Source organism: Melopsittacus undulatus, chromosome 3, assembly GCF_012275295.1.
Source record: "Melopsittacus undulatus isolate bMelUnd1 chromosome 3, bMelUnd1.mat.Z, whole genome shotgun sequence".
Lineage (NCBI taxonomy): Eukaryota > Metazoa > Chordata > Aves > Psittaciformes > Psittaculidae > Melopsittacus > Melopsittacus undulatus.
In genome coordinates, this window is record NC_047529.1 from 90,284,500 (window position 1) to 90,555,925 (window position 271,426).

A 271,426-nucleotide genomic window follows, 5' to 3' on the forward strand; every position below is an offset into this window, starting at 1 on the left:
TTGATCCAAGAATATATTCTATAACTAGCTTTACTAGCATGCTGCATCTAGCATGCTATATCTACATTTGCCATCTTTTCTTCTAGTCATTAAATATAAATGTTTTATTATTGTTTCAAGTGAAAGAACTGGCAGGCCATTCGGTTGTGTTGGAAGAAAGAACCCACTTCAGTTTTGATCTTGGAGCTGAGTGATAGTCCCTTTGAGAGCATGTCCTCTTCCCTAAGAATTTCTTCCCAAGGTTCAGAAATGGCACAGTGTGAGTGAACACAAGACCTGTTGAAGGCTGAAATTAGTAATTTTCAAAGTAGGTAACTTCAGAGACTTGAGTGGTTTGGAGCTTTAATGCCACATTACAAAAGCTACCTATTTGGGTGTTTATGTCAGAATAGTTGCTTAAGAGCAGCAGTTCTGGATTACACTAAATTTTGGTCTAACCCAGTATCTTGTTTCTGGCAATGGCCAAGATCAGACATATGAACTTGTATAAGAAGAGGGCAAGCAGAAGCATGTTGAAACATGCTTAGTTCCCTGGAATTTTCTCCTTGCTCCCAGCAATGGATAGCTCTGGACCTGTGATCTAGGAGGTATGGAAAGTTGGTGCAGGTAAGATGTGTAGAAGACATACTACACTGGTGTGCATGCTTTCTGTTAAGGTCAGTAAGAGACTGTCCCATGCAGGATCAAATGAAAATTACCTATTACTTTCCTGTAAGGCAATTTCAAGTTAAGTGCTTTGCAGTAACCAAGTTTGAAGCAAAAGAAAGTTACTATAACTGGAAGCAGTGTTACTCCAGATGTGACCCAGTGCAAAAGAATGTGGTTTCTCTTCTCTGCCTTAGTAACTGTCATCATTGTAGTGTGTATCGAGAAGCTCCTAGACAGCAAAAAAAAAGTGTATATCTTCATGTTGCATATTAAGTACTTGATGTATGTCATTTTTAATGCCTCATCACTTCCTAAGTTATGATTTACTTGCTTTTTATCATGGATTTCTTGTCTCAATTATCTTCAAAGGTCATCACATTGCCACTGATTATGAGAGCTGTGATGCAGTTATTTTGCTGGCGATGATGTAGGTCTGTCAGAGCCATTGCTTTAGCTCACAATGAGACTACCTCATGTGTGGCAGTTGGGGCCAAATGATAGATTTAGGTAATGAGCAGGGACAGTGTGTCTGGGAGCAGGTGCATGGGCTGACAGCCAATGTCAGAACGAAATCATCTGCTAAGTGGCCACATAGTTTTCACCAGGCTTCATTGCCTTTTACTAGGACTAAGAGGAAAATGCTTCCAGGGGAAAGTAGGAGAAAGATAAAAGTTGGGATAAAAGGAAGACTAGGGAGAATGTGGGCCCTTGCTGGAAGGAAACATGAGACCTGTTGCCTGGGACATGAAGAAAGCTGAGGTACTCAGTAACTTTTTTGCCTCAGTATTCACTGGCAAGAGCTCCAGCCACACTGCCTGAGTTGCAGAATGCAGGTACTGAGAGAATGAAGAACCACCTGCTGTAAGGGGAATATCATATTCAAGAACATTTAAGGAACATGAAGTGCACACATCCATGGAACCTGTTGAAATGCACCTGTGAGTCCTGTGGGAAATGGCACATGAAGTTGCTAAGCCACTGTCCATTATATTTGAGAGGTCATAACAGTCTGGTGAAGTTCCCACTGACTGGAAAAGGGGAAATGTAACCCCCATTTTTAAAAGGGATAAAATGCAGACCTCAGGAACTACAGGCCACTCAGTCTCACCCTGGTGCTTGGTGAGATCATGGAGCAGGTCGTCCTGGAGGTTATGCCAAGGCAGATGGAAAATAAGGAGGTGATTTGTGACAGCCAGCATGGCTCCACTAAGGGCAAATCATGCCTGACAGGTTTGTTGGCCTTCTACGAAAGGATGATAGCACTGGTGGATAAGGGAAGAGTAACTGACATCATCTGCCTGGACTTGTGCAAAGTGTTTGATGCTGCCCCACACAATATACTTGTCTCTAAGATGGAGAGACATGGATTTGACGGATGGACCACTCAGTGGATAAGAAATTGGATGGATGGTTGTGCTCAAAGAGTTGCAGTCAACAGGTTGTCCTGAGAAGCTGTGGCTGCCCCATCCCTAGCAGTGTTCAAGGCCAGGTTGGATGGGGCTTTGAGCAGCCTGGTCTGGTGGAGGGTGTCCCTACCTATGGCAGGGGGTTGGAACTAGATGATCTTAATGTCCCTTCCAACCCAAACCGTTCCATGATTCTATGAAGGACACTGCCAAAAGTAATCTGAAACAAAATTCAATGGATTTGGCTTTTTCACAGTTTGTCTATAGTCTGTAGCTCTGTGTTACTTCAGTTACACCATGTAACGGTACAAATCAGGAAAACAGTCTGGCTTTTCCCCAGTGTCAATGATCCCTGGCTCCCTGAAGTGCATTATGCTTGTTATAACAAGTTTTCCTGCATTAAGTTCACTGAGCACTCAGACCTGTGAGCAGGAAGAATCATTGCTGAAACTTTTTTGGGGCATTGCCTGACCTGGGACTGCCTCTTTCTTTAGGCTTCAGGCCATCTGGAAAGAGAAAAGGGAACCCTCTATCCTAAAAAGTGAGAAAACAACTCAACTGGGAGGCTCAAAGCTCCCCAGACCCATTTTGTGCTAATCCCAGAGGTCTTGCACTCTTGAGCATGTAGTATATAGGTAGAAGTATCCAAAGTAGCACACAGAACTACAACTCAGGTTCTCTTTGCCTGATTTATTGAGATCAGTCAACCCACTCAACCTTCTGAATTTTTCTTCCCCATTCAAGGAGGTGACACACTATCCACTGACCATCCCTAAGCACTCACAGGTACCTACCTGGGCCATTTCAGCAGGAGCAAGGTGGATTAAGAGAGCAGAAGGGAATTGCATACCATCTGCCCTAAGGAGGAGCAGTGATGAGAATAGGTGAAGGGACAGGCAATCCCTGGGAAAAACCCATCTCCACCCACAAGAACATGTTAACTTCAACTGTAGCCACCACTAGGGGACCAGTTATTTCTAAAACTAGTTACAACATCTGGCATATAAGGACTGTATGATTCACCTGGCTGCGCACTGCATGTCAGGCAAAGTTCATGCTGCTAGTAGCATAATGAATATAAAAACTCACAGCTCATCCAGAATAAATAAATTATTTTTCATTTTAAGTGTGTTGTTCTGCTTCTGGGCATTATTTAAGACTCTGATGTTATTCAGGCCTGCAATGCTGCGTTATCCTACAACTGTAAAGCTTCTGTTTCAGCCACGCATGGGCAAAAAGTAATTAGCATCTTTGTATAAATAGAAGACAGAGAACTGTAGTAACAGTTTAAATGGGAATTAGAAAATCTTTTTCTGCTTTCCTGGGCTGGTTTCCTGATTATGAGCAAAGATCTGATAAATTTCTTCAGGGATTGGCAGCTGTGATTTGAAGCATGCTTTCTGAACAGAAAAGCAGAAAATGTTGCTATCCAGTAATAAAGTACAATGTCACATTTGGGATTAAGTCCCTCAAAAGTTTAGTTAGCTGTTTTTGCAGACTAATCCTATTTGCATGGAGTAGTAAGGCCTTGTTTGAAATTTAGTATGCAAAAATTAAAATCCACACTCCATTTAAGTCAACTGCATGTTCATAGAAAAGAAAAAATCAGTATGAAAGAAGGAGATGACCTTACTTTGTACCCCACCTCCCAGGGAGCTTGACCTGCTGCTGCTGCTGATCCATCTCCACAGCTGAGAAAATCTCCTGGCTTTCCAGTCGCATGCAGAATGTGGAGGTGGGCAGTCTTTGCCGTAGGAAGGCTTGCAAGTAATATCCCCAGCCTTGAGAAGACAGGGCTGTCTCAGAGAGCACCAAGAGAAGAGCAGCAGGCTACATGGGACCTGCAAGAGGAGTGACCACATCACCTCTGAGGCTACGGTAAGCAGCAAAGAGGGCCAGCAAGGGAGGGGAGATGAAAAGTGCAAGGTCCTATACCTGGGTTGGAGCAATCCCAGGCACAACTACAGGTTGGGCAAAAAGGAAATTCAGAGCAGCCCTGCGGAGAAGGACTTGGGGGTGTTGGTTGATGAGAAAATGAACATGAGCCAGCTTCAGTGTGAGCTCACAGCCCACAAAGCCAACCGTATCCTGGGCTGCATCAAAAGGAGCATGACCAGCAGGTAGAAGGAGGTGATCCTGCCCCTCTACTCTGCTCTCATGAGACCTCACTTGGAGTATTGTGTGCAGTTCTGGTGTCCTCAACATAAAAAGGACATGGAACTGTCGGAACAAGTCCAGAGGAGGGCCACGAGGATGATCAGGGGACTGGAGCACCTCCCATATGAAGACAGGCTGAGAAAGTTGGGGCTGTTCAGCCTGGAGAAGAGAAGGCTGCATGGAGACCTCATAGCAGCCTTCCAGTATCTGAAGGGGGCCTACAGGGATGCTGGGGAGGGACTATTCATTAGGGACTGTAGTGATAGGACAAGGGGTAACAGGTTGAAACTTAAAACAGCAGAGGTTTAGACTGGATATAAGGAAGAAATTCTTTCCTGTTAGGGTGGTGAGGTACTGGAATGGGTTGCCCAGGGAGGTAGTGAATGCTCCATCCCTGGCAGTGTTCAAGACCAGGCTGGATGAAGCCTTGGGTGATATGGTTTAGTGTGATGTGTCCCTGCCCATGGCAGGGGGGTTGGAACTAGATGATCTTAAGGTCCTTTCCAATCCTAACTATTCTATGACTCTATGATTCTATGATGGAACTTGGAAGAGGCAGGAGCAGACAGCCTGCTCCAGCCTGTGGGGAAGAAGCTGCACCTGTGGCAGCATGGAAAACAGAGTGAAATAATTTTATATCAGGATTACAAGGGGGGACGGTGAGGAAGAGGAGGGGCTGCTTTTTGAAGTTACTTAGCTTTTAATCTTCTGAGTTGTGGGGGGGATTTGAAGTGTGTTGCAAAGAAACAGAAGTAGGAGCTAATGAATCTGTGATAATTAGATGTTGAGAGAAAAGATAGTTTTCTGTCTTTCAAAGGCAGAAACAACCATTGTGATGCCCTTCCCTGACCTCTTACAGGACCCAAGACACATCAGAGGTAGCTGTATTAGATGAGATTTCCAGGTCTGACAGAGACTCTGTCCTAGCTCTCATCCCCATCCCAGACACTAATTATCTTCTCTTAAAAAATTCCTCTCATTTTTCTGACTGCACAATTTGTAATTAATTGTTCCAAAAGCAGCATTTCTATAGGGCTTTGTTACGTTTTGTCTGCTAGGTGATGGACTACATTACATTAGCTGTCAGCTTGCTCTGAGAAGGTGAGCATCCCCCAATGTTCTCTTAGTAAGCAAAGCAGGCTGAGCTCCTCTGAGTGCTGAATGCGAGCATCTTGTCAAAAGCTCAATTAATTCCTGTTTCAGTTTTTCAACATGCATTTTTCACACAGCACTGAAAACAGGATGCCATGCTCCTGCCATCTCCCCTTTCTGCTCCATGGCCACAGCTCAGCCACTCTGCAGAAGTACTGCTCTGGGTACTGGCAAGAGAATACCCCAAGGTAATAATTTATATGGTTTCTTACATCTTGGGGTATTTAAATGCAATGTTCTCTATTTGTTGTCACTTAATAGGATTTGATTCCCCTGTTGTAATAAAACAAGAAAGTCTAGATGAACAAACAGCTATGGGAAGGTAAAGGCCGAAAGCCTCACTTTGCAAACATTTGTGGTTTCTAAACTCAGATTTCCCCAAAAATCAGAGGGTCTCTCCCTAGCCAGAAGCACAGACATGTGGAAATGTTTGCATGACTGGATTCCTTCCAGGTCAGAGGAAAAAGTCCACTGTTGTCAAGACTTCTCAATTGCAGATGGCAATTCCTTTCTTCACCATATTCTTTCCTTCAGTTTCATGTTCTGTCAATGGCCTAATATCAGAGTCTTCCCCCATCATATCTAATGTAACTTAAAATTTCACGGAAAAAAAAAATTGTCTCAGCTGACCTGGACTATTCTGGGATCAGGGGGACACAAACTGGTGAGGTGCCTCTGTGCTACTGAGGCATCCACACACCTGGACCAACACCCTGTTGCTGCCTGTAACAGCTGTAGTGCCCCAAAGAAGACTAGAAGTCAAAATCAACAGCCTCAAGCAAGAAACAAAATCTATCCTGGAGCCTGGGAATAACCGGGAAACCAGCCTAGCATGGGATTGAACGGCTAAATAGCAAACACACATGACTAGGTCTTCTTTCAACTGGAACTCTGAATAATACTAAAGGAATTGAAACCCCATATCTTACACCATCACTCCAAAACTAAAAACCATCTCTGGATTCGCACAGTCTCTTCCGTAACCTAAACCGGTATTAACTTGTAACGGACAGATGCCCTCTCCCAGCACCCCTGTTCAAAGGAGATTGCTCTGTCACTTTATTTCTTAAATATCTTCTTCTTTCCAGCACAAATTCTTTCAGAGACAATGTACACCTGGTTGATCTTGTAGCAGCTTTTTTCTGAACAGAAATAATCCCTCTCCCTTCCTGTATGTATTGCTCAAATGTAATCTAACCCTCTTTCAGTCTTCTGTTAACACAGCTTCAGGCTATTTAATCTACCCTTAAGAAACAAAGAGAGTCATCTCTTGTTTCTGGGTAGCACTTTGCCCACTTGTCTATTTAAAATCACCTGTTTGAAAGGCACGTGATGAGAGATCAGCACATTGACAGCTCAATGAAGCTATTGTAGTGCCTGAGCCAGTACCAGGGACTTCCCTGCCACTGTGGAAAACATCTCACCTGATACCTGCTGCATCTCCTGTCATTCTTCCCTGGCTGTTGAGGGCAGGAGGCTAAACAGCAGCGCATCATTATGCAGTGCACCCAGATCATCCTCCTCCTCAGCATCCCTTTTTAGCATCTCAGCACACACCAACAGGCCACCTTCTCTGATCCCAGGTGAATTATGCAAGTTTTTTCTACCTCATTTCTACTTTTACTAGCTCCGGGGTTACCTAATGCTTCCTATTAAATAATCCAGTCATGTATTATAAACACAGGCTTTGTCTTGCACTGTAGGTGTTAAGGGAAATGGGCCAATTTGTGATCTGAGATACCTTTCTGTGCTGGTAACACCCCTGCCAATTAATCTTCTTATACTGTCCTCTTTACCCACGTTCTTGTGCTGTTTCTAATTCTTGCAGTACATCTCAGTTTTACAAATAAATCCCTCTGAGGAACTATACTAAATTCTTGTGTAGAGATGAGGCCAGCCAATCTACACTATTGACTGGAATAACCTTTTTGCGGCACTCTCCATCTGTATGCGTTTGTACATAATAACCAGCTGATGCTATGATCACATTTTCTAATTATTTTCAGTGAACATGATGGCTTTTGTTACCTGCCTAAATTTACCCCTGCTCACTGATAAAATGTAACAAAGGAGATGAAAAATACTTGCCATGCATGCTTGAAAGAAGAAAATGGCTTGATGGATACAGAAGCACTGGCTTTATGCATCATGAAATACAGGACGTGGTTTAACCTATTGGCTGTTACTTTTTGGTATCCTCCCCATTCTCCTGGCAAGAGGTGGCCACACAGAGCCTGAACATGTGATTCCCCAAGCAAGCAGTGCCTTTTGTTTGCACAATAACTTCCATCAGGTCCCTAAATCCAAATACCAGTGCTCAAGATTTAAATGAGCCCCCAGCGTAAGAGAATTGTGGATGGGCAGGCCCCACCTTCCCTTACCCGTTAGAAGGGACACAGTCTTGGGCCAGGGCTGACCGATGGCCACCTGCCCTTCCATTGGCTGTCAGGCAGAACTGCAGATGGTCCAGAAATCAAACCTCCTTCCACACCGGCCTGTCTCCCTGCCATGGTCATTAACAAAAGCACTGATGCTGGTTTCCCCAGCAAGGTCAAACACACACTGGCTAGCAGCAAACACCAATTCAGTCCCCTCCAGTAATTTAAAGTTGCTGTTTGCTGGCTTTCCAAGTCTGCCAGGTCACTGCAGTGTTTGCTTCCCACAGAAGGCAGCTGCGGCCCCCTGTTTGTGCTGCTTTAACAACATCCTCCTTCGGGTGGAGTGTTGTTTGTTTGTTTGTTTGTTTTAATCATCTCCTGCCCTATTGTGCCAAGCTCTTTCTCAGTGCCTTGCACTCCCCTACTCTGTTCCAGTGCCTGCTGTTATTCTTGGCATCCGAATCAATGCTAACTGGTATATAATCAGCCTGTGTTTTACCAACCAACATTTGCTCCACTGTCAGCTTTCATTTCAGCTTCTGCTCTGATACCAGTTACTGTTCTGCTCTCCAGAGCAGAGATGTGATTGCTTTGCTGGGTGCTGTACACCACTCTTGGGGCCTCTTCCAATTATTTCCATGTCCATATCATGGACACCTTTGAGTGCTGCTTGCTGTGCAGTGTCACATCCTCACTTCTTACTAATCCATATACTTGGTTTACTTCTCCTCTGTATCTGCATGTCCCAGCTTTTACCTACTGTCTTGTATTTGCAGGCTCATGTCATTGTAATTCTGTACAGAATATTTCTTAATTTTTAGCCTAATATGGTAAAACATTAACTAAATAGTCCCTGACAGACACAGTCATACATTAAAAGATGCCAGTTTGAGTGTTTTGGCATAAATCTACTTCATTACATTCTGCCTCTGATAATCAAAATGCTAAAAACCTATTTCCCTCAATCCACACTTTTCCAAATTCATGTTTCATCGATCACTAGAAGCATGTTTTGTGCTGAAGAAATAGAAATGTAGCTACCTAGATATTTATCAGCATATTGTCTGTGCTATGGCAGGATTAGATTGTATAAGTCAGGTTTTGATTTTTGTGTGTAAGAGGCCACATTTAAAATAATCTTAAGGAAAACTTGTTTTATGAGCATCACAACTCCTCCTCTCCACCCTGTTACAACCTGCACAGCAGGTGAAAGTCCTGGAGAACTCAGAATAATCAGAACTAAGAATAATCAGGAATTAGAAGGCTTGTATGGCCACCTCACAAACACTTCAAACATCTAAAAAAGACCCTCAGTCCCTCCATGCCACTCCAACAAAAGTGCTTAAAATTTTATCCTAAATGCCACTTCCCTTGGTGTTTGTCCTGACTCCCCAGACCACACCCAAGCCCTGTGGCAGTGATGGATGCTGATAGATGTACTCATGTACACCGATAGGAATATTTACTCATTCTTGCAAAGTAAAGCACAACTGTGAAATACTGTATTTCTTTGGTATGAATTATAGCCTGGAGTCTGCAAACTCCATATGCAGATCTATTTGTGCCTAGATATACAGCCAGTTATTCATAACAACTGTGTCAAGAAGGGTGAAAGGGCCGTGGTGTTTGGGCTGGCAGAGAGGGGCATAGTAGTCACAATGTGGTTAATCATCCATGGTTAATGTGGCAGGAGAAGTGAACTAATGCAGACAGAGCAAGTGGGTTCATCTATCACCTATTCTAGTCTCTAGAAATCCTTCTCCAACATCACACAGCTGGTTTGTTGCAGGCAAACTGGAGGATGTGGCATTTCATCATCCAGCACAGGAGAAAAGTCTGCTGGGAACTGCTGAGGAGCTGAGAAGGACACTCACACCAGAGAACCAGAATAGGAAACCTGAACATAAATTAGGGTATTTTTTAAGTTTCCCCGATTTAAGAAGCAAAGAGCTGAACCACTAATAAGGAAGAAGAATCACAATCCTTTCCTTTCAGTGTTGTGAATAAGGAAGAGATACAAGAGTGAAGAGAGGATAAAATGTTCTAAAAGAGATAAGATGCGGCAGTCTTTTTAAAATAATTAGATATGACAGCCTGGATCCCAAGATAAGGAAAACAAGGATACAAAGGGAATTATCAACTCAGTAAGAATCTGGCAGCTCTTTTGTGTGGCCTCATGTGTTTTCAAAACTAGACAATATTGTCTGTTGGGCAAATACCAATGGAGAATAAACATAGCTGTATTTTTTTTGCAACAGATAAAGTAGATATTGCCTTACAGGCGAGTTATTATTCTGCAGTGGACGAAATCCTGCCCCAAAAATCACACTCAATGTTATCTTTAAGATGTTGTCATTTTGTTTTAGCTAAACACTTTTGCTAACTTTACTGTATTAAATGTGAGTGAACAAGCACAGGGTGATCTGCTGAGCTCCTTACAGGAAAAAGTGCTTAGGGTTCAAGCAGCTCTCCCTTTAACCAATACCAGTCAGCTGGGGTCGGTAGCAGCAATCAGTGGCTGGGTGGAGAAAGGTCTGTGGTTTGAGGGGCAATAGCTCCTCTGCTGCAGAGGGTCAGATCAGCTAAAAAGGAATATTGTAGAAACCTAAGCAATGTGCACAGGAAAAACGCCTTGTAAAACAGCTTTAGCTATGAAATGAGGACTTGCAGCAGAGAGTGATAGTGGCTTTTATCAGTGCTGGCGGGTGCAGGAGGTGTTAGCGGCCTTGCAGGCAGCCTATCTAGGTCAGTGCATCCATGTATGTGCAATGACTCCGGCTTCAGTCCTAGAGAAAGGTAAGAACCAGTTATGTGTCTCTTGCTCTCTGCACCTTTCCTTAGCCCAGGGCCAGAGCTGTGGAGCATTTGAGCCTTATCTAGGGATGCAGGACCTGGTGAGGGATATAACTACTGCTTGGAGTGGGTGCAGTTGTAGAGGACTGAGGGTGATGCTGGGGAGTGAGAAGCTGAGACTAAAGAGAAATCAGAGAGCTGTGCTGGGATCAAGTGAGAGCAAATTTTCTTTTTAGACTCTTGTAAGTGCTGTTTGGAGACCTAGAGAAAAACTGCCCTGGGACTAAAGGATGAGTTTCCTATCTGAGGGGAAAATAGCGAGGCAAGGATAAAACCCTTCTTATGAGGATAGCCAAATATATTCCTTTGATCCAGCTGGGTTTAAACCTCATCCATATGTTTATTAGCCTCTTACCTGAGCCATATGCCTTCTTGCAGCTGAATTTCCCTTATCACAGAGCAACTGGAAAAGTCTCAAAATGCCTAAAAGCTGTCACTCTTTCATATGCTTCATAAAATCACAGCTGTCACCCATATTGCTGTCCTCCATATCGCTGTCCCCAGTCCATAACTGCAGTTAGACCTCTTCACTTGCTACTCAGTTGTTCACTGCTTTCTCCTCCTAGTCTTTCCTTCACCCTTGTCCTCCCTCTCCTCTGACCACCCCTGGCCACACTCTCACTTTCTGGAGACCTCTGGGCTCCTGATTCCTCTCTCCCAGCTCAGTTCACCAAGTGAATGGCTTGTGAATGGCTCAGTTCACCAAGTGTGGACTTGGTTTAAACCACGACAAACCCCATTGATGTGCAAAAGTGCTTTTGTGGTGAGTCTTTGTCACCTTAGAAACCCAGCTGCTCAGGGCACTTGCTCAGATATTCCTTCACAGGGAATCTCCGAATTGTGCCAAGTGAATGCTAAACAGCGGAAGGCTGGGCTTAGGGATGAATGCTGATAGGAAGTCCAAAAAAATGAAGCAACCTTGAGTAAAATGTAGGCTGCCAAAGACTGAGAGTCTGATATGACCCCACTATGTTCATTTAGAAGAGATTTTTGTACCGGGATATCCCCTTAACCTTGTGGGGAGGTGGAGGTATATGTTGATGCACTAAAACACACCTGTAATGGTATTACCTCCATTTGACCTCCTCATAAGGGCAGTGCTTGGCTCGATTTAGTCTGAGCTAAATCTCGCATAACAAATGTATTTCCTACATGCAGCAATTCAAATGCATTTCCCACTTGGTGCTAACCTGTCAAAGCAGGACATGAGAAACCATGGTATGTGTGCAGAGCCTGTGAGAAGGTGATAATCTAGGGATGAGACATAGGAGTGTACAAAAGAGCAAACACCACATCCACATTGAGTCTGAGCTGATATGAAAACCTCATCCATGCAGTAGCTTGTGGAGAGCAAGGAGATATGCTGAGGCTCTTCTTGACCCCACAGCCATGGGGGGAGCACAGGACCTGAGCAATCTGGATAAGCTTGAGCTGTGGATAGGAACCTTCTCTTGCTTCCTAGAGAAAGTGTGTGTCTCAGCCCAAGGTGCTTGGTTTGTCACAGCATCCTGGCTGAGGGTGTCTTCTCAAGGGAAAGCACCAAGTCCAGACTCTTGTGCTGCTCCTGAGGGCCCAACATAGGGCACGATGGAAAAGTCCACTTGAAATAGGGGGCTTGGCCTTTTTGGAGGTTCCCTGTATCAAAGTATGTTCTGAGGACCTGTAGTTGCAATTTCAGGCCCCCACCTGCCTGTAGCACTTCCTTGGTGTGTTTCTCTTACGGAGGTCTCATGTTCTCCCTGCATCTCACACAGCCTCAGCAGAGGGTATCTATGGCTTGAAGGAAGACGAGCTGTTGGCAAGGCTCTCCTCTGCCCACAAGACCAGGATGCGCCTGTTGGCATCAGTCATGCCTGCCAGAAGAGCTGGGGGTTATTTCCTTGTTTTACTGTTGTGCCAAAGTTCACTGAGGGAATTGCCGAGACTTGTGGAATTGCAGCTTTTGTGTGTTTGATTTGTCAAAACACCCTTTGCGTGACTGGACTGGGAAACAGTCGTACTGCATGGCTACAGACTGCTGCAGCTTTTGCTTCTCAATTTACCCTTAGCTGCCAGTCAGCTACAAATGCGTCAGTCTATTAGGTGGAAATGAATTATTTTTTCTCTCCCAAACTTTCTTCATGGGTGAATTAACAGAGTGATCCATTGGCTCAAGCAGAGGCTGATCATTGCCTGTGCCCCCAGGCGTTCTCTGTATTGCTGAAGTTTCATTTCTGGCCTGCTAACCAGGGAAAGTATTTGATGGGGAATAACGCAGAGAGAAGCACACAAATGGGGAAGAGGACAAAGATACAGACACAAAACAGACTGACACAAGCTCCTGTGTGCTGCTTTACTAAGGGAAATTACTCCAGACATGTCTGGTTTTGGCAGGTCCCTCAACTTTCCCTGAGCAGCATATTAATGAAGGAAAACAAGCAGGACATGGTGCAGCCAGAACACCAAGGTGTTGCTGGGACACAGACATTGCTCATGGCTGTGCTCAGCAAAGGACTGCTGCAAAGGAGAATTGCAGCAGAGGAGTGTAAACAGGCTTAGACCAATGGTCTGCAATAAGGTGAACTACTTCTAAGCACTTCTTCTTGCACTAAATCTTCATTAAAATGAAAATAAATAAGTAATATGAAGGTGGGTGTATGCTAGGAAGATTAAGATGTTCAGACGTTAAAGTGGTGCTCAGTCCATCCTTCAACCCCTTCCAACTTGACATCTGACCCTCTGGAGCCCTCTGAAAAGGGAAGCAAGCTAGGTACACAGAACATGGTTACAAAACCAGGTTTATTGCTCCAGGCTGTTTTGATCAGCTGCACAGATGTTTGACAGGTAACCCACAGACCTCAAATCACATGAGCTGTTTTACCTAGAAATCCCTTTTCACACCTTTTCCTTTCGCAAATAACCTATCTGCATCTATTCAGTCTTTCCCCATGGGCCTCAGCTTTGCTGTTTTGGCTTCAGCGACAACCAATAAACCAGAACCTCCCTATCTCTTCAGATTTTGCCTAAAGGGAGTTCCCAATGCTCCTGTTTCACTCTGAAATGCCTGATTGTTTTTTTCCAGCTCCTGTTTGATTAGTTCAGTTCGGGTGTGGTTGGCCAGCTGCTTTTCCTCTTTCATCTTCTGCAATGCTTGGCTCTTTTCTGCATCGTTTTCCTATCAGGTCTGCCCACCTGTATGGAGACCTTAACAGCTGATACTTCCTTCTGAAGACTGCAGAGTATAAACCCTTTATGGCTGTATTTAGGTTTGTTGCTTTCAAAAATGGTGCTTTGTGCTCCCTGCTTCACCAAAAAAAAAAGTAAGGTTGAGTGAAAGGCAAAAAGGCAAAGAAATTCTGAACCCCTGAATTTCACATGCATAAAGCCAGACTCTCCCAAGCTGGCATGAACAGTACAGAAGTTCAAGGCTTCACACACATGTAATTTTTTTGGCTAAAAAAGTACTTGCCTTCAAGCCCAGATCAGTCTTCATAATAAATTGCTGATGTTCAATGGAAGAAGTAAGGCACTCTCAGCTGTGACCTTTTATCATGTCAGCAGCTGGGCTGTCTGGTTTTTGTACCCTGTGTGGCCTTACTTGCTGTCTGTGCCCTGTGTTTGCTGTGGGACTATTTGTATCTCACCTTATCAGAGAGATTGCTGGGGCCCTCAGGTGCTGTTTGCAGCACAGTCAATTGTTTTGATTTTTGATCTTGGAGACAGTAAGAAAGAAACTACTCTCTGGGCTTTCTGCCCGAGTCTGTAGCAAGTTGAAATGTTCATTTACTTGCTAAGGTGTTTGGGCACAACTGTTACACAAAGTGTTGACAGAGAGGGGGTAAGGTCCTAGGGGAGCATCCAGTGGAGCAGAAGCCTGCAAACACTGAGCATGTGGCTGAGGGAAGCAAGAAAGGAGAAATATGGGACTGGATGGGGCACCAAGGGTAGAAAGACTGGAGACAGGGACTGTGCCAAAAGGAGAAGTAAGTCATGTAGAGAAGGAGCATGATTTGACCTCTTGTAAATGACATGAAGAGAAAGACTGTTGCCAGTGACAGCTTCTGGAAGAAAACTCTATAAATCATGTTGCTTTTATTAGTGGGAAGATGCAGTTTCAAGGGGCAACTCTGTCAAACCCAATGTTCTAAGCCTCTGTGAGAGGGAGTTCTCTGACATCAGGCAAGCAGCTGCTTTCAAGCTCTAAGCTCCCACCTGGATTGTTGCTTTGAGACTATGCCAGCTCTTAGGAACCGACAAAGAGTGGCCTCACTTTAGAATTACCATTACTTAGTAGATGTGGTGTATTTGCTCCTGCAAGCCATAAAAAGAACCATAAGTAAAAAGCTTTGCTTGTGTGCATGGGTCATAACTAGTGAGCACCCACAGTTACCTGAGTCCTTCCTCAGGTGACGTATTCCAAAGTCTACTAAAGTCTCCTTCACCCACAGCATGCTGTAGTAGTTTGTTTGTGCAAAAGCTTATGCAACTCATTTTGTTGTGCAGACAAATCCTTTAATTTGTACCTCCTATTTTTTGATGTAAGACAAAAGCACTGAACTCTCCAACACACCACTTCTAAATAGCTAGGAACTGGGCTTCAAAGCTAGATCATGCCTATATGATGTGGCACTGGGCTGACAGGGATGGCGCTCACTTGTGTAATGCAAATACTGCAATCATTTGTGGCTCTCCCAGCACTATAGAATACCTGAATGGGTTCAAGTGTCACCTTGTGGCCAGCACATTTGTTGTTACAGAGCTATGTAATTATCACATATAACAAGTTCCTATAATAGAAGTGCTCTAAAATGAGAAATCCCACCTATCTGAAGCTGACCATGAAATGAATGGTTAGTCTGGCATTTCAATTTCTTGATTCTTCACCTGTAAAAAGGGAGAGAAAGTAAACATCCCCCAACATCAGATTGCTGTGATAGTAAATGTACACTTATCTATTATGTATTCAGACATTATAGTGTGAGTGTGCAGAAAGTGTAGAAATGACAGTTCTCTGTCACACAAGAGCATAAATACCTTGTGGTTAGACAAGATAATGAAGGTGAATAAAACACTGAATGGCTGTATTAAGCAAGCTCCTAATTCTTTCAGTGTTGCAACATGGGTCCTGCAGAGAAAAGCAAAACATAAAGAATCCTGTATCCAACACATTGTTTGAACAAATGACCTCTGTTGTTGTGTCTCCTAGCATCCAAATAGTTCAACCAATATTACAAGACCATTAACGTCATAGGGTGTGTTTTATTATAGTCATAATGCAGGAAAAGGGAAGGGGAAAAGAGATTTGTCATGGGCGTGTTCAGTACAAATTCTCTCCAAAGATAAATGGCTGCCATGCCAGGATGTGGCCCATCTTAAATTTATAGCTTTCCCCCTAGGACTGTAGGACTGAAGAGTATCAGTGCTACCAATGTTGTGCAGTATGCTATGTATTTGGCACAACTGTTAAAAGAAAGGTTGTACATAAATGTGAGACAGCTGAAGCAGTAACTAAATAGCATTTCGAAAGCTGCTTTTGGTGTGGGAAAGCATACGGTTTGAGCAACAGGACCTGATCAATGGAGCGGTTAGGGGAAGAAGCAAGGAAGAGTAAGATGTGGGTTTGCTTTGCCTATTCATCACTTGCTGCCTCTTTACAGTCAGCATCACATAAGGCAGTCTCTCATACAATAGGGCTGCCTTGTATGATGTCTGTTGCCTTCTGTCTGGGTGGAATTGATAATGCGTTGCGGTTTTTCCACCTGGTTTGATGACTTAATTAAGATGAAAATACTTGAATCTGAAAAGAAAAGCTCAGGTTTGTGGGTTCTTGGCAAGACTATTTGGTATGAAAAGCAATCCTGCTATGAGAGGGAGCTCTTAATCACCCTTTACTGAGTTGTTAGCACATCTTAGGACAGTTATAAATTTGATCTTTTAAAATTCACTGAAGGGGTAAAAATATGTTTTTTAAAAGTAACCATTTCTGAAACAAAATCATGTTCTTAATTCCACTTTGTGTGTGTGTGTTTTCAAAACTAGACACTTAATTTGGCCAAATTCATAGATGACGTTCTCCCAGAGCTTCTTTAAACACTGGGAGGGGTATGTGGAATATCAAATAGGAGTTGCAGCCTCTATTCCTACAGCCCACCTGACTCAAAAAAATGAGCATAAGTGCCTTTTCCCTGGATACAGAGACTCCTCTTTTCATCTTTGCAATAGGAGCAAGAAAGCACATTTACTGGGCACACTACACTCTTGAGGGAGGGTTGTGTCATCATTGTAATATCTTTTTCCTGCTTTCCCCAGCACCAGTGTTAACAGATATCAGCCATGCTCACCTGATCTCTTCAGGCACTTTGTTGTTCCTTGCCCTTGTACTCAAAAGACGACACATGCAGTTGGTAAAGTCTTGTTTTTGCATCTTACCTGAATGTTTTCATTCTCCAGTAGGTCCTGAGGACTAGTCAGGGACCAATGCCTTCACACCTTGAATTCTCTCCATTAGTAGAGCATAACTGTTGCAGTAACTTGCTTCCCAGGCACCCAGGCAGATGTTTTTACTTATTTATGAAAAGAATGGTTATGCTATCCTCACCACCTTCATTTAGCCCAAGTGTTGTACACATCTTCTTACATAAAATGTGTTTTTCTCTTCAAGTAATTGAGAGGCTGTACTTTTCAGATGCCCTTAGCCTGTTGCTCTTCATCAGTCAAGTATGATCCCTTTTAGTTTAAACTTCAGAAGGATGATTCTTGCTAAAATGATGGCTGTCTGCTCATGGATTGCTCTAAACATCTCTAGAAGATCATCCCCAGGCCAGCACCGTCCTGGTTTCACCATCACAGGCTCCCTGTCCTTCTGTGCTCAGGTCATGTATCTTTGTGCTTCTTTTCATTTTTAACAGGATTTTGTACTCAGTTTGACCTGCTACCTGGCGTTTCCATCCTTTAGTCACAGCTAAGAGACTCTGTTCTCAGGCTGAGGCTTTCTGACTGTCCTGGTTTGAGCAGTAGCAGTCATTTTTCTCCTTCTTGGTAGCTGGTGCAGTGCTGTGTTTTGACTTTCGAGCTGAGAACAGTTGCTGATAGCAAGTATGTTTTGAGTTACTGCTCAAATGTTTGGTTTGTCCAAGGCCTTTTCTGAGCTCATGCTCTGCCAGGGAGGAGGGGAGGCCAGGAGGAAGCAGAGACAGGACACCTGACCCAGGCTAGCCAAAGAGGTATTCCATACGATAGCACGTCATGCCCAGGATGTTAACCGGGAGAGACCCAGAAGGGCTGAAGCTCAGGAGGGATGGAGGAGGTATCGGTCGGTGCTCGGTCGGGCAGGGTAGGGTGAGTTATGGGTCGGTGGCTGGTGAGGTGTTGTATTCTCTTCACTTGTTATTGGCTTTTTCATTATTATTTGTAGTAGTAATGGCAGTAGTGATTTGTGTTATACTTTAGCTATTAAACTGCTCTTATCTCAACCCGTGGGGGCTACATTCTTTGGATTCTCCTTCCTAACTCTCCAGGAGTTGGGGGAGTGAGTGAAGGAGCTGTATGGACTTGGTTTTAAACCACGGCACTGACACACACGCAAACTCCATCACCATCACCACCATCCATTGCTTATAGGCAGGCGGAGCAGCTGCCTTCATTTTCTTTTTCCAGAAGAGCACAGCTCAAAGTCTGTGGAATATTGATGTACCCTAAAGCACTAGTTTTGATGGAGACCTGTGGAAGTCATATATTATCTCTGCTTTTTCTTCTGCCTTGCTTTATACTAATAGATTAGGTCCATCTACTTAATAAGCACAGAGAGACAGTAGCCTGAAGTTCAGAAGCTGCAGACCACTTGTGGTTTTCAGATGTCTAAAGTAGCTGTTGAGTGTCTAATGAAGATTTTGAATAACAAACTCAGATAAACAGGTTGCTCTGTATAATAATACGTGGAAACTCTTTCAAAACACTTGCATGCAAACGGTTTCCATAAAGTCATAACATGCTGGGATATCATCTTCAGTTTGAAATAAAACTGGATCTACTGATGTATTAGGATTTCTTTTTTAAAATATACACTCTACAAGCTAAAAAAGAAGATGGGCCTCCAGTAAACCATTATCTGGTGAAAGGCAGAAGGGATTGGCACAGCGTGTGATGTTATCTGCTGTAGTTATTAACAATTTGGAAGGCAAGGCATAGAGTAACCTTGGTTCAGTGATGGGACTTGCTGCCAGGGAGTCTGCAACCCTGCCCAAATCAAGGGAATGAGTTAGGTAAGCAGCTCCTTTATATGCAGAAAGCATCTGCATTATCATGGGTAATTTCAAGTCTAAAGACACATACCATAGGGCTACCCCTGCCAATGGCAAAATACCTGTCAAGTCTCTAAACACAATTTTTCCAAACAAGTTATCAGCACAGGCTCAGGACTATTCTGTGTCTGCTAGATAGAGTTATCTCTAACAAATGTTTCTAGTTTAACGATTAATTCCTAGAGCTACCTATGAGCAAAGCGTGATCAGAGTACAGCTTCATGAAGGAAAAGAATGTGTTTCTGGAACAAACAGGAAAAGCTCAGAGGTAATGCTCAAAAGGTAAATGTGCTTCAGGGAAACTGAGTGCAGGAGGGTTATGTTACAAAATAGCCATGTTGATAAAGATGTTTAAAATCATTCCTTTGATATCTAAAAAGTATCAATATTTCAGATTAATGTTGTGTCTACAAGTATATATTTAACATATATTAATATACTTATTAATACCTATTTTATACATGTGCATGTATGTATTTGTCATTGCTATTTTTACTTCCATTTTAAAGACATTTGCATAATGGAAGCATGAACAGAGGGAGTATTTAGTCAAGATATTTAACTGGCAGGTATAGATATGAACCTGTCTCATGTTCTATAAACAGTATTTAATAAAAAAACTGGTACCAACAACAGTCTATGGTCAATCAATATGACAGACAAAGAGAGGGATTGAAATCTGATTAGTTAATGGGTTTGTATTTAACCTCCTGAGCAAAAGGGAATCATGCAGTACGCTGCTCTTATGTGCACTGTAGCACTATTCAAGTCCCTGTTGTGACAATAAAGGATCTGCCTAGCACTGTGTAAAGGATATACAAGCAGAGGAATATCACATGAGCAGGAATCTAATGACCTGCTATAGGGCTAATGGTCTGTCTTAGAATGCTTTGTGCAAAAGGATTCAAAAAGATATTTAAATGGGAGGAAAAGATATAAAATTTAATCTATTCGTATACTTCAGTTGAAGGTTAAGAGGTGACTTGACCCTGGTCCACTTGTATGTGAATAAGAGAGGGATTCCAACGTTTAGGGAGAAAAGCATAAAGCATAAAAAGGAATCTTCAGTACTTTGGTGGTAAACTACCACATGTCTATACTCCCTGGTCAGTTTGAATTCAGGAGACTTCTGCAATTTAGCCTGTAATTTACTAATACAGATGTGAAGCAATTCTGGATCATAGAATCTATCTCATGATTGTTCACAGAAATATTAAGCTGTTAAAGTAAAAGCATCATGAATTAAGTAAACAGAAGCATCCAACTATAAATACGATTTATCTATCTAGTTTAGAGCAGAGTCTCCATACACCATGCTTTAATTCTTGGTCTTGCTCAAACACTATAAATCAGGCTCAGTTCTGGGCAAAGTCAAGCTGTCATCCTCCTGGCTGAAGTGTTTCCTTGTACTTTTAAAAACTCCATTTCAGGGATTTATGAGAAATATCTGAGGCAGGAAGAAATGCTGGTATAAAAAAGGTGCAAGTGAATTTGTAAACTCCATCAATAAGGAGATTTCTGAAATCTCTTTGGGTCATTAAAACTTCTTGTTTAAAGTCTCCTTTGAAGTTGTGTAGGAAAACTAACACCGTACAGATGAAAACCTGATTTTTTCATTCTCCTGTTGTGAATTATTGAGTCCTGCTCCCTGTGCAGTCAATGTCTGCAGTGTGGAACAAGAAAAGGATAAATCAGTGTAAAATAAGAAAAGTGTAATAATAGGAAACATTCTTATTAAACATTCTTGTACTATTTTTTGTCTAATTATTTAAATGAACTCTTGCAGGACTGTGGAAGGAATTAATAGTGTTCAGAGCTACACTCTGCTGTGCTGTGTAAAGAAACATACTGGTAAATCAGAGCATTGTAGAATGTTTTGGGTTGGAAAGAACCTTAAAGATCATCTAATTACAACCCCCCTGCCATGAGCAGGGCACCTACTGCTAGACCATACTGCTCAAAGCCCCGTCCTTTTGCCTTGAAAACTGACAGGGATGAGGCATGAAGGATTATTTCCCATGATATTAGGGAAAGACAAGCAGACAGATCTGTGAGCAAACTGGTCATGGTAGATTTGGCACAGCCATTGCCCTGGCTGTGCAGCAGGAGCCACAGCAGCAAGGGGAAAGCAAGGAGGGGGGAAGCATTACTGGAAATGTCAAATGCTGAAACCATGACAGAGCAAGACTGGTCACTCAGCAGTGCTCCTGAAGAAGAGCAAGAGCCTGAGACATAGAGGCCTCACATTTTTGTTTATCATAGACATATACTTGTCCAGGGCTGGGCTCACTCTGCAGAGTGGGTCTGCAGAGACAGCTTTGAGGAATGGGGGGCAGCCAGGACCTCATAAAATATTGTTACCAGAAAGCCATTAGCAGGAACCTGTAAGAAGACTTTCCTGAGGAGAAACCTGAAAGCAGCCACTGACTCAAGAGGGAATGGTTGCTAAATACTGTTCTGTGTGGCCAGGCCTGCGAGCTGGAGGCTGAAAAGAGAGACATGCTAGTAGACTCTGTAACATGTGGATGAAGAAATAATGCAAGTGTGTTCCCTAACTCATGTCTCATTTGCCTACAGATTGGATTACTTTTATAGATTTAACTACCCCTGATACCAGCAGCTTCTCTATACTGCATTTGACCCATTTACTTTATTTTCTGTCATCTTGGTGCAAAAATTCAAGTAACCTAAAAACCTATAACAGTTAATACAGCTCTACAGATTTGTCCCAGAAATGTCCCAGTATAGATACTAAACATGACACTTCATCTCAGATTCCAGGAAAATAAACCCAAGCAACTCAAAAGATCACTGTAGGTTGTTTTCATGAAAGGTAAACTGTACGTCTCTGCTGTGGCTGTGGCTAGCAGAAAGTTCTGTTTCTGCCATATATAAACTACAGCCTCATTGAATATACATTTTAAGGCTCATTTTTAGGTGTTTTAAGCTCAAAGCTATCCTTTTAGCAGGTCTACAGCAGTGTGATTATTTGTGGCCAGGATCATTACTCTACATATATAGATGTTTCCTGAAAGAATAGAGCTGATTATAAGCCTTGTCTCATGAGAAAGTGCTAGCTATTCCTTACACATTTTCAGTTTGATACATATGATCTGATGGTAATGAAGCCCCTGCTATTCGTGCTTTTGTGGAAAGTGACTCTATGATATTTCTTGTTGTCTTTCATTTGCAATCATGTGAACTCAAAAGGAATTGTCTTTTTCTCTTTCTTTTATATCATACAATTTATATTCTTAACTTACACAGTGGTTATCTGCAGAATTGACATGATTGCTCTGAAAATTGCACGTAGCTCATGAAAGCTACAATTGATTTAAAAATGGTAACTATTCTCACTTCCTGTAATTTAGGTGCAGGTTTGAATGCACTAAACTTTGTCTAAATTTGCTGGGCATTTTTGTAGAAGTGTTTCATTCACGGGAAGCAATGGTTTTCATTTGCAAATTTTAGTGGATCTGTGACCTCCTGTGATATCAGCTTGGATCTTCTATTGAAACTAATGGGAGTTGCTTTGAGAGAGTAATGGCTTCCTAATAGTACCTGTGTGCTAAGACTTTCATGCAGCTTGTGAAGATGGCTTGGAGTTGTATCAGCACCCACTGTGCACAAATATATATTGTTCAGATAGTGTTTCTGTACAAAGCAGCTCTAACCCCCACCAGGGGCAGTCATGGCTGCCTACCATGTTTCAGATCTTCAGCCTCTTTTGTCCTATTCTTGCTTCTAGCCTCGGCAACTGTAAACAGTTGTGAGAGGGTAAAATGTATTAATCTAAGCCCACCTGGATATATGCATCTTGAACAGTTTTGCAGAAGAATTCATTCCACACACGGAGTAATTCAGCGTGGCTCTGTGATGTCCTGTAGAAAAACCTTATCAGCTGAGTGAAATCCTCCTGCCAGGAAGCCCTGCTAAGTCTTCCCATCATGTTGGATCTCACATTTCAGGACCCTACACTGGTGGCCAGGAAGTAATTAAAAACGTAGCATCTGGACTCTTTACTCAGCCAACACAGCCACTGATCAACAAGTCAATACTTGATCAAGACCTCCTGGCAAGCCCAATTTTGCTGTGTTTTTCCCTCTGTCAATGCATGGCAAAATGACATCTCTCTACTTTTAGCTTCGCCTCAGGCTTAATGTGTCTCTGCTAAATGTTATGCTGCTGTTGTTGCCTGAGCTGCAGATACAGTTCTGTTCTGCCACAGCTGAGGTATTTCTCCTTGAGTGAGTTGCACCGGTATTTTGATGCAGTGTTATGCAGGTTGCTGTCTTCTCACTGGTAGTATGTCTTCTGGGATGGTTATTTCTTTTGTCCAGCATATTCATGAAGGTCAAAATTGCTCTTCTCATACTCCATGCAGAGCTTGCCACAGCATACTCTCTTTTCAGTGACTAAGATCCTCTGTTGTCAGCCCAGATTAGCTGCAAACTGCCAGTAATGAGCATTTTGTGTATGGTAGATCAAATTCCAGGTGATGGAAATGATCAAATTCCAGCTTGGAATGTAATAGATGTGTCTAGAAAGATCTGTCCCATTTAGTCCTAGCTGCAGCTGCACCGTACAATCTTGTACATAAATGTGCTGCAGTAGGGTCCAAAATGGCTCTAACATCACATGATACTGATGGAACCATATGAAAACAGGTACCTCCCTTCCTGCAGTGTAGGTAACATGGGAGGTTGCTTCATAGAAATGTGGGGTGGTCCAGATGGGCAGGTGATACCAGGACATCCAGAGAAGCAAAACTATTGCTGCAGTGAGAACTTTTGCACTGGAGGGCACTATGGGACATGGTGACAACATCTGGTTGAGAAAAACCAGCTTAATCTCTGCTTGTCTATCAGAACCTCGACTAGGGAAACAGGCAAAGTTCAGCACAGAAGGGCTCTTCTGACACCTGCATGTAAAGGACTTCTTATGCCCCAGAGATTGTTTTATCTCCTGCTGCCAGATGTAGTGCTCTCAGCACACCAGGCTCTGGTCTCAACTCTGTGCCAGACAATGCATTCTGGCCAGCGTATTTGACCCCTTTGGCTGCTTGAGAAATGTCAAAGAGACTGCACTGAGAAGAGTTTTGAGTGGTTGGTAAGCTCAAGGAAAACATTATAAAAAAATTTGTTTTGAAACAGGTAGGATTGTCCTGCTGAAACAAAAATATTTCATAAATTTATAGTGATTATTTTCAAAAGAACATTGCCGGTATTTTCATCTTGGACACAAAGTACTTTTTTGTTGTTTGTATTTAACAGTTCATTTTTTTTATTTATATTAATTCTGTTTACTGAATTAAAGCAGAAATCAAGTTTACATTAAGTACATAGGTCCAAATAAATAAATAAGGAACTGAGTAAATAAGTAAGGAGCTCTGTCTGCTTAATCAGGTTTTCAGTCAGCTTTCATTTTTTCCTCTGTTTTCTTGTCCATAAAATAAGATCATTACTTCCCATTCGCTTAAAAGACTCACTGGTCTTGGAAATATGCAGGATTGCAGTCAGGAAAGCTGGAGAAAGCAGTCTGAAAAAGGCTTATGAGAGAGCAGTACTAGGAAAAGCTAAGCATGAAGGTGTAATCTTTCCTTCCTGATTCAGGTTAAGTCTAATCAAAAAGCTTTAAACACAGTTTGTCTTTGCCTAGATGCCATTTTGACTTACACTGTATATGAACCTGCCTTACTTGCCCTTTGCAGTGTAAGTTAAAGCTTACTGAAGTCAGTGGAGGCTGGAGCAGAGCTTGTATGGGTCAGGGGATCATGGAAGAAACAGTAGTATCTAGGAAGAGTTTGCCAGCTGAGCCATATGGATCTCATAGCTTGAAAATCTGGGTGCAATTAGTTATTGTACTGTCCCCACATTTCCCCCCCATATATCATTTGAATAAAGACTATATTAAGGCATCCATAAGCAATACAACAATATTACAATTTCACAATCTGTCACAATGCCAAGGCTTCTCATGTGTTGGTGTTTGGCTTGCAAAACTAACACTATCTGAATTAGTTCTTCTAGCAGCACAGAGGCTACTGATGATGGAAAACAGCTAAATAAAATTAACTAATATGAAATGAATTAAATTACTTTAAGGATGGTTTTCATTCAGCTGCTGGTTTGTTTGGACAAAACTAAATAGCAGGTGAATTTTTTTGGCTACTCTATCAGCTCCTCCAAACTGCTCACATCAGTGCTTTCAAAGGGGAAGCTCATATTCTTATGGATTAGAGATCTCTAGTCCATAAACTCTGTTGTCTTCGTGTTCACAATCCTAGCCCAATGAAACATGTGAATGAGCAATCCTGAATATAGAGGGACCTCTGCACATTACTACACATAGGATGTTTCTGGTTGTAAAGAGTGCCTAGGTTGGTATAATTAGGCTGGCTTCTTAGGAGCACGTGAAGCCATGGCTGCTAAAATCCTTTGCAGCTCAGTACTTGGACAAGTGGGGCCCTGAATCCACATCAAGCGCATCTTATTAGCACACACAAAGAGTTACAGCAGGTGACTTGTGGCACTTCACAGAGTCATCTGTGGCTCAGGCAGTGACAGAATTGTATCCTGGGCAGCATTAATCTGCCTTAACCATGATCTCATCCTTTCTGACTCATCCACCGTGTGCTTTCCAGTTTCTGCAACAGGCACAGGAGCTGTTTTTAGTCCTTTTCCTTTCACAGTCTTGGTTCCCTCCAGGAGAAGCTCTATCCTGTGATTTGAAGGAGGAAGGTCCTGTGCAAAGTGCTCTCTATGAACACATGCCACAGCCCAGAGTAAAGTGCGTATATAAACACACCATGGTAAGGCTGCAAGGGCAATATCAATTTTCTCAATTCCCAAACACTTTTCTTTCCAACCCTCTATTCTTATATACTCTCTGCTGTATAATAATTTTAAGTGCAATGTCTCACCTTCCCATACAGAAGAGTCACTGCCACATAAATAGTCCAAAAATGAATTGAGTTGTGCTTAACTCAAAAATGAAACCTGCACTGTCTAGGAATATGCCAGTCAACTGCTTAATCTATTTATTGCTTAGAGGATTCATTGTCTCTCTGAATACCTAATGCTTCTTTGGGGAGTGCCATGAAGGAAGTCAATAAAATGTACCCAAATATAATATTCTGTGCTATAGGCAAATGATAACCATTATACCTTTAAATTTCTTTCTGTCTTAATACAGAACACATTACACTTTAAGTATTATTTTTATATGATGAAAACCAATGAAAACATGTGATGCATGTATTGGCTTATACAGGCATGAAATAATTGAATAAGTCACACGACTCTATTTGACAATGACTATCTTTTACTTCAGTCTGCCACAGCTCTTTAACTTCATCCTCCCTCGGATAATGCTATTTGAATAGAGAGCTGTTTCTATGAAAAAGTCTTGTGACAAGGAAAAGTTATGTATTAAAATGACACTGGTAACAGAAAGGCAGCATAGTTTTTCATTTTGCATGTGATGTTGACAGTTCAAAGATGAGTTGAGATGGTCATATACTTTGGAAGTGGCTTGTTTCATGGCTTAAAAATCCCAGTGTTTTGCTTTCTAATGTATTAAAATAGACAGGATAGCTCAGCTTACTGCTCCTGAGAGGCTGGTGACAGCTCAGAGCCAGACTCAGCCAGATCCAACAGATTTCAGGAGAAAGTGGCTTGGGATGCTCACTAGTAGGAGAGCAGCTGGGATGCCCTTCTGATGTGCTTGCTTGACCCAGCACTCAGCTAGAATAGTCTTACGGGGAAAAAAAAAGACTTTCATAAAGTTGCAAGTGGACCTGTAGAAAAGTGCTGAAAAGCAGGACTCTTCTGGCTGAAGTAACATTTGGTCTAAGAGGAAATGTGGAATTTGCATAAGAAGTTCTTACTGCCCACATCTGTTCTGATTCATCCCACAGAAATGCATAGAGGTATTTTAACAGGTATTATTAGCGCTTTGTCCTGGTTTGCACACCTAATCACAACCCATTCATTTGGAGAACACTGATTTTATTTCAGGCAGTGAAGAGATAAGATATAGAATGTGTATTGAACTGTGAGTGCTTAAATAGTCTTATAAGTACTAATAAAAGCAAATAGCAGTCTTCAAATAAAAGTAGATGGTTTTCTCAGGAAGAAATGCGATCTCTGTCCATTTCCTAAGATTTCACGTATACTGAAGGTTTCTATCCATATCTGTATGAATATGCACAGTTGGGAAGCTGGTCCTCCACTTATCCAACTTACTTTTATTATCAAAAGTGTAACATAGCTATAGCAATGTTTCTTACATATAGAAAAATAACACACCTTCTATAATGCCTTTCTTTTAGGAGATGAGAACATTTCAAGTGTATTCCGGTTCAGTAAAAATGCTGATAATAAATTAAATTCTTCAGCCTACTTTATGGACCACAAGACAAAAGATGCTGAGGCTGGAAAATCCAAAGTCTTGGGACAGATTGCTCAAACTGTGTGAAGAAGCAGATGGACATGGTAGGCTTCAGGCTTCAGACCAGTTTTCAATTGGTGTTCAGCCTTCAGAAGTTTTCAGATGTTACGTACTTTGGTTCAAATATGGAAAGTATGGATCTGAGCATATTTGGAAATAATCAAAATTATGGCTTGAAGTTCTGTTTTCTGTGTGGTGACATAAATGTCATTAACAGTCTCTGAGCATTATCCTGAAAACTCTATAGAATAAAATACTTAAACTCGGGGCAAATAGTTCCAAATTCTCTTATAGAGTTATTCTCAAGATTATATGGCTGTAAAATCACCCGTTCAAAGATATCTGACTGCATGTGTAGGAGCCATGACATTGACATCTGTCATATCTACAAGTGTTCCCATGCAGAGAACCAATTTATTTTCCCCCCAGGTTACTTGTTTCTTAGTGCTTACTGTGACAAGTTTTGCTTCCCCAGATTGACACTATTGTTAGAACATAAGTACAAAGTACAAACTGCACTTGTAGCTGCTCCTTTCACATGGCTAGGGATTTCTCTGTGTTCAGGCATTATTGCTTGTTGTCTGTGTTCAGAAACTACACCTTTTTGACTTCTTTGTGTTTCTTTGCAAGTTTAATACACTTGATTAGTGATACTGAAAAGGGTGTGTGTGTTAATATTCCACTAGGTCATTTAGTAATGCTTATTCATAGGCTTTATGTAGCAATTTGACCATATTCTTTTTTAAGTTGGCAAAAATTTGTATGTTTATCTGTGTATGTATGTGTTTCAGGGGATCAACCAATAGCTACGTGATGCTTAGAACTGGAGACTAAGAGCTTAGTAGTGTTTTAGGGGGATATTGGATACCAAAGGGTTCTGCACCTTACTGGCAGACATCCTAAACCCATACAATCTGTTTCAGACCCCTGCAGAAGACAGCAGGTGTGACGTCCCGTGGCAGCATACGTCACATCTGCTGCTCAACTTGCAGCCTGCTAGGTGTTAACTCCTCCCAGGTAATGAAAAGAGTTATGGTTTTTCCCTGGTGGGTGACTTCTGCACATCCTCTGTAATGTCTTTATGTGTCTCTCCTTGCCTCCTGCTAGCTGACAAGATTCTGTCCCCTGTGGCCAGCATTGCACAAAAAATGAGCATGTGTAACAAGAAGTCTTACAGCTTTGAGCTGCTCGGGAGCTGCAGAAAACAGCAGGCAAGGCAGAAAACAAAATCCTCCCATCACACAATAGCTGAGGTTGATAGGCACCTCTGGAGATCATCTAGTTCAGCCTTCCTGCTCAACCAGGTTTTGCTAGAGCAGGTTGCCCAGGGCCATATCTAGATTTAGTACAGTTTTAAAAATAAAGGCCAGAATAGCCTCCTTGCCCTGCAAGGACAGGATGTCACATAGGTCAAACTCATCCATTCCAGGCACATAAACTGCACTGACCCTTGACGTTCATAGTCAAAGGACTGGAAGGAGCTTTAGCATAAAACTTGCCTAAAAAGGCACGGTTTATTGCACCTTTTGCCCTGAAGATCTCTCCAGACAGGGAAAAAAACCACAAAGCTTGTATTTACAAAAATGAATCTTTATTCTTTTAAAATATAATAAACCAAATTGAAAGCATTAACCTCTGTTCCACAAAGTAGTTTCAGCACAGTGCAGAATCTGACTGAAATACACTGATTCTTCTGAAAGTGTGAAGGACATCTTGCAAACAGCCAGTGTGAAGGAACTGTATTGTGTGATCCCCTCCTGTCAGGGCAATGTGAAAGAATGACAGTGTTTCTGGAAATTCAAGCTGTGTTTAATGTCTGTATGAGTGCACCTGCAAACAAGAACATGCATCCTATGAAAGGATACTATATGGTATTCTGGAATGTATAGAATTGTAGAATAGTATGGGTTGGAAGGGACCTTCAAAGGTCATCTAGTCCATCCCCCCCTGCAATGAGCAGGAACATCTTCAGCTAGGTCAGGTAGAATAGTTTAATTATGAACTGAAATAATTGCATTTTAGAAAAACACCTTTTCATTTTTTCTTGCCATGAGCCATGGCCATACTCTACCAAAGGAGAAAGACCAGTCCCTCCTCCATTCCTACAGGTGTATGTCACAGATACTCCTCCCATGCTTAGTTATTTTGGGGTGGGGAGGCCTGGTTTGTGGTGTTTGTTGGCATTGCAGAATTGTAAAAATGTTTTATTTTAGTCAACATTAAATGTCAGTCAAAATGTTTAATGGTGATAGTTCTTTATGAGGGAAAAACAATCTTTCTGCGGAGCAGAAGGATGTTCTAAATTCCAATTATTGAAAGACCCTATAGAATTAATCCAGGAGATAACCAACAAATTCTTCTGATGACATTATTGTTACTATAGAAACATGCCTAAATCCAGAACTCTGCTGTCATTACTTGGTCGATGGGGACTTTGGTAACTACAGTGCAGAGTCACGGAGGTGTAAAAGAATCTCCAGCCCTCTCTATTAGAAGCAGACCTACAGAGATGCAAGCTGTTCTTCAGAGCTGTGGCTGAGGGGGCCTTTTCTTCAGCCACCAGGTTTCTGGCACATAATCTAACACCAAAAACTCTTACTCAGTGTAAGATGAATAAGATGACAGCTACAACTTTGTAGTTATTACTTCAAGATTAAAAATGTCAGCCTGAACACCTTGCAAACCTGCAATGCTGTCACAGCCCTGTTTTCTTGTATCCTCAGTCCATTTTTCTGCATTTGATGTTTCTTTATGAAGTTTTTCATTATTTGGTGGGTTGCACTGCTGCAGGAGGTCACTGGGGCAAGTACTTCAGTATGAATTTTGAAAGTGGATGGACAGAATTATTACTAAAGTTCTATTTAATATTGGAACACAGGCAAAGCTGTAACTAAATCCCAGCCTTCAGAGAATGTGGGTGCTTTCCTCTGCCACCCCACCACTACTGTCTTTTAGGTTTTAATAGCACTGCACATACGCTTCCATCTTGCCTGCTGTCGTTTTCCCAAGAGCCATCGAAGGCATTCCTCTACACAGGCAAAGCACCTCCAGGACCCAGCGCTGGCCTGTTATTTCCCATAGGTACCACTTCAGTGATTTGTTACAAAAGAACAGGTTATGAGTCAGGTTGTTGGCCAAACAGAACACAGAAAGACAGATCAAGGATGTCCCCAAGGTAATGTGGAGACCTGCAACGTTCTTGCTTCTGTCTCTCCAGGGCAGCTTCCAGAAGCGGGGTCATGCCAAGATGAACAGTGGCAGTATTGGCACCCATGGCATTTCTTGCTGGGAGCGAGGGCTGGCTTGGTGAGGTGACAGCCATGCTCTCTTTGGCAAGCACATTCACTTTCTGGAATTAGTTGGATTTAGAAGTCAGGGAGCTACTAGGAGCACCCAAAAATGCACCTGCTGAACTCCACATAAAACATTTTACATGCTCCCTGCAGAGTAACATGGAAAGTCTTGTGTAAGGGCAGGAAAAGACCTTTAAGTAGAGGTCCCTAGGGCTGAGTTAGAAGGGAGTGGCTGCTTGCAATGGCCATTTCTAACCTGGGGATCTCCCAGCCACCCATGCCTGTCACCCAGCCACATCCCCGTACTTATAGCTTCATTTCAAAGACAGAAACACTCCAGCATGTGTCCTGGAAGATCTCTGCACTGTGCTCCATCCAGCCATGTCCTCAGCCTGGCTGTGCAGGGGGCCAGGGCTCACTGCAGACCTTCTCCCTCGAGGCACACCACCACCCCGGCTGACTCCTGTGCCATGATGGACAGTGAGCCATTGCAGTGGGAGGCAAACGGAGCTGCTGACTCCTCCTGGCACATCATGAAGAAGGTAAAACTATGTAAAATTATGCAAAAGCTGACAATATTTCAACCACAGTTAAGGTGTCTTGGAAAAATCTTTACAGGGTTTAATGAAGATTAATCCAGTCGACTGCTTGAGAAATTATTGTCATAACTACATAAGTTAATACAGAATACCTTGTCTACTGAGATATCTTGAGAACATCAATTTAAAAATACACTTGCAAAGATCACTTAAGTTCCCCATGGATGTTCAGTAGGCTTTCTGCCAGGGAGAAAACCCATTGGCTTTTTCAACAGACTCTCTAGGAATCTTCCATAAACTGATTAACATTCAAATGGGAAAGTATGTGGCTTTTCCTGTTTCCCCTGGGAAGAAGCTTATTTCTATCCCTCCCCCACCTCTTAGTTCTAAATTCTCTTTAGAAACTTACAGTCCTTTCTAGAAATGATACTAGAAATAAAGTTTCTGCCAAAGCCAACCAACCATGCTCACATTCTTGCCTCACTTTTCTGTGCTTAATAAATATATATTCTATTATTTATAATTTAAAGATAATAATTTTATTAATGGCACAGAGGTATATTGATTTTTTATTTTTTTTAAAGAGAAAGTGCTCCCAAGTTATAACATCTGAAATAATGAAGAAAAATGAAAAAAGGGAAAACATTAATTTTCTCCATGGGTGGTTTCTTGAAAATTGCATTTCATGCAAAGTTAAAACATGAGCCCTTTCATTTGAATTTTTTTATACTTCTGGACTGCAGAGATCATTAATACTGATTTTTGGTGGCTATTTCCATGTAGGCAGCTGTGTGCTGTATGTAGTCAATGCTCCTCTTGGGCTTTTTGTTGACAAAATAAATAAACTACCTCTGAAAATCATTAACCGTGAAGAGTTTCCTGCAGCCCTGGGATCAATTCACAAGAGTTCTTTGCACTCATTTGATTTTGCAATAGTCTTTCAGAAATGGGAGTAGTGGAGTTCAACACTATATTGCCATATCAGCCTCACCAGCCCATAGAGAAGTTCTCCTGCCTCCTGTGTGCTTTACCCCAGCAGTCACATCAGTCCCCTTTGCAATACTACTACAGTAAGGGCTCAAGTTTAACACGTAGTAATCCATATGGAGATACAAGCATCATTAGAGACTCAAAGGGCTCCTGCTTCCTCTTCTTGCTCAAATTGCTGATTAGACACAACTGCTCCAAGAGGGAGCTCTCCGGGCATAGGTGAGGAGTGGGTGAAGGTGTTAGAGCTTCCCCTGGAGAGCCAGTAGAGAGCGGCAGAGAGAAGCTGCGTGGAGGCTCTTGGATGTGGAAAGTAGGAAAGCAGGAAAACAATCTTGGAGGTGGGTGAGAAATGAGACTGGTTCATATGAGGTTTGCATGTAGGAAATTATTGCAACGGAACTCGCAGTTGCAGGCCCTTGTGGGAGGGAAAAGTGACATTATGTTAAGCAAAACTGATCTTGCTCATCCATGTTCTCATACTTGTAAGTGTTGCTTATGCTTTCACACCCATATACTGCAAGCAGAGAGAGGGTTGTACAAGCAATGAGTGAGCAGGGGTAATGGTGTGCAACATGGGGATGCAGGCCATCTGGTCTTTTGCTTTTCTTGTCTCCCACCTATGCTTGGAAGATCAATCATCCTAGGCTACAGCAAATTGCTTCTTTTGTTCTCAGTGGTTTAAGGGCACTGATGTGTGTATCTCAAGGGTGGGACTTATAAAAGCAACTCCGCATGTGCCTCATATCAGCAAACCCAATAGGCCTATGGGCTGCAGCTTCCAGAGGTCCAGCCGCCGGTGTGAAATTCCCAGGCATTCTTCCTCTGGTATCTGCCAGTGTATTCTTGTGCTAACTTGTGGAGTCTTGTTTAGGGCTAGGTGGTGGGATGATGGATATCTGTATGCAGACAACCTGGGGGAGATTGGTCCTCAATGAGCCCTTATTTGGATCTTCTAAGAGGGGCCAGGTTGGATGGAGTCTTGGGTGACATGGTTAAGTATAAGTTGTCCCTGTCCATGGCAGGGGGTTTGGAATTAGATGGATTTAAGGTCTTTTCCAACCCTAACTATGCATGATTCTATGCTCATGCTAGGTAGCAGATTGAAGTTTCTGAAGGAGGTACAGTGTGATCACAGGTGGGAGCTCTTGGCTCAATGTCCATCTTTAGAAGCAGTGTAATCAGCAGAATCATGTTTCAGGAAGCTGCCATTTGCTAACCTAGTGACAAATTGGAGAGTACAGAATAATTACTGGCATAAGTCCTTCAGCCTGCCCTTGTGTATGATCACTTCCTTTAGTTTGGTCTAGTAGTCCAGAGAAACTCCCTACCTCATCTCCTCCCAAAACTTGGTAGCTTGCACACAGTTCAGTGTGTGGGAAACTGTGGTTTCCTTGCCCTAGTTTGTCTGTTTAAAATGTACAAAATAAACTTTGCTCCTTGTGTTCTGGATATTAGAAACACAACTGTGAAAGATTGGATGTCAAAAGAAATGACTTGCAGCAATTATCACTTGGAAGCAATGTTTTGTTACGAATCCTATTCCCTATGCAATCTTATTATTGGAAGTTTCCTCTCCTAATTTTAGTTGCTAATTAAAGATACTCTATGTTAAAATAATCAGAATAAACAATTCCTCAAATGGTCTTTTAAAGAAATATTCCATTATTTTCTTTATAGATTTTTTTTTAATATGGAGACTTAAAAAAGAAATAAAAATCAAAAAGACTTGTGTTCAGCAGAGAGACTGGTTTTTGTCAGAAAGACATTTGTGCTTCTGGAAGTGTTAGGCTGTGATAGTTGCAGAAAGTGATTGCATGGATCGCAGAGACCTGAACTCACCTGTTGGGTCATGACTTATGTTAGCTGCTATAGGTTTTTTTTTTCTTTTGTTTTTCATAAAGCTCTGATAATGATCCAGGTTACAAAGACCTGGACAGACCTAGGAACAAAGACGTAACTCATTCTTTCAGTGGGGGAACAAATTGTACCAGGATAACACCTGATATTTTCTCAGTGTGTCACAAAACGATTTAAGTGAAGTATCTTCCCATTGGCTAGATTGGAGAATGCCAACTGCTCTTGCCAAGTTTGTTAATATTCTATCATTTTGTTAGTCATACCAGAGGTAAAAAAGATGTGTCTGCCAGTGATGAATGTGTCTATAAACTCAATTACACCAGGCGAAGACAACAAAATTGTGAGGAACCAGAAGGGGAAGAACTAAGTTGTACCAACTTGACAGTGTAAGACCCAGAGGTCTGGGCCCCTCTTCTGGTGTTTGCACCTCCCTTGCATAGCAGGAAAGAGTGGAGTGAAATTTTGAAATAGTGTGAATGAAAGTATTGGTCTGATGAGGTTTTGAGGAATACATCTGGGTACACTTGGGCAGTAAAGAATAAATATTCTTGCCTGAGTGTATATTTCACAGGAAACAAAGACCATGTCTGAAAGGGGTGCTGCTGGTGGAGGAATGTGGGTCAGATATGTGGTTAACCATATGCTGAAGCTGAGTGCATATTCAAGGCTTTACCTGCAACCTCCACAGCCTTTCACTTCAGTTAAACTGTTTTCCTAGTCAGGCATTTTTATGAATAGTCTGTCAGACCACAGGCAACATGTGCTTCTTCTGAAATTCAGACTGGAGGTGGCTCGAACTTCATGGCCTTACATTACACCGTCTGCAGACCCAGAATGCCTGCAGACAAGGATTCGGGATGTGCAGAGTACCTTGGTCAGTTCCTGCTCTTCTGGGGTAAACAAAGACAAAGCCATCTTTGAAATGACATACAATTGATTCCCTGGAGAAGAGGCTTTTATCCACCTCCCCACACACACTTACTGAGGTGTATGCAAAACATTGTTTATGAGGGGTGTACAACTCTATTGGAAGCTGTTGTTGGTGTAAGTAAATTGGCACTCCCTCTCCTACCTAAAGAGGTAGTAAGGAATTGCAGAACAGGGTACATAATAGAGATTTGTAGTAAGATTTGCCTTTGAGATTTGTGTCAAAAGCTTCAGCAATGGTTTTAAGCTTGATTTAATTCCCCAAATGTGTTAACAACTAATAACCATTGAGTTTGTTTTCTAATGCAACTCATTTAATACATGGCATGAAATACAGGAATGATTGAATTACATGAGTATGCAGTTATGCTTGCAGAAATGTATTGCAATGAGTTTTTCAATTTATAGGCAGGAAATGAAGCTCTGCAATTATGTGACAAGATCAAATCAGAGCAGTGAAATTGGAATTTAGTCTTCTATTTTTTAGGTCTACTGTCAGCAAACATGACCTTAGCCCATTTTTCCTTCATGTAGCTTAAAAGAGATTTCTAGTGAGAATCCAGGGAAAAACTGTAATTCAGAGACTTCTGAAGACTGCATCACAGCCAGGGATATCTGGCTCCAGCACCAGTGAGCACCAGGACCTCATGCTCCCTCACTCAAATGTAAGGTCATTTAGGACACAATCACATATTTAAATAACAGTAAAGCACCCCTCAACACAGACCATTTTAAGCTAATTTTGGGATCTGCCATGTTCTGGGGTGCAGTCATGCCAGAAGATATACTTGTGAGATGGGAAACAACAAACTCTACAACCCTTCCTGTACTGCACCAGCCAGGACTTCAAATTGTAAGTCAAGAGGGTAAATATGTAGAGCCTTTTATGTTGCTTAATTACAGAATCATAGAACAGAATAGTTAGGTTGGAAAGGACCTTAAGATCATCTAGTTCTAACCCCCCTGCCATGGGCAGGGACACCTCACACTAAACCATATCACCCAAGGCTCTGTCCAACATGGCCTTGAACACTGCCAGGGATGGAGCATTCACAGCTTCCCTGGCAACCCATTACAGTGCTTCACCACCCTAACAGTAAAGAATTTCTTCCTTATATCCAATCTAAACTGCCTCTGTTTAAGTTTTAACCCATTACCCCTTCTCCTGTCACTACTGTCCCTAATGAAGAGTCCCTCACCAGTATCCCTTCAGATACTGGAAGGCTGCTATGAGGTCTCCATGCAGCCTTCTCCAGGCTGAACAGCCCCAACTTTCTCAGCCTGTCTTCATATGGGAGGTGCTCCAGTCCCCTGATCATCCTCGTGGCCCTCCTCTGGACTTGTTCCAACAGTTCCATGTCCTTTTTATGTTGAGGACACCAGAACTGCACACAATACTCCAAGTGAGGTCTCACGAGAGCAGAGTAGAAGGGCAGAATCACCTCCTTTGACCTGCTGGTCACACTCCTTTTGATGCAGCCCAGGATATGTCTGGCTTTCTGGGCTGTGAGCACATGATGAAGCTGGCTCATGTTCATTTTCTCACTGAAAAGTTTATTATGAAAGCACGGTTTACAAAATTCAGCACTGATACTGAGAGAATATGATAATACCAGTTTCATCTAAGTCTTTTTAATTAAATATTTTATAGAAAGTAAGGCTAAAAGAAAAATAAATCGATACTTAATGAGTAAGGGATTAATTCCTATTTTTAACACATTTAATAAGAATTGTACCTACAGTATAATGCATTTTTCATAGCAATGATACTCTCTGAAGCATATATTCCTTTAAGGCATAAGTTAGCTTTATGCTTTCACAGAATATACTCTGAATTTATTACATCTGTGTGAGCACTTACTATCAAAGGCTCTGATCTTCAGAGTACAAAGAGCTGTGTCTGAATACTCTTACTAGGAATTCTGTTTCAGCTGAAGTAATAATGTGGTCACCTTTTTGATCACCTAAATGTGAACAGAGACTAGAAGATGGAAGAACAAACAAAAAAGGTCTTTGCTGGTAAGGGTTTACTGAGGGTGGAGCTCCAGTGTGCTCAGAGCTGGAGAGAGACTGCTGGAAAGGAAAGACTGAGTTGCCAGAATGGCTCCCTGAAAATGTCTGCTTCTGGGATATGGCTGGGAATTTTATACCAAACCTCTGTTAGACATATACTGAGAAATATCGATAATGAATCTAGGTCAGGGACTTCTCATGTAAAGTACAGAAATTCACTTAACTGCTAGCAAAACCACAACAACTGTGTCTTCATTTTTAACACAGCCTTAATAAAGAGATGCTTTTACCGACCTCTGTCTTCAGAAGCTCATGTACTTCAGGCACTCTTCTAGCTCTCTGGTTTCTACTACAGAACTGCAGTACTTCAACATTAAGTGGATCAATGCTGATTCCTATTTCCAGTTAAATAAGTATTATACAAAATTTCCTTGTACTTGTATAATTGTTTTCAGTAATATGAGAACAGAGAGTATTTGTGGTCCTAATAGTTGATCTTGATTAAGCTGGAAGGGGAAGTCACTTATCACATACATAATGCATAACTGAGCTATAAAAGCTTCTGAATCAGTGATCTCTAACATGTATGTTCTGTGTTACACTGCTGCTAGTGTTATGGTTTATTTGGTTTAATAGGAGGAATATATTAACAGGTTTTAACCTTCTTGACAAGTAATATAAATATACTATTTTTTCTATTCATGTTCATAGAACCTATAACTATATTATAGTATATTACTATATAAAAATATTCATTGTGTTAACAAGAAGTAGGATATGTATCTTAATGAGTAAGGGTTTAATTCCTATTTTGGAGAAAACACACTTAAGAATTATGCCTATAGGATAACATATTGTTCACAACAGTGATACTTTCTGAAGTATAGTTTCCTTTAAAGACTAACAGTGGAATATTGAAGTATAGATGTTTAATGTGAAAATAAAAACTGTGTAATCTCTGTTAGTAAAAAGGAACCTTCCAGAAATCTCAAACTGTATTTGCAATGTGAACAGACTACAGGTCTTCTCTTACTCACTCCAAAGTCCTGCTTGCTTCCTCTTTGCATAAGAGGATTTGATATTCAGAGAGGAAAAGTGGGACCAAGAGAGTGATGTATAACGCGCTGACACTGGCAGGGTATTGTTGGAACTTTTACTGCTATCTGGAGTGAGCTGGAGGAGTACCATAAAGCTGTTAGTAAGACTTTGACTGCAGATGCTATAGATTTATATTATCACAGTTGAGGGAACTATTTGAACCTAACCTATTCTATTTCAAAATGTCTGTTTGGGTAAACTGTATTTGATCTTTAGTTTGGCTGGAAGCTAAGCATCGTTTCTGTGTCTTACAAACTGCAGTATAAAGTCAGTGAGATCTCTGCAGTAGTGAAATCTGACCTGATGGAACTGCAAAAGTAAGAGATCTGTCTTGTGGAACTATGAAAGACTTCAAAAACACTCAGTAAAGGGAACCTCTCTAAGCAGTCTGCTTTTATTTTCCTGTTCATGCTGGTTTCTCAGAGTGCTCTCTCTTCCTATGCTTGAAGAAAAGCAGGAGGTAAAATTGCCAAACCTCCTTGATGTTGTTTTATAGTTTTTTCCTTGCTCTGAAGACAGAAAATCCATAGAAAAGTATTCTGAAAGCCCAGTGAAGCCCATTGAATGAGTCAGAACTGAATTACATTCTCAGACATCTTGAAGGATTTGCCTGACTTCAAATCCCAGCACTGGGTATGCTTACTGGGGGCTGCAACACCCTCAGACCCTCAGGACTCCAGACAGTATCCAAGTACCGAGCTCTTCCCCATGTCCCTTTCTGAATGATTAACGGCAGTAGGTGTCTACTGCTAAATACAGAGGTTCATCTTCTAATGTAGTCCTAAATAGGCATTAGTAGTTCTACACACAAAAAAGCAGTGGACTTCATATTTTCTGAACTTCTTATCTTGGGAAAAGATATATTAGATATTTATAACAACATTTTTTCTAAAAGATTCAGGCAAACACCCTTAGTTGTAACTGATCCTGCTTTTCCAAAAGCTACTGAAGACCTAAACAAGCATTAACTCTTACATAACCTGCCTAAATTCTCCTCCATATTTGTGCATTTTCTGCTTCATATGAAAAGTAGTCAAAACTTTAATACAAGAATACACTGTAACAGAGCTTTTAAATTAAAATTAACAATTGAAAAGCTAGGAATTAGTAAAGCAAAGGTGGGATTTTGTTGTTTGTTTAGATTTTTTTAAATTTATTTTTAAGTTAATGTGCTTTGAAAATCAAGATTTGGATGTGATTTTTCTAGCTCCAGAGTGATAACATTTGAGCTTCCAACTCAGCCAGGATAGCAAAAAGCTATGTGGTCCTGTCAGGGATTAAATCCCGCTTTTGTAGAGTGCATTTTGTACAGTACAGCAAGATTTCTACTTAATGTCTCTGACATTTATCAATATTTATAAATGCCAACTATAAAAAAAACTTACTTTGAGAAAGATGATGTTCTGGACTTTATGAATGGTCAAGTAAATGCTTTCAGAGGTGTTAATTACACCATTTATCTTAGTAGGATTTTAGTGCTAAAGTCACACAGTGACGACCTTTTCAATTTTCTCACAGGTGAGCAAAGCACACAAGAAAAGAGAGAATTTCTGCTAGGTTTTGGGTTTGGTTGGAATTTTTTTTTTGTTTGTTTGGTGGTGGTTTTGGTTTTGGTTTTGGTTTTTTTAATTTTATTTGATAAAACCTCATTTAGCTTAGGCAAGTGAATGGTATTCAGGAAAGTAATGCTAAGTCAGATCTGCTTTTGCTGCTGTTTAAATGTATTTCCTCCCTATTAATGAAAAGAGCATGCATGTGCCAATATCTGCCTTATATCAAGCAAAATAATTCTTAGCATTCAGGTAGCTCAGTACTGTTCAATACTAAAATTCTTTTGTGTTGATGGCTGAGTAGACAAGTGTGGTGGGTTGACCCTGGCCCAACACCAGGTGCCCACTAATGCTTTCCCCCTCCTCAACTGGACACAGGAGAAAAAATATAATGACAAATTTGTGAGGGGAGATAAGGGTGTGGAGAGATCACTCACCAATTACTGCCATGGGTAAAACAGACTCAACTTTGGGAGAATTAATTTATTACTAATCAAAACAGAATAGGGTAATGAGAAAACAAAATCCAAGTCTTAAAACACTTTACTCTCATCCCCTCACCCCCCATTGACTTTAGATCTATAATCTGATCAAGGATAAGTTCTAAAGCTCTGGCTGAATTTCTGTGATGGATAAAGATGGTGATTAAAGTCTTGAATATGCAAGAAAAACAGGCATTGAATGGCAATATTCTAGAAACTGCCTTCATTGAGTCAGTGTGTTCCTTTGGTCAGAAATCTCAGCTGTGCACTTTGCCTTCTGTGAATGGACAGATGGACATCTGTGTCCTGTTCTTTTTAATTGTGAAATGTTGAAAAAATAGGGAAAGCTACAGGCAGGGTCCTCAGTAAAGGAGCTAAATACAGCTCACTGCTATGATACATAAACGTGAAGCATTGATTAAAGGCATATTCAGTGCATGTTTTAAAAGCACTGTCTTTGTGGCAGAATGGAAGCATGAGGTATTCTGCTCCATTATTGGGATTTCATTGCTTTGGGTACAAGGTGCAAAAATAAAACTGCCTTTTCCACTCAAGAAACAGAACAGAAGATCTAATTGTTTACACCATTGTATCCATAAGAAAGCTCTTGTGGGCTTTTTATCTAGCAGTACTGGAGATAGCAGATGAGTACCACCACCTGCTTGAACATGACCAGTTCTAGCCAGCGTGGAATCCAAGGGTTTTGTCTGTCTTCTGCAGTCTTTGCCTTCTTTTCTTAGGGCTTTTATCTGTCACTTTTGCTCTGCTTCTTTGATTTTATGTTTAGAATTTGCCTTCATCTATCCTCTTTGAACTGTTTTGTACTCAGATGATCATGCTCGTAATGAACACTCTGCAATTAGTAATCAAAGGGCCCTGAAGTACAGAGTTCAGTACAGAGTTAATTCCATGAAACGTGATAGTGTGTGGATGCAGGCCAGTAAATTCCCCTATAGTATTTGTAAGAATAACAGCAGTCTAAATTTCTGTTTCTGTATTTCTCCTTCCTTTTATCATGATAGATCGAGTAGAGCATGTATTACCCTCTATAATATGAGCTAAGCCATCTAATTTAACCTGGAAAATGGTCTCTGCCTTTAGTTGCATTGTCTTTCTTCACTACTTCTGTCTTTGCTACGGCACGGCATCTAGGTTTCACATTCACTAAATCAAAGGCCAGCATGCACCGGCATTTCCTCTCTCAAAACTTTCAAGTTGTGTGTGGTAGGTTTCAGCCTAAAACAAAAAAAAATTCTAATGAAATCATATGACATCCATGTGATTAAAGTTACAAACAACTGGTGCGCCTAGGGGTACTAATTACACTACTGTACTATGTAGGCCATTGGGCCAAATTATATTCCTGTTTCAGGAGATTATTCTGATCAAAGATTGTGTACTGGGATGCACAAATACACTGTTTTGTCATCCTACTCCAGAGTGCTTGCTCTGAGACCTCTGATCCCTACAAGTTTTCACAGTACCAGAGGCAGAAATTGCTCAGTTATTGAGCTCAGTTAGCCCTGGTGCAAGCACGGACTGCTGGCTTTTACTGCTGATGGAGTTATTTGATCTAAATCTTTGTATTTGGTCTAGTAGGCTCTGTCCTGTTCCTAATTTACTCTAAAATGAAGGCTCTGTTTCTTTAAGCTCTAAGTAGACATTACTGCCCACAAGCAGTTCTTTAACATACCAGCTGGGATATTAGTATGCAGGATATTTTTCACTGCGGAGCTCTTTTGCAGAGTTTTGTATGTGTGTACATGAGAAAATCAATACACTCATTATAAAAAGCAAAGCAGTGGGCAACTATAGATGCATGAGCAATGGAAAACAAACTTGGTATTCTAACAAATGTGTACCTGATGAAGAGGTCTGTGTTAGTGTGGTATTCATTTTCACTCTAACACTGAAATTTGTAAATATGTTTAACAGAACTTATATTGTAACATTATAAACAGATCAATAGAGCTTATTATACAGACAAGGCAACATGCATTTTGAAAAAAGCCATAGTAATTTATCACATCTTGAAGCTTGTATAAAGGACAAGAAATTCTTGTGAGGAAGGAAAAAGAAAATGAACAGTCGAGCCACCAGGAGAAAGAGCTGAAAGGGCCAGTAATTTAGTGTGGGAAAGTATGGCAGAAGCAGGACCTTCTGCATGGAGCTTTGTGCTAAATTCACCTGTGGACAGCCTTGCTTTTGCACTGACTGGAGGCAGTAGGCTTCTCTGAAAAGAAGCTCTCCAAACTGAGAGAAATGTTGTTTTTCACTTATGTCTACTGAGACAGCCTAGTGACTTGCTGCTACACGGCACCAAAACTCATTCCACCGGGTTTCTGTTTTGCTGCCTGTGCCCATTGTCACAGAAATTTTGCTTTACAGAAGCTCAGCATAACATTGCAATGCTACAATGGTTAGCAAGGTCTAAATTAAGGTCCTAATTTATTTCCCTTCTTTTCTTCCTGATAGCAAACTCTCGGGTTATTGTTTGAATGTTAAACTATCCTTACCTCCAAGTGTTAGACATTAGGTGAGCTTACCTAAGGAGACTGTTACTTATGGATAGTTGGGTGGGGTTGGAATTTTTTTTAAGTAAGGACAAGTTACAGAAGGTGATCCTGTAGTGCAGGATAAGTGTCAGCTCTTTCATGCTGTACTGTCACAATCTAAAAGACAGTTGAAGCTATCTACAGCACAGAGAATTGCTGTTTTCATAGAAGTGATTCATGGCTAGAAACTGTCATACAACTACTGGTGACATGCAGGTTGCTGCCAATTCCCACTGCTTTCTGACACAAAACCTCCAGTGTCATACCTTAGGGATTTCTTGTTTGTCTTCATATACAATATAAATTTAGGAATCACGTTAGCTCACCTTAAAGCACATATTCCAACAACTCCTTTGCAGTTTTAATCAGGTCCTTAATAACCCATGTATACTGCCTGTAGAATTAAATATCCAATATGAAAGATTATGGCACTTCACAGTGGAAGAGCTGCACCTGTAACTTTAATGAGCCCTACAAGGTGTAATCATGTTGCAGGTAAGTTAGGACTGTTAATTCGTGTGAGTAATGCTTGCAATTGCCTAGAAATTATTTAGTCACAGTTTAAATATCCAGCTTCTGGAGAAAAAGGAAACTTTTCTTATATTACTTCTCAGCCACCACTTTCCACCAATACTATGTTTAGAAAAGGAAAATCTAAAAGAAGTGTTTATGCACAAATGACTCCCAAATTTTGAACTGAGCTTCTTGTATTTGTTACTAATAATGGTCCATAGAGTTGGAGTAGCAGAGAGGGAGAGAGGGAAAGAAGGCAACCATTTCCAGAAGCTTCTCTATAGCTTGACAAATAGAACAGGAGCTGCAAACAAGGCAGAATGAGAAGCTGGACTGTGAATTGCCAAAGCCTGCAAAGCTTCATCTCCTCTCAAATGACAGAGACAAAAGTTTCCAATCATTCTGTAAAGCACAGAGGCTCCTTGGCCTCTTGTCCAAAAGGAGCAAGCCCTTCTCCAGGTCCTTGGCTCACTGCTGGAGAAAACAGCCTCAAAATAAAAGTCATGCCACCGGCCCACAACTCTGCAGCACTTGGTCTCACTTCAAATGATGGCAGCTCACCATCCCTACTGAATGTTGTTATGGTGACAGTGAAGATCTAACACTGAGCACTACATCTGCCTGCTTATCCACCACTAAGGATCCTGCTGTGTACAACTTCAAAAGGAAGGGAACCAATGTGTTGTTTTTCAAAACCTCCTCAATGATCAAAGAGAAGAGAGACTACAAAATTGTCCTTCTATTAAAAATTCAATGCTTGAATATGATCCCAGGTGGTGAAAGGGAGGGTGGATATGTCTCTGTGCACCTCTACAGCAAGATCCTTTGCTTGTCTAGGGCCTGGTAATATTCCTGCAGAAGACTGCAAAAATGCCCTAGCCCCATGTAAGCAGCTTCCAGAAGGGCAAACAGCTGGTACAGAAACTTGGAGAATTGAGCTGATCAGTGGTCATATGGGAGCAATGAGCTCCAGGTGTCTAGAATGTGCACGCAGACACTCGCATCTGGTTGGAAAGGCACTAACATAGAGTAAGACCACATATGTGCTGATAACAGGCAGTTTTACACTCCAGAATGGCATAGATAGCTCTCAGGGATATTTTCCTATCCCTCTTTTGAGTTCTTACTGCCCTGTGCTTAATACTGGCAGCAACTGCGTCAGTGTAGGTAAATACCTTAAATATCACCTGATGCCTAGTAAAGGTACAGAAATGAAGTGGAGGGCTGAAGTTTTTAAAACACAAGTTAAGAATATAATTGATATTTTTAGGTGAACGGTATGATTGCACATTACCTTTTTATCCCCAGTAAAAAATTATTACAAACATGTGAGAAGCCTTACTTACCTCCTTTGTATCACATGCACTTTCTGTAAATCAGTTTAGTCTCCCACACTGTATATGTGCTTGTCTTGTTGGTCAGTGTCAAACAATACCCACAACACAGGTGCCATTAGATGAAAACCCCTGCAGTCAGCTGGACCTCAAGGTGATGAATAGTGCTCTGCAGTCATCCTGCCTATTCCAGAGCAAGATAACAGAGGGCAGGCTGAACTTCACAAGAAAATGGTGTGCTGATAACTGTTACCACTAGTAGTCAACTATAATCCTTCTTGTCTGATGCTCAGCAATTTAGATTCCCTGGTAATCTGAGTTCCTAAGGATGTTCAGGGTTTTTTTTGCTCCCAAAGCTGCCTTTCCTGCTTCTGAGTAGTGGGAGGAGATTCTGCATTTTAGTTGGTACTTTGTGCTTCTCCTTTGTGATATGGTGTTTCTCATTTGTCATTTTGATGACTTCCTCTTGCATGTGGTGAAATCTGAGGCAGGCAAGCAGGCAAGCAGCGCTCCCCCTCCCAGTGGCCCACTTTGCAGGCTTCAGGGAAGTATCTCTTGTGTTTCATTTGTATCTTTACAAAATATCACCAAGCAATCTTTTAAAAAAAGTTAGCACTACAAGCTGCATCTCTGAAAAGCACAACACGAATAGTACCCTCTGGAGCTCTGAGCTGGTTCATACACAGCAGAGCTGATGAGCATCCATGGGTAAGGCATGAGAATCAGGAGAAACTGAATTTAGTCAGATGAAATGATAGCTTAAATCTGGGGGGAGTAGGGTAGGGGTGGAAAAAGGATTCATTCTGAACCAGAGAATGAGCATTCAGAAAAGGGAAAACAAGACATTACCCAGGATTTATATATTTTCAATATTGTTTGACAATCAAAATGTAATAAAATGGAAAAAACAAGGAGGCTGCAAATAATGAAGTAGCTATTGACAGATGCAATGCAAAACATTAAATGGCATAGTAAGAGCAACTGCAGCAACACTTCTTTAGAAATCTAATCTGTATTCTTTCTGGCATGATTTTGGCCTGGCACATGAAATGGCTGCTGCCAGTGATCAGTTAAAATTGAGGCCTCCACTTCTCCCCTGTGGAGAACAGAAATGAACAGTATGGGGTTCACCCCTTGACAGATGTGTCTGGACAATGGTGGCTCCAGCAAACCTCCTAAGCAGGGCACTTCTACTTTGGTAACTATCCTTACTAAGACACATATTTGCTCAGTATTTAAACTGTAAGGTTTTTTTTTGCTGAGATGCAAGCTCCTTCACCTGTCCCAGGAAGAAAAATGTGCTGTTTCTTTCACACAACAAATGTCTGTAAGGCATTCATGTTAGTTTTCACTCTATGCCCAGTCTAAAACTACAATGAGATTGTAGAGATGGCATTTTCCTGCCACCTCCAGTCTGTTTATAATCCGATCTGCCAACTGAAGTTAACTCCATTCCTGTGGAGTCCTATTGCCCCATGAGAATAAAGTAGGAGAGAAAATGAAAGCAATTCCCCCTTCTTCTCTTTTCCTAAAGCAGTTAAGTGTCTCCTAAATGGTGAACCTTTGCTCATGCTGCCAATGCACAAGTCTGAAAAATACCTTTCATCCCTAGGCTGCCTCATGGCAAGTGTGGGTGGGTTTTTTCATAAACCTTTGCATATGATCAGGTGGTGTGCTGTCATGATAAATGCAGGTTCCCTTAATGCCATGAAGATTTTCTCTTTGGTGTATAAGTGTGCTCAGGAAGAACTGGGAAGCAGCTAGGTTTTTTGAGTATTTTCTCCTAGAGCAGATGTTCTTGTTTCTGTTGTTCTGTTTTGCAAGATCTAGTTACTAACTGTACGAAGTCACTACTTGGATTTACTAACAAGCAAAATTGTTAAATAAGCATGAATATTGTTCATTAGCTTGATTTAATGCTCTTGTTTCAGTCAATGGAAATGCTTCATCGGTCTTATTGTAGAATTTTTTGTTTTACTTGTCCCACTATCACAAAATACCTCAATATTAAAATAAGCACCTGCTACAAACTTACTGATCACAGAAGAAAGATGAATATTTACTCTTTAGTGGGAGATATACCAGAGCCTAACATTAGCTTGCTACCCCATGGATTATTCCAATGTCAGAAAAATTGCCATTTATAACTTACACGTTTGTTTCATATCTCCTCAACCTCATGAGAAGAGCTGAGTATTTCTGTTGAAGTTTTTTAATTTAACTGATAAGATTAGGCTTTAAAAGATTTCTGCGCACTGCAATATCTCTGATTTTTTATAATAGTAAGGAGCGTTATACCTAATATAGCAGAGAATATCCACAACCATTAGAGAAGAGAGGGAAGGACAAGGTAGTGTTTTATGCCCTAATGCAGCACAAAGTGAACTTGAGGCATGGGGAATGACATGACTGCCTCAGCAGTTGCACAGTGTGAGTGGGCTTTTGTCTTGAATGGTATCACAGGAACTGACAATAAATTAAGTGGGAGAAGCCACAAAAAACCCCCAACCTTTTATTTCTGACAACAAAAAGAATAAATACAATATTGATCCATAATGGGTGCCAAAATGCAGGCTAAAAAACTGTTGTGATGAGGATTTGTTTTGTTTTTGTAGAGAAACACTATATTTAAGGTTACAAGGCATACATTTTAGTAGCTGCTGAGAGATAAAAACTCTTAGTATATATGCATGTTAGTATTGGACAATGGCAAAGCACTAGCTGCAGCTCAGGTAGTAATAATGGCTGTGTTTTGTGGGGGCTATTTTAATTCCATTTCTATGTTTACAGAAAATACACCGAAGGCAATATAAAAGTCCCATGTGAGGTACAAAGGGTGCATATTACCTCTTCACTGCATAGTAAAGCGTAAAATGCTGCCACTTTTCAAAGTTTTAATGTGTGAAATCTCAACCACTTCATCCTGCATTGTGTAGCAGGAGAAAAAATAAAAATGAATAATTCTGATTTTTTAGTTATTTGATATAACTAACATTGATAATTCTGGCAGGCATTAAAATAATCCTATTAGGGAAGTTTTCAATATCCTTGGGTTGTGGATTTTTTCTTTTTTGATTTACTACAGATCATAACTGAAGACTACCAAGGCTAGCATTTTGGCTTATCTCTATAGCCAAATACTCAAAAACTCCACAGTAGCCTGAAGAATGTTTTTCTCCTCCAGTCTTTCTCACAGGTCCTAAGTCTCACACAGCACTGTCATTTCCTGAAGTGTCGTGGACTCCTATAGCCTAAGAAAATTCCATGTTATTTTTGTCTCTGGATTACTGTTTCAAGGAAAATATTGGTATTTCAAGACTGTCAAGGTGAGTGTCCCTTTCCTAATGAAGGTATCTAAGCATAATGTGATATCGTCCTTACCTTTGTGTATGTTTTTTTAGTTTGCCTTCCACATACTTCTTCATGATTGTCATGTTGCTAATACGGCTTAATTTATCTTTGCTGGATTTTCTCACATTCCCCTATTTTTACTTGAATGGGAATTCAAGGACCAACAAAAGAAAACATATAAAGGAAAACCTTAAGTTCAAAACCACTTAAGGTAGCTTAGAAAAAGGAATATGAACATTCACTTCAGATAAAGAAAAGAACACAAGGACCTACTGATTTTTTTAAGAAGTTTTTACTTGCTTAGCTTAAAAATTTTACTGCAATCACATTTTTCTTGAAAATATGATCACAAATATCACACCACTCTTCTGAATTCACAGGTAGGCTGTTAGATAGGTTGTTGTGTAAGAGACTTATGATGCAATTTACTTGACAATATAACTTTCTGTAGTTATTTGTGGCACAGGTGCATGAGTTTAAACAACTATGACATTCTTCTTGATCTTTGTGATGTTTTGATAGGTATGATTATACATAACTGGTGCTTTTCTTCCACTTTCTCCACGTCTTTCTGAACTATAATTGCTTACACAGAATGTGTGGTGCTGCTCAAGGTGGTGTGGTGGGTCTGTATCAATTATTGTAAAAGAAAGTTTACCTTTAGATGGTCAGATGATGCTAGCGAACCTTCAGATGCTGAAAGAGGATGCTAGTGCATGCAGCTTTTTCCAAACTAAGCTTTTGTATCTAGCTTTCCAATCAGCATGCACAGCAAAATGAAGCTTGATGCATTGAATTACACAAGGAGAAGCTGTATTATTTAACATATTGTTCTGTGCAGTAAGAAGCTCTAATATGAATGGGCTGTGGGGGAAGTCTGGACAGTTTAGGACCCAGTTTTTGCAAGGTCATCTTCTCCTGACTCAACCTTTAAGAATATGATTTAAAAGCTTTCTGACTTTGCTCAGCAAATGCCCTTTGGCAGGATTAAACTGCACTGCTGCCAATCCAGCTCAATACCAAGCATGTTAATGAGGTATTTTGGCCTTTTTATTAATTCTACAAGCAGGGTAGTTCATTCAGCAGTGACTGAGAAATTTTAATCAAATAATCTCATTGTTCCAAATTTATCACCACAATAAAAGAATCTACTAAAGAAATACAAGATGCAAGAACTAATTTTTAATGCTATATGATTTATACTAAGAAGTAGTGCAGCCTTAAGGCTAACAGTAGTGCTAACATCTGCCCTGTGTGGGTATACAGTATATAGGTGTGCTGCTGTCTACAGGAGGGACCTGCATAGCACCTCTGAAAATTGCCTACCAATGGTTCTTACTGCTATTTATACTAAACATTTTTATTGTTAACAGATTTTTTTAATGAAGTCTTTTAATTTCAAAAAACAGATGGAAAAAAGTGTAGTAACTCTCTTTATGGTATGATTAAATATATTCATTGTAGGTGACAAAAGGTGAAGAGAAGACACCTTTGTGTAAATTGTGAGGAGAAGTGGGGTCTCAGCTGGTGCAGCAGAATAGTTATAGCAGCTTCCAAAATTATTTCCAGAAGATCTGGAAACAGAAATGTGGTTAACTTATGAAGACGGTTCAAAATGCATACAAGGAAGCAAGTGGCTATGCCCTACACTGTAGAACCATATGGCAAAAGTGTAATGCTCCTTGATCTTCTATGCTCCCAGATTAAAAATTCAGCTGTGGAATTTTTAATGTTTCAGACATGTGAGCAGGTTCAAACAACTACCATGAATTTTATACAGTAAAAATTGCCTGTCAAATCAGCCTCCAAGTGTTCCCTTCCCTTCAGGAACCTCTCCTGCTGAGAAGGCTACACAGTCCAAGGCTAGTGACATATTTTCTACATCAAAAAAATGTCAACTTTAAAAATACCTTCAAACCCAGAAAAAAAACAAAACCATAAGTTTGTCATAAAGGTGAGAATTGTCAAATTTTTCTTGGGGCTAGCATACCTTTCAAATAAGCAACTTTAAACATAACATGAATAGAGTGCTCTAATTCACTAAAGCAACTGCCTTCCCTCAGTACAAATCCATTAAAAGTTTTCTTTCAGTTCTCTTTAGAGCCCTTCTTCTTCCCTTTCCCCCACCTCCCCCCATCTTTGTGGCTATTACTTTTCTTTCCTCCTTCCTTTTTCTTTCCTCCTTCTTCTTCCCTCCTTCTTTCCTCCTTCTTCTTCCCTCCTTCCCACCATGGGTTTTCATGGTCTAGCCAGGGTAGCTGTTACTATGACTTCTCCTTCTTCCTTAATTCCCTCGTTCTTTGGCTTGCCTCTCAGCCAAACTCGTGCAAAAAAGACAAACTAGTAATGATACACAGAAAAAAAAGCCAGGAAACTTGGAAGACCAGTATCTACTCTTTCCTTAACCTCTGTTTTGTAGCCCATTATTTCTGGCACAAATTACTCTGAATGGCAGAACATGAAGAGATACCAAGGCTACTTAAAGCACAAATTGAGATTCAGGCCTCTGGTATTTCTCAAAAATACAGGATATTGAAGAGGTCTGCTATTCTGTATTTTCTGTCACTGATACCTCCTAAGTCTCTTTGAGTCTCTTACTGGAGGAAGGTAATGTTACTATTTTTCTGCTCTTTGAATTTCATCTTTTTGATTTGAACTGGAAAGAGAGGCAATGGCAGGGCTCATACACCACCAAGACATGATAAGATGTCCTAAATTGTATTTTTTCTGCACTTATCATCTAACAGTGGGTAGCAAAACAAAAAACAGGCCTATCTTCAAATCCAAATATATAAGACTCCTATTTTCCACTGCCTGGCAAAGAAGAAACCAAACAGTTTATATTCAGTTGCTTCAAAGTAGCAGATTAATACTAGCTTTCTGTAAAGCAGCAAACCTCCTCAGAACTGGGGCACTGACATCAGCTTTCTATAAAACTGCATACCTCCCCAGAACTGGGGCACTGACTCCATGCGTCCCTTCCCAACTACAGCAGGGCAGGTACATCATAATTTCTGGAGCTTTCCAGGTGATTTCAGCAAGGAATCATGTCCCAAGTTCTGGTGCTTGCTTGGTTTTGCCTGTGCATTGCAGGGGTCTCAGAACAACATGGGAGCTCAAGTGAAAAATATGCTGCAACTTGTCTTAAATTCATCTGTCTGCTCTCAAGCACAGCCTCTGTCTCCTCTTGAAAGAGCGAATGTGCGTCTGTTGAAGGTGGTCAGGCTGATTTTTGCTTACTATTCAGTCATGTATTTCACCATTCTTTACCTGCTCTATTGGCTTTTGGCTCTCTGTTTTATTTAAACCATTTAAAGGTGGTTCTGAATATTTTAAAGCACAAATGCAAGCAAAGATTATTCAGGATAGACTAAAAAGTTTCCAGCTATATATATAGGTTTTTTTGGTTGCTGATTCAAAATATTTTGCATGTGACATTATGTTTAAAGTTGCACTGTTATTCAGTCTTGAATACCATGCCACACTGATTGAACTGAAGCCACTGTGGATACAATAGCACTGTATTCCTGTGGATGTCAAATTTGACCTCAGATAGAGAAAATGAATAGTTTTGTCATACAAAGCATTTTCATATATTATATAGAACTTTTATCATGTATATTGTATTTCTGTCTAATATCCAAAAGCCCTTGGGACAGGAACATGTGATGAATGGATTTGGTATACACCTTCAATGCTAAGCATAAAAATACTAAGAAAAAAGAATATAGATCAGCTACAGAAGATGCAGTTGGAAGAATATTTGCTTAAGTAAGGAACTGGGTTTTCCGGTGAAGACTCAGTTCCTGGGGACGACTTTTATGAACTGGAGAAGAGGGAACACATCAACTTCATGCTGTTGTTTCTGCGGTTGTGATTATTTTGTTGCCCAATTGAATATTTTTGCTATCTTGTGCTTCTACTGTCACTGTATCCTTCAAATGTAAAATTCTTGTCTTTAGGAGGGTGGGAAAAATTCAAGAATTCGCTTACCTTTCTCATGAAATGAGTAGTATTTTGATAAGTGTAAATTTCCATCCCTGAGAAACTTTTGGCAAGCTACTCTTGGTGGGAAGTGAAAATAAATACCATTTAAATTACATTTTCCTCTGACATGGCATCACATTGTAGACAACATAACACTAATATATCTTAATGGTTGTGCTTTCAAGAGCTGACATCAGTGAAGCATATAATTTCATGTTGTCTGGAAAAGAATTAAAAAGTGTATCTAACAGGACAGAATTAAGTCACCGCACTCTGGGATCAGTACTGATTTTTCCTTTGCTTATAGGACTCTGCCATTTTAAAAGATCCACTGTTTCCTAACTGCTCTGTGTTTGGATGGTTGTAGGTGTTTTGTTAAAGCAACGGATTAGTAAGAGGTTCAGAAAAGATGCTTATTATAGTGGCTCCAGCTTGGTGTTGCAGACCATGCTTCATGGTTCAAACCTAAACTCTGACTCAAATCCCCCTCAATTTTGCCCATGATTCTTTGAATAAGTACATACTACTTAGCAAATGTTTTCTTTCATACTTTTTTCTTCGTAGCATTGTTAGTATATTACACTATTTTCTCTCCTATTAAAAACCTGAAGTAGCTCCATAAATCTACAAATTCCAAATCACTGAACCCATACTTTATTTTTTATGTCTGAGGCCATATTGTAATGTCTCAGTTTTGGCTACAATGCTTAAACATAATTAAACCAATATATATACATGTATTTTTACTTGTATGTCTCCCGCAGTTACTAGTTTTCAAGAAGAAACATCACTTACAGCAAGGTTTTACAAGATCCTAGGCACTAGATATGTTGCTGTTGCCTCTTACAACACATTTGAAATGTTATCTTAATTAAATGTTTCAGTGATCTTTAAAATCTTCACCCCGTGCGTTTTTTTTCTCTTTCACAAAGGCGCATGCTCACATCAAGTTTGTCAGCACTGCCAAACAAGCTGTCCCGTTTCACTTGCCTGTATGACAGGAGAAAGTATTAACACACATCCATCATTTCATTTACACCTTGAAATGACAGCAGCTGGGAAAGAATAAAACAGGAGGAAAACAGTCTCTATTGGACAGATGAATGAAGTGGTTCTGGTGTATTAAAGGGGAGATGTGTGTAATACGGGCAGCTAAATACATCAGTGATGGAGGCAAAATTTCTAGCAGGGCATCCTCTACTAGTTTCCACCAGCCCATGCCTAGAGGTAAGGGAGCACTTGGCAGGTGTCACTAGTTGGTTGGTCAACAATGTTGCTTGCTTCGTTGTTGGAATATTTGGTTGCTCTAGGAGTCAGGACTTTATACTAACCGTTTTCTTATGCCAATGTGACTTAGTCCTGTATGGAGCAGAGACTTACATTTCTGGACCTGTATTATGTTGAGTTTAGTACTCTTCAAAAATGTTTACCTGTAACAACGGAGGAATTTGACACTAGATAGGTTCATGCAGTATTATAGGCAATTCTCAGATTGAATCCTATCCTAGTCCATCAGTTAAAGCCAGACAAAGCATGGGCTCTGTATATGGAATGATGCTAGACTCCAGAGGTCTGACTGAGAAGTTTAATCCCATTCATGCCTGTTGTTTTCCACTTTAAGTTAGGTGTGTGTTTGAAAACAAATAGGTAAGAAATGTTGCTTGATGTGAGGTCAGGTGCCTGTGGTCTGGGTTCAGCAGCCCTGTTCCATCGCTCCTTCAGAGGGGGCGCTGCCACACCCGACGCACCCTTCACCAAAGCAGCGCTGCCCTCGGGCTGCGGCGCTCCGCACACCCAGCCGGAGGCTGCCCCACCGGTGGTGCGAGAGCAGCACGAAAGCGGGCACGGGCCGCTCGCTCCCGAGGAGGCAGCTGACGGGTCCGCCGGGGGACAAGAGGCTGCCCCCGCCCCGCCTCACGGCTGCCCGATTGCTACTGCCGGCCTGCGGCGGCGAGGCCGCGGGGCTCCCCCTACTGGCGGCCGATGGCAACGCGCGGGGTGGGGGGCGCGGAGCGCGCCCGGTCCGGCCCCCGCCGCTGGCGCTTCGCAGGCGGCAGCGCCTCGGAGACGGCAGCGGCAGTAACCCGGCTCCCTGTCAGCCTCTGCCGCTGGGAGACAGAGCCAGCCCGGGCACCTTCTGCAACGGCGGCCGCCTCCTCCCCGCTCTCTCCTCTCCTTTCTTCCTTTCCACCTCTTCTCCGGCCGGTGATCGCCGCCGGCTCGCCCCACCGTGAAGTCTGGGCGCCCCCCAGCCATCGCTACTGCTCCCCATGGGGATCCGGGAGTTCCCCAACGGCTCCGCGAGGGGCAAAGCCAGCACCCTGTGAGTACCGCTGAGGGGCCGGACGGGCGGGGAGGGACGGGGACACCTCAGCCCACCCCACCTCACCTTACCCCACCTTATCCGGGGGCGCCGCCCGCCCGCTCGCTCCTGGAGGTCGCTCCGGTGAAGAGCGGCAAGGAAAGTTTGCGGTGCCGCCGCTCCCGCTCACCTGCCGGCGGAGGTCCCGCCGCCAACTTCGCCTCGGGCCGGGGCAGGGCGGCGGCGCTGGCAGCTGCGGTTCCCCGTTCCGCCGCTGACGCCCCTCTCCCGGCCCGCAGCGGCATGCGGCGCTCCCCCGATGTCAGTCCCCGGCGGCTGTCCGACATCAGCCCGCAGCTGCGGCAGCTGAAGTACCTGGTGGTGGACGAGGCCATCAAAGAGGACTTGAAGTGGTCCCGCTCCGTGGAGGACCTCACCAGCGCGTCCGTGGGGCTCACCTCCATTGAGGAGCGGATCCTCCGCATCACCGGCTACTACGGCTACCAGCCCTGGGCCGCCAGCTACAAACGTGAGTCCGAGGCGCGGCCGGGCGTGGGGGGCTGCGGGGAGGGGGACTGGCACCGGGACTTTGCAGGGGGTCATCCCGGCCCGGAGGCTGCTGATGAGTGCGGGCTCGAGGGGCTGATCGCTTCGCCCCTGGGAACAACTCGCCCCATGGGAGTGCTCTCACTCTGCGAAGAATTGCATGCCTGTGATGTAGTTGCTGGCTCACCGGAGTGGAGTGCTAAAGTATCACGACAGCTAAATTCTGCGAAGAAAATAGGTCAAATATTTGTCTTAGTGTTGCAGACACACTTAGTGATGCTGATTGCACTGTTTGTGACAGCTGTGTAAAAGCCTCTGCATTCATGCAGATACTATTTTCACAGGTAATGAGTTCAGAGCATCTTTCTGTTGTTTTAGGGGTCAGATTTTCACAGCACTTGATCTGAATATTATGTGTTTTCTTATGTAGAAACTGTAGAACTGTTTCTTCCCTATGCTTGCGTTTGAGAAAGAAACTTCCTATGATATCAATACAAAGAGCGACAGTGGAGCTCTATTCCTCCACATGATTTACAAAGGAAGTGATACCTTGAGTGGCTGTATCAACTAGTGCATTTGTGTGTAACGCTCTTTCTTGCCCATCATTAATTGCCACAATGGCAGCTGCATGAATTAACAAGTTATAAGTGTAATTTACCAATTAACTGAAACATTAAAATATTTTGGTTGTCTTTAATTCTGTTTGCAACATCACAGGGGGTTTTGCTCTGAGAAGGATTCTGCTGTAACATAAATAATTGCTTTGCAAGGAAGACTGGCTCTGACAAAGTGATTGTTTTTATGTTGTCCTTTCCTAAGTATTTAGTGTAAGTGTTCTGAAATACTTACTATTGGTTTATCTGTTTGCCAGTGTGCTTACAAGGGAAGAAAGTGATACAAGAAAGCATGGTACACAGTACTAGTTCAGTTTTCTGTGAAGAAGAGCCACTCCTGGTTGCCTGATAATAGGACTTTACTAATAAATATTCTAAGACTCCTTCTCTAAGAGCCTTTTTATTTTTTTTCTTTTTTTGATTGCAGTTATGGCAAAAATGTCTGTTATTTGCTACTTTACTCACAGGGAATATGGGATTTCTCTGAGAGCAATTCCATTGCCTGGACTGGGACCATTCTTGAGAGTAATGCTTATTCAGGTCAGTTTTCAGGATCAGTTCATATGCTGATGCCAGACTCAGTTGGATTTTAGTGCTTCTGTCTGACAGAGTGACTAACAGCCCAGCTGAAGTCGCACTGAGCTGCTATGGCTGAACTTTCTGAAATAATAAAGGTCATGCTGGCTCCTCAATTATATCCTATTTGTTGAAATTTATAACTGTGCCTGAAAAAGTTAATTGCAAGCTTTCGCCTGCTATTCTAGTTGTATTTTCCTCTCGTAACTCGTTCTGAATAACCAAATTACATACTTGAGTTGTAATGGTGGGGAATAAATATACGAAGTGTCTGAGTTGCATAAATGTGTCTGAGAATAATAGGTTATGTGAAGTTATTGCCAATTTAAAATCTGACTTGCTAGCAATGCAGAAGAACACACTGAAGAAAAGACCCATCTCTCTAGCTGGGATAAGAAGGCCTGGCTTAAGCAGACCTGTGCTGGTCTGCATCAGCTGAATAGCTGACTGAATGCACATAAATGGGGTAGATCATCAAAAGTGGGAAAGTCAGATCTGTGACATCTACTTTGAAACCTGTTTGAATACTCCTTCAAACTGGGCTTAAGCCCAGTTTTGGGGTATGGACTTTCTGTGTGACTTCCCAGTTAGAAATTGTCTCAAGAAGTGTGAACAAACAATATTTATGAAGTTCAGATTGCACCCTGGGTACTTCTTGTTGTCTTACTGTGTATGCCTATAGACATTTAGGTGCTGGTACTATGAGTGCAATTATGGTACACATTAACAATGGATCTGCTTTCTGGAAAGTAAGTCTGCAATCTAGGCTGATCTAGAGTTTGTCTCTCTCAGTGACATTCTTTTTAGTGTAACTAAATCACCTGTAGGGCAAGATCTGGTTGTTGTGGGTTTTCTTTTTTCACATGGAATTGTATTTCTCCCATACTTTCTGTAGACTGTATGTATATATGTGTGTGTGTGTGTATGTATCTATGTATGTATAAATTGTTTGAGACATTCAGGACATTTTTTGAGGTTTATTTTTTAACAAAACTCCATGATGGAAACTACCAGAGATAATCAGAGATAGTGTTGACCCCATGCCATGACACAAAACTTGTTTGGAGACTAGTTTTGCTGTGCTAAAACTTGAGCATTTTAAACATACTGGGATACCTCAAGGTTATGTAGCAAGTCCAGTGTTTAATATATTTATAAAATAGATGGAAAGAGAGGAGAAATAAGTGAAAATCTGCTGAGGACATAAACTGATATGGATTGGACAGAATGAGAAAGCACACATCATTGCTCAAGACAGATCTGCCCCAGCAAGGTGACCAGACCAGATGTCAGCAGATTACATTCAATTATTACAAATAAAAGCCTCGTGTTTCTCGAGAATGCGGAAATTACCTGCAGAATTTCAACATTATCACATCAGCTGCTAAGAGGGAATAGTTTGTGACTGTACACAGCTCAGGGAAGACCTCTGCTGTTTGACTGCACTTGCAAACTAGATTTTAGGAACTGGAATAATGTAACATACTGCCTGTTTTATGATGCATCAGAGAATTTAGTGGTACAGCCTAATGAAATACTGTGCAATATTAGTTGTCTTTCAGAAAAGGAGCAATCATAGGCACAGCTACAGGTTGGGCAGAGAAGAGATTCAGAGCAGCCCTGCGGAGGAGGACTTGGGGGGTGTTGGTCGATGAGAAAATGAACAAGAGCCGGCTGCAGTGTGCGCTTACAGCCCAGAAAGCCAACAGTATCCTGGGCTGCATCAAAAGGAGTGTGACCAGCAGGTCAAAGGAGGTGATCCTGCCCCTCTACTCTGCTCTTGTGAGACCTCACTTGCAGTGTTGTGTGCAGTTCTGGTGTCCTCAACATAAAAAGGACATGGAACTGTTGGAACAAGTCCAGAATCATGTCCAAATGGCTTTTAAGGACCTCTAAGAGAGGGCAATCTGTGCCAGTGCTGTCATCTGTACGGTAAAAACGTGTTTCCTGATGCTCAGAGAGAACCTCCTGTGTTTCAGTCTGTGCCTATTGCCTCTGGTCCTGTCCCTAGGCACCTCTGAAAAACTGGCACTGTCTTCTTTGTGCAATCCCTTCAGATGTTTGTACCCTTGGCACCCAGGTCAGTGGCGCGGCTGCTCCACCTGCAAGTGCAGAGTCAAGGGCCAGCTTAGCGACATGGTTTCCTGGTGAACTTGGCAGTGTTATCTGAACGGTTGGACTCGATGACCTTTACGGCCTTCTCCAACCTAAATGGTTCCTGTGACTCTCATTACCATTCCACTATTATTTTAGCAACATTTGCTTACGCTATGATTTTCCTTCAGTCGTCGATTCCTTACCATTTGATCGTTGCTTCATCCAGAATAAAGCCCTTTTAATTAACCCACCAAGAATGACTTCCCTGAATAATTCACCTACGACACCAGGACAAACACCAGACTGTGTCTGGAGCACAGCCAGAGTAGAAGAAAAGGAATGATGGAATAGTTTGGGTTGGATGGACCTTCAAAGGTCCACTTAGTGGCTGCTGTATAGTTTATCCATAAATATAGAGAAGCCGCTGTTGGTTGTGGCAGTCATTGGGACTCCATTAAACTCATGTGGTGAGTGCAGCTAAAAGAGGCAGCTAACAGATGAGTAGTTTCTCTGCTTCCCTTTGAGATCTCCTGGGAACTTCTGGGGCTGCTGGTGAGCTGAGAACTCTTCAAGGGTTTTCAGGGTGCTGGCTGTAGCTGGGAAGGGATAACTACAGGAGGCCTGTGTTCCAGCAGGCTCTAGCAACTTCTAATGAGCTCTGCCAGCTGTGCCTGATCAGAAGGTGCTTTAAGCTTTTTCTCCTTCTCCAGCTGACTCCTTGTTTGGGAAGATCATGCACCCTTTCAGCAGATGCTGTGGAGAAGCCTATGTAGCTGCTGGTCTTAAAATGCAGCTCCCAGAGATAGCAGTTGATGCAGTAGTCCAGGGGGAGATTAGTTCTTCTCTGGGACCCTGAAGATACAAAAGCCTGAGCCCCTGGCTGTACTGAAGAATGTGATGGAAGTCTGTGCTTATCAGGCTGGGAAGTGAAGATTTCCAGGGTGGCAGAGGCGGAAGCCTGTGAGTTCTGGCCTCAGGAGGAAGGCTTCTGCTCCCCTTGCAGATATGCAACTACAGAATAGCTTCAGTTCCGTGGGTGTGGATGCAGGGCTGGGGCTCTGTCCAAGAAAGCATCTGAGCCTGAGAAAGAAGGCTGGTGGCCATGGATGACTATGAGGGATGGAGTTCTCATCTATCAACCCAGCCTGTGTTCTAGGGGATGTTGTCTGTTTACCAAGGGCTCAGATCTTGGATGTTGTAGACAACCTGGTTGGGCTTGTCCAGCCCCTGGGCTATCACTCACTTCAGGTGAGCATCAGTGATACAGTCAATGGCACCCAAAGTGTACGCGTTATGGCTGTAAGTTTTCACAGGTTGTGGTTGAGGACATGTGGCCCAGATGGTTTTCTCATTTATGGGATAGGGCTAGAGAAGGAGTGGACAGACCCTGTAGGTCTACAACTGTTTGCATATTTGGTGTCAACAGCAAGGGCTGGGCTTTTATGACTATGGGATCTTCTTTGGGGATCAAAGGTGCCTACAAAGCAAGGTGATCTTCCTGATCAAGTGGGGCAAAACCATCGCAGGAATGATGGGGGAGGGCAGTGAGGAACCACAGCAGGTTTTGCACTTCATGTGAGGGAACTTTGCTCTGGGACCAAACAATGAGCTGGCTGGGAGCTGCTAGGTCATACTCAGAGAGCAGACCAATGGAGGTGTTCACCACAGACCACCAGATCAGAAAGAAGGAGATGACTCCTTCTTCAGACAATGGGAAGAAGCCATCCCAGAGGAGACAAGGCTCAGGGGGTTTTATCCATGTGTATAAATATCTGATGGGCGGATACAGAGCCAGAGCCAGACTTCTTTGTGGTATCCAGTGAAAGGGCAAGAGGATATGGGCACAAATTGAAATTTAGGAAATGCCATTAATAAAACCCCCAAAATGCACAGCTTTTCACAACGTGGGTGTGTGGAAACTGGCACTGACTGCCCAGAGAGGTTGTGGCCTCTCCATCCTTGCAGCTATTCAAACCTTGCTGGACATGGCCCTGGGCAACATGCTCTAGCTGACCCTGCTTTCAGCTGAGGTTGAACCGGGTGATCCTCAGAGGTGCCTACCAGCATCAGGGATTCTGCAGCTCTGTGGGAAGCCACAGTCCTTCTTTTCCTTTACATCAGTGAGGAACAAGGTACCTAAATTCTGGTGATGTGCATGGAGTTTATGTGGAGACAAAAAGCGGGAATGATTTGCAGCACAGCTTTCCCAAAGCGTATTTGATTTTTGTGAGTGAAATAATCTACCTTGAATGGCTTAATTATTGGCAATAAAAGAAACCACAAGGCTGACCTGCAAACTACAGGGAAATGATGGACAGGGGTGGTGCAGTTGATGTCATCTACCTGGAATTGTGCAAAGCGTTCTACACTGTCCCACATGACATCCTTGCCTCTAAATTGGAGAGACATCAGTTTGATAGGTGGACCACTCGGTGGATAAAGAACTGGCTGGATGGCTGCACGCAAAGAGTTCTGGTCAACGGTTCAATGTCCAGCTGGAAACCAGTAACAAGTGGTGTCCCTCAGGGATCGGTGTTGGGACCGGCCTTGTTCAACATCTTTGTCGGTGACATGGACTGTGGGATTGAGTGTGCCCTCAGCAAGTTTGCCGATGACATCAAGCTGTGTGGTTTGGTTGATACGCTGGAGGGAAGGAATGCCATCCAGAGGGACCTTGACATGCTTGTGAGGTGGGCTGATGCCAACCTCATGAAGTTTAACCATGCCAAGTGCAAGGTCCTACACCTGGGTTGGAGCAATCATAGGCACAGCTACAGGTTGGGCAGAGAAGAGATTCAGAGCAGCCCTGCGGAGAAGGACTTGGGGGGTGTTGGTCGATGAGAAAATGAACAAGAGCCAGCTTCAGTGTGCACTCGCAGCCCAGAAAGCCAACCGTGTCCTGGGCTGCATCAAAAGAAGCGTGACCAGCAAGTCGAAGGAGGTGATCCTGCCCCTCTACTCTGTTCTCGTGAGACCTCACTTGGAGTATTGTGTGCAGTTCTGGTGTCCTCAACATAAAAAGGACACGGAACTGTTGGAACAAGTCCAGAGGAGGCCACGAGGATGACCAGGGGACTGGAGCACCTCCCATATGAAGACAGGCTGAGAAAGTTGGGGCTGTTCAGCTTGGAGAAGAGAAGGCTGCGTGGAGACCTCCTAGCAGCCTTCCAGTATCTGAAGGGGGCCTACAGGGATGCTGGGGAGGGACTATTCATTAGGGACTGTAGTGATAGGACAAGGGGTAATGGGTTAAAACTTAAATAGGGGAGGTTTAGATTGGATATAAGGAAGAAATTCTTTACTGTGAGGTTGGTGAGGCACTGGAATGGGTTGCCCAGGGAGGTTGTAAGTGCTCCATCCCTGGCAGTGTTCAAGGCCATGTTGGATGAAGCCTTGGGTGCTATGGTTCAGTGTGAGGTGTCCCTGCCCGTGGCAGGGGGGTTGGAACTAGATGATCTTAAGTTCCTTTCCAACCCTAACTATTCTGTGATTCTATGATTCTATGACAGAAGGCTCTGGGATGAGTAAGGAGAAAGGGTACAGACATTCTATAAAGAATCTCAAGAGTTTGCTTGTTTACCTTGAAGAGGCTGAGACAAAAGTATGGAAGGTACTGGCGCATATTGCTGAGGCAGATAGAGATTTTTCCTTCTTACTGTGTCATAAGAGAAAAACAGGTGGATAGTCAGTTAAGGTGAAAAGCTGTTAATTAAAAACTGATAGAAAAAGAAACACTTTTTAAGAAAGCACTCAATCTGTTCTTGAGATTGGGAATTTAAGGGCTTGTATTTGATAGCAGTGACTGTAATAAATTGAGAACATACTGGAGAGAATATTCAGAGTTCAAAACTTCATTATTCAGAATTAGGCTGGGAGGGGGCTGATTTCTTGAGGGTTTTTTGTGTTTCACTCTGTAGCATCTGCCTACCTTTAGAAAGAGGGATAGGACTGTGTTTAGCCTGATCCAATCTGGCAGTTCTTATTTTTCTGAAATTCTAACTATTGATTTTCAGGGTAACTAATTATGTGAATAACTGCTCTCCAGTCTAAATCCAATATTCGTATTTGTCCCATGGGGACTATTCTGCAGCATCTGATTTGATTTCTGAAATGCAAAGGCAGAGGAGAAGAAACACATGTAAGATGCAGTCAGATTGTAGAGTCATACCCTGATGCAGCAACATTAACAGCAGAGCTTAAAATTTGTGAGATCCTAGTTATCAACAAGAGGTATTGACTTTTAAATTTTTTTTAGTTAACACATAGGGATTAAAGAACTTCATTACAAAAAAAACCAAAACAACAAAAAAAACCCAAACATGAAACCCCACAAAATCTGTAGATCCCAGCAACAGCCTTTATTTTTGCATGGAAATGAAACCATTATTAAGGCTGTATTTGCAGTGCTGTTCTCTTCCATGAAGGTTAAGTAAATTAGCATGATTTCTGCCTCTAAAAGCTTGTGACTTCAGTTTAATAGCAGAGACAAGTTTGGAGGTGAACAGACATATTTTAAGTTTCTATTTCATGCCATTATCAGAAGGACTTAGATTTCTAATTATTTTTAGAAGTGTAGTCCCTGGGAGCTTTACTGTACTTCAGAAATACAGATGTCACTAAACTTTTGAATTGTCTTGCTGATCAGTATGGAAGACTTGTCTATTGTAATTATTGTAGCCAGTGGTAGGGCCCTTGTTTCCACATGAAATGTGCACAGCTAGCATCTTTGCAAAACATTCATTTTTCTCTACATTAACTAGGTCTATTTTGTGGTGATTCAGTATCACAGTCTGTCATTATGTGATTAGTATTTTAAAGACATTCACGTGGGCTTGAGCCAACTATCCCTTTTTTACAATCTTTGCCTCTTCCTACAGATCACCTGCTTCTACTCCTTTTTTAAGAGTAAGATTTTTCTTCTAAACAGTGACTTTGAAATACCTGTAGTCTTGTTATGGATAAATCAGGATTACATGGGTCCCTCCCTCCTTTTAGATGCCCAAGAGACCACCTGGCCTCCCACTTATATTCATTTAACTTTCTTTGTGTGCTTACAGATGTCACTCTACCTGCAGAAAAAGTACTTTTAAATCCTCTCAGTTCTATTTCATAAGAATTGACCACAGTCTGTAGCACATGGCTTGTGAACATGCATTTCTATGAGACTTTGACCTTATGAATAATTCCAGGTTGTTTCAGTGGTGACTTTGAAGTTGGCATACTGTTGCTCAGGTGAAAGAGAAAGATGGTGTCTAGTAACTAAAGTTCACTGCCTTTTCTCCTCCCTGCTACTTTAAATGTTAGCCTCCTATTTTTAGTGTTTCTTCATAGTTATTTCAACTGTAATAAAATAAACACAACAGTTGTAATGTCCAGAATTTCAATGTAGGACTTATCCGGCATGTCACATAGTAGGTCTTGACCTGGACATGGAATTTAAGTGCCATCACCAGTACAAGTAATTTATTGGAACACACTGGCTTACAAATACCCTGGGCATTGCTCAGAAAGCATAATTGTCTGAGTATGAAAATGCCCCAGTGACTGAACTTCGATAGCCTTTCGAGGTAGTAATTCAGTGTTGATTTTAGCTAATTAAAAGTATGAGCATTGTACTCTTGTAAATGTTGGAGCATCAGTTATACAACTAAAGACGCGTGTTTTCAGCTGATCCTGGATGTTCCTTCTTGTGATCTGCTTTTAATATGTCATCAAATGCTGTAACTTTCACACTGACTAAAAGCAAATCCAGTGGGGATATGAATCAGGGTAAAATTATTAATGCTTGAAATTGGTGCAAATTTGCATGTTTTCATCCGAGCCAGATTTTAACTTATTTTTGTGAGGTGATATACAGGAATCTTCAGAAGTTCAAAGCCAGAAATTGAAGAGTATTGGTTTCCCCAGGAAAGCCATTTTCAGGCCAGCTGTAAGCAAGTAATTTAAAACTGATTACTTGCTTTGCAATACATAAATACTGAATGTAATGCTGTTATAACTCATGCAAGACTTGGGGGTTTTCACATTGCTGTTCCTGTGGTCAAATGATCCTCTTGTAAAGTGAGAATCTTCCTTTTAAGGTGAATGCATGGAGTAACCTCTAGATATCTTATTCTGGGAGAGAAACTCAGATAGCTGCCCAGGGTCAATCTGTAGGTCACCTCCCTGTTCTTGCCCTCCACTCCCCAAAACTTAGAAGATGAGTGAAAATAGGTGCCTGATTAATAGGTGCAATTAATATTTTTCATGCTCTTCATTGGCAATACTAACATAACTAAGTGTTGTGCTAGCAAGAAAAGCTAAGAAAACATGGTAACTCCTACAGGTGAAATAAGCAATGGCAATGAATTGCATAACAGAATTGAAAGCTCTGTAGCATTATTGTTTCACACATCAACTATGATAGCCTGCTGCAACATAAACTTCCATGTGGTTGTTACACAACCCAGGGACACAACTGATTTACATCCACAGGACAGCTCACACAAAAACTTGTAAAGACTTTTCCCTGTATACTCATTGTAACAGGAGAACTGTCCCCAGAAACAGTCTCTTAAAATATTTCAGAGACCTAATCATAAACCTGCAGTGGATGTTCCAGAGTATTACAGGAGATATTTCTCATTGGAAAGGGAACCCATTGGCCCCTGTGGGCTTGAACCCTGGCTGCTCTTGCAACTGAGAATGAGTATGGAGTAGCACAACCTGGCCATGGGAGACAGTGAAGAGGAGTACAAGTTTGGAATACTAGTCAGCTGCAAAGATACCTTATGAATATTTAACAAAATAGGGAAATTGAAATACAGCCAGCCTTTCAGAAGTTTCTTTTTCAAAACAATTCCAGTGGAGAAGAGACATGAGAGTTCTTTGGCTTTTGGCAGGTGGAAAGAAAAATATTTTTTGGACAATGCTAAGCAGAAACCTGGTTCCTGTTAAAATACAGAGCCTCATTAATCGCAAATTTTAAGTTTTAAATTGCTTGCTGGGAAGCCAAGCAAATTGTAATTTAAACCACTTTGCTAAACATTTTGGATTGTTTGGTAAATATTTAGTAAATGATGTTTAGTGAACATTTAGTAACTTGTTTACTAAACAAATTAACTGTGTAGGCTTCAGTAACCACCACTTCTAACCAGGCAGCTGGTGAAGTATTTTATAGTTTGTGTCTACTTTTCACAGTGAAGAAACTAAAAATAACCACCTAGAAACAGTCTCTCTCTTTTTTTTTGTTTGTTTCCTGTTTAAACGAATTAATTGGTTGCTTTCAACTTTCTTTTTTTCAGTGCAGCTTTAATCTGCTGTACACCATTTATGCAAAACAGTCCATGGGACACCAATTAGGGGTTTGCTGGATTCCAGCATTCATTTTATACCCTTCACAAACCTTATCATTGAATGTTTTTGTTTTGGGAGAATATACCACCAAAGTCACCATAGTGAAAATCTACTATTAAAGTTAGTTGTATGACCTTACAAAGTCAGGGCCCATGTTAACAGTTTTGAAGGAGAGTGTACCTAGCATTTGAGACTCCTTTCACTGGTGAACTGTACTGGGTTTTTTTTAAATAGAAATGTGAATGTGTTCATTAATCAATGCATTGAATCCATAAGAAAGGATTGTGGCTAAAACCACAAATTACGCTGTATTGACATGGAATAATGAGGAAGCAAGTTTAGAGACTATCAAGAATTCTGACCAAATGCTTATTTTTAGAACTATATTTATTGGAGGCCCTTCATCAGAGCAAATTTCTGTAATACTTCTGTACCGTACTGTGTGGTGTATATTTGCAACTTAAATCAATGATTTGTTTAATAAGAGAAATTAGTTGCATAAGATAATGGCTCTGGAATCTGGCTGCAAAGTCTGTGCTGGTCTACCGTAATATCAGATGGTGTTGTGTAACTGTAGTGTTACTGAAACACAGAGCCACAAAAGGACAAAGACTCATGCTCCCAGATGTTTGCCCCTCTTGAAATTGCTTAGTGCATTACCAGCAAAGCCCATTTACCTAATAGCTAATTTTACCAAGTTCTGATTCATGTCAGGGTATCTTCAAAGTGAGGTTTTGTTCCCTAATTTCTCTGTAATGTAGTAAGGTGTTTGTGATTCATATTCCTGGTGCAAATCAGAAGCTGCTGATAATTGATGCCATCTATTTGAGGTCAGATAAGCATCTAGATAAAGAGAGGGTTGTAAAAGTTACATACAGGCAACCTTAGCCCTTTGCCAAAATGGCCTTCTCTGGAGCAACTGAGGTTGTAGTTCTGCTGCTTTCTTTCTTATGGGAGCCGAAGCCACAGGCTTTCCACTATTGCTAGTGAATTATGAATACTCTGAGAACAGTAATACAACGAGCATTTATGTTTGGAGAAAAATTAATCTGCAAATCATGGTTTCTACCTAGGGAATAGCTAGACATAGAATCACAAAATGGTTAGGGTTGGAAGCGACCTTAAAGATTATCTAATTCAACCCCCCCATGCCACGGGCAAGGACACCTTCTAGTAGACCAGGTTGCTCAAAGCCCTGTCCAACCTGGCCTTGCACACTCCAGGGATGGGGCAGCCACAGCAGCTCTGGGCAACCTGTGCCAGGGCCTCACCACCCTCACAGTAAAGAACTTTTCCTAATATCTAAATTTCCCCTCTCTCAGTTCAAAACCATTCCCCCTTTTTCTATCTCTACATCCCCTTGTAAAATGTTCCTCTGTAGATTTCTTGTAGGGCCTCCACACTGGAAGTGTTACAAAGTACAAGAAGGCTTCTCGAAGGTCTTCCCTGAGCCTTCTCTTCTGCAGGCTGAACAATCTCAATTCTCTCAGCCTGTCTTCATAGGAGAGGTGCTCCAGTCCTCTGATCATCTTTGTGACCCTACTCTGCACCCACTTCAATGGGTCAACATCCTTCTTATACTGCGGGCGCAGAGGTGGATGCGTTTCTCCAGGTGGGGTCTCATGAGAGCAGAGTAGAGGGGCAGGATCACCTCCTTTGACCTGCTGGTCACGCTCCTTTTGATGCACCCCAGAATATGGCTGGCTTTCTGGGCTGTAAGCGCACACTGAAGCTGGCTCATGTTCATTTTCTCATCAACTAACACCCCCAAGTCTTTCTCCACAGGGCTGCTCTGAATCTCTTCTCTGCCCAACCTGTAGCTGTGCTTGGGATTGCTCTGACCCAGGTGTAGGACCTTGCACTTGGCTTGGTTGAACTTAATGAGATTTGCACTAGCCCGTTTCTCAAGCATGTCCAGGTACCTCTGGGGACAGCTTGGTGTTGTCGGCAAACTTGCTGAGGGCTCACTCAATCCCAGTGTCCATGACTGTCTATGTGGCTGACAAAGATGTTAAACAGTGCCGGTGCCAATAATGATCCCTGAGGAACTTGGTACTTGTTCCACTTGTCACTGGTCTCCACGTTCCCCATCAAGCCCTCCTTGTTGGTGAGAACAAGGTCCAGCATAGCCTTCATGCCATATATCTTGTTGTGGAACCTGCTTCCCTGAGCATTTTTGATTACCTGATTATCTAGAAAAAAAGATGCTGTGATTGATGGAAGGCCACAGAGAAGTATTTATGAGCCACTCCTTGAAACATGACATAGATAGGAAGCATGTGGGGGTGGTGTTACCTGATTTAATTTTCTTTAAACTTTGTCAAGCTTGTGCTGCACTCACACAGCTCCCCTTATAAAAAAAGTGCATCTAAGTGGTTTCAAACACCTCTATTTTTCTCTTGAACTTGAGGGCCCTGTGGTGTTCATTTTTGTACCAAGTATGCTTTATTTTGCTTCCTGTCATTTTGTTTTCATGAGTGTACCCGGCAAATGTAAGAATTGGGCTGCTTTTTTTTTTTTTTTCTTTTTCTGAGAAAAGCTATTTCATGGTTGTAAGAATTTTGGTGGCCTCACATTTAGAAAAATAAGGATGACATCACTTAGCCAACAGCATATATTAACTCAGCAAGCCAGTCATATGAGGCAAGGAAATTTGAATCTTTGAGTTTCTCCAAGACAAGGGCCTGGAACTGGCTGCTAGTGAAATAACAAGGCCTTGATCTTGCAATTAGATATACTTTTTACTTTGCTGCAACTGGTCCCCTTGCAAGTTTGTGAAAAGGGGCCTTATGTGTCTAAAGGGAGCAACCATATTTTCAGTTTTGAACAGTGGTGAAAAGTTCTGCTGGTCTCACTGCAATATAAACGATAGGTGGGAGAGGTAATCTGATAGTGACAACCCAGAGAATTCTATCATTTTTTTCTTTACATTTATCTTAGAGATAGCACAGATTGGATACTTTTCCTCATTATCTCTTTTTCATACCAGCTAAGTTACCAAAGTAACATGAAAGAGGAGCTTGTACACTGTTCATGTATGGTAGAGAAGGCCAAGTCATTTGATTTTTAAACTAGTAGTTGTGCTGTTTGTGAGCCCTGTAGCAGTCTGAGGGCTCTGCCTCATCAAGATTATCTTGCTTCAGCTTTGCCAGATCTATGCAATTGTATGAACAGAGCACAGGTTTGTGCTCAGATGGGAAGTGAACCAAGAATCTGCCTCTTCAGAGATGGCGTGCTTCTGTGGGGATGATGATGTTTTCTTTGTGGTCATGTCCTGAAAACCTGGCGTTGACTTCTTCAAACAGTAACTTGTATCCAGACAAAGTGGTTTATTGAGTGTTCTGTAGGGATTATCTGCTTGCCAGTTTCTGCCCTAATTGAAATACTCAGTATCAGGATTAACTTCAACCATGCAATGTTTACACCATGAAACAGGAAATACATCTCTGTGGCTTTATGATTCTGTTGGCTCTCATTCGCACTTCATGCTATGTCTTTTGAAAGCTTTCAGACTGATTTAATAAAATATGCAGCCATCTGTACAAGTATTTGTTTGGACAAACTAAAATGATAACATTCTTATGGAAATCATGTTTAATTTTCCAGTTTAGACATTAGCTACTGCTTATGGTTTTGGGTAGCACTTTCCATGGAACAGAAATTAATAATAGAAAACATATTGTTCCTTGTATTTTTTGCTGTATAGCTTTTAGTTTTACAGTGTTCCACTTGCCTGCTAACTTTTCGGTTGTGGATCTTTCTTCCTTTCAGAAACAAGGCATTTATAAATTAAAAATATGTTTAGGCTTGATTTTCAGGGGCTAGTTAAAGAGAAGAAGTTACAAAATGATACAAAAGTAGAAAAAGGCAGGCAACAAATAAAACCCTGAAAGTCAGTAGAGCCATGGATAAACATCTGTAATCAAAGTTAGGGGTTGTATGGTTTAAACCAAGTTTGCACCTCAATCACTCACTCCCCCCCTTGCTCCCCCAACTCCCAGAGAGTTAGGAAGGAGAATCCAAAGAAGGTAGCCCCCACGGGCTGAGATAAGAACAGTTTAATAACTAAGGTATAACACAAATCACTACTGCTACTACTACTACAAATAATAATGATAAAGCCAAAAGCAAGTGAAGAGAATACAACACCTCACCAGCCACCGACCAATAACTCACCCCACCCTGCCCGACCGAGCACCAACCGATACCTCCTCCATCCCCTCAGAGCTCCAGCCCTTCCGGGTCTCTCCCGGTTACCTCCTGGGTGTGACGTGCTATGGTATGGAATACCTCTTTGGCTAGCCTGGGTCAGGTGTCCCGTCTCTCCTTCCTCCCGGTCTCCCCTCCTCCCTGGCAGAGCATGAGCTCAGAAAAGGCCTTGGACAAACCAAACATTTGAGCAGTAACTCAAAACATACTTGCTATCAGCAACCGTTCCCAGCCCAAAAGTCAAAACATAGCACTGCACCAGCTACCAAGAAGGAGAAAAAATGATTGCTACTGCTGAACCCAAAGCAGGAGTTTGGTCCACTTTCAAGCTGAGCAAGAGGAGTGAGAAAAGGTCAGAAAAGGCTTTTTTTTTTTCTTACAGATTTGACTTCCTGATGCTTATATGTGTGTGGGGACTACAGGCCTCTGTTTTTAAGGACTTCTACTTCAGCTATTTCTTACATGCATTGCAAATTTACATACATTGTAATTTGGGAACTCGGGTATCATTCAAGCCAGAGATTATGCCCAGACTAGGTGAATTATGGTGCAATCAGGAGTTCAGAAACAGTTTAAGGTGTCTCTATAACCATGGGAGTGAAGGCAGGTCTTGAGAATGAAGATAAGCCCACACTGAATTAGTATTTTAAGTATACTGTGGGACTTCTGCATCTAGCCACGTGAACCTTCTCCCAGTATGTAGGGTTTATAGCCCTTTTTCTGAAGATTCTCTTTTTCAGTCTGGGAAAATACATGAGTTTAAATGAAAAACAAGATTAAAATGTTGGAATAGAGCTGCTGTATGCATTGCTTCATGGATTTCAGGAGGCTGACTCCTGGATGGTTTCTCCAGCTTGCCAAATTACCCTAGGAGAATACATGAAGAGTGCACAAAGACATCTTAAATCTCATCTTAAATCACTGCATTCCCACAGTTGGCTTGTAAGACAGTGCGCTGTAGAATGTGATTCTCTGGTTCCTGCTCATAAAATTATTTCTCAGTCTTTGGAAATGTTATTTAATAAACAACTTATTTAATAAACAACTCTTTTATTTTTTTTTCTTATTTCAAATACAAAAAGAAAATGTAGTACTTTTTGTTATTTCAAACTTTACACCTTAGTAATGTGTGGTTCAGTATCTGTAGGAAATTCTTTGACTTTTGCAAATAGTTACTTCAAGAGGTAGAGGGCTGTATATGGGTTCTGACTTCATATAGGCTGAGTGGTTTTGTGTTCTATAATATTTCTCCAAGTGGAAACAAAGATGGGCAGTAAATCATAGAAGCATAACAGGTATATTCTTTTTAGAGAAACCTATGGACAAAACCCATATCTTGAATCTTGCATTGGGAGCAATACTTTGGACTTTCTGTTTCTAGCATGTGCATAATAGAAGTTGAATCTCACTGGAAATCATTCTGGCAAACAATATTAGTCATTATGTATTTCTAGAAAACTCAGAAAATTAAAAGATTTTTGCCTCACATCTTTATAGATATATTTGCTATTCATATTACTTTAAAATGACACTCATATACCAGACAGTGTTTTCTTTCTGCATGTCAGATTCTCTTACATCCTACAATAACACTTCTCTAAAAGCACAGTATCTCTTCTACATAATAAAAATACGTTGGAAGTGGGAATGATACCAGAATCTCTAGAGTGTAAGCCTAGACTCTCTTATGGCTCCCTAAGTACTTTTCATTTCTTGATGATTTTATTGAGCAAAGGAAGCTGGGAAATGCACCTTCAGTAGAGCACTTCTTGCTCAAAGTAATGTATTATTCAGCTTGGCAGTCATAATAATGTTACAAATAGGAGAGAATTAGAAGAGGTGTTGGAATGAACCCCTGACTCCAACCAAGCCTATGGCACTTTTGTCAGTAACTTCAATCAGGCCAGGTTTTACCCACCGGGCTTAAATCTTTGAGTTTGCCTTTTAAACAGGCTTCCTGCTTTATATGCTGAACATCTGTTCCTAAGGCAACTGCATGCAATTACACCTACCCATAAATGGTCTTTATTATATGTTCCTGAACAAGAGCTCCATTTAAATTACAGAAGAATTATTTCTTTTAATAGATGTGCAGTTTTAGTTTTCTTTCATCTTGAACTTGGTATTTAATTAGTACTTAATAATTTGTCCCAACATGGGTAGAAAGCATATACAGCAACTGAGAAGAGATCACTCTTTCTTCCCATTGCCTAGAAAACTGACCACTCAGAGCCCAAGTGCTGAAAGGAGAAAGAACATATGTACAGTCATTTGCAGTTTTAGATTAAGAGTTAAGGACTGAGGCCTCTAACAGGGCGTGCTAATAGAAGCACTGGGATAGGAGTCGAAGGTCCTCAAAGAGTTCTGTTACCAACAGGAAATTGTGTTTCTTTAAGCGTAAAGTCCTTAATTTTTGCTATATGCCAAATCATTGTTCATGTCTTTTCACTTCACGTGAGGGCAAAGAATCCACCTAAATTAGTATGGGGGACACTGAATGGGTCTGAGGCAGGAGCCTTTTAAAACAATAACAGAAAGGCATTCTAGTTCATCATTTGTGTAACTTGGAATCTAGTTAGGATTTCACAGCCCTCATTCAGTCAGCTGAGGAATAAGACTATAAAAAACAGACCCTTTGTAAATGTAGGCAAAGAATGGTGTGCAGTGGGATGGAATCACGGGGTTCCTCAAGAAATTTGAAATGCTAAAGGTTAGTGTTGTACATGAAACTTAGGGTTCTTTATTATTGTCAAACTATCCACCACAAGGCTGTATGAGTGATGTATGGGGTGCAACTTAGAGAAACTCCCAGGTAAAGTTTTAAATCCATCTAATGAAACTGGTTGATTGGATTAGTGCATTAACATCTTACCTTTTTATTTTCAAAGTCTGGAACCACTCAGTCTTAATGTTGGTAAAATTCTGATAGAAGCGAAGAGGAATTTTTCCCAACTAAAACCAGTAGTTAATGGTGTAAAGGAATACTGCAGTCCTGAAGGGAAGTTAAGGTTCTGGTCTGTGTTTGTAACAGGTTTATGAAAGCTGTGCAGTTTGGCAGGCTTGGACACTCATAAACCTCCAGAGACTACCAGGAGTAAACTAACTGAAGTATTTTTACAAACACATCGTGCTATCACAAGGCCGGCATCTCTTTTTCTGTTCTGATGCTTTCTGCACTTTTCAAATGCAAGTGCAGACTGCATCTGGTCCCAGCATCCAGCTGAGAGCATACCTGTTGTAGCTATCTGGTGATGTAAAGACGTACAGTAAATTCACTCTTAGCTAAGAGCATTCGCCTTGTAAATGTCTAGTGAATTCCCTTGTTTACTTCACTTTGTTTCCATACAGAAAGCAAGTAGACAGTAGGTATTTGTGATCCTCCAATTATTTATAAGAAAAGGATCATGCTTATTTATGCTAGGTGGGGACAACATGAGAGCAATGAAACTGGCTTTCTGGAGCAGTTCAGAACAGGAGGAGGTAAAACAATCTCAGATGTTGAGACAGTTTGGGTCTTGAAACACATTTTTTGGAAGGAGGCTTATAGAACCTTAGCCAAAGTTGTAGGAATTGTTCTGGAGTAGTAAGAGAGATGTAGATAAAGACATTAAATATCAGTTAATAGCTTGGATATTAACTGCTCTAGCTGAATTTCTGTGCATTGAAGGATAATTGGAAGGTACAAAAACATCAATACGTTGCAGAAAGGCTTCTTTCACTTGAGATATATAGCTCTCAGCTAGTACAAGGTTAAACCAGGTGCACTGTAATCTGCTTTGTGTAACAGCAGCTAATTTTATTAAAAGAAAATTAGTCATATAAATCTGGGTTCAGTGTTGAAGATGGAAAATTTCTCTGACAATAACCAGCCTTGCAGTTGCTGATCTTTCTTGCTTTTTTGTTGCTGTTGATATGTTTCTAACAGGCTGAAATATTCTGTCATCTTCTAAAGATGGTTTCATTAGATTTATTTTTTTTTAGGGTTAAAAATAGAGCAGTTCTCAACCATTCCCTACTTTAAATAGTATTTCTCCAATAGTTTTGCATTTATAAGCTTTTGGGACTAGCTAACAAATGAAGTTTAATCCTTACAGTAATTGCTGTAAGGTAATGCTTCAAGCTTATTGGTATTAAATAGTCATTTTTACAATGCCTTTAATCATGTGCTTTAACTTTTGGTCAGCTCTGAAGTGGTCAGGCAGTTGGACTAGGTAATTATTGTAGGTCCTTTCCAACTGAAATTATGCTATTCTACTCTTCATCTCTCTTGTAATTTTTATGATGTTAATGTTAGAACATTAAAATATTAAGGACCTGTAAAATAAACAAAATAATAACTGAAAATGCCCATGGCTGTAAGTAAAGTCATGCATCTGTTTATAATTGATAGATAGGTCTTCAAGGGTTTTTATTGAGTTAAATGATCAGGAAGCTATAGTTCCATGGAAATATTTCTGCAACTATTTAATACACAAGTTTCAAGCTTGCGCGATTATATATAACTTAAACTATGCAGTGGTTGTGTGACTAAAATTATCCATTTTTATATATTAACTTTTAGGATGTTAATTATTATTATTGCCCCAAATAGCTGGTTTCTACTGACGGTGTAAAGTTTTTTGAAAATACTAATTTAATATTCTTCACAACATAAAATATAACTTTTGTCTATGCAAATCATCACAATGTAGAAGATTTCATCACTGCTCTTATAGATACATTATAAGTCAATGTGTGTGTGAATAAACCAAGTAATTTTTCTGCGTAATCAGAAGTAATTCCATTCAGTGTCAGAATACTTCAGTTCTCTTCATAATTTTATCCTTTCCAACATAACCATTGATCTCTGTTTTAATTCTTTTCATCAATCTGATCTTGTAGTTTTTCCAGAATGTAATCTAATCCAAAGTAATTCACACATCTTGAACATTTATCTTTAACAAAATGATCCATCTATAAGGAAACATCCTTCTGGCAGGGTTTCTTTGGAGTTTACTTAATGTAAACTAAAAACTGTATACATTAGTGTTTTGATGGATGTTTGATTTATTTGAGAAAATTTGTTTCTCCTGGTAGTATTTCTGAGTGACCAATTAAATATTATAGCACCATGTTGTGAAATTCATAATCTTGTTTGCAAGAAGCATAATTTCCTTAAACATAAAACCCTCTTCAAAGCAAGTGCACCATTCATTTTATTTGAGTTGGTTCTCTGCTGATTTTGGTGGAGATAAGTAGTACTTCAGCAGCACAAGCTGGTAGAATCCAGCTTAAAATAAATAGCCTGGAAAGAAGAGTGAAGGCAGCTATCTGTTGTAGAGTCTGGGGGAAACAGTGTTAGCAGTTTCAAGTATCTATCTGTCTTGAATCCCAAACGCAGCGTGTGACAAGAAACTTTAGTTACCACATTTTTTGTGATAAATTTTAACTCTGGGTCAAGTTCTTGGAAACAGGAAAAATTTTGTCATGCACAAGTCTTACACAGAATTGTAGACTATAAGAGACTTATAGTCTTTTACACAGAACACAAGACTGTGTGTTCTGTATAATCCTCACCTAAGGAACTGTCATCTTTAAGGAGCCACTATTAACTACACATTATTTGCAAGTGATTATCTGTGACTTGAACAAGAAGAATGGAAGGAGAGGGAAAGAAATTAATTTTAGCTACTGGGAAGTGGTTCTGTGTGAAATTGTAACTGCTGCTTTCTGATCTCCAACAACTGCCCTTTTTGTCTGTGTGGTTCTGTGCTGGGTTCTGTAATGAAAATTATGTCCCATGAACATCATGACAAAATACCCTATACAACTTTCATTTTTCTTTTTCCTTCCTAAATTCAAATCACTTATTTGATGTGATGTGTAGCTGAAAGTCCTCTGTGGATATGTTAGCTGATCATCATATACAACTGTAAGCAAATAACCAGTCTTCCTAGTTGAATTGTACTTCAGTGTGGCTGAGGTAGCCATCTAATGGCCTTTCTGTTGTAGACTTTGGCAGGGAGGGGAAATTGGCAAAGGCAAGAAAAGGAAGGGAACTGTTTTTTATTTTTAGATCAAACACACCAGTTTTATCAGTGTTCCTGATAATAATTATCCTCCAGCAGTATTCTGGAAAGCTAGAAATAATTAAGCTTCAATTACCTAGACTAATTTTCAAGTTCTGTATGGTTGGGCAGAAGTCTGAGATCCCCAAAAGTTTTGGTGAGTCTAAATTCACTTAACTTCAGTGAGAGTTAGATGCTCAAATGTAAAGGCTGCACATTATATTAATCCTACTGCCTCTGCCTTCATTTTCTGTTAGTGGAGTTTCTAAGGTGTAGCCTGGTGTCTGTGACTACCTGCATGTCATTATTCTCTGAGAGGGACTTTGTTGCCTGATTTGGTACCATGTTTATCTGTAGCCTGTAGGTCATTCTTTCACCTCGAGGTGTAAGTCAGGTTTGGTTTCATGCTTTATGACAGGATCTGTACAACTCCTGGGCATCAATACAAATATGAATATAAGGTCCTGCAGAGGAATATATTTCCAACTCTGTGTGCAGTCAGTCACCTCTGAGAATAAAATGTTAGTAAATTACATTGAAGCTCTCTGCTCCTTCAAGTCAGACTTTTCTGAAGAGTCTGGGCAAGCTTCCTGGGCCTTTCCTCAGTGTTCCTGCCTGTGAAATATGAAATTGTCAGTTCACAAAGCAAGTAACACATAACTGACCTCAGTTATGGTTTTGATAGTTGTGATGTGCTGAAGTATCCATGTGCATATATGACAGGGCAAGTAACAAAATATATTTTGGCAGTAACAGAACAGCAGAGACAAAATATGGAAATGTAAGGAAAACATTCTGAATCAATTTAGTAAATAAAAAATGCAAAGCAAAATAAAACACAAAGTAAATGAGGTTGCTGTGGAAGCACAATATTACGTCAGTGAGAATGCCATACAGAGCACTGGATTGCAGGCAGCCAAATTCGCATCTGATGTGAGCTCTGTGGAAACTTGTAAGGAACTAAATAGCATAGGGCAGACATTGAAGAATAGCAAAGGCATAGGAGAAGTCATGAAACCTTCAAAGAGGTCTGAAGGGCTAGAACTAGGAAGAAAACTAGGTTTCTCTTCTGTTGAAAATCTAAGAAGTGTCAAGGTTTATGGTATCTTCATACATTTCTCATGCACTTATTTAAATAAATTATGAACTCAAATGTTAATGCATTAAGTGACTGTACTCCCAACCTGTTTTGTTAAGAGGTGAGTGCTAGCTGGGCTATGTCATAATTGTTGTATTGTTTCGTGAATAGGCAGGGAGGAGAAAACAACTTTAGCTGAAATAACCAAACCAAAAGAACCCACCCTAGTATCAGTCAGAAATTACCTTTGCCTATAACTGTACAGATGCTAAAAAGAATGGCAAGAAGAGTCCTTCTAATTAAATATTTCCTTCTCTCTGTACTGTATCCTAAGCATCTATAATAAATTATAATAGTGGCCAGATCTTGGTTATGCTTTTTGCTCCCCTAACAGTAATGGACGTTAAATTGGTGTTTGAGTATTTCCCTGACTTGAAGATCCTTTGACCAGCAAACTTAGTTATTCCTGATAAGGGACAGAGAAGAGACAGCTGTTCCACAGAAAGTAGATTTTGTGGGCAGGAAAACGAGATACAATTGGATGATCTTTGTACAAGCAGGAAGTCTCTGCATGTTATTTTCTCCTGACATTGTTTAGACTTGTCCAGTCTTGTATCAGTCCAGGATCACATGAGTAGAGGATGGAGTAATATATTGATGCGGTCTATGCCATCTCCAGGTGTGCTATATACTGTGAATTTGGCTGAGAAAGGTACCCTTTTTTTCTCCCCCCCTCCTTTCCAGACAAACTCTTCTTGACAACGCAACGCTGCAATCCACAGTCCTCTCTCTTTCCTTCGCTTAGTGACTGAGCCTATATGAATGCAGAATCACACACGTACCAATCAAGATTGTAAGGCTGATGTTACACTGCTCTGTGCTTCCTCATTGCTTGTAATATAAACACAATTCCTACACATGCAAACCAAATGCATGTGTGTGCAGTGTTACCTGACATTGTGGGGATTTAAGTGTTACCTTTGAGAAAACTGAACAGAAGTGGTGAAGTTTTCTTGTAACAAGTACCCTGAGAGAACATTATGTAATGATCTGCACTGACATGTTTGGATGATTTCTTTACATTGACTGATTGTTCTTACAGCTCATTTCCCCCCTCCCTTTCTAATAATTTAATTCATTTGCTTGTAAAAAGCCCATCAGTTTTCCACTGAATTTATTGTCTATATCACAGCTATGGATTTGTTCATCTAAGGTATTTACAGGGGTCTTAATTCCATCCTTTCTACAGTTGCAGTAGTGAATAATGTAGTTAGACAACCAGTTATTTCAAACTGCACATAACACTCCTTGGGTGGTGTTCACAGTGAAATATAAAAATGAGAAATGGTGTTTGACATAAAAATCTATGTACTATGCTTTTCACCTGGGCAGAAGAAATAAGGTAAACCTATGCAGGGAAAAACAGAGGGAAGGCATAAGAAAAGAAATTTGTGCTGTTTTCCTATGACTAAACCTTAGTCATCTTTAGCTGTTTGTTCTAAGAAGTCTGTAAGCACCTGCAATGTATTAAGATCATTGGCTTTGGTATACAACAAAATTCAGAGGCACATCTTTTTAATGCAGAAATGGGAATGGGCAGGCAAAATTATTTTGAAATACTGAAGAAGTTTTTGTGACATTCATGATACATAATATTGAGCAGGTGATAGAATAAAGTATAATTTGAAATAATGCCACAATACAATTATAATGAGAAAGTTTGAGGTTTTTAAAATGACTATTTATTCAGTAAGATCTGGGATCCATAGAAAGGTTATTCTAACTTCTTTGCTACTTCACTACTTTAACTAGTACATTTTCCAAAGCTCAGATCAGACATGCTTATTCTCAGCAGGTACTCTTGCTAATTTAAACTTATTGACAGTAAGACATAGCTCATTACCACTTACAGCACTCCTTGCAGTAGTGTCCCTTGGGGATAGAAACATAGGCATTGCCATGATTGCTAAGAGTTGTGGTTCATCTAATTGTTACTCAGTCTTTAAGAGAAAGCAGTTAACTTTGAGAAGGTGTTATGAGAAAAACTCTTTAGGAAGTTGTTGTTTTGTTTTGTTTTTTTTGTTTTTGTTTTTTTTTTCCTGATGCCTAAGAGTTTGCTGCTAAAAATTTGAGTTAACATATTTAAATTCTGGGTTTGAATATCTTGGCAGCTGATGTCTTACAGGTTCAGATATAGCTTTAAAATAATTAAGTGGCTTGCCTATGTGTATTACAACTCCAAGATGAAAAATACTGTGCCAGTTATGATAAATGACATGGAATAATTATATTTGGCCATGAAAATGTCAATAGGCTTTTTTGATAAGGTTGTCATTGATTTACATCAAAATTCTCACATAACTGAGAAGATAGAACAGGATTAGATGATATCAGCATGTTTTGCTGAGCAGTGAGCAAAGCTTAGCTAATAAATAAAGATCAGAACATGATGTCATCCCCCTTTATGCCTTATATGTAACAAACTTGTCTGAAATAGGAACATTAGGAGTTAAGGAGTTTAACCTGAAGTATTTCTGTATCTTGAAAATGTAAAGAGTAACTATACTGATGCAGGGGGTTGGCACTAGATGATCTTGAAAGGTCTCTTCCAACCCAAACCATCCTGTGATTCTAGACATCCCATGTAATTTTCCCATATAGGAAGATGGAGACTTTCAATTCTCAAAAGTATCAACAGAAGATAGACTTATTTTAGTCTTGGCCTATGTCTCAAATTAAATTAATGTCTGTGTTTTTCTGAAAGTGGGAGGCCTGTACAAAAGTGTGTATTCCAATCACATGGGTATTTGTGACCATTCAGGAAAAACCAAACTGGTACATACTTAAACTGTTGAAAAATGCAGATAGAACTTTTAATGTAAAGTGTAAGCAAAAAATTTACTTCTTCAGTCTCACTGTATCATCCTTTTACAAGTTTGACTTTGATGAAGTTCAGATTTTCAGTTCTCTGAAGGTGTGCTTGAACTCCCTTGTCTTATAGGATTGTTCCTAAACAGCAACACACAGTGCTTTAGGGTTTTGAAAAAGTGAAAAGTGGCAGCTACTTAAAAACAAAGTTTCCACGTATGATGATGAAGTCAAAAGTGAATTGTCTCACTTCAGTCTTTCTGGTATTTTCAGTACAGGAACTGAAAAAATTGTTTAGACAGATTTAACAAGTTTAACAGACTTACAACATGCTTCAAGACTATAGCAACTGAAAAAGGAAATAAGAACTACCTTCTAGCAGACTATTAACTGAAACTGATATGAAGCCATATGCACATGTTGATACTCGGTGGGATTAGCATGTCAATACAAAATGACATGCTAATAGCAAGTGTGATTAGTAAGGCAAGGACACTTGTTTTTATGATGCCTGTAATATGCTAGTAGTTCAAAATTCTTTGCTGAAGTATTTAATTCAAATAAAATTGAGATACTTTTTAAAAAGACAAGATTAAAAACAATTACAAAGAAAGTATGAAGAACTTAACATTATTAATGTTCACTTGAAACACTTTTTTCCTCCAACATTAGAGCACCTATACTGGTTTGAATGACTCTGGCTATGTTAATCGTCTGCATCATTGTGAGGACTCTCTAACACACCAAAACGTGAGCAGTAAAACGGCTTTTGGCTTATCCTGAGATATGTTCCAAGTGACGCCTACCTATCCCGTTTTACCACTGTGCATCGGCCAGGAATTCCTTTGTCATGGAAAAGAAAGTACTTTAAGACAGTGCAAGGAAATCTAAAGTGTGAGATAATACATTTAGATATGCAGATACATTTCATTGCATGTTAATATTGATATAATTAATTTTATTGACAGAAAAACAGTCCATCAAAAATAAGTCATAGCCACTGAATGTGTAGCAGTAAAATTTAAAAAAAAAAAAGAAAAAATTCTCAGCCTCGTTGACTCTATTATGTAGGTATTTAGTGCCTATTAAAGACAGACATAAGTTGACCATAAACTGCAAGGAATGTTACAAGATCAGATGTGTGTTTCTTATGCGTTATAAAGATTTCTTAAAGAGGATTAAATGAGGGAATCTAAATAAAAACGTTTTCCACAATAAATTTCTCAGTACAGGAAGAGTTGAAGAGCTGTGTGACGTGGACAAGAAGGATCTAATTATTCTAGCATCAATGGATTTCTCCAGTATTTCTCTTACTCAAGGTTTTATTAAGGTAATTTAGAATTGCATTGGTTTTAAATGTATTTGTGCAGTGTTGAATCTTCTTTTTAAATGGAGCTGTATAGCTTAAACGCTTGTTATTGTTACATTTTCCAATGTAATTGCAGCATGTTATACCTAAACCCTTTCTCCATGCTAGTTTTTTTCACATACTGGAAGCACCTCTTCAAAATTTCTCTTCTGTGCCATCTATAAAAAAACCTATGACCTGATAAGAGGAATAAATATTGAATATCACTCCCAGTGGGACCAGTATACTGTGATTTTTGCCAGTGTTTTCTCCCCAGTTCTGTTCTGTCTGTCCTCTTGTTATACCCTCTTTTTATCCTGTTTAGCTTGTATGCTATTGGTGGAAAGTTCTCTAAATAATAATGCTTTTACTGTATGTAATACTGGATATAATAGCTGGATTCTGAACATTACGACAATTTGAATTGTGGTAATAAATAAACTGGGGGTTAATAGCTGCCCCAATAGCTAAAAGGGGCCAACTAGAAATCTGGAGGAGGACTTTTTGCAAGGATGTGTAGTGACAGGACAAGGGGGAATGGCTTTAAACTGTCAGAGGAGAAATTAAGATGAGATATTAGGAAAAACTATTCAGTATGAGGGTGGTGAGGCACTAGCACAGCTTGCCCAGAGAAACTCTGGATGCGCCATCCCTGGAAGTATTCAAGACCAGGTTGGATGGGGCTTTGAGCAACCTGGTTTAGTGGAAGTTGTCCCTGCTCATGGCAAGGGGTTTGGAACTGAATAATCTTTAATGTCCCTTCCAACTAAAACCATGTTATGCTTCTGTGATTCCATGGTAAATATTAATAAATTATGACCACTAATGGTACTGCCAAAGGTCAGAGTAGTTCTTGTTTGACACTGGGAGGATGTAGGCTTGCAAACCTGCCAAATGGCATATGTTGTAACATGGCTGGGAAGGATGGACTATGTGTAGTTTAATATTTAATAGGTACTAGCTCACAGAATCAAAGAAAACATTTGGGTTCTCCTGATTTTGCTGGAAAAAAGACATCTGTAGCAGTTGCATAAATGTTTCTCTTTCTCTAACAGAAAAAGGTAATTGAGAGAACTTTCCTGTTTATAACATCTATAAATATGAGATGGGGTGTTTGGATTTGCCATAGAAGTTTATGACACTTTATGACCAGCAGAAGAACACTGTTCTCTTTTCATCTGTCCTGCAGGATAGTTTTGGACTTTTGAATGCTAGCTCTGGGGAGATGTGATGATCATATTGTGACCTGAGTGATTTTGACGCAGGCACCAGTTAAGTCATTTTTGCAGTAAATTAGGCCTCAAACTAAAGCCATCTCTGTATTCTGTATGAATATAAGTTCAAGAGAAAGGGAACTACATTCAATGCTGTTCTTGACAGTGTTTTGTCTTAACACCTGGTGTTTGATTTGGCCTGCAAACAGGTATGTGCAGGAAACAGCAGCAGCCCAGCAAGGGAAGTAAACAGCTTGAGTGATGGTCTCTTCCATCTCTGGTTATTGCTGACAATGCCTCCCTCCTGTATGATTTATCCTATAATTCAATTTATGCATTGCATGGGGAGCAGAGCACACTGCGCCAGGAATTAACTTCTTGGAACATTTCTTGGTGCTCATGCTTCTGCAATATGATGGCATCTGCAATGAAGGTGTCTCTCTTGTTCTGTGTCAGGCTTAAATATTTAGTTGAAACATATTTTGTTCTTTTTAGGGTAAGGATATGCCTCCTGAGGCAATTTATAAAGAGCTGTGCAATGATGAAACAGTGCTGTAATTCAGACGCATTCTGATGTAACAGCTAAGGGTGGAAGATTCCCGTTGTCTGGTCAAAGTAAAAAGACTTGTTTGATTAGCAGCACTGCGTTGCATTTTCCTCCTTTTACAAGGATAAGATTTGCAAAAGCCTGAAGCAGTCCTGGGATTTCCCATTGTTTTTAGGGGACTCTGTGTTCCACATCTTGCTTCTGCCTTTGGAAGCTTGTTGAATGATCTCACTTTCTTAAACAAAGTTGAATCGTTCCTCAACTCCAGCACAGTGTGTTCTTGCCTGAATCTTAGGATTGTAAATAATGGACACAGTTAACTGCAGTAATTTTCTTCTTCTTTTTCTAGATAAATACTATATATGTAGATATATAGATAATGAAATAGCTTTCATTATTTAAAGTGCTATGAAAAAAATTCTTCAGTATAAGTCTCATTATGAAAATTTATGTGACTTTAATTATGCCTAAGTAAATACATTATAAGGTATTCTGATTATTCTAAATGAATTTTTAGAACATATCAATGTAACAGCTTTGTTTGCTGCTGCAGTTATAAGAAGTGTCAATCATGAAAGAGGTGGAGGCCCCTGGCTGTTTAACCAGAACTGCATAGTTTTTGAATGGCTGAGCCCACTTTTAGTATTTGTAGGGTTTTTTTCCTCTGGAGAGTGGAAAGCATTTTCTCTTGATTTGAATAAATCAGATGGTAATCTCAGAAGCAGGAGATCAGATTACAAAAACGAGTTTCTTTTCTGGTCTGTGAATGAAGATGCAATTTGTATTTTTTTTTTTTTATTATTTTGTTTGTTTAAAGGATCACTAGCTCTGGACTTGTGAATGGGGCAGTGACTGGACAGAGACCATTACCATAATTCAGTTTCTTACAATAAATTAATTTCTATGGAGTATGAACTACTTAAAATTTCATATGTTACCTAAACCTGCTTTTTGCCCTAAAGAATCCATTTAGGATTGTTTAATTGAAAGTAACAACAAAATTTTATGCTGGTTTTGCAATGCCTATATCAAGTTGCTATTTTCATCCAAACCACACATGATAAAACCATAACATCAAGAAAAGTAAGCAGCAACTCTATTACTGATTAAGAATCTGAGTAAACTACATAACATTTAAATAACTGTGTATACTTATACAACTTGCTGGGGGTTTTTCATATTTTGTTTTAAGTAATTTAAGAAAAGCTATGTATGATCAGAACTGTAATGCAGCTTTCATCTGAAGAAACACTAATTAGAAAAAGGTAATATGAGAAAAATGAAGCAATGTTATAAATCTATAAAGTTATAGTCTGGTCTTTGTCATAGAGAAATACTCAATGATCATTCGATAGTCAATGAAATGATCATGCAGCAATTTTCAAGCTTTCATGAAAAGACTGATTGGGATTTTAGTTTGTTTTTTTTTCTGCACCCTTATTATAAGATTAGGGACCTCATTGACCCAGGATATATTGAAGTTGAAAAGGAACAAGACATTTATGGAGAATGGTGTTAGTTGTGGTGTAGCCTCTAACTTGTCAAGTCCATAGGCATCTGCTGTCTGAAAAGTATGTGAGAATAGGCACATTTGTGCTTGCTCACACTGTTTTCTGTACTTTTCAAATGGCACTGATCACGGTGGGTTTCCCTGCTGGGATAGATGCCAGCTGTGCCTTAGTAAACAAATCCCTGCGAGTCTGCCTGGGAATCACCCACACTCCTCCTCAGTGTGCTGCATGAACTCCAGGCAGCTCCCTCTGAATAGCTCTGTGGAAACACCTCTGCATGCCTGTGCTCTGCTCACACAATTTCCTTTTTCTTCTGTCCCACTCAGACATGAACTGGTGTCTTGACACTGGGAGGCAAGCCCACATGGCACTGGAACCCTTAGAGACATGGTTTAGCAAAGGATTTGGCAGTGCCAGTTAACAATTGGACTTAATGATCTTAAAGGTCCTTTCCACCCTAAATGATTCTATGATTCTATGTTTCTGCCATAGAATGACAAAATTCTCGTCCATGGGCAGAGCACTACAGGGCAGTGTTCACCCAGATCCTTCGATGCCTCCAGGAACTAGTGAAGTGCTCTGTCCAAATAGCTGCCCATCCTTTCCCTACCTTTTCCAGCTTCCTCTTTTCACATTATTTAATTAATATTCAAGCTTCCTCCTTCCATTTTTGTTACTAAAACACAAAAAGGGTGATGAAGCAGATGTTGCTACTAGGGCTAGGAGTGACAATGATCAAGGAGACTTTGCCTGTCTGTGGAGTTCTTGAGATGGAGAAAATAGTTGCCAGATCAGGGCACCGCTCATCTCCTGGAGCTAGCAGTGGGAATGCTGCAAGTGGATTACCCTGTCAGCTTCTGGAGTCACCCCCTGTGGCAGCCTTGATCCTTTAAACCATAGTCTTCTGTCTCCTGTTTAAACTGGAGTCAAATGACTTAAAGTTATTTCTCTTCTCTTGATTTACTGATCCTTATACATAGTCATGCCTGATCTTCAAAGGTGAAAATCACAGGGTTTGAGAGTTAACAGTTAAGTCCAAGGAAAAACAGCTTTTGCTTGTATACAATCCTAGCTTTATAAATTCTCCATCTCAAAAAAGGAATCAGGTCAGGATTTCTATTATCTTCTCCTTATTGTTCTTCTTTTGTTTTGTTTAGGTTTATTTGGTGGGGGGGGTGATTTTGTGTTTTGTTTGTTTGGGGGGGTATTTTTGTGTAATTTTTGTGGGTTTGTTTTTTTGTTCTTGTTTGGATTTTGTTTGTCTGGTTTGATTTGATTTTTTTTCTTGCTCTCTGTAAGAATGGTCAGGAAGATCAACCATTGGTTTGGTTGAAGGACCCTCAGAAGCACTGCAAGAATTTGTTCACAGTGAGACACTATCCCATCTGTTGTCAGAAGCCACTGTGCTTTATTTTCTCATTATTTCATGCTCTTATTATTTACCAGTTATCCAGCAAAACGTGAGAAGTCTAGAGCTATATTTAATGCAAAAGAGAAATATCCTTCATGAACTCAGAGATGACCATATTTGGCCACATCACTGCAATGCTTTGTGAGCAGTGAGAAGAGTTTGGTTGAAAGGAGTGTTAAGAGTTTAGATAAAAATATCAACATTTCTGGTGATAGTTTAAATATATTTAACCATGTGGCTCATCTTCAGTTTTCCATACTGCTCAAAGACAAATTGTAACATTATTTGATGTAAGAAGAAAAAAAAACTTCAATAGAACAATTAACTTCTATAGTTTCTCATTGAATTTGCCTTTTGTTCCCTTTGTCACTACAATAAATAGACTGTAAGTATATGTTTATCTGATGCTGGCTTTGCTCTTTTTCCTTTTTAAATATTTTTGCTCTGCTGCTATATTTTGCATCTTTCCTAGCACTTTGTTTGTGTGCCTCTTCCTGTTTCCATCTTGTATAAAGCATAGGTAGTTTCATTTTCAGTAAGGCACATGGGGGACCTGGGATGTAAGCTCTCTTCTAAATTAACAGGGAATGACAGGGTCATATCTAATTCTAACAGACTTTTTAGGTGATCTATTTAATTACTGAAACAAAAAGTAAATAAATTTTCATTTAGACTTTCACCTGGAAGCTCCTGTCTATTGCTTTCCTAATCTTAGTTCTTCCTCATTTGTTTCCTTTAATGTCTTAAAACTTCAGGCTTACTGTACAGGATTTTTGTTTTATTTTTTTTTTTATTTTCTTCTGCAGGCAGTGGTATAATCATAGAGAAATTTTCTTGTGGAAGCAGTTAGGTATGCACCTAAATCTGCCTGTTTTCAGAAAAGCACATATGTACTTGTCCTCTTGATCCTAGTGGATCTTATGCATTATGATCACTCTTCTGTTGCAGTCTTCCTGCTTCTGTCTTATAGGCTTCAGATATCAGAAACTATCTGATGATGTTGTTGATCTTTAGTTTCAATACATCTGTGTTATTAATGCAACCAGAAAGTCTCACCTGTGTGCTGGATTTGAAATTACTTCTTTGCCCTATAGGAGTGTTGGTACCATTACGCTTTCCCAGCAGTACTATTCTTAACATGCAATTTCAAGTTTTAGTATCATTGATTAATTAAATATTTATCAGATGCCAACCCACAGTATTGTGTAGAACTTATGTAATTAAGTTTTAGAACTGATGAATTCATCTACTTGCAAATAGTGTAAAAAAATTGTTTATTTTTTTATGACTTAGCATATTTTTATTATGGACAGGTCAAGGGGATGCAGAGGATGTAGTTCTGCAGTGCAGTCAGATTACATTACTGCCAAAATTGGATTTTGCTGGAACTTGGTGGGGTTTTTTTGTTGGTTGGTGTCATTTTTTTTTTTATTTATTTTTTTTATTTGGTTGGTTGGGTTTTTTTCTAATCTTATTGCAGAGTCATTGGTACTTGCGAAGGTGATCTAATTAGCTAACACAAAGCAATTACTGCTGTAATGGCCAATATTTTAAAAGAGCACTGTATGCAAAAGTGCTTAAGTTGCTCTCTGGTTGACATGCTATCAAAAGACAGGAAATCCTGATTTAAAAGGAATGGTATATTTTCATCAAAGTGAAATTTAGCACAGCACCTCCATTTAAATGGGGAGACAAACCGCTGAAGCAAATAATCTGCTGCTGCTGCAGTTACACTTTTAACACTAATTCTACGGAACAGTAGGGATAGTGAAATAATATGAAAGGACCAAAACCATTTAGAAATATGAGCAGAAAAAAAAGTTGAATTTGGAAAACTGCTAGGCTACATCCATGCCTGCAAGAGTTTGACTTAGTACAGCTTTGGAAAAGTGCTTTTCAAAGAAAATATTTTTTAGAAAGAGGAAAATCCTGAGACCCAGCTGTATTGAGGATGGTCTGTGAGTAGGAGAAATACTAGACATGAATATACAATGGAATATACTGATGGGGAAAAATTTGACTGTTCCTGCATCATCAGCCCATTCTGGGAAAAAGGCAATTGATGCAACGATTGAATTGAAGTGAATATATACAATTGAAGTGAATATATACTTTGGTTCTGGACACCATTTTTGTGCTATGTTGTCAAACTTGAGTGAGCCCAAAGGAAAAAACGTGTTTGTAGTAAGTGGCTGGAGGGGACCAGCTTGTAACAGAAATGAACATTTGCTTAAATGCTATTTATCTTAATTAAAAAAATAAAATAAAGGACAGAAATACAATACTGATGTGCTCTTAGTTTAGCATTCTGGGAACAGTAAAAGGACTGTGATGCTACTGGTTTCCACATAGATTATCAGAATCAGTGCTGCCTGAGAGAAACACATTCAAGATAATATTTTATGTTTTTTTCTGCCTATGAAACATCACACCTATGGGAAGGAAATGCTTGTTCGAGTTGTACATCTTTGGTCTGTTGGCAGTCACCACATCCTTTGTAATGCAACTGAGACCAGCATTGTGCAGGGAAGTTCCTTGAGGAGGAGTTGATGTGTAATGCCAATGGTATGATTAAAAAATAGATCTTGCACTTTTGCAGGTATATAAATAAGTTGTGCCTTTCTGCAGAGTCTTATAAGTTATTAAAAGGCAGTGTAAGGAGTAGAAGCTAGAAAAAATTTATATCCAGGTGGCACAGGCTGACACAAAGCAGATGGATCAAGGACATTGAAAGCCTGTGCAACTCAAGGGAGGAGTGAGCCTCCCTGTACATTGGCTGCAAATAGCCAAGCTTGCTTTGTTTTCCAGGCCATTTAATTTAATGAATAATGACTTTTTACCCATAATCATGACTGATGGCATACTTCTTTGTCTTGGTTGAGACCAGATGTTATTCTTACTGCAGCCTTGCAGAGATTCCCTATTACTTTAGTTCACTTCCTAACTAATAGTTAAGTCATTTTTGCAGTAAATTAGGCCTCTAAATATTGCATATAATATGCAAGAGCCTCTGCTGTGGATCAGTTTAAGCACTATGAAAAATATATAAAAGGAACAGTGGAAAGCTTAAAGATGGCAGAGTGCAGTTTTGTTTTTCATTTCAGTGACCTTTCTTTCAAAAATCAGGGAAGAAAAGAAGTATAGTGTATTCCCTAATTTCTGCCATATGGGGCAGAACCTGGATAGCTACCCTTATACAAACCTGGAGACCTCTAGTTGGGGGCCACATGCCAAAAGGTTGTTTCCTGTCTAGAATGGTGAGAACGTGGAAAAGCATGCTTTTGCCAGGAGATCCTGAAAAAATGTGATCCTTTTTCAGGAGTAGGACTCTCTTTGCAACTATGGGTATGAAAGTCAAAAGCTCCAATAATTCAGTTTTTGTTTGATGTTGCTTGTATTTTAGATCTGCCTCTTTGCCATTTACAAAATGATACAAAGGATTCCTGTCAAAGATCCGAGGAGAGTGGACTGGAGACATTGAAATAGCTTCAGAAGACAAGTTTGGGACATAAATCTTTGTCTCTTCACCGGGTTAAAATAAATCCATGCCTGATCACTGGGCTTCACCTCAAACTGCCCCAACTAGCCTCTTAGTACAGCAGACTCTAGGAACGGTCATTGTCCTTGTCTCTTTTGTCCCCTAGAAGGATTGATTTCTACAGCAGCCTCATCTGTGAACACTGTCCTCTGCTGCCACCAGCCAATATGTATATATATATACAGTATATATATCCGGTTAACCTAGGATAGTAACTCATAACAGCTAATCTGCATTTAGCTTGATATTGTTGCTCTTATTTGAGAGCTAGAGAGTTTGTGTGCCTGAATGCTTGTCTTAATTATTTTTTCTTACAACTGTCAACACGGGTTACTTTTGCCATCATTCTATAATGGCATTATTGATATTTTACTTTAGACATTGATATGACAAAGGGCAAAAAGAAAGATACTGCTGTATTTACTAGGCAGTACAGTCACTCTTAAGTATTCAAGCTTTCTATGGAAAAGGTCATAACCTCTGAGCTTGTGAGTTTCATGAGAAATCATCACTTAGAAAAATTAAGCATGTTGTCAAAAACATGTATTTGGGTTTTCTGAGGTAATCTCTGCTTCTGGTAGACTTGCCACTTTCTGAAGAAGAATATTTAAAATAAAATGCTCAGGCTTTAGCTAAAATGTATTTCTTATCAGTGGTTTTAGTTCTTACTGCAATTTCAAATGAGCACTTGTGGTTATGTTTTAAAATGTCAACTTTGTTTTAAAGCAGAATCTTCTAGGTGGTAGTTGTTAGAATAAAATACAATAATGTAAAGTTCTTAGATCAACCAGCGGAGATCACTTATAGAACTCCAACTTCTTAGGGCAATCATTACCTGTGCCTATTTTTTATCTTGCTATTTGTTGGGGTACTTAGATTTTCTATTTTAAAAATCTATTTGGAAATAATTTTTAGGAATGTTTTGCTTGAATCTTACTCTGTTTCTTTTTATCCCAAGGTCAGCAGCATAAATCTTCCTTCAGTAAGGTTTTCGTGTGCTTCATGTGCTTCTGGAGAAGGCTGTGTGGAGACCTCATAGCAGCCTTCCAGTATCTGAAGGGGGCCTATAAGGATGCTGGGGAGGGACTCTTTATTAGGGACTGTAGTGATAAGACAAGAGGTAGCAGGTTAAAACTTAAACAGGGGAAGTTTAGATTGGGTATAAGGAGGAAGTTCTTTACTGTAAGGGTCATGAGGTACTGGAATGGGTTGCCCAGGGAAGTTGTGAATGCTTCATCCCTGGCGGTGTTCAAGGCCAGGTTGGATGAAGCCTTGGGTAACACAGTTTAGTGTAAGGTGTCCCTGCCCATAGCAAGGGGGCTGGAACTTGATCTCAACATCCTTTCCAATCCTAACTATTCTATGATTCTATGCTTCATATAGATTAATGAGGTCACAACCTGAAATCTTAAATAGCTTCTTTTCTCTTTTTTTCTTTTTTGAGTTTTTTTAAATTTTCTTATATGAGGCATTTTGAAACATTTTCTCATGTTTTTGTGGATTGTCTGAATCTGACTTAATCTTGCATTAAAGTGGGCTTGTATGAAGAAGGCCTCACACGTAGTACACAGCATCCCAGGAAAAATGTCAAGAAGCCTTAGTGTCCCGCATCATCTTGGAAGATTTAAAAATAAAAGGGAAAAGAATGTTTCTTGTGCTTCTTGCCTTGATCTAGTTTTGTTCCTATAAACATCAGTAGTAGAAATCCCATGGTTTGCAGAGCAGCCAACACCAAGGGCTATGATTGTGCAGAAAGGGATTTTCAAAAGCACTGCATAACACAAATTTATCAGCCAAGTGCCCGGTACACCTGAGGGAAGTGGTGATGGCTTAAATGTTTTATTTTAAACAAGCCTATCTTCCCTATCTTCCATTCACCTTTTCAAACCAGTGACTGTTGTAATTTTTACTGAGCAATTGTGAGAGGTTTAGGGCATATCTTGGACCTATCTTGTGCAGAAGTTTTATATATTGTCACCCATAGCTTCCTACCCTGTGGCAGACTTGTTAAGAGTTGTTAGCAAACCTCTGCAGCACAGTCCCATTTGCAGTGCACTTTTCTTTACTCAAACCCAGTGTCACTGGCAGTTTCAGTTTAGATGCTTAAAACCAGACCTTTGCATGGGAGTTTCAGCTGTAAGTGTTCATTCTCCTCTACTGCTGTGTGGTAGGGCAGGCAGCACAGTAGAAAAAAAGAACTGGAAAGAGTGAAATCTTACACCACTGCAGCAAGAGTGCCACAGAAAATCTTCTAATGCTTCTAGGATGAGTTCTGCCAGAGCTGGCTTATATACTGTATTGTAGGTGAGAATATTGACAGTGCATAACACTGCAGTTGATCACACAGTTGGTGCCATGTTGTGGTAAAGTGTGCATCCACATGGTTATCAATTGGGCTTGTCCAGTTTTTCTCAAGAGATTATAAACAGGATTGAGAGATTATAAACATGACTGAAAATATGTGTATCTTACACTGTTGATTAATGTAGTCGTGACTGTTACATCAGTCATGTACCTTTTATGTTTCTTCATCTCTTGCACTCATTTTCCAGATAGAAGTACTTATGCATGCAAAAAAAATCGGTTATATGTTTGAGAAATCCCATTCTGTAAAGTGCCATTATGATACAGGCCTGGTCCACATGAGGATGCAGAATGAGCAGTGTTGTTGGTCCCATTTCAAACAATGCTCAACCTGTGTTTTTTCCTACTGTTGTTTCATGTCCTGTAATTTCAACCTACTACCAGCTTCAGAGGCTTAGACTAGAGTGCAAAGTTTAATTATGCCCATCTGAATAAAAGTGCCAATGAATCAGCTCTTCACCAGGCTGAATATTAAAATAGCTCAGAATAAAATATTTGCTGCATTTACAGATGTGAAAGATTATGTGGTTGCCCAGCAACCAGGGAAGGAAAAGCAAACAGGGAACGCTGCTCTTCACTAGTGGTGAGGAGCACCAGTGCTTCATCATGACTGGCAGTAGTCTGAAATGGAAGGCCACATCTACTAATCTAGGCTTCTGTTCAGATGAACACATCCACCTCTTTCTGGACTTGCCTGTCTTCGTTGAAGGCAGGCATCATTAGCTAAAAGCTCATTTGGCCACAGAAGCTCTTGCACAAATTGCTAGTTTTGTAGCCATCCTTTCTAAGTAGAATGCATGGAAGGTGAGTCACATCTGTGGGAAGTTCATTGGACTTTGAGCACTCCCAGTGCTCTAAACTTTTTACTGGGTTACACCCATGCTCACTGTTGTCACATTGCCACCTGTCAGGGTGATGAATGTTTCATCACGAACATCAAACCTGGACCTGCCTAGCTGTGACAAAAGCTCAGTTCTTTTATCCTTCCCTCTATGGATTGCAGACCATTATCATCTTCCTCCTTGCAACAACTTTTCATGTTTTGGTAGACTGTTAACTTCTTCACCTCTGTTTCCTCTCCATGTTTTTTGCATCCCTTTCACTTCCCTTTGTAGCTGTCTATTGCTAGAGTGCTGGCACTCTCAGTGTTTTCTTCTGGATTCTGTCCAGATGGCTGGCATTGTTCTTGACAGCTAGTCCATCTAGACCTTACCTGTGCTGAATGTGTGCAGCTCATTTCCCAACTGCTACAGTGCAAAGAAGAACTTCATAATTAGCCTACGTTTTCCTAGTGAATTCTTTCCACATGCTTTTAGTCTGGATAAAATTGGTAGAGAATCTTGCAGGCTCAGTATTTTCTGTGTTTTATAAACTGAAGTGCATAATCGCTCTATATTAACTTTTCTAATTGTGAAAGCCTCAAATTATATGGAACTTTTAGAGAGTTTCAGATGATGTAGTTTTTTCTTTTCCTACTTACCTTTGGTTTAAAATGCATGTCTAAGATACTAAATACAATTCCAGGGCTTCATTAATACCCACATCACAGAAATGGCACAGACAAAGCTGAGGAGTAAATGGTGTGAGCAGTATTTGTAGCTGCTATTGTTATGCTGTACCCTGCACTTCTGCATGTCACAGAAGCTGATGATTTACAGCTCCCCAGCAAGATCTGCAGGTGAGAACTTTGGGTCTTGTGTTTCCATGTAACTTGAATGCTTCTGGAAATTTTCATCGAGATGTCTGAGTATGAGCTAAGTAGCCTCTCAAAGGCTCTTAGACAAGTCTGTTCTGCCTGTATTTCGGAAGTTAACCATAACAGCTAGAAGGCTGAAAATCAAGGTTGGTTTCCTTTCTCAAGGCTGCGCTGTTTTGTTGTGATGGAACTAAATCTTGTGAAGTTAAAAATAAAAAGCTTAGTTCCTGATGCTGCAGTAATTATATACATGCTTAATTTTAAGTACAGAATCAGTCTGTGGAAGACTTTGGGAATAACTATGTAACATTTCAGTAGTGTCTGGTTTGCCCACAGAGTTCAGTTATTGGTCTCTCTTTAGTTTCCTTCACTAGAGATGTTTAGCTAGAATTAGAGCAGTACAATTGTTCAGATGATTTAAGGCTTTGAAAAAAAATATATCAATTTTTTTTTTTTTACATAGAGGTAATAAAGAAAAAAAATGGAGCTGGCTAGGTGCAATCACTGTTCTTTGTCTTTTTCAGTCATTTCCTTCCTCTGCCACCTTTTCTTTGTTTTCTGTTCAATTCCCTGAGGCCATTTGTTTTCTTGTCCACCCATTCCCCACTTGCTGTGTTCTTTCCTATCTTCATTTACTGGCTGATGCAGCATTGCCAGCTCCTTTGGTTTACTTAAACAAACTGTACTGCAAAAGCAGTACCTGTCTGCTGCAGCTTTGATAGGAAAATGTGGGACCTGTCCAAGGTGCCGTTGTCCTTCAGCATCAAGGGCAGAAAATATTTTAAGGATATGCTGCTCAGCAGCTGTGGCGTGTTATCTCTTATGACTGGTCAGCAAGATTTCCCTCTAGACTTCAATCTGTAGACTCATAAACTCTTTTATAAAGTGTCTGGCATCTGCTCTCAGGAAAGTGATTCAGGGATAAGCAAGACCTGCATCAGTTAATGAGATTATTCATGGGTGGTTTTTAATTGGTGATCTTGTATGTTGAATAGCAGATGTAATTAATAGTTCTTTTCCCAATTGTGGTGGAAGTGTTCCAGCAGCAGAGATAATCAGTTCACATCCACACTAGTGCAGATGTACCTGGGGTGCTGCTGCTAATTTTCAGTCAGAGCAGTTGCCCTGGTAATTTTAATAACATTGCCAGAAAGCTCACAAGGAATTCAAGGTGAACAAGCAAACCTGCACACAGCAGAAACTGCACCAACTCCCAGCACAGCCCCTTTGCCTTGGCTCAGAGAAAAAGCAGGTGACATAGATCAGGGTAACCCATTATCTGTCAGAGACCAGATGTTGCCCAGGACCTCTCACTACCCATCAGGCCACAGTGGTTCTGTGAATGTGCAAGAAAGAGGAAGGCTAGGCAAAGCAATATGCTGGGGAGTAGAAAGAGTCATGCGAAGTGCTCATCTCCTAGGTCAGAAGTGATGAGGCATCTACCGGAGGGAATATGAGATAAAGAAAATATCTTTTTCTACCATCCTGAAGATATATATTTATTCAGGCTAGTTCCTCTTGCTATGCCTTTGCTTTCAGAATTAATAATGGTGGTAATACTGAAGATATCTACAACAGGGAATGCACACAGTTTTGGTGGCTTGAAACATTTTGATTCAACAAAATTGATCAGGCAGTCCTACTGCAAGGTAATTGGAGCGGGACTACCATCCAATTTATCTCCAGCTGGTGTGGCTTGATGATTCCTGCAGATCTGACCTTTGCTGCAGGAAATACAGAGCAACCGCTGTTTGTCCAGAGGAGGCTGGAGGTGCTTTGAAGAGGTAGTACCTTGCAAGAGCTAATTCAAGGAAGTTTAAGCAATTCCTTGATTGATCCAGAAAAGCTGTACTGATTTATATATTCAAATACTAAGGTAATTGTGAACTACTCCCATGTGCATAAAAACAGCAATCATACAAAATGCAGAATGCAGCCTGAATTAGACTTAAAAGCCGGCAAATCCAGCAAGCCAGAAGAAAAAAAAACAACCCAAACTGGTGGGGATTTTATGGTCAAAAAGCCAATTATAGCTGTACAGAATTTATGGAGGAGATTTAAGCTTAAAACCTCCATGAAAGCTTGCAAAACATATTCAGAAGCGGAAAATTAGCAACAATTTGCAATAGCTAATTCTTTTATTCAAAGTGAACTCTGTCATCTTAAATTGTTCCTGTTTATTGTCTGAATTGACTGCACTCATTGCAAAAGGAAAAGCTGAGGTAAGATACATAATGGGGAAATACATAGAAAACCGCATGTGACCAAACAACAAAAATAAATAATCCTGATCTTTAGGTGCTGGCAGAATGCCAAGTTCAATAATGATACTGACTAATCTTGCTGAAAAATGCATTCTTGTGTTGTAATTTGCCTGCAATTCTTACAAAGGGCTATAAATCTAGTTAAAGTGTATTTGTTTAGAAATGGTTTCTGATACTGTTTGCAGGGGGGAGAACTGGATTTGTGAGCTGAGAATTCATAATCACAGCACTTTGAAGTATCCTCATTTTTCCCTCTTCTCCTTCAAGAACAAAATATTGGGAAACACAAAATATTTCGTAGCTTTTAAAAGAACAGTCTGTTGTTAAAGAAGCTGTAGCTCTGTAGAATTGTTGTGTTGCTCCTGAGCATGCAGAACTGGAACAGGGATACAACCAGACGCTTCAGTAAGAGCTTTTCAGTAGATGATCCTAGTTATTTTCAGTAGGTGATGGGAGCAGTTGCTAATGCAAAACAACCATCAATAATGGGTATTGGAGGCATCACCTATGGGCAAAGGCACTGCTTCTATTCATTGCATAGAGAGTGCCTAATACAGTATTTTATTCCTCTTAGACACAGAAAAAGTATGAGTAATTTTAATATCAATAACAATATCTGGCTAATAGAAGCTTTACTAACCAGGTCTATCGGGAGAAAAAAAAACCCGAAGAAAGTCTCAGGAATGTTGTATCTCTGTACTCCACTGTAAACTTTTCTAAAGAAAAATTCTCAGAGATGCAATAGACACAGCCCAAGAATAATTGTCCATATGGATTCTGACAAATACCAGATTTGTATTCAGCTGTGTCAAGTTGCTTTCCTGGTCTTTCTTGTGCCTGCTGCTAGATTTGTTAGGATGGATCCATGATACAGACTCTGTGTTCATCCTCTGAGTAACTGGCATTATCTACATTAGTTTTTGAAAGGTTGTCTGAAATGTTTTTCATTTGTTTTTAATACTTTTTCTTATCAACATTATTATTGAAACTGGAATGACCAGCCCAGAATTATTATTTCAGTACAGTGTTATTCCATTTCCCCTGATTCTGCCACTCACCTTTATCTTTTCATTATAAAAAGTCCTTGGCTATTCTCAGGAAATAAATGTTTAAAATAGGATGTGCTGCTAAATGTTTGCTTCCATTTACCAGCTGAATGTTTCTTTTAAATAATCTGACAGCACAAAAAAAAATCACTTGATTCATTACAATCCTATTGATTTTGATGTGAGATAGACTTAGGAGTTTACTTTCTAGTAATTTCTCTTATTGCTATTTAGAAGAAAACGAAAGACTAGGACCCATAAAATAAGCTAGCAGAACTGTAACTGAGATAGCACAGTTAAGAATGAGTCTGCAGTCTGGAGACAATGAATGAATGGCCCATACATGGCCATGAAAGTCAGACATGAAGGTGGTTCTCGACATAAAGAGAAACCAAAAACAAGACAAAACCCAGTAGGGAAGTCTGGTTCTGGTAAAATGATCTGGAAATGTGGATTTATGAATCTCAGCATTCCTCAAACTTAGCAAATAACTATGAAAATCTGTGTGTGCCTCATGTTAACTTGCCTGTGCTAGTTAGGTACCCGCTGTCCCTTCTTCCACTAGTTCAAGTTATAGAAAGATAGTGCATCCAGAAAGATTTCAGCTGGCTTGGTGAGTAAGGATTCAATAGGATGCCGTGAGATTAATTTTTTTGCCCACCTTGCTTTCCCTTTAGAAGTAGCGAAATACAAAGAAATGCTCATTCAACTTGAAACCGCTGAGATACTCCACTTTTCTAATTTGCAAATGCCAGAAAACAAGTTGTCTGTACAACCCGGATGTGATCCAGCATGTGTGCGCAGAGTCATCAGGGTCCCTGAATCCAGGCCACTGCAGGCTCAGGTCAGCAGCTGCTTATGTCAAAAGAGTACACCTTACATCTTTTCTATGTGCTTTTACTCATCAGTGGCTGTAAAATACTTTTGATTTTGTAATTACCTTCCAATAAATTTCAGATATTGAAAAGGACCAAGAAATGTGCCAGTAGAACATTATTGTTCTGGTGCAGGACGCTGCTCATGGTTTAGGTCCTGCACTTGCTGGAAAACTGTAAATTAAATTTCCCCTAGACCATACCATGAAGGAGAGAGAAAACAGTCTTGATATTCTGGGCCCAGTGTGTGGTATATGAGAAGACACATCTGTCAGGTACATGAGAGATTTGAATGTTGCTGGCAATGCCCCTGCTATACCCAGCCATATACACGTTTCCATCTATAACCAATCTCAGAGCAAATGGGAGAAAACCCTGTTAGACTTGAAGAGGAAAACTATCAGCTAACTAGGGAAAACCTCATAGAATTGATGAAGGCAACATAAATATGATGCAAACAAGTGTCAGCAGCCACCTACAAAAATGTTGCAGTTCTCCTGCAGCAATCTGAGCGGGGCTCTGTCTGTACCTACCACACAGTTGTTTATTACATCTCTCCACTGCTCCACGACAGGAATAGACTGCAGCTGCTATTGCATGTGCTCCAGGAAGCAAGTACAACAGTGTTGTTATACATATTGAAGAGCTGCTAGATTACTGTACCACCCACTCAGCTACCTGCAGGGTAGAAAGCTGAGCACTTCTGTAGAGCCTGCAGGTCTGTATTCAGAAGAAGGAGGCTCAGGGTATTTATACAGCAATGGATACAGATTCATACCTCTGTTTCAAGGTGCTACTACGGTGAGCTCTGGAAGGAGCTGATATTGCAGGCTTTCATCAGCATCCTTCTGTGGTCTGCTTAACATACGTGTCTTGTTTATATGCTACAGATAGAGCTGTTGCTGAAGTCATTCACTGTAGCGAAATAGAGTTCTGAGCAGGTGAACTAAATGCAGAATATGTTTAAAAGGCATGTGCTGGGCTGGGTATTACAGACAGAGTCCTGACCATCTCTAATGAAAGGCTGCTGGAGCATGAAAGCAATGAAAAAGAAGTAAAGCCACATCCTAGTATTTCTTAGGTGGCATGCCCTGCAGCTTGCTTACATCCCTGTACTGAGTGCCATAGTTTTTCTTTGTTGTTGTGGGTTTTTTTTAAATCCATGAATACATGCTTTATCAATAGACATACTTACACAGAGAAACATACTTTCTTATTTACATAGCTTTGTGTGTAAAGCCAGTTTGAAGCTTTATATAATCTAGTATGTTCATAAGAATATTAGTATCCTGCATATGAACCAAATGTTGATCAGTCAGATTTTTAATTCTCCTTCGGCAGGAAATTTTAGGACTGTGGTTTTTTTGTTGTCTTTTTCACAGCCAAACTAGAGGTTTCCAAATCTGACTAGGTTTGGTACAAGATGTAGGAAGTGATTTTTGTGGTTAGAGATTATTTCAGTTTGTGTAAGACCCCAGGTAGAATTCAGAAATCCTGATACTTCATATGACCCTGTCAGGAATTGAAATGTAATGAGCCTTTGTGTATAAGTCAGGAAAAGTGTGTGACCAGTCATATTTGCAGACTTGAAGGCACAGTTCTTCAGAAGACTTTTTAAACTGAGGTTGTCAAAGTAGTAATTATTCTAGAATTGCAATAATTGAGTAATATTTGGAACAATTTTCCATTTCTGAAGGCTGAGGCTGTCACTGGAAAAGTGACTGAATTCACAATGGCATATGTTTTTGTATTTAAGACAAAATCACTGCTCTTCTTAACTTGCCATATGCTGTATAATTACTTTTTCCAAGGATATAGAATAAATTAGAATAAAAAAAAAATCCAAGAAATGTATCCCTCTTATGCAATTTGCTTATTTCACTTTGCAGACAAATTTCTTACATTTTCTTGTCACAAAAGGAATATCAAACAAAGATTATACAGAAATTGAGGACATTTTTAAAGAGGTGAAACTTGAATATCTTGCTGAATAAGAGACTAAATACTGTGTCTATGAAGCTTATATGTGATATACAGCTACAGATGATTTCAAGGAGAGAAAATTGGACGGGAGTGTAAAAACAAAATCCTCTTTGAAAAATGCAGGCTAATACAATGAGAAATTTGGAAATGAATGAGTTGGAAGCTCTAGTTTATCAGAAGAGATTAAGGAGTATTCTCATGAGCACGTCTGCAAATACATTGCATCAATCAGAAGCTATTACGACCTCTTTGGGCAAGGAAAGTATTACGAATATTTTTCTAGATTAGAGTTATTTTGATGTTTTATGAGGAAAGTATTACTACTATTTTTTAAAATATGTGTGAGTGATAATATGAGCGCAGACACACTGGATTACTGTGAATGCAGAGCTTATGCTCCAGATGCTCCCTTTTTCATGCCTGGCATTCAGCCTGGAGTAAATCACAACTGAATGGAGTTTGGTGCTCCCATATACTAGCATTGCCTAAGCCTCCCCACATGTCACAAAGGCAGTACAGACTGCAATACATTTGTGTTCTGTTTGCAGCTGTCCTCTGGAAAGCTTCAAAAACTAACCCAGTCTTTAGATCCACTGTGTGACCAGCACAGACAGTGCTGTGAAGGAGCGGGGGTTATGGTTTCAGTGTGAAACCTCTCTTTATGCAGCACCCCACCTACACTGGGTCTAACTCATCTCTTGTACGCACCTTCATAAATATCTCTGCTTATAACATTCTCTGACAAATATTTTTTGAAAGAGTAACAGACCTATGTTGTGCATCACCCTCCAGTGAAACTTCCATTTAGAGTAAACATCAGGCAAGTGTGTCAGCCTTCTTCCTGCAAAGAAGATGATGAATTCTGACTTCAGGGGGAAACACAGCTCAGCTACAGTCAGTGGCAAAACTCCAACTAACTGAGCGGAACTAGGATTTGGCCCTTGGTGTTCATCTCATCTCTAGCTACCTAAAGAGAGAATAAAGCCTGGAAATCCCTGTGTTTATACTTTGTATATGCTCATCAGATAACTTTCCGTCAGCTCCTTAAAGCTGCCTGTGGGGTTTTTTTCAGCTCAGGAACTTGAACTGCTGCCATATTCATGCTTGGAAAAACCCAAGGATTTTGGTGTAGTCCTACATTGAAAAATGAATATGTAACTCAGAGAGGTATGGCCATGGGTTTTCATTTTAGAAATCAAAACATGTTCTTAATTTTTGTTATTCCTGCTTGCATTGTAGAGTCTGCACACAATAGAGCAGGTATACATTCTGTCCATCACTGTCATAAATATGTCATTCCTTTTCCTTTTCTTCTACAAACCCCCTCTTTCCACTAAACCTTCAATTGATGGCTCAGAAACCCCTTCAGATCGTATAAGGTAAAAACAAGGAGATTGTACAATTCCAGTGTTGCTCAGACTTTGCCAGCAGAACCTTGAAAGAGAGATGGAGATACAGGATGCTCCTTGCCACTGCTGTCTTCTTTTCCGCACTGCAAGATCATGTACACACCTTGTTTCTCACATGATGCATCTGTATGTGGCCTAAAGCAAACCATGCCATGCAGCTAGAAACGTAATTCAGGGGAGAATCAGAGATTTCAGTTTTATCCCAGGAGTTCAGAAACTGTGCTACTAAGCATACCTTTTGGAATTAGAGGCTCAATTCTTTTGGTCCAATGTATCAGAGATTAATTCAGATTACACTCTTGGCAGGATTATTTTGAATGTGATCTATTAATCATGGCAAATAATGTTTTATCTTTTGGATTCATGTTTATGTTATCTTTAAGCTCAATGGTTATTTTTCCTCCATCTCCATGAAGTGCCACAGGCATTTCTCAGTGAGTAATATGTCTGTAAAGCTGAGGTCTAAGTAACATGTTTCTGTCAGGAATAATACATTAGTATGATTCTTAACTGGTAATTGCCACTAAGATTAATCTGTTCTCCCAACTTGTGTCACATTTTAGAAATAGATCCTATATGCAAAAGGTGGGGATTAGTAAATACAAACTCTATGTTAAAATTAAATGAAAGAACACATCTCTCACTTCAGGCATCTTTCTATGTTTACGTCTGGTGGCTGAATATATTCCAAAACACATTTTGTGCTATTTCAGTAAAATTTTGGGAAAAAAAACCCAACAAGTTCTTGTTATTGTATTTATGATTACAAATAGACTGAGTCATGGTAACCACTGTAACAAGGTGGCTGTTAATTCATAGATGTTTCAGAAAGGTCTGCTAATGTTCTCTAGAGAGACTTAAAGTAACTTCTAAAGACCCAGAAATCTCTGAATTTGTTTTAATGTGTCTTTAGTGAACTCTTCTGCAAGGGAAAACGGATTTCTCTGTGCAGATAGAGTCTACTTCTCTGTTTTGCTTAACAGGGAAAAAAAGTGTCTATAGATTATGAGGGTTTGATGTGTATTTTGATTTTTAGTATGACAGCTAATTTTAACATTTCACTGAAATCTTGAGGTGTTGGAATGAAAAATACCATTTGTTTGAATAACTGAAGAATTCTAGCATGGCACTGTGGGTAGCTTCAGTCTTTTTATATGCTATTGTAGATAATTGTTCAGTTTTCTGATAAGTCTAAGTACATGAGGTTTTTTTCAGGACCTGATAGTAATAGGCATGTGTAAACGTGAGTGTACACGAATGATAAATTTGTCAAGAGCAAACTGTATTTTTTCATTAGAAGTTTAGCTTCTTTCTGATAGTGTTTCTCAGGTACTTATATAAAATTTTTAGTCCTCCTCAACATTTGTAATCATCTTGTGTATATGTTGACTTTTGAGTGCTTTCTTTTGAAAGCTGATCTGTCAGCATACTTTGGCAATCTTTGTTCAACCAACTCTGAAATTGTGTCTCCAGAGCAACATGGAGGGGAATGTTTTAGTCTCTGCAAAGGTGTCAGATATTTTCTGACCCAATCTATGAGCACTGTAGGAAATGACAGATCACAGATGCACCTAAGTGTGTTGTTTCTCAGAATGACCATTATCAGGTATTTTGAGAATGAAGTAAGAATGGGACACATAAAATAGGGATTTCTTGCATATGGTCTTGGGTTTTTGCAGAGAAGAAGAATATACCAATACCGCAGGTCATAAAAGTGGGAGGAGAGGAAGCAGCCTGACTACATGAAAAGTGAGAAATGGCTATGTGCAACAGCTGCTGGGTAAAATGTCATGGTAGCAGAACCCTTCTGAGTATAGGTCAGTCCCAGAGACTGTTGAATGCTGTGCCTCTTCCCTGCTTGGAGACCTCCTGTGCTTGTGGTGTTCACAGATGAGGCTCAGCACAGTTAATGACAGGGCAAAGATGACTTGAGCACAAATGAACAGGGACCCTACTGCTGCACATGTGAATTACCACAAGTGTACTAATGCATTTTATAGTCATAGTTTTTTTTTTCTTTGCAGAACCATCTGCACATAAAGCACAGTCACTTTTCTCTAACAATAGGCAGTGCCCTATCAGATGATATAGACAGTATTTTATGATATCCAATGCTTTAGGACCTATGCATTCTTTTTAGAACATTATATTCTTAAATTAAGTGGTTGTCTTCCTTCCATAACTTCGCACTTCTTATATGTTATAGCTTCCATATCTTTAGTCGAAGGCAAAAGCCTAACTGATGTCTTGAAAGTAAATAATTGCTTCTCTCTATATTGTAGCTGTACAGGACTAGTTACATATCACCAGGAAATAGTCTCTCAAATGCTGTAGATATTAAATGTAAACACTGTTGGATATCAAATGTATACAAAGGGATAAAACAAAGTAACCCAAAACTTAGCTTCAGGGAAAAGCATAAAAACTGTCACTACTCCACTATGTGGGATATGTCTGAGTGTACAATACCTGACAAAAGACTCACTTCTTTAATGTTGCCTGTACTTCCTCTTTTTCTTTTTTTGGTTGGTTGGTTGGTTTTGGTTTGGTTTTTTTTTTTTTTGGGTTTTTTTTTTTTTGCATTCTGTCATTCTCTTTCTGCCCACATCTCTGAGGGAGTGCAAGCATGTGCATACGATGTGTAGTATAATCCTCCCTGAGTAGGTATTTTGTGTACAAGAAGAGTTATACTAGGTTGTATCAGTAGTCCATTTCCTTCAGTATCTTCACTCCATCAAAGATAGTATACAAATCCTACGGTGTAAGATCAAGACAAGCCCATATTGACATCTCTTTCTAATACTCTGCCAGCATCCAGTGTCTTCCCCTCAGCAACTGCCAAGGCAAGATGTCGTTTCTTATACCTAATAAGTTTTTCAATGAGCTTGCCAGATTTCTTCTTTAATTCTCATGAACTTTGCGCATCCCACAAAATCCTTTGGCAAGGATTTCTACATATCTGCTACACAGTCTGTGACAAAACACTCGCTTTTGTTTGCTGTGAACATGGTTCCTACTAGCTTAATTTGGTTCCTGCCAGCTCTTGCACAGAAGAGACAGTGAACACCAATCCCTGTCTCCAGTCTTTTCATGACATTTATGATATGGGTAGACTCTTTTCACATTCCCCAGAGTAATTTCTATTCCTGGCTGAAGAGGTGTACCTTAGACATTTATTCCTTCTATAGAATTGTCTAGTGTTGATATCCCTTTTGCCCTTCTCTAAACCTCTTCCAGTTCTGCCATTTCCTTTCTCAGGTAAAGGGATGACAACTGCATCCAGTATTCAAGGTACAGCAACCACAAATTTGCATAAAGGCATAGTGATGTGTTCATCTATTCTCTTGCTAATAATTCCAGATATTGTATTGCCTTTTTGGCTTGTTACTGTGCATTGAGCTGTTTAAATGACCTATCAAGGTCTCAGGATCTCACTTCTGTCTGATAATGATCAGTACAAAGTCTTTAATTTAATGTGTGAAGCTAGGATTGTTGTTTGACATGTGCACCACTTACGTACATGAATATACATGAGCTTTTAAAAGTTGAGTCCCCTGTATATATCCTGTGTATTTGTCTAGACTATTAAAATATGTTGAGTTTGGAGTTGGCTGCTTTTTATCTCATTTTACCCACCACCTTAGGATAGTGAAAAATGAAAACTTTAAGTAGTTAGGATTGACTGGAGATTCTCTAAAATACGTGCCTCAGCTGGCTAGGAAAAAGGTACTAACCAGCATCTGCATGAGGAAGAAGATCAAGCTCAGGTCATCACTAGTGGGGAAAACAAGTTAGGTAACACTGACCTGTTCTGAGCCACCTGTCTGCATCTTGACAGATCTATTGTCTGAGTATCTTTTTTAAGCCTCCATTGGTTGCTATACAATAACATGGATTAGGTATTTCATTGCAATAATTTCAGATTCAGTTGAGAAAAAGAATTACCTCTTGCTTTTTACTTTTTTTAAATAGACCTTGACCTTAATTCTCATTTATTCAAATCCACGTTGCACGACTCAACCAGTGCAATGAAGGCTTAAAATAAACATAAACATAATTTGAAGCACAGTTTTCTACCATTATTGTTTAAAATGTCATTGGTATAAGTGTTAATCAGAGTCCTTCTTTTGAAATTAAAAATAAAGAATATTTCTTTAACAGTAGCTGAAAAAGAAAAAGCACAAAGTATAATGGTATATTTAAGCACAATCTAAGGCCATTTTCAAATGAAGTTTGCATTGCCATAAAAAAGTAATGCTATTCATTTGTCTAGTGTATACTCTTTTGTTGGATGTCTCAATAGACATTGCACAAACTGAGCATAAAAATCTTCCCCTTTGAATATATTTAGACTATTTCACTTTCCCAGTCTTTGTTTTGATGTATCTACAGATATAAGTGTCCATTGCTGTGAAGTATCTGACCACATCTGTAAGTTATTTTCAAACTTTTGAACTCTCACAGATCTTTTCATTTATTAGTTGCATTCATGTTTGCCTTACTGATTTTGTTTTTGTTTTATTGGAGCATGGCATTCATTCAAACAAAAAACTCCAACCATGTGACAGTGTTGTTTGATGAACCTTTGGGTTTTCTTATTATAATGAAGTTTGCCTTTAAATAAACAAGCAAACAAGGATGGAGAAAATTGTTAACCCTCCCTGATGAAAAGAAACAAACAAGAGGTTGTAGAGTATTACTTCTCTTACGCCTAGGCATCTAGATACATAAATGTGCCTTTGCATCTTCCTTATTTCCTTAGGACTAATCATCAAAGTTACCTCCGATTCCAGGACTTGGGACTTACAATTTTTTACAGTAAAATAGGCCAGCCTTGGTTGGATTTTTTTATAGAAGAACAAGAAAGTGAATCTGAATAGTTTCTAGAATCCGTGTATCTGTCCTCCAATGTGAATGTATTGACTTCTCTAGCTTATGCTTATGCTCCCTTTTCTATGTCCCAGGGATACATGTTTGTTTTCCACAACATGTTAACATTTTCAAGCAGGAATGGAAAATTCTCACCTTGATTTCAGGACTTTCTGTATATCAAAGTCAAGGCACTCTGCTGGGCTGTGCCCTGGGAAGGAATCTCACTCTGGCTGTGCTAAGTGCAGTAATGACTGTGCAACTGGGAGCCAGCACCAGCTTCTGCTGAATCCTCTTCTCCCTTTCAGTGGCTTAACTACCTAATTTTGGGGTCAGTGCTAATCTGCGTGCCTCATTCTGAAACTCCTCACCCCTTTATGGATATGGGCTGGATTCTGCTCTGAAAGCCTAGCATCATCATATCTAACATCCTTTCGTGAGGCCTACCCTAACTACATTTTAAACCCTGAAAGCAGAGAAGTGCAAGCTAAAGACATTTTAAAGCCTCCTTTTAATGTCAGACTCATGTAGGTGTGGTTAAGTAGGAGTTTTGTGTTAATTTTTGGTATCTCATGAACCATTTAAATAGCCAATAATGGACAATCTGTATTCTGTAAGTTGCTCACAGAGATTTTTTTTTTTTTTTGTAATTCTTAGGTATAAGTCATGAACTCTGCTAGTACAAAATGTGTGTCGGGTGTTTAGGCAACAAAGCAGCCAAAAAACTTCAGACAACTCATTCATTCAAATTTCCAGGAATCAAAAATAAGGTGAAGCGTTTTCAGTATGCATGAAAAAGACTTAGTAAGCATCCATATCTCACCCATTTGATTGTCTTTGAACAATTTGTATTTAGATGCTTGGAGAGTTTAGTCAAAACAGGAGAAACCATGTTGTGTGCAGTTACAGACCCCTTTAGGGTCTCTTAGTATACAGAATTCCCTCCCAGGGAAGTAAAGGCCTTGGGAGCTACTGCCTCAGTTTCTTCAAAATGTTCTTAGTGCCATTTCCCTGTGAAATAAACAGCTTTATCAAACTGACAACAGCAAGAACCTCTTCTACAGATAACTTTATATATCATTTAACTGTACTCCTTTCTAGCTAATATAGTAAAGTTCTTACTAAGCCTGGGTTCCTTGCCTCCTTCATCGAAATCTACAGAACAGTCTGTCTTACACCTCCATGGGCAGCCATCCTCAGTGAAAGAGCAAAACATGATTAACTTCTGACAGTTATAAAGCTGAAACAATTGTTCTACAAACACAGAGGTTGTCTGATTTTGTGATTTTAGATTCACAATAATCTCTAATATTTGTTTCTAAATGTTATATGTAGATTAATTTACTTTGGATATTTTATGGAAGTACAGGCAAGACTGTATTGCCTGTAGATACCTGCGTGATCATCTTAATTCTGAATGCCATGAACACTATGAAAACAGGTTTTATCCACAATAACATCATTTTAACTACACTCAAAATGACATAATCATAGATTATTGGCAGTTTCAATGTCATTTAACTGTGGAAAACCATCTTCTACAGACAGCTGGATTTTTATCACTAAAAGTAATTAAAAAACACCAAACAACCTTTCATTAGAGTTGTCTTGATAATTATGATTTAGAGCAAAGGTGTAGCTATCTCTCCTTAACCACGCAAGTTAAATCACAATGCACATCTTACACCAGTGGTCTCATTCCCTTTTTTAGAGCAGGTTATTAATGGTTTCATAATTCAGAGGATCCTACCTCTGTGCTGTTTATAAAGCTATTCCTCAGTGTGCTTCTAATAGCTAGATGATGCTGGTTTCAGGATAATTTTCATAAAGACACTTCTTCACTGGATTATCATCTTGTGTTTTCCCTGCAGTGCTGCAGAGAAACATAGAAAACATGTGACAGGCTTCCTCTTGAGTGTGCTCCTCTTTTAAGTTGCAGCAGTCAAGACAACAGCAACGTAGCTGTTGATGTAGTCTCTGTATATTCTCTTAGTATTGATCTTCATGTTATTGCTGGAATTTTTAGTAAATTTGAAAAGTAGTATGGTGATTAAAAAAACCCAGAACACAACCCCCAAACTACAACTTGCTATAGTCTACCTCTCAGTGGCATCCATTTTCTCCTTGGGTTGTCATAGTCTCTTGTTTGCAATCAGGAGAGTGTCTACATGTTTCTGTTGCTGTTTCAGCTGTCAGTGATAGCATAATCCATTGATCTTCCTTATCTTTATTTTCAGTCATTCAGTTCAGAATGAAAAATGACTGGAAATTATAAAAACAAACAAACAATCTTGATTTTTCTTTTTCTCCTTAATTCTCCAGTATGGTTCAAGGTAATTTCCTTGCCTGCTCTTCCAGCTTACTTAGTGTCAACAGTGTCTGTCTGAGGATACACTGATATTGATACTGATGTGTTTCTTATCAGAGGGAGAAGGCAGAAGTTTGTAATTCTCAGCTGATCTAAGTGACAGATCTTGGTTTTATTTTATATCCTTTTGTTATTATAAACACATTATGGGAAATTTTTTTGCCTTTGTCCTGTATTTTGCCATTTTAAATGTTCATTTAAACATGTTGAGGAGAGATACAGCTGGCATTTGGTGAACTGACTCTTCACAGCATGATTTTTAACAAAAATTAAATCTGCACACTTCCTTTCTTCCCTTGGAAGGAATCACTATCTTTTATGTGTGCAGGAGTAGTAGTCACGTGCCCTCAGCATAAGAGTAATTACCCTTTGATCTCCTACCCAGGAGTAGATTCTTGAGGTCAGAAGTGTGCTTCAGGTATTGGTCACTGAATTTCAACTTTGAGATTACAAGAAAGAGAGCACTTCATTAATGGATCAGGTGAGACCGTAAAATTTACCCTGTCTTGATTTTGTACCTGAACAACATCATGGAAAGTTTCTTACAAAGTTAATTTGGTCTAAGAATTTCAGACTCAGACAGACAACCAAAGCTGTTCCACCTGTAAGTGAAATGACATCCGTGAAGTAACACTCCTCTACCTGTTCTACATGATGGTGTAGCTTTTAAGAGTCTTTTGACAGGAAAATATCCCTCTTTTTTAACATGAATGACTTTATAACTTTGTACTTTTCTTAGTTTAGGTCAGATTTCAAATCCTTTAAACTTATCCTGGCTATTTTATCACCAGTCTTCTCAAACTTAAAATAGTGATAATTCCAATCTATGATTTGAATATATTGATGCATGGTTTACCTGTCCCATCCATGTTAGGAGATTCCTTATGCACTGCACCTGAGTACACTGAAGGGATAAATAGCTGAAGATTGAAGTGGAGAAATGAAGTTCAAAGTGGAGGAGTGGAGAATAATGATTCTTTCTCCCCTTCACTCTGTGACAGAATATAGTAGCTGAGAGCCCATTCCATTAACTTCTATGTCAAACAGCCTTCAGAAGCTTTATATCATAACACGCTGAAGTAGCAAAGAGTCATATCTTGGTTTACAATATTATTCAACAGATATACATTTCAAGGTTACATTAAAATGAATTTATTAGTGAAATGAGTGTTCTGAAATGTGAGTTGAGGAGGTACAGCCTGCAAGTGGGTTGGCTTAATATCAAACAACATAATTTTTCTAGGTCACATAAACAGTTAAGCTGTCAGCATCCAAACCAATGTATGTACAGTTAGCCACTTTCAGCCTCTTTGAAGAGTGTTTGTGTATAAATCATATGCCTTAGAATAAACAGTTGTGTAGCTGGGTTTTTAGTTTTTATTGCAGATTGAAATACCAGCAGTTGCAGGAAATGCTCCTCATTTGGATTATTTGAATTGTTTTTGGGCCACATGGAAAAGTTATTCTGAGTGAAAATGTAGTATTGGAGCATTCAGCTGCTCAAAGCTAGAAAATGCCAAGTACTTCACTGTGGTTTTAAACTTTTTGTGAAATATTTTCTTTGCACATACATGTTATTATTGCCTGTTAATACAAAATACTTGGAAACTAGATTGAAAATACAAAAATGTTTTGCTGGAGCTTATTGAATTATTAACGATAGTTGCTGGCATGTTGATGTGTAATTTCACTCAGAGGTTAATGTCCTTTTTCCAGTTTGCATGGAAAGACAACTTTGTATTGGTGAAAGTTAACTTTCTGGTCTTGCTTTATCCTAGACTTTACCTCCTGATGTCTAGAAAATAACCTATTAAGAAGTCTAGAAGACATAAAGCAAGGTTTTGTACTTAAATATAGAATATAACTTAATTTATTTCTAGTGATAGCAAATTTAAAAAAAAATAAAAGGTCAAGTTGCTTTTTAAAGAATCTCTGTACTTTATAAGACTTCCTATAAAAGTTGACCTGTTCTAGGTGAAGTAAAAACAAGACCTCCCTTGATTAATTCTGCTTTCATCTGGCTCTTCCATTTGGAGAAATTGTGTTAGTTTAAAAACCTGATTTCTGGTTCAAATATTTTCCTACATGTAGTGATTTCTTAAATTTCTCTAAATCAAAACAGGACCTAGAAGTAGATACAGAATTTAGCAGTCCCAGTCTGTCATGTTTTTGTCAATCTGCTAGTGTTAAAAGTTCGAGTAATGGTTGAACTTGCAATAAAAGTGGTGAAGGAGAAAATAAACTTATCTTTTATTCAGACTATGCTCACTTTGCATAATATGGTTTGTAAGAAAGTTACCCTGTGTATTCAATAATTTTCCATTCTGATTTATACGAATTTCTGATTTATAGAAATACAGATCTTTGAAGAGAAATGAGGAAAAGGGAGAAAATAGTAAAATAAATAGTACAACTGCAGGTGCTACCTGGAGGAATCAGATTTAAATTGCAGCTTTTTTTTTTGTTGTTGTTGCTGTTCATAAAATATCACTAAGATATAAAATTCACCTTTCCTTTAGCACTAGCCTATATTTAAACATTCTTCTCTCTTCTTCAAAAACAGTGTTCCTTCTTCTATATTGTACTTGTTTTTAATTCATAAGCTGGACAGAGTGTATTCATGTTTTGTAATGAATGTACATTTTTCGGTATTAGAGGGTTGGGAGTCTGATAAACCTAGATAAATGTTTCCATGTATGTCCCAACCTTTATCCAGTTATTAGTTATGAAAATAAGGAAGACGTCTTAATAATCCATGGGACAACTAAATCTTGCTTAACCTTGCTCTTTGGGTAGGAGAAGCTGTCTATATCTTAATCTGAAAGATACTTAGGTGATAACTTGGCTGTAGAAATTGCAGTAGAAATTACACTGTAACTTCTGAATGAAAAACTGAAGGTTTGCGGTTCTTTTTTACTAAGGCTGATGATTTAGTAGGTTTCTTAATCTCAAAAATATGGTTTCTTTAGTGGACATGTGGCACAGAAGATCTGGCCTTTGCAGTAGTAGTATTAGTCGTTGTGGTGTACAAGTCTGTGGCTGTAGTTCTGGCTTCAGCACTATATTTCTGTGCATAGAATAATAGAATAATTAGGGTTGGAAAGGACCTTAAGATCATCTAGTTCCAATCCCCCTGCCGTGGGCAGGGACACCTCACACTAAACCATATCACCCAAGGCTTCATCCAGCCTGGCCTTGAACACTGCCAGGGACAGAGCATTCACAGCCTCCCTGGGCAACCCATTCCAGTACCTCACCACCCTCACAGTAAAGAATTTCTTCCTTATATCCAATCTAAACTTCCCCTGTTTAAGTTTTATGTATGCGTATGTGCTGTTTTGAAGTTAGGATGAAAGGCGAGGGCTGTTAATCTTGATCTGCCCTGCTGTGGATAGAGCATTGCTGACGTCTATGGTTCGGTTTACTTAGGCAGTGCCCCTATAAACTATCCTATGGAAAATTCCAATGTTCATTGTTTAGGACTAAACTTCCAAAACCCTGATTCTGCTTTTTCTTACCATTTGTGATTTTTATCTGGGCATCCACTGCAACAAACTGGGTCATCGGTAAGATGGAAATAAAACTTTAAAATTAGGTCTCTTCCCTAACAATTGCAGTGCTAAAATCAGGCAGAGCCTGGAGGAGGAATATTTCCCTGGCTTCAGGCACCTCTTTAAAAAATTCTGGTTTAAGTCTGAGAACAAGTCCTTGTCAAAATGGATTAGTGAGCATGGAACATAGGAAGCTGTCAACAAGGCATTAGGACACAAGAATGGCTGTGCCAGTTCAGACCAGAGGTCTATCCAGCCCAGTATCTTATCTCAAACTGCCAGCAGCAGACTGTGAGGGCAGAGTGGCAGACAGGGAAGGCATGCAGCTGTAGCTGCTCAGCTCCTGAGGTTTGTGGCTTAGGGACTTTATAATGCGGCGTAGTGTATCCTTGTGTTTGGCTGCCTTTGACAGGCACTGTAAATGTGTCACAAAGTCCTGACTGGGCATCTGCCCTACAAGAAAGCTTGCATGTGTATTAGGACACAGCTGGTCACTGAACCTAGTGTGCCCTACAAGGAAACATCCATCTGTATGTGGGTTAGGAGACAGGAGCAGGTCAATGCACCTCATCAGTCACTGTGAGGCATGGTTCGTGTGCCCAGATGCTGCTGTGGTTACTGACACTGATGTGAAATTCATGCTCATGTTTTATTGTCCAAGATTTTAAGAAAAAGGAAAAGGTCTTTGGTTTGGTTTGGATTTTTTGTTTGTGGTTTTGGTTTTTAATAATCATATGTATAGTTGTCACACACTTATTTTCAGGATTTGAATTCTGGACCTTACATTATTAGATTCTGGTCACTTGAACGTCAAGTGCCTCCAGATGGCTCCCCTTCTTTAGTTCACTATTTAAGACCAAGAAGTGGGACAGAGCAATGTGGGATGCTTGCCCCCCATAATTTGCACCAAACTTAATTAAAAGGAAAGCCCTATAGAAGCCGAGTGATACCAGGGTGAGAGCCTGCTGACTGGTTGGAAATGGCTGTACCTTGTGGCCTAATTCACATTAGCTACTGCATCTGCACTGACTGCAAAGATTAACTACTTGGGCAGCCAAGTTTGTAGCTGGCCTTCTCCTTCCCTAGCAGGGAGGATGTGAGAGGGAGAGGATTTGCATCAGTTTTTTCAATGTAAACAACAACAATAATGGTATTTTATGGATTCTGTGAGATACTTGGGAGCTACTGATCTTGATTTCCTTTTTTTCACCTGCATGTTTCCTAAGTCCTTTGTGCTCCCAAAATTGGTGGGCAAACATATTTTGAGTCTAGTATGGAATGTGAATAGGAAGATCCTACCCTGGTTTTCTTCCCTCTTAAACATAAAGGATACTAAGTCTTTCTACACTGTATGCACAAACAGAAAGAAACTGCATCTTACTTTACACATCTGTGAAAAAAGAGGGGATTAAGACTATAACATGAATCTTATGTTCACTTTTCAAAGTGGATATAAACTGCTTTGCATGGTATGAGCAGAAAAACATCAAGAATCAGAAATGGGACGACTACAGTAAAAGCAATTAGCCAAGTAGATAAAGGTGATTCTTTGTTGAAAGAGACTCTTTCTTGGGAGTAATGATGGAGCCAGAAATATTTTTAAAACAGGAAGTCTTTTCTAAATGTGACTGTGCTGCATTCACTGAACTGTATGTGACATGTTTTTTTCTTTAGGGATTCCTTGAATGCTAACCCTTACACTGTGCATTCATTTCTTGCTAATCAGGGTCTGGCAAGTCATTGGTTGTTACCACTTCAGAGACTATTCTTCTCACACTCTTTTAATCTAAAGGTCTGGCATGCCGTGAATTATTCCTTAACCATGATATCACACCTATAAAGTACATTATGTTATTGATTTATTTGTTTATATATATATATATTTGATGCTTACTTCTGCACTATCTGAAGCACAGCAGCTTAATACATTGACAGGAAAACTTCAAGATAGTGTTTCATACAGGGTCATTCTGGAAGTAATTTTGAAAAGAAGCTCTGGTGGCATAATAAAGGGCATTCAGAAGGAAGAACAGAAAGGAGGAACAGGAGAGAAGGAAACAGGAAAGCAGTTATCGCTCACATAAGGAAACAAAAAAAACAATTCATAGGGGAGCTAGCACAAGTAGTAATTACAGAGCTGCAAGATTTTTCACACAGGCTTAAATCAGGGAACAGTAAAATGTGAAATGACAATGGTAAATGAATTTTAAAGAACAGTGTCCAAAGTCATGCATTCAAAAATACTGCGTTTGGGGAACTCTTTAGTTTGGTTTGTTGTTTGTTGGGTTTTGTTTGTTTTGGGGTTTTTTGTTGTCATTTTGTTTTGGTTTGTTTGTTTGTTTTAAGAAAAGGCATAATGACAGCTTGTTTCCTTCCTGGCATTACCCTGATTTGTAGATTTATTTTAGCTACCTTTACAGCTATATCACAGTTATCTAATTCTTCTCACCTATCTGAAACAGTGAGGATAAATGTTCCATAATGCACAATATGTTTTTATCAGATGTATATATATAATTCTGGAAATGAGCAAGAAACAAACTCTTCAACAGCTGCTTTGGGCAGCTCCACAGCTAAAGCAGAATTGCAGGTTGCATACAAGCAGTATGCAATTGCAGTTGCATACTACAGAGATGTAGCCACAAACCCAAGGACATGGTCTACGACACCTCCATGCAAGTGTTTTGTATGATATGTGCTGGGCTTTTACATCATTTAGTTTGCTAAAACTGCTAGATAGAAGGGTCCTGGCTGCTTCTATCAGATAGTGCCAAAAGCATTTTCCAGCTAACCATGATGGCTGCACATTTTCAATCTTTTGTGAAGGCTGGGCTGTGTTTGCAAAAGGTACTTAAACCCATTTAGGGCCAGGGAGCAAGCACCACTGGGATTTGACAACCTTAAAGCAAAAAAAGCACCACCTCTGAAGCCATGTCCTTTTGTAAATTGCCCTGCATTTACCTTTCCTTTTTTTCATGTGTCAGCCTAAGGAGCGTATATCTCATTTTCTGCTCTTCTCAAAAGACCATGAATCTGTAAATCACAGTCTTTTACAAGGTCTCCTGAACTCTCTGAGAACTTGAGTCTACTGTGGGAGTAGTAAAAAGAGTGGCTCTCATCACTTGCAGGCTCCTATTTAGATAATTGCATTGTTACACAGCATGCAGAACTATCAATCTTTGTCTGGAACTTCCAATGTGAAGAACTCAGAAACAGAAAAATTCTGTTGTGGTTTTATTTTTGAGCCTCAGAGTGCTCAAGAAATGAAAATATAAATGATTTTGTAAAATTTGGCAATGTACTAATGAGATCTGCATTTGATGAATATCCTGATGCATGTAGTCCCTGCATATTTAGCTGAAGGACTTCAGTGGTGCTTTTGCACTTTTGCACTCATACCTTATGTATAATCCAACATGTGTACCAAATTCACCAGAATAAAGGGACTAAAGAGTACAGAAAGGATGTGGTCAATAAAATTTGAAAAACTTCGCACTTTTCAGTGTGAAAACCACCGGATGTGAGACACAATCAGAACAGCTCAAATTGGAAGGGACCTCAAAAGACCATCTGGTCCAGCCTTTCATGAGAAAGGGATCCTGGATGACATTATCTAGCAATTTGCCCAGTGGCATCTTGGAAACCTGCAGTGGTGGTGACTCCTCTCACCATGTCCTCACTATGCTGAATGACATCTTAAAATCTGCTTATGAATAGCCCAAGAAGAAGCATTCAATAAGAAATGCTGAGAATTACCTTAAGGAGGAAGTAATACCACTTTGCCCTTTTTTGGGCTGTGTGTTATGATCACCTCAGCAGACCAAATACCTGCTAAAATGAGGTGTCTTGTTAACTTGTATTCAATTCTTGAGTACAGAATGGATATTTTGCAGCTTATAAATCATATGCTAGTTTTCACATCAGGCAATTAAGGGGGTACTGAAAGCTGGTAAAATGCCATTTCAGAAGACCAATAGAATGGCTGCAGGTTTTCAATGCAGGAGGAACTTCAACACTGCACTATGCACATGTTTACTTTTTAATACAATAACTCAGATTCAAAGGAGGAAACTAATTGTGCATGGTCTTGATTTTAGCACAGTTCCACTGAGATAATGTGCTGAGGTAAACTTAAAATTAAGTTGCTTTGATTGGCTAGAATCTGTCTTTTCAGATTACAAGGAGATGTTTCTGAGACCCAGGGAGTCTTGCTAAAGCAAAACAAAACCAGATTAAGAATTACATTCAGTGCTTCAGGCCAGTGAATGTGTGGCCTTTATCCTCAGAATTTACTTACTAGCCTGTACTTCTCACACACTGCACTCAGCTCCCAGGTGGAGCTGGTGCTGGAGAAAACTGCCAGGCTGGTGTAAATTCTTGATTTCCAACTAAAGATCTGATCTTCTGACAGATGGAGATTAGTTTCTCATCATTAGAAAGGAGAATCTGTGCTGAATCCGATTAGATGAAAGGTCTATTTGGAAAAGAAATGTGTATCTTCAGTTCATAGTCAGTTTGGTCATAATAGCTGCAAGCTTATCAACCACATTTTGGACCATCTTCTCTGGAGATGAGCTCACAGATACTATCCTAGAAACCACAGCTGAAATTATGTCAGTCAGTAAGGAAAAAACTGTGTTAGGGTTTAGATACCTCATAATGATCCTGTGATGTTGAGGGTCACCCAAGAGGAGAAGGCTTAAAAAGATTATCTTTCTGTTTAGTAGATTTCGAGGGTCTCAGTGAGGTCAAGGGTCTCTCCAAAGAAGTTCTCTGACAGGAGTTCTTAACTTCTTATGCCTGAAGAGCTCAGTTGTGATGTTTGAGATCTAATTTTGCACTGAAACCCAGCTGCTTCATGTGTTGGATTGGGCTTCTTTTAAAAAAAAATGAATTGCCTTAGGCTGCCTTCCTTAAAATACAGCTCTTCCAGATACCAGTTTTCCTTAATGGAAAAAAAAAAAAAGGCTGGTATCTAAATTTGCTATGTTTAGCAAACACTGTCCCCAAAATTCCTGCAAAACCATTTACTGCAGAGCTGCCCAGTTTCAGCCCCAGGCTTGCAGGAGACTTGCCTAGCACTTGAACAGAGATATGAGCTATTTATTAGGTCAGCTTAGTTTTTTATTGTGAAATAGTAAACTCCACAGTTAATGAATGCGAGTAAAAATACAAACATATTTAATGTAATATCCAGAGTCAAACATTGTTGGGACTTTCTTGACAATGGGGCATCTCTATAAGGTTAATATATCAAGGAAGAATGGTGATCACAATGGAAAATCTCCCATGTGCTTCTCCATATTTCTGCCCCCAAGTCAGCTGCAGATACCATCCATCTGCCCTCTCCTTATATCTTTCAGACAAACACATTATTCTTGCTGTGCTTGTGAGGTGCAAACTGCCTCATTACATTCATTCTATCATTCTTTATACTTTCTGTTTTTTTTCAATCTGCAAAAGTAATCAGCAGATAGTTTGTGTAGCTATTCCCTGTCTTGCTAACCAACAGTACATTGCGAGCTTTGTCCATAACCTTCTGTTGTTTCTTGCATACCTAGATCTTAATTTGGACTGAACCCAGCAAGGTTTTAATTATTCCCAGGGACTCAAGACAACTGTTAACTAGATGCAATATTGATAAGTGGATATTCATGTGAACTTTTGGGTTCTGTGAACGGTTTTCGGGCTGACTTCACAAGAGATTTCCAGCAATGTTGCTTGTGGTTCTTCTCATGACAAGCAGAGGGTTCATTCACTTTTAGTATGATTCATAATTTTCTGTGTTTCTTTAAAAAAAGATTGTCTCTCTTCTTGTGTTGCAGGAAGAATATGCATGAGTAAGCCTTGCAGCTACTATCAGCCTTGAGACAAATACATTGTGTCCAATGCATGGGTCAACAACCTTTGGCTGTGGGGGGAGGAAGCATGACATGAAACATCCTGCAATTCTTCTGACCTTGAGCATTTCAGGTGCTTTATGTTCTCTTAAGAATATCTTGAGTCTCTATCCTTTTAGAAAAGCTATAAATTGTTCCACTGAGAACAATGCTTATGTGCTTTGAATGTTTCCTGATCTTCAAGAGCTGTCTGTAGACTAAATGGTATAGAACTAGGTTCTGTAGCAGTGACAGCTCACAAGCAAAACTGACAGCTTCTACAAGAAAAGCTGCAACACCATTAGAAAAGGTGTAAATATTTGCAAGTGGCATCTGCGTCCTGTGGTGGTGATACATATGTGAGTAGCCTGTCATCACGGAGAAAGATTCTTCATGGTTTAGAGATCAGATGAGAGTTTACTTATCTGTGGCTTTACCGAAAAATCCAAGTTCCCCAGCCTCCTTTGGGTTTCTTAGGTACTTTTACATTCGCAACATGAAGAGGTATGAACATATTTCTCTGTCTACAGAAATACACTTAACACTCTTCGCATTCAGTGGGGGTAAATGCCTCTGCTGGGACCTTTTGACATCTAGTCAGAAACAACAGCAGGAAACCCTCTTCCTAGCAGAGAAAAGCCGTATAGTTTTTCATCTTTGCTGCCATATACTGAATGGCAAGGAGCTTTTTATAGTGGTGTACACCCTGAATTCCCTGTTTTTGTCCAAGATGTGTGTGGGGGGCTCTCAAATATTTTCTTGAGAATCATCCCAATACATACTGTTTAAAAAAAAAGCTATGGAGACTTGGGACTTTGGGCAAACAGATGAGTGTTGACCATCAAGGCCTTCCACAACCAGCTTCTTTGCTTTTGTACAGAATACCTGTCAATGAGGACATACTGTGTTCTGTGTCATACAAACACTCATCCATGGAAATATTTTTATGCAAGGCTCTGCTTATCTCTGAGCTTCCCTTGGGAGCCAAATTCATAGAAACCCAACAAGGAGTTTTAGATGCTTTTAAATTGCGTCAGACATCACCACTGTTAGAGGCTTCTCCTGGCAAGCCTGAATTACTGGCTCTATCAATTGTAAGTGAAAAGGGATTTTTCATCTTCTCAACCAATTTTGCTAACAAGTATAGCTTGACAGCTCCATTCAGGATGCTGATAGCTTTTATTCCAGGCTTCAGAACACAGTGCCTCAGGGAACACTCAGGGAGCTGCAGCAATTACAACTTTTAGCTGTGTTTTCTTCACCTCTTAGTTTCAAGCAGAGGGATTATCTGACAAAAATCTTACCCTGTCATTGAGAGATGTATTTGTTTTCCAGGGTCTCAAGTCACTGCTGTTGGCACACTGGTGCACACATCAGCTTATATCTCTTCAACTTTAAACAAATTGTTCGCATGTGCCCAGTTTAGTGTAGGCTCTGGAAGCCCTATAGCTGTGTTTGTGGTGTGCTCTATCTAGACTTATTTACCCTGCCTCTCAGAAAGGCTATTTGGTCTAGGTGCCATATTGAGTGCCAATACTTTGCCCAGGACACAGTTTAGCTAATTGAAAATTAGCGGTTATGTGTCCACAAAACTCCACCATGCAGAGAAGAAATTCTCTTGTTTCTTGTATAGGCTTTGAGAGACAGAACTGTGTATTTAGTATTCTTTATTAATCATAGAATCAAGAATCAACCAGACTGGAAAAGACCTTTAAGATCATCAAGTTTAACCTTTACCTCAACATTGCTGAGGCCACCACTGAACAATGTCAGTAAGGGCTTCATCTACACAGTTTTTGCACATTTCCAGGAACAGTGATTCTACCACTGCTATGAGCAGCCTGTTCCAATGCCTGACCACCCTTCTGGGGAAGAAATTGTTCCTAATATCCAGTCTAAACCTCCCGTGGCACAGCTTGATGCTGTTTCCTCTTGTCCCATCACTTTTTACTTGGGAGAAGAGACCAGTCACCTCCTGCCTTCATCCTTCTTTCAGGTAGTTGTCGAGAGCAGTAAGATCCCCCCCTGAGCCTTTGTTTCTCCAGACTAAAATCCCCCAGTTCCCTCAGCCATTACTTATCAGACTTGTGCTCCAGGCTCTTCACCAGCTCCGTTATTCTTCTCTGGACCTGCTCCAGCACCTCAATGTCTCTGTTATACTGAGGGGCTCAGAACTGAACTGAACACAAAATTCAAGGTACCTCACCAGTGCTGAATACAGGGGAATGGATGGCACCTAGAATAAACTGTGATCTCAGGATTCTTCTTGTCTTCTTGTAGCTTGACACAGGCATGCATCTTCAAGCCAATGAGTATCTCTGAGTTGAAAGTTTTCTGTCATGAGGAAGAATCACATGAGTTGGTAAGTAATATGTTTTGTTCATATGTTTCCTTTCCCTCAAGATTATTAGATAGTTTTGACCTTTGTGTTCCTTCCTGGCAATGCATGAGAAAGAAGTTGTTCATATCTCTTAATAACTGCTGCTTTCAGAGGCCAGCAGGTTATGTGTTATGTTTAATTGCCATTGTCTCTGCCTGGCTGGAGATTTTAGTTGCAGATTCAGACCAGCAGGGTCAAGATTATGAAGTAGTCACCCACCCTACAGTCCTACAATTCTCCTTTTCAGCACATGTTCTTAACCATAATGTGTGGGAGGTAATACATTTGATGGACCCGAAAAGAAATAACGTTCTCTCATAAGGATGGTGCTTTTGTCTTTTATCTGGAGATTAATGTTCTGTACTTCCTGAGGACTCCTGAGAAACATTGTCACTATGCAAATTAATAGTAGAGACTTCCTTACTAAGTACAGTTGTTTCATATGTGAAAAGCATTACTTTCTCTCCAGTAATATTAATGACATTTGCCTTGGTATTTTCATACTGTATTAAATATCTCAAACCTGCCTTTTGATGTCAGCTAATGGTAACAATTTTTCTATCATGACTCAATTCTGAATTGCTTTCCCTACTGCCTTGAGGGAAATCCATAACATTCATAGCTTTCCTAGAAGTCTGTTTTCAATTTTCTTACCTTTTTCTTTTGCCGTTTTATGCTTCCTGATGTGACTGGACATGATCTGAAGTTTACGAATATTACATTCAATCTGAAAATAAAGCTGTGTTACTATATCTTGGTCTTGAAAGCATACACTTGATCAGCAAGAGAGAAAGGGAATAAAAGTTTGTGAAGGTATACTCCATACCTTGAGGTATACAGGGGAAGTAATGCAGGGCAATCCAGTACCTTGCAGAGGGCTGCACATTAGGCCTGAAAGAGCCTGCTTCAGAGCCAGAGGCTCTGAAATAATTTCAGCAGAATGCCAGGTTCAGTCAATACGACCCTGTCGAGGGATGGAGGTGATAATCAGCCTATTGGCAAAATACTCTTCGGCATCACAAGATAACTGTCTGTGCAGAAGTCCCTGTTATTTGTGTAGTTACTGGCCCCGTGGGTATTCCCAAAATAGTGCTAACCACTCTGTTGAGATATACCCACAGAGATCTTTCAAGTTAGTCCTTTACCTCCCACACAGCAAAGCAGTGCATAATGGGTGGTCTGTTATCATGTGTGATGTCTCACATTAGAAAACCTTCTTCTGACTTTCCAAGTGCAGCGTTCACAAAGAAGTGATGTACACAATCTACTAGTAGATAAATTGGAAGATGTGCAGGGGCAGGTGACAACCGTACAGGGTTACACCACATTGAAGATTATGTTGAAATTCATAGGATTTGTTTCATATCTCTTTGATCATTAATTTCCATTTTACTATGTAATCTCACAGTATTGTTCTCAAAATGTGTGGAGTTACTGGTATGTGGTGGTGGCATGAAAGATATGAATTCAGAACAAGGTGTATTATGTCCTCTCAAAAGGCACATATAACATTTTAGGCAGCTTGGTGTTGTTCTGATTTGCATTAAAACCTCATTCTGTAATTCCATCAATGTGAAGAAATATTGAAGATATTTTTACATGTAGTTTGTACCCAGAGAAATATAAAAGGATGAAGGGAGCTGGCATGAACGTAATTAAGACTTTCAGTGGAAATATGGTTCAAGGTGAGCATAAGGCTCCATAGACCAACACAGAGCACTAGTACCAACTTACTAGATTCTCCCATCCTAAAGATAAGTTGGGAGCTCAAGATGCATGCTTCAAAGAGTTGAGGAAGAAATTGCTTCTGTTTTCAAGCCTCCTACTTGCATGTTTCCTGTAAGGACTTTAGAAGCTGGTGAGGCAGCTGCAGGGGCGGGAAGTTGGCCACTGCTGCAGACCAGCATTCTGAACTGCTGGGACAAAGCTGTAAGAGGTGGTGGCAAGAAGGACAGAGAAGTAGCAGCAGTAGGGAGTGGAGAAGCAAGTAAGAAGTGGTTTGAAGGCTGTGCTTAAGAGGAAATAATGATACATTTTTAGCACATTTCTGTTCCTTGGTATTGAGTTTGTTGCTTTAACATTGAAAGGTGGGTAAACCTAAGACTCAGAGGTTCGAGGAAAAGTAGTTTGATATCGCCCATTATGATTTATGCTGAAATGAGTTTACAGCATCCTAGCAGTTTCAAGAACTCCTCAAAATAGATGGAAACATTGTTCTTGTTCATTGTTATACTTCTTCATCCAACCAGAGCACTTGGAAATACTCTATTACTCAGGATCAGGATCAAGTGTGTTTCTCCATACCTAAAGTGAGCAGCTAAATGGGTCATGTATAACCTGACATGAACTGTATAGGTTCTTGTTTCTATCCCCAGACACCATCTGGGGGAAAAAGATAATTTTACTTTCTTCTGAGGACAGCAGCACTGAATACTGGCAAACATTACTGTGCAATACAGAAGCAAAATTTTATGCCCTCCCAAATCCCAAATCCTTTCTTTCATTCTGAGAAAACTCACTGTTGGTGCTGCTTTGTAACAATGTTCTTGCTAACTCCCTGATGCTCCTCGCAGTGGAATTGCTGCAGTTTCTGTTAATAATCACCTTCCTAGTCAAAGTAAATGAAGAAATGGACTAGTACATGTATTGTGAGACTTATGTAGGTGGTGATGCAGGATTTGTATTTATTTTCCAGGTAACTTCCAGCTGTAGAACTGAATGAGCTGATTAGGATGAGAGAGGGCAAATACTGGGGGAATAAGAAGGAATGGGATTTGATACCATGGTCTTGAAGTCTGATACTTGTTATCCTGCCATTGCAATTTTTGGTACTTACCAGCTTGGATGCTGGGAAGACCACTAATGAGAAGGCCTGCATGCTGCTTGGAGGCTCTGTCTTTCATTTCCATTTTTGGCTGACTGGTTCACTGAGGAGCTTGAGGCTCTCATACCTTTCAGCTTGTGGTGAAAGCAGAGATGTAGATTCTGTTTTACTCCTCTCTGTCAGAGGGCAGAAGCCTTTCTGGTCAGTTGTTTCCACAGGCACAGATTTTTGGGACTACATACCTAAGCCTACATTTCACTTCATACTATGTTAGTAAATTCAATACCTATATCTACTACTTTCTTTGATGTGTAGTATTTTAATCACTAAGCTTTCCAGAGCTGCCAATCGGAAATACTGTGAGAAGAAGGGCTTGCAAATCAGTAAATATAATAATAAAATAACATTTTATTGCTCTTTATCTATTCGTCATCTTACGGCTGAATCCCAGAGTGCACGTACATCAAGTTTTCAATCTTTCCCCCGTAACCAGCAGCAGCAGAAATGTTTTAAAAGGTACTGCAGGTTCTCACGGGGACACATCCACAATTATGGTGGAAGCAGAATAGCAGGTGTCTTGAGACTCTCCATTGAACTGGGAGAATTGACAACACTATAGATTTCCCCCAAAGTCTGAGTTTAATGAAACTGGTATGATTCTTTGCACAAAGATTTCATTGTGTTTATTGCTGCACTGGGACTTTTTTCAGCCAAAAGCACATGCTTCTTTTTTGGTACTGTGTCACAATATCAATAGACTCATTGATGTTTCCCTCTCCTTTGTAAACTAGCTATTGGGTAGATGTTTTAATTTTATTTTAAAAACCTGAGTCTTCCAAAGGTACACCTCACAGGCCCCGACATACTGTAAGAGACAGCATTCTCATAGGATGCTCTTCTTGCAGTAATATACCCTGCCTACTTTATAACCAGTCAAGAGAGTTTAACACCTTCTCATCACTGAGACAATATGGTTTTGAGGCTATGACAACAGCGTGGGAGTCAAGCATTACAGATTATAGCAGCTCAGAGCAATTCAAACAGTCATGTAGCTGCTCTGCCTGGGCTCAGAGCCTAGCAAATGGAAGATGGTTCAGTCTGTAAACTGTAACCACGTTCAGCAGAGCTGAGCCCTTCAGTGGATACACAGCAGTCTGCACATAGCGCTGGGCATAAACCTTGAGATTCTTCTGCTGCTGTTTGGCCGGAGGTCACTGCTGCATCTTCAGTGTCTGAGTGTTCTCACCTGCAAAAGGGAGAATTTCTTCCTTCTTCATAAAGGGGTAGAAATGTGGGAAAATGTATGTATGCATGAATACATATATTTACATACGTATATTTGCATACATATATTTACACACAGCATGTCTAGTACTCCAGGTTTTATTTTGCTTAAGGATTGGAAGTCATAACTCCGTGTTTTAGGGGTTGTTTTTTTTGGTGTGTGTTTCTGAAGTAACCATAAATCCTGCCTGATTTTGATCTCTCATTTCTCAGGCCCCAAATCGTCATACATTTATCTTCAGATTTCATGCATTATGGACTGAGGACTGTTCTCAGTTTCCAGACAGCTTCCATAAATTATTTAAAGCCGAACATGGCACGTTTAAAAAAAAAAAAAAAAAACAAAAAACAAAAACAGAAAAAAAACCCACCTAAAAGCAAACAAACGGAGCATCTCTTCTGATGATTGAGCCCTGAGAACAAAAACAAAGGGGCTTGTGCTCCCTCTTCTGGCCATGCCCTGGCAATGAGCTGTCAAAACATTATCCCAAGCTCAGGATAGCAAAATCTTTGACATGACTGAATGCTGAGGGGGTCCACATATCAAGAGACTTTTCAGACTTCAGGAATAAAGCTTTCTTTTGCAACCACAGTCTGAGGTTAGAGAGAAAGAAGACAGCAGCTTGCTTGCAAAGAGTTTGCTAGCATTTGGATTATCATAGAATAGTTAGTGTTGGAAAGGACCTTAAGATCATCTAGTTCCAACCCCCCTGCCATGGGCAGGGACACCTCACACTAAACCATATCACCCAAGGCTTCATCCAACCTGGTCTTGAACACTGCCAGGGATGGAGCATTCACAACCTCCCTGGGCAACCCATTCCAGCACCTCACCACCCTCACAGTAAAGAATTTCTTCCTTATATCCAATCTAAACTTCCCCTGTTTAAGATTTAACCCATTACCCCTTGTCCTATCACTACAGTTCCTAATGAATAGTCCCTCCCCAGCATCCCTGTAGGCCCCCTTCAGATACTGGAAGGCTGCTATGAGGTCTCCACGCAGCCTTCTCTTCTCCAGGCTGAACAGCCCCAACTTCCTCAGCCTGTCTTCATATGGGAGGTGCTCCAGTCCCCTGGTCATCCTCGTGGCCTCTTCTGGACTTGTTCCAACAGTTCCATGTTCTTTTTATGTTGAGGACACCAGAACTGCACACAATACTCCAAGTGAGGTCTCACGAGAGCAGAGTAGAGGGGCAGGATCACCTCCTCTGACCTGCTGGTCACGCTCCTCTTGATGCAGCCCAGGATACGGTTGGCTTTCTGGGCTGTGAGCGCACACTGAAGCCGGCTCATGTTCATTTTCTCATTGACCAACACCCCCAAGTCCTTCTCTGCAGGGCTGCTCTGAATTTCCTTTTTGCCCAACCTGTAGCTGTGCCTGGGATTGCTCTGACCCAGGTGTAGGACCTTGCACTTGGCATGGTTAAACTTCATGAGGTTGGCATCAGCCCACCTCACAAGTGTGTCAAGATCCCTCTGGATGGCATTCCTTCCCTCCAGTGTATCAACCGAACCACACAACTTGGTGTCATCAGCAAACTTGCTGAGGTGCGCTCAATCCCACTGTCCATGTCACAGGCAAAGATGTTGAACAAGATCGGTCCCAGTGCTGACCCATAAGGGAGACCAATCGTTACTGGTCTCCAATTGGACATTGAGCTCTTTGTGTGCAGCCAGCCAACCAGTTCTTTATGCACTGGGTGGTCCATCCACCAAATTGATGTCTCTCCAGTTTTGGGCTGTCTTGGGCCCCCCTGCCCTCTAGGGCTATATCCCATGGAACCCTAAGCAGGTTCCTGAAGAGGCCAAAGTTTGCTCTCTTGAGGTCCAGGGCAGTGAGCTTGCTGCACGCTCTTCTCACTGTCCTGAGGATCTCAAACTCAACCATCTCATGATTGCTACAGCCAAGGCTGCCCTGGAGGTCACGTTTCCAACCAGCCCCTCCCTCATGGTGAGCATCAGTATATACAGATGTTTAGTTCAACATATCCAGGTAGGCAAATATAACTGAAATTCCACCAGATGCAACAGGAGTAAGCAGAGCACAAGCTCAAAGTAGCTGAATCATCTGAATCTTTTATCTTACATTTGATCTCCTTCCCATCTTGCTTTTTTAACTGTGCTTTTTTGAATCTCACAGTTCTTTAAAATAACTGTGTTGTTTGGTGAAGGAAGGGCTCACACGTTCACACTTCAAATACTTGAAGTCCTCTTTAGGCTCTCTAGAGTGGAGGGGGGAGCAAGGACTACCAAGTACTGTGTATTATCTCAGCTGCTTGGCCTGGGAATATTCCCACTTCTCTGTCAGAGGTGGCAAAAGCCTTGGAGAGCCACACTGGGGCTTTATGGTAGGGGTGGTGGAACACTGGCATAGGTTGCCCAGAGAATTTGTGGTGTCTCCATCCTTGAAGATTTTCAAAAAAAGACATTTGTATGTGGTCCTGGGCAACTGACTCTAGCTGACCTTACTTGAGCAAGGGTTGGACTAGATCATCTCCAGATGTCCCATCCTACCACCGCCCTTCTGTCAGTCTGATGAAAGTGGCCTTTCATCACCTATCCTCCTGGCTGGAAATGGCATCCAACAGATTCTCAGCAGAGTGAGGACACTATATGGGCCCAGAAGTGCTGAGACACAGCAGGCCAGCACCTAGCAGTGTCCAACAGCATCATTCAGCACCTGGTAACAGCCAAGGCATGGCAGGTTTTGGGGCTGATCATGATCCTGCATCATGGTGCCATCTCCTGGTACAGCAACTCCATGATTCCTCCTGCCTGAGCTACCTGGAACCTCCTGCTTGCCCTTCTCTCATTCCTCACCTGCACTAAATCACAGCATGTCACAGTAACTGAGATCAGTAATGTCAGTGAGAATGCTAACAAGTCATGGCCATTGTATGTGCGCTATTTTGGAAGGTCAGTGGCAGGGGAAGTGCTCCTGAGTTGGGTTAAACACAAATTTTAGGAATCTCTGCCTCATGTTGCATGTATTGCTCCTCAAGACAATGACAGTATAACTTTGGCACTTCAGAAGGGTTACTCTTGTTTGTTAGGTCCCTTCTTCAGGGCAGCCTCAAATCACTGCAGGAGTGAGCACTGCCTACTGACATGGCTTAGACAGAGTCTGTCAGAGCAATTAACTGAAGCATTTAAGCCTCTCAGATCCTAGGTGAGTACTAAGTGGTGCTGCATGTTTGATATTCATACTACAAAGAATAAAATGGAGCCCCGTGTCCAGCTAAGCCCTGTGCACACCCTCAACTTTCCATAGCGCCTCATAGATGCGTCTTCTATCCATAAAATCCAGTTTAAGTGCATCATTGGTGCCTGTGTTGTCTGTGGAAACCTTATGTGCTCAGGAAGTCCATGAGCTGTGGTGATTAAACTTCTTTAAAAATATATCTAAATGTAAGTAACATAAATACATAAATAAATAAATTTGCTTTATGGGTTTGAGAAGGGCATCTATTTCCTTATGATACTGATTAAATGATCATAAAATGCTGAGCTTCACTGGAATTCTCTCACTTGTGCTACTAGTTTGGGAACATTTTCAGGGTATTTTTGATAGTTATTTCCTATACTTTCATCACTGGGTTAGCCTAGAATTCTGCAAATTTTCCAATACAGAACAAAAGTGTCCTACTTTAGTGTTGTACTGCATAGAGAGTGACTGCTTGCCTATTCTCACCAGATTTTTGGCAATTAGAAATGAGTTGTTTATAAATTCCAATGCTTCTCTGTGTGGAGAGAGATTAAATCTGGACCTGTGCTCATATATTGAATTTTGTGACCTATTGCGATCAGATTAACATAATTTGCTTAAATGTTTCCTGCAACGTCCTTTTCTTGGAAATTCTCAAATCCAGCAAGTTCATCTATTCTCCAGGGACTTTTCCTGTTTCCTAGTTTATCATGGAGTGTCCTGACTATGTGGCACTGCTGTGGCTGGAGGTCTTTCTCAGCTTTAGAGAAATCAGATCTCTGAACCAAGGTCCCTGGGGTTCTAGGAAGTTCCAGGAAGGAGGTTAATGTTAAAACATGTGAGGAGCAGCTTATCTGATGTCCAAGGAGATGCTCTAGTTGTTAAAACTCATCTTAGGATGAATCAGTTTTCAGGGCTGGAAGGCTTTATTAGCACAAGAAAAGGTTCAGAGGTTAGGAATATCGATTGTATCTGAACACAAGGTGGCACTGCAGGAATTTGATACTGCTTAATTCATTTTCTGAGTTAATGCGGTTTATGGTGCTTTTAATAGGCACACAGAGATCATTTTCACTTTCAGATCTGTGTTTTCAGGAATTAGTGTGGGCATATTTACTGTAAAACGAATAGGAATCAACTGCAGCCACATGGTTTAGCAGATCACAGGCTCTAATTTTGCTCAGAAAAATCTGAACCATCACAATGCTCTCTCTTTCTTTGTTTGATGTTTACGAAAGTGTGAAATTGTAGACTGAGGAGCATCCAAGTGTTGACTAACTTTCTGACTTGATAAGCTGGACTTGTTTTCATGTTCTTTATTATCCATCTCCTGTTCCTCTCTGTTTTGACTTACCCTACACATAAAGTGTAAGATCACTGGGCCAATGACATTGTTTTCATTATACTTTTAATAATACTTCACAGTGCTATCCAATATCTGGTAGGACTTCCACCAGCTGTTAAAGTAGACATTAGCTGTAAGTGAAAATCCATTATTATATCTGTTACCAGTCTCACCAAGTTTATCTCAAGGACAACATATAAGCAAGTCTGTGACAGCCAGTTAAAAATTTACAAGTTGAAGAAAACTTACTTTGTTGCCAACTTGGGTCTGGTGATTTTAGATCTCCTTGGTTAGAAATGTAGTGGGACAAGATGTTCTATAATGATTTTGCAACTGATTTCTGAAGAGCTTCTCCTTCTTTCATTGCTGTGTCATGTGATGCTTAAGGAAACACATCTGGTCACTGTTTTCCTTGGTGGATGGCATAAAATGTATATGCATATGCAGCGTTTGGGGTGGGTGTCCAATACTTTTTTCTCAAGGTTTTCATGCATACTGCCCTGATTGATAGAGCAGCCACAGAAACCATGAGTTACCTTTCACAGTTAAGACATTATCTCACTAAACCCTATATGCTGATTTCTTCTTATTGCCCTGAGCCTAAATGTTTTGACTATGTTTTTTTGACCCGGGTTTCTAAGGACATAAAATTATACTTCAATGGTAGTTTCAAGCTTTTTTTTCCAGTGTTATGGTTTATAAATATTTTTGTTGCAAAATCTTGGAATGCTCATTTGACCAATTAATTCAAGAGGTAAAATTTTAGCAGAAGAAAATTTGTGATGAAATATAATACCTGTTGGAAACATGGTCAAGATTTTGTTCGCACAACTGCCGTAGCACTAAAGTGTGTAGCTGTGACTTTCTCTGTATCTTTTGAACAAGATGCCTTTTAGCTATGAGTGATTGCATTCAGTCAATTAGAGGGTACTTTAATTCTCCATAATTTTTTAGTCCCACCACTTTCTGCGTTGCCAGCCAATCATGGTATCGCACAATTCTGGCACTGGCAGAATGGCTAATGCCCTTTTTTATGTGGTGCCAGCACCTCCCAGGGGATTGCAGATTAGGGAATAACACATTCCGGGTAGTACTGAGAAAGGTCAGAGTCTAGCTACTAAACTAATAATGTTAGTATAGATGAAAGGGAAGAAGAATGGAGCAAGGTTTGCTTCTTGTAACATTCTTCCCGTAACATCTTGGCACACTGCAGCTAAAAAAGAGGATCAATGGGAAGGCAAGGAAAGAACTGTAAAATTACAAAATAAATTACTAAAAAGACCTTTCTTAAAACATGTGAAGTTCTGTCAAGAAAGACTGAGAAGCTCACGTCAAGGTAACAGGGTTACTGTTCACTCCAGATTTTTCCTTTAGAAAGTACTTCTTGTTGTGACGATAGAAGTCAAGACACCTATCTTGAAATAATGTAAATATGTGATATAAGAAGCCACATCATCTGGACAATGCTCTTAGTCATATGGTTTAGCTTCAGGTAGTCCTACAACGAGCATGTAGTTGGAACTGATGATTGTTATGGTTCCCTTCCAAGTCAAGGTAATCTATTATTCTATATTTAACAGGAAAAAAATACAAATTTACAGCTAGAAAGGGACTACTAAACAAAGAGAGGAAGATAGTCTTTGTCATACAAAGCTCTTAACCTACAGACTGCTGGAAGGCAGAACGGCATACCAGAGGTATCATTGTGTATTCACCCTCTTGTTACTCCTTCCTAGAGCTTCTGTACACGAAGTATGTGCCTGAGAACACATGCATGGAGAGACACATATGCACAGTACATACTAAACAGTTTTGTTAGTTGTTTCTGCTATTCATGTGCAGAGCAATGCCACAGGCCCCTGTTTCCCTAAAAACTGCTCTGCCTGACAGCAATGTCCACTCTTTAGCTGATCACGTTTCCTCACTACTAAGATGTGGGACTCTGATCTCACGCATCAGCTCAGTCAGCCTTGCAGCAAGCTTAGATCCTACAGTCTTTTACTACTTAACTCTGTGTGGTGCTGTTTCCTACCAGGCAGAAAGCTGGGATTCTCAGCGGTGTGCAGGGAGCAGTAGTGAGGCCTGAAGTGAGTTGTGTGCATTGAGCACTTTTACAGAGATGTCTACTGAATCTGCACATCCTGAATTCACAGTCAATTTTGGGGGAGCTTTGAATCATAGAAAGTAATTGGAGCTGCTGTGTTTGGGTAGTCTGTAGGCCTTTACAGAAAATTTATATCATCCATAAAGATGAACAGCTTGCATCTGAAGAGCTATAGTGATATTACAGCTGATTTGGTTTTGAAGCAGTCAAACAGTCCCCTGAACTTTTCAGGTTCTGAAAAGTGAGGGAGTCATCTTCCTCTTTCTTTCTGATAGTCACTCACCTCTCACAAAAGCAAGGGTAGATTTCATCTGGAAAAAGAGAATAATGCTGCTCTTCAGTGCCCTACATTCCTGAGGACATTGCAGACCTCTTCCTTTCTATTCTAAGGTCTTAGAAACTTTGTTTTCTGCTTTACTAACATTTTTTGGGAGTAAGTAGTCTTTGACTTGGCTGCTTTGACAGTGTCAGTATTTATCACTGCCTGTTCAACAACTTTCTCAACAGCTGGAAGAACACCAGGAATGTGGGCAGTGATAGTTACGAAGCCAACTTCAGTAGCAGCTGTCCCATTGTGTATATCTTATGCACAAAAATAGAAACATAGTTTTCAGCAAGCTGTGTTTACAAAGGGAGAATGCTTGACTTACTAGTAAAGTGGCAGCTGAAGTATGTATGTCAGACAGGTATCCATTGTGTTGATCTAGTAAAACCTACAAACTGCAACATCTTCTCACAGTAAGATCAGCTGCAAATTGGTATGGTGGTTGAGCAGGGGTGAACTAGAGCAGGAAAAATTGTTAGAAACATCTGGCAGGTTTAGTACAGTAATGAGCTCTTCACAAAGCTCTGACAGTTATTTGCTCCTGCTGGTGGCCAAAAGAATTCCTATGGATACTGTTAGAAACTTTTTTATTTCCTTGATATTGATGACCCCAAGGTAGTGGCTTATGTGCAAGAACCTTTAATTATTAAGGAGTTAAATTTTGCAGATTTATGGCATTTCACCATTCCTGTGTTACAAGATTCTGTTTTAATCATCCAACTCTTTTTCTCCCAAGACATTGACATCCTACTTTATGTTCACTTTCAAGTATAAATCTTTTTTCACCATTCATGAGGGGTTAAGCACACAAATTGCTGCATTCATACACAAGTTGTCTAAGCCCGATTGAATTGTAGTGAAAGAGGAGCATGTGCAGATCTGATTATTCCATCTCAGTTGGCAGGGAGAAGTAGTTCTTCAAATGTGCTTTTCATATTAAGTTTATTCAGGTTTTCCAAAGTACATAGAGCAATACTACAATATCTTTACTGTTACTGACATGGAGTTGAAGATTTGTTTTGAGTAACTGGACCATAACAGGCAACTGAGAAGGTAAAGTAATAAAGAAAAGAGAGAAAGGAGGAAGATGTTAGAGTGGACAAAAACTCTGCACCTCCAGCAGCTACAGTGCAATGTATGCTTTTTGGTTGATCATTTTAAAGAGCAGGATCCTGGCAGTTTTTCCAGTATATTTACTTTAATCTTCAAAATACTGAGTTGAGAGGAGGTGTGGCAGAGTAAAAGAATGTGAATTAGAAACTCTTAAGAAGCCTTTTAAAGAAACTCTTAAGAAGCTTTCCAAAGAGAATTTTCTGTTTGAGTTTCTTGGATTTGTTTTCTCTTCTTTCACAATCTTCCTTAAAAGGTTATTCTGTTAAGTAGGTAAGATGTTAGCCCTTTTAGCACCGTACTGCTCTTGTTCTTATGAATCATTACCCTTTCCATATCACCTAATTTGCACTGTTTAAATATTTTTTGTTAGTATTGATTCATTCCCCCAAATACATAGATATTCCTTTCCTCACATCACATCCCATTTAGAAGACTTGCCTTATGTCAAACTGTTCTCATTATTCTTTTACTGCTGGGTGCAGTGGAGCTCTCACTAACAGATCTCAAAGAGCTCATTCTCTACAGATCAGGATCTCTGAAGGATAAGACACCTGGATGTATTCACAAATCAGACTCAGTTAGGTAACCACTATGGTAGCCAAACATTTTCCCCTGAGAGCGGGCATCTTGTGCACCTGCTATGTTCTGCCCTCAGCTGTGTGCGTTTATCTATTTGTACGTGCAAGGACAGGTTTTATACCCTGTGGCATACTTAGTGATGAGTCTGTGTTGTTGACAGCCTACACGCTGTGGACCACTTAGGGGTTTCCTGGTGAGCCTTCAACTGTGTTGGGGCAATAGGAGATACATAAGCAACGTCTGAAGGATCTTGAAAACCAAGGCAACATCTCTGGTCTTGTTCTATAGTCTCCACTGCAGGCATGTGAAGGGCTGCCAGATGTGTGTGAAGTGTTAGGCAGCTGATGAAGCTTCCAGAGCAAGTGCTGTCCTTGAAAGCAAGGGGAGGAGCAGACTTCACTCAAACCAAAGGATTATAGATGTAAAAAAATAAAAGACATGTGAATGACATAGAATAACTCTTTGAAATTTAGATTGTGATCACTTATTTCCACAGAGACAACTGTTTTCTAAAAAAAACCCTTCCCAAGTGGTTGAAGTTTTAAAAGTTTACAACAGTACATTATTTCAGTGACACAATTTATGCAATATTTAAATGTTTGATCTATTGTAATGAGAGATAGCTAGCAAATACTTAATGTGTTTGAGTACTACACCTTGGAAAAGTCACTTTCAAAATTAGTAAGTTTAGTAATATGTAATTCATAAAGGAAAGCAGAAATTAATTTACCCCCCACAATATGCATTAGTTTTTGGTGAGTAATGCTTCATACTCACAGAGTGATTAGTTTTATTTTTATATCTCCCACAGTTTATCATAATTAAACTCACCACCAATGCCAAGCATGTTGAGATGTATTCTCAGGATAGCAGCTTTTGCTTGACAAAACTATCTGCAAAGCACTGTTACTCCTCTGACTCTAATCAATTGTTATTAATGAGACTTCCAAATATTTCTTTCCGTTGCTTTGGAAGATGTTTCAGCACTCTATTGCTTCATTTTACTTGAAATCTTGAGGGCTTTTTAACAATATAAAATACAGATACCAATGTTACCATTTAGCTGTCCTTTTTGAAGAGGCATAGGCCTTATTTCTGTGACCCCATAAGCATAAATTCAGCCTAAGTGTTCAGCATAACATCTAAGAGAAATGGGAATGTGTTGGAATTGCAACCGCTTGAGGAGCATTTGCAGAACAAGAGCTGGGATATAGCAGGGGTCTGGGCAGCGATCTAGTCATCTGCTACCATCTTAATAGTTGCTGGTTAGGTGAAAACCTCTGATACAACAATTTCTTGTTGCAAAACAAAACAGTTTTATGCAACACACAGAATATATGTACTTTTACTGTGAGTGAAAATATTGGTTTACTAATAATGAACTGTTTCCTTTGATTTTGCTATTTTAGATTTTAATGTATTTTTTAGTACAATCATGGTATTTTATGCTGGAGTGATGGGACTGTTTCATCCAAATTTTGTATCATTTAGCTGCTTTCCAATTTCAGCTCAAAATTCTCACTTTGAAATTATTCTCTTCCTCATCGTCATTCTCTTTCTCTGAGCTTCAGAGTGTGTGCTCCTTCATTCGTCTGGGTATTTATACTTCCTGACCTCCTTTTACTGTCTGTAGTTCCAAGATGAAGTTGTCTCATTACTTTGCTTGTGTTGATCCAAATATAGGTCTGAATTCCAGACTCCAAAACTTTTTGTATCAAGCTATTTCTCAGGTTGACAGCAATGCACAGTAATTTCCCTTACCTACTTAAATGTTTAATATTTAATAAATCATATATATATATAATAGCTCAGGATATTAATGGCCTTATTTGAAGGTAGAAAGACCAGTAGGAGAGTTTTCACTTTAAGGCTATCCTACTTTCATAAAATGTTAATCACATGAGATAAGATCCAGTTTGCCTACCCAGCTTGCATTTAGGTATTGCAACTCTGCATCTGACTGTCTAGCTTGGATCTGAATTTTAGATGTCAAGTGAAGAAAGCCTCCTAAAATAAGCACATGCATTCCCTGTCAAATGAATGGAACTCTCAAGTGCTCCAGAGGGAGACAGTGTCTGCTTGAATTCAAGCATCTAAGTAGGTGTTTTTCCCTCAGCTCAGCAGCTGAATTGAAAGGTAAATTTTACTTTAGTAATTCAATAGCTGATCTCTCACTGGGTGCAAAAATGAAATGAGCAAATAAAGATCTGTTTATGCAACAGTCACACCACTGGCATGTGTAGAAGGGAAGTCAGGACACAATCTGTCCATAATTACACCTAGAAACATTACCAAGGGCATTTTATCCTATTATCAATGTAGTTCAAAAAATGGTTATCTTTTAAAACTTGTTTCACCTGGAAACCAGATAAACCAAGATAATTTCTTAGAAAACACATTAGCCTCACTTTAAAGGTATCTTTTAAAGCTATCTTTCTTTAAGTATCATGTATAACAAATGAATTATGGTTTCTATGCTAGTTCAGCAGCAATACCTATGCATGTGACTTTCATCTTAAAGTTGCAGAGTTTTTTGTAGTCATCCAAAGGGAGCACTGCCAGCAATCAGAACTCCATTTATACAACAGTTTCTGACTGACAGAAAAAAGACTGAAGATTCTTGTTGGTGTTTGGTGTTATAACCTTAGTAACTTTAAAGTAACTTTCAGTAATATTTTCCACTTAGAGATATAGGGATCCATCCTCAGCAAGTGACAAGCAAAAAAACAGATAAACTTTTAAGATACAAATGTGGATCTTGATAGAATTTTCAGTCGTGGTGATATGAGGCTAATCGGTTTTCCAAAAGGTGAGGGACCGCATAGTTCTCTAAGCCAATTACTTTGAATAGATTTCAGTTTGACATGGGTTTACATTATTAACTTCATGGATCTGAAAAAGCTTGAGTCCAAAGAGCAAACTTGAGTTTTAAAATAAAAAATTAAAGAATGCCCAGAATCAGAATTTGACTCATGAGTTCCTGTTGCTTTGAACAGGTTTTGATACTCAAGTGTTCTACAGTGTTCATGAGTTAAGTATGATTTAGCAGTAAGCATTTTAAGTCTTTGGAAGTGTGCATCAGACCTGTTGCAAGTCAGTTAAGATGATAAATATGAAGCATAGAAGTAAAACTATTGATTTGAAATGTTTATAGGGAAAGAAGATGAGAAGCTATTTAGATATTTATAAATTATGGATGTTTTACATAGCTAAATGTTGCCGGTAAGCTTAATGTTTCCTCTTTAATATTTCATTTCCGTTTTTATATATTTTGTAACACATCTGAGGATTTAAATAACCCAAGTAATTTCTAAACAGGATAGTCATTGGTATACTCTGTTCTGAGATGAATGTCAGTTCAAGTGCAGAAAGCAGTAACTGTTAAAGAGGATTACGAAAGTCAATATTTAGACTATTAACTGTGTCTAATAAAGTGCTTCTGGAACATATTAGTGGGTATATCAAGTGTATTGAAGCAATGGGCTATTTGTCTACAAAACATTTAAAAGAAGAATATTGCTGGCAAATATTTTCAGACTAACTAGACCTACAACAATCCGTCCTGCTTGAGCAGTGTGTGTGCTTATATGAGATTAACCAAATTGTGTTGATATTTTCCTTTATAAATAGATTAAGAACAATTCTATTAATTCAGTAAGCATCTGTCTATCTCTCTGTCTATCCCTTAAAAACCTTGCCCTTCAGTTATTGTTATTTTAAAAGACCTTCAGCTTCTGAATTAGTCACGGAACATTTTGACAATATGTTTCTTTGTAATTTTTTGAATTTTTTTTTTGTAAAGATATTTTTGAAAGCTTTTGTGTGCCTGATCCATCTAACACATGGATTTTAGGCATGTAAAGTTAGTGAAACACGTGAAGATGCAGAGAGACACCTATTGTTATTGATAGTGTTTTGGGGACCTAAGTCTCTTCACTTTTCATTAATTTCAGTGGAAATCTGGCAAATTACCAGCTTCCAAAGTTTGCAATCTGGCAAATTACCAGCTTCCAAAGTTTGCAATCTGTACATAGCAGTACCTTCAGATTTCTGACTTTTAAATATCTGGTTCTCAAGGTACATTGTGTTTAGTTAACTAACCTTTCTATTTTGTTCCTTGAACTTAGCCATTCTAGATTCTTTTCCGCAAGATCAGCACTAGGGTTACAATTACTTGATCTTACAGCATTTCCCAGTGGGAAGGTGAAATACTAAGACACCAGTACTAATGCCTGTCCTTCTCGGTCCTGCATGCTACAGTGCTGATTTTTGTTCAACAAGGATGCTGTGCCCTGAACAAGCTCTTGGGTGTGAAGGTATTGCAGAAGCACGTGTTCATGCTGCCATGTAAGCAACTCCTGTTCTTGGGAGGCGGTCTGCACCTGTATGGGAGGTTCACAGGTTAGAACCCCTAAAGTGAGAGGAAGAGACAACAGAATAAGTGATGGAGAAATTAAGAAAACAGGGTGAAATATTTTATCCTTCTAAAGACCATTTGTATTTTACACAGAGCATGTACAGGCATGCCTCAGCCCAGCACCTACCATGCAGAGACAATTTTAATAGTCTGCCACCACTCTTCTTCACTGCAGCTGTAGAGCATCCCTGGTTCTACTGTGGCACACTTATACACTGAGAAGTAAAACATATTTTTGTGTTTTCTACTGTAAAACTGAATTTCATTCAATTACTAATTTCTTTTGAATTATCCCCAAAACTCTGTCTCTGCTGTAAGTTTGAAAACCAAGTCTAATCACAGAATCCCAAGGGCTGGAAGAGACCTCGAAAGATCATCTAGTCCAACCCCCCTGCAAGAGCAGGGAAACCTAGAGTACATCACACAGGAACTTGTCCAGGCAGCCTTGAATTTCTCCAATGTAGGAGACTCCACAACCCCCCTGGGCAACCTGTTCCAGTGCTCTGTCACTCTTACAGTAAAGAAGTTCTTCCTGATGTTCACATGGAACCTCCTATGCTCCAGTTTACACCCATTGCTCCTTGTCCTGTCACTGGATATCACTGAAAAAAGCCTAGCTCCATCATCCTGACACCCACCCTTGACATATTTGTAAACACTGATGAGGTCACTCCTCAGTCTCCTCCAAGCTAAAGAATCATAGAATAGTTAGGATTGGAAAGGACCTCAAGATCATCTAGTTCCAACCCCCCTGCCATGGGCAGGGACACCTCACACTAAACCATATCACCCAAGGCTTCATCCAACCTGCCCTTGAACACTGCCAGGGATGGAGCATTCATAACATCCCTGGGCAACCCATTCCAGTGCCTCACCACCCTAACAGTAAAGAATTTCTTCCTTATATCCAATCTAAACTTCCCCTGTTTAAGTTTCAACCCATTACCCCTTGTCCTATCACTACAGTCCCTAATGAATAGTCCCTCACCAGCACCCCATAAAGAGACCCAGCTCCCTCAGCCTCTCCTCATAAGGGAGGTGTTCCACTCCCTTCATTATCTCTGTGGCTCTGCGCTGGACTCTTTCAAGCAATTCCCTGTCCTTCTTGAACTGAGGGGCCCAGAACTGGATGCAATATTCCAGATGCGGCCTCACCAAGGTAGAGTAGAGGGGGAGGAGAACCTCTCTTGCCCTACTAACCACACCCTTTCTAATGCACCCGAGGATGCCATTTGCCTTCTTGGCCACAAGGGCATATTGCTGGCTCATGGTCACCCTCCTATCCACCAGGACCCCCAGGTCCCTTTCCCCTTCACTCCTTTCCAGCAGGTCAACCCCCAGCCTGTACTGGTACATGGGGTTGTTCTTCCCCAGATGCAAGACTCTACACTTGCCCTTGTTGAATTTCATCAAGTTTCTCCCTGCCCAACTCTCCAGCCTGTCCAGGTCTCGCTGAATGGGAGCACAGCCTTCTGGTGTGTCAGCCACTCCTCCCAGTTTAGTGTCATCAGCGCACTTGCTGAGGGTACACTCAGTTCCCTCATCCAGGTCGTTGATGAAAATATTAAACAGCACTGGTCCCAGCACCGACCCCTGAGGGACTCCACTGGTCACAGACCTCCAGCTAGATTCTGTGCCATTGACCACAACTCTCTGCCTTCTTCCTTTCAGCCAGTTCTTGATACACCTCACTACCTGACCGTCAAGCCCACACTTCCTTAGCTTATCTATGAGGATGCTGTGGGAGACAGTATCAAATGCCTTACTGAAATCAAGAAAAACCACATCTACCACTCTACCATCATCCCTCCACCTAGTTACTTCCTCATAGAAGACTATCAGGTTGGTCAAACATGACTTCCCCCTGGTAAAACCATGTTGGCTGCTCTGAATGACCCCCTCATCCTTGATATGTCTAGAGATGGTGTCAAGAATAAGTTGTTCCATCCTTTCCAGGGATGGAGGTAAGGCTGACCGGTCTATAGTTACCCGGGTCCTCCTTCTTGCCCTTCTAATAGACTGGTGTGACATTTGCCATCCCACAATCCTCAGGCACCTCTCCCATTTCCCACGACTTATCAAAGATGGTGGAGAATGGCCTAGCAGTTAGACCTTCCATATATAGGGTGCTTTCTTTTTCTCTTTCCTTTTGTTCTTTTTGATCAAACCTCAAATAGGTTTGATCATTTCCTATTACTACCTTAACAGCAAGCCCCTTTCAGCAGTTCAGTAGAGCAGAACCCAGGTTCTATGTGATCTACCCCAAGTGCAAACAGAAAAGAATAGGAATTTTAATTATTTGTTTCACACAATTCTGTGAAATCAGGAAAAAAAAACAAACAACTTGGAGTCAGGCAATTTTTAATAATAGATTTCAAGATTCAAATTAGTTTTCTCATGACAACTAATAACTGCTGCTGCAGCTCAGGGTGTGACAGTACAATTGGAATGAATGAAAAGGCAATAAGGGGAGGGAGAACCATTCTTTCAGCAGACTGCATTAAAGGGAGGATCCCATTTAAAAAGAAATCAGGAAACTCTGGCTGTCACCTTCTAAGATGAAAACCAAAGTTAGTTAAATGAATAGGATTCTGTCCACTCAAAAGTTATAATAAATAGTAGTACCTAATCTAAACTATTCATGGTAATGAAATCATCTTGAAGTGAAAGACACTGCATATGCTCAAGGATCTCTGAGGATACAGTGCACCTGAGGATACAGCTGTTAGCCATTGATTGGAGTTTTGTCTAAAAGAGATCTGATACAGCACCAGATATATTTGCAAAAGTCAAAGACAGTGCATGTGTCACCACCAGCAGATAGCAATTGTAATGCTTAGTTTGAAGTATCCGGTTATGGATTGCTGTCAGGAACTTCAGAAAGAAAAGTAGCCAGTAGGTTCAGGTTGTGCTGAGGAGAAGGCTCTCTATTGTGGTTTAAGCACAGGCTTGGGAGCCAGGAGGTCTGGATCTATTCGTGGCCATGTGCTCTGACCTTGAATAAGTCGGGTTAACCTCTCTGGGCTTCTGTACATCTGGTACTATATCTGTGCTTAGGTAAAAATATTGCAAAATGTTACTGCTGTAGTCACTACACTTCTCTTCTAAGGGCATCTTTCAAAGCAATGGGAATGCTAGGATGAGCAGGAGAAAGTTTGTGAGTTTTTCCATGTGGAGTCCATGTTAGTAACTTGTTTTAGTTCACATGTGCTCAACTTCAGTGTTACATGTCTTTCCCCTAAGGAGTAACACCCTGCATGCTGGCAGATCAGGACCCCCTTCCCTCCACACCACGCCACAGCTTAGGGTCTGTGAGGGAATACCAGACCTTCCCCTTTATGGATCATCTTTTTGGTCCTCCATCCAGACCTCAGTCAGCCAGAACACATCACATAAAGCTTCTGCTTCAGCCTGATGTGTCCCCAGGGCATCTCAGTGCAGGATGATGTGAAGGGATGGCTTGTAACCTATTTCTGATCTCAACAGGTTAAACAAACAGTGCTGCTTATGAGAATGTGTGGTTTTATACTGGTTAGTCCTCACAGACTGCTCTAAGGCAGATGTTTCATGTTCTCACATCCACTAATACATCCCCATGCAGATGACTAGGCATGTCCAGGCTTCTAAGGCACCTTGCTACAAATCCTGGCCAGCTTCAGTCGGGGCTTGGCTATTCTCTCCATGCAGCTAGATGGGAATAGATGGGAATGAAGCTGGGCCTGCCAGCTTGATCTGTACCAACAGTGTTTCTGTTAGATTTTCCTAGATTTAATGAAAGTATAACCTTGATACAGCAGTTGCAAATGCTGTGACTGTGTGACAGCTGAGTAGTGCATGTCTAGTACATAACAATGTGCACTTCAGCAACATGTGAGACTGAACTTCCCTGCTGAAAGAGAAGTGCTGAGACGGAGCAGCAGGGAGATATTCTCGCTCTTATTTGTGGACACTAGAGGGCAATATAATAATATAGTCTCATAAATTTCGACAGTAGTGCTTGCAACTCGAACGTTGTAATAGGGATCGACAGTTTTAAGTGCTTACCTGGATTGTTAGCAGTCCATGCATTGCTAATCATACAAATCTCTGGTGTTAGCTACAAAGGACACTCAATCTTGGTTCTGTGTTATAAAATATATGACTAAGTAACATTGCTGCATCTGGCAAGATGAAAAGAAGGGATCGCAGATTTATTTGTTCTTTATGTTGAGGCTGATCCTGGCTCCATCCCTTTTTGCACTGTGCTTCCAGCTCAGATGGTGGAGGAAAATTTGCAGAGAGGTGACTGCACCTTTCCCTTTCAGCCACAGAGAAGATGGAAGCTGGTGTTTTGCTCTGTCTCTAGGCTATGTAGGAAGCAGAAAAAAAGAAAAAAGAAGTTGGGAAAACTGGATCCCTGAAGCTGCTGGGAGATGACTGTTCCCTGTGCGGCTCTGGGGGTGGCTCTTTTGCAGGAGGTCGTGGGTGGGTTTGATTTTCTGCTACCCCATGACGATAGGAAAATAGTAGCTGGGACATGAAAATTAAGAGCTGTTTTTTTCACTGTCTGAGACGGGGAGCTGTGAAATTCTGTCAATATTAATATCACCAGAGGCAGAGCAATGTTTTTACTAGGCTGTTCTGCTACAGTTTTTCCTCTCCTGCAGCAGCTCTGACATAACAGCAGCAGGAGGGAGAAAAATAAAAGGAGTGAACCTGAATTTTTACTGCAGGGTTTTCATCACAGAACAAGAGTAGGAGGCAAAGATAATAGGAGCACGCTGCCATCAGGTAGGGAATTATTAATATAGAAAGCTGCGTAATGTCTCAGACGTTTGATGTCACATGCTGTGTAATGGGGTTTAGCTCCCCTGACGCTCATAATTTTCAAAGAGCAGCTGTCAAGAGGCCCTAATGCCAGAGATCACTGTGAACTTTGTTTTTTCAACCTGATGAAAGTTCTGGAATTGCTGTAAAAGCTGCGAATTTTGAGTGTATTTAGTTTGTGTTTGCGTGAAACAACATAGAATATTGAGGTAAAGAAAACATTTCACTTTCACAAAAATGGCTTTTGTCTGGTAATCTTGACACCAGCCTCAATATATTTGTCCTCACCTCACTGCCATGTAAGACTGATCGTAGCTGGAGTCCTTAGTTGTAATTGTAATCCAAAGACTAAATCCTGGCCCCCAGCAGTCATGCCTGCTCCTGTCTCTGCTTTAGCAGACTTGCATCTTTGGCAGTTCACAGTTCTGTGACCAGTGGGTTGAGTGCACATCTTTTACTTGGAATTTAAAAACAGATCTTGATTTCTTTTTCTTCGCAAGCATTGGCAAACTCAGCCTTGGTGTCTACTGAAGAAGGTTTTGCAGATGTAGCTGCATCGGCAGAGTGCAACCCTCCTAAATTTACTTCTTACCAGGAGGAGGGTTTGCCTGTAAAGCTTAATCCATAAATGAAGTAAGGTAGGTCAGCAAAAGGGTTTCCTGGAAGTATGACAGCTTTAGTGGGTCATTTTCTGGTAAAGCTGGATGCTTTATGGACAAGATACTTTTTTATGGTCCTGACTAGTGCAATGCAATCATTCTATAGTGAAATCTCTGTGTGGAGGTGAGGTCTCACTGATGCTGGGGTAGTACTGAATAGTAGCAGCATCTCCACTTCTCTGGGGCCTGAAGAGGAGAGGCAGGCAGTGTTTCTTGTTCTGTTTGGAAGGCAAGGGATGGAACAACGTCCAGAGACCACAGTCTCTGCTGGAAGAAACAGGGGCCATGTGCCTCCATAAAATGAAGCTGTGATATTAGCTCTTTTTTTGTCAGCTTGTTCCAACTAGCTATAAAGACATGGATTTTAGCTCACAGTAGCAACCAACCTGCATACCAGGGTCCCCAAAGGCTTCTGATCCCATCACAAGCTCATGCAGAAGCACCCCCTGCTGCTGTCCTTTATCCGGGCTAGAGTAGCTGGCCTGTCCTTGGCACTGGACAAGCCCACCATGTTTCAAGGTGCTGGCCAGCTCTTAGCACCCTGTCCGGAGGGAAAACAGCCTTCTGCTCCACCTGTGTAATGACAGGATTTTCAGCTTCTGAGTCTGCATTTTAAAGATTTGAGCACCCACGCTGTTCCCCTGGGCAGCAGGTTTTTCCCTCACATCAGCTTGCATTTCATCATAGCTAGGCAGGGCTGCTGTAGTTTGCTTTTTCTCTTTTCACACAGGAGGCTACTTGGTGATAAGCTCCTTTGCTCCTGCCTTGCCATCAAAGCCTGCTAGATACTTACCCCTCAAATTATAGTTTATGTGTTTTGTTTGTCCTTAAGTTGTTAAGTTGCAAGCTGAAGCCTCTTCTCAGGTGGCACTGCAAATATTATTTCAATTACACACTAATGCGTTAGTGGCACTTCCAGTGGGGTGAGATTGCCTGCCAGAGGAAAAAAATGTTATTTACAATAAAGACACTTATGAAGGCATATGTGCCTTCATAACGTCATATCTGCATGGCTGTGGGTAAAAGCTGAGGTGGGCAGCAAAGATTTCATCCTAACTTTAACTCTCTCACTGTTTGGCAGAGGGGAGCAGACAGCCTAGCTCTCAGAAACACTAAACTGATCACCCTTTGTATTGCACAGAAGCAAGGGAATGAGCCATGGTAATAGCAATTAGTTATGGATGAAATGTCCTGGAATGTATTGCCTGAAAACAGTCTCAAGGTATTTTCCTTGAACTGTCTGAATAACTTCAATCCCTCTTCTCTGAGGTGCTTTTGTGAGATCATGTTCTGCAGTGTGGTTTTGCTACGGTGCATTATGTATTACTGATTTAATTTCTACCTCAAAAAGGTGCCAAGGAATTTCCAAAGATTGACAGGTACTCACCTGAACTTAGACAGGAAAACCGAGGTGACAAACCCAAACTAAGCAATCTAATCAACAGTGGTATGGTAAATTTTGTCCAGGAATGCATGGTATTCTGAGAATTTATACGGTATGAAGGTTTTTCCAGTCATTATCTCAAATTCATTTCCTATGGAAAAATAGACTGGGACTAGGATGTATCTACACTAATGTTGAGAGAGGGTTTCATTCAGTGAATCACTGTAAAGGACCAAAACCTGGAAGTCATATATGCTGAAGTAAAATTTTATAGTAGTGAGCCATATGGAAACAGTTGTATTATGAACAACTAATAGGATACAAGTGGCTTTTTTTGTCTCTTCCTCTAGTAAACACTTACAGAGAACCCAGCTTCAAATTATAGACTTGCTTTGTGTTAGCAATAAACAGCCATTTGTTAAGAATGATCTGTTTTGATAACTCTGTTCTTTGACATTTCAGAGTTTCTTTCTGAGAAATTATTCCCCTGTGCTACCCAAACTGCAGTTAACTCTTCTCTTGTCACTTATAGAACAGCTAGACGCTCATCTTCTCAAATTCATCCATGTTGCTCCACATCCAGATTATTTAATAATTTCAGTTTTAGCATCTGCTACCCCAGAGTGCTTCCCAGCACATTCAGCAGTGCCTCTTATGGCTCAGATGTAAGGAAATGTGGCTTTTCAGCCCTTTGTATTCTGAGAAGGATTGGAGGAAGAGAGGGTCAAACTGCAAAATCATTGTCTTGAAATTAAGGGACAGAATTGTGGTAGAAGAATGGGACAGGAACAAATGGAATTGTGTTTGTCATAGGCTGAGGCAGAAAGGCGTCACCCAGCAAACATGTAGCACCGACCATGACCTGCCATGGGACAATCCAGAAGAATGCTAAGGAGGAGCTCCATTTCCACTGCATGTGAATCAAAAAGGAAGGATGAAAGCCAAAGAGCGGGCAAAAGAAAGGACACAGGGAGCCCTAATGCATAAGTCTATCAGCGTGACAAGGTTACGTGTTATGGACAGCCATGCAGGTGCTTCATTGCCTCTCTCTTGACTCAATCTAAATGCCAGAGTGTAAAGCCTGCTAGACTGAGTATAGCTGAAGGCAGCAGCTGGTGGTAGAAGATGGTTCAGGATTTTACAGCCTGCAGTATTAAGTACTTGCCCAGTAGTATTACAGAGAAATTGCAGGGATGTATTGGAGAACTTTTTGAAACTTTTCCCATACTTGTAAGGTGACTGAAGTTGGCAAGGTCACCCAAGAACACTGTGTTTTCATGCTGAACATCATATCGTCACCATGGTGACTTCTAACAATGCTTTGCACTTTTATGAGCACTCACCTGATTCACGGTTTCATGAAACAGTTTAGAAATAAGGGGATTTATATTTATTTCTGGTTGAAGGGTGAAATCATGAACAGAACAACATTTGCTTCCTCTGTTTAAATTTCAGTTGCTTTGTTTGAAAGTGAAGCTCAAGGCAGAAGGCTTTGAAGCTTACCTTTGGTCGGTTATTTTAAGCATTTTGTGGGCTGCAGCAGAGTAGGAGGGTATCACTGGCAAATAAGCTTTGTATTTTTGACAGGGAGTCTTGTGACATTTCAGTAAGTTGGATCCTTAAGCAGCAGAAACACTGATACATGTAGCAGCATTTCTCATGTGTGAGCTTCTTCATCTGGAAAAGAAACTCCTTCTTCTTGTAGTAAGGCAATTTTTGTGTCATCCTTGTAGGATGAGAGAGAGAGAGAGATATCTGCTGGTTTAGATCCTGTATATGCTAACATCATACGCCCTGTCCAAGAGACATATCATTGATTTTGTTGGAAGATTTATTGGCAATCTTTAAAAATTCAGATCAGTGTAAGTAAATAGTTTAAAGACATTTTAAAATAATAGGATTGACACTGCTGAGCAAAGCTTTAACTTAGGATAGCTGATTTTTAGGGTTTCCATGAATTCAAACATGACAAATGAATCAGTTTCTCAGTGAAAGTGTCCCCTTCCCCCTCCTCTCCAAAATATAGAAAGCTTAAAAGGCAGCCGGCTTCTGTTAGTCTGTCCATGCATCTTTCCCAAATGGTCTGCAGAAGTTTCAGCTCAAATCACATATGAGAGAGAATTATAAAGTCCCTGGGGGTCTTAACGCAGGGAAGATTTTAACTCAGTTACGTGTAATACAATTACCCATACTAAAGACTTTTTTAAAGTGGAATTTACCTGGAAAGGATTGTTGATGATGTGCAAGGCAGAAGGCAGTCCCAAATGGCTGTCCTTAAAGTTCTGCCAGCTCTGTAGAGCCAAGAAAAATAGAACTTCAGATTGGCATTTTCACCTGAAATGAATGAGGAATAGGGCAGGAATGTGTATTTTAATAATCACTTTTATTATGACTCAATAAGAGTGGATAAAAAAAGTTGGAGATGCACTTGAATTCTGGACTTTTCAGTCTACCACGGCCAGGAGACGTGAAACAAAATGAAGGGCACTTATTAACCATAGAGGGTTTGAGATATTTGCACCCAAGTGCCACTGAAATTAAAAGTCAGGTGCACTTATTCTTAAAAGCAGAACTTGGTTTATGAAAACTATGAGTCAAAATATATTTTTAGCCAATCATTAGGCAGTTTTGGGGGTTTATTCCTGTCCCATGCATTTGTTTCACTTTACCTGTTTTTCCTACCTTATAAAAGCTGTCAAACTTATGAGTGGTGCTGCTGGGTTTTTTTTTCTTCATATTTCTTCTAAAAATACCTAACTAAAAAATATGAAGATGGATGACTAGTCCTTAGTGTAAGGAGTGGAATTCAGACCATTTTCTCACATAGTTTTCTTAGAGTTATCAGTTATATAGCTCACTCAAGCTTTGATTGTTCATACCTGGGAAGAAAGCTTTGCACCTACTGTAACTCTAAAGAAAACTCTTTATTCACAAGATCTTCAGGAGAAGCTCAGCTCCTGACGATTTCCAAGAGACAACTAAAAGCAAAAGGTGGGGAGGAGAAGGGAGATGTGTTATTTCTGTCTGAAGTGTTCACTGGGTGTAACCCTTCTGTTGGATGTTCACTGGATCAAATCCTTTCCCCTGTGACTAAAGCATTTCATCTTCATTTCAGTGCAGACACAAATTTCACCCAGTTCTTTCCAGTGATGCTGATTACCTTTGAGTCATACTCACTGGATGAAAAGATTGTCTTGGGAAACAGTGTAAAGGTAATTTTAACTTCTAACAGCTCTTCAGAACAACTAAAACTCAAATTCCACTTTACAGTATTTGTAGTATGATCCTTTGATCTGTTTTTAATGCTGTCAGCAGCTTATGTATTTCTACCCTTTGCTGCCATGTAGCCTACTTGCAAACTAATTGATGTACTCTGTAACAGCTTGGCATAACAAAACTCTGCTTCTGTCTAGTGTCGTAAAGAGAGTTTATGCATTTGTCTTCCAGCCTTACAAGTTTGTCCCCTTTTCTAGGTTTCTGGAATATTCTTTGTGTACCTATGTAAGGGAGTAAATAATATAGGGGAGGGCTAATTTCTCCTTAATGCTTGGTAATAAGCACCTCAAGTGCCTGTGAGTCCCTTCATAGATACCTGGCTGCAGGCAGGGGGATTCTGCACACCCCTCTTGCTTTGGATTTCTGACTACCCAAAAAGTAGGAAAAATGAGGGGCACTAGGTTGTGCCAAATCTGTTTCAAATATTAGCCTAAAATACAAACAAGTTTATTCTAGTGAAAGTTGGTGCTCAGAATGGAAAACAAAACCAAAAATAGAAGCAGCAAACAGCATTCTGCAGTGTCAGAGTACCCCATATATATGGCAGTCAGGGCTCTGAGTGTAGGCTTGGCAGCGATAGCCAAAATATCCTTTTGGCAGCAATCCCATGCCCAAGGAGTAGGTCTCCAAAATTACCAAGTGGAACAGGCAACTCAGTTTGCCACTCTGATTTGCTTTGCGAGCTCTCCTACAGCTTGAATCTACTCTGTTCCTCTTTTTAGGATAGATTTTCCTCTTCTGATCTGTCATCTCAGTCCTGCCACCCACCAGCAGGTGAATACTGTGATTATGAGTGAAGCATCCTTCCTTTCACCCCACTGTTTCTTAATTAGCTCATTCACAGAATCACAGAATCCCGAGGGTTGGAAGGGACCTCGAAAGATCATCTAGTCCAACCCCCCTGCAAGAGCAGGGTAATCTAGAGTACATCACACAGGAACTTGTCCCTTCAAGTTTGAATGGTTACTGCCTTTTGTGAAATAATAACTGCTAGTTATTGATGGTAACCACATTTCCAGGACTGGATCATATTTATGAATCATGTATCTGAAGTATTCACTACACATATGCTAACAAACTCTTAGCTTTGTTTTTCTTTTGGATTATTCAAAGACAGCACAGACAATACAAAGTATTACAGATTATGTTTTTACCAGTACCCTTTCCATGCCCATCCTCCCCCCCAGTTTTCTGTCACGGATTCGTTTCCATCACAGCATCATAGCCCTTTCTGTGCTGAGTATCTGCTTATGTGGCTCCATGCTAACAATAGCCATGCTTGACCACAGTAAATGACAAATATACCTAGCAATACTGCAAGCAGAGTGTCTTATCTCAGCTGTAAAAGGGAACTAAATCAGAACAATCTCAACATGATTGTAACAACCAGCCAAAATGGCTGAGTGAGGAGGAAAAGCCCTATCCTTCTTTGTGTGAAAGCCTAATGCATTTGGTGACTTAGAGTCCAATTCTAGTGCTTTGACAAAGATGTTTTATAAAAGATAGAGCAGCATTTTCTATTGACTTTATGGTAAGAATCAAACCAAAGAGAAGTATTTGAGATAAGCTGTATCTTAAGTGCAAAACAAGTCACTATACAGTACAAAATTGGTTCTAATAACTCTTCTCATATTTGTTCATTGTCATGCACTGGTTATGTATGAATACAAGGACATCATGAAGAAGCAAATAAAACTACATGTTGTAGCACTCAAATTACCTGAATAAATTTTTCAGGACTTTTTCTGTTGCCTTCTAGTTGTGCAAAATGATAATGAGTTTTCTATAAATAATGTGTCTGTGAAAATATATTTTTATATTTTAAAATATCATACGTACAGGTTATAAATATGACATTCTGAATACCTACACGTTTTTCATATGGCTCCCATATCATAATTTTATCTGAAAGTCACGTGTCGAGTAGCTGTTCACTGATGAGACAGGGCTCTTTTAATCCCTTGCTCTGGTTCTTTCAACTTCCACTGATAATCTTCTGCACTTTCCAGCACTCCTGACATCTCACTGCTGAGAAAACAGTGACTTTATCAAATGCCTCCTTCTCTGGGGCATTTTCTCTTCTGCTACAATTCCGTGGACTTCAGTCAGAATAGGTGAACTGAGCATTTGGTGAGTTACCCAAAGTGGCCTAAGCCAGGAGTGATATTTCCACAGCTATCAGCAATCATCTTTCTGTTGGCTGCTGTGGAATTTGGATCTCACCCTTAAAATCATACTGCAGATACCTTACTTCTCAGGGTTAACAGACACAGTTCACACAGGAGGCTTGTGTAGATATGCTCAGGAAAGTCAGGACACCTCCTCATGTAAATAACAAACTCTGCTTCCAAAGTGGAGAACGAAGCCTTTTTGATCCACTGAAATTCTTTGAATGCATCCACAGAAGCAGCAGGAGAAGTACTCACCCACAAATTCTGCCTATAATTATCATCAGATGCTGTAGGAGCATTTGAGGTGTTCACTCAGGATGGCTGAGTAATGAGTGTGCTTACAGTTCTTCAAGGTGCCTGAGTGAACAGATCTCCCCTCACCCCCCAGATGCCTGCAAGAGGATTGTTACCTGTGCTGGGTACTTGGCCTGGGAGCTGGGATACACCTGTGCTCTGTCACAAACAGGTTTTCTAAAGACAGTGTAAGGTGCCCATACACATATTTTGTAATGTATTTCCACATGATTTTCCACATATAACAGTTTATGCACAGCTTCCATCTTCTTCTGTTGTTTGGAAATCCAAGCCATGTCTTAGTTTTCAGGCATCCAGAGTACTGTAGTGTTGCTTTATTTAAACCTTTTGCCTCTGAGAAACTAATATATCTGTCTCACAAGTTTTAAAGGTTGGGCAGGCATAAACTGAATGAAAACAAGTGTTGTCTAGCAAAGCAATAGGGTACATTTTGATCATAAAACTGAATACATAGTTATAAATAAGAATGTTAAAAATGAAGATATGAGATAAAGCCGAAGTTACATGTGAAATAGTCTCACTGTCTTTTAAACTTTTTCTGAGACATCTCTTGGCTGTTATAGCCGAGGGCTAATCAACAGATCCAGGGTGCTGCATTGTAGACTATAATAAATTGTAGCCTCTCCACACACAATCTCTGTGTTGGAGTTTCTCTAATACTTAACAGTTGTCAGGATAACAATATGTATAAATTAAATGTCAAAGCAATTCTAGGACCTCTACTTTCTTATTAATCAATTTAGGGAAATGTATTGTATTTGCAGCCCTGGCTGTCTGCAAATGTGCTTGAGATGTTTTAATGGGTACAATGAATGTGCTTGTAACAGTGTTCAAGCCTGTCCAGGTTGGACTGGGTGAAGCCTTTCTTCATAGGAGGGATGACTTTTTACAACAGCTGTATCTCCCTGCTAATTACCTTGCTATCTCTTTCTGTCCCAGACAGAATGATTTGTTATGTGAACACTTCATCCTTTTTGTAGGAAAATCTAATTTACATATTCTGAACAGCAATACCTGTATAGCATTTTGGTCCCACAAATAAGTTTACAAGAAAGACATGTAGTCAGCTCTCTAGATCCCTGAACATTAAAAACACTGAAACTGACTTAGTATTTTAACTTTCTTCTTTTCTTTCTCTGTCTTTTGTCAGAGTTATTGGCAGGACTAATCACATTAATCCAGGGTATTAAAGAAACACTCTTCTTACAGTCTTTCTGGGTTCCATACTGAAGTAGCATAATTTCCTATCCATAATCTATTACATCATATTTAGCTATTGTAGACAGTTCTGGCCGACCTTTCGTGGACCAGCTTCATCAAGAATAGGAGAAACATGAGGTGGGGAAAAGACCAGAGTCATAGAGAAGTTCCAGAATAAAGAGAGGATAGAAAGACAGAGCTGTTTCATGTAGAGGAGTGTTAAATATTAGAGAACAAGGTGACTTGTTCAAAACAAAAAAATGGTTTAGGGACCATGTGTCAGACTTCTCCTGTTTGAATTTTCTCATAAAATAAAAAAAAAAAAGGGAATTGTTCATGATTACTTACCCACTAAAACAGGCAACAGCTGTGAAACTGAGAGAAGTATTTTTCACCTGGGGTAAAGCTAATCTGTGTGACTCCTGCAATGAAAAATATACTGAGACCGTAGGTTCAGTAGGACTCAGGAGAGAATGGGACTTTTAAGGTGGAATTACTCTGTACTCCTAACAGTGTCCACTGAAAGAATAGGAAACGTGCTCTAGGGTTTAATCAAATAGACAACATGGAGGGAGGGGAGCTAATCAGTGTCAAGTAAAGCACTGATGCACATTCTTAGCTTTAAATATCTACTTAAACCCACTCAGCAAATCAGTTTGTAAGAAGACACGGAGCTCTGAAGGTGTGCTCAAGTCAGTTGAAGTTGAAGCTTCATTATTTGGTGTTCTGATTATGTGCCTGGGCACTTTTCCATAGTATGAGGCCTAGAACTGGAACATGCTGAGGGGTGATGTCAGGCATACTCTCCATGAGATTATAAACCTGCAGTACAACAGGCAAACCTATAACACATGTATATCAAAATACGTAACATTTGAAAGCAGTCCTCCCAATGCCATTGCCCTAGCTTCAGCTGATGAAACGTCTAGTTTGCAAATATGTATGGCTATCATCAGGAACCAGGGCACATTACTGGCATGGGAGAAAAAACTGGATGACTTAGAGTATGTCAATTTATGTGGTTATAATATAAATGGTTTTGTGCAGTGCTCATTACTCTTTATTCTTGTGAATCTGAGTCTCAGTTCAAGCCATTTTTGGGATCCATGGCAAGTCCCTAAGGCTCCTTCACATTAAAATATATGCTGAGGAGGGAAAGTCTGAAAAAAAAATTAAAATACAGTAAAATAGGCCCTCAGTTGAGATTAATAATAAACCATTCTGACACAGTCCTATATCTTATGTATTATCCACAGCTGTTTTGCTTTTCACATCCAGGCCTGTTTGGATTCTTCCTTCTTATTCAGCTTTTACTTAGGCTTTAGATTCTCATAATCTTCCATAGTGCTGAACAGCAAAAAATTTTCCTGCAAGCCTGGAGGATCTTCTCTGTTTGCTTTCATCCATCTGTATTATCTGCAGCAGAAGTAGCAGTGATTCTAATTATGGAATTTCTGCAGTCATTAACATTTTATAAATTATCTGTTTCTTCTTTGAGATGGTCCTATTCCAGCAGCAGATAGTCTCACATTCCCTCTGTTACTGGCAAATTGTTAAGTATTTGGCATCCTGTACTCAGTGGAGTTGCAAAGAACCTCCCTTCCCCCATGTGGTACATTCAAGAGTACAACTTTTCTGTTAATCTTTTTTAAATGTCATCTGTTAGTGCCTGTGTACAGTATGTAAACATACAGGAGAGTATCAGAATGTTAGTATCTAAGACACAAGCAGTAACAATTGCTGTTTGCTCTTCAGTGCCTTTTACCTCAAAGTTTTCCAAATATTAAAACTGAAAAACAAACCCCAAACCTCTCAGCACTGATCAGGCAGTCACTGGCAGTCATTCTGGGTAGCAATTTCATCATATCAGATGCATTGCTCTTATTATGGGCTGGAAATAAAAATGAGAACTTAATTTCTCCAGGTGAAACACAGAAAAAACACAGGAGATTGAAACACTTCCCTAAACCTCAAAATGAATGGAGTGAAAAGAATGACAGATAGGAAAAGCAGAACCTAAGGATCCTTGTTGTTGCCAGTATGTAATGACATCACATTTACAAGGTCATTAGTGACTTTAAGTGACTTCTCCTGAAGCAGAGAAACCAACTTTGAAACTATGAACTATTTGGAAGTGAGACCAGGCTGGCTGAACTTGTTATGCAGCTCTGCACACTGAAATGCAGTCATTTTGCTGGTAATGCAATAGGACACGGTGCCTTTTCAGCTAAGGACTCCTTTTCTGTCAAAACTTACCAAAAACAAACAAACAAAAAAAAAGTAGATGGGGTAAAAATCACTGTGAAATAAAATATAAAGCTTTTTTTTTTCCACTTTGCATGCAGTGACCCAGGAGGGGAATGATAAATGGGAATGATATATCCAGACCACAGGAAAAGGCATCTTCAATGACTGCAGTGCCTGAACACTAATTTTGGTAGTATTTACTGATTGGAGTTTGTGATGAACAGATGACACTACTGTTTAAGGGTGATTTGATAAAGATTCTCCCTGTGTAGCAGTAAAATATGACAAAGTTATGTTTTATGATATAGAGGAGATAAAGATGTAGTGAGAAAAAAATGTATAGCTTGGCTCAATGCTAACATACTTAAAATGATCAAATAGAATGTCATTATCTAGGTGTTGACTTCATGGAGCAATAATACCTGTTGGAGAAGTTGTATGATCCTCTGCAAGATAACAAAGGCTGATTTTTAAACAAAAGGACTTAAACCAATCCTGCTTCTTAGCGATCTAGACAGCAGTCAGACATTAACTGGCAGTTAAATTGGGTGAAGCTTAATGTGGGTGGCGTAGATTGCCTGAAGTGCAAAGAGCTTATTTTCTTATCTTTGTGTATATTATATACTGCCAGAGGAAGGAGAGAAGGGTCACAACTCTTTGAAAGATACAGCATTAACTTAGATGATGCAGTCAGTATTATTATTATTCCTGTTTTGTGTGCACTGAAGCATAAAAATTTAGGGCCACATTTCATTTAAATGTATTCCTCTAAAAGTCAGAGTTGTAGTTTGGGAGATTTCTCCATAGGGCTTCTGCAGATAATGGAAAGAGATTGGCCTAAGGGATCCACATCTGGATCCTACCCAGACAGCAAAAACATTCTTATTTTTTAAAGTAAGTTTCAAGTAAATCTTTACACTCCTAAAATGATTAAATGGATGCAGGTTATCTGTGAGTATCTGTTTGGATGCTGTTTTAGACTGAGCAGTGTTGCATATCTCTCAGGAAAGCCAACTTGTACTCCCCTCACTAATATTTCATGTCCTCCCTTTCTGTAACCTTAATTGCACTAATAAGTTCTGTATGCTTCTGCCTGTCTTCTGCCTTTAGATTGTTAACTTCATCTGATAACTGTTCTGCTGTGCCAGACACAAAAGTATCATTCAAAAAACCATCTCCCACAGATATGCCTGCCATGACCTTATTTTACACAGTGATTACATGAATAGCTCTTAAATGCTGAAATGGCAAAAACTAGTCTGGGTTTCTTGCTAACAAAACGAAGCATCTTTCCTCCTGTTTGACTGGCAAGAACTTATCTCAAGCCTAGTCATGCAGTGGTCTCAACTCCATGTAGATTTAGAGCTGTGGTTTGATTCTTCTATCTGTCTATCTTACATAAGCCTTCCGGGCATGATTCTGTTTCTCTATTCACATACTCCCTTGTTCATCCAAACAATCTGGAAAAGAGCACAAGATAAAACTTTTGATGGGAAAAAAACACAATAAAATGCTTTTCAATTCCTGTATATAATCTTGTGTCTGAGGAGTATGTATGTGTTTTCAATTAGGGTTTCTAAAGTTCCTTTTAATGCCCTAGCTATGCCCTATATGCTAATTAAAGGCTTCAGCAAATAGGGCCTGAGGGGCTTTACAACCTTCCAATCTCGTATAAATGCATTTGCTTACTCATTTTCCCTTCTTTGTGTGTGTGTTTGTTATTGTTGATTTAATCCTCTCTAGAAAGTCAGTCTTGGAGAAATGCCATTAGTAGGGGAAAGACTGAGCAAATAGCAAGTATTACGTTTACTTCTGAGGAAGTGCTAGCTTATTCCTAGAGGTGTCTGAAAGAGTCAGAGAGTCTGGACTCAGCCTAAAGCTCTAATTTTTAGGTCTCCAGGAGCAATAATCAGTTTGGTTTACATTTTGCACTTGAAATGCTAATATCCAAGCCAGGTTTAAACTGACACTGAAGAGTTATTTCTATTCAATGAGTAACTATGTGAAATGGCTCTCAGTTATTTGCAGGGTGTTTTATACATAGTTAACCAGTAAATAATTGCTTGGCAGTTGTGCTCTTTATTTCCATTAGGTGGTATGGGACCTAAATTTATGTTTTGAAGCTTTGAGGAACTGTGTATTGCATTGCTGAAGGCTGTGGGCTGTTCTGTGAAAGAAAAGCAGTTGAAGAAATACACACTGCTACCTGAATTATTACACATCTCTGAATAACAAGGCTGCAGCCACATTTGCCTCCTGCCTGTAAATGAAACAATGAATGTTTCTCCTGCAATAAAAGGTACTTGTAATTTTAATTACTTAGAGCAAAATTCAAGTGGTTTATTATTATCAACAGAACCCTAGGACAGAATTATAGTCACATTTTATATAAACTTGGGGGAATACTGGTGGAAATGATATGCAGGATACAAGGCTGCTTTTCCACTGCTTCACAGTTCAATGGAAATTTAACCTGAGACCTAGACCTGCGTCTGCTGGGTGTGGGGAAGAAAGAGGAGCACAGACAGGCACCCCAGGAAGTTTCATTGTTCCATATCTCAGGAGAATAATTCTGTTATCAGTGCAGAGTCTGGAGCCTGCTTAATGGAGGCTCAGTACAGTCAAGACGGAGATGGATAGGCTGTCTCTTGCATTCAGGTCTCTTATCCTGCCATCATCCAGGCATCTGTCCAGTTCCCAGCAAAGATCAGAGCATGCCTCATACCATTGTGACATCAAAAGCTGATGTTCCCCTAGGGTTACACTAAGACCATAGGGTGCCAGGCAGGGACACCTCAGAAAAAGTCCCAGTCTTCTCCCCACTACTCCTGCTTTGTATCCATGTGCCATCTAGTGAACACTCCTGTGGTCATACCTGGCAGGTTTGCTTTGCATGACAGGAGGGTTACAGATCAGCAGGATTCTCCAAAGAATTTGGCCTGTGGCTACGGTGAAAGGATTAAACTCAAGAACAATTTGGAAGTCTCTTTGCACAAGGATACATGCTAACCCAAAACAACATATTACAAGGAGCTTCCTTGTAGTAGAAATCTGTGCTTTTAGTAGCCTACTTTATATTCCATCTGAAAGGAACAGGATCTGCTGAATTCCCACGCTCTATCTGAAGCACACATGGACTTTCCTTACAATAGGCAGGTGCTTCAGTTTTTCTGAATTAACCCAATATTATCTTATTTCTGTTTCCAAGTGTGTTTTGTATTTGGGTTTTGATGCTTGCCTGAACTACTGTGCATCTGTCTTTGGCTTATCCTGTCTAATAGTCCTCTCTTTCTTTCTCTACCTTCAGTATTTCTGCTTAATGCTTTGCCTTCTTTCAGCTTCCCTATGGAATTCTACTCCATAAATTAATATTTTTGCCTACTTTTAAATTTAGCTTCCTCTTTAGTTGTTTAATTATTACCATTTTATCATCAATGAGAGTTCCAGCACTGAGTACATTGAGTGCAATGGCAAAGTTCCCATTAGTTCAAAAGAAAAGCGACTGAGTCATGGGAATGTAAAACCATGTGCATAATCTTATTACAGATATCCCTGGTACTGTTAATTAATGATCCAGATTCATTCCCCAAAAGCATTAACCAAATCCAGTCTAGAAGTTGAGGGATTAATGATAAGCAGCAGCGTGTCTTTATAAAGAGCTTATTATTGTGTAAAATACAGGGCTTATAGCATGGAATGACACATCTTCAGTGCTCACAGCCATTGTCATGTAAGCACAAAACTTGAAATTTCTACTCCAGCATATTAAAATTTGTCATGCCTATTTTAACAAAATCTATACACATTCAGCAAGTACTGAGAGCCCATTAAACCTGCTTTCTTCTCATACTGCAAGAGAAAAACAGACAAGATCCAGCAGCGGACATTCATGTCCCAAGGGAGATTGTAAAAATCTCTGCCTTTTGTAACAATATGTAAATTGCAAACTCCCAAAAGTTGGCAAGAATCAAGCTGACAAAGGATAAAAATTGTGTTCCATACAGAGCCTGCACAAATAAAGTGCATATCTCGTGCCTAGCAGGGAGGGAAGAAGGTATCTGTAGTAAATTTGTGTGCTATAGCATAGCTCTTGCTAAAAAGAGGGAGAAGCTTGAGAGTGACTAAGAGCAACCATCCATTTCTCCTTTCCTGACCTCCTTCACAGACCTTCAGGCTGTGATTCCCCTATATCTGCTGAAATCTAAGGCTCTGTTGGACCATCTCCAACTGAGATTAAACTGATTATTTAAACTGATTTAACTGGTCACTAACTGTGAAATTTTTTAGAGCTAAGCTGATATTCTCTGAACTTACAATCTGAAGAATAAAAAAAACTACACAAGGTTTTTGTTTATTTTAGACTAAATAAATTCATCAGATAGAGAACACAACATTGCAGTCTTACCTTGTTTATTCAAAGTATTTTTGCTAGAAAATCTTCCAGTTTTTCTCAGACCTCACAACTGTTTTTTGAGGGCTACTACAAACTTAACATTATAGGTTAAGTAAAAGGCCAAATTCATTGCAAGTTATTTTGGGTGCTGCTGTGCATTCAACTGACATGGCTTCATTGAAATCTGTGGAATTGTTCTGGGTTTAGACACTGTTATGAATCTCCTGACTGTATCTGTGGTCCTTCATATAAAGTACCTCCTTTCTCAAGGGACAGAGCAGACCTCCTAACTTTCCAGTCGCAACCCCAAGCTTGTTTCCAGTCTTTAACCCCACTCTCTAATCAAAACTTACTTGGCCTTGAAGCAGCCCAAAGGACTTAACCTTTCTCTGTGGTGTTTCCCATGCATATGAGATGATGTACATTTGCTGTCGGTATTCATCTGACATTTTATTGTTCAGCAATGCATTTGTGAGGTTAAAATCATTCACTCTGTAAAGATGTATGAGAGTTTGGATCAATTTATAAACACCTAGAATAAGAGAGATACTTCTTGGTCTACAAAAATCTGTTTCACTGTAATTTCAGAAACCCAGAGTTAGCATATTACCCAAAGATTTTAGTTATTCTTGCACTAGTGACAAATGGCAGTAACAATACTTTCACTCTCTGCACTAGTAATAAAACTATCCTCTTTATTAAGAAAGATTATAAAAAGTAAGCCTGTTAGATATACTCCAAGTGTTTAATAACAGTAATGCTTGGCTCTTCTCAGGGCTTTTCAGCATAGGATGTCAAAAGCACATTGATGGAGTAGCTAAGTTATGTCCCAGCGTACTCATGAGTATGACAAAAGCTTAACTTGCACCCTGTGTCCTGGTAATGGCAGAGACTGAAATGAAGTGGAAAGACTGCACTGCCACTGCTCATAGGTACTTTTAGATCTTATAATAGTCATTCCCACTCCAGCATTCTCTTCCTTTTCCCCGTATCTGAATGCAGATATTCTAGGAAACAGGCTTATATTGCTGTGTCATAATAAAATAGCCAGGGCTCAACTGTATTAGTACCTTCCTTAATAGCAGTTGAAAGAAGCAAGAGAAAAAGCCTCCAAAAAAGAGTGAAGCAGCCATAGGGCTCAAGAAGCAGCAATTGGCCTCTCCAGGAGTGGGAGACTGAAGTGATTAGGATAGCAGGGTTGGGAGGATATAATTACAATGCACTTGGTGCTAAAAGGTTCATCCTGTATAATGCTTTTTAAATAAAATCTACCTTGAAGGAGTAGATTTTATTTAAAAGGCATTAAAGGATTCAGCTTGCCAAACTGAATGGTCTCTCTGAGGGCAATCAGCCCAGCTACCTACTGTAGAGGTTCTGTGAGAGCTCCTAGGAAAATTAACCTGTTGCCTTCAGGGATCTGACTTGCTACTTCCCAAGAATTAGCCAAGAAGCCTGCTCTGCTGGACCTTGCTTGGAGCTCCTGTAAGGAAGCAGGGAAGACTTGGAAAATTTGGTGAGAGCCTGTGCCTAGGATGCTATCTTTCACTCTCATCTCGAATTATTCTGAACCGATAGCATGCACAGGCAGAAACTTAAAATCACAGAGCAAAGGGTGAGATTTTGAAGCTGTAAATTAAAGTCTAAGACACCTCCAAAAATCCCAGTACTAGCTATAAGGGTTGTGATGAACATGAACAATAAAAAACAGTACCCACAGATGAATGGGGTTTTGTTTTGTTTATTTAGGTAACTTTATAAGTGGATGTGGCATTCAGTTCACACTGCAAGCATTTTAGTATTAGCACTGGGAGAAATTTGACAAAGGAAAGACATGACAAAGGAAAGAAAACAAAGAAAAAAGGAAGAGAAAAAATGCTGACATAAAAAGTAAGAAGAAAGACAAAGTGCAGAGTATACACAGGAGAACAGGAAAAATATAATTATTTGAAGTGTTTAAAATCACTCTTCCTGGTAAAAGGGCAACACAGGAATCAATCTGGACCTGCTTGCTGGCTGTTATGCATCTTCGGACAGTCAGCAATTCTCTTTCTGGCAAATATCTAGCAAGTTATTTACATAGGCTGGAGCTCTGTCCATTCCACAGGCCACTGAGAGTGCTTACAATCCTACCTGATTCAAGCAGCTGATAGTAAAACTTAGATTTGACAGATGTCGTGATTTTCATCCCAGAGCACAGAGGCCATAAAAAGGGTGACTTGAAATACAGAATCTATTTGCTCAGAAGTGTCTTTACTGTTATTTTCAGAAAGTTCTTTGGATGTCCCTTTTTCATCTTTTTTTTTTTTTTGCTCTTTTTCTGCCTGATACTACTTGGTAGGGCAGTGCAGAGGTTTGCAAGTATTCAGGTGAGAAGGAGGAAAAAAATATGATTCTGTCTTCAGATCTCATGGTCTCTGATTGTGTGTTTGAGCCAGGAGTATATGCTTATTTGCTCAGTCAACTCTGAGAGAGCCTGTTATTTGAGCACTAAAGCCTGCCTCGCAGATTCAACTTATTTCTTTCTGATCCAGCATCTGAACAATAGATTTTTTAAATTCTGTTTTTAGGTTTTATATTTTTTAATTTTGTTTTCATATGTCCCAACTTCAGATTTTTTCCACCCATTCTTTTAAAATGCTAGAATTGTGCAAGGCTGCCAAACATGGTCTCCTGTCCTTTTCATCGTTACTAGAGGAGTCAGGTCCTCCCAAGCTGGAATGTTACAGCAGTAGAGGTTTCACACAGCTTACACACTGTTTCTGATGGTGGAAAAACATGTACAACTACATTTAAATGCACCTCATATCTGGTGCGTTACAAACAACTGGCCAGGAGTAAGGCTGGTGGTGAAGAATGTAGAGGTTATGCCCAGATAATTTTTATTTACTTCATTTATCCTAGATAATTAAAAGGTTAAGAAATAGTTGTTACTGATTTATTGATATTGATGTCATAATGATGTATTTCATATGATTTGGGGTCATTAAGGTGTTGTAGTTAGACATCATGTTTTATGCAAATATGTGAGGAAAAGCAATTGCCTGCTAAGTCCAAAAGGGTCATTACAAAAACTGCCAGGCTGTCAGGATACAAGACACTAGTTTCTCATCTTCAGCCACAGCTGCACAGGGAACTGAGAGCTTTTTGGAAACTGACATTTGAAATGGCTAAAAAGTGACAAGAGACAGAAGGAAGGTTGGTAGACTTGTCAGGAGCAGCTAGCAAAGTGCAGCTTCTGCCAGACAAAACTGTTGAGCCTTCTGAAGTTCCCAGGGAAAGTAAACTGCAGGAAGACAGTTTCCCCTGTGTTCCCACAACTAATATCAAGAAATGATGTATATTGAGATAGTCTGATGACAGGTGGCCTCACTGAACAATCACAGTCACTACATCATGGGTTGTTCCTAAGCTACCTGGTCAAAAAGTGGTCAGGAACTTTTTAACCTGTAGAGGGGCAAAGGTGTAGGCAAAGGTCCACTGAAGGAGCTACATGGGTATCATATAATTATGAGAAGAGACATGCAAATTTGTGTTGTATTTGTGGGCCATTCACCTTTAAATATCTTTTCTCAGTCTGCTGTTGGTTGTAGGAGACCCAGTGGCCTTCAGAAAATGAATAGTGTCTGTCATATTTCTCCTACATGTCCATTTTTGAGAAAGTATTGCCCTGGGCTAATACCAGTGCTCATTTCCCCGTGTTGCTGAAGACAATGAAGACTGAGTGGCTTTGGGATGCCCTTAATCGCCAGCAGTGTCAGACAGGTTTGAAGCAGCTTGGCAGACATCTGATTCCCTTGTAAATGTAAGGCTTGATACACAAAACCTCCCATTTCCATTCCTGCCCATGGGCACTGAATTAATTTTTCTTTAAAATTCAAAGGAACAGAAAAACTGACAAAAAGTTTCCCTTCAAAAGCATGGTTAAGACATAAATGTTTACTGTCAAAATCCTAAAGCACGAGTCTGAAAATTAAATTCATATAGTCGTGAGTTGAAGTTTTGAGACTAAAGCTAGCTTTATTTCTTGTATTTTGTGGAATTCAGCAGTATTATTTGAAATGCAGCTGTTCTGTATACACAAAACCAAGAGAGCTTCTCAGAAAATATTGCAAAGAGTTAATATTTTATTAGATTTGGAAATAAAATTGATCAGTGCTGTCTCTCCAGTAATACTGCAGTTGTAGACAGAAGGCTAAAAAAAGCATGAAGAAGGAATTCTCACCAGGATTTTGCATCCTTGCCTAGGAACTGTTGGATATATGGTCATATATACAACCTGCAGCCTTTATGAAGGCCTCAGATTTGACTGTTATCTGTAGCATTGCATATATGATCACAATTGAAGATAAGACATTCAAGTATAGCAGTCTCTGCTTGGTGCAGTCTGGCAAACACCCCTAACCAGGCAGGTTTTAATCCTTTCTCCTTCACTGCTTTGTTCTGTGAATTCAAGACATGATGCTGAAAGAAACTGAACTGTTTTGGCATAGGAAGATTTAGAAAGACATCATCATCCTTACAGCTCAGCTAATATTGCAGAGAAAGACTGTATGTAAATTTAACAAAATGTGAATTTCTTCTGAGTGGAGGTTGTGAATGTAGGAGGTGTGCAAACAGAACAGTGGTGGATGGTCACCAGACAGCACATCTAAATACAGATTTCAGAATGATTGCAAGACAGCAAACGTCACTTCCAAAATAGCTATTATTTGTGCTGGAAATATGCTTTTGACGTCTATGTTTGGGGTTTTTTTCAGTTGGGAAATAGAAGAATAGAATATTATTAGATGGTAGCCAAACAAAACTAATAACAGCATTCAAGCAGAACAAGCCCCTCACAAACAGACTAATAATTATTTGTGGAGGATATTCACCAGATCACTTGAACTAAAGGAAAGGATGATATGTTTCTGACAGATTGTGGGCAGTGTTGGTTTCATGCGTGTATTTGACTCCTGGCAGATGAATCCATTCTGGCGTGAGATGGAATCTATTAGGAAATTGGCTACACAAATAAAAGTCCACACTCCATTTCCTTTAGGGTTACTAAGTACAACAATGACTGCCCGCAGTGGTAAGACAAGCACTTAAATTAGTAAATGTCCTATTAATAAGTACACTATACACAAAAACGTCTGAACTGGAAAAATACCAACTGTGCACGGTACCAACCGGGCACGTGTTTCATAAACTAGCTGTTAGGAAAAAAGTCAAAGGTTGTAGCACACGTAACTGTGAGAATTTAGTTTTGTCTTGAATCTACTCTTTCTATGTCAATAAGAAATCTTTCAGAAAAGTGGTGATGATGCTTAAAAGCAGTATTTTTCTGGATGTTTGCACACTTGTATGTGGGTTTATGTGACTATAATTCCTTAATCTAAAATGGAGAAGGAGTACCTGACTGTAACAAAACCAGTTCCATCAAATTACAGATTCTATAAATTCTTCAAACCAGGCAAATTCTGACTATCTCATCCTAGATTTTTAATCCGACTTTGCCTTTGTCATGTGAAGCATTGTTGTTCTTGACTGGAAATGAAAGTCTGCTTTCTCCAGTTCTGAAGCCTCAAGAGTTTCCTATCTGCATTAGTAAACTGCCTGCAGCCCAGACATCCACCATCTTCTCCCCTGTTGCCACTTGAATATGGGAGTGGTGTTGTAAATTGAAAAGAAAAGCCATAAATTTTACTTGACATTTTACCCTGAGTGCATCCTCAGGGTTACCTGAGTTTTACATTGCTTACACTGTAAGATGCTTATTGTAAATTCAACTAAACATAATCCATCAGCAGATGTGTTAAGGCTTAGGGAGATGGGGAGGCTGTAGCGTGGTGCAAGTTACAGAAAGTAACAAGCCTGCTGCCAAATGTAGCTCTCACTGCAGAGCCCTTGGAACACAGTCCTCAGACATCCTGGTCTTCATTAAACAAACACAACTTTTTGTTATTGTGATGCATGGCTGATATTTTTATGCACAGTGTAAGACAGAGGCCTAGTGTGGATCTCTGCTGTGTGTGTGCCTGTAAGGGCAGCAAGAGAAATCAGAGACTGACTGAGTTAACATTTCTGGGATGAGGGTCAAGCAGAGCTGTATCAGACAGGGTCAGCCCCAGGCAGCTATCCTTCACACACACACTGGGCGAAAGATTTCCAAAAGCCTGCAAAGAGTTGGATGTCCTATCCCCAGTTTGAAACCAGTCTTAGTTGGATACTAATTGTTCTTGGTCCCTTGAAAGCTTCTTTGAGTTGACTACCTTAGACACTGAAGAGGCTTGATTGGTGTGGTTGTGCAAGGCATCATCATCATCGGAGAAAGGAGGACAGGAGGTTTGAAGGCTTAGATGCCTCCTAGTTCTCTTGTAGCACCACTGGCAGAGGTGCACCAGTCTCTGCTAAGCAGTGCCCTTGGACACTATCTGATCTAGGCAAGCAGAGGTCCAGCCAACAGCTGGAGATACTGCCGTACAAGTCTTTGACATTTGGAGTTCTAGGCTTTAGTGGAACACTTCAGGCCTGGAACGTGTTAACAGCTGCACAAATACTAAACATATGCGGAGTTAAAATAACATGCTATTAAAATCAAAAAGTCTTGTTTTCAGTGCAATTCTCTAGGTGAGCAACAAGTAAAATAATGTTGTTACTATGCATACATAATGCACTTACTTTTCTTTAAAATATGAGAGCATAAACCTTGCAGAAACAAAAGAGTGTAAGTACCCAGCAACAAAGACTTTCTGATAAATATCCTTTAGATTTTTATGAATGTCCCATCGATTACAAGATACAGCCAGTAGAGAAGGCTGATAGTCTTGCCTTGCACAGCCATGTACCTGTACGAAAAGTAGATGAAATTTGAATGTAAAATGCTGATTTAGTAGTTTCCTGCTTACCTAGCAGGGGCTCCAATGATCCTAGAAAGCAAGCTCAGAGCAGAAGCTGGTCAGAGTTATCCATATTCTGATGTCATCTGAATCTGAGGGAGTCACTTAAAATCTGTGCTTGTATTTTACTCACCAGTGAGCCTGACATTTCTTTACAGAGGCAGTGCAAAATGAATTAAAATTTTATAACATGCTTTGAAATCCTCAGATAAAAGGCACTTCAACATTGCAAGATATTTCATGGACAGGACCATCCAAGGTGAGATCTGCCTCCTTTTTATGTAACTTCTTTCAACAATCAGAAACTACTGCAAGGTGAAATAGTGCAATGAAACAAGATGAACCCACAGTTTCCTACATGCTTATGATCTGTAACATCACAGGAAGCTGAATGAATCAGATACTTCTACTCAGAAGGTCTGGAAATGAAAGCCAGGATTTTTTCATTTGACTAAGCCAAGCTTTTGTGGTCTTTGCACTGAGCACATGAATATACTCCCCAGCAGGATCACTTTGAGAGGAGCCTAATGATTCTTATTGTAATGCTCATCCCAAAGGCTGACACAGAAGAGGCACAGAAAATGCAAGCCACCCCTGAGCTTTGTCAGACCACTGATCACTAGGTGAGACCTGTGCAGACTAACAGTTCACACTTGACCGCCCCCAAGAAAGCTCACCTCTCAAATACAAAGATCTGTCCTGCTAGCACAAGTAAGGTGGTATTTTCCCACGGTTTGCTAAATGATCTGTCGAGGCCACTTTTCAGTAGCTAGTACTTGTATAATTAACAAGTACTTTGGAATGTTTGTGGAGTATTGATGGCTGCCCAGTCTTGCTTGCAAAATCCACTCTTTTAATTTAACCAAGTCTTAAGAAACGTTGAGTATTTGCTTCTTTGTCTGCTGATGCGTCTTGTATTGGAACCTGATAAACGCACTAAGTATTTTCATATCCATGGAGGAAATCACGAGGAGTAAAGTGTGCTGAGCTCACCATGCTCAGCAGCTTTGCTTGTAGTGGTACAGTCTTTCTTACATGTTTCATTTTCATTTGGATGTGTTCTCTCCTGGATCCACTCTTGTTAATTCTTGTTACTTTCTAGCAGTTAGACTTCTGCATGTTGACAGAAGGGTAAATCTGCCATGCATTGTTGATGTGTCATGACTGGGGGTCTTAAAATAATTGCTGGAAAGGAAAACACTATAAAAAGTTGCCACATATGAGTGGCATCCAGTTGTGAAATCCTGCATTTTATTTAACTTGTATATAGGTATGGAGGTACTTTGTTTCATGCCTCAAAAAGAAATTGGTAATGTGTTAAAGCTATAGAGTATGCTACTGCAAGTATTGAGATATGGATAAATCAATGGTGTATCCTCATCTTGACTGCTGTGTCTAATTTGGCCTCCCTCTTAGAAAGGACGCAGCAGGAACAGAAAAGCTGTAGAAAGGATGGGAGAAATTATTTAACGGCACACATGAAAATCGACTCAGAATAGTGACTAGATTTGAAGGAAAATAGAGGAGGGATAAGACGGGATAAGAATAAGAGGGATAAGAGAGATAAGAATAAGAAATTGGTCTGTAAAGTGTCAACTGCCCTTTCCCGTAAGACAGTAAGAAGGGTACTAGGCAGACCGCGAAAAGCCAGCAGAAATCACCGGGGCTGTGAGCCCGGCTCGCTCCAGGAATCCCTGGCGCACCGGCGGCGGCAGGAGCGGTGGCCGCAGCCGCATTACGGGCTGGGCTCGCTGCCTGCTCTGCCTGAGCGGCGGTGCCCGGGAAGCGCAGCCCCGGAGCCAGGCACGCCGCGAGCTGACGCTCCGAGGCCGGACCGCGGGGCAGGAGCCGACCGGAGCGGGGGAGAGTGGAACTTCCGCAGAGCGACCCTCACCGCGGCGTCCGAGCGCCATCTCCGCTTCGACCCGGGGGAGTAAGGGGGGCGGCCCCGGGAGCCCTGGGGGCGGTCGTGGGGGGGCTGTGCCGGTGACGTCGGGTTTGCAGCAGCCCCGAGCGGCAGCGGGCGGGCGAGCCCGCCGCCCGGTGCTGCGGCAGAGGGCGGCGGAGCCGGGAGCCGTACCGGGGGAGCTCCGCCGAGGAGGGCTCCGGCGGCGCCAGGATGTAGGCGCGGGGCGGCGGGGAGCTGCCGCCGGTGACGGGCTCGCCATGAAGAAGCACTCGGCCAGGGTGGCCCCCCTCAGCGCTTGCAACAGCCCCGTCCTCACCCTCACCAAAGTGGAAGGTAAACGACGGCGCTGGGAGCGAGACGGGGAGACCGGGTACCGCGATGGGGGATGATGCTCCAGGGAAACCGCGTACCGCGACAGGGTGATGCCCGGCTGCGGGGGAGCTGCGCGACCCCAGGGTCCCCGCCACCCGCCCAAGGGTCGCGCAGCTTCCCCGCAGCCGGGCATCACCGGCATCCATCAGTGTCCCCCGCCGCGCTCTGCTTCGTCTCTTTCCTCCCCCACGCTCCAGAGTCAGAGCTCCTCTCCCGGAGCTCCCCTCGGGGCCCCGGAGTATTGCCCGAGCCCCTGGGCAAGTACGTGCCAGGCGCGACCCTTCGGGGAAGGAGGGAGGATGCTGGACAGATTTACCCTCCCCCATGGGAGCACAGTCCAGTGTCCCAACCGTCTCTCTTCATCTGTAATCCAGGTGCGTGGTAGCAATGGGGTTGGGGAATGGAATCAAACGAATTATAGAACCAAAGAGGTTGGAAAAAATCTTTAAGATCATCAAGTCCAACCTTTAGCCTAGGACTGCTAAGTCCAGCACTAAACTATATCATGGAGGGACATTAGGAGCCCAGCAGTAGTGAGGGGTGGACAGACCTTCAGGGATCATTGGAAACTTTCAGGGATCATGGATGGGTACTTTGAAAAGGGCAGTGATGTGCTCAGGAGGGTTTTCTAGAGAGTTCTGGAGCTCTGGGTGTAGCTGGTGGTGAGGTCTGAGATGAGGAGCTGCTATCTTGGGTAGAAACCTATAGGCCATGCCCTAAAAGAGGCAGAATGGGTGAGGTGGAGGGGGTGATGTGGAGGCAGTAGGGTGCAGGTCAGGAAGAGTAGCCCATCTGAGGAGTGGATACGGATGTCAGTTCCTGAAGGAAGGGCAAAGAGGAAGCCACTTGTTTGAGGGATCCACTGGGGAATATGGTAGTTGGTTGAGAGAATGGAATTGATAAGAGGAAAAATGTTGCCTGAGAGGAATGGAGGGAGAAAGTGATGAGCAAGAGGAGACAAAGAGGAAGAATGACTCAAAAAAGGAAGTTATTGAACAGTAAGAGGTAAAGTGCAAACTTGAGACTCCGTAGAAAGTTCACGAAGGAGAAAAAAAAAATATTGAAAAACTGAGGAACAAAGAAAGGAAAAGAAGAAATGCCAGCAATAGCTCATGGAGGAGAAAGTGGGAACATGCAGAAATGCCTGAGAGGGGGAAAGGAACTGAAATCGGCAAGGAAAAGTGGAAAATCAGGAGTACCTGAAGGCTGTTATTTCAGTTCATGGAGAACACAGCTGTTGCATTCCCCCAACATAAAAAGCACCTGCTGTAGAGATAGGAAAAGGGATCTCAGTTTTCTGACCAGAAGAAGAACAGGCCTGATCTTCATTACTAGAATTTTTAAAAAGCCCTTGGATTTAGCCTTGTGCATAGTAGAGGGTTTCTCTCAAGGTTTGCATTGGAAGCTCCTCTGGGTATGGAGTGTGTCTCCCTTCCTTTTGGTGCACTGCACATGCTTTATGAATCATAAATAATAATAACCCACCAGGTCCCAGCTTTGAAATGTGGGTCATCTCATTCCTCTTTTCACAGTTCAAATACAGTTTATTACCTACCGTTTATAGAAACAGAACCAGTGCAATCTTTCCCTATGCCTTAAAATTGAATCCTTTCAAGCATTTCCATGTCAGCTCTGCATACCAGCTCTCAGACACCCTATTGCCACTCACCAGGGACTTTGTTGACCTAGTTGGACTTTTTCTTCTTTATTTGAGACTCTTTTTTCCTTTATCATCAGTTGCAAAATCTAAATTGCCTTGATGGTGTATGATAGGGCCCAGAGGTTGTACAGAGGCAGATAAGAGTTTCCTTTGCTGTTCGCTTCCTTTTAATGAAACAGACTGGCTTTGTTTGAGAGCTTCTTTTTCCACATCAGTTGACAACATTTTCTTTCAGAGGAATATTGACTAATTTTGACAGCTGCTGTTTAGAGCCATATGAAAAAGCCAAGTGTAGTTACAGGCAAAAATAATGTGAGGCAGTGGGCACACTGTGAGCTGCTTGCTTCCATCAGTCTGGCTGCCAGACCTCTGGTAAAGGTTTGTTTTCCTAAACTTCTCTGGTAGCCTAAGTCCCCTGCAAAGGTGTAGCCAGTGCTGCAAATACAAGGCAACAAAAACTTTCTTCTGCTTTGCAGTTATGGTTATTTTCTCGCCTATCAGCCATCATCAAATCATTTCAAGGATCTCTGGCAGAACCACTAGGAATATGTTTCACTCTGGGATAGTTAGCCAAGAGGAGCCTTTCATTGATATGCATTGCTATAAAGCCTTCCAGCAGTCTTTCTATTTTCCTGTTGGTGCAGTAGCTTCTTTGCTTTAAAAGGGAGATAAGGACTTTGTGAGTCTTCACAAGCGTGACTGTCATTTCAAATTACTTCAGAGATTGAATCATCAGTATGCTCTGAGCCTGCTGTACCAGCACTTCCCAAGACGAGTGTATCTACGTGCATCACCCGGACAGGCAGTAACCATACCATGTGTTTTGTATGCCTGGCACCATTGCACACTCTTCATATTTTGAGAAATGTAGGCTCGGTGCCTGATTTGTGCTTGTTCATCTTTCCGTTGTTGTTTTTCTCACCAGTTTCTGTCCACACTGGAGGGGCCATTCATCTCAAACCAGGCAATTGACTGGTTTTGCCCTGTTTGCACACAAAAGCACAGTGTACTTTGACGACTGGCATCCCTTCATTAGGAAAGTAAATATTTCACTCCCTGCTCTGCATCTTCCAGAGACAGGTAACATCAGCTTTCATGACAATCACCTTGCCAGAGAAAAACCATCCTTCACTTAATTAGCCCACACTTAGAGCTACTTATCCACAGATTTCCAGCACCTAGGAAATGGTATTTCAGCCTCCCAGTACAGCACATTTCCTCTGTACTGTTCTCTTGGGAAGAGTGACTGATGATGTTCAGAGTTGCTTATAATGCAAATAATAACCACTCTGCTTTCAATTATTGCACATAAATGTCTAAACTGAGTTGCTGTGGAACCAGATTCTGCCACATGCTCAGCTGGAGTAACCTTGTCTGCATTGCTGGAGTTGCAGAGAACTATACAAGTACAAATGAATTTGGCCTTTTAACATATTTGCATGCCTGCAGGGGAGTCATCACAAGCGTATCAACACTGTAATCACTTTAACAAAAAATCTTTCTTACTTCAGCAAGCACAAACTGAAGATCCCAAGCACAGCAAAAACTTTCATGAGTGGCAGTCTGATTCCTTAAGAGATGCAGTTCTCATTATCCTCATTTTGCAGATGAAGCAGCCGAGAAACTGCAGAATGAAACAACTTGCCTAAAACCAAGCAGCACGTCATTTCACTGAGCAGGCAAGAAAAGACTGACAGTAGATAGGAATGGACTCCCAAACTTCCCACACATGTTTTCTTGGCCACGGGAGGGCACTGCCATGAATGGATGCAATATAGCAGGGACAAGACTTCTTTTACTGAAATCAGTGACTCCAGCTTCCTACTAAAACTTCCTTTTTGGGAGATAAGCTCAAGTGCTGCATAAATATATATCTGGTTAAATATTCTGTAACTGTTAGCAGTGTCCTGCTGGTGGCATTGAAAGATTTTGGTAGTCGGGCAGTACTTGTTTATACTTCGAGCACTTGGTCAGACAGTGTGAGAAGTCACATCTGTCAGCATCTGTAGAAGCAAGAATTGTGCCCACTGGTCTTTTTTATACAAGAGCTTTACATGATAGAAATATTCACTACTTGTATTTTCTTGAAAGCAGAAGCAGCTGGAGAGCAAGAGAGGACTGTGGCTCAGTCAGGACGTTTGGTCTGTGTGTGCTTCCCCACTTAAGTGGCCTTCATGAGGACTGCATGCTGGCTTCTGTGAGGAGTAATAACTTGCAAAATACTCACTTTTGTTCAGACAGTCTTAAATGTGAGCATTCACTATTAGGGCAGAGCATCAAACCCACCTGGTGCTTGCTCCGTGGTTGTGGTAGCAGCTTTTGCTGATTATTGACCAGAGCTCTAATGGGGTAAATGACCTAGGGGTGAAGGTAATGCTAGCAATTGCATGCAGCTACAGGAATGGACAGGAGTGTAAATTTGATGTGTGTCTGCTTCTCCATGATACTACCAGCATGCACTGTAATATGACAGGGTGAAGTCAGTATGACTTACTCCCCTGATGGAAAAACAGTGCACTCTTCCATGTTTACTGTGGGTACTGAGTGTTAAGTGCACATAGGCCGTAACTGCACTCTGGTCTTGCCACAGAGCAACTTTTGCCCAGATTTCCTATTCTGTGCAGTATTTTCAGTTAACATACCAGCACATCTGAGCAGATGTCCAAGCTCCTGTTCCAAAGGCATGAGGAGTTTCTTGTTGCATAACACCTGGCTCCCTTCCCAAATGGTACCATGCTTTCTTAAGCTTTAAACAGTCTCAAAATGAGCCACTCTTAACTGTGCTAGGCTTACCCACTAGGGATTCCCACCAGCTCCTCTTTGATCATGTCCCACCAGTTATTTCATATGCTATCTTGCCTGTGCAAACTCATAAGCTATAGTTTGAAGGTGACTCATTACTTCTGCCACTGTGTGTCCCCTCCCCAAATGATACAAAAATAAAATGAGACTATTTTAATGTTACTAAACAAATGCCAGAGCAGGAGCTTTTATGTATCACAAAGCTGGAAGATAAATTATTAAAGATGTATCCAAGGTTCCTTACTTTAGTGCCTGAAAAAAGACAACATGTACATGCTATGGACAAACAATAGTTTCATTTACAATGACAGAATTTACAAATAACAGCAGCCTTGGATCATCTTCTCGGACTTTCTGTAGATCACAGGCCATTATGTTTAACCCACTTGCCCCTAGATGAAGCAAGGTGCATTTTCTAGTCATCTTTAATCAATTTAGGCATTTGCTTTCGAAAAATGAGAAGGTTACTAATCCATCTATTTAATTACAGATTTCTCCCATGAGAAGTTGGAACAAGACATAGTAAAAATAAATATTAAATCACCACAATGAGTCATTTGTTGTCTCCCATTTTAATTTTATAATTCTCGCTAAAGAAATCTTGTCTCTCTTTCCCAATGGCTGACATTTGTAAACAACAGGATTTGTAGCATAGGAACAGTTCAGCATAAAAGTCAGAGTTCAAACAAGGTTAGTAGTTCAACATAAAAGTCTATGGCAGCTCAACACGTATTCCCCAGGAATCTCCCAGTTATAAGCCTCATATACAGTATTATTTATGTTGTAGCTTTCCTAGCACATTCAGTTACATACTAAGCAGCTCCCTTCACTTGGCTGGAGTACCATTGCCAGCCTTTAGTCTACAGCCCAGTTAATCTTTGTTAATTATAAACCATGAGATGCCACTGCAGAGCTGGAGAGCATCCTGCAGAAGCAGGAATTTATCCAATAAAAAGTAGATTTACTTTATAATCTTCACTGAATTTTGCTGACAGTCACCACAGAACAAGATCAAAGGCAACAGGAGCCAAGGTGTTTTTAGCGGTGCAGAGATGGCTTGCTTTTATACAGGGCTGCCCACCAACTGTGTAGATGCCATGTACTGGAGAAGTCAGCTACCTTCTCTGATGTTAACTGCCCAGTTCCAGGAACCTGGCTCTACTCTACCTGGACATAATGCATGGCATAATAACCTGGCATGGAATTTTGTGAGTCCTACTCAAGGCATGGATTTTTCTGTAGGATCTAGCACCCTTTGGTTATACACTGACTTTTCTTGAGGTAATAGGTACACATTTTACTTAGTATCATTAGTCTGGCCAAAACCTCAAATGAAATTTAAAGTGAGCCCTGCAAGCCTTGTAATTCAGTCATGGGGAATACAGAATTGAAGAAGTATGATCTAGAGATGCCCTTTTCCACAGTCTCCTCAAGTTCCCTAGTGCAAGTCTCAGCAGGGATGATATTGTATTTATGGCTGACAAAGGCACGAGTCTGTCTTCTGCAGTGATTGAAATAAGTCAAGAACAGTGGGTTACAAAAGCCTGTCTCACTGAAAAGAGGAAAAGGCAAGTTTCGGAGAAAATACAAAAACTATTTTTTTTTTTTCATTGGAAAGGAATATACATGAGTCTCAAGGCAGAAAATCAACTCTATCCCAACCAAAATCAGGACAGTAATATATTTTTGCTAGGAATTATACTGAGTGCTTTTGTGCCACCATTGTTCCAGCCAAAGCTAGGTTTGCTATCAAAGATACAGCTTTTGCTAAACTTCCTGGTGAGAGGTGAAGAGCATCCTCTTCTTCCTTCTGGTAGGTCTTTGAACAGCAGAACGGAGGGAGCTTGTCTGGATTACATGTGCATTACTCCAACCACTGTGAGCACACTCAAGTCCATGTCAAGTCCATGCCAATATCTGGTTATTGGTTGACAGAGAGCAGATGTTCCAACAATCTCGTTCTGCATGCAAAACCTAAAAAGCATTGTGTTTGAGGTTCAACAGCAGGTTACCCCTTTAGCTTCAAAGAGATCAGTTGGAGTTAGAATTTGGTATGCAAGAAACCAATGGGCTATAGCAAAATCTTCTGTCTAAAACTGTATTTACTTGAAAGACAAGCAGCTCTGAATTTTTGAAAGCTCCATAAGGGAGAAAGAACATCATCTTGGTTTTGATAAAATGCAGCCAGCATAGCCTCCACAGCATAGATTCGTTTACCTCTTAATATAAATACCTGAACATATGTACTGATATAAATGTGCTATTTATATAAGTAGTTGGATTCCCTTGGAAATAAAACTATTACTCAAGAAATACACGAGGCACTCAAATGCCTGGCTAATTAATCCTGTAGTTTCCCTCAGAGAATTCAGTCTGTTTTTTTTTCATGAGAACAGACAATCATCTCTCAGACCTTTGTTCAGAGTGAAATTTGCACAGACTCTGATCAAAATTTGCCCAGGTTACTGTTCTGGTTGTAAGTTGATTTTGTTCTAATGGAAGTTCTGCTTCCATAGAGATGCTGGTCTTCTCACACTAAATGGCAAACCTTCCAGTGACATTGCCAGGCAACTCACTGTAAGCTTCAGTCCAATTTTTATTCAAGAAGGGAATAATGAGGGAAAAAAAAATCTTTTTCCATACTATAAAAAATATGTACCTCATAATCAGGATTATTCCTTACATGCTTTTACAGTTGTTACTTTCCAGCGCCCCAATGCCGATACTGTAATAAGCACCCAGTATCTTCCATTTTCACTCTGGATTCCAGTCATGAGTTCAGATTAACAATAAAAAGGACAGTATTTAGGGGAGCTCCCCACCCCACCAATCTCAAAGTTGGAATATCATATTTTAATGAGGCCCATTCAAATGTCGCAGTTTTAATAGAATTTCCAAGTAGTTGACTCTGAAGATAAATTAAATGGATTAAAGTCTAAATTGCTGTGGTATGGAGTTGATAATTTTTCAGCTCACTATTGCTAGCAGGAATTAGAACATATATTTTGCAGGAAGCCTCACTGGAGTATTTGGCAGAGGAAGGAATGTATGTGTATGCTAAGGAGGAGAATTTAGCATATCTTCAGCAAATATGTGAGATTATTTAATTCCAACTATTAATAAGCTTAGGTATAATATTTGATGCAGGACAAAACAAGAATTAATATATAATAACTATTAGTGATAGAAAACACTATACCTGTGGTTAATAGTTTAGTATTCGGGTATACCTGTCACAAGAAATCTATGCCTGTTTGGTAGAAGTTAAACTATATGGATGATCTGGTGATATCAGTGATATGGGACAGATTTCCACGGACAAGAGGGTAGGAGAATCAACTTGCTTGCTGCGGAGCCAGTAGACCTATTTTCTAACCTGCAGAAATTAAGGTGAGATGATCAGGCAAGTTTGAAAATCCTGCATAGATACATTTCACTTTGTGCAATTAGTTAATTTATATTATGAATTCCAATAGCAAAAGCAGGTCTGAACTCAGAATGCATCTGTCTCATTTTGAGTCTGTCTTCATGCAGTTTTCCCCATTTCCAGATACGTATATCCCTTATTCTGAGCAAATTCTTGAGCAAATTCAGACCTTCTGACCTAATAGGTTAATATCCTGGTTTTGTTCTTTAAAATAACCTCTACTGTGGATTTTAAAACTGTCTGCTGTATTGATTTATTCTTGATTTAGTCATTCAATTCGATGATCAAATTAAGTAAAATTATTTTTATCTGTTACTGTAAAAGCAAAGTATTTAAAGAAAGTACTTTAAACTTTGACAGTTTCTCAAATAGCATCTACAAATCCATTTGTGTAATGCCATTTTGACCAAATATTCTCATTTAAACTGATTTAATAAAGGTTTATGGGGTTTTGTCAGTTTTCCATTATGATACATTAATTGGTATTCATAAAAAAAATATAATACTGGTCTCTTAGACCTTCAGCTCTGACCATGGTTGGAAGGTTGGAAAATGTGTTCAAACCCAAAGTCATTGTGACACTAAGTGTTGCAGTCTCACCCACCAGCCACCCATGGGAATATAGGAAAAAATAATTTTTTCTCTGTTTTCTGCTTTGTTCCTAGTAATTTTTGGCAGCTATTTTGGGGTTTCTTGGTTGCTCCTGAACACTGAGTTGCCCTGTTTGTGGAGTAGTCCGTGAAGGGCTCAACATCCCCGATGGCAATGGCAGGAGCCCATTGCTGGGTATGCAGCATATGGGTTGTTTACCCCCACCTGCACCTCTTGATCGGCAGGTACACTTCTCCATCTGCTGGTGTATGACCCAGTCAGGTAGCCTGCCATCCTCGCAGCTGGCCCTTGCCCTTGTTGACCTGCCCAGCTTCAGGTCATTGGGAAACTCTCACCTCACAGCTTGCCCCCTAGTCAGGTCACCTGTGGTTATTGTGAAAAGCACAGGTCCCACAGCAGACCTCTGCAGAGCCTCAGCTACTTCCTGCATTACTGTATTTACTCCTTGCTGGTTTCCTGTCTTCTACTGGGCCTTTTATCCATTCCAGCACCTTCCCCAGGTGCTTGTATTCTGTAAGACCTTTATAGTGTGACTTTTGTCAGAAGCCTCTTAAAAGCCTAGGAGGGGAAACTGCGTCTCCTTTATCAGTGTGCCTGTTGGCCACCATCAGAGGACACTGGTGAGGCTGCAGGTTATATCGTTTAGTTTGCCCAGTAGGTAACGCCAAGTAAAGCCCTGTGGTTTGTGCTGTGGTAAGATCCCTGTTCCTCACTATGGCTCACTCTCTCTAGCACTTACTACTGTGTTTCAGAGTTGAGTTGGCAGCTAAGTGGCTGAACTCTTTTCCTTCAAAAAGTGTAGGTGGAGTGTGTGTGATCCTCGTCAGTAGCTCAGAACATGGAGCAGCCTTCCACCCCCTGTGCTAAAAGGAGCAGGAATCCATCTACCCAGAAGGGTGCCCTAATCCAGTGACTCTCTAATACCACGGGAACCCAGATATCAGCAAAGCTGGTCTGCTCACAATAGCAAACATCCCTATTTCTTGGGAAAGCATGAGGTGAGAAAGTCATTTGCCCAGAAAAGTAAAAGTGAGGATCTAGGCCTTATCCCAATGGCTACTTCAAATACAGTATGGAAACATTTCTTGCAGCTTACTCTTAAAATGAGAGATGGAAGCTCTCAAACATGCCTGAATCCTGACAGGGTCTGGGTGTGACAGAGGCACAAACCTGCTTAGGAGTCATGGTGCTTAGGCATGCCCAGGAACAGATTCTTTGGCATGTGAGGAGCTCTAGTGGGACTGGGAGAGGGATACAGCTGGTGCAAGCAGGTAAAGCTAATTTGGAGAAAATGGCCTTGGTGCAGAAGTTAGGCTGTGTGTGCTCTCATTGTGCAGCAGAGAGGAAGGCCTTTGGAAACGTGTATATGTGAAGGTAACTGGCTTCTGAAATAAAGTATTAGCAGTTCCTTAAAACCAGTTATCAGGATGACCTATGAAAGGAGAGGTCATCATTTGCAATGGCATGAGAAAGCTGCAGGAGACAGATGAGTCCCTGATTGGCCTGGGCCACATATCTAAATAAATACCCACATTTCAGATTTAGACAACTACAGTGGCAATCAGAGATGTAAATCACTTTGTGGATTTGGCATTTCATCTTCGCAGGATGATTCCTAAGCTGTTTTTTAACAGCTTAGCTCAAAAATCCTGGACAGCTAAATAATGCATAGCTAGTGTGGTAGACAGGAACAGGATAAAAAAACATTTTGAGGAGCTTGGAAGTCTGCCAATGAGGCAAATAGTATTTTGTGTCCAGAAAACCACCACCAGAAGTCATCGTGTGTGTTCTTAGGTATGTTTGTATGTAACTAGTAAGTTATTATGTTGGAACTGTCTTCCACTGATCCATGTGGTAATTGTTGGGTGAAGAGGAAGTCACAGAGCATTCAAGGTTGCGAGAACATACCTTGGGTAGTGCTCGAGCTCTGATCCCCCTGCGTATCATTGGTTTCTAGAGCTCTAAACACACTGGTGCTGTGTTACAGGGCTTACCTCAGCTCCTTCTCCCATTTCTGATAAGCATATATTTTTGCAAGCTTTAAAAGCTTGTTCTGTGCAATGCCCAAGCAGCCCAGTCTGAGAGGCTGGCAAAATGGACATGCCTCGAGGATGGCTCATTTGTATTTGTCAGAGAGACCTGTGAGGATTCTTCCTTTTGCCAGAATTTTTTCCAGAAGCCTGATTTAAAATGCTGGTTAAGAATATGCTTACACTGAAGCAGAAGCATAGACTGGGGAAGCTGGTGGAGTTGTGCATTATCATTAGGCACATGTTTCAGTCCCTGCTAGGCAAGACCTTAGTCTGTGAGGGTCACTTTCTCACTCTGAAGGGTTGACAAGGACACCCACCACTTTTGTAATACAGCTTTCACTCATTTGCTGACTAGCTGGCATCAACTGAAGCAGCTCATTGGTGACAGCTAATATGTTTGTGTATCATGGCCCAGTGCTGAGCCCACTAGTGCTGTCTGCAGTGGCTCTACTCTGTGTTCCTCACAAAACAGAGGTGGAGAGGTGGGATTCGTCTCGCCCAGCTTCAGACACCTACATTAGAGACACCTACTTCTGAGCATGTCTCCCCAGACTGTTTAGAAGAGCTGGTGGAGAGAAACAAGCGCTTGGTGAGGGTGATTCATCTGGCTTGCTTTAATCATCTACTTTAGGAGGAGATAAATCATGCTATGCAGATGTCTTTTTACTGTCTACTAACTATGCAGAAAGTGTAAATCACTGTCTCAGATACACAAGTCTGCACAGTAGAAGTCTCAGACTGAGAAGATGAATGCCACCCTTGGTTTTTATCAGTATCACATTTTAACATCTATAGTGGGGTGTAGTGTGGTGCTGCGGTACGTCTTTAGCTGGCTATCTGCGCACAGGAGTCTCAAACCTTAAAATGCTTTTGAAGTGTTCTCGACAGGTTGTTTAAAGGTGTTACCTCTGCTAGGGTGAACTTTCTCTAACACAGTGCAAGCATCTGTAGTTGGTGAGAAACGGCACATCATCTAAGGCATCTACGCTGCGTGGGGTGTCTAGTACCTTCCAGTGCCTGTTTTAATCCATGGCCTCAGGTGTGAGCATGGACCAAGTAGCTCAGGTATAGATGTCCCTACCACAAGTATCTGAAGTCAACAGAGAGGGCTCTTACCCATAATGGAGAAACAGAAGGACATCTGTCTCCCAGGGTTGGGGATCCCCATGGGTAACAGCATTGGCAGTAGCACTGGAGGTGATCTCTTCCCTTTGCTTCTGAATGCCATGGGAGAGAGGTTGAGCTGAAAGGGAGGGAGGAGGAGTGGTTCCAGTTGGGATTTACGAAACAGGAAAAGGCATGAATAAAAGGAAAAATGAAAAGCCAAAATTAGTAAAAGCAAGATAGGCAATTTTCCTCTATCTCAGCATCTTGATTTGTTTTTGGCGGGGGATACAGCAGCATACAGAGCAGTCAGATTCAAGGAGCAATGGAAGAAAACCAGTAAAAATCTGGAGAAGAGTGTCCAGAAATAAAATTCTTTAATGTCCTGTCATCCATTCTGACAAGACATTTTGCCATCTTTAAATTCATATGGATTCTGTTGCCAGTTGACCATGATGGAATGTTAGGAAAAATGAAGAGCTTTTCATCCATGTGTGGGTTTGATGTCACCCCATCTGAGACCTCAGCTATGGTTTAGGTGAGGAAAATGTTCCCATCAGGGCACAGGGACTGGGCAGGGAAAGCTGCAGCTCTGAGTATTATACATGCCAGCTGGCAGGCAAGTCCCCATCACAGTAAATGGGAGATGAGACCACATGGGTGTATAACATTTGTAGTGTTCACCTCTTCCAAAGACAGCCTGGCTTTTTGGGCAGATTGTGTCCCAGGTACCCTCAAGGACAGTGCCACTAGAAAAGGCTGTGCCCATTTTCCATCCAGACCTCAAGCAGCACAGAAAATGATATGGGCATGATAGAGTTTCACTGACAGATACCACAGACACTGACACCAGGGTAGTGGTATTACCACAAAATATGGGACCCATCATCATGAAACCCATCATATCTGGCATAAGTTTTTACTTCATCCAGTATGTGAAAGCATCCAAAGAATGAGCATCCCTAAAAATGTAATCCTTGAGCTTTAAGATCACTTTAGATGTGATACATGTAATGTTGTCTTTTGCTGAAAGTTCATGTTTCTGTTGGTGTATTTAACACAAAATTAAATATACCTAGACAGTAATTTTGTCTATGGAGCTGAGAAAGCATCAGTAAAGTTCAGCTTTATTTCGTAGGGAGTAATTGCCATGGAGTAGAGTTAAAAGGCAGTGATTCCCTTGCAAGTTATCCACATGAATTGCTGACTCATGTATATGTGCACAGTAAAAGGGTGAGCAGAGCAGGCATCATCTTCAGCCTTGGTGGGGATAAGATCTTCACCACAGTGTGTGTTGTGGGGCGCCCATCAAATACTGCATCATTTTATGTGGAGTGTCTGGTGCATCAGATGGTATAGTCATGATTTCCTCCCTTTCCTCTCCCTACTGGGCCAGAGGGACAGACTTGCTGTCTCAATAATCAAACCTGATCTTAGAAAACACAGCTTCAATATTGTGATTCAGAGCACCTACTCATCTTGAGATATCATACACCCTAGTGGCTTAAGGCGTGCTCACTAATCTTAAACATCTTCAGCAGGAGGGGTTTAAATCCCGATTTCCTGTTTCCTGGGGGAATAACTGCAGAGAAGACAGGTACAGCAAATACCCTGCTAGCTGTCTTCTAGAAGGAAGAGCATTTTTGCCTTCTTCTCCAGGTAGTTTCAAAAATGTAAATTGTGAGTGGAGAAAGGCTGTTCTCTGCACTGACACAGTGGCACAAACCCCTCCTAAGCTCTTGCTTGGCACTCTGGCTGCCTGAGTTTGGGCTTTCTGTGCATAGAAATACCCTTGGTCTGTGGGAAGGATGCTGGAGCTTGTTAGGGTGTGTGAAGTTTGGTGTTTCAGTGACAACGCTTAGTGGAAAAGCTTGAGAGGAAAGAAAAAAATCAGCAATCATTATGGGACTTGTGTGGTGAAGAGCAAAGAGTGTTGAGCCGTTAGACGGTGAAGTTAGAAGAAAGGAATGTACTGTTGTCTGATAAACTGAACCCTGACTGGTCTGTGCAGCAAGTAAAGCAAGAGGCATTAGTTACAAGCAGTGTATTATGAAGAAAATGTATTTAAATGGTTTTGAATGAGCTAAGGGTTCACAGACAGCTTTTTCTGAATTCTGTCTTCTTGTAACATTTAGCAGGTAGCAGTAGCCCTTCCATTAGGTGTTTAATACAAAGCCACATTAACTTTGGATAATTCATTGGCCTGCTGATGCATCTCCTATTATGTAGGAGGCTGCCCACACAATCTTCTGCTGAAATAACTGAAGATCAGCAAAGTGTCCAGCTCTCTTAAAGCCACTCAAAAAGACCAGATGGTTGTACCTGTGCTGCTATTCACTCTTTTTAAGATACCAGAGGCCAAAGATTTTCCTGTTACAAAATACAGGTTTACTAGACAAACTCAGATTTTAGTGAGATCATGAATTTGTCTATAAAGAAATAAATATATAATTTTCTCCATTAGAATAATCCTTTTCTTTAATAATGTATTAGCTCATATAAATACAAATTTAGGTTAACCTGAAATAAAAGTTTTTAAGCAATTTTCTATTCCAAACACTGATTCTCACCAGGATAAGGATGGATTTTTGTGTATGGATCTGTCTTAGTCTGCCTTGAACACATAGAAATGTTTGACAATAATACAGTCTCACATTGTCATGGCTGCACTTACATTTCTCTTTTCACCTTTCAATGCATGCAGTGACCTCTGGACACTTTTGAAGTTGTAGGTTCCTGACTTTCAACACGAACTACTAATACATCCTCCTTCAAGTGAATGGACCAACTCAACTGAATCATCCTTTAAGAGAAATCACTGCTGAGTGTTGCATGCAAATGGGGTGAATTTAAGAAAGGCGGGTAGAAAGCTCTAAAGGATCTGCTGCTGAGGTCTCCAACACATTTTGACCTCCGCGAGAACTAACCTCACCTGGCTCATTCAGTCACAAGCTGGATACAGTATCTGCTGATAGTGGTATGATACCAGGGCTATACCAATTTATGTTTAAGGGTGTAAAGGAAGAAGTTTCTTAGGAAAGAAGCTTCCAGAAGCATAGTAGGCTCAGTTATACACTGGAGCAAAGTTCCAGTCCAGCCTCATTTGGTGCAGGGCTGGAGCTAAAAAAAAGTTAGTCGCCTACTCCGAGATGCTCTCTAGGGCAGCCTGTGGGTTGGTCTAATTTTTGCCATCTGGCTACAGCCTCAGGAGAGCTGTTTCTCTAGGGATCACTGAAATGCCTGGCTATCCAAGTTCAGTATTAATCGTACTATTTACATTGCTGTGATCGTGCTTAACTGCAAGATTAAATACATTGTCCCCCCTCTCCTTTTAAGAAACGCCATATTCCATAAGCTGTCCAATTCCACATTTTCCAAGACAATAACAATTCCAAATGTTGTTGTAATCCCCTTTGATGCTTTATTAAACTGGATGTGTATTTGTCATTCATTTACACATCCTAACAGCATCAGTTTAAGTGGTGTGTTAAGCCTTTCTCCGTACATCAGAGAAACATGTAATTTTCATTTCAATTTTACCCAGTGGCTTCTAAATCTAGAGGTGATAATTATTATTTGCATTGTAATTACGTCTCGGTAGAACCAGAGGCTTTGCAATGATCTAAAAACACAGGATATTTTGTGGCAAGATCTGGAGGGTTCTTTTGCCGCTAAAGCTCCGCGTGACTGCAGAAGGGCCTAGGGTTTGAAAACTAAAATGCAGGCTGGCTTTCCTTAGTAAGCCTTGTGTTTTCTTCTCCCCAGGGGATGAGCGCTCCCGGGAGTCTCCAGCCCCAGCCGAAGCACAGATGCAAGCCGGGGTGGAAGGCGGTGGAAGGGTGAACCGCTGTTGCTGGAAATGCTCCATGACGCAGCTCAAGAAGATTGTCTGGGGTGTGGCTATGGTCCTGGGTGTCTGCTCCTCTTGGTCAGGTTCAACCCAGCTAGCAAAACTGACCTTTAAGAAATTCGATGCACCCTTCACTCTAACGTGGTTTGCAACAAACTGGAACTTTTTATTCTTTCCTTTATATTATCTTGGACATGTTTTTAAGTCAGCTGAAAAGCAGTCTCCGAAGCAAAGATACAGGTATGGGAGCTTTTGTTTTTTCCCCTGTGGCTCTTGCATGCTTCCCTATGTCTAGCAGGTATTTTATTCATGTCATAGAATCACAGACTGATTTGGTTTCGAAGCGACCTCTAGTTCCAAACCCCCTGCCATGGGTAGGGACACCTTCCACTAGACCAGGTTGTTCAAAACCCAGTCCAACCTGGCCTTAAACATTCCCAGGGATGGAGCATCCATAGCTTCTCTGGGCAACCTGTGCCAGCACCCCATCACCCTCACAGGGAAGAGCTTCTTCCTTATATCTAATCTAAATCTACCTTCTCTCCCTTGTCCTGTCCCTAGAGGCTCTTGTAAAATGTCCCTCTCCAGATTTCTTGTAGGCTCCCTTTAGGTACTGGAAGGCTGCTCTAAGGTCTCCCTGGAGCCCTCTCTTCTGAGACTGAACTCCAGCTCTCTCAGCCTGTCTTTATAGGGGAGGTGCTCTAGCCTTCAAATCATCTTCAAATGTCAGTTAAATCAAACTTGCATTTGCTTTCCTTTCCAGGTTTGTTAAAGGATGTTCTGAATTAATTGTATGTCCTGTGCTAGGTGCTATGGTATTATTCTTAATACAATTTCACTGCAATAGTAAGAAATCTCAGTTTATTTCTGATGCATACAAGTCACATAATGAAAGTCCACATTTGCTGCAATTACTTCTCAACAGCTTTCTGTTCAATACTCTGTGAACATAATTTTTTTTATTAACACCTTCTTCTTCTACCCACAGCTCACTTTTACAGCAATTTCTGCATAAGCTCAGTAAGCTTTTCTGTTCCAAACTCAGGACTAGTGTGGTGTCTTGATCAGCCAAGTAAAAAGTATTGCAGTATTTTCCTGGCATTACGCCCCTGACATCAAAGGCCAAGCTGTGATCCCGGTTAAACTGGAGCTGTTGTGTTTATTTCCGGGAGGAAGCACAGTCATAACCAAAGCCAGCACTTTGTCTTCAGCACACCTTGTCTTTACAGCAAGCCAAACCTACAAGCCCATAGTGCCCGTCCTCTGTGAGGGGCTGAGGATGCTCTAGCTGCTTAAAGGACCGCCTCTTAGTGAGCACTCCTTCAGCTCCTCTCATTTTGGCTAGAGAGGTGTCTGGGACAGATGGGATGACTCAGCCATCAAGATGTCCTGTGTCAGAGAGCTTCCCCGATACATGGAAGGATGTGAACAATGTTTTCCCCTTCTGTTACACAGTGGGGCTCACAGGCTTTTAATGAAGTAGCTCAGAAAGTAAACAGTAAGAAGTGCACATTTCTCAGCTTCCAGCTGTGCAGCAGTGAGGTGGAAACTTACTACAGGAAAAGTCTAAGAAGCCAGGGTACTCAGGAAATGTTCCACCTCAGATGACTATGGTTAAGGTTATCAATGCTGAAATTTTGCTGCTTAGCCATTGTTATGGTTTCTTCATCTTCAGAATTAATTGTGGGCTGCAGATAAATAAAATCTACTGTTCAGTGCAGGTCCTAGAGCAGCATCCACAGTTTTAAAGGCATTTTTATAAGATGACATGTTTTCTGCACTTCAATGTTCAATTTGTACTTGTTTACTCCGCAGTAAACATGGTTGTTTCATAGACGAGAAAAGTATAGAGGTTAGAGAAAGCAAGTTTAATCTAGCACCAGTAACAAATGCTAGCCCCAATAGAACGACCTTTTCGTTTCTTTGGGTTTTAAGTATTTTTCTTCCATCTTCCCTTGGATAATGTTTTAAATACTGCTGGATTCTGGAATGAACTGTTGTGGTTTGCCGGATCCCTGGGGTTAAAACCAGAGCATTATACACACTGTTGCTGCAGTTAATTGTTATGGTTGGTAGTTTTATGTCTTCCATTCAATTAAATGATGGCTGAGTTGAAGAGGAGGTCATGCAGCCTATTTGGGATGCAGGGGAGCATCAGTAAAAGTGAGCTCGCAGCAGGCTTAGTAAAGAACCTGCATTTGTGTTTCTGACCAGCAGATTCGATAGGGTTAATTTACAAGCGTTTTTTCTAGGTGTCAGGGTAGACCTGGACATTTGGAGATACGGCTTTGGTTCCTAACTTTGCTGCAGATTTATTCTGTGGTTTTGAGCAAGTCTCTATGGACATCCGATCTCCTTGTACTTTCTATTCATCTGGATGAGGCAGTTCTTTAGGGAGGAGGGAGGACTCCCCTATCATGTGTTTGCATCGTGTCTGCCTCAGTATGTCTGCTATCTAAACTGAGACCTTTCAGTGGTGCTGCACTAAAACTTACTGTGAAAAGAATAACTGTTCATCTGCTTCCTCTGTTATGGCTGAGGTGTCACATGCATGTGTGTCAGAAAACCTAAGCACTGTATTCCAGTATCCCCTCTTAATTATTCTCCCTTTTTTGCATATTTTGTATATGTATAAAAATATGCATAGAAAGAAAGACATATACCGAGACTTTGCAGCTTTGTAAGAGCATTACTATCTTCTGGAAAGCTTGAACTCCAGGCATAGCTGGACACCTCAGGGAGGCATTTTGTGGGCTTCTGGGTAGTTATTATAAGACAGTTCTGACCTGGAACCAAGAAGAAACTTGTATAATCAGTTTCTGCTTCCTTTATTCTTCACTTTCATCTATATTTTATATATTATCTGAGCTCTCTGGAAGGCATTTGCAAAAGATAAATGAAAAGGTGGTAGTGGAAGGTGGAAAAATGACATCTAAGTCACCTGAGCAGTGAGGTAGTAAAGGAAGGGATTCTCAGATGTTGCCTACACAGGTTGCCAAAATCCACAGGCACCTAATGTGTTTTGGCAGCTAAGCTCCCCAAGGACACCTGTGCAGCCGCCTCCTCCTCCTCAGGACTGGGCAGCTCAGCCTCCTCTCACCATGGCACAGGCAGTGCCTTCCCACCTCCTCTTCCTCAGTGGGTGGCTTCACAGGGCCTAAGCCAGCAGGCATGCTTCGATACCAGCAGGTACCTCACTGTGCAGTTAAAGAGCATGTAAAGAACAGAAACTTTTAGGAAAAATACACAAAACAGCGATAATAAAATGTAGCAACAGTGAATAGATGTATAGTCCCTCAGTGTAGATTATACGGTCTATTGTGGTTTTAAATTTCTGTTGTATTGTACCAGTATGTATATATACTATGCTGTAAATATATGAATTTTCCTGGTTTTTTAGTCTCACAGAAGAACATACCTGCAATGGACACAAACCAGTTTAAAGCTGCAGATTTTATTTTTTTTTTTACCTCATTTTATAGCACATACAATGGTAATAAAGTTGCCACCAAAATTTTATAGTACTACATTAAATTTAAGAGCAGGTTTATTTAGTTTATTTATAAGATTTTGAGTATTAGGCTGTAATGTAAAGTGTTAAGTATTTCTGACTGACCCATACTGCATGGTAAAGAATGCTATTTAAGCTAGAGCAGAGTGTCAGTGGCTATGTCCCTGGCATGGGGAGACAGTCACTCTCCAAAGCAAACAAAAACTCATGCATTCATAGAATCACAGAATCACATGTCAAAACTGCTTTAGGTTCCCTGAGCAGCTCCATCAACTGCTGGAGTGCAGTGGGAATTGCAGTGGGAACTGTGCCCAGGTGTAGACTGCTCAGAGAGACCTTGTGCCATGCTCACTTTCAAGGGTGCCACACACCCTTGGCTCAGGACTGTGTGCGTGGGTAGTGATGCAGAGAGCTGTGGCAGGCCACAGAAGAGCACATCAGGGTCATTGCTGCTTTTTCCTTGTGCAAGTGCTTACTAGCTTAAAATAAAACTACAGTAACAAAATTATCACTCATTTCAACCATCATCCAGTCCAGAAGTAACACATGTAATGATTTATGCACCTAATGGGTCTTCTAAGAGCACTTCATTTTGGTTTTATACTTTTTGCTCTTAAACTGCTTTTTAAAATGACACATTTAATCTGATGAGCTATCCCTCCATCTTACCTACATTATTAATTTATAAGGTAACATAAATTAAAAGCTCTAGGCTTACAGTTCACTGGCTACCTGAAAGATCAAATTAAAATCTCTGTAAGATACTGCTTAGCTTTGTGTATCTCTAGGCAGGACTAAACACACCTTTCATAAACATTCACTCTGTATATGCCAACTGGAGGAATAACAGAGGGCTGTGTTCACATTTTAGGAGAATACTTCAAAAGGCTTGATTATTCTGATGGTACAGTCATATCTAATGATTTTTTTGAGAAGGAAACAGCAGGACTTTCCAGAATGGTTAGTGTGGTTATTTGTTTATCATTTAAATCTTGATTTTTATTTCATAAAACACTAGGGCTAAAGAAAACACGAGAAGCTAAAACTGAACCTCTTCTACAGTCTAAAATGCCCCTAATGTGTTAGATGAATGAAAGAATCATTGCACATACTTGCACTGATCTTTACAGCTTTAAACCTGCATGTTTTAACATGTTCTTTTTCACTGGGTCAGTTTCTTCTTTATACTGCCCCCAAATTATCTGCCACTAATCTTTCTGAATTTGAAGATTTTTATTTTAAAAGAAGAAAAAAGTTGCAGATGACACCAAAATGTAGTTATTTCTTTTAAATGGAACCAGAATACTGGGAGCGACAACAGTAGAGGCCTAATGTAGTAGATCTCACTTACTCTGATTTACCAACATTAGTGTCACAAGAATCACTTTTAATTTATATGCATCTGGGCTCAGAATTAAGCCAACTCTTCAGTGGCCAAAAATTACCAGTGCCATAGTTTCACATGATGTCCAGGAGAACGTGGGCCAGTTTCTAAAGGTATTTCATACGTATTTCTGCTAGCACAGAGGAGACAAGGCACTAACATGGCATTTCCAGCTATTCCAGGAGCTGGGTCCATTAGTTTGATCCTGGCTAAAGCAAAGTGCAACTCACTGCACCATGGCACTGACCTCTTCTGCAGCAGGCAGATAATCCAGCAATGCTGCACTGGTAACCAACCACCTGGTCACCATGCAACTCTAAGGGGAAAGAAGGTCAGAGCCTGATTTGATGAGACTGAATTCTTCTTTACTATTGATTTTCAGCATTTTGTATTCATGAGTCTCTCATACCCAGCAGCATTAAAATGTTGCAGTGTGGTTGACTTTTGGCATCCTACTGATTTATATTACTACTTAGGTGGGAGCTTCACTATGAGAGCAGACAGCATTAACAGAGTCATAAATAAGCTACAAAGGCATCAAGACATGATGAATGCAAGTGTTTTTGGCAAATGTCACCCACTCAAGCATGTTTTCTTTCAAAAACCCTCACTCTATAAACTCTATTTGTCTAATTCAGTACATTAGCCTTAAAATAATACCTATTTACTTTGTGTTCCTCAAAATAAAATCACTTTATAATTCAAGCTCCCATTACTTTCTTGGGGGAAAATAAAACCAACAATGAAAGAACAAAAAGAACCCTTGAAAGTAAAAGATATGGCATCTGATTCTTACTCAAGTTAGATACAAGCCAGGAGTAACTCCAAATTAAACTAGTTTGGTCTCTACAGCAGCCTGTCAGGACTTAGCTTTGTGCTTGATATTGAAGCAATTAATTAAAAGAATGCATGAATATTGTGCAAGCAATACTCGTGGTCATCTAAGTCTCTCCTCCAGATGTCTGAACCGTTGGTGATGTGTTATTGATGGGCTACTGTATTATTTCTCAAACTGTTTTCACTGAATCTGCACTTGTAGCTGAAGACAAGGCCAGATTGTACTATTAGCAAGTAGCAGTAGTAGTGAAGCCTTCTGCTGCAACAGTAGTGTGTTTGTAGTCAGGGCAGTGCTGGTGGAAGTCTGTCTGATATACACCTGCTCTGTGTATAGCATCAAGCTCCATCATGGCACAATCACTTGGGCTTAGCTCAGCTGAAGCACAGGCCACAGAGCTCAACTGCTGTTGATAACTTCTGGTTTTCAAAGTTAAGTAATTTTCTCTTCCTGGTGAAACCTGTGGTTGCTGCTGTATCTTCTCTTTTGAAAAGGAAAGCATGGGCTTATGGAACATGGGATAGGGGTGTGTTACCTCATGGGAGTTCTGGAGGTGGTTTTTCACTGCTATACTTTGACATGATACAGCTATGCTGCATTATTGCCAGATGATCAGTAGGTCATCTTTTCAGCTGCTTCCTTGGGGAGACTTGTTTTCTTAGCTAAGTTAAAGATTAATGCCACGGTTTCTTGCTCTTTGTGGGTCTTGAAATAAAAATTTCTCTGCTAGCCATGAAAAAATGTACTTTAGAAGTTGCCTGTTCTTGAGAAAATAGGTGGTCCTCCAGCTCCAGAGTTCTTTTCTGGAGTAACCTCCTGTTTACCTATGTCTTCTCTACCCACTGAAGACAGTACCAGAGGTTAGGTTAGCAAAGAAATTTGCCACATATAGCTCCTCAGTGCCACAGTGAATATCCCAGCATTGCTGGCTTGGAGCTGAATGCCCAGTTTCTTCCTAAAGTACATGAAGAAAGCAAACACAGCATAGACACAAACATGAGGCATGTAAGGTAAACAGGAGGTAGATAACATTGCCTTTGAGAGCTTATGTCTTAGCTTCTGTGGGAAAATGGTTGTGGGTCCTTCTTTAGGAAACCAGTCCTGTCTAATTTAGCTTCCTAGTTTATATTTGGAGACTGTGTATTTCAGACAATGACGTTTTGAAAAGAATTTAATGCTCATGGGTGGTGAAAAGCTTTCTTTTAATCTGAAGATCCTTCATCTGTTGAGGATCACCTCTTCTGGCCTTTTAGAGCTGTGCTAATTGAGAATAAAAACTGGATATTGCCTGATCAGGAGAAATATATGCTCTTTAATCTTGAGCTTGGTTTGCAAAACTATCCCAAGTAATTTTGTCATCTTCTTCCATTGCTTCTGTCTTCTGTGCTGTGGCTTGGTGCTGTAAAGTAATTACGTTATATGCCTCCTATGAGGTAGTGGTGCTTGAGGCAAGGACTAGAAAGAGAAATAGTTGTTCTTGTTACCTGCAGACAGGGCATGAAAAAATGTGTTTATGTAATGGCTTCTGCTTGGAAAAAAGTGTTGTGCCTTGCAGTACTGAATGATCTCTGGTCAGTAGTTAAACTGTGCTTCATTACTGGGCTCTTCCTCTCATTAGCAGAGCAATCTGCCAAGCTTCCATGCTGCTAGGGCTTTTCTCAGGACACCTCAAAACAAGTCCATTTATATTATGGAACCAAAGCAAGCCAGGATGAAGGGACCTCAGGGGTCATCTCCTCCCTTCCCTGCCTCCAGGCATGAGCTGCACACACAAACAGAAAAGTAACTGGATTTTTGTGGCTGGCAAAAGAAAGAAGAGACAGGGAAGAGTGCGTGATGATATTTACTGCACAGGGAAAGAAGGAGAAAGCTGAGGTGAGCATGCATATGCTGTTTTTCCAATCACAACAACGTGGAAGACAGAGTTCACAGCTGACCTTTTTGCAGAAAGTGTTTTACCTTGGTTGTCATATCAAGTACCTGGACACCTGGTGCACAAACTCACTGAATGAGGACTATCCTAGACATGTTCTCTCATATTCTTTAAACACCAGCAAAGCCAACAAAATTTAGGAAGGAGCGACAAGGAATTCTGCATGTTTTTTCATCCCAGATCTGTGTCAAAGTATCTTGAAGGCATCTACCTTTAAAGCTGCTTTATAAAAGGAAAGTGGCTGTACGGCAAGAAACTTCATAGCTGTAATTAACAACTCTCAATAAGGACAAATGATGCAGTGAGAAGTGTTGGAGGCTGGCAGTACTGCAGAAATGGAAAAATCCTTTTTGTCCAGCTGCCTAGTGGTTATGGACCACGTCCAGATTTCCCAGGATTGTTTGTATGAAAAGGCAGCCTCATATATATGCACAAGTACCTGGCTGAAGAGCCTGTTCAGTCCAGGTCTGCAGGAGTCTTGGTGTTAGTCAGAGCTATAAGCTGGTAAAAAGAGAGAAATGGCCAAAGGTGAAGGTTGGTAGCCACATAGGTATGTAAAGAGGGTGTCATAAATTGAACAACCATGTCAAACAACTGCATAATGTTGTCTGTAAACAACCATAGGGCTTTTATTTTTTTTGAGGGAAACAGTGGTGAGATATGAACTGATGAACAGACAGTTTCATATAGATATGTACTCACACACACATGTACAACTATTTCTGTGTTTTAAACTGCTGAAACACCTTTTCAATAGTAACTTTCTGACAGAGAATCCAAAATGGAGAAGACAAACAAAATCTGTGTTTATTACCCTGTTTGTCTGCTTTGGGTGGTAGTTAGTGAAGACAGCCTATCTGGGGGAAAAAAACCAACCCTCCTGCTGGTCTGCTTTTCAGTCCTTGGAGTCAGGGCTAAAACTCAGTGAGTTTTAAGAGCCTCATTTACTTTGTGGCCTTATGGTCATTGCTATATCATTTGGGGTTCTTCTCTTCAGCATGCCTATACTAACCAAGTCCATTGTGGCTACCTCATCTGTTCCCTGTTCCTCATATCTCTGAGCATTTCCCCAGGTGGAGCTGTTGTCTTTTGCTTTTGGTTTATTAATTTATCAATCATGTTCCTTAAGGGCTGGGGGGCTGTTTACTTGTTTATTGAAGCTGCTTATTTCACAAGCACTTAGAGACTGCTGCAACATTTCCTTCCTATCTTTGAAAACCTTCCACTGCCTCAATAAAACGTCCAGACTTTCACAGGGGGGAATGGGCCTATGTAAGCCCATGAAGGATGGGATCTCCCATCTCTTTCAGCAGGTGTAAATGTTAAACCCCAGGGATCTCAAGTCATCGTGAGTGTCCCTTCAGTGACAGAGCAGTAAAACTTTGTGTAGCTCATTGCTAACACAGGGTGCCCAGGTCCATTTGCTACAGGAAGACTCTATCTCTGTATCACTTGTCACTTGCCATAGAACTTTTAGATTAATTTAGAAATACATCTAAAAAATGTTTTTCTTCACCAAAGTACTTGGATTGGGATTTTTTTTTTCCATTTAATTCTCTTCAGTGTATCTGTTGTAGAGGCCAGCCAGACCAATTGAAAATTGTATCTTGCTTTTTCAGCTTTCTTCATCTTATTATGTTTTCAGCTAGAGTACATACTTCCAAGTACAGAAGGATGAATTTTCAGCTATGAAAAGCTCTGCTATTAAATAGCACACAGAAAATAGTGAGAATTACACCTCTACTTTCAGTACCTCTTAATAGTACCTAGGAATAACAATGATGCTACAGCTCTGTAATGCTTTCTGATACTTTCACCAGCTAACAAATGGGGCTGCTGTTAGACTATCTCACCATGATATCCAGAACATTAGTTCATAGAAACGTGGAATAATTCTGACTGCTGGGGAAGTGCAGAGGGGGGTCTCTCGACCAATCTGCTCGGCACAGATCCACCTCATATGTACTTTTTTCATTGTTAATGATTAGTGACCTACAGACACTGAATGAGACATTACTATTATTATTTCAATTTATGTGTAGGGTCATGAATGGTACCCACTTTGCTGCTGTTTGGCCCTTTTTGTGAGATTCACCTTAAATATTTTTCTGTCCTCAGGCAAAACCATGTTGATTCAAACCCTGAGGATTTGATTAATTTTTTTATTAACCTTAAAATAAAATAAACCCCACTATAAAGTGTTTCTGCTTAACTTATTTTTAACAATCTAATATTTTCAGTATTTCATGAAGTTCTGTATATTGAATGTGATGGGTCCAGTCAGCACTTGACCCTAGCTGGCATAGACCCACTGAGTCCCATGACAGGATGCTCATTTCTATCAGAGAAGGGTCTGGCTCAATGAATATTAAAAGCATCAAGTTAATAACTATTTAAATGTGTTTTGACTTTCCTTCTCAGGCTGTGACCAGGCTGAAATTCACCTGATCTCACATGTTATTTCTTTTTAAAGTGTCGTTTGCTTCTGAAGAATGAAAGTAGAAAAACTTGATGTTGACAAATAATATCCCAGAAGAGGGTACAGTGACATACAGCCAAATGATCAGCTGCCTTCCATTAATGGACTTGCAGACCTGCACTTGCTCATGAAATTTCAGCCATTAAGGCCAACCCTCTGAAAGTCTTACAGTATTTAACAAAAAGCTTTATCAGTCTCATAGGTTTTTCAAAATTAAACAACTGTGCTCTGCTGTGGTTCCAGGTCATCCCTATAGTGCTGTTACTTTCTGCCTTACTGAATTCCATATGGCTTTTTCAGTAGAGTTGGACTCTTGAGCACATAAAAGGGATAACTTTTACACAGGGAGAGATGATAAAGGTCAGCTAAATCGTATATAGATTTTGAGAAGGTGAGGAAAGAGCTAGGTGGCATCAAACGGAATGAGTGAAGTGTTTGAAACAAGGGAGGTAGTTCCTATCAACGTGCAACTGAGCTGTCAGTAACCTGAAAAGCAAGAAGAGAGTAGTTAGTGCATGCTTGGGAATCAGAGATGGTGGGATCAAATGGGGCCTGTGATAGGAGCAGTTTGCATGAGTTCTGCTTGAATGTGGCACTCACATGAATGATAGTTCCTGTTGCTCTTCTACAAGCTAAGCAAAATCAGTAAATCCTATATGATTTTAATGGCTAGTGTGCTTACTGTGGTGTTGCTCATGTGCTGAGTCCTGTGGCTGGTTGCAGATTCTGAGTATGGGATATAAAATCATAGAATAGTTAGGTCATCTTGAGATCATCAAGTTCCAATCCCCCTGCCATGGGCAGGGACTCCTCACACTACACCATGTCACTCAAGACTCTGTCCAACCTGGCCTTGAACACTGCCAGGGATGGAGCATTTACCACTTCTTTGGGCAACCCATTCCGGTGCCTCACCATTCTCACAGTAAAGAACTTCTTTTTTATGTCCAGCCTGAACTTCCCCTGTTTAAATCTGAGCCCATTACTTCTTGTCCTGCCACTGCTTGGTTCAGCTCAGCAGACATCCAAATTACGGGGGTCCAAACGTGTCACTCAGAAGTATCTAGATGAGATTTAATTATGCCAGTAACAGTTACTGAATGTGTTTTCAGATTGGTTGCTTAATAGAAACAAATATGCAAATAAAATTTACCAAACTGCTGAAGATATTTTCTTGGGATCTTTTCAAAAGCGAGCAGTGAATGGGCTTAATTTTTAGGTAAACAAGAGCCATAATGAGGTCATTCCTCTTGAAAATCATACCAGTTATATGTATAGTTCATTGTGGACCTTACTTCTGGCTGGCAAGTTGCAGAATGTTGTCTGCTGCTTTATATTTCTTGAGCTTTGTTTTGTTTTAAGGGTTAACCAAAAAAAAAAACAAACCAAAACCAACCAAACAAACAAAAAACCAACCAAACAAAAAAAACAAACCCCAAACCCAACCCCAGAAACCAGCTGGCTTCCTGGATGTGTTTGCTGCAAGAAACCAGAGACAAGTGGTTTCGAGAAATTAGAGAAAAGTGTGTTTCTTCCATGGCAATTGTGCTAAAAAAAAAAAATGGTCTTTTTGTCAGTGTGGCTTCAGACACTTTCTGCTATTATGCTGCTGGTATCTGGAGTCTCATTACCCAAAAAGCCTTTGTCTAGTGCTGAACAGTAAACACGCACAGATTTTAGGCACATGTAGAAATACCTCATTAGGAAAATTTGAGTGAGAGATGACAGATGATGTCTTGGTATCAATCTACTGTTAGGGACCGAATGTACAATGGCAGATCATCCCTCTTCAAGTAACTCAGCTACTGAAGGCTTCAGATGGGTTTACCTTCAGTGAGAAGCTTGGTATTCGTCTGCCTTTGGGCTAATAGCCTTGACCGTACAGCTCCTCTGCATGATGCGTGCTGATGGCACCTACTAGATGTTGTGCAGCTGACAGGAAAAAGATGCAGTAGTTCATTAGTTTTGTCATTTTGTCTAATTCAGGCATTTTCAAAAGGAATGGCACTGAAAGCTTTGTAGTACTGAAGGTGCATAATAATTGCATCAAAATTGCCCATCTGCAGCTAAAGTGAGATAATTGCCTAGGCGTATTCACGTTTGCAGAAGAGATTTTGAATAATAAATGTTTATAAAGCCCTTCTGTCATCATGTTATCCAGTCCTCACCCCATGAGCCAAATTCTCAATTCATTTACAGGCTTTTCAAACCAAAAATATCTCATGTCAGTGCAGCTCTGGAGTTGGAGAAGATGAGAATCTGGACTAGTGTAAGTCACTTGAAATTGGCTTCCAGCTCCCCAGCAACTTTTACAGTCCAAATTGGAAGAGAGTAATCAGCAAACCCTGCTGATTCCCTGCTGCTGTTATTTTCTCTATCTTCAATAATTAATTTGACTAAATTACTGCAGTTGAGAGGTGCTGGTACTGGTTTTCAGTGTTGCTGAAGGGTGCACTTTCCTGAGGGGCAAGACTTGTCACAGGGTCAGACCCACAAAAAGGCTGAGACGAATTCTGTGTTCTGCAAAGAGGCATAAATATGTATGTGCGGTTTCCAGCAGGTGCTTCTCCCTCCTCGGGAGCCTCTCCTTTCTCTCAGAGGTAAAGCCTGAGTGGATCCATCCTAAGAAAACACAGATAGGCTGCAGGACTGGCAGCAGCAGGTGAAACACAAGCCCATCTTAATTAGGCTTATCACAGCTGATCTAACCTGCTCCTCCAGATAAGCTCATTAGCATGGACTCAGTTCACCCAAGGCTTTAAACATAGTCCCTCTATGCTTCACAAAATGCAAACAGCTGAAAGACATATCCTGGTTTAAGTGCATGCTTACCTGGTCAACCCTTCTCCGCAAGGACACAGTCTGTAACTGCTCCTGTGTTTTGGTGCACTCCCTTTTCCTGGCAGTTGAAGATGCAAACAGCACTGACGAGATGAGATTTGTTGATGAAACTTTGTTATCTTATACTTTTCCAAGACTAAATTAATTGATTTTTCCGTTAGACTTGATATAAATCATGATGCCCCTGTCATCCTCAGTACACCTGACTGATTCCTAATAGCTGCCTTACAGTTTTCACAACACATCTTGGGTCTCTCCCATGCTCTCTTGCAGTGACAAGAGTTGCTCTTTCTAGCCCAATACTATTAAATGAGCAATCATGATGATTTACAGTGGGATGGAAAACATTCCCAGCTAGATGACATGTTCAGCTGCTTTCTGCCACTGCATGCCACTGGTATTTCTGCACAAACAGAGAAGCTGCCATTCCTGCTGTGGGATCCCATCAGCAAAGCAGCCACCTGCTTTCTCCATGGTCAGCTCACTCTGCAGCTCTTCAGCTTGTAAATCCTTGGTGCTGTAGCGAGATTTCATCAGGCTGTACCTCTTGGATGGCCCCAGCATGGGCATGGCAAAGCTGTCTATCTCTCCAGCACTGGGAAAGTATCCAGCAACTGTAGGAGATACCTAAGCTGATGTCCCCAGCCACCTAGAGAGAGCCCTGCACACCTCACGAGGTGCTTTGCATGCCTGAATCAGTGAGGTTCTTCAGGCCCCTTCACTGGATCTGAACAGTGTTCTGCTGGAGGAGTGGCACTCACTGCTACAGATCCAGGAGAAAGGAGGGTAGCAAATAGACATCACCTTTGCCAGGTTTCTGAGCAAATAGTTTCACCTCAGAGGCTGAAACAGCATTGCTGCTCTTGTCACTTTTCCCAGGAAACAGTCTGAAAAGAAATTCAGACTCAACACTAAAATTAGTAACAATGCGAACTAATGTTCAGTGCATTTTTCTCTCTCGAGGCCTTAAGCTTATTAAGTAACCTCTTTCTCTCTCTGTTTCATCACAGAACATTACATTTTGAGAAGGAGCTGAGCTCAACCACTGAAGCTCTTCATGCTAGTTGCGTAGGTGCAGTATTGACAGAGCCAGATTTAACACAGTTTACCCGGTGCACAGTGACAGTAAAACAAGGCAGATTTTGTGATGTGTACACTGGGGGAATTAGATAGGGATATTGCAGGGCACTGTGACTCTGAGTGACTCTTTTCTTTGAGGATCAGTGAGGTGTCAGGATATTTTGGGTAGCACTTTTGAGGTCCCGTTGCTGGATTCTCTGCTCTTACTGAAGACTGTGGTGAGGCTATAATAACTCAGGAGTGGTGAACCCATAGTGAAAGCTGTTGGAAGTGTCTCCTTGTGGTTGTGTGCATATGTATGCAAGTGTATGTATATGTGCACATATGCGCCATTTGAATGCACACTCTGAGACCCTTTACCCTGCAAGAGCAAGGCTATCTCACAGGGGTTACAGGCTGGTTTACTTGTGTCTTCATACGGTGTCCTGCAGATCAGGAGCTCTCCTGTGGAATACAAACTTGAAAAAGAAAGGAAAATGAAATCACAAATTTTGTGCTTTCTAGCTCTAGGGTAAACATGGGGTCATGCCCTTGACTGGAGTAGAAAAATGTGTATCTTTCCCTATGGGTCTCAGTGGGAAAGCAAGGGCTCCAGGATCAGGTCCCAGCTTGTTTGCTGAGGGAGCTGACACTTGCTTTTTTGCAGAAGGAAAGCTGCTTATTCTCAAGCATCTGTCTCCAAGTGCTGTCTGGTGCTGCTCTGAAAATATCTTCTCCCAACGAACAGAGCTGGAGCCCCATGATAGGGTGAAAGGCACCCTGAGCACTCTGCTGCCTGCATGCATGGTGGTGCCTGCAGCACAGGGTGACTTGTCACCTGCCCCACCACCCTGGGCTGCCCTCACCCTAGGCAGATCCCGGGTTGTGCAGTGCACTGCTTTGCACTGCTTTCCATCCCACTCATGTTCAGTATAAAGCGAATGCCCTCAACAGCCCTCTTCATTCTCCATACACCTGAACATAAAAAATAATCCCTAGCCCTTTGGTACATGCTCCTTCCTCCACAGCCACACACAGATACTGTCCCCACTTCCAAAGGGCAAAACTCCCCCTCAGCAAGGTTTTTTGGCTCTCTCCATGGCTGGAATCCCACTGTGGCTGATGCCTATGCAAGAGATGCCGTGCTTAACCTTCCTAACTCTATTTTATAATCCAAATTTGATCACCCATAATTCCTTTTGAAATCAGTGGGTGGTGACAGTCTTCAGCCCACTGGAAATGTCAGTGTGTTAGGTACCTGAATATAAATTTATGTTTTTAATTTCATGTGATCCTCCTGGGATTTCAGCGTGAAGGTGGAAAACTGCAGTAATTCCTTGCAGCTTGCTCATTTGTGCTGCCTATGGGTTATTATAAAATTCTTTTTATACGATCTTCATGACAAATCTAATGAATCTCATCAACACCAAATCATCTGTCTCTGTTGGTTTACTTTCTAGGATGATTTATGTATGTATTAAATGTGATTGCAAGCCATTTCCTAACACAAGTAAATCTCAAATTTAAAGATCTCTGGGGATGCTCTGAGATTTAATAACAGGCTCATATACAGCACAATTATGCCACTCTGGCAGTGAACATGAGTAAACATGGGTATGAGGAGTTGGTAAAGTAATAGTTTATTTGTTATTTCACAAATGATACTTTATAATTAGTAAACTGTCTTTTAAGAATGCATTGACCACATACCCTAAACTTGGGATTTCATCCCTGTTTTCACATGCGCTGTTGATGCCAAAGAGAAAAGGTTAAATGTATTTTAATGAATGAGCATAACAATAAAGTAAAATTCACATCAAAAACAAAGAGCAAGAATTATCAGGTAGATTTTTTTTTCCCCACAATGTGTCTTCAAGGTATTCCATGTTTTGCTGTTGGGAAGCTGACAGTGTTTGCTCAGTTCTTCCATAAAATCTTAGAGCTGCCTCTCACATGCTGGGAATATTTTGGTTTATGGCTCAGCCCACCTACCAACTATTTCAGCTGCTGAGATGCAGTGAGCTAATTAATGCATTCATCATCTTACACATTCCTCAGATGCCATGAGCCATAAGGAGACTTAGCCTTAATCTTCTTTGTTGTCTTATTCTTTGTCCCAGGCTTGGCACTGGCTTAACTCAAGTCCATACACATTTTTCTTGCTGAACTTTTCATTCATGTGTTTTTGTTTTCTGTTTATCGACTTCTAATTCCCTACCTGTCCGAGCATGCATGCCAGATTAAATCTCCTTTATCAGACCCTGTGCCTCCTTTTTCTAGCTCACACAGCTGTATAAGTATCGTTATTGCTTAATATTTGTATGAAATTAGCATCCAGCAAATCCTGATCCACACCAGCAGCTTATGCTAGGTGCTCTTCCAGCAGGGAAGTAAACACAGTGTCTGTGCCACAATTCCCACAGTCGAGGTTAAGGCAGAAATCTGCTAAAATCTGCTATTTTTCATTTAACTGGTGATTGATGGTGACTTCTGCAGCTGCTGTTTGCTACCCTGTGGAGGAGGGCTGTGGTCAGACAGTAGCTGCTGAGGGAAGGCTGGACAGAAGGATGAGGGCATCAGGGAGATGGTTTTCTCACCCGTTCATGGACCTCACCATGAACCTAAGTAACACAGGATGTAATGCAGCAGCACAGCCTGACAGATGAACAGGAAGGGAAATAATTACAAAAGTCCTTATAGATAAGGATCAACGCAGGTTTTTCAGAAGGTCTGATTCCTCTTCTGCCTGAGATCCACTTTCTGCCAATATAGTGCCTCAATCTCATGTCAGATGTAAGATGTAAGATGACCAGATTCTATTAATGACAGAGAAAGAGGAAGCCTTATGTGAGAAGCAGGCAAATGACAAGTCTTGCTGTGAAGCTCCCCCAAGAGGCTCACAGCACTGAACCCACCGTGGCAGGGCTTGCTTAACCAAGAGATGTTTGTGAAATCCAAGGTCGAAAGAAATCTCAGAGTCTTAGAAAGATATAAACCTGCTTTTCCAGGTAACAGCAACAAGTTATCTGGTTAAATTAATCTATGTCTGAACTTAAACTGAGGTAAGTGCTTATGGAATATGTAGGCTGTGATACATCCCCAGCAGTGTTGCTGTTAAATTTTTCAACACCGCCTGTTATGCATGTGTAAGGATTCGCAGGCACACCAAAACAGGCAAACTATGCTACTCTCCTCTGCTTTAACCACTCTCAGAACAGCACTGTGCCTCCTCCTTGCCTGCTTTCTGCTATAAACCCAACCATTTTCATTTCCGAAGGCAGCCCATTGCACGTGGCTGCAATTGCACTAACCATGACTGCAACCAAAGGGTATCCGATCCAAATTATGTAGCTCATTCTGATATTGGCTTCTAGAGCCACAGATCTGAGTGAGGGCCAGAAAAGCCATTTTACAATTATAGTCTAAGTCATGAGCTTTATAAATCTGTTATTTAAAAAAGAGAAGACAGAGCAAGCATGCATGCCCACAAGGTGGGCATTGATCATGGCTGATACAGTCCACTTCTCTCCAAGGGGGCAAGCAGCAAGGTATCAGCAGGAACTGACTCCTGCTGCAACGACATCCTGTGCTTTTTGCCCTAGCAGTGATTTCACCCTGTCATAGAGAGGAGCAGATTTTTCACTGCTGTCTTGTGCGGCTGCTCTGGAACCAGAGTGTGATCCTGGAAGTAAGGATCACAAGGTCATTTTCCAAAATGAAGGAAGGAATAAGCATGTCACAGGAGCAGCAGGTGGAAGACAAATGAACCTGGTAATTTTTTATCTGGCTTGGCTTGGCTCTCCTCACTTGGCTCTCCTCACTGCAACTCAGCTTTCAGAACCAGCAAGCAGGAGGGAGACTCATTGCACAGCTCTTAACTGTTTCTCTCAGAAAATCACAGTCCCACACTCTCTGTAACTCCTTCTACCCATTAAATCCAGGAAGATGCCATAAACTGCAGCTGTATGTCACAGAGCTTTTTCATTTTAGCCAAAAGTGAGTGCTGTAAAAATGGATGTGTTGCACGATTTACTGCAGATTAAAAGGATTGCTGTAGATTAAAAGGAGCTTGATTTCTATAGTCAAAAATAGTCAAAGAACAGAAATTACTTTTGTGACTCTAAATCAAGTTACAGTGTGTGACGGTCTTTCCTGATATTTTTACGTTTTATTTTAGAAATTCTCTGTCATAAAAGGATGTTCATCTGTGCTACAGTCAATCACATGGTATCTGAACATCTAAACGTAAAAAAAACTCTTTAACAGGCTCTATTCCAGACACTTTGTTAAAGCCATTACCAGAGATACATCAAAATGTAATGAACACAGAAGCAGATAATGATCAGAACATTTCTAGCTTGAAAAATGCACAATCTATTCCGATAAGGGAAATCCAGGTTAAAAGCTGTCATTTTCATTTGGCAGTTTCAAATGCCGCAGTCATATTTCCGAGACAAATCCAGATTCCGTGTTCATGAGTCACCTCAAGTTTACTGTCAGCAGCCAGTCTCTGCCACTTAAACACCAAAGGCTCTTCTTGCAAGGTGCTCTTGCTAGACAGTGTATCTTCCCCCTGGTGGGTAATCCTGACTCTTCCTCTGCTTGCTGCACTAATTCCCAGAAGGTAATGGTACTGTTTTCTCTCCAGAGATGTAATCTTAGTGAATCCCAACCACCCTGTGGAGCCACACCATCATGGTGCCTGGTATGGCTATTTCCCTGTCACAGGAACAAGTCCCAGATTTGGCAGACCATGCGCACTCAGCACACTGGCCAGGGCGGACAAAGTCCCAGCTAAGCTGAGCAGATGATCAGGATCTTATCACAGTGTTTCATATCATTCTGTCAAAGACAACAGAGTTGCAGTTTGGCTCTGCACTTACACCTAAGCAATTCAGAGCACAGCCAGAGATGGGACAGGGCTTGCCTGGACCCTGGCTGGTAATTCCTATCTGGTCCAGGTCCATCCCTTCACAGGCACCTCTGAGTGAATGCCTCACCGACACAGAGACAGGCAGAGGGGAATGCTCACGCTGTAATATTATCGCAATAATTTTGATGCTGAAAACATAAATACAGCATTTGGACCAGCAGGTGGGTTTTCCAATTCATTAACCCAGCAGTTCTGCATCTTGTTCTGAAAGTTCTTGTGTTATTAGTTGCAGATAAGGGCTCCTTTCTGGTTTCCAATCACCTTCAGTGATGACTGGGTTGAAATCCTAATTTGTGGATTCACAGCCAAGATCAGGATGGCACATTAGGTGAAAGTGAGGCACTGGCTCACTCCTCATCAGGGCAGTTTGTAAAGTGCTTCTCTGAACAGAACTGTTTTCTTTGCACTGAGGATCACACAAAGCAGAGCCAAAAGAAACCATTTAGTAAGCAATAATAACATAAAAGAACACGTACATTAAAAATGTCACTAGGAGGGAGAGCAATGTGTGCTGTAACAGCCTGATCCAAACCACACTGAGGATCCCTCTGCACATGCACTCCAATGGCAAGATCCTACTGCTTTGTGTTTTCCTACTTCTGTGGCACCATGCTTCAGACAGAGACTTTTGATGTTCTACCATCTTTTATTGTGTAAGAGTAAAATCTTAAAAATACGAAATACTTCATATAAATAATTTTACATTTTTAAAATGGAGCTCAGCACTCTGAAGTGCTGTATCTGCAGAAGGCTTCAGACTCAAAGCAAATTTCTTCCTGGTCTCTGACGAACAGCTACATCTCCCATCCAAGAACATAAGTAATAATGGCTAGCATCCTGTTCAGAGGGGCACTCACAGTTTCCAGCAGTTTTTAGCCACAAGCACCGTTTTGCTTCACCATCTCAACTTTTGGTCTGGTTTTTACATTTGACAAATCTGAAGATTCCCTAAGTTCTGTTTCAGTCAAATTCCTGACTATCCCTCACCACTATTGTGATTTCTGGTCTTCCTAGGGACTTCAAAGAAATCTCATTTCCTTACAACCTCTAAGCAGCATAATCACCTCAGTGCCGTAATATCTTTGTTAACTTGTAGAATTAATCAATTTTATCTCATCTCTTTCTCCCTCCTTATATTTCTTCTCTGTTCTTTTTAATATCATGCTTGCTTCATTCTGAATGAAGCAGTTGAAGGCTAATAACCCATTAGGTGTTTATGTTCTTATTTTGTTTCTAAGGAGGTTGCTGGCTAGAAAGCTGAGAGTAGGACATAGCTGGAGGAAAAGTCAGTACCAAATGTGGCTGCTGTAATAGCCAACAGTGGGGTCACAAGGGTAACCCATATATGCCACTCCACACTTCCAATAGAAACCAAGGATGTAACTTGAAGTTTTCAAATGCAGAAATTTCAAAACCTCTATCAGTATTTTTTGTAGGATTTTTAACCTGTACCCTTCTACAGAAGTTTCTGTTTCAGTGAATGAGTGTTTTGTTTCACAGCCAGTCGAATGAAAACAAAAACCTACAGCTTTTTGACCAACACTTGTAGAACGTGTCCTGCACAGCTCTTCACTGGAGCTGTATCTACCTAACACCTCATGAAGAAACTTTCTTGGAGTTCCAGCTGCTATGGCTCCATTTCTGTGCTATCCAATCCTTCTTTAAAAACACAGGAGGTGTCAGTATTTTTTACTTTGCCTGTTTATTGTTCTAACAAGAAAGTGCTTATATGGGGAGCCTAAAATTACATATTCCTCTTGGACAACATATAATTGATTTCCAGGCCATTCTCAGTTATTGTATACCACTTGAGAGACCTAAATGCTCCAGTAACACAGAGTCATTCAATTGATGTTACATATTGCTCTGGTTTTACCATTTATATTAAGGTCTTTAACAAAATTAATGCAGACAGCAACAGCAACATATCATAGAACATGTTTACTGAAGAACTAGCCTATTGAGAGGAGGGTCAAAACAAGTAAAGCTGTTCAGAAATACGAATCTCAGAAATGCATCATATTTTATAACACCGTCCTTTTGTTACCAAACTCATCAGCTGTACTCATCCATGTGACATCCGACTGCCGAGTTTCTCAGTCTCTCACAGGATGCTTTTCAAAGATCACTGCTCTGAAGGGTGTTGTTATACCAGACTCTGAGAGGAGGGTAGATGCCAGTGTCTTCAGACCTCCTCACTCCACTTCTATGGATTGTTCAGGACTCGCTCCACTCCATTTTGTGCTGCTGGTTTGGGATGACATTACTGAAGGACAGAGAGTGAGGGAATATGGGGCAGAGTGCTCTGGTTTTGTGTTAAATTGACATCAGTGGTGTAATTAAAAAGGCAAACAAACTTCAAACAGAAAAGATTCACCTGTTCTTGATACAAGGTGCTCTAAAAATGACCACAAATACAAGTATTTAGAAAAGATTATTTCCTTTCTGTATCCCTGTTTACTTAAGACATCTAGAGTCAATTTGTGGGTTGGGAACATCAGTTTCTCTGTTATGTCAGTGAGCTCCCGGCTTTTGTTTTTGTATAACTTTATTTCTTTTCATTGACGAGCTGCCAGGTTGATGGTGTCTCTTCTGGTGTCTCCTGCCTCATGTGCCTTCCTGTTCCCAGCTGTCCCATTATCCTGTCATGGTGCTGAACAATTAGCACTCTAGGCCATGAAGCTGACTTATTTCCCCCATTTTCTGTATTACAGCACAATGCTGCTATGGAGGAAGGATTTAAAGGCAATAGTTTATGCCCATGGCCTAAGGTTGGCATCATCAGGGAGAAGGGCCACGGGCTGTCAGGTTTTGCCCAGCTGGAACAGTATATCCACACAGTCTTTCTGACAATCTGTAGGTATAAAGGTCCAAAGTAAACGCACATGTGAGTGTAAACATATATGTGTATTCTAGAAATATGTTCCAACATACTTATATATGTGTGTATATTTCACATATATATATGTGAATTATATATATATTAGTATTTCATTAATATTAGTATTATTATTTCAGTCATAGCTATCTCAGGGTATTTGCATAGCCAGGATTGTCACTGAGACATTTCTCTCCACCTGGTATCACCTCGTGTCTTGTTCCTTCCCTCCACCAAGAAAAAACAGCCCAGTTCCCCTTCTGTCAGCATTGTGCTTCTAAATCAGCAAAGCTGAAATCCTCCATTTCCAGAAGCCAAAACAGCAGGTATTAGAAAATCATTTTACTCTTGCATGCTTTTTTGTCTACCTGTACCAACTGCTACCAAAAATCCAGCTCAAAGGAGGCCAGCTCCTCCTAGAAGTTTCATTTTGACTGTTCTAAAAACTAGAAAGTGGTGCACAGCTGAAGAGTACAAGCTGGATATAAATCACATCAGGCCAAGCTTAAGACATCTGCAAGCGATCACTGCAGTTTCAAACTCTGCAGGCCTTTCACACCCGGAACATCCACTGACGACAATGGAAATTTTGGATGATGACGGAGAGCAGTGATGATGTTGAAAGCCTTGAGAGCTTCGTGTTTAGGTTTTCTCTGCCTTAGTTTGTATATGCTGTCCCTCACCACACACTAAATGCTGCACAAACGCTCACTTGCATTTACCTCAACACAGCCCTGGGAAATAACAATGAGCCTGTACCCTCATGTCCTGCTGCCAAGCCAAGGGGGGACAGGCTGGCTGTGGGACTCAGCCAAGCTTATGCTGGGAATCTGTGATAAAGCATCACCATGGGCCTCAAATTCAGCCTCCCAGCACCTTTTCCAGCTCTTTCCCTGGGAGACTTTTCATCTTTTCAGTAACTGAAGTGGTGTAACATTGCTTGAGGTGCCTCTCCAAACCGCTGGGACCTGCAGGGAATTGCCCAATCCACTTAGGTAACATTAAAAACAATGTGGATTTGTGGTTTGGGTTTTTTCGCCCCACCAAAAAAAGTGTTATTAACTCACCTTTTAAAGGGCAAAATTAACAACACATTCATAAGACAGCCTGGGCTATGCAGGACACAATTAAGTGTGACTGGTGCATCTCCCAGGACACTCTGGACACAGCCCCTGCTCCTTAGCTCAGCACCCAGCTGCACTGGGCAAGGAAATAGCCCCTGAAGCAGCGGGAGATCCTCAAGAAGGTCTGAATTCATTAGCACTTAGTTGCTCTGAGCAGTCGATGCCCTGTTTTTTTGATGGCAGTCATTAGGTGCATGGTATAAGCAGGAGTCCTCCCCAAACACAGCAGGAATCAACCTTCTGTGTGCACTGTGGGTATGCCAATTATCCCCAGGCACTTGTGAAGCTTTCACTGCCCCTTCCAGCTTCAGCAACTGCTGCTGTGAAGAGGAAATGTCCAGTCCAAGTTTCCTCCTGGCCACTACTCTGGTGAGCTCCAATAAGATTTAGGGCTGATCCTGTGAGCTGCACCAGACCAAGTCAAGGGTTGCATCTCCTTATGGGCTCAATAACAAGCTGCTGCATGAAACAGGCTTGGAGCATAACTAAAAACCTCATCTCTATGTCCAAGTGTGATGTCTGTCTGGTGTGTGGGTGTTTGGAGCTTGCACATAGCAACAGTATTGCATTTTATTTGTATAATAGCAATTACCTAGAAGAGTACAAAGCAGTTCAGGCCCTAGGTACCTCTAGGTTATAAAGCCAGAGAATGTTAGATAATGTACCATCCGCAACTTCAGCTGTCTGATCACACTGAAAGCTTCTCAACAGGAATACTTACTGCATTTCCCAAAATGGCACGTTCCCCTGGCTGGATGGCAGACCCACAAATGCCAGCCTGCCCATGCAGCATGATGAATGAAGGCTTTTCAGCAGGACCTCCTGGTTGCTGTGATAGCACACCCCAGCATGAGCTCAGCTAACCCTGCTGCTTAGGGACAGATGTGACTCCGCAAGGAAATCTGTTGCGATGTCTGCTTACACTGCTACAGCCGGTGCTGTTCCTCTGAAGGATCAGCAGTGTCATAGTGCTGCCAAGAGACTTTACCTTCTTCTTGGTGCTTTCCCTGATGTCCCATCAGAGATGGCTGGTGGCCTGCTCTCACAACAACAACCAAACTATGTGCAAAATTAGGCAGTACCTTCTGGTGCAAAACTGAAATGAAATAGTCATCTCAGTGTGACCTTTCTACCACAGCCTTTGCTGCAGTCACATATGTAAAAGCTGTAGAGCGTATCCTAGGACTACTGCTCTTCACTGCAAATGGACAGAGGCAAACTGAACAGGTTTAGTGCCCCAGGCACAGCAAATCGTGGATTGGAGGGCCATCCCACAGGGGAAGCTGCAGACGTTTTCCTGTGTATCTGCAACCCAACTCCCACACTGGTGTTTGCAAAGGCAGCTTACAGCATGTGAACCTTCCCCATGGTTTGGTCTTGTTCTTTTAAACTTTTTTCTAAGTGTTACTTTAAACAGTCTCTCATTAAGGCTTCTGAGTGTGTGCTGAGATCTGTCTTGGAAATGGGAATCAGGTGGTTTGTAAGATTTGTATTATTTGCTTCTTTTGGAGCCATTCTGGTGTTTTATGTAAATCCATAGCTAAGCATTTCCTGGGACCATTTATTGTGCAAATGCCTGGTTTGGCACGAGTACAGTGCTGAGTAAAACCAATTGCTCCTGTCTCTCTAGTGCAGAGATGGAAGATTAGCCTGGAGATGGTTTTGCTTCATTAAAGAGAAATGGTTTTCTCATTTCACTGCATTTTCTGCAAATAAGCGAAAAACTCTCGGAATAATTAAAAGTTTAAAGGCAGAGCATCAGTCCCACACTGTATAGACATAAGTAACAGTCAGCATCAGATGCAGATATTTAAAAGTGGCAGCTGGATCCCAATTGACTTCTATGGTCATTTCCTGCATTTAATGACATAATAACATGCATGGGATGATGGCCATTAATATCCATTTCTAAGAAACTGCTTAATCCCTTGAACAGTTATTTCTCCGTTCATGTCATCAGGTAGGTTTGGTGACAACCCCCAGATCTACCTGTTGCTTTAAGCTTCAGTTCAAGCCTTTTTCTATGTACTGACTGCACCAATTCACTCCCAGAGCTGAGAAAAGCAGGCATGGGTATCTGCTATCAGGAACTTCTCCATCTCTTCTTAGTTTCAAGGTTTGGTGTTCCCTGGCTAGGTCCTTACTTTTCTCCTGCTGCAAGCTTGAGAAGAGGCTATGGGTTGCGTTCTGTCTGTGTTCCCTCCTGCAGGAAGAAGGTCTTCAAGGGGCTTTCCGGGGGACAGGGAGTGGGAGAGGGTTTGATTTTCAGGCTTGCCACCACCCCAAGCCTCTAGACTCCCTCCCCGGGGTTGATGCCATCCACATCTGGAAGGTCAGAGTGGTGCAGAGCTCCTTGCAGACACCATCAGCTGCACCTCTCAGGTCTCAGTGGGGCTAGGATGAGCTGTTGGGGGTCATGGCAGGACCTGCCACTCCACAGTTCCCCTTAAGGGAGCCCTCAGTTACTTGAAGCTGGCAGTGGGCCACCTTCCCACCTCTCTTCTCCATAGTCTGATGCACTGGGTCCTATGTTATACCTCAGACAGCAGAGTGCTGAGATACGTCACCATCCCCTTCCCACAGGTGGGCTTGGGGTTAGAACACAGCCCTGTGAACCACTCTGCTTTTCAGCTGGAGACCCCCCTTCAGGCACATGGAGGGGCAGCACGGGATGAGAATCCTCTTGAACACCCCAGGGAGGGTTAAAATCGTCACTGTGGTGGCTTGGGCTAATGTGCTTGGTGTGGACCTTGTCTCACTGGGCTGGGAGCAGCATATGAGCATCGCATGGCACAGCACAGCATGGTCCGTGAGTGACCTGCTGCTTGAATTTCCTGCTGTGTAAGAACTGCAGACATGCTCTGAAATTGACCTGACCCTGAAGACAGGAGGGTTCAATTAAAGAAATCTTTCCTTGTGAAATCAGCTGCAAAAATGGTGCTTGTATGACAGGCTGCACTTGCTGCCTTGTCCCTTCTAAGGGCAGGGTACTCCAAGCTTGAGATATTCTGACAGTAGCCACAATTTCCAGCTCTTCTCAGGCACAGATCTGGTAAAGGGGAAATGCCTGATCATGATGAGTCACTCACTGAACAGCTTAGTGGTACATCATCACCAGCCATTACTGTGGGTAGTATTAATTAAACAGCCACTGGGAACATCCCAGGCATTTCTCAGGAAGAAAAAATGGACACCCCTTGCTTTGGAATCCAAAAGCCAGTGCTCCTCCAGCCCTGGCCATCGCCTGTGGCGTGCCCCAGCAGGCAGTGCAGGCAGCGGGGCAGGAAGGGGCACTGGTACACCCAGGGCAGGCCTCGGATCTCTGTCTAATGGAAGCTGAGGAGGAGTTTGTGCCCTCCCAGCACAGAGGAGCAGCTTTCCTGAGCCGATCCAGGTGCACAGGAGGAAAGCTGGAGGCAGGGGTGCACAGGTTTTGTTGTAGGAGTCATGGACCAGCAGGCAATGAAAGCAAAGGCAGGAGCCCTGGGCACCTCTCTGCAAAATGCTGAGGCTAGCAGATTTATTCACAGTGTTTCATGATCTGGGACACACCACAGGAGCCTCCGTACAACTGTTCTGCTGGCACAGGAACCTGCAGTGACTCAGGAAAAAGGCGCTCAGAGGCTGTCTTGATAAGTTGGCTGTAAAATAAACACGCAGGAAGAGCAAATCCCCAGCTATCCAAAGGTGCAGCCAGAGGCAGCCCTTATCTTGCCTCTTCTGAGCACTCAGGAACTTCACCTCCCTGTGCCCAAGCTTGCACATCAGTAAAATGGGGTTCACAAACTCACCCTTCCCCTGCGCTGCTTTGAAATCCACCCACCAGAGAGGCTGGTTTCGTCATGACTGCCCTTCAGGTCAGCACTGGCTCAAGAGGGAAGGAAGCAAAGCTGGAGGCATGATTCTGTGTTCTGGGAAACACCATGCAGGTTCCTGGAAAGCATTTTTGAGGGATATTTTGTCTTAACTTGTATCTCTTATCTGTATATCAGTATTTGACCTACCTCCACTTATGGGAATAATGCATGAGGGCTGCTGTGGATGAATTACAAGAAAATGGCCTAGGATTCCTCTTTAAACTGGGAGAAATTAAACTTGGGTCTAGATTCCTTCCCTCCTATTAACAGCCAGGGTACATCATTCATCATCTTTGCTTTTGGATACTGCAGCTGGCTTGTGAGTCCCCCACAAAGACGTGGCATGACATTTTAAGTCCATGTCTCTTTTTTCCTACGCTGAATGGAAAACATACAACTGTTAACAGTGCATCTGCAGATTATTTATCCATGCAGGTCTCATCAGTACATGGATTAGGAAAATATGTTTTGCCTGCCAATCTGTAAGCAGAAGGACAGATTCAGTGCCACAGTGGCAGCTTTGCTGTGCTCCAGGGAGGTGATGCTCACTCTGCTGAAAATGAGGAGCAATTTAGCCAAATTTAATTTGCAGGTACAGACCTTGCAAGGTCAAAGTAAGAAGTGCAGTCTACAAAGCAGAAACCACCTGCTAGTGACAACAGCAGATCCAAACCTGCTTTGGAGGAGAAGGCTCTGGTATGAGCACTGAGATGGTGAAAGAACTGTAACAGAAGCTAACTGTCTGGAAAGGAGAAATAACAAGTGTGTGCGAAGTATCCCCTTAGGCTGCGTATTCCTCCCAGAAAATCTCTACTTTGCTGCACCTTTCACAAGGATGTCATAGCAGCTTCAATGGCTTATTAACCTCTCTGGCACAGGTTTGTTCTGCAGTGAGTTATCAAGAGTCCAAACCGCAGCCTGGGGGAATGCACTGTGTGTGCTTTTTCTGGTTCTTGTCAACCTTTCCTCTTCATAGGGAGGATGTTTTTGCAAAATGGGGGCAAAAAGTGTTCCTTCCAGTCTTGGCAGAATTTTATGTGTTCATCTGCACAAGGTTCAAAGCAGTGGAGAAACCTCCTGGCTACATAGCAACTGTTAAAGACAAAGCAGGCAGTGGAAGGTGGATAGTGTTAAACATAATGATGATCATCTATTATAATTGTGAGCTCAGTGGGGAAAAAATGGAGCATTACCATCATTTTATTTTCAAGGTTTATTTGACTGCAGCACCTGCTTTCAATATGATCAACTCTTACTTAGCACGCAATTTTGGTACCAATGACTTCTGATTTACTTCACTGGGCATGTTCAGTTCCAGTGACAGAGGTATTTTGCTAGTACTGTTGTGCTGAAGACATGCCTAATGGGGCAGAGCTAATTTGCCATTTGCTGGGTTAATGAAGATACACACTAAAATGATTATGAGCAAAAATAAGAACTAGTACATGAAAGATTTAGAAACCAGCAAACAATTTAGAGTGAAAATACAAACAGTAAGGTCTCTGTGCCTTAGGCTTTCCTTTAGTATTTTTCATCCCAGCACAGTTCCTGCTGTAGCAGCTAAGTGCTTTTCCCAGGTGACGTTTCATGTTTGCACAAGGCCAAGCTGTCAGGGCCACCCTGTGACAAGCGTCAGGGGATCAGAGCCCCCATTTGGGAGAGAGAACCACTGGTACATGCAGCCTGGATGGTGCTGGTCATAACTTGCTAAATCCTGCTTTGGGGCTGTTACTGCAGGGGGCTTTTGCCACAGCAGTGTAAAGTGGGCTCAGTTATGCCATGTGGTGCCTAATGCTTGATTTTTTACATTTTTTTTTAATTATAAATAATAAATTATTTTATAAATTCTATAAAGCAGGTTTTTGTTTGTTCCCATGGCTGTCATCCTGTGCAGAGGATGCCGTGAAAGCCATTCACCCACTTCTGCCCCAGGATGGGCTTTATGGGCTTTACACCACCCATCCCAGTTGTCATCCTGGAGAGCAGCCAGGCCAAGCATGTGCTGCTCTTTCCCACCTGCACCATCCTGTTACTCTGACACACAGCAGACGTGCCTGCTTCAGCAGCCCCCTCAGCAACACCCCATGGCGGGCACATCCACTGTGTAACATCTCTCCGAAAACACTTCCCACTTCCCAAGGGCTATGTATAACAATGCAGTTCTCTCAGTTCACATGTAGACCTCCTCCCAGCAGTGTAATCCTGCATTTTAATTCAGCCGTGAGCTTTCAGATTGTCTGTGAACACGGATACAACACATCTGAGTGGGAGCAAGCTTTTCTTTTTTACTGCTGTGGTGGTTAAGCCAGTACATTTTCCTTCCAGTATCCATCCTTTGACATTTCCATTCCAGTCTTTCACAGGCTGCTGGCCTCGGCAGTCAAGGCCAGAGGAGGCTGGTGGTATCCCTGCCGGTGGTATCCCTGCCGGAGCAGGGCACTTTGCTATCACTGCACACTTGTCCCAGGAGGAAATACCAAATGCCACCTTCGCCCCAGCCTGGATACAGCCAGCTTGCTCTGGTGCAAACAGAGGACTCCCTTCGTGTCCTGCCATGGGCAGGGAGAGCTGCAGGAGTTTGTCCTGTAAAACCTGAAGAAACGGATACCAGCCCCCCATCTGACCCATGGTTTTGGGATACTTGGGCTCAGGCCTCATTCTAGGGTCCACAGTTGGGCTCCAAGGAATGCTGAATGCTCACAGACTGCCCTCCAGACTGGGTGGGGGGTTGTCTTTCTTAAAAAAATAACATTTTCATTGGCAGATGAGATTGTTAAAATGTTCATAGTTAGGCTCTTCTGGCGCAGTCAGGCACATCTGGAGTACCACAGGACACCAGCTCTGCTTTTTTCCAAGGCATATCCATAAAACATCAGGATACTCATTGCGTACAAAGCATCCTTGTTGGCAAAACTGAAATTACTGGACAGCAGGAACAACTGTGTCCAAACTGTTCTGTCAAAATATTTGAAGTTGAAGGCTGGTTTTTCTGGAGTAATTTCTTCCCCCCAACTGTTTTGGGACTACAGCATAGGTTATATCACAGTCCTGTCCTGCTTCCCATAACTATTTATCTACCATTATGCACTGACAACTCTGTTCCTCAAATGCTTCCATGTATAGCTTCACAAGCTGTGTTATGGCATTGAGGAAAAATCACTTTCCCTGATAAGTAGTAGCAAAACTGAAGAGATAACTAATTGTGAGGGGCTTATTGTATGGTATATAGCCATCCTGGGGCATGAGATACACATTTCCCCTATTGCTTCTCCAACTTCACTGAAGGTGCCAGGTCCAAGAAACCCATCTAACCCATCTGCTTCCCCCATAAAGCACCCACAGTTCAGCAGTGCACCCATTTTGGACAACAGGGCTCCCTGTGCATGTGGGTGCATGTCTGGTAGCACTCTCCACATCACCAGGTGTTCGTGGAGAGCAGCTCCCTTACAGCTTCATGCTGCACCCTTGGCCTCGCAGACCTCTGCATTTCTTCATGTTACCAAATCTCCATGCAGGCAGCACAGCCGGCAGCTCCAGTTCTGCAGCTCGGCAGAAGCGGGTTGCATGCAGGCAGGTGACCCAGGCAGCCCCATCCTGGTCCCGACCTCTGGCTCCCCAGAGCTGTGCCAGGCTGTGCCCATCACCTCTTGTCCTCTTTTTCCTGCCAGCACCTCCAGGACATGAATAAACCACTGGTGTTTCCTTTCCCTATGCCTGGGCCACACCAGCTCTGGCTACATCTTGCTTGGGATTCGCAGCATCCACAGTCCTAACTGCACACCTGAGCTCCTGATTCCACGCTGCTGCTCCAACTGACCCAGCATGTCCCTGGGTCCCACTGTGCCATGTCCCAGTGCATGTCCCCACTCCAGTGGGAGCAGGCAGCTGCCAGCTGCCTCCTCCTGCTCCTGCCCCTGCTGCTGCAGTGGGGGCTTGAGCCAGGTGTTGTCCCTTGGGTGGAAAAACCCCAAACGGGGCTCCTTCCAGCAGTGGAGAGCAAGGGGCTTTGCTGCCAGCCTTGGCCTCTCAGCATCCTGGTGGCCACAGGGGTGAAAGGAGGAGGATGACCCCAAACTGTTTCAAAGTGTCCACTGTGAAGGTGCTCACTCATGGCGAGTGAGATTTCACCTCTCCCCTTGCCCTTTCATTGCTGCCCTCCCATGTTTGCAGCCCTGGTGTGTTCATACCCACTGCAGGTGCTGGGTGTTGCAGCAGAAGGTGAAACTTACTCTTCTTCTCCCCTTTAAGGTATGTCCTCCTCTTTTCCCACAGAAAGAAGGCAAGTAAGAAAACAACCCATATATGTGCTGTAGACCGTGACTGGTTTGTGCAGTAACACTGCTTTCTCTCCTTGTTTTAGGGAGTGCTGCCGATTTTTTGGAGACAATGGCTTGACTTTGAAGGTGTTTTTTACCAAAGCAGCACCCTTTGGTGTTCTTTGGACACTCACAAACTACCTTTACTTACATGCAATAAAGAAAATAAACACTACGGATGTCTCCGTGTTGTTCTGCTGCAACAAAGCTTTTGTGTTCTTGCTTTCATGGATCGTTCTGAGGGACAGGTTCATGGGAGTGAGGGTAAGTGACTCCTTATCTCTGTTTCTCTTCCTCCTCACCCTTCTGCCTTTCCTTTCCTCTTTCCCTCATGCTGGCCAAGTCAAACAGCACATCGAGCAGACAGCCAAGTGGGCACAGAAATCCTTGCAGAGCAGGAACACATCCTTCCCTGCAGCCTGCCCAGGCACCCGTGAGCTCCTGGAGCCCCTGTATCACCCAGCCTGATGCCTTTGAGCATTTTCCTCAGGAAAGAGGTAACTTGCTCCAGACATGGCACAAAGGATAGCTGCTATCTCCATGTTGCTGTGGATGTGCATCAGCCTTTGCTGGCCCCTTCTGAGTGACTATTCCCAGGCTATGGCACCAGACCTAGTGATTTCTAACTTCACATTCCTGCAGCCCCCAGTTGCATGCAGTGCCCTTCTGGTCCCAACCTGTGAATTTGAAAGGGCGCTCACCTTTCTCTGTGTGGCAGCAGGCTTGCAGGGTGGCATGGCTATCCTTTGCACCCGTGTCAGTCAGCAGCAGCTGGGCTGCCCTTACCCACCCATGGCCCAAATGTGTGTGTGCATCACTGGTGGAGGATGTGTGTAACACCAACACATGAGGACTTGCATCTGGCCAGCTGCTGTGGACATGAGGCCAGGCAGCACGGCAGGCAGTGAGCCCGCTTCCCTGGGGCTGCTCTGCTGGTGACACCCCAAGTCTTTGCTTACACCCTTAGTCCTACACCCACAGGAGCGCCTGCTCCACAGTGGCAACAGAGCTGTGTGCTGGGGGGATTACCAGAAAACCCTGCAGCTTCCTGCTCATCCTGCAGCTATTCTGGCAGCCCTCAGCACACAGTGTCCCTGGCAGCATGGCCAGGAGCGTGGGTAGCACATCACCCCTGGCCAAGGGGGAGGGCCTGCCAGGGGTAACTACAAGGTGCCAGTGTGTTCCCCCTGCCTCACTGCCCCAGCAGGCACTTATTAACAGCAATAATGATAATAATGCCTGTTTTCTGCCCACCAACCAGGCAGTGCTCTCCTAGCTCAGAAGTTGTTGGCCCTTGCTGCATGGAGCAACTGAGAGTTACCTCTTTGGGAAGTGTTGCTCCCCAGTAGGCGAGCTTGGCAGGAGAGCTTGGCCAGCCTTGCAGTGGTGGCAGCCAAGAGGCTGCTCAGGGAATCGTTGCAAAATGTACCTGCCAAAACCCCAACCTGGCCAGATGGTGTCTGCGCTTGCCCACCCCCTGCCCAGGTAGCAGTACCTGAAAACAAATTAACCGGGGGTTTTAGTATAGAAGCAAGGATGTCCTGAAATGGTCCTGCAGGCAGGGGGTGTCCCTGGTACCACAGCTGGACATGATGGCAATTTTGAGCAAAGTAAAAAGAGAATAATGCATTATTTTGTGGTCTTCAGCTGCCTTGTGGCACTGCCTACAGTAGTGCTGGTGGGATGCCAGGAGAGGAGGTGTGTAGAGGGCTGATCACTGCTGTCTTGCATGTGCAGTGTGCTCCGTGGTCTGCACGTGCCATCTTTCACCACTGGATACGGCTGTGGTCTAGGGGGGAACCTGCGTGGCAATACCCACACTGGCAGACACAAGCTGGAACAGAGATGCTTCTTGTGCTCTCCCAAGTGCATGGCTCCATGAGAAGAGCCAGAGTGATCAGGGGCTCTCCAGCAGCTTCCCAGCTAGGCAAAGTCTTGTGCCATGGCAGGTGACACTCACTGGGGGATGGATCCTGCTCTGTATCCCTGGGGCCGAAGGAATGGAAGGAGCAGGGAAGCAGATCCGAGCGGTGGTCTTGGCCATGTCCAGCTGTCCTTTGTTTCTTATCACCACTGCCTTGGGTGAGCAGCAGTGAAGCTGAGACCAGAACAGGGGCCAAGGCAGTACAGGCTGTGTGATGCTCCTGCCATGTGTCATGGCACCCAGTGCTGGTGAGGGGTGAGAAAGCCACCTCTGTTCCCAAGGAGGAAAATAGCTGTCTCCTTCCCAGGTGATGGGCCAGCAAGGGACCTGCGTGCAGGAGGAAGGGGCTCACAGACAGAGTGGGTTGATTGCTCCTGTGCAGATGTGGCACCTTAACCTGTGGCAAAATGCAAGTGGGGAGGCACTTGCCCTAGGGACTGAGAGGGCTTGGGGCAGCAGAGCAGGATTCATGTGGCACAGTGGGAGTGCTGGGGACGCTCCTGTCTGCGGAGGGCCATAATGTGGACTCCCTTGGAGAGACTCATTTTCTTCCCTCTTTCCTCTTTTCCATATAGCTCAAGTAAAAAGATAGTGGCAGTGAGCATGGCACTGCCTGGTGTGCTGAGGGATAGCCTCAGGATGAACAAAGCCTTCTTCCTGGGACTGGCAACCAGGACAAAGGATGGGTGCTGTGGCTTTTTCCAGAGTGACTTAGGGACTGCAAGCCAACACACAGCCCAGCCCCAAAGCTTCTGGTCCCTTGAGGCCATCCTGAGTCAGGGCTACTGACCCTTTTGGAAGCAGCTTTTGGGAGGGTATTTGGCATATGAGGCAGCAGAGGAGACAGTGCCTTGCCCTGCAGCTAGCATCATCCCACGCTCCCGCTCCATCCACCGCAGGATGGATGGTGCCACAGCAAAGCTGTGATGGCACATTTGGGTGTCCCTGTTCACACCTGCTGGAGGAGAAGCCAGGTGAGAAAGGCAGCAGCTCACTAGGGTTTAAGCATGTACAAGAATCCCACTTGGCATTCAGAAGTGCAGCTGGCACTTCAGTCACAGTTTGGCTGGAATTTACATATAAGAGCAAGCTACAAAATCCCATCCTCGCCCCTCAGGCACTTGTAAGTGCCTACCTCTCCCCCTTGCACTTTTCCCCCTTTCCCTTCACCTGTGCCCAGAGCAATGGTCCAACAGGGCTGTGAGCTGTTGTACTGCTTTCAGAGAGGACACACACATAATGAAGCTGTGGGTGCCTGAAGCGCTGTGTCTGCAGGCCCTGTGGTGCTGAGGCATTTTCAGGTAACCACAGGCTGGCAGCTGTGGTGTGGGGCAAGCAGCCTCTCACCACCACTAATGGTGTGTTTGATAGACAGGCTGAAAGGCTTCCAGAGACAGTGTATGTGACATGCTTGGCATGTCAACAGGCAGGATGGGAGGTGAGGCCAAGACTCATCTGACACTTGTGACATGCTCAATAGAAGAGGCAAGGACCTCTGCCCCAGCAAAACTGTTTGCAGACTGCAGTTATTTGCTTTGATCTTTGACTTAGATGTTCCCCCCCTCCCATGCTACAGTAAGTAAAATAGCTCAGGATCCAAGAGAGCATCACTGGCAGGTATCCCTGTGTACATATCATACAGACAAGCGCACCTGCCAGTGGGACTTAGAAATAAATAGACTACCAAATCCCAAATGATAGTCTTCCTTTCCAACCAGAGACCCAGCCTCCTGGGAGGTGCTCTGAAGTCAGTCAGCCCTGACATTAAAAGCAAAACTGGACGCTTTTCATTCTGCAGTTCATTAATTAAGTTTCCACCGCAGAGAAGCTGCAGCATTTGTAGGAAGCACAGCCTGGGGATAAGTCTTAAAACCCAGTCTGGTTCCAGGAGAGGGCACAGTTGGTTGGCACTGACCCAGCTACAGGTCAAAATAAACTCACTTATCCCAGCCATAGAAGCATCACTATGACTGTGCAGCCAACGGGAACGTGGTTTTAAGCAGGGCATCCCTCACACCACAGCAGAGCCATGAGGCACAGAGCATGCAGAAAGACCTTTTCACTTCAGAATTATTTCCTGGAGAGACTTGAGGAATCTGGCAGGGCAGTCCCAGAGAAGCTGCTGACCCTGCAGCCTGTGCCCATGCTATCTCCCCTTGAACAACCCCCTTCAGGCATTGTTGAGGGCCTGGCTGGGTGACTAAACCTCCCTCTCTGAAATGATGTGTATGAACTGAAAACTAGTTGCATGAGTTCTATTTCTCTGTTTATTTCAAAAACCTTTTTCCTCCAAAACCTCCACTGCACTCAAAGCCTTCCCTGCAAGCTCCAGGGAACTATTACTTCTGTATTATTGTCACGTAGAGGCTGCAGGGACCCACCGATGAGAGGTTGAATGACAGAGATGAAATCCCCCTTCAGCTCAGCCCGAGACAAACTGGGCCCTGTGTTCTGTTCTGCCACACAGCTCCATGGCAGAGCTGCTCCACAGCTCTGCCTGCAGCTTCTCTGCAGCCAGGGAAATAGAGAGGGGAGGCAGCACTGGCTCCATGGGTATCAGGCAGGGCTGGATACCACTTTTCTACACAAGCAGATGATGCTGTACTGCCTTCTCATTTAAACCTGCTCACCTGTTTTTCTGTGTTGGTGGTTGTCGAGTAACACTTTCTTGCTTTCTTTCTTTGTCTCCAACTAGATTGTGGCTGCTATATTTGCCATTGCAGGGATAGTTATGATGACGTACGCTGATGGGTTTCACAGCCACTCAGTTATTGGGATAGCCCTGGTGGTGGGCTCTGCCTCAATGTCTGCTCTCTACAAGGTAAGAACACCTTGGTCTTCCCCTCACACCCCAAAAGATACCTGTCACCCTCATCACTCTTTTGGACTGCTCCTGTCTTACTTGCAGACCTTCATGTGGTTCAGTACCACATTCCCTTCTTTCAGGAGCTCTGCCATAAGCACACTGACTACAACACTGCATTCAGGCATTCACTTAGGATAAAAACTCCTTCTTCCTGGGAAGGGTCTTCTCCAGTGTCCACAGGTGAACTAAAGCTGCCCTGTGTTCTTGAGAAATTAGGCTGCTTTTCCACAGGTGCTGGATTTAATTACTCACCCTGGAAGCACCTTTCAGAGGTTTAGCTTCTTTTTTAAGTCAGTTTGTTACCTCTCCTTGCAGGTCCTCCTTCAGTGGCATATGTAGGCTGCATTGGGCTTAAAGCGATGCTTATCGTGGAAATAACTGCATGCTTAGAATCCAGAGCACAAGGTCTCATCCAGGGACTGGCAGGGTAAACCGCACAGTGTGTAAGATGACATGCAGCCTTCTCTGCTGAGCAGAGAGCTGTTTCATGTAGCCTGAGACATGTATGTGCATTTGCCTCTGTGCTGCTCATGGCACTCAGAGTCACAGTCCAGAGAGAAATAAGGACTTGTAGGGTGTGGATAGACAGACCAGGATGAGGTGTAGATGACTCCATATGGCCTAATGAATTGCACCGTTCCAGTCCTGCAACAGAAATTGACCAGGTGAGCCCTGCAGCCTTAACACAAGCAATCCAGGGAGGCTCGCCAAACTGAGAAGCATCTGTCCATGTCCCTCAACACCGCACTGCAATGCTTTCTGCTCCTTTTTTCAAATCAGCCTGTGTCTTACATAAGGGAGTTTGGGAAGTGTCATACAGCACTTTCCCCTGAAAGAAAACAAAAGAGAAGAGAGATGCAAAAAGAGAGATGTGGCTTTCCAGACCCAAAGAAACACCATGGCTCTGGAGTCATCTGCAGGCAGGCAGGTTATTCAAGGCTAGATCCTAGCTCTGCCCCTTCTCCCATGGCACCTTGCAGGGACCAGGGTCTCAGGGCTGCTCCACCAGAGGCCATGCACAGAAGGATGGTGGTGGCAGTGCTGGCAGGGTGATTCACTGCAGTGCACCCTGCATGCAAGGGCAAATGGAGTTGTGCAGCTTGTTCTGCAATGAATGCCACTTTGCTCTTGCTTCCCACAGCCTGGCTCCGTTTCCATGAGTTGTGCCATAGCACACAGGCAGCTCTGTGGGCAGATGAGCTGTGCCACATGCAGCAGAATCACCTTCACCTGCCCTTCTACCCCAGACACAGACAATTCAGCTTGCCTGTGCCAGCTCCCAGCCCTGCCAGGGGCAACAAGCCATCCTCAGGTGGCACGTGAGGAGTAATCCATTATGCAGAATGGCAATGCAGCTGCACTGGCAGTGAGAGTTGTGAGGTGGTGGGAGCGAGCAACAGCTCCATGAGCATGGCAGCCCTGCAGACTTGCCTGCAGGGCTTCGGGTAGGCAAAGGGACACTGGTGAGGGGGCCTGCCATCCCAGCACAGACCAGTAAGTCAGAATCTATCAGCTGTACTAGTCTGCAGCCTGTGGCAGAGGAGAGTTGTACCCAGAGCCCATAGGTTCTACTGGATCCTCTGAAGTTCTATGTGGAAAAATGATGTAGACACCAGACCAAATCTGTCTGCAGGGGCTTCTTCAATGGGCCGCTCACATCCCTTGTTTCTTCTGTCTTTATCCCTTCTCCCATTAACAAACCAAAGCTTTTAATTCCCTCCCCATGGTCTCATTAGGCTGCTGCTGCATTATCTGCCTTCTGGGAGCTAGCTCCCATGGAGAAAGTGGTCTGGCACTGTGAGCATGTGTTGGGAGGCAGGGACAGCAGTGCTTGTGGGTAGGCCATGATGCACAGCAGCACAAGGCAGGATGACAGCTGGGCAGCTTGGACTGTGCTTGTTCAGCAAGGCAGCACTCCTCAGGTGGCAGCTCAAGGTCTGGACCAGTGATGTCTCATGCAAGGAGATCACAGGTTGCTTTCTCTTCACCCCTGCCCTGCTTCACCAAGTCTCCTGGATTTAATATTACTTTACCCAGAGGACAAAAGGTGCTGACCCCCTTCCTGCATGGGCTCCTTTGGTGGTTGCCCTTTCCTGTGTTCTAGTTGGCTCCCAGCAAGGAGAAGGCTGGGGCACACAAACTAGAAATCACAGCTTCATGAGCAGCCACCTCAAGTGTCTGGCAAGCATCGCCATATAGGTGCTGACTGACAGCGGCCCGTTGGCCCCAACCACTGGCCAGTGGGCCAGGATGCTGGGAGCCACTGGAGCCAAGGCACCAACCAGCCCTCTGGAGGACTGGTGCAAGAGAGTTAAACCCATGTGTTTTCCTCTTGTAGGTTTTATTCAAACTTCTTTTGGGCAGTGCTAAATTTGGAGAAGCTGCCTTATTCCTGTCTGTGTTAGCTGTCTTCAACGTCCTCTTCGTTACCTGTATTCCTGTCATCCTTTATTTTACCAAAGTGGAGTACTGGAGCTCTTTTGACATCGTTCCTTGGGGAAACCTCTGTGGATTTTCAATTCTCTTATTGAGTGAGTAGATGGGAGGCTTTCACACTGCTTGGGGTGGAAGAGGGTTCACAAAACTGGCTGCTGCAGACTTCTGACACTCTGGAGCTGTTTTCTTCTCAACCCAGTTGTTAGCTTGAGAAATCATGCAGAGGGTGATGGCAATGCAGACCTAGGTGGCAATGCAGACCCCACTTCTGCTGTTATTACCAAGCCAAAATATTGTGGCCCTCATTAGAAGGTGCTGTGGGAGTAAACTGCAAAGCTTGTCCTCACTCCTACTTGTGAACTCTGCTTCAGAGAGACAGTGAGATTGCCTGGGCTGTGATGGGAAGCAGCCCTTCTGGCAGGGCATTACCTTGTGCTCATCAGCATCCCTTGAGCAAGCAGGTTAGGTCAGGCAAGTCAAGGCCAACCTGCAGTGCCTCTGCTGACTTCAGTAATAGCTAATTGCTGTTCCTAAAGAGCAGGAAAGTTTTGCAAATGTAGCATTGCACAGCACAGATGGGAATTAGGTAGGCGGTTCTCCTCTCTTCTGCTGCCACTGCTGTGCCACCAAGGGAGCCCAGCTTGGGAGGGATGCCAAATCTAAGCCTTAATGAGTCATGGTCATGAGAAGTGTGATGCTGTTCCCTGTCAAACTAGATAAGTGGACTGTGCTGCCACAGTTGCTCACTACACAGGATGATGGCATCACATCTCCCAGAATGTTCCATTTGTTTCTACTGGAAATAGCCCTTCCCATACCTACCTTGAGTCCCAGCTCCTCTTATCCAGAACAGTCACAACACTTGGCTCTACAAGTACCTCCAGTTTACTTATCCGTGGATTCAAATGGAAGGTTTCTGTGGGCAAGTAGTGCAGCAATTGGGAAGACATCACTGGGTTGTGTGATGTACTACCAGAAGACTGCCCCAGCTCCTGACATGGTCAGTACTGGCAAGGCTGTCCTGACTTTGCTGAAGCTAATCACCTTAAAACAAGAGTGATTTGGCCCTCTGCCTAGTTTCACTGTAGTAAAAAGTGTTTTTCTTTCCTTCTTCAGCATTCAATATTCTACTAAATTTTGGGATTGCTATTACCTACCCCACCTTGATTTCTCTTGGAATTGTGCTGAGTGTCCCAGTGAATGCAGGTAAGAATTTCTGCCTTTTGTATCTTAATGAATAAATTTAATCTGTGGCCTTTCGAATGCAGAGCAGGAATACAATCAAATAGCTTTATTAAACATGTTTTGCATCTTCTCTCAAAGACTTATGGAGATAACCTAGGTAAAAAGTGCATTCTCTATGTGTTAGATGTGTTGTATAACATTACATGAATATTCATAATCTCTAAAATTGCTTTTTAAATTACTGTCCGAAGAAGCCTGGCTACTGAAAAACAGAAATTATCCATCCAGGGCTGGGATGACAACTCATGGATGAAGCAGAAATCAATTCTTAATGATCTCTGCAGGGCAGGCTTAACACTACATTGAAACAAATAAAATTGCTTATATTATTTTAAAGCAAACACATACTAGTAATTCTGCTTGCCTTGGTAACCAGCATTGCAGGTGCCTTTCAAGAGCTCTGGACAATTCAGTTTTGGGCATGGCCTGGTACATTTCACTGACTGTTTTCTCAAATTTAGTGAAAGCCAAGAGAATGCAGAGCCCAAGAGTGCTGGGCAGGGGAGTGCAGAGGCATCCCCAGCTCAAACCAGAGCCACCTCTCCCAAAGCCAGCTGGGTTGAACTGGTGCCATGGTGCAGCCAGAAGCTCCCAGCTTTGTGCTGACTACAGGCATGAAGAGCTGGCCACTGCTGGCTGCCCTAGCAGGTTTTGGTACCAAGTGGTGTGATCCCACAGAACATGTACGTGGCTCAGTGTCCGCAGGGTTTCTTACTCAGTGGGGCTGTCAGGGTGAGAAGCACGAAGGAGTTGCTGTGCTGGGGAGGGAAATTCCCCTTTCCCTGCGTACCTGAACCTCAGTGGGAGCTTCTGTGCTGTCGGTGAGCAAGGAAGATGCCACTGCAGATGGTAACTGGAGCTCCAGGTGTTGTGGCTTTTGCATGCTGAGCCCATGGGCCAGCTCTGCCTGCTCTGAAGGGGGCCATACCCTGTTATCTGCTAAATCAGCAGGAAGGGTAGTGTCCCTGCCACCATTGCCTCCATGGCCATGTTCTCCTGCTGAAGCCAGCCTCCAGAGCTGGGGAGGCAAAGGGGAGGGATAGGGATACTGTCCTAATGCTTTGTCTCATGTAATAACAGCTGTTCAATGTCCCACACAGTTGTTGATCACTACACGAGTGAAATTGTCTTCAACAGTGTCCGGGTGATCGCCATTATCATTATTGGCCTGGGCTTTCTCCTGTTGCTCTTGCCAGAGGAGTGGGATGTCTGGGTAATAAAGCTCCTCACGCGTCTCAAAGTCCGGAAGAAGGAAGAAATCCCCGAAGGGAATGGAGACATTGCGTCAGGACTGCCTAACAAAAGCCGGAGAACTCGTCCCTCCATGTCATCCTTTGCTCATTAAATGCTCTTTTTAAGAAAACTTTGTGGTTAACCTTATCTATGATGATGCAAAGGTCTTTTCTTGGAAAGAAGCACACCTGTCCAACATGGTGTACATACCTGTACAGTTTTGATATGATCACCATCTAAGGCATTGAATCTTGGCATGTCCAGTTTGCTTGTACTTTTTTCACACCAGACCTTTCACTTAAGTAGTACACTGAAAAAAAACTGCAAACCAAGAACCTCTCTTCTCTTTTTAAATGAATGTAATATATAGTCAAAATATATTTGCATAGGTTATTTTAAAGAATGATTTTCATGAAATGCAGGGCAGACATTTTGAACATTAGGTACTGAATGATGCATTGCACACTGTGATTTAAAAGAAACAAATGCTATGCTACATCACACCTTTATTTTTACCAGAGCTGTACTCTGAAAGTTATCAAGGAAAATAAAAGGGAAACTTTCTGGGATTGGAAGATGGGGGGAAGAGTGGAAGGAAGGAGGTTTGGAAATCACTCTACATAGGTGAGCGCATGTTGTGCTGCAGTTGGGAGAAAATTTAAGTGCTAAAAATGCTTGCACTAAAGCACTAGAGAGAAAGCAGTCTAGAGCCCTAATCTCCTTATTCTGCACATGACTGTAGTCCACGCTCAAAATCATGCAAGAGAAATCCAGTGCCTTCTACAGAACTCTTGTCTTTATCCACGCAGAACCAGGTCCTGCCAAGAGGCATTTGCAATGGCAGGGCTTGCAGCCCCGGGGGACCCCAAATTCCCACTGACATCAGGACGTGCACCCCATACACGCCGTGGCTTCTGTGGGAACACGTATGTTTGCGTGCAGCAGACCTGGTTCTTTTCTCACTTGCACAGGTTTTACCCCTGTGTGAAGCTTCATTTGATTAACACCAGTGTGAGGAAGGGGGAGTCTTGGTCATGTGTGGAACAAGCCAACCAAAAACAATCAAAGGGGCTGGCAGGAGCGTGGTTGCTAATGTACAGTCTGAGAGCACGGACTAAGGGGGTGAATCACCAGTTGCTTTTACTCCATAATTGTGAGTGTTAAGAGTAAAAATGTGAGATATTTACATCAAATGTAACACTTTTTATGAAACTTGTAAGCACCAGGATGTTTACTTACGCGATTTTGGTTCGCCATTAAATTTCTATCTGTGATAGATCACATGCTATGTAAAAAGTGGGGGGGAAAGGTTATAGTTTACTATTTTTGAAGTTTACATTGTTGCATACAAAATTAAAAGTGTTCTTTTGAACTGCTGCCATAGCCTAAGGGTCCCTGCTGCCACTGAGGTCCTCTTTGTCTCAGGCAGGGGTGGCATCCACTTCAAAACATTTTAGCAAATCAACTCCAGATTCCATTATCTGTTTGGCAAAGCTAAATAATAAAAGATTTTAAACTCAGCCTCTGTCAATGCTATCTGTTTCCTTCTCTTGACTGTACTTCTATTCCTGTTTTACTGTGGGTGGTATTGGGCCAAAGTGATCAGAAGGGATAGAATGCAACCCTTGCCAGTCTGTCACTGCTTGCCAGTCTGTCTTTGACAGCAAAGTCTGCTCTAGTCTTCCTGGACAAATCCCTCTGGAAGGCTGATGTCTGGCATCAGTCAGGAAACACATGTCCAGCAGAAGCAGACCAAAAGAAAAGCTGAGCTTCCTTTGAAACCATGGGTGAGCAGTCATACAAACATATGCTAACAGGTATTTAGGGGCAATGGATGGGACACAAATTTGTACATCAATCATTAGGCTCTAGCCCAGGCCGTATGTCTTTTCTCCATATCTTCATAATCTCTTCATGATCAAACAGATACTAAAGACTTGCTAACAGATTATACATACAGGCAAAAGTCTGAGGCTGTGGGAAGCTGCTCAGAACCACTGTCCCATTCAGTCTTACACACCTGGATCTTTAACCTATTTCTTTGGAAAGTAGGGGAGGGTAAGGCACAGGGCAGGAGGCCAGGTACAGCTCTAATAACTGGTTGAGAGACTTGATTTCAAAGCTCTCATATTAAAGTTTACTCCACCTTTGGGACCTTATTTTGTAGCCCTTGAAATAATCCACACCCTTTCCAAGCCCCCTGCCTGAGGCAAAGCCAGAGAAGAATGTACAAATAGTCCTTCAATTTTCCTTAGTCCAAATAAGTGTCATCTTCTGTTATCTCTGCACTCCATTTCACTGTGTGTTTGATGCATTCTCACAGGTATCCAAAAGGCTCTAAATGCCAATTTAAAAACTGCAACTAATGTATGAGTATTACTAAAATGACAGATTAATTTTTTAACATTCCATAGGATTGCAGGGGAGTTTATGCACCAGAATGGATAGCAGCAGCATGAAAACCCTGTGATTTGCCTGGTGAAACTGTCATTGCTTCTGCTGGCTTATCCTTCCCGAGTACAGACAAAATATATGCAAGGGCTGTGATTTCAAACAGCACTCTATTACAAACTCTCTCCCAAGTAGGAGCTGAGCAAACTAGATTTAGCCATGTTAAGCAATTGTAAATTACACACAGACAAATTAATCAAATGAAATTACCTATGTTTCTTCAGGCAATACATTGCACCTGGCCTACATGGACTCAGAAAGCAGGCTGGGACATGGATTTCTTCAAGGAACGGGGAAAGAACAGAAGCCAGGGACAATGCAGCTGGTGTGAAGCAGGAGCACAGAAGAGCTGCTGATGGTACCAGGGCAGAAATGCCTTTCGGAAACATTTTCCAAGAGAAGATGCTCACCTTTCCCTTTCTACAATTCATTTGAAGAAATGGGATCTGCGTACTTACTCTGAAGTCATAAGCCATAAGGAGTTTGGCTCCATGTCCCTGATGTGTCCTACAGAAAGAACCAAGTCTTTCAAGGCCTAAATTACTCCTTGGCAAAGGCCAAGACTGAGTAGCTTCTTTCACAGTCCAGGTGTCATGCAAGCTGTCTTTGCAGAAACCGCTATCAGCAAATAGATTTTGATGGGTAAATTTAATTAGCTCAAAACTACTGAAAGAGAAGCAATGAGATTTTCTTCTTTAGCTGTCATGCTCTAGGGCATTTAAAAAAATCCCTGCACCTTATCTAGAAGTCCTGAACATTAGAAAGAGAAAAAAGGAGCTGAAAGATTTTGTGAAAGCAAAAAGGAAGTCAAATGAACAGATGCGCACCTGCAGCCTAAAAATATTCTTTTAAGAGGAAATCACAGTTCTAAGGGCAGGAGCAATAACTCAAACTAATGTTTTTTAAAACAATAAGCCTCACATTTCTATTTTCTACCTGTTAAAGGTCAAAGCAGACAGATTTGTAAGGACTTACAAAACATGAACTTCAGCTTGGGTTTCCTGCCCTGCTAGCTATGAGTATACATCATGGGCCAGTGAACATAGCTTTGCTATCTCCCACCAATAGGTCTCTCTGTCCCTCTGGCTTCTGAAGCTGCGAAGCTTCAAAATGACTACAGCCTAGTAAGGAGAGTAAGTTGCTTAATACCCTCCTTGTGATTTTCGGCCAATTACACATTTTAAATGCCGTTGTGACTTGTAAACAAAACCATCTCTTTCACTGTGTGATTCTGGATTTGGTCAAAGGCATGTCACTTGCTAGCTTGGCTGCTAAGAAAATTGATATTGATCTTGGGAACAAATACTGTGTTTGAGAATGATGTTGCCTTTGTGCATGTGTAAGCAATCTCATCTGGCACAGTACACCTACGCTTCACAGACAATGTTTATAGTGACTATAAGTAATGAGTACAGCTGATGCATTAGTAAATACAATACTTGAATGCAAGAATGCAGCCGGATTTTTTAGAAAGAGTTTTAGGATGTGTTTCAGTCTCAGAGAGAATTAGAAACCTTATTGAACAGACAGATTTCCAGTCTCCCATCTAGCTTTCCTGCAAAAGGCTGAGCATCAACATTGCTGCAAAGCAAGCTTGTCTCATCCTTGGTAGGCTTAGACAATTGCTAATCAGGAGCCAATAGAAGAGTAAGAATTAGTCTTAACATCTTATCATTGACTGCTTTCCCAAAAATACTCCTTCTTCTGTTTTCTTCCTTCCTAACAACTGAACAAAAACGGAATATTGGCATTAAAAAACAATGCCTACAATTAATGTGAATTTATCAGCTCAGAAGAATCCTAAACCTCCAGCTTCTGGGTTAGTTTTTCTTTCTTCTTCATCATAGAGTCATAGAATAGTTAGGGTTGGAAAGGACCTTAAGATCATCTAGTTCCCACCCCCCTGTTACTCCCTGGTGGTCATAATCACCACTTGTCTAGGTAGCCTATTGATTTTCAGGCTGTGTTTCACAGAATTCTCCATTGATGTCCACGAGATCTCACAAAGACAAGGAAACCTTTTCTCAGCAGGCTTCAGATCACTAGACTGAGATTTGGAGAAGATAAAAATCGCTGTTCTGTCTATTCTTTGTCCTTCTGTGTCTATACCAGCCTGCACAGACAGCTTAGTTCTTCCTAGTCAAATCCCCTCCTGTGCTAATTGATGCATCCACACAGGCAGGTCTCCATCTCAGTGTCCCAAGCTGTATGCTTTATTTTCAATGTTCATGCCACACTGGCACTCCCTAGTGTGACAGTGAAGACACAGCACTGTTGACCCAGAAAAGACAGCATTAAGAGGAAATCAAGATAAGAGCCCCAGTTAGTTGAAAAATAACTTTATAATGCACATTTTCTCAGAGATTCAGAAAACTGATTTGGTAAGGCTGCCAAACAAAAGCTACACTTTTCCTTCTCCTCATACACTCCTTCTTTATTCATTCAAAACCCTAAATTCTTGCTAACTCATCCAAAGATGTTAAAGCAGGTTATTGTTAAAAGGATATTCACAAAACTCAACATGACAGGTATCTATTTCTTTAATAACATCTATATCACTAACTGCTAAATAGAAACGTAATTCAAAGGCTTCAACTGTGGTCAGCAGTGCACCTAACAAATCCCGAATTTTTTCAGCCTCCCATTTTTCTAGAACATTTGCCTCTGCCCAGTATTATAAATATCCCATTTATTACTTACTGGGCACATTTACCAAAAGCAAGAGACTAAATATAGATACTTAGAATTGGCTAATAAACAACAAAAAAAATCCACCTCCTTATGACAGCAGTTTAACCAAATGGAAATATTGCCATTAAAAATGTACTAGAGAAACCTTTTTTCTATTCATGCACTTTCTTAAAACCAGATCACTAAATTTGCATAATATCCATTACATGGAGTTATTTACAATTGTGTCCACTGAGTATTTCTTGGGCTACAGATCATTAAAGAATAAATTATTTATCACAAATCCCAGGTGTACTATTCAGACTTTGCGATTAATTATACATAATCATATTATCCACTCTGTTTCTACAATGCACTAACAAAACAACATTACATGCACCATAAATCTTGAAATCTAAAACACAACTGACATTTCCTATTATCGTGTTTTGGCCCTTTTCAATATTCATGCTTGTAAAAGCTTGCTTTGCAAAAGCTTCAGTGCAAAAGGGTTCCAAATAAGCAGTAATATAAATTTAATTCTATATTAATCCTTTTCAACAGAAAAGCATTAATTGAAATTCTACTTTTGTAGTGGCTTCCACTCACCTTAACCCTCCTGTTAGATGTTAAATTACTGCATTTCTATCTTTTACCTATCACAGTCTAACAAACAGAAGCAAATAGGCAGGGATGAGAACATAGGCTGTTATATACTGTACTGTGTACAGCAGCAGTCACATTTTCTTTGCTTCAAAAAGTTTCCCTTCCAAGGGGTTGGTTAGGTATTTCAACCAATGAAATCCCCTCCGGATCTGGCTGGCTTATAAGGTACTCTGCAGAAGAAGCACAAATCCTTGATCTTCTCTGAAAATACCTTTCCTGGTAGAGAGGTAAGTGAGCCACCTGCAAGGAGAACCAGATGAGCATGCCCATAACCACCAGTGGGAATTGCTATTGCATGTTGAGAAGGAAAACCAGCTCAAGGCAGGTCGGCAGCTCCACCCGCTCCCTGACCCACCTGCCAAGAGGCCTCATGCACCCAAAGCAGCACCAGCCATCAGCATGGGAGCTGGCAGTGGTTCTGCACCCGGCAGCGTTGGGCTCTTCCCAGCTAACAAAACGCCACCCTTCCCACCAGTGCAGCGAGCGACTACGGCAACACGGGTGATCGCTTTCCAAACTGCAACACTGCCCCGCATAGCCAGGCAAATGGTGATGCATAAAATAAGGCTTCCAGTTCCTCAGCTGCAGGGACTGCCACAAGGAAACACAGCCGACTCCCAAATAAAATACCGAACATAGCGCGCTGCTGGGTGTTCCTTACCAGCACTGCGGGGGTCTTCCCCCGTGCTGCCGCTCAGCTGAGCTCACCCGGCCCGGCTGGGGTGTCTCTGGGGTGTGAAACACCCAGGGCTCTCCTTTCCCTAAGCGGGACCCCTGAAGGGCCTGGCAGGGGAAACCGAACTACTGCGACAGGATGATCTGGGGAGCCCCGGCACGGCCCCGGGGGATACCGCATCTCCGTCCCCATGACGACAAAGCACGTGACCAATCTCCCCCAGGACTGCGCCTGCGCACTAGGAGAGGCGACGCATCGCTTCCGGGGCCGTGACCTTCGGCGGGCGGGGGAGGCGGTGCTGGTTTGCGGCCTGCCCTCCGGCAGCGCTCTCAGGCAGCCGCTCCCCCGGGTGCCTTGGGGCCGGCTCGCAGCCGACCCGGTGCTGCGAGGACACACCGCCGCTTGCGTGCAGGTGGGCAGCGAGATGGCGGCGCCGACAATGGAGGAGAGGAAGGCCTGCTGGGGGGCCCGGGACGAGTTCTGGCAGTGCTTGGACAACCACGGGGATGATGCCTCCAAGTGCGAGAAGCTGCGGCTGTCCTTCGAGTCGCTGTGCCCGCAGCAGTGGGTGAGCAGCCGCCGCTCCGGGCGCGACCTCGGCCTTCGCTTACCGCGTTAAGAATGGCAACTCTGGCTTCTCGCGTTGCAGAGGGCGTGCTGTCTTAACGGTTTCTCATAGAGAGCCCTGCACCCTTCAGAACATAACTTGGTTTGCACGCTTTTAGCCTTGCCGAGAAATTACAACTCTTGAGCAGAGCACTAACTAACCTGGGAGCTGTGAAAAGTAGATAGAAGCGTATGGTATAAAGGGAAAGAAAATCACAATGTCAAACTTCCAGATAAATACAAAACTATGCAAGCATACAGGCTTATTGTTTAGTTAAATTTCAGAAAGGCGCTCAAAAGTTTGTGGAAGTGCACAGAAGTTGCTGAAGAGGAAAGGGTAGTACAGAAGGGAGGCCATAGACAGGGCTCGCACTTGCATGGGATCTTAAGACTGGCATCTGATGCCTTGTGCACACCCTTCTTCATGCAGTGTAACTTCACAGTAAACCATCGACTTCCATGTAACCCATTCATGTTGTGCCTTTGTTTCCCTAAGCTCAACCTGTACTTCTTTTTTAAATGCTCTTTTGCTAACAGCAGTGGCTGAGGGGCTGAGTGGACTGAAGTCAGTAACAAAAACCCAAGTACATTCACAGTTGCTGTAGTGACTTAGACTTTGAATGCTGCATTTCTGCTGTATGTCATCTCTAGTGATGATGGTTTCACAAGCAGTGAAAATAGCAAAGCAATAGACTGGTTTTATCAGATGTTTATGGAAGTAATGGGGTGGTTACGGCAGGAAACTGAAGTTCACTTTCAAAATTATTAAAAAAAAATCCACAAAACAAATACTCCACTCTTAATTTCTTCATCAGAGCAAGAAGCTCCTAACTAATGTATTGAGTTAAAATCCTCCTCAAGTTTGGTCATTATTCCTTATTCTTTTTGTGATGCATAAAGCCTCTTTTTCTGCCAGTTTATTCCAAATATCTTTTTTCAAACAGGTTAAATATTTTGACAAAAGAAGAGACTTTTTAAAATATAAAAAGAAGTTGGAAACAGAAGGGTATCATCCTCCAGAAGCTGCTGGGAAGTCCTAGGTACTCTGCTTTCAAAATGAATCTAGTGAGAATAACTATGGAAGGAAAAAGCAAGAGAAAGTGACAGAAGCTGCTTCAGCTCAAGAACTGGTAACCCAACTGTCTCCCTGAAATGCACAGTGCTGTTCCTCTTACCAGGTCTCAGGTGTCTGCTGGGAAAAGATGGTTGTGGATAGCGTTTTCATGAGAATAAGTCAAAGAAATATGGTGCGGGGCTATTCAAAAATTAAGGTTTTGAATGGACAATTAGTCAAATTGTTTCATGGGAATAAATGATTGTTTAATAATGTAATATAATTCTGAAGAGAACAATAAAACTGTTTTTCAGTAAGTTAACCAGCTTTTCCTTAAGATAAAAAGTCCATTCCGACTTCCTTGTCAAAAGGAGATGGTAGTATAATACGATTTGTATTTGTCATTGAACTGTATTTTAAAATACTTTGATATATGTGGTAAAGTCAGACATCAGTTTATAAAACAGCAGCTATTAGAAGACCTAATGCATGGAGTGGCATTTAAAGTAAGTGAATTTACCTTGAAAAACATGCTGGAGGCATAAAATGCTTTAGCTGCAGTAAGTTTTGATTGAGGTTACAGGAAGGGACCTCTTTCATTTCAAGCATGGTCATCACAACTGAAGTAACTGCAGTAAATTTTTCAGTTTGGGATTCTTCACATACTATACTGATGTTCTAATAGTAAAAAGAAATAAGAAACCCACACCACATACAATATAAATAGTATTTATTTCCAATGCAACAGTTTTATTTAAGGAGGTATAGTATTAAGGCATTTAAAAGTCAGTCTGAACATTATGCAGAATAAAACATGCAAAACCGAAGAATCCCCATTCACCCTGAGTTTGTATCTTGCCTATTCAGAATTTCACGTTGTAGCACCATAGGAAGTCACCCATCTGTACTATAAGGCACAGAACTCTTTGACAGTTATTTTTACTGTTTTTGCTTGATGACTTGTTGCCTTGTGTACTCCCAAATCAGCAGAGCTCCGCTTACATGAACATTGAGGGATCGAATGATACCCTGCTGAGGAATTTCCACACAGACATCCAGGTGGTGAATCAGGTTTGCTGGGATTCCTTCATGTTCATTTCTAGTAAAGAAAAAAGAAAGCATGGGAGACCTAACTAAGCTTTGATGTCAGAAAAAAATTCAGTTCACTGGTACAGCAACAGCTGAACACACAACATGAAGACTCCCTCTCTGCCTTTATTTTGAACCTAATGAACAGCTGTATAGGAAACAATCTGGGCATGAAGCTGCTGGCACAACAGGGAAGCTCTAACTGCCCACGTCACATTCATTGAGGTCTTGGTATGAGGGAATGTTGAGACTGATTGGAGCCTTGAACTGGAAATGTTTCCCCTCTTCAGAATGAGCACACCAGAAGCTGACTAAAGGTTATCGGTAATTAGAACAGTGGTTTTAAGTAGAAGAGAACAAAGTAATGATGAAAACTATATTCTGAAAACAAGCTACATATAAAAAGGTTTGAAAACCCAGTATTTCTGCCCGCCCTTCTGGGCTCACTTGGTGACCCCACAGTTCAGTAGCTTTCCTCTAGACTTCTTTAAGTAGCTTTCCCTTTGTCACATATGAGGCTTGCCTGCCTGTAGGAACTGATTACTGCTTTTCTCTGTAGTTGTCCCAGCTTCTGCTTGTACTGCAGAAAATTGCTTTGTCTCGTGCCTCATCCTTGATTTTTAAAGCATCTCCCAGCTATGCATGCTTCCACACCCATCTCCAGTCCTCACCAAGTTAAGCAGAGCAAATAGACAGCCCCCTTCTTGCTGAGCAAACTGCTGCCTACACGCACAGGGCCCCAAATAACTGAAATGAGCTGATGGAACCTCTTATCACACCAGGAAAACTATAATCTGTGCTGTTGCTAATTCCACCTATAAAAAAAAGTAGTTGTAGTGTATGGATAGCATATTAACTATGAGAAGGATCATTCAGAAGCAGGTATCAACACCACCTACTCCTTAGCATACAAAGCCAAGCTCTGCTGTCTCCATGATCACTTTGCACTCTAAATCCACCTTCACCACTGCCACTTGCTTTTCACATGACCAAAATCTGACTACTAGAAGGTATGAACTGCAAGAGGTACATTTACAAAAATGCGTATGTTCTTACCCCAGCAGTAACAGTGACTTCTCTGGGAAACAATATTCTGTAAGATCAAAACTTTTAGCTGTCTGCTCCACACCAATAATAGTGTAGCCTTCTGTTTTTTTCTGCTGTAAATAATCAACAAGCTGAGATGGTTTCACCTGTCCATCAGAAGCAGAGAAAAATACATAAATATTTAAATATCACCATCTGTAAACTTCTGAAGTAACTGTGAAAATCGATATACTTAGACTTTTTAAGATTAATGACTTTTATCTCCTAAAGTAGTGGCCATATGCATAGCTTAACATTTTAAAAGCTCTTCAGCAGTAGCACACGAGGTTAAGGTCACAAAAAAATGTACTCTACAAATACAATGAACAAAAAGGCTTTTTTTATGATTCTCACAGCTACAAGCCTTACATCTGAATGTAGAAGAATAACAGGAAGAAGGTGCATAGTTGTTTAACTTGGAATTCCTTCCTAAAACAATACAACACCCAGTACCAAGGCTGAGTTGCCTTACATGCCTGCATTACAACTTGTGATAGCTTGCAGTGAAGAATTGTCTGCACTCTACTCTCTAAATTGCTTATTCATATTAAATGCCTTCATGCAGAAGTTCTATCATCAGTAGACTTCTATGCAGAGACTAGGCATGACAACACATGTCCATCAGCATTCTATTTCAGGCAAAACACTGTAGCTACCAAGAAAAATCTGAATAGGCTGAACATAAACACTGAGAGGAGGTGGTGAAAAATTTGCACTCAATTATTCAGATGAGTTAAAAGTGACCTTGAAAAACTGTTTATTATAAAATATAACAAACATTTTCTACCAAATACTAAATATACAGATCGAAACACTCATTTTTATAAGCTAGATAATAGGTTCTAAAAGCTTGGCACAAGTTAGCTTCAGGCAAGCTCGGAGATCATCCCCACAAAGTTACCAAAAGCAATGGCGCAAGTAAGGTAAATGAAGCATTGTTCAACATTTATAAATAAACATTAAATTCCAGCTCACTACTATAAAAATAGAGTAACAATGACAGCTCACAAAGTCAATTTAAAAATAATGTTAATTTCTTATTGCTGTGATAAGCAATTTTTACGAGGTTGAGCCACATTTTATACCAAAATACTGAAGATTAAGTCTCAGTGATAACAGTGGGAGCTTTTGTTAAATAAAAGGCTCATTTTTACCAGATAAAAAAAGACTCCGAACTATACATCTGATGAACTGAAGATGTACAGTACACTTCTGAGCTATTAAAAGGTTTCTATTCACCTCGACAAGGGGGAGCCACTGCTCTGCAGAAACACTAAGATGCTGAAACTGCTTATCTTGTATATAATGAAGACTGCCCACAACTAGTGCAGATGCCCCAAATATTTCACTTGTACGACATAAACCTGCAAGTAGAAGAATTAAAGTGATTTTTGTGTAGCAAATAAACACAAAGCCAGAATATTTCAGCAATTGAGAAAGGACAAAAAATCCAAGAGAAATGGTTACTTTAGTCCTCTATTTTTAATCAGTCTTACACCAGTTTTTCCAAGCCACACCGTGTTCCATATAATTTACCAAGGTGGAAAAAAGTTTTGTAACTTATTAGATAAAAATTAGAAAAGTATTTATCTGAAAATGTGCTTCTACAGAGTAATTGGTCAGCTTACAAGCCTCATCAGGGATGGACTGACACATACACACACACATGCTGAAGTTATAAACCCCATACCTGTTAAATGACATTACGTTGAGAGAATAACACATTACAATGCAGACAGCACCAGCCTGTGGGCTTATTTTTCATTAACAGTCTCACTGCAGTTATTTAAACAACAACAGCAAGTACAATGCAATAAGGTATTTGGAGGATTTATTATATCACAGCTTGCATGACATTGTGAAAAGCACTTAATCAGGAACAGGCACTTTCCTGTTCACGTCATTAGAAAGTAGTAGGTCTACAAGATTTGGCTTAATTGTTAGAGAAAAGAACATAAAAGCAAATAATTTCCTTTAACTACGAACATTGTTGAAAAACTAACAAAAAATACAAAAGCAGTAAGAAACTGTGCATGACTTAACAGCAAAGTTCTATTTAATTAATGCACACTATGTGTAATTCCTCCTCCCCCAACCCCCTTGGAATGAAACTATAGAAGACCCCTTCTTCTGTAGCAAATAGTATTTTGTTTGGTTACCACCTCTCCAAGAGAGTAATCTATTTCTCTGAGCAGTACTTAAATAGTTTTTTAATTATCAACATAAAATGAAATTCATTCCTATTATCCAACTGATCTAAAATAAGATGTGCCATCAACCTTACCTCCTAAATTGGTAGGTTTATCAATTAGAGAAGCCACCACAATCAGTCTGCTGTTTGATTTACCAAGTTTAGCAGCACGGTCCTGAGCTACCATTTCCAGGTCTAAACTGGGAGTACTGTTTTTCCAGGGTATAATCTTTTTCTGAACATCAGTCCATTCTGTCTGGCTATCTGTTTCAGCTGAACTTGAACCTATAAAAACAATTAGTAGTCATACAGATAGGCAAGTGGTAGCAAAACTACTGCTTCAGTAAAGATTATCTAAGTGGTAATACTGTAGACACCATTAGTCATTTACTATTATTTTATGGTATACACTCTGCTCACATACATAGAAGTCTACTTCAGCTAAGAAAAAGAGATCAGATTGAACACAGATGTATACGGCTACTACATGCAAATAATTGCATTTAATATAGATTAGCTATATTTTACCCATGTCTTGCTGAGACCAGTCACTTGGTTTCAGATCACGAAGTTCAGTTTGGGAATGATACCACTGAAATGCTGGCGGCAAAGGAATGTCAGTGAATCTATCGAATTTAGAGAGCGAGATCCATTCATCTTCAGCAAGCTCCGAAAGGCGGGGAAGAATGTAAAATATAGTCTGCAGTGTAACACAGTGTTATTAGCAGAGCACCACTAAAGCAAGCGAAACAGATAATAAATTCATCTCTAGTAATTTTACCACATGTCTTATCTAGCATTCTATGATCTTGGTTTTCTTTGTACTTGATATAACTTACTAACGTATCTCATAGATCGCTTTACATAGAGTGCTATCCCAAATTTTCATAGATCTAGTCTCCTCTGCTCTCCAGGTAGGCATTTTTTAAACACACATACCCCTTTTCACATTCATGTTTTTCTTATATTTTCAGCTTAGTTCCTTTATGTCTTATTTTGCTCTGCACCAGTACTTTTGCCTGCCTTCCTTTCCTTAGTGTTTATTCATTTGTCAGTTATTTAAGCTATAGCAAAAAGAATAGATGAAAAAGGTGCTCTAGAAGTTATAGATTTGTATCAATTCACATCAATTTTAAGCATCCTCAAAAGTTACTTCTAAGAACAGAAGCCTTAAAAATCCTAACAAACTACATGTGATTAAGTAGATGCTCTTCATTTATTAGGAGTACCTCTTCTAGTCACATATGTAAAAGCTGATTAACTCCCACAGATGGGCAAATTCATCAAATACACCACTTCTTAACTAGCCTAGGTTTTTAACACAGTATTAATTAGATAATTAAGCTGCAGCCTTAGTCTAAAATCCATCACAATTAGGTGAAGTAATTTTTCAGTTTTAAATGAATAATAGTTGATCATTATTCATCCTACGTTAGAACATACAAAGGAAGATAAAAACATAGTTGTAAAACTACACAAATACAAAGATCAGCAATAATTTTAGACTTGCCTCTAGACTGTAATCCTTAAGTGGATGAAATGTTGCAAAGAAGAAGTGATCTTGGATTCGCTGCCAGTTCCTTCTAGCATTCCTGCAATTGCAGAAAGTAAAGCAAGATGCACATCAAACGCAATGTAATGGATATATTTCTTCAATTATCAAACTGGAATAAGGCAACCTGATCATATTTATTATGTACTGTATGGGAAATAAGATACTTCAACAATTAAGTAAGGACCCATTTACAAACACCAACAACAAACCCCCCAGTATGCAGGAAATAAGTTTTACTTATATTTCAAGGAAGGTCCGTTACATGTCTCCAAATTCTATTATCAAAAGCAGCAGGTTCCACAAGAAAGAGTATCCTATCTAGGTAGGCCTCTGGAGGAAACTGAATATTAGCCTAGAGTTTAGTTACAACTTACAGCTGTGCAAAAATAGAGTTTATGTTGGCTGACAACACCACTGTCAGAAACTGAATATTTTTCATTAACTCCTAAAAACAGAGCTAAAAAAATAAGAATACACACACACAAAGCCACACGCACAGAGTACAAAATTAAATTCACTGCTCTATTTCCAAATCAGGAGGCAGAAAAGCATTTCTGTAGTGCCCATTTAATCATCATCCAAAATTAAATTCCCTATCTACCTTCCTCCCACAGAAGGTTTTTTGGGTTTTTTTTCAAGTATTAACACCAAAAGCATTTTGGATTTTTATATTTAAGAATTTACTGGTATCAGGAAGTTTGGGAGAATGAATTTTTTTGCTTTAAAATCCACCATAGAAGAAAATTAAGCACTCCTGACTTTTTTTTCTACCCCACCTCTAAACTATGAGCACTGTTCAAACATGCCCTGAGTTTTATCTCTTGTGCTTTCAGACTGTGATGCTACACTGAATTACGACTTCATTTACTTTGCTGATAATTAATTTTAACAGAGTTAAAAACCCCATGAACCCACAGAAATTATCAAGTACTGCTTAAGAAAATTAGGCTGCTGCAAATAGCTCAGAAGAATAATGTTAGACTCTAAGCAAGATGAATGTTACCAACCCTGTACCATGCATGTTTTCCACTTGTTGAAGGCTAGATTCAATAACTGGTGTCAGAGCTTCAAATTCTTCCACGTGCAACATTCTGCACATGCCCCAGATTTTTTTAAGGGCAATTAATGCATAAAGTCGTACACTGAAATTATGGTTGAAACACCACTGTAGAACAACTATGAGGGCTTTCTTCAAGGCTGGTTTCTACAAAAGAAAACACAAACCCCAGTGATTCTTCCATTTATATGTTAAGGCTAAATGTACCATTCAGAAGTAGAAAAGGAAGAGTGGCCCAAGAAACAGTGGCTTACTCAAAAAAGAGCATTTCAGAAAGACAGAAGCTTTAACAGTATGTATATGTGCAAAACCAGGCTTCATAATGTGGTCCTGATTTTCTTCCTTCCTTTTCATTAGAACACAGATGTACTGCCCTAACAAGTGTCTTGAAAATGTGCTAATTTGTTTTAAAAATTATTAATTCTGCATACACAGAAACCTCTGTTTACTTCAGATTTTCTAGCTCTGATCTTGCAACTGTATGCAAACATTAACAAAAATAATAGAAATGCCTGGATTGCTACAGATATGAAGTACTTATTCTAATGTAACATCTGACTGTATCTCATCATCTATTTTAAAGTTCAGTGTTTTCCATACCAAAGCATACCTTAGTAGGAAGCAGGTATTAAAAAGGTTTTGAAAAACCTTTGCACCTTTGAAAAATCGCAATAATGGATTTTATTTCAGAAATCCATACACAGTGGAACTGGAAAAGAATGAACACTTTCAGTCAAACTTACCTTCTCAGAGGTATTTTGAAGAATGATGTCAAAGTGTGATAACACTGATAAAAATGTGCAGATGCTCGTTTTAAGCTTTTCTTCGCCCTAAAGCAAAAGAGAATGTAGCAAGAAATATGCATATTATACTCTAAAAGTTTTCAAAGCATGTTCTGCACATGCAATAATATCACACTATTAACAAAGCCCATGTGTTTCCACAGCAAAATCTACTAAAATATGAAGTTCAGATTTATTTTTTCCTAACATGTTATTTGCATTTTATTAACACACTATTCAGAACAACATATATAGCAGTGTAAATAAGCTAAAATTCAACCCAAATTTGCTGTATTCCCTAGTCTGAAAACCCCAAACCCAATAAAAACCTCAGGGATTCTTTTTAGTGCTTGCATTTTTCCATGTCATCACACACATGTGTATTGGATGTAGAACCAATACAGCTAGCAGCTGCACTAGCAGCTAGCAGAACCAAGTATTATCAGCTGCCTCACCCACATTCTGTACTGGAAGAAATGAGTTTCCACACTTCTATTCAACTCTTCTGTTTACAGATCTATTTTGTATTCATCCATTTTGATGCAGCATTGAACTGGGTGCTCAAGCAGCTTATTTTTCAATATGATCCTGAAAAACCTTTTCAGTCACTGTTTTTCAGGACAGCCTCTGAAAGTACAATCCGTATTCCTTTTTCATAAATCTACATCTTTTCTGCTTGCTGTTTGTTTGAATGAGCCCAATCTGATTCAGGGCCTTTGCTATCAGCATGAGATTGCTTTAATCCAACAGATCATCATCTGCTAAAGTGACAGTAATTCCAACTGCATGAGCTTTTGTAAAGACCTCAGATAGGAAAAGGCTACACTTTTTATCAGTTCAGATAGGCATGACAAGGCATCTTTGTGCAGTTGTATACATATATAGTATATATATGCAAAAGTAGAAATTGTAAAGATTTTTTTTCTCCTGTGCAGGTGAAAAAATAAAAAGGACAAATCAGAAGAAAACCCCAGCAAGCACCACTAGCAAGCAAAGTATTAAAAACCTCCCTCGTTTGGGGAAAAAAATGTATGTATAGTTTTCTAATTTAATTCTTGTTCTACTGTTTAGCTGTTTTAAAAACTAGAGTAGCAACTAGGCTATTTGATAAAAAAGATGACATCTACATTGAATTATTATGAGTGGTGAGCTTCAGTAGAGGCACAACTGCAAGTAATATCTTCCTATGCACTGGAGGAGATGCATGTACATACATGTTCTACTCACCCCAAATATTCAATGGTAACAAATTGAATAATATCAATATAGACAATTACTATTTCCACAAGTCAACTCTTATGGATGATTACTTCATCATGCAAGATGTAAAAATTAAATGGTAGCAAGTCAGTTCTCCTCAGTCAACCCTTTTACAACTTTTGGATGCCATAATTCAAACCCTGCCTCCAGCTTTTGGAACCACATTACAGAACTCCACTGCGAGAGAAGTGCATATTACAAGCCAAAAACTGAATGTGTGTTATGCAAGTCATGTTCCCATGGACAAACAAGATGCAGAAGACAAAAGCTGGGTGTGGAAACCACAAGTGACTTCACACTATCTTCCTAAACTCAGAATCTAGGGCATCCATGTGTTCCTGACGACTCTTGTATTGTGACCATGAAGAGTACTCCAACTCACTATGCTCAGAGCAATACCTAATGTACTCAAGAAATCTCAGCTGGAAAAAGTCATTTGTCTTCAGCTACTTCTGTATCACAAATATCTCAGGCTATAGTTCAGACCCACTTCCAAGTTAATTTGATTGGCTCAATAACCCATTGCTTCCAAAGGGAAACTGGAATACGTAGAAAATAAGGTATGGGGTGATGAACTGTACCCTCTTTGAATTATTCTTCAAGTGAATGCCGAAATTCTTACTTACATAGCAAAAGCAATCCCAGAATTTGTTAAGGAATTGAGGGTATCTATGTAGACTCATGATAACAATCCATTCTATGAAGTATTTCACAGATGCCTGATTGTTACTGAATCCAGCCTGAAAGACTTTGTCAAGGATTCCTTGCAAAAAATTCTGAGGAAAAAAGATCATAAATCACTTGGTATCTTGTTTGTTACGTCCATGAAGGGGAAAAAAATATATATATATATATAAGAACATTCTCAGCTTTGTCTTAATATTAGAAATATTTAATACTCAGATGCAAACATTTTAGAACCATCTCATTTCTTTATTATACCTTTTATTATTTAATTATGAAGTGTTAATTGAAACTTAAGATTTCTCAATATCCTGAATGTTCATAAAGTAGCAACATTTTTATGACATGAAAGCTTTTAAATTGGATGTTTAGCACAGAGTTCAGCTAGCTTTAACAGGCATGATCTAGTCTCCTATAACTTACAAGTCCAAGAACCAGTTTTCAAGTGAACTTGAAAAATGCATCATAAATCCATTAATTCAGACAGAAAGAATGAAACTACACAAAACTCCTACATCAGCCACAGAAACTGCATGCCCCTTATACTGTGCTGTAATTTAACATATGCAGTTTGCATGACACGAAAGTATCCTTGAAAGGAGATATTTATTTAAGAATTCATAGTGAAGAGCAATACCTGGTCAAGCTTCGGAAGAAGAATCAAGAGTGTCTGCCATACCCGGTTTTTAATTCTATGCTGTAAAGAGTTTGCATAATACCGTGTTCTAGATCTGGATACCTCTTCATCCTTAAAGCAAATTAAAAAGTTTATTACATATTCTTCCCTTAAAATTGAATACATGGAAATATACTGTACTGGGAAAGCAGCACCTACTGCATATCTAGTATCAGCATTAAATATAAAAGTTAGGAAAAATATATTAATTTCATTTATTCAGAAATAAATTTTGAAACTTGTCCATGGGAAGTTTGGGAAGTTCAGAAAGTTACAAAAAAAATACAATTCAACTAGTACTTTTAGTTAGAAGCACAAAAAAATAAGTAATAAAACTCTTCAAACAGCAGAAGCTTAAGAATTTACAGCACCTACTGTACATGAACAATTAAAACAGTACTACATAAAATGGGAGCATGAGCACTCAATCTATCAATTAGCTATGTAGGAACTAAAGATCCTAATTGAAGAGATGAGTATATAAAGCATTTCTACTTTAGTGTCTGTATTTAAGAAAAAAGATTTAGTCATGCTATCAATCAGGATCAGTTTGAAACTACAGCTCTAGCTTTGAGACAGAAAATTATATTCTGCAATAAAGATGTTTCACGACAGAAAACAGATTAGATAAATAAAGCTTTTAAGAGATTTTAAATTCATGTTCTCATATAGCTTTGCCTATGGTCTTCAAAATACGTGACACCAAAAACTATTTTTACTTTTAAAAAAGAAAATAATTTGATCCAAGTCCTCTATTAATATTAAAATGCAAATACACTTTTACATGTTTAAGCTTCATATTTAAGCAAGTAAGGAAATAACTTTTAAAGCTCACTTCTCCCATTTTATCAAACTTACAACACAAATAGTATCCTTTCTTCTCCAGCAGCTTACTGACAAGAATGAAGGACTACCCATTTCGTGTTCTTCAGACAAAAGCAGAATTCTATAGCACCAGAATGCATGGGTGATATTCCAATAGTAGCTGTGGTAATTTACCACTGACTGATGCCAAAGCGTAAGCAGATATGATATAAATGAAAATGAGACCCAAGCCTTCTCCATTAAATCTATTTATAAAGGTCTTTCAAGGAGACAACAGCTCTCTCAATTTAAGAGAGAGTCTGTAGTCTCCAATTGTTAAAAAGTGAAATGTGTTGCTTCAAAATGCAGCCTAAAGGAAGATTTGTAATGCAAAAATGGTTAGAATTTGGATGATGTTTCATGAAGTCAGAACATCCACTAAAAAGAAATAAATAAATCTGAGAGAATTTTTGTTCAGCTGAAGTAATTTCTGCCTTACAACCCAAAAAAGTGTACTACTGGACAAACCTTGACAGACTACACAAGTAACTAAATAATCCTATCACCTGTAAATATTTTGCATTTTAGTAACTATACTAACATTACATTTGTACAGCAAGAGAAAAGAAGTTTACTTTATCAAGTAGTTTGATGAAAATGTCTTCCATGAATGTCTTATGCAAGGTATTCGATCCATCCAGCAAGCACAGAAATTTAATAGCACAAATCCGAACATAGTGATCATCTCGATGTGTACTGTAAAATAAAAATAAAAAACTAATCAAAATATTTTTTTTTACAGATTGGGAATTCCTAAATTAAAAAAAAAAGAGCACCAAACATAATCTTGAACCTTTAGCCATCAAGTTTCCTGTAGTGAGACTACATGCAAATACCCAGAACCAGAATTTTAAAGTCTGTTCATCATCGCTGATGAAGAATACTAGTGAGCTCCAGATAACTTGCCCTTCTTTCTATCTACAAGTCTTTAACAGCATCTAAGCATTTAAAATTATTTTCTATAAGCACAGCTGTTATCATAAAAAAGTTTTTAAAGTTCTGTGCCTGTAAATGGTAATGTTAAAACAATTAATTTATGCTTAAAGTTTTGGTCAAATATTCTGCTCCAAAACAACACTTGGTTCCTGTTAGTTACTCGGGGACATCTGGAATAATTAATGCCAAGAGTAGAATTAATGGCATTATAGATAACAAAGCATCACACAGCTGCAGACTGTCACAGCCAGACATGTGAAAACCAAGAAGCAGTTGGTAGAAAATTGTCTTTAAATTGGAGAGACATCAATATGACAGATGGACCATTCAGTGGATAAAGAACTGTCGGGATGGCCGCATGCAAAGAGTTGTGGTCAATGGCTCAATGTCCAGCTGGAGAGCAGTAACAAGTGGTGTCCCTCAGGGATCTGTGTTGGGACTGCTCTCATTCAACATCCTTGTCGGTGACATGGACAGTGGGATTGAGTGTGCCCTCAGCAAGTCTGCCGATGACACCAAGCTGTGTGGTGTGATTGATACGCTGCAGGGAAGGAATGCCATCCAGAGGGACCTTGACACACTTGTGAGGTGGGCTGATGCCAACCTCATGAAGTTTAACCATACCAAGTGCAAGGTCCTACACCTGGGTGGGAGCAATCCCAGGCACAGCTACAGGTTGGGCAGAGAAGAGATTCAGAGCAGCCCTGCAGAGAAGGACTTGGGGGTGTTGGTCAATGAGAAAATGAACATGAGCTGGCTTCAGTGTGCACTTACAGCCCAGAAAGCCAACCGTATCCTGGGCTGCATCAAAAGGAGCGTGACCAGCAGGTCAAAGGAGGTGATCCTGCCCCTCTACTCTGCTCTCGTGAGACCTCACTTGGAGTATTGTGTGCAGTTCTGGTGTCCTCAACATAAAAAGGACATGGAACTGTTGGAACAAGTCCAGAGGAGGGCCACAAGGATGATCAGGGGACTGGAGCACCTCCCATATGAAGACAGGCTGAGAAAGTTGGTGCTGTTCAGCCTGGAGAAGACAAGGCTGCGTGGAGACCTCATAGCAGCCTTCCAGTATCTGAAGGGGACCTACAAGGATGCTGGGGAGAGATTCTTCATGAGGGACTGTAGTGACAGGACAATGGGTAATGGGTTAAAACTTAAACAGGGGAAGTTAAGATTGGATATAAGGAAGTAGTTCTTTACTGTGAGGGTGGTGAGGCACTGGAATGGGTTGCCCAGGGAAGCTGTGCATGCTCCATACCTGGCTGTGTTCAAGGCCAGGCTGGGCAGAGCTTTGAATGACATGGTTTAGTGTGAGGTGTCCCTTAATGATTTTAGGGTCCTTTCCAACCCTAACTATTCTATGATTAAAATGGAATAGTGAACTTTGGCAGCAGATTTTTTAAAAGCTCAGGTTTTATCAGCTACTAATGCTTCTCAAAACACTATGTTAGAACTATTTCTCTTTCATTCACTGAGTAAAGGTGGTAGTGAAATGACAAAAAAACAACTCACTAATCCAGTAGCCACTATATGTATTATTAATATAATGTATATCCCTTTTACCAATATTTTATGAAGTTATGAATATACTCCTTATGGGTCCCATCCAATTTGAGATATGCTATGATAAGAAGCCAACTTCAAAACCAGCATCTATTCTATTTTAAAATCAGTAGTAACAGAAGACACAATTCACACTAAATATTGTAAAATATATCCTCCAAATCATTACCTTTCTGTAACAAGGTTTGCTGCACATTTTTCTCCAAGATTTTCTATGAAGGCATGCACGTCCTGAATAAGTCTTCACAGATGAAAGAAGACAAAGGAACAAAATTAGCAGAATACCATACAAAAATTGTTTTCAATAGTTATCTCAAAGTTAAAAAGAAAACAAAGTGCACAAAATGGTAACAAATATCATCACAAAGATGTTTTTAATACCTCTGATCTTTCCTAAATACAGTTCCAAAGACACAAGCCTCAGTAATAAGTTCACAATAATTTCCAGCATTTACGAAAGCATTTGTCAAGGCACTTCTCTCATCAACAGTGGGAAATATCCAAGATCGACAACAGTGACTAAGGACTACATTGAATACTCCAGTCTTTGTGGTAGACATATCTATCAGCTTGAAAATTATCTGAAAAGAAAGAAAAGATTCAAAATCTAGTTTTCAGAAGCACTAGAATTATTAGAGTACTACTGCAGTGATATCTATTTTAACAGGTCTGATCATCTCTGCATCCTATATCTGCTCATGTAAATGCTGTCTTAAATCTACAACTCTCTGATTATAAGGTCAGGTGAATGGGCAATGACTGGCCCAGTTATATGATTAAATTAACAAAAGATAGAACTGTTCTTTGCTTAAACAGATTAAACACCAGCTGCTTCATACAAATCTCCCAATAACTGTAACAAACGCTACCTGGGCTTACTTCATGAGTACAAACCTGGTGTTTTCAATCAATCCTTACCAACTGAGAAGAAAATAAATAAAATTTCTTCCATAGGTAGCCAAATCACTAATTCTCTTCTTTAATGAGGGTTACCTTCATGCTGAAGTTAAAAGTTTGTACGTGAGTTCAAGTGGAAAAATGTGTCATTTATGTTTTGGTTTTGAGTAGGGCATATTTAAGATAAACAAAACTGCTGCCTAGAACTTCTCCAGAAAGAGAAAAAATTAAACAAAGAAAATGGCCCCCAAATTCTTCTTTGCTATTCCCATCACTAGGCTCAGTGCAAGAGTAAACTTCAGTTACAAAGTAAATTTTTTTCTAAGCAATTGCAAGCATTTGGGAGAGGACAGGGAGATTCCGAATGAATGGGTAGGGTTTTTTATAAATGCCTTTATAGACAACATCAGTTAGAGCTGTCCAGGAGAATGGTTTTCCAGAAGTGTGTCAGCTCTTTCCAGACAAGGCTGCTTCTCCTCCCCACTCTGAATATTCCCTTTTGATAATCCGACAGTTCTGACAGTAACGCAGTTTTTATAGAGAAAGTTGTTCTGCATTGCTGAGGATTAAGGTACCAAGAAGAGCTTAAATTGCAATACTGAAATGCTCTCTGAAGGAACACTTTCTGGGAGAAAAAAAAATCCTAGGAACAGTTGTTTTTTTTACAAAGAATTCAAAGTTTTCTTTTAGTGCAAAGACACACATTGTAACTCTCCTAATAATTCCAAAATTGAGCTACCACGTTTCACGTGGAGGGCAGCAGCATGACATTTACCACACATTTCTGTATCCTGGAATGTCTTTCAATTGTTTCATTAACATAGTAAAAGTCCAGCACACACAAAAGAAATTTAAGTTCTAGCACAATTAACACTGACATAAGCACAAAGGTAAAGTGCAGCAGAAGAAATTACGCCTAAGAACACAGTACTCTGGGCACTTCTGTCAAAATCCATCTGGATTATACCATAGCAATACTCACTTTTCTGGCTTAGCAATACCCCTCTATTCCACCCTTTCTAAGGATTGAAAAGGCAGAGTGCACTGTGGAAGATGAAATTAAAATTCTGCTTCTGAGACAAATTAGTATCAAGGAGTTTCATTTTTTCCTTTCTGTTCAGCTAAAACTATACAGCCATTGCACAAGGGGTCAATGGCAACAAAGACTGCTGGGGATTTGCATAAGAATATACATAAGCAAACACTTGCTTGGGAACTTTATCTTCATTTTCTTATGAAGGGGCAGAAGGTGGCTCAACCAGATGCCCTTTGTTGAGTACAGGAGACCTTCCTTAGTTCCTTGTTGCCTGCTGTCATGGTATGTCCCACTGCAGACAATGGGATAGCTGTCACACAGACTCAAGATGCTCAACATTGGCAAAATACATATTACATAATGCTTGAAATACTAACACTGATGTTAATACAGTAGTACTAAGAATTTAAACAAAAGTTAAGATCAAAGGAAAGTTCATCAGTTACAACAATACTGAGCATACAATTATCCATTACAGATATTCACTAAAAGAAAAAACTAACCGATTCCTAGAACTGAATGGGTATTTTACCATCTTAACATATATATCTTGTCTTATGCCCATATGAAGACTATAATTGCAAAGTCTTATCTACTGCTTAGAATACATGACAGTCACAGTCATTTGAATCAAGTTTTCAAAAAGAGCAGAAGGAAAAAAAATAAGACTGCATTTTAGGACACTGAAGTTAAATCTGGAGATATCAATCATTTTGGAGTGCCTGTGCTGAAAATAAAGCTGGAGACATTTACTAATTTTTACAGATACAAGTGTGACACCAGGACACAGCTACTTATGGTGACGTAAACTCAAGACTGCAACCCCTCCTCGTATGATTTCTGTGCCAAGTACAATGCAGCACATGAGACCTAATTCTAAGCATACATATATATTAGTAACTAATATGTGACGTATTACTGCTCTGGTGAAAGTCTTGCAGTCATTGTGGACTGTTCTGCATAAAAGCACTTAGCTGACGCTCAGAGAGGAAAAAGAAAAAAAAACCCAAACCACCCAAAAAAGATTATGTAGAAAAGAAACAGTAAACAACTTTCTAGTATACAAAGCAAAGATGAACCAACATCTCAATATCGAATGCAGTCTTAGTGACCTAAAATGGAAAAAGAACACCCCCACACACACTACTTTTTGGAGCACAAGGAAGTTGCATGCAACTCTTGGCTATGGAGGCAGTGCTACCATGTCCTATACCTGGTCCCCAGAGGGTAAAAAACACTTTTAAAGAAGCAGCCAGTGTTGTCTTATTCAGCAACATCTATGAAAGCTTCTAACTTAAGAATGTATTTTTGTAAATACTGAACTATTAGAAAAAGGCATATTCCTTCCAGAATATGAATAGTTTGTGACAGTTCAGGTGGAAAATCCTTAATAAAACATTCAAGAGGAAGTGCATAATATAAAAATAACTGGTTTTTCAGTCTTGTTACTTTTTCTCGATGCAGATGAAACTGAACAGTCTAAAAAACAAAGAAATAGTACCTTAAATCTTCTGTTACAAAAACAATAGATTTGTTTACCCTCAGTTTAATTCTTAGATCTTTTTTCTAAACACTCTCAAACTAATACCTTTTGGAAATTATAAATTCACAACAATGGCTGAAGTGAAAATAGAAGATAAAATACATTTTTAGATCCAGATAAAAATTATGTTCCCTTGCCAAAAAAGAATTCTTAAAACTGACCTCTTTTATTTTGGTATATGCTTGACCTTTCGCACTTGCAGCAACAGCTAGAACTTCAGTATCAAAGATGAACTGAACAAAAGCTTTTAGATTGGACCAAAATATCAGTTGTGTGTTGCTCAAAGACGATATAATTTTCCAACCTAAATCAAATGCTTCTATGCAGAGAGGCTCCGAGGAGTCCAGAAGCTGGAAATAAAGAGAAGAACAAAGTGTCAAACAAAAATATACCCCCAAAACTATTAATAGTGTGTAGTAGTTTTATCTTTCACCTTGGGAACAAGGACTTTCATGCAGTCAAACACAGGTAAAACTTGGTCTGAAGGAAGTATCGTTAGGGCTTCCAATGCAGACTGTAGAATTTTTCTTGACCTTTCAACTGTATATAACGACATTTCAGAAGTTTCTTCATATTCCTGAGCCAGTGTAGGAAATGAACTTAAAACAAAACGAAGGCAAATCCACTGGTCACGAACATAGCGTGCAACTATCTTCCCCCATCCTTGAGATGTTGTTTCTTCACATAAGCTGTAGGAAGAATATTATTCTTAAATACATATTGTATTTATTCTGCACATTCCTAATCACCAGAAACAGTTTAACTGTACAAACTCATTATACTTCAAGACACTGAAATTTACACAGGTTCAAGGGGAGACTGGATGAGTTCATGGGAGAGAAATTGACAAAGTTCTTTTAAACAAAGAAAAAGCAGTTCAGACTCAGACACTCTCATCAGTCATAAATATCTGGGAGAGTATTCAATGGAAGCATCACTACGTGCTGACCATCTCTCTTATCCAAGTATTTGGGTTTTGGCCCTCAGGCTTGCTCTGGGTTTCCCTTGCCCAACAGTAATTTCCATTTCAACTTGCCTGTATATGTGTTATAGCTTTGTGCAGTGTATATATATTTAAATTAACATAAGGATAAGCAATGTTCAAAGCTACATCTGGCTTCATATCACTAAAGGACTAAGCAAAATAACGTCTGGTCTCATTAATTATGGGTGCTTTAATGTTCTAACACCTGAATATTAGAACAAAAGAGCAACTGAATGGTTTGTGTTCAGAATTCTTCATTTTTATCTTGGCAAAAAGTTATCAAAGAAAACAACAAGAAAAACCATCATCTTAATCACTGCTCCACATTAACCAAATTTGTTCTGGAGAACTACTGAAGCTATAGCACAGACGTACCTACTTTCTTCTCCAATATAAGATGGCTTCTTTAACACATCATTGAATTGAGAAAAGGAAATAAACCTCTTCAGAGCATCCACAGAAGGCAGAGAGTCAAGGTGTGCTTCAGGTTTCTGATCCATTAATTCACAAACTGCTGTAAGTGAAGCCATGCTAGCTACTTTTTTAATTTGTCCTTGAAGCTTTGGCTCCTAAGTAAAACCAAATCATACATGAACAAACACCCAACAATTTCTTCTAATGTGATACAAATAGCCTACTGATACATTTGATAATCCTCCTACTTGTATCACTGCAGACATCATAAGGTAGCAATTCTGCATCCTTCCACTTCCTTATTTTCTTACCCTATGCATAACACAGCTTTGCTTGGCTGGGTCAGTGCGCTCAATCACAAGTTGCAAGCATTGAAAAAAGTATAAACCTTGCAAATTACAGTAAATTGTTCATTAAGTGCAGGTGTGTAACTCAACTATGATGGAATATTTGTATCTTGACAGGTAGCAGTTTATGTATATTGCTGAATAGCAACTAGAAAAAAAATCATGTCCAGATAGTCAGAAACACAATGCAGTAACACAGCTGAAATTCAGATTACCACATGCTTAGTGCTCCAAGAAGCTACGAGGTCACAACACTTACTATGGTTATTTTGTGTGATACACATATTCAAGCATGAAATAGAAAGTCTCAATAAAGAAGCCAATAAACATATGCTAACCTAATGGTATTAAAAGTTGAATGTTACTTGAAACTACTAGAATGAGAATGTAATTAATATAAAGAGAAAAAAACCCTGAGTCTTGCTCTTTGTTTCCTTAGAAAAGTAAACTCAGCAAATCAAATACTGCTAATTTTACTGGGTTATTACGTGTTCTTGATCAATTCAATGCAGAAGACACTAAAGATTATACCCAACAAATCTTAATTTAAATCTCCTCCTTTTATAAAAGTTAAAAAGTCCATTGTTATAACTAAAGTTTTACTTTAGCTGTACAGACTTCTAAAAACTTAAGGTAAGGAAACAAGAGTGCTACAAGTCTTAGCTACAAATATTTTACATTAACAGTACAATGCCAACTGAAAACACATACGAATGTATTAGGGCATGTACATATACACATACATATTCACACAAATTTTTTATCATTTCATATCATATATGTTTATAATAACTATTAATATTTGTAGATAGTTATATTTAACATATGGTTATGCAATTGGCTCATATAACAGAAATATCCTGTAATGATTAAAAAAATATTTAATTACTATTTACTGGTTTATTTTATATTAATATTTCTGTTGTAAATAATGTTAAATTACCTCTTTACAATTTCTCTCCTGAAGATTACGAATAGATGCATTTGTGAGGGACAAAATGAAACTCTTAATATATGGTACTTTCTTCCAGCTGACTTGCAAGCACAGATTCACTATCTCTGGAATTAAAGCTAAGTACAGATCACAGCGATCCAAATCACCAACCTAAAAGAGGAAACAAAGGTAAACTAAAGCATTAAAAGGAGGAAACTTAAGCTGAAAAGAAAGAAAACCAAGAGTAACAATGACATCAGAAGGAAAACAACAGGTCATTGCAGCTGAACCACCTTTCCCTAATTTTAGGGGGATTTTGTCATTGTTTGGGGCTTTTTTGTCGGTTTGGGTTTTGTCTGGGTTTTATTATTATTTTTAAACTTTTTCAACTTCCAGGTTCTTTTAGTTTTAGGGCTCTGGAGCATGCCTTACAAGAGATAGTGTGAAATTCTGAAAAAATCTCCACTTCTTTTAATTGGCAAGTTCACTTAACTTCCCTTCCTTGGCCCAAAGTAAAGCCATGTAAAAACACCAGAGCTGGCCCTGAGTATCAGTGGTATTCAAAGGCAACTCAGTTCTCAGATCACAGCACAGCACTGCACCCTGTACATGCACAACACTATACCTTGCACTTCTTGCCCACTATGTTTTCTTTCTTGCCTGTATCTTGCTTGTTTTTATGGCTTTTTATTCTTGAGTTATTTGTAACTCTTCTTCACATACAAAAAACACACAAAGCCATGCACTCGAGAACCACATGAAGAAAGAACTACTCCTTTTGTAGTTTTGAGAGATATTACACCTTTGAATTGCCACTGGCTTTCAGACACCATTATCCCACTTCGACTCTAACTTTTGCTTTGACACAACCACTTTTCTCACCAATCTTCCACAGCATTCACATTCTGGGGACTCTCCACTATTAGATTTGTTTTATATGAAAATCAGGAACATTGGTAAATCAAATTAACAATCAAAAACCACACTAAAGTATGTCTCACAGTAATTACTTACAGTGCTTAACTCATTTGTTGTAAGCCGTCGGAGAACAAATTCAAGAATACTCTCCACAGGAGTCATGAGAGATTTCCAGATAAAACACAATACACCATCTGTGTGAAGAGAGAAAAAAAGCCAAAAATGCATTAACAGACAGAGATACAATTTCCTTAAGAAATTTATTGTATCATGCAGATTTAGTTGAGTTAAAGTTATACTGTAATATATATATACATACTCAATATCTCAGAATACCTTAAAACAGCTCTGTACTCTTTAGCAATAAAAGACACAGGGCTGAAAGAATCAAACCAGACTGCGGTCTTTCCTGAGATTTATCATGTATTAGTGAGCCAGAAACCACACAAAAGCAGAAGACCAAAACGTAATTTTCCACCTTCTGATGCACATTCATCCTATGCCCAAACTTCTGCACAAACAGCCTATTCATGAACTTACTCTTTAATAAAGAACAGAAGTTTACACATTCAGCAATTGATTCTACGTAAGAAAAATAGAGTTATGTACTTCCAATATGTACAGATGTGAAAACTGGATTTTGGTTGTTCGTTGGGGGGTTTTTTGCCGTTTAGCAATAATTTGGCTTTGGATACAGAGTAATCTTAAAATATTTCAGTTGTTTCCTTGCTTAATAATGTAAACAAAACCATACAGTTCTAACACAAAATGTGATACTTTCTCTGAGAAAAAGCTAGACTACAAAGTATACTGCATGTGCATATTTATTTCACAAACTGAAAGACAGAAGTTTATTATACAGGGGAGGTAGGTCACTCTGGTAAAATGTATTTAGCCATGAACACCCTTCAATCTGTGCCTCTACGCTAAGGGCTAGCTGAAAGCCAAAGAAATAATGGATCAATATGAAAATGGAGTTAAAATACTCTACATGACCATGTCATTCTAAAAATATCAATCATTAGTTTCCGTATTTAGGACAGTTACCCAGAAGTTATATCTGCTGTTGTTTTCTGAAGCTGACCATGAGTTACATTCCATATAGCAAAGTTATTATGAAATGAAAGACCTTCAGAAGACTGAAATATAAAGGGACATTATTTCCATAAGTTCCAAATCTGTACTGTACTTACTCTCAATGTTTTCTATTAAAATGGATCATTGGACTGCCTTTCTAATGCTTAATTTGTTTAGAACAAACTGTTTTAACCATGCCAGATTATTATCACATTTCATCATAAGTCTCAAACAGCTAAAACATCTTCTGCAATTAAAATTCAGAAATTCTTCAGATAAACATGTTGGCAGAAAATCAATTTCACTACTAGCAGCTCTGTAACACTAAATAAAAATTAGCAGAACCTTATTGCTTAAAATAGAGATGTATAAAACCAGCAAGACCTGTAGAAAAATGCTGCTGGTTCAGCATGCATTTCAGACATGTATCTATCCCTATTAAAGTACTCTCAAATAAAACACTTCCCAATTGTTATTCTTATTTTACAAGCTTAAGTTCCTCTCTTCTTCCCTCCCATACCATTTTCCATTTGACAGACAGGACTTTTCACCTCCTGTTTAATCAACACAGAAACAAAACTTCTGTGATTTACAGCATTACTCATCCCACCCCTCTCCACAGTCAATTCCCAGCTGTGGGAACAAGATTTATTAATTGTCTCTCCTGTACAGGAGGAAGAAGCACAAAAACACTGTAGGAAGTACTCTAAAGAAAAAAGAAAAGTAACCCTTTTTTAACTTAACAGAAGGAGACATAATATTACAAGTACAATTCTGAAAACCTCTTGAAAGACTACTGACAACAAGCCGTACCAAAGTACCTATAGGCGCATTCAAAGGGATGGAGATACTGCAAGGCTCATCCTTCCAGACCTTAAGAACTCTGTTAGCAGAACTTAACTTTAAGTCAGGTGTCAAAATTCCCAAAGCAGGAGCAATCCATTATGTCTACATTAGCAAGCACAGAAGGAAGCAAGGCACACAAGGAAATAATTTATAGAGTTAAATTCTTTATACTAATAACATGCACTTGCATGTGTCTTGTAGGGTTCTGCCTTAGCTTATTCTAGCCTTGTGTTGTAGACTGAATGCACACAGGTGGCTGGGGCTCATCTTCCAGTTTGGTTTAATTTGAAGGAATCCACTTCAGCAGAGGCCATCCCACATTATAAACTAACAGCCTGCATAATGCTCAATGCTTCAGTCAAACAGCTAAAATTCAAGTGGGGAGTGAATATATAAAGCACTTTTTAAAATGAGGGTAACGATTTACTGCATTTAGACATTTTTATGAAACCTGGATCCAGAACCTGAAATATTTTTTCCCCACATAAGAACTCAGATCTGCGGTCCCCACTCCAAAACTACTTTTATATTCCATGTTATAAAAACACTACAACAACAAAAAAATCCCCAAATAATCTGGGAAAGCAGAAACCAAACACTAAAGGTCCTCTTGCTCCAGTTCAGCATCCTCATTCATGAAAATAATAAGCAAATCCTCATTTAGTCTCAGGAGGAAAAAAAATAAGGTCTATCCTGGTTACAAACTGAGCAAGTTCTCACAAAAGGAATGCTAAAGGACTCCATGGCTCCATGTATTTTGTTCAGACTCTCCTGAAAGGTCTAAAAGTTAAAGTGCACCATTGAGGCACAGAGGGTAACACAAAACTCCCAGACATTCAGATCAGCAGCCTTGTCCTAAAGCTTTACCTCCTTGCTTCTAACCACAGTCAAACTAAAGCAAGTTGGTTAAGCACTGTAAATCTAATTCTAATGGATAACAACTGCTTTCTTGGAAGGCTTCCACTTTCTCAGTTCCCAGTCCTTGGAACACCTTCAGAAAAGCTCCTGTAGGATTGGACCCACAGCTCTATTTCATAAGAGATACGCCATATGGTCAACTTTTACATTTAACACTTCTAGGCTAGTATTAATTTGACAGTATAGCCTTAAAACAGTAAGTACCTTAGTTTTAGTTAGACTATAATTAATAAAAAACACAGTATACTGAAGACATCACTAACCATCTTGCGTATTGGAACATTTTAACGAACGGGTCTGCAATAACTTCAAGAGAAGCTGTAGGCTTTTATCTGTTTTCAGTGTTGGTATGTAAGCATTACTGCCAAGTTTCATCAAGACATCCAGAAGAGGGTTCAAGAAAGCCTCTAGTTCAATCCATTCTATGTTGCTTTTTCCACTACACAAAAACAAAAATTAAAAAGAAAGTCTTCTTCTGAGTATCTGCCTTAAGTGCTGAAGTCCCTTATGGAAATAAATAGGACACACGTTCCCAAATCGCTTATCTAAAGATATTTAGAAATGTTACCCAGTATGTTTACAGCAACAGTTGGAAAAGACTAAAAAATAACCAGGCTGACAGAAAGTGGACAGAGAAAAATGGACAGCTTCCTGATTCAATCAGACTTCTATGAGATCCTTCAGCACTGAAGGGGTTCCAAAAGAGAGAAATGTAAAATAAGATATTTCATACTTACCTGTGTTTATTCCTCATCTGCTCCACGTCCGCAGCCAACAGAATCATTGTTGCGACAAGCTTAGCTTCAAACCAGTCAGGCATAAAGCAATTTTCTCCTGATTAAAGATAGTTTAAGATTTCCACAGTATTTAAAAAATACCTTCATATGGATTTTTAAAACTTTTGGTTTTATACCTCAATAAATTAGTAGCAAAACAATTAATTCTAGCAAGAGTATTAGTAATATTTTGCAATCTTTTATCTAGATATAAACTAAACACAAGCATAATTGCTTTTCTTCTACACCTCAAGGAAGCTAATACCATTGGTCTCTATGCTGAACTCAATTTCAGGCTAAGTGTTACGTTATGTAGTAATGTATATTATGTAGTAACGTATATTATGTAGTGGCTCCCAAAAGACTTTTCTATTGCTTTTAAAGATACATTAGCATATTCGAATGAAGTTAACCAATTTCACTATGTTTCATCAGAAATATCAGCAGTGATTTTGACCAGCTAAAAGGCATATGAAGAACTAGAATTACTCTGCCAAAAAGAAATTAAAAAACAAAACCAAAACACTCTGTCATTTTCAGACATTTCAAAGACCTTTTCAAAGTAAGACGTTTAACAGACAATCAGAGCAGCATTAGAATTGAATATGTAGGCTTAACTTTCAATTAATTGCTAGAGGACTGTATTTTTTACAAAGGGAAACTGGAATTAGAAAATGAATTTCAAACTTAAGTATCATGAATACCGCAAATAAGGTAGAATTTTAATAGATACAGAATCATAGAATAGTTTGGGTTGGAAGAGACCTTTAGAGGTCATCTAGTCCAAGCCCCCTTCAATAAGCAGGTTGTAGGTTGCCCACAACCATATCCAGCCTGGCCCTGAATGTCTCCACAGAAAGGGCATCTACCACCTCTCCAGGCAACCTGTTCTGCCCTCATTGTGAACAGTTTTTTCTTCACATCCAGCCTGAATCTCTCCTCCTTTGGTTTAAACCATTACCCAATGGGTACAATATAATAATATAATATAATAATACCAAAGGTACAATGTAAACAAACAAGCAACTATTCTAAAATTCAAAGGACTGTAATAATTTTTTGTTTAAGATTAATAAACGTCAAACTTACTTTCAGACACTGGAGTCTTAAGGTACTCTCCCACCAGACTGCACACATATTGGCACAATGATGGTGTCTCCCGATATTCAAAATCAGAGGTTACAGACTTTCTGAAGCATCTTTCATTTGCTTGCAACCAACTGCAAAGCTAAATTAAAAACAGCATGTTACTACTTAACCATGTCTGCCAGCTGTATACTGAAATTATCAACGTAATAGCAGCACACAAAAGCACTATCAAAACATGAGTTGTTACAACAACAAATCCACACTGTGAGAGGTGTTTAATGGAGCTACCTTGGGGCTTAGCAGACTAACATGGAAAAAGGTTCTTCCAGAGAATTCAGAATGCCCCAAAAGTTATCAATGGTACCATTATAAGACAAAACTCAGCTGAGTAAAATCAGATTTTGTTTTGCACTTCAATATGCTAAAGCTTAACCTCCTTGCTACTAACCATGGTAAAACTAAAGCAAGTCAGTTAATCATACCGACTGAAACTACGGCTAATACTGTGGAATAATCAGAGAAACACTGCACCCAACAGCTGCAACACTGAGATTAACTCTAGGAAACACAATGAATTGGGACATATATACTCTGAAAGAGCTAAAAAAAAAAAACCAACAAAAAACCCAATTCTGCCTCAAGAAAGAGCTTTTTCTTCTGCAGAATTGAGAACTTCTGCATGAAAAGAGAAAAATTCATGTTTTTCTCCTCATCCTAACCTCACCTAACCTTACCTTCAACCCCTTAGAATTCTTCCACTTTGAATCTGCTTAATAATTTGTTTGGAGTTAACATTAACAACTCTAGCATTTAAAAAAATCTATAAATATATATATATATAATTTTTTAAATCACAACTTTCAAGTAAAACATAAATCCATCAGAATTCCACATCCAGAAATTCCAGAATGCAAAAACAGCTATTTAAATATGAAATAAGCAATAATAAGACACGCATTTGTATAGGTATTAAAAAACATCTGATGATCATAAAACCAGCTTCAGTTCTCACCTCCATCCATAACATAGTATCTCTCCTTAGGGACTCCTCTGGTCTAAGTGATAGAAGAAAGCTTGAAACTTCCGGGAGGGACACTCTCTCCTGAAGATAACAGTTGCCAACATAATATACAACATGTAACAATTATGTTACAACCTACACAACTTACTGCCATCTGGCAACAGTTTGACAAAAAGAAACATAGTTTTTCATTTCCATGACACAAACTTGTTTTTTCCTCTTTGGGACCAACTTATTTTTATGAAGAAACACCATTTAATATTCCCAAGTATTAATATATCTCTCTGAAGTTTAATAAATGACTAGAAGAATGGTGCTATTCAGTGAAGAAACCTTTTAAATGAATTTATATAAATGAATAAGAGACATCGATAAGTACTGTTTATGTATTTCCAAAACGCCCAGCACAAGCAATCCAGGAGGTTTCTCGATTGTGTGGAAGACAACTTCCTTCTGCAAGCAATAAAGGAGCCAACGAGGAGAGGTGCCCTGCTTGACCTCGTGCTCACCAACAGGGAAGGGCTTGTTGGAAATGTGACTCTCCAGGGAAGTCTTGGATGCAGTGATCACGAGATGGTCGAATTTGAGGTCCTCAGGATAGTGAGAAGAGCGTGCAGTAAGCTCACTGCCCTGGACTTCAAGAGAGCAGACTTTGGGCTCTTCAGGAACCTGCTTAGCAAGGTTCCATGGGACATAGTCCTAGAGGGCAAGGGGGCCCAAGACTCTTGGGGCCCAAGACTCTGCTACAAGCTCAGGAGTGTTGCATCCCGACCAGAAGGAAGTGCAGCAGGAGGGCCAGGAGACCTCCTTGGATGGATAAGGAGCTGCTGAGAAAAATTCACAAGAAAAAAGAGGCTTATAAAAGGTGGAAACAAGGACAGGTGGCCTGGGATGAATACAGGGATGTTGTCAGGGTACTTAGGGACCAAGTTAGGAAAGCTAAGGCCCAATTGGAGCTAAATTTGGCAAGGGATGTTAAAGATAATAGGAAGGGATTTTATAGGTATGTAGCAGCTAAAAAACAGACTAAGGACAATGTAGGCCCCCTCCGGAAACTTTTGGAAGAACTGGCTACACAGGACTTGGAGAAGGCTGAGGTTCTGAATGGCTTCTTTGCCTCAGTCTTCACTGGCAAAGGCTCTGACTGCAGCACCCAAGTCTTGGAGGGCGGACGCAGGGACTGTGAAAACCTAGACCTTGGGCCCACTGTACGAGAGGATCTGGTTCGAGACCATCTTAAGAACCTGAATGTACACAAGTCCATGGGACCTGATGAAATCCCTCCGCGGGTCCTGAAGGAGCTGGTGAATGAAGTTGCAAAGCCACTGGCCATCATCTTTGAAAAATCATGGCAGTCAGGTGAAGTTCCTGATGACTGGAAAAAGGGAAATATAACCCCCATTTTCAAGAAGGGGAAAATGGATGACCCGGGGAATTACAGACCAGTCAGTCTCACCTCTGTGCCTGGCAAAATCTGGGAGCAGATTCTCTTGGAAGGCATGCTAGGGCACATGAAAAACAACAAGGTGCTTGGTGACAGCCAGCATGGCTTTACTAGGGGGAAATCCTGCCTGACCAATTTGGTGGCCTTCTATGATGGGGCTACAAAAGTGATGAACAGGGATGGAGCAGTTGATGTCATCTACCTGGACTTGTGCAAAGCGTTCGACACTGTCCCACATGACATCCTTGTCTCTAAATTGGAGTGTCATCAATTTGATAGCTGGACCACTCGGTGGATAAAGAACTGGCTGGATGGTCACACTCAAAGAGTTGTGGTCAACGGTTCAATGTCCGGCTGGAGACCAGTAATGAGAGGTGTCCCTCAGGGATCTGTGTTGTGACCGGTCTTGTTTAATACCTTTGTCGCTGACATGGACAATGGAATTGAGTGTGCCCTCAGCAAGTTTGCAGATGACACCAAGCTGTGTGGTTCGGTTGATAACGCTAGAGGGAAGGAATGCCATTCAGAGGGACCTTGACACACTTGTGAGGTGGGCTGATGCCAACCTCATGAAGTTTAACCATGACAAGTGCAAGGTCCTACACCTGGGTCGGAGCAATCCCAGGCACAGCTACAGGCTGGGCAGAGAAGAGATTCAGTGCAGCCCTGCAGAGAAGGACTTGGGGGTGTTGGTCAATGAGAAAATGAACATGAGCCAGCTTCAGTGTGCACTCACAGCCCAGAGGGCCAACCGTATCCTGGGCTGCATCAAGAGGAGCGTGACCAGCAAGTCGAAGGAGGTGATCCTGCCCCTGTACTCTGCTCTCAAGACCTCACTTGGAGTATTGTGTGCAGTTCTGGTGTCCTCAACATAAAAAGGACATAGAACTGTTAGAACAAGTCCAGAGGAGGGTCACGAGGATGATCAGGGGACTGGAGCACCTCCTGTATGAAGACAGGCTGAGAAAGTTGGGGCTGTTCAGCCTGGAGAAGACAAGGCTGCGTGGAGACCTCATAGCAGCCTTCCAGTATCTGAAGGGGGCCTACAGGGATGCTGGGGAGGGACTCTTCATTAAGGACTGTAGTGACAGGACAAGGGGTAATGGGTTGAAACTTAAACAGCAGAGGTTTAGACTGGATATAAGGAAGAAATTCTTTCCTGTTAGAGTGGTGAGGTACTGGAATGGGTTGCCCAGGGAGGTAGTGAATGCTCCATCCCTGGCAGTGTTCAAGACCAGGTTGGATGAAGCCTTGGGTGATATGGTTTAGTGTGAGGTATCCCTGCCCATGGCAGGGGGGTTGGAACTAGATGATCTTAAGGTCCTTTCCAATCCTAACTATTCTATGATTCTATGAAATACTCAGTTCAGACAAGTTTATAACCATAGCACATTACATGGAAGACTGTCTACTCATCTAAAAAGCAAGCATGTTCTAAAACAACCAAAACATGAATACTTTGATTACTGCACAACTAAGGTCTTGCTATTTCAACATTAATGGTATAATACCAATTCTGGTACTATGAATACTTCTATTTTCTTAGGTATTTCAGGAAAGTCAGTTTAGTTTCTACCTGTTAAAACCCGAGTTTATACAGTGGATTTCCTAATAAAATGTTATTCCATAACTAATCTGAAAAACCTACAGGAAAACATCAACTAATAAAAGGTAATGGGGGAAAAAAAATCATCTTAACTCACACAGACCAATTTTTAAAGAGTCACTAAAATATTTCAAAAACCCAACCATACAAATCCAACCAAATGAGCTGTTCCATGTGGTATTTAGCCTTTTTTTTTTTTGAATACTGTTTTCCCTGTAAAAGTGTTGGTGTATTTCTACTACATCAGGAAAAAAAGCAACAACCAAACAAAACCAAACCAAAACTCACCACATCTGTCAAATGCATAGCTGTTTGAAGAAGATAGCACTGTGCAGCTCCGCGCAACAAAATCTGATGTGTAATCATAGTGCACTGGAGGACATCTCTGGAAAGAGGAAAAATGTGCACTGTAAAAAACATACACGTGGGATGTTTTAACATTTTCATGTATTTGATAACTATTAGCCATTCTACAAAGTCTGGCACAATCATTGCCTGATCAAACAGCATACAATCCAGAACCAAGATTCTATTGGCTATTGCCACTGTAATTTAGAAAACTGATACTAAAACTTGGATAAACAACCTGACAAATTTAAAACAGAAGTAGGAGGGGGACAGATAGGACTAATGCCAAAATGAAAGGAACAATCCACACGATCACTTCAAACTGAGTATTTACATTTCCATGTGTACATTTTTACCTTAAAGCATGAAGTCCTTCAGTTCCCATTATTTTACACTCAGGGATATACGCCAGAGCCATAGAAAGAAACAAAATTGGAACAGCACACCAATGCCTACTTGTCATCTTCTGAATAAATCTTAACAGGAAGCTACCTTAAAAGGATACAAAACAAACAATTCAGACTGTTTTCTTGTTCTGCACTCTTCAATGCATTTAAGTAACACCCCAGCAGAAGAGCATTATAATCACTACTGAAAATTAAATGCAAACCAATAGAATAATATCCTAATTATTTCAATTAAAAAATATATTCCAAAGATGTCTGTCAATACAGCAGTGTGATAAGGAGATAACCTTAACCCTAATTTTGGCTTTGGTGATCTGCACTGATCACTATATTCAGTAACAGAATTTTGAGTACTAGACAATGCCTAGTAGACTGAGTAGTGATGGCAGGCCAAGGTACACAACAATTCAACCACTATGTCCAAAATAAACCTCCACAGCAAGCTCAAGCAAAAAAAAAAACAACCCAACACACCAAGGCCTTAAAATAAAAAACAAACCTAAAAAAATAAAAGTTCTAAAGATCTTGCTCAACAGTGTTATGTTCACCAACAAATAAAGAAAAAGGAATCTTCAAACACTTCACCTTCAGAACTTAGGAGTTTAATAAAAAAGCAAGTCTGCTTCAGTTTGCCACTGCAGCAACCCTCAAAGCCTCTGAAGACTTCTCTCTTCTCTGAAAACTCCACTGCCACAAAAACTACTCCTTTTTTTCTCTTAAGTAATGTAGAAAACCAGTGGTATATGTTTACATGAGATATGGAAAATGGGTCCATAGGTTTTTTTTGGGTTTTTTTTTATTTAAAAATAAAGGTAAAACTGAAACATACCTTTTTGTTCCTCTGGAAGAAGCATCATGTAAGTAGCCAAAAACTTCTGTAGCCTCATTCCCAAAGGAGGACAGGCTCCCATTAACTGACCTGGTGTCCTGTTGGGTTTGGAAATTCAAATACATAATTTGCATGTTAACAGAAACAAATAGGATTGCCCCTACAAAAAATACAGTTCATGGTTGGAGACTGCTCCAACAGGCCAAATAGATGGAAGTGCATCAGCTTGCATCCTCCAGTTATCCCAGTATTCCAACAATACCCAGCAAACACACAGAGGATAGGGATGGTCACAACACCATGACTCTGCCTGGCCACCTCCAAGGACATGGTGGTAGCACACTGCAGCATGCAAGTGCAGGCTCAAGTCAGGTTAGGTTACTCAGGACTGAGAGCACCTTGCATTGAGCCCACAGCACAAGATGTCATTGTCAGTTCAACCCTGTGCCTGCACCCACATAATGGCACAAGCCTCCATGCAGCAGGTTGCCAATACCCACATGACAAGATCAGTGGCATGCAGCAAGAATGTGACCATGTTGATCTGAAGAACAGCTAAGACAAATTACCTACATAAGTGTGCTAGGGAGTAAGATTACAAAGTCAGTATATAGAAAACTACCAACCAGCACAGCAGGTTTTAACATGCAAAAAACACTCCATGAGACCAACAGAGGCAATCTGTGCCCCATGAGAAATCTCAGGCTATCAAGGATTAGCATAAGGCATGAGATTTTACAGTTTTCTCTCATACAGCTTGACATAACCATAATAACTTTGTCTATTCTTGGTATACTCAAACACACACCCTTCTCTACATATGACAACTTGTGTCACCAGAAATGCCTAAGCTAAGAGAGATTATAAAGCATTGATCCAGCATAGTTCTAACAGTGCATAAAGAGACAGCATCAACTTTTCTAGCTGCCTAACAAGGTCAGCCAGTTAAGGCCCCTTCAACATCATTTGAAACCGAGTTTCAGACTGCTCAATCACCCAAGCCATGGCTTCTGGCATAATGCTGAGTATGAAGTGCAGTCAGCACTTAATCCCCCATTCACAGTACTCTCCATGCAGTTAGCACAAAGGACTGAATGCCATCAGTAGTCTGAATGCACAACTTGCAAATCCTCAAACTGTAAATACTTTTGTATTTACACCAAGGGAGGCCACTTGTCATCCGTCAAATGCAAGTAGTCTCCTGTAAAAAAGTATTAATTTCCCAAGAGATAATCAGGCCCTGACAGAAAACCACTTCAATCAGTTATGAATTGGCAACACTTAGAGCAGCCCCTTCTTTCAGTGTGGCAAGAAAATTAGAAGATCAAAAAATACTTCAAGTTATTCATTTATCCTATCTAACTTCACTTCCAAATTAGTATCTTGACAAGGTGTAAAATAGGTCCTTAAGGGATGCCCACGTTGCTATTACAAGGATCAAATTGAATCTAATCACCTTACAGCCACCCACCCTTACCTGTCAGTAAGTGCAGCAACACCACTTGTTCATTAATGTTTTCCTTTACCCAGACTTCATACACATACTTAAAGCAGTATGTTTTAAAATGTATCATTAAAATACATTTCTAATAATCAATACATTAAAAAAAAACAACCAAAACCAAACAACTAAACATAAATCAGTGTCTTACCTGCTATACAGGGAACTTTCAGAGAGCGCATCCATTAACGGTCCAATAACAAACTGATAAAAGGAAACGAGAACAATGGCTAAATGCACACTTGTAAGGCACTGTTACACAGAGGATAACTAGACTTTTTTCACCAGATTTTAAAAGAACATGGTCCTTTTAGCGAAAATGGAGAATTCTCTTACTAGTAGTAAATATCAGGAGCAAAAAGAGGAAACTAAAGACAATGGGTAGCAGGAGAATCGCAGAATGGTTCAGGTTGGACGGGAGTTAGAGATCGTTTAGTTCCAATCCCCAGCTATGGTCAGGGCCACTTTCCACTAGACCAGGTGTCTAGTGATGAATAAACAAGCAAGGTAATTTTTCCACTAGATACACTGCACAGAGGATTGTGAAAGGTGCAGGTGAGTAAGAAAAACTTTCAGGAAACAGATGCAGGAAAGATATTTAAACATTAAATAAGTGAAAGACAAGGGCAAACACAAGTAGAAAGATTTAGGGTGTGATTTATGGTTGGCTGAATTTCAAGTTAGTCATGAAGAGGCTAACTTCATTTGTATAAATCAGAAATGTTAGCCTCTGAAGGAAACATTCCTTCTATGAAGGAGGAAAGGAAGAAGTAACACTATAGTAGAGATCATTCCTTACAAAGGTGTAAGCTTAATAATAAAAGAAAAAAAACCAACCCACTTTAGAGTATTTCTTCCTACATCTAGAATATTTTAAAGTGCTATTTTTAATGGCATACAGCAATATTTTCGTAAGTACATTACTGATGATATGTTCACCTCCTCACAGGGTTATCTAACAAAGGATTTTCAAAATCCATCGCTGAATAGGAGACAATATATACAGACTGGAAGTCTATTGACCATGTTTATCCAAGACTTTGTTCAATCAAATAACATTAATTTTTGAGAGGTTCAGGGGCTCTGAAAATCTGCAGCATCCATCACCCCTCAATTTCACTTCTGGTAAAAACAAAAAAAATCACAATCAGTTGGGAGTCAACTTTAATTAGCATTAGTTTGAAATACGGGAATGAATGACTGCACTCAAAAACGCACTCCCTCTAGCCTAGCCATATTTGACACCACTTACAAATATTGCTATCACTTGCACAGCTAAATAAGAGGGTATTTCTATAGAACATGTCTAACTCCAACACTACTGAGGCAATTAGTGTTAAGATATATTGCAGATTAGAACATCCGTTTGTTCTGGCAAGTAGCAGTAGCTGCCTTACCTCTGAAAAACCAAGTGAATTGGGAAGATGCTTTGTTTCATAAAGCTCCAGAAAATGAAGAATGCCTTCCTTTGTCAATGTTTTATTCTCACTCTCAAACATTCGTTTATAAATGCACATGTGCCATGATGGGTGAAACAACCAACCTGTTACAAAAGCAAATTTTTCTAAACCAACACAGAAATGACACTGACACATTAACATACTGAGCAAAACATAGTCCAAAAGGATCACTGAGTTGTGATCACTGATTGAGAGAAGTATTTCAAGATAATATAGTAAGTAATAAGCATATGCTAGGACTTCTGCCTGGCACAGTGGCACTGCCTGTGCATGTTTGCCAAGCAACCTATGCATGTAGAAGACCCACAAAAATTGGAATAGCCACCAGCTAATTTGAGAAACAAACTGTAACAAAAAATTGCTATTTAAAACAGCAGAATTAAAAAAAAAAAAGCATGACTTAACTGCTTAATATTTAGGAGATGGTTCAGAAAATATTGCATCTTACCTTCTTCCCCTGATACAGCATGCTCAAACAAACTGTTTAGTTTTGGTAATACTGGCTTTATGACATGAATCTGAAATGCAAATCAGATGTAATGTAAGTAGTATATGGCACTCAGTATATGTCACTTACTCATGAGCTAGAATTTACTATTAACTGTATTAATATCATAGTTGACAATGTGACTGTGTTTAAATAGACCTACAGTGCCTGTAGATCCTGGCACTTGGTATGTAACAATCATAGTTTAGCATCAAAGAAAAACTGGTACTTCCATGCTACTCTATCATACTTCCCAATAACCAATCATTCCATTCATCAAAATTACAATAAAGCAGCATTAATCTCTAAAATTAAGCATTTTAGCAAATATTAGTTCTCTCAGGTACAGGACAATTACGTACAAATAAAATAACTACAAAGCCACACAACCAATAGTTAGCACCACAACACCATACAAACATGGAAGCTTCAAGTCAACAGGAATCTTTCTGCCAAGTATCCTGGACACTCAAACTCAGAATCACTTTCACCCAAGGCCACAAGTGCTTTACCATACAGATGTAGTCCCCTCTACTGAAAAGAGGTCATTAAGTGCAACAGCCTGATTTCACTAAGGAACAGGTTACCCATGGTCTTGCAATAAGCTATGATGAAATTTTTCCTTCTTCAATTCAAAGATAGAAGAGAGCTCTGAATTTATACTAAATGAATTACAAGCACTGTGTTTTAAATATTTAAAATCTGAAATAAGAATATTTCTGTTATTGCTTATTTAGATACTCTCAATCACCCAAAGCAGAAGTGCTTTGAGCAATAAAACATTTACAGCCACTGGTGCAGAAGGTATCACATATAACCAGGATAAGAGAAGGGTGCATGGAGACCTCACAGCAGCCTTCCAGTATCTGAAGGGGGCCTATAAGGATGCTGGAGAGCGACTCTTCATTAGGGACTGTGGTGACAGGACAAGGGGTAATGGGTCAAAACTTAAACAGGGGAAGTTTAGATTGGATATAAGGAAGTAGTTCTTTACTGTGAGGGTGGTGAGGCACTGGAATGGGTTGCCCAGGAAAGTTGTGAATGCTCCATCCCCGGCGGTGTTCAAGGCCAGGCTGGACAGAGCATTGGGTGATATGGTTTAGTGTGAGGTGTCCCTGCCCATAACAGGGGGATTGGAACTGGATGATCTTAAGGTCCTTTCCAACCCTAACTATTCTATGATTCTATTCTATGATTCTATAAGCCTCGATTTTAAAGCGCTCCTACCTGGTTTCCCTCCAAAGTTTCCATTACCAAGATGTAAGTTTCCCAAAACTGTAGGAGTTTCTCATTCTCCCCAGCAGACCACCAAAACAGACTTGAGTCTAACAAAAGAAAACAACGAACAAGGTTACCCCTGCCACGCATCCCGGCTCCATCGGCACCCCTCTCCCCCCTCCCCGCCCAGCCGTACCGTCTCTGCCGTCCGTGGGGCAGCGCAGCTCGGCGCACTGCCCTCCGCTGAGGTCTAGGGCTCGCTTCAGCAGGTACCGGGCCCGCTTCCGGCACAGCCCGTCCCGCTCGGTCAGACCCTCCTGCACCACCCGCCAGAACTGCGGGCACAGCCGCGCGTCCAGCCCCGGCCCCGGCCCGCCCCGGGGCAGCAGCGCGTCGGCCAAGGCGCTCAGGGCCAGCAGCGCCCGCCCGGCTCGCGGGGTGCCGCCGGCGCCCAGCAGGCCCTCCCATACGTAGCGCAGGGCCGCGCCGTTGCTGCCAAGCGCCGGCAGCAGCCGCCCGGCCACCAGCGCCGCGATCGCTTCTCCTTCACCCTCCTCCCTCACCAGCGCCAGCGCCGCCGCCACGCACCGCGCCACCAGCGCCGGCTCCTCCAGCCGCGGCGCGGCCGCCACCAGCGCCTCCACCGCTGCCTCCGCGCCCGCCCCGCCGCCCCCCGCCAGCTCGGGCAGCGCGTCGCAGGCCAGCCGCTCCGCCAGCGGCGCCCCGCACAGCTGCACGCAGTGCCGCAGCGCGCCCCGCGCAGCCCGCGCCACCCGCAGCCGCTCCCCGCATCCTGCCGCCGCCTCCCCTCCGCACAGCAGCGGCCGGCACCGCTCCAGCGCCAGCTCCCAGGCTGCCCTCCGCAGCGCCTCGGCCTCCCCCGGCGGCGGCTCGGCCGCGGCCAGCCGCTGCAGCAGGAGGCGCAGCGCCTCGGCGCGCTCGGCGCAGAGCGGCGCGCAGACAGCCCGCAGCAGCGCGCAGGGGTCCCCGCACCGCGCCAGCAGCGCGTCGGCCAGCACCACCTCCATCCTGCGGGGGGAGCGGGAGAGCCGCTCCGCGCCTGCGCAGGCCGCGGCGGGGCGGGAGGGGCCTGGCCTCTGGGGGGCGTGGCGGGTGCCTCACGCGTGGTCCCGTCGGCCGCTGTGGTGTGCGGGGTAGGTACGTGCTGTAGAAGGTGCTTGAGCTTTGTGGCTGTTGTACGAGAGCAGGGCAGGAAGCGCCTGGAATGGTCTGTGCTCCGGAGTTGTGTGGTGCTGTGTGTCCGGTCACGGATACCCGTGCGCGGCTGGGTGCGCTCGTGTGGATGTGTTTCAGTCGTCTTGGCTGCTGAGCAAAGCCTGACCCACTTTATGCTCTCATGGGCCAAGCACGGGAAGGCTCATCAGAGACATCCCAGGTATTGGCACCGTGTTTGAGGGGGTGAAGTTTCTTTATTGCATGCCTTAGAAACTGTCTATGCTTCACGCGTGTCATAACAACATCAACCAGTAGTAACACACAAAATGCTCTGTTTTCCCGTCAGTTTTGCTTGTTATGGCCATTTATGCCAATATAAGTTGAAACCCATCTAACACTGTCATCACACCACAACAGAAATTTTCCTAGGTGCTGGCTCAATGCTGTTGGCTTATTATGAGGGGCCAGGCCACTGGCACTGGGGCCAGAGAACAACTCCCAAGCTGTTTAATGTCATGGTGCAGACAAAACATAATCCGGAAAAGCAAACTGGTTTTCAGCACAAGTAAATTCACTATACAAGATTACAGTTCCCATGAAAAATAGTTAGAGATAGGCACATGAAAAATGATGGGAAATTACTCTCTGAGAAGAAAAGATGTGGACCTGTTGGAGAGGGTACAGGGAAGTGCCACAAAAATGATCCAGGGGCTGGAGCACCTCTACTATGAAGAGAGGCTCAGATAGTTGGGTTGCTCAACCTGGAGAAGACTCCATGAAGACCTTATTGGATCTTTTCAGTACTTAGGCCTATAAGAAAGATGGGGAGAGACTTTTTAGCAGAACCTGTTGTGATAGGATGAGGGGTGATGGTTCTAAACTGAAAGAGGGGAGATTCAGGCTGAACATGAAGAAGAGACTGTTTACAATGAGGGTGGTAAAAATTCTGGAGCAGGTTGCCCAGAGGTGGTAGGTGCCCCGTCCATGGCCATTCAAGGCCAGACTGGATGTGGTTCTGGGCAACCTGATCTACATGGAGATGTTCCTGCTTGTTGCAGGGAGTTGGACCAGATCACTCTGAAGGTCCCTTCCAACTCAAACTATTCTGTGATTCTAAGACAAAGTCATAGGGAAAGGCAGACCTGAAACCTTCTGTTCCTGTGAAAGCAATGGACAAATTTGGTGTAGGTTCTCACCTGGTCACCTTCTAAATCACATGAATAGAGTCTCTTCTTCTCCTGGCTATCCAGTTTCCCCAAACTTTTTTAGGAATTTGTTATCTTTGAAAGTCTACTGATTGCAAAATCGCCGAAGCTTCTCATTGGAACTGGACCTCTAGTGCGGCTATAAACCCACTAGCTAAAATAGTTTCTTTACCACTCTGCATGTGTTCAGCTATATATAAAACACAGAATCTAGAAAAAGCTCAAGAAAACAGTGCAAAGTGATACATTTATTTAAATACAAAGTAAACCCTAGTACACACGCAAAAACATTTTTCAGATGAGGAATGGGTATAATGTGTGTTAGTAACTAGGATGCTTACAGCTGAAATCTCATGCCATAATACATTTTGTTTGCTTTTCCATTTGCTCTGGTGTCTCTAGAAATTATTCCACTTACTTGCTTACAGCATGCAGTCTGATGAACTGTGTGTGTTTCTTTCGTCAGGCTTGGAAACATGCCAAGCAGGGTATCCCTGCTTCATTACAGTATTACTCTCCCTTCCAGGCACCTGTAAGATTTAACTAAATGAAGCACTAAAGGTCTGCACAACAAGCAGTAATCAAATCGGAATAAAATACTAGGTGCTGTGCTGCTTCTCCGTTATTGCCTGGATTCTCCCTTGCCTTTATTTTTATCACAGTGGGGTGTCAAGTCTAAAGTCTTATTACAGCGAGTTAAACACCAGCATTTAAATTCGAACTGTTTCACTGCCGATTGTCTTGTCAGACAAAAAGAAGGTGAGAAATTAAGCCAGTGGGAGATCAGGCTGGGGAGCTTTTGCCTTGATTGTGGTGCAGAAAGATAAACAAACAAACAAACAAAACCCCAAAAGGTGGGTATGGAAGTAAGAGAAAAGGAACAAGGAACAGCATTCTGTAATTTTCAAATGGCAGGAGCCACAGTGTTCCCACTCACCCTCATGCCATACTCATTAAGTGTCCTAATGCTAGGATCCTAAATATGTGCTTTCCAGCTCTACACTTACAACTACTTCACCAAAGACCATGTCCCATTCTGTTTTCTTTGGAGTCTTCATGTGCCATTTAATACCATTACTGAGCCTATGGGAGGTAGGAAAGATATGAGAAATGGTTATTATTGTTAGTTCTTATCTGAACTTTGTAGCAGCATCTTTGCTGATGATTTGTGCTTCCAGCAGATAACTAGCTGACCAAGTTGTGGCTGGTTGTATAACTCAGATATTTAATGATAATTGGTTTTCATCAGGACTCATAATGCTACACCAATTTAGCAACACAAGAGGACTGAGGTTCCTTCCTCACATCCCCAGTTAAAAAAATCAGTGATTTAGCTAACTGCATACCCTTTTAGGCAAGCATACACTTGTTCTGGTGTAAATGTTTTCCCCTGTGATCACATAAACTGTCAATTCTGTCCTAGGAGAAACCCATGGATGATCATTTCAGTGTCTGGTTGTACTGGAAAAGGATAATGGACAAAATTACACTATAAACTACAGACAATTAGTTACAAGGCTTGGAAATCCCCAGTTATGATGTTGGAAACATGTGTCATGCTGTTATCATAAAGGCACTGCTGAGGTGCTGGGGCACCACATTAGAGCCCAGGCCAAGTGTATGTCTTTAAATTTTGTTGATGGTGGGTTTGTATTGCACAAAATACCTTTCCTCTCATTAAAACTCTCACAGTGCCATACTACTACCTGCATATTTACAGGTAATTCTGCACAGTTAATAAGGAGCATGGTTTCCTTTCCTTGCTGGTGTCCATGGGAGCGTGTCTGCATCATGTAAGATCGCTAGAGGCGCTGGGTACATAACACAGCCTTTTATCTCCTCTCCCAATGTGTGCAGAAGTAGATGGGAGATTTCTGAAAAGAGTCATGCAGAAAATTTCCCACCACATCCTTGTCCCAGAATAAAATGGGAAAATGAAATGAAAAGCACAGATGTGCTCAGGACAATAAACCTTGCTGATAGGTATATTCATGTGCTCTCCTAGATTTCCTCAGTGCTGTTGTGCAAAAAAAAAACTAGCAGTGCACATAGCTTGTACGTGATTCTCACTTCAAGATCGCACCTGCAGTGAGAAGCATAGATGAGAAAAAGAGACCTGATGCTATGGTAAATGTTCATACCCAATTATAAGATATATCATTTAGGTTGTCCTGGTTTCAGCTGGGA

General features: G+C 41.0%; 3 protein-coding genes and 1 long non-coding RNA gene across 5 annotated transcripts; 2 read left to right on the forward strand and 2 right to left on the reverse strand.

Annotated features, from left to right (window-relative positions):
- Nucleotides 1-54,083: 54,083 nt before the first annotated feature.
- SLC35F3 (solute carrier family 35 member F3) lies at nt 54,084-223,296 on the forward strand. Of its 2 annotated transcripts, XM_034060878.1 has the most exons (8): nt 54,084-54,136; nt 54,415-54,644; nt 181,953-182,277; nt 213,232-213,451; nt 217,807-217,932; nt 220,316-220,508; nt 221,530-221,619; nt 222,759-223,296. In XM_034060878.1, the coding sequence occupies exons 1-8, from the start codon at nt 54,084-54,086 to the stop codon at nt 223,001-223,003; spliced, it is 1,482 nt and encodes a 493-aa protein (XP_033916769.1). In that variant the 3' UTR covers nt 223,004-223,296. The 2 variants fall into 2 exon arrangements, with proteins under 2 accessions (XP_033916769.1, XP_033916770.1); XM_034060879.1 differs by lacking the exons at nt 54,084-54,136; nt 54,415-54,644 and adding an exon at nt 166,435-166,510.
- Nucleotides 223,297-227,665: 4,369 nt separating this feature from the next.
- On the reverse strand, nt 227,666-229,537 carry LOC115946015 (uncharacterized). The gene is made up of 2 exons (XR_004080171.2): nt 229,340-229,537; nt 227,666-228,918 (listed from the first exon to the last, which is right to left on the reverse strand). It is a non-coding gene; the product is annotated as an uncharacterized lncRNA (long non-coding RNA).
- Nucleotides 229,538-229,628: 91 nt separating this feature from the next.
- On the forward strand, nt 229,629-231,438 carry COA6 (cytochrome c oxidase assembly factor 6). The gene is made up of 2 exons (XM_005145989.4): nt 229,629-229,922; nt 230,905-231,438. The coding sequence occupies exons 1-2, from the start codon at nt 229,779-229,781 to the stop codon at nt 230,998-231,000; spliced, it is 240 nt and encodes a 79-aa protein (XP_005146046.2). The 5' UTR covers nt 229,629-229,778; the 3' UTR covers nt 231,001-231,438.
- A 289-nt stretch (nt 231,439-231,727) lies between these two features.
- TARBP1 (TAR (HIV-1) RNA binding protein 1) lies at nt 231,728-267,886 on the reverse strand. The gene is made up of 30 exons (XM_034060474.1): nt 267,055-267,886; nt 266,868-266,965; nt 265,602-265,671; nt 265,091-265,236; nt 263,845-263,897; nt 262,193-262,290; nt 261,313-261,448; nt 260,897-260,993; nt 257,550-257,639; nt 256,538-256,676; nt 255,410-255,506; nt 254,936-255,111; nt 251,928-252,025; nt 250,923-251,084; nt 249,594-249,787; nt 248,667-248,922; nt 248,395-248,583; nt 245,139-245,338; nt 244,927-244,998; nt 242,834-242,954; nt 241,356-241,466; nt 240,661-240,810; nt 238,736-238,822; nt 237,943-238,139; nt 236,891-236,972; nt 235,909-236,080; nt 235,474-235,665; nt 234,429-234,553; nt 233,160-233,296; nt 231,728-232,113 (listed from the first exon to the last, which is right to left on the reverse strand). Exons 1-30 carry the CDS (start codon nt 267,884-267,886, stop codon nt 231,954-231,956), a joined length of 4,737 nt encoding a protein of 1,578 aa, XP_033916365.1. The 3' UTR covers nt 231,728-231,953.
- Between the last annotated feature and the right edge of the window lie 3,540 nt (nt 267,887-271,426).

Coding starts and splice junctions, on each gene's coding strand:
- SLC35F3 (XM_034060878.1), top strand. CDS start 54,084: ATGGGGATCCGGGAGTTCCCCAACGGCTCCGCGAGGGGCAAAGCCAGC. Junction 182,278..213,231: donor TCTCCGAAGCAAAGATACAG/GTATGGGAGCTT, acceptor TCCTTGTTTTAG/GGAGTGCTGCCGATTTTTTG. Junction 221,620..222,758: donor GAGTGTCCCAGTGAATGCAG/GTAAGAATTTCT, acceptor TGTCCCACACAG/TTGTTGATCACTACACGAGT.
- COA6 (XM_005145989.4), top strand. CDS start 229,779: ATGGCGGCGCCGACAATGGAGGAGAGGAAGGCCTGCTGGGGGGCCCGG. Junction 229,923..230,904: donor CGCTGTGCCCGCAGCAGTGG/GTGAGCAGCCGC, acceptor TTTTTCAAACAG/GTTAAATATTTTGACAAAAG.
- TARBP1 (XM_034060474.1), bottom strand. CDS start 267,886: ATGGAGGTGGTGCTGGCCGACGCGCTGCTGGCGCGGTGCGGGGACCCC. Junction 248,923..249,593: donor TATATTGGAGAAGAAAGTAG/GTACGTCTGTGC, acceptor TTCTTCCTACAG/CTTATGTGAAGAAACAACAT. Junction 234,554..235,473: donor TAAACCTACCAATTTAGGAG/GTAAGGTTGATG, acceptor TTCTACTTGCAG/GTTTATGTCGTACAAGTGAA.